This window comes from Stegostoma tigrinum, chromosome 38, assembly GCF_030684315.1.
Source record: "Stegostoma tigrinum isolate sSteTig4 chromosome 38, sSteTig4.hap1, whole genome shotgun sequence".
NCBI classification, from domain to species: Eukaryota; Metazoa; Chordata; class Chondrichthyes; order Orectolobiformes; family Stegostomatidae; genus Stegostoma; species Stegostoma tigrinum.
In genome coordinates, this window is record NC_081391.1 from 23,891,837 (window position 1) to 24,113,492 (window position 221,656).

The following is a 221,656-nucleotide window of genomic DNA, read 5'->3' on the forward strand; positions in this document are numbered from 1 at the left end:
CAGGCAGCTGAAAATAATGACTGTATGTCCTCATGTACAAAAAGGCCATTTTGCCCATTTTCAGTCTGTGGCGATATATTTCTCAACAGAAGTCTACACAGTCTAATCCCACTCACCACCCACACACTTCGATTTCCCACTCAGTCTAAGCCCATTAGACACACACACACACACACACACAGACACACACACACACACACACACACACACACACACACACACACACAGACTCAGATACACATAGACACATACACACACACACACACACACACAGACTCAGACACACATAGACACAGGCACACACACATACACACACACGCGCACACATACACACACACACGCACACACACACACACACACACACACACACACACACACACACACACACGCACGCACACACACACATACACACTCACACACACACACAAACACACAGAGACAGACAGACACACACACACACACATACACACACACACACTCACACACACACACACACACACACACACACACAGACTCACACACACACACACACACACACACACACACACACACACACACACACACTCAGACACACACACAGACTCAGACACACACGCACACAGACACACATAGACACAGGCACACACACATACACACACACACAGATACAGAGACACACACAGACACAAACACACACACACGTATTTAGCATCCTTACTTTTCCAGTAAAATTATACAGGTGGATAGTGGAAGAAGATCTTCAGTCCATTATCCACGTACTATCTCTTTGAAAGAATTGTCCCATTGATTCCACCAACCCCAGAGCCCATCCCTTTATCCAGTGCCCTTTTGGAAGTTACTACTTAATCTACTTCCATCACACGCCCTGTCTATTTACCGTCAATTTCTTTGTACAGTTACTTCACACTCGAGCAAAGGGGCTGTACGAATGATTGTTTCTCCAATGATTTTGTTGACTATTTTAACCTGCTGCCTTCCCTTCAACTCCACACCTTCGACAGGGAAACCCTCTCTCTTGTTGCATACCTTCTCATGATTCACAGAATCAGGAGGCCCTAGGGTCTAACTTTTACAGATTCTCGTCAGTGTCTGTTATATTTTATCCTGGTAAAGCCTTCCCATCAACATTGCACCTTTTACTCAGACCATCGAGTCATAGAGCTGTACAGCGTGGAAACAGACCCTTCAGTCCAACCTGTCCATGCCGACCAGATATCCCAAATTACTCTAGTCCCATTTGCCAGCATTTGGCCCATATCCCTCTAAACCCTTCCTATTCATGTACCCATCCAGATGCCTTTTAAATGTTGTAATTGTACCAGCCCCCACCACTTTCTCTGGATCCTGTAACTTACAGTAACCCGACAAAACCTCCCTATATTTGGATTCTGTATCTTTAAAATTAAAAATGAGGTGTCCAAGTTTATTTCACAGAACCATAGAGTCATACAACACAGAAACAGACCCTTTGGCCCAACTCGTCCCACCAACCAGGCTTCCTAAGCCGAGCCAGTCCCATTTGCCTGAGTTTGGTCCATGTCCCACGAAACCCTGCGTACCTATCCAAATGTAATTAAAATATTACAATTGTACCTGTATCTACCACCTCCTCTGGCAGATCATTCAACATACCACTGAATTGTCACAATACAGAGGAGGCCGTGTGGCCCATCATGTCTAATACAGCTCACTTGGTCAGCAATTCATCCAATGCCACCCACCTGCAAAGCTGAATTTTTTCAACTAATAGTCTTATTCCCTGTGGAAAACCATGAGTGAACCTGCCTCCCCCACACTCTCAGACATAACATTCCAGACCCTAACCCCTCAAGTGACCCTGCCCCTCCAACACTCTCAGGCAGTACATTCCAGACCAACCCCTCGAGTGAACCTGCCTCCGAGACACTCAGACAGTACATTCCAGACCCTAACCCCTCAAGTGATCCTGCCTCCCCCACACTCTCAGACAGTACATTCCAGACCCTAACCCCTCGAGTTAACCTGCCTCCCCCACACTCTCAGACATAACATTCCAGACCCTAACCCCTCAAGTGACCCTGCCCCTCCAACACTCTCAGGCAGTACATTCCAGGCCCTAACCCCTCGAGTCAACCTGCCTCCTGCCACGCTCTCAGACAGTATATTCCAGACCGAAACCCCTCAAGTGAACCTGCCTCTCCCCCACACTCTCTGACAGTACATTCCAGACCCTAACCCCTCGAGTGACCCTGCCCCTCCAACACTCTCATACAGAACATTCCAGACCCTAACCCCTCGTGTCAACCTGCCTCCCCCCCACACTCTCAGACAGTACATTCGAGACCCTAACCCCTCGAGTGAACCTGCCTCCCTCACACACTCTCAGACAGTACACTCCAGACCCTAACCCCTCGAGTGATCCTGCCTCCCCCCCACACTCTCAGACAGTACATTCCAGACCCTAACCCCTCGAGTGAATCTGCCTCCCAGACACTCTCAGGCAGTACATTCCAGACCCTAACCCCTCGAGAGTGTGGGGGGGAGGCAGGATCACTCGAGGGGTTAGGGTCTGCAATGTACTGCCTGAGAGTGTGGGGGGAGGCAGGTTCACTCGAGGGGTTAGGGTCTCGAATGTACTGTCTGAGACTGTGGGGGGGAGGCAGGGTCACTCGAGGGGTTAGGGTCTGGAATGTGAGAGATAATGGGAACTGCAGATGCTGGAGAATTCCAAGATAATAAAATGTGAGGCTGGATGAACACAGCAGGCCAAGCAGCATCTCAGGAGCACAAAAGCTGACGTTTCGGGCCTAGACCCTTCATCAGAGAGGGGGATGGGGGGAGGGAACTGGAATAAATAGGGAGAGAGGGGGAGGCGGACCGAAGATGGAGAGTAAAGAAGATAGGTGGAGAGAGTGTAGGTGGGGAGGTAGGGAGGGGATAGGTCGGTCCAGGGAAGACGGACAGGTCAAGGAGGTGGGATGAGGTTAGTAGGTAGCTGGGGGTGCGGCTTGGGGTGGGAGGAAGGGATGGGTGAGAGGAAGAACCGGTTAGGGAGGCAGAGACAGGTTGGACTGGTTTTGGGATGCAGTGGGTGGGGGGGAAGAGCTGGGCTGGTTGTGTGGTGCAGTGGGGGGAGGGGACGAACTGGGCTGGTTTAGGGATGCAGTAGGGGAAGGGGAGATTTTGAAACTGGTGAAGTCCACATTGATACCATATGGCTGCAGGGTTCACAGGCGGAATATGAGTTGCTGTTCCTGCAACCTTCGGGTGGCATCATTGTGGCAGTGCAGGAGGCCCATGATGGACATGTCATCAAGAGAATGGGAGGGGGAGTGGAAATGGTTTGCGACTGGGAGGTGCAGTTGTTTGTTGCGAACTGAGCGGAGGTGTTCTGCAAAGCGGTCCCCAAGCCTCCGCTTGGTTTCCCCAATGTAGAGGAAGCCGCACCGGGTACAGTGGATGCAGTATACCACATTGGCAGATGTGCAGGTGAACCTCTGCTTAATGTGGAATGTCATCTTGGGGCCTGGGATGGGGGTGAGGGAGGAGGTGTGGGGACAGGTGTAGCATTTCCTGCGGTTGCAGGGGAAGGTGCCAGGTGTGGTGGGGTTGGAGGGCAGTGTGGAGCGAACAAGGGAGTCACGGAGAGAGTGGTCTCTCCGGAAAGCTGACAGGGGAGGGGATGGAAAAATGTCTTGGGTGGTGGGGTCGGATTGTAAATGGCGAAAGTGTCGGAGGATGATGCGTTGTATCCGGAGGTTGGTAGGGTGGTGTGTGAGAACAAGGGGGATCCTCTTGGGGCGGTTGTGGCGGGGGCGGGGTGTGAGGGATGTGTTGCGGGAAATACGGGAGACGCGGTCAAGGGCGTTTTCGATCACTGTGGGGGGAAAGTTGCGGTCCTTGAAGAACTTGGACATCTGGGATGTGCGGGAGTGGAATGTCTTATCGTGGGAGCAGATGCGGCGGAGGCGGAGGAATTGGGAATAGGGGATGGAATTTTTGCAGGGTCTGGAATGTACTGTCTGAGAGTGTGGGGTGGAGGCAGGGTCACTCGAGGGGTTTGGGCCTGGAATGTACTGTCTGAGAGTGTGGGGGGAGGCAGGTTCACTCGAGGGGTTAGGGTCTGGAATGTACTCTCTGAGAGTGTGGGGTGGAGGCAGGGTCACTCGAGGGGTTTGGGCCTGGAATGTACTGTCTGAGAGTGTGGGGGGAGGCAGGTTCACTCGAGGGGTTAGGGTCTAGAATATACTGTCTGAGAGTGTGGGGGAGGCAGATTCACTCGAGGGGTTAGGGTCTGGAATGTTCTGTATGAGAGTGTGGGGGGGAGGCAGGTTCATGTACATTCCAGACCCTAACCCCTCGAGTGATCCTGCCTCCCCCCCACACTCTCAGACAGTACATTCCAGACCCTAACCCCTCGAGTGATCCTGCCTCCCCCCCACACTCTCAGACAGTACATTCCAGACCCTAACCCCTCGAGTGACCCTGCCTCCCAGACACTCTCAGGCAGTACATTCCAGACCCTAACCCCTCGAGTGACCCTGCCCCCCCCGACACTCTCAGACAGTACATTCCAGACCCTACCCCCTCGAGTGAATCTGCCTCCCTCGACACTCTCAGACAGTACATTCCAGACCCTAACCCCTCGAGTGAATCTGCCTCCCTCGACACTCTCAGACAGTACATTCCAGACCCTAACCCCTCGAGTGAACCTGCCTCCCCCCACACTCTCAGACAGTACATTCCAGACCCTAACCCCTTGCTGATGGGCCAACTTGCTTTCGGTGTCAATTTTAACAAGTGACTGAGTTTCTTTCGTGAAGAGAAGCTGGAACAGACTGGGGGCGGGGTGGCGTTGGGCATGAGTGTGTGAGGGCTGCTTTGGGAGGCATTGAGGGGGTAAAGGTCTTTAAAGTTCTGAAGGGGGCTGAAAGAGGGTAATAGTAATGGGTAAGTGATGTGGATTCTGGGAGAGCTTGTCCTTCTTTCTGGCAGCAGATAAAAGGGAGGACAGCTCTAGTGGGAGTCGTCACCTTGAAGTGAGAGCAGTGAGGTCAAAGTGCTACTGTTTGGGGTCAAAGGGCAGGCTTTGGGCAATGCCAGACTCTGCTGAGGAGGGCAAGCAGCATTAAGGTACAGTGGGAGGCCATTCCCCTAACAAGATCCCTGTTTGAGATAGTTGTACAACAGGGAGGGTAGAAGTGTAGGCAAACAGCAGTGATAGGGGAACTCCACAGTCAGGGGCAGAGGTGGGCCGCAATGGAGACTCCAGGATGGTGTGTTTCCTCGCTGGTGCCAGGATCAAGGACGTCTCTGAGCGTGCACAGGATATTCTGAAAGGGGAGGGTGAGTAGCCAGAGGCTGTGGTCCATATTGGGACCAATGACATGTGCGCAGTGAAACCAGAGTGATCAGTCAGCATCTGGGCTGTTTGAAGAGAAGGTCAATGTTAAGTCAAATGAGTCTAATACAGGAAGAACAGGCAGGGCCAGAGAGCCATAGAGGTATAGTCATGCAGGGAGTACAACAGGTAAGGCAGATGAGCTTAGAGCCCGGATCAGTACATGGGACTATGCTTTTGTAGCCATTACAGAAACCTGTGTGAGAGAAGGGCAGGACTGGGAGCCCAATGTTCCAGGGATTAGCTGTTTCAGGTGGAATAGAAAGGGATCTGAAAGGGATGGGGGAGTGACATTACTGATTAAGGAGAATATCATAGATGTACTGAGAGAGGACATCTTGGAGGCCTCATTCAGCGAGGCCTCACAGGTAGAGCTCTGGGACAAGAAAGGTGCAGTCGCTATGATGAGGTCCCAATCACCAACAGGAGACAGAGGAACAGCTACGTAAGCAGATCATGGAAAACCATAAAAGCAACAGGGGTTGACGATCGGGTGGTTTTAACTTCCCTGATATTGACTGTGACTCCCTTTGTGCCAGGGGCTTAGATGGGGCAGAATTAGTTAGGCGTATCCAGGAGGATTTCTTTTAACATGTTGATAGTCCAAACATACAAGACCTTTGCAGTGGGGAATGAGCCTGGCCAGCTGATCAAAGGTTCATGGGGAGCATTTTGAGAACAGCGATCATCATTCTGTGAGGTATATGGATATGTATAAATTGGTCCTTGGGTGAAAGTGCTAAATTGGGGAAAGGCTAATTACAACATTATTAGGCAGGAATTGGAAATATTGCAGGGGGCGGCTGTTTGAGGGTAAATCCACATCTGACACGTTGGAGTCTTTGAAAGGCCAATTGCGTGGAGTTCAGGACCAGTCCTGTGAAGATGAAAGATAAGGACAGCACGATCTGGGAGCCCTGGATGACATATTGAAGGCTTAGTCAGAAAGAAAAAGGAAGAAAGTGTAAAGTTTAGGAAACTGAAATCAGACAACGCAGGAAAGATATTTGTAAAAAATTCAGTGCACTAAAAGAGACCATGAAGTGTCCTTGGGAAGTAGTATTAAGAAGAATCCCAAAGTATTTTATAAGTATATAAGGAGCAACAGGATAGCAAGGGAAAGGGTGGGTCCACTCTAGGATGAAGGGGGAAATTTATGTCAGGGGCCAGGGTCAGAAGGTCCTAAATGGGTACCTCACATCAGTATTCACTAAGGAAGACACAGAGGATGGTAAGATTAGGGAGGAGAATGTTGATATTCTAGGTTTTATCAATATTAAGGACAGAATAGAATCAAATCCTTACAGTGTGGAAACAGGCCATTCAGCCCAACAAGTTCACACTGACCCTCAGAGCATCCCACCCAGACAAATTCCCCAATAACCCACCTAACCTACACATCCCTGAACACTCCAGGCAATTCAGCATGGCCAATCCACCTAGCCTGCACATCTTTGGATTGTGGGAGGAGACCGGAGCACCCGGAGGAAACCCACGCAGACACGGGGAGAATGTGCAAACTCCACACAGACAGTCGCCCGATGTTGGAATTGAACCCGGGTCCCTGGCCCTGTGAGGCTGCAGTGCTAGCCACTGAGCCACCCCAAAGATGGAGGTGGTGTTGGGCGTCTTGAAAAGACATTAAGGTAGAATAGTCCCCAGGGCCTGAGAAGCGATCCCAGGATAATGAAGAAGGCAAGGAATGAGGTTACTGGGTCCTCAACAGACATTTTTGTTTCCTCTTTAGTCACAGGCAAGGTACTAGAAGACTAGAGAATAGCCAATGCTGTTCCATTGTTTAAGAAGGGCAACAGGGGTAATCTGGGAAATTATAGGCTGTTGAGCCTTACTTCAGTGGTTGGGAAATTATGGAGAAGATTTTTGGGACAGGATTTACTCACATTTGAAAAAGAATAGACTTATTATGGATAATCAGAATGGCTTTGTGCGGGAGAGGTCTTGTCTCACAAATTTGACGGAGTTTTTTGATTTTAGGGAAATGGATGTAGTCTACCTAGAGTCATAGAGATGTACAGCATGGAAACAGACCCTTCAGTCCAACCCATCCATGCCAAACACATCCTAAATAGACTTAGTCCCATTTGCCAGTTTTTAGCCCATATCCCTCTAAACGCTTCCTATCCATGTATCCATCCAGATGCCTTTTAAATGTTGTAACTGTACCAGCCTCCACTGCTTCCTCTGGCAAATCATTCCACATACACGCACCATCTTCTGCATGGAAAATGTTGCCCCTTAGGTCCCTTTCAAAATCTTTCCCCTCTCACCTTAAACCTATGCCCCTCTAGTTTTGGACTCCCCCACCCTGGGGAAAAGACCTTGGCTATTCACCCTATCCATGTCCCTTCATGATTTTGTAAACCTTTGTAAGGTCACCCCGCACCCTCTGAAGCTCCAGGGAAAATAGTCCCAGCCTATTCAGCCTCTCCCTAAACCTCAAACCCTCCAATCCTAGCAACTCTTGTAAATCTCTTCTGAACCCTTTCAAATTTAACTATAAGTTTTCTATAGCAGGGAAACCAGAATTGAAGGCAGTATTCCAAAAGTGGTCTAACCAATGTCCTGTACAGCCACAACATAACATCCCAATTCCTATAGTCAATGCACTGACCAATAAAGGCAAGCGTACCGAACACCTTCTTTACTACCCTGTCTACCTACAACCGCACTTTCAAGGAGCTACGAACATGCACCGCAAAGTCTCTAAGTTTGGCAACACTCCGCAGGACCTTAACATTAAGCGTATTAGTCTTGCCCTGATTTGCCTTTCTAAAATGTATCACCTCTCACTTACTAAAAGCATTTCAACAAGATGCCTCATGGTAGTCTGGTCAAGAAGATTAAGTCACATGGAAAGGTGGTCTGTGTGTGGAATGAACTTCCAGAGGAAGTGGTGGGTGTGGCTACAGTTACAACATTTAAAGATATTTGGATCAGTACATGAATAAGAAAGGTTTGGAGGGATATGGGCCTGGAGCAGGCAGGTGGGACTAGTTTAGTTTGGGATTATGGTCAGCATGGACTGGTTGGACTGAAGGGTCCATGCTGTATGACTCTATGACTTTAAGTTCTATGACTATCCATGGTGAGTTGGTATGTTAGATACAACATTAGCTTGGCCACAGAAGAGAGAGGGTATTTGTGGACAGGTGTTTTGCTGACTGGAGGTCTGTGACTGGTGATGTTCTGCAAGGATCAGTGCTGGGATCTCTGTTGATGTAATGGATGAAAATATCAGTGGGCTGATTAGTAAGTTTACAGACAACACAAAAATTGGTGGAGTTGTGGATTGTGAGGAAAGCTGTCAAAAAATACAGTAGGATATAGATCAGTTGGAAAGTTGGACAGAGAAATGGCAGATAAGGGTTTAATCCAGGCAAGTGTAAGGTGATGCATTTTAGGAATTAAAGTGCAAGAGCAAGGTGTACAGTAAATGGCAGGACCCTTTGGAGCATTGATATGCAGAGGGATCTTGGCGGACAAGTCATAGCTCGCTGAAAGTGGCAACACAAGAGGATAAGGTGATAAAGGAGGCATACGGCAATGCTTGCCTTCATTGGTCAGGGCGTTGAGTGCAAAAGTTTGGCAAGTCATGTTGCAGCTATATAAAAAACTTCAGGAGTATTGTGTGCAGTTCAGGTTACTATACTATAGGAAGGATGCGGAGGCCTTGGAGCGGGTGCAAACAAGGTTTACCAGGTCATTGTTTTCATTGGAGTGCATTAGCTATAAGGAGAGGATGGACAAATTTGGATTGTCTTCACTCGAGCATCGGAAGCTAGGACAGGGTGGTTAGCTCGAGTCTTTTTCCCAGGGTGGAAATGTCAAATACTAGGGAGCATAGGCCTAAGGTGAGAGGGAGAAAGTTTGGAGGAGATGTGCGAAGCAAGTCTTTTTTTACACAGAAGGTGGCGGGTGCCTGGAACGTGCTGCTGGAGGAGGTGGTAGAAACATACAATCACAATATTTAAAGGTGTTTAGACAGACACATGAAGAGGCAGGGAGTAGAGAGATACAGGCCATGAGCAAACAGATGGGGTTTGTTTAGAATAGCATCATGGCCAGCACAAATTTGGTGGGCCAGAGGGCCTGTTCCTGTGCTGTACTGTTCTATGTAAAAAGGTTGATGGAGCAAAGCATAAATATATAGTCTAGCAGCAAATGATACGACCACAAGGAATAGGAACTGGAGTAGGCCATTCTGCCCCTCGAGCCTGCTTCGTCATTCAATAGGACAATGGCTGATCCAATAGTCTTCACGTTCTCTTTCCTGCCCTTTCTCTGTTACCCTTGATTCCCCAAGTGATCAAGAATTGATCTCAACCTTAAATATACACAAGAACTCTGACCCCACAGCTCTTTGTGGCAAGGAGCTCCAGAGACTTGCACCCCTCTGAGAAGAAATGCCTCTTCATCTCAGCCTTAAATTGGTGTCCCCTTTATTCCAAGAGTATGTCCTCTTGTTCTAGACTCTCCCATGAGGAGAAACATCCTCTCAGCACTTACTCGGCCAAGCCCCTTAAGAATCCTGTATGTTTCAATGAGATCACCTCTCATTCTTCTAAACTCCAATGAGTAGATTCCCAGCCTGTTTAGGCTTTGCTCATAAGACAATCCATCCATCCTGGTGAATCTAGCGTGTAATGCTTCATAATATTTTGACACACTAATCTCTCCCCTCATCTCTCCATATACGAAATGTATCCTGAAGCTACACTACAATTTCAATTAGATCCACATCAAATAGCCTTTGCCATCGATCTGCCCATCCTCCCCAAGGGTCTCAACGTACATGTTACAATCAGATCACCCTGCACAGTATCTGTCACTGGTTCATGGTTCATGTTGATTTTGATACCAATCCATCAGTACCTAAACGTTAGTCACAATCCTGTGTATTTGCTGCACCCAGTATGTTGCAGAAACCAAACACTGACTGGGTGCCAGTTTTGCAGAACACCTCCAGTCTGTCTGGACCCCTGACCTTCCCATAGCCGGTCATTTGAACACAGCATCTTGCTTGCATGCTCCACTTCTCTGTCCCTCAGCACTGCTCCAGTAAGTCACAGCAAAAACTGGGGGAGCAACATCTCACCTTCACACAAGGCACTTTACAACCTTCTGGTCTCAATACTGAGTTCAAAACCTTCAAATTGTGAGGCCATTCCTTCCCTTTTGCTCAGCTTTGCTTGTTACATTCTGTTACCCTCTCTCCCCTTCCCCCACCCCACTGGGGCTTTCCATCCTTCCCAGTCTGGCTGTGAGACGCACCATCGTTCTGCCTTTCTCACATTCCCATCACTTAATCTCAACTATCAACATCCTTTCGCTCACAGCACTCCAAACAACACCAGCCCCACAACTATAAATGCTAACCTCCCCACACTTCATGTCAGTTCCAAAGAGTAATCTAGACTTGAAACATTAGCTTGCTCCCTCTCAATAGATGCTTCCTGACCTGCTGTGATTTCCAGCATTTTTAGTCTTCTTCAATCATCAATGCTACTCCAACACAGAGCTCACTCACCAAATATTTTCCCCAATCATTAACATTTTTCTGACACTTAATTTTTGGGAATACATACAAACCACATCCATTACATTTATTTTCAGATATCCTCTCTTGCGTTAAACTATTCTCCTGAGTTGAATAAGACTAAATTGGTGTGTATTATTTATGAAATGACAGACAGTGACCTGTACTGTCCCAAGGCACTTCACATGAACATTATCAAAACAAAATTTGACATTCACATTTCCAAGTATAAATATCTGCCTTTTCTTTATATCAATGGCCCACATTTTGGTTCTAGGCTGGGTTCAATTTGGCTCCTAATGGTTCATGTTGATTCAAAGGGTTCAGGTTGGGCAATAGGATGAGGTGAACGTGAGCAAGTGTCTATTTCTGGTTGTGCTGGTTGAGAATGTAACATTGGCCAGGATGCAGGGAGAAGTCCCTGTTCTCACCACTGTACCACAGAACCCAGAGCACTAATCTGAACCAACAGTAGCAAACATACCTGGTTTAACCTCTTATGTGCGGAAAGGCACCTCGCCTCAAACCAAGTCACAGTCCATCTGACTCCAAGGATGAGAATGCTAACAACCTGGTCAAATAGCTTCAGCTTGAAACCACATGCCTGTTCAGTCCATAATGATGTTTACATTTTATCGCAAGAAGAGGGAACGTGGGAGCAGGAGTAGGCCATTCAGCCCCTTGAACCTGTTCTGCCATTTAATGAGATCATGGCTGATCTGTGCCCTAACCCTATACACCTTGGGTCCATGTTCCTTAATACCTTTCCTTAACAAATAAAAATCCATCTCAGGTTTAAAAATTAACTGATATGGCATCAAGTGCCATTTGTGGAAGAGAGTTCTGAACTCCACCACACTTTGCATGTAGAAATACTTCCCAAGAGCTCTCCTGAATGGTCTGACTCCTAGTTCTAGAATCCACAACTAGTGGAAATGGTTTAGCTATCCCTGTCTTCTCCCTATTTTCTCCCAAGTTACTCTTCTGTCCTTAATGTACCTGTAGAATCCCTCTGAATTCTCCTTAATTATATTTGCCAAAGCGATTTCATGTCCCCTTTTTGCTCTCCTGATTTCCCTCAAGTACACTCCTATTGCCCTCATAACCCTCTAGGGATTCACTCAATCCCTGCTGTATGTCCCTGACAGATGTTTCCTTCTTTATCTTGAACAAAACCTCAATTCCTCTCATCATCCAGCATTCCCTACACCTACCAGCGTTGCCCTTCACCCTAACATACTGTCCCTCGACTCTCGTTATCTCATTTTTGAAGGTTTCCTATTTTCCAGCTGATCCTTTACCTGCAAACATCTGCCCTGATCAACTGTTGAAAGTTCTTGCCTAATACTGTCAAAATTGGCCTTCCTTCAATTTAGAACTTTAACTTTTAGATCCAGTCTATCCTCTTCAATCACTATTTTGAAACTGATAGAATTATGGTCACTACCCCCAAAGTCCTCCCCACTGACACCTCAGTCACCTGCCCTGCCTTATTTCCCAACAGTAGGTCAGGTTTTGCACCTTCTCTGGTAGGCACATCCACGTACTGAATCAGAGAATTTTCCTGTACACATTTAACAAATTGCTCTCCATCTCAGCCCTTACAACTATGGAAAATTAAAACCCCCTACCATAACCACATTATTATTCTTACAGATAACAGAGACCTGACAAATTTTTTCTCAATTTCTCACTTCCTTTTGCGGGTGGGGGGTCTACAGTACAATTTCAATAAAGTGATCACCCTTTCTTATTTCTCAGTTCCACCCTAATAACCTCCCTGGATTTATTCCCAGGAATGTCTTCCCTAAGCACAGCTGTAATGTTATCTTTAATTAAAAATGTCATTCTCCCTCTTGCTCCCCTTCCTATCCTTCCAATAGCATCTCTACCCTGGAACATTAAGCTGCCAGTCCTGCCCATCCCTGAACCACGTCTCTGTAATTGCTACAATATCCCAATCCCAGGTTCCCAACCATGTCCCAAGTTCATCTGCCTTACCTGTTAGGCCTCTTGCATTGAAATGAATGCAGTTTAATTTATCAATCCTACCTTGTTCTCTGCTTTTTTCCTGCCTGTTTGACTCACTCCTTTTCCCAACTGTACCAGTATCAGACTGATCTCTTTCCTCACTGTCTCCCTACGTCCCAACCCCTAATGTTACCGTTTTAAATCCTCCCTGGCAGTTCTAGCAAATCTCCTCAACAGTATATTCGTCCCCTTCCAATTCAGGTGCAATCCATTTCTCTGACTCAATTCAACACGTTCCAAACCACAGGTCTCTGTGAAGAAGTCACATTAGGGCCCTATCAATGTGCAGTGGTAGTGTCACTACCCCTGGATGAGGAGGCCCAGATTCAAGTCCCACTTGCTCCAGTGGTGTGTAATAGCATCTCTGAACAGGTCAATTAGAAAAATAGGTTAATATTTTAAAAAATGAGGAAGTGACATTGAATTACGGAAACCATACTCATTCTGTTTGTTCCAACTCAGTATCACCTCCTTCTGTTTTCTCTTGCGAAATCTGGGGTTCTGAAGAAAGTTGACAGGACCAGAAACATTAACTCTTGCTTTCTCTCCACAGATGCAGCCCCCCCCAGGCCTACTGAGCTTCTCCGACAATTTCTGTTTTGTGTCTGATTTCCAGTAGCTGCAGGTCTTTTGTATTTTTTTGTTTTGCGATTGGGAAAATGGTGTTCAAGCCCTCTGATGAGGGTCACACTGCCTGATTTCTCATTTGATTATAGTCTTTGGGGATTGAAAAGCGTGGTTTCTCTGAGCATGCAGCCAGTTGTGGGTTGAGGGCAATGCTCTCACATGGGTCAGAGGCTGAGGTTCAAGTCCCGCTCCAGAGGATTGAGGACTAAATCTTAGTTCTTAGTGATGCCCAGAAATAGAATCATAGAATTTTACAGGGGAGAAGGGGGCCATTCAACCCACTGTGTCTGCATCAGCTTGTGAGCTACCCAGTTAATCCCATTCTCCACGCATATCTCCACAGCCCTCTCACTTCATCACTTTCAATTATGTATGCAGCTCCCTTTTGAAACCTCCTATGGAATCCACTTCCAGCATTCACCCAGGCAGCACATTCCAAATCCAAACAACTGAGTAAAGGAGTTTCTCCTCATCTCACTCCTAGTTCTTTTGCTGACAATACTGAAATTGTGACCCCTAGTTACAGACACACCAACAAGTGGAAACACTCTGTCTTTACCCCGTCAAATTGTTCAGAATTTCAAACACCTCAATAAAGTCACCTCTTAATCTTCTCTGCTCTAATAAGAATTTGCCCAATCTCTCTAACCTTTCCTTGTACCTAAAACCCTTCATTCCTGGTATCATTCCATTAAATCTCCATTGCACTATGTTCAGGACTTCAACATCTTTCCTTAAATAAGATGCCCAGAACTGAACACAATACTCCAAATGTGGTCTGACCAAGGATTTGCGGAGGTGCAGCATCATTTCCTTAATTTACTGCTTTATGCCTCTATTTATAAACGCAAGGATCCTATAAGCCTTCATAACAAATATTTCAACTTGCCTTGCCACTTCTAGAGAACTGTGTACTTCAACCCCGAGGTCCGTCTGCTCCTGTATTCCCCTCAATGTTGTACCTTTGAGCCTGTATTGTCTCTCCATGTTTCTTCAATCAAAATGCATTACTTCGCATTTCTCTGCATTAAATTCATCTGCTGGGTGTCTGCCCATTTGGCCTGTACTCTTGGAAGGGCCATTTTTTGGATTTGACCTTAACTGAGGCCTCTACAGTCTCAGGTGGATTTAGAAGATCCCAAGGCCAGGCCTTCAAATAAAAAGCAAGGGAAATGTACGCAGTGCTCTCAGCAACACACGGCCCTCAATCAAAACCCACAAGGAGAAAACCTCAGATTACTGTCTCACTGCTGTCCACAATTTTATTGTCATATATCCAACATTACAATAGCAATCATCGAAAAGTGTTCCCAAGGAGGAAGGCTTGGAAATATAATTTTATTTCAATTCTCAGAGCATTGGAGGGGCCACCTTCACTGCACAAACTGCTGCGTTCGAGAAGGAAGTTCAATTATATGGAGTGATTCTAACACGTGAAAGATCTGCGAATATGCCTCGGCAATATGTTGCCCAATTAAAAGAAGCTCTCAGCCAGTCACAACCCCAAGTACTGACACCCTCTTCATCTCTAATCAGAGAGAAAATGTCCGCCAGAGCTAAGAGCAGTTCAATGCTGCGGCCACTTGAGGGCGGCAAAAGCAACAATTCGATAATCGTTTTTAATTTGAAGCAACTGATTCAGTCTCAAAAAATACTCCTCTTCTGTCAAACTCTAAGCAAAAGGTAAGACTGTGTCCCCCTGACAGCACAAACACTCCAGGGACAGGGACAGCACAGGGCTGGATACAGAGTAAAGCTCCCTCTACACTGTCCCCATCAAACACTCCCAGGGACTGGGACAGCACAGGGTTAGATACAGAGTAAAGCTCCCTCTACACTGTCCCCATCAAACACTCCCAGGGACAGGGACAGCACAGGGTTAGATACAGAGTAAAGCTCCCTCTACACTGTCCCCATCAAACACTCCCAGGGACAGGGACAACACAGGGTTAGATACAGGGTAAAGCTCCCTCTACACTGTCCCCATCAAACACTCCCAGGGACAGCACGGGGTTAGATACAGAGTAAAGCTCCTTCTACACTGTCCCCTATCAAACACTCCCAGGGACAGGGACAGCACAGGGTTAGATACAGAGTAAAGCTCCCTCTACACTGTCCCCATCAAACACTCCCAGGAACAGGGACAGCAGGGGTTAGATACAGAGTAAAGATCTCTCTACACTGTCCCCTATCAAACACTCCCAGGAACAGGGACAGCACAGGGTCAGATACAGAGTAAAGCTCTCTCTACACTGTCCCCCATCAAACACTCCCAGGACAGGGACAGCACGGGGTTAGATGCAGAGTAAAGATCTCTCTACACTGTCCCCATCAAACCCTCCCAGGACAGGGACAGCATGACTTGGAGATACAGACTGAAGCTTCCTCTACATTGTCCCCAGTACAGAGAGTGCTCCCTCTGTACCTAATGCCAGTGTATTTGATGCAGTGCCTGTGTCTGTCCGTGTCTGCCCACAAGTGTCAGATTAATGACCTGTTCACGTTTGAATTTGGAGCTACAGCTTTAACTGCGACTCTCTCAGACACGGTGCAGAATCAGATGCCCTGATGGTTCAAAGGAAGGTTTATTTTACAAAAATTCACAGTAAAAATATAAAGAACATTTGAACACAACAAAGGTGGTAAGTGCCTGAGCAGCGATAGTGGGTCAATCTGCAATGATCAATTCATCCACTCCCCAGTCCTCATAGCTTCCATCTGGCAGATATCTTCGGATAATAATTGGAATTTTTCGTGCTCTGAGAAAGAAGACAGATGAGTTGACACAACTGGTTTTCACTCAGCTTCAGAAACAGCTGCAGATTACCCACTTCGAACTGACATTGCTCGACAAGAGCTTATGGTTATGAAAGGAAACGTACATGTTATTGTTATGAAGGGTGGCTCATGGAGCTGCACAGCATGGAAACAGACCCCTCAGTCCAACTTGTCCATGCTGACCAGATATCCTAAATTAATACAGTTCCATATGCCAGCATTTGGCCCATGTCCCTCTAAACCCTTCCTATTCATGTCCCCATCCAGGTGCCTTTTAAATGCTGTAATTGTACCAGCCCCCACCACTTCCTCTGGCAGCTCATTCCATACACGCACCACCCTCTGTGTGAAAAAGTTGCCTCTTGGGTCCTTTTAAACAGTAAGAGAATATTTAATACTGGTTAGCAAAATCACAAACTCTGAGAGTTAATAAAGAGAAACCACTTCAAACAGCAGGAGGATTGTAGAGGGACAGAGACTGAAGGGAATTGGCAAAATAACAAGAGATGGGTGAGGTGTTATTGCAAAACTGAGCTGCCTCAAACAGCAATGGAACAAGGTTCAGTAGGAAACAAAGAAAATTACAGCACAGGAACAGGCCCTTCGGCCCTCCAAGCCTGCGCCGATCAAGATCCTCTGTCTAACTTGTCATCTATTTTCTAACGGTCTGTGTCCATTTGCTCCCCACCCATCCATGTACCTGTCCAAATATATCTTAAAAGACGCTAACGTGTCTGTGTCTACCACCTCCACTGGCAACGTGTTCCAGGCACCCACCACCCTCTGTGTAAAGAACTTTCCACGCATATCTCCTATAAACCTTCCTCCTCTCACTTTGAACTCATGACCCCTAGTAATTGAGACCCCACTCTGGGAAAAAGCTTTCTGCAATCCAACTTTCAAAGCAAGTTGAATATTTATTTGAACGCAAGGCAAAAGGGGAGAACAGGATGGAAGTGGTTCTAATTTGTTCAATTGCCAGTACAGGCAGGTCTGATGCGAATGGGCTCCTTCAGTGTTTGGTTCTTTGAGCACCTCTGCAATTGAGAGTGTGGGAAACTGCAGATTAGTAACCAGGCCATTTAATCTAAGTAATGGCATTAGTCTATGGAAGGAATGGTGGCCAGGGCAGTCGAGAAATATCCAACCTTTTTCCAAATTGTGCCAGGAAACCTCAGGGGTTTTGTGTTTCAACCGAGAGGCCAGTAATTTACAAAGCGAAGGTCCACCAGACAACTGGAACCTCAGCTAAAACCATGTTCTGGGCCTGAGGCTTGAACCTGATTCACTAAAAAATGCTGCTGCTATTCATGCTTGTACCGGCTCTTTGAGCAGGTGTTAAAATTCCTCCCGTTCCTCTCCAACGGCCTGCAGATTCATAGTCAATATCTAACCCCAGGCAGAGGCAGCGGGAAACAGTGCTGAACAAGGCTTTTCACGTCCTGATCTGCTCAGGGCCAGAAATCATGCGAGGCTTTGGGGAAATAAATGATCCTCTCAATATAGCACAGAATAAAACAATCATAAACCAGATTTACAAATTCCAGAGACCTAGTCAACATTGTTAATATGGGAGATACAAAGGAACAAGGTGTGTCCTTAAACAGAGACGCACTCAGATACTTTCCTCATTTGTAGCGGTCAGAAGAGTTAATGTTAAGATTGGAATGAAAGGCTGGTCTCATTTGAGCCAAGGAGGTTAGGGGAAGATTTGACAGAGATGCTTAAGAGCATTTACAGTTTTGATAAGATAAACAATTACAAATTGGTTCTAGTCAGAGAGGACATGAGATTAAGATGATTGCAAAAGGATGAATGGAGAGATGAGAACTGATAGCTTTACACAGCATGTTGCTGTAAACTGGAATAGTCTGTCTGAAATAGGGGGATGCAGGCAGAATCAGTACCATTTTCAGTGAGTCTGGGCTAGATAGGCATTTGAAACTGATTAAATTTATAGAGCAATGAGGTAGGTGAAATGGAACGAACTGATAAGCTCCTTCAAAGAGCCAGCATGGAACAATGGGCAGAATGGTCTCTGTGCCGTCAGATTTTATTCCCACCAACCCTCATGATATAAGTTAGGCAAACCATTCCAGTCAATGAACAGCCAGTTTAAAGTTAATTTAATGCAAGATGGTGGTAACATCACTGGGACCAGCCAACCAGAAGCCCCCAGGCTCACGTTCACCACAGCAGACGGTGAAATTTGAATTCTATAAAAATCTGGAATAAAAAGCTAGTCCAATGGTCGCTGTGTGAGACCTTGTCAGTTATTGTAAAAACATGCTGCATGGGTCCTGTTACTTACTTTAGCTCCTTCATTGCAATCTGCAGCGGGTCTGTCTCCCCTTCCAGCTCCACCATGACTGGTGCACACATCCTGTGGGGAAGGGTGGGAGAGGACAGCAATGTGAGATGGAGGGAGGGAGGGAGAGAGAGAGAGATAGAGGGAGAGAGAGGGATAGAGGGAGATATAGAGATAGAGGGAGATATATAGATAGAGGGAGATAGATAGATAGAGAGAGATAGATAGAGAGAGAGAGATAGATAGAGAGAGAGAGATAGATAGAGAGAGAGAGATAGATAGAGAGAGAGAGAGAGATAGAGAGAGAGAGAGATAGAGAGAGACAGATAGTGAGAGACAGACAGAGAGGGAGAGACAGACAGAGAGGGAGAGAGAGAGAGAGAGAGAGATAGACAGACAGAGAGAGATAGAGGTAGATAGAGAGAGAGAGAGATTAGTGAATCACAGGTTGCTCAGTTTCTACAACTTTCAGTGGTTCTGAGCTTGCGAGAAGGTCCACAAAACACCAAAGGTGGGTAATCCATCACAGCAAAGGCTGGTCAGCCTTTCAAATCATTCCCACCATTTACCTTGATCATAATGACGTCCTTCTACGTCAGCTTCATACTCTGAAACAAAACTCCACCCCTCCATTTTGTTAGCGCCCATCACGTCCTGGCCATTTAGACTCAGGGTCGTAGATTTCCATTCCCCTTTCAGTGAAATACTGGATCCGATATCCCTCTCAATTGCTCGTCTCTTTCAGATTATGACTGTTATCGTCACAAGTCTCCAAGTCCTGGCTCTATTTTTGGCTCAAATAACCTCTTAACAGATTCTCTGGGTGTGTTTTGTTTATATCCAGGAGTGCTCTCACACAACTGAATCATTATTTTTACCATCACCAAATCACCTGTGGTTTATTTTTTTCACCTATTAATCACCAGCAGTGAATCACCCATGTTTTCCAACACATTAGTTTACACACAAAACCCGTAAAAGGAAGTGCAGACCACCAAAGGTGAGGGGGTGGGGGAAGACCCAGGTATTTACCTTAGTGTAGTTTGTGGAAGCTGGCCGTGTACCAACTGAAGGCTCAACTTTCTACATTCCAACAATAACTAAAGATATCACAAAAGTACTTTGTCGGCCAAAGAGTGTTGCAGGATGTCCGAATGTTGTGGAATGTGATGCAAAAATGCTGGAACTTGCTTTAACTGCACAGCAGCTTACACCATCCAGGACAAAGCAGCCTGTTGATTGGCACTACATCCACAAGCATCCACTCTCTCCACCAACATGAAGTAGCAGCAGTGTATAATATCTATAAAATGCACTGGAACAATTCATCAAAAATCCCCAGACAGCACCTTCCAAACCCATGACCACTTCCATCTGGAAGGACAAGGGCAGCAGATACATGGGAACACCACCCCCTGCACGTTCCCCTCCAAGCCACTCACCCTCCTGATTTGGAAATGTATTGCCGTCCTTCACTGTTGCTGGGTTAAAATCCTGGAATTCACTCCCTGAACAGCTTTGTGGGATAACCCACAGCAAGTAGAGTGTAGCAGTTCAAGAAGGCAGCTCACCACCACCTTCTCAAGGGCAACTAGGGACGGGCAACAAATGCTGGCCAAGCCAGAGACGCCCATGTTACACAAAAGAATAAAGAGTAAAACAAACACCACTTTGTCGGTAACAGTGGTCTGGGTGCACTCACGCAATCTGAAGGGCACGTGTGCCCAGCACACGGGCTCGCTCATACTTGGTCATGTATGACGTTGTGATCCTTTTCTGATTGGCCTGCTGACCATCTGCAGCGGGAAGAATCTCCACATTCTCACGGTCTTCCTGAAAGCAGTGGGGAAATGACGGGTTAGTTAGAGTCGTATGGTACAGAAACGGAGTTTTACAAAAGACAGCAGAAACTGGCTCTGCAGCTCCTCCACCAGACAATCTGATCATCCAATTAGTCTTCATAAATTGGGTTTCAGTGTACTATTGTTTGATAAAACCTGACCCTCAGAAAAAGACAAGGTGTGGCAAAAGCCTCACTGAAACAGACGGGCTTTAATGAGCATCGTAATGGGTGAGAGACAGAGAGAAGTGAAGACAAAGACTTAGGGAGGGAATTCTTGAGCTTGGAGTCCAGGCAGCTGGAAGCACGACTGTCTTGGTAGAATGACAGAAGTCAAGAACTGGAGGTGTGCAGCGATCAAGGCGGGTTGTAGGAGCGGTGGAGCTAGAGAGCAGGGAGGAGTGAAGTCCCATGTTGGGGAGAATTGAGAGAGCTTTACTACAGATAGAGAGAGGAATATTGGTTGTTCGAGGTGCCCACCTCCTCCGCATTGTCCAGGTCATCCATTCCTTCATCTTCATCAGCATCATCGAAATCATCTCCATCAAAACTAAAATTAAAGAAAGAAAAATATTAGAAGCACAAAACAGAAGTATCAACAACTCAGCTCTGGCTGTCCAAGAGAATGTTCAATCAGCAACCTGTGAACTAAGGACTAATCCTTCACATCCCTTTTAAACCAGGCCCCACAAAATTAACTTTAAAACCCTTAGTGGTGCCTTTCCAACCCGTTCCAGCTTTACCTCTGTGCCTCCAGTTATCAAACATTAGCCCCAATCCACACGTCTTAAGAAACAGAAGCAGCCACAGACCACATGGTCCCCTAAGAGCGCTCCGAAGCATTAGCCAGTGCTACCACCGCCCCACCAGCAGCACCAGGCAGAAAGCTGCGGGCTCTCAGTCAGCGAGACGGCGGGAGGTGCTACAGGAGAGTTAAAACCAGTGGCAAGGGAAGGACACTTGGTGCAGGGGCACAGCTGAGACAGCAGGAGCCCTTTGGCACACAGAACAGGGACCCCCAGCCCGGGCACGGGGGGTGTGTTAGTATCTCAGCCCGGGCAGTGGGCGGCACTGTGGGGGGGGTGCAGTGACTCAGCCCGGGCAGTGGGGGCACTGTGGGGGGGGTGCAGTGACTCAGCCCGGGCAGTGGGGGCACTGTGGGGGGGGGGGTGCAGTGACTCAGCCCGGGCAGTGGGGGCACTGTGGGGCAGGGGGTGCAGTGAATCAGCCCGGGCAGTGGGGGCACTGTGGGGGGGTGCAGTGACTCAGCCCAGGCAGTGGGGGCACTGTGGGGTGGGGGGTGCAGTGACTCAGCCCGGGCAGTGGGGGCACTGTGGGGGGGGTGGTGCAGTGACTCAGCCCGGGCAGTGGGGGCACTGTGGGGGGGGGGTGCAGTGACTCAGCCCGGGCAGTGGGGGCACTGTGGGGGGGGGGTGCAGTGACTCAGCCCGGGCAGTGGGGGCACTGTGGGGGGGGGGGTGCAGTGACTCAGCCCGGGCAGTGGGGGCTTGTGGGGCGGGGGGTGCAGTGAATCAGCCCGGGCAGTGGGGGCACTGTGGGGGGGGTGCAGTGACTCAGCCCGGGCAGTGGGGGCACTGTGGGGTGGGGGGTGCAGTGACTCAGCCCGGGCAGTGGGGGCACTGTGGGGCGGGGGGTGCAGTGACTCAGCCCGGGCAGTGGGGGCACTGTGGGGCGGGGGGTGCAGTGACTCAGCCCGGGCAGTGGGGGCACTGTGGGGCGGGGGGGTGCAGTGACTCAGCCCGGGCAGTGGGGGGCACTGTAACGGGGGGTGCAGTGACTCAGCCCGGGCAGTGGGGGCACTGTGGGGTGGGGAGTGCAGTGACTCAGCCCCGGCAGTAGGGGGGGCACTGTGGGGCGGGGGGTGCAGTGACTCAGCCCGGGCAATGGGGGCACTGTAACGGGGAGGGTGCAGTGACTCAGCCCGGGCAGTGGGGGCACTGTGGGCCGGGGGGGGTGCAGTGACTCAGCCCGGGCAGTGGGGGGCACTGTAACGGGGGGTGCAGTCACTCAGCCCGGGCAGTGGGCGGCACTGTGAGGGGGGTGCAGTGACTCAGCCCGGCCAGTGGGGAGCACTGTGGGGCGGGGGGGGGGTGCAGTGACTCAGCCCGGGCAGCAGGCGGCACTGTAACGGGGGGGTGCAGTGACTCAGCCCGGGCAGCAGGCGGCACTGTAACAGGGGGGGTGCAGTGACTCAGCCCGGGCAGCAGGCGGCACTGTAACGGGGGGGGTGGTGCAGTGACTCAGCCCGGGCAGCGGGCGGCACTGTAACGGGGGGGGTGCAGTGACTCAGCCCTGCCAGCAGGCAGCACTGTAACAGGGGGGGGTGCAGTGACTCAGCCCGGGCAGCAGGCGGCACTGTAACGGGGGGGGTGGTGCAGTGACTCAGCCCGGGCAGCGGGCGGCACTGTAACGGGGGGTGCAGTGACTCAGCCCGGGCAGCAGGCGGCACTGTGTGGGGGTGGTGCAGTGACTCAGCCCGGGCAGCAGGCGGCACTGTGTGGGGGGGGTGCAGTGACTCAGCCCGGGCAGCAGGCGGCACTGTGTGGGGGGGTGCAGTGACTCAGCCCGGGCAGCAGGCGGCACTGTGTGGGGGGGTGCAGTGACTCAGCCCGGGCAGCAGGCGGCAGTGTGGGGGGGTGCAGTGACTCAGCCCGGGCAGCAGGCGGCAGTGTGGGGGGGGGTGCAGTGACTCAGCCCGGGCAGCAGGCGGCACTGTGTGGGGGGGTGCAGTGACTCAGCCCGGGCAGCAGGCGGCACTGTGAGCAGACCCTGTCAAGTCGCTGTCCGTTAGCCTCGCTCGATCACTTCTCGGGGCGTCTGGTAAATTGACCGGAAGAGGCCTCGTTGGAGGGCGGCAGCGGCTCCCGGGGTGAGTTGGCGGTTGTCTGCGGTCACGGGCTGTGTCCGCACCGGTGTGTGCAGCTTGTGTTGGAAACAGCGGCTCTCGCCGATCACTCACTTGTCCTCGTTGTCCGACATGATGGCGGTGGTAGTCCACACTGAGCGGCGTCAAGCAAGGTGCTTCCGGATCAAGGGTTATTGGACATGACGTCACTGCGCCTGCGCCTTATACCAATCGGAGTGCTTCGCCATGTTTGATACTGGCAGGGGGCGTTCTCCCTCATTGCCTGTAGTTCTAGTAAATACTTTCACATGAACATTGTTCTGGGCAGAGATTACACTCGTGAATTTATCTCGTATTAACAACTGTAAGGGTGTAATTTGTGATGTGAAGTGCTGGAATATAGAAGCACAACGGTTAAGCGGTTGTTTTTGACCAGCATGTACTGAGTGGCCCTAAGGGGCCTTTTCTGGAGGGTGGACCTCAGGCCTGTAGCAGCATCACAAACCATTTGGTTTAACTTCCAGACGCTTTGCGAAATGGGCCTCAGCCAAGTCCAACCCATTTCCCACAAATGCAACAGGTCATCCCTTTAAAGACAGCAGTAGCTGCCGGTGCTGGAGAATCTGAGATAACCCGGTGTGGGGCTGGACAAGCAGCAGCAGCAGCAGCAGCAGAGGAGCAGGAAGGCTGAGGGTTCGGGCCTAGGAAGAAGGGTCTGTTTTTCCTGTTTAAGATCTTGAAGACTTTTATGAGAACACCTTTTAAATTCTGGAGAAAACAGGCCTGATTTATCTAATCTCTCCTCATAACCCCTGAGGCCCAAGTACCATTCTTGTAAGATAATAAAATGTGAGGCTGGATGAACACAGCAGGCCCAGCAGCATCTCAGGAGCTTCATCTCTGATGAAGGGTCTAGGCCCGAAACGTCAGCTTTTGTGCTCCTGAGATGCTGCTTGGCCTGCTGTGTTCATCCAGCCTCACATTTTATTGTCTTGGAATTCTCCAGCATCTGCAGTTCCCATTATCTCTGATACCATTCTTGTAAACCTACATTGTACTCCCTCTAAGGCCACGGTATCCTTCCTGAGGTGTGGTGCACAGACACTGTGCTGCAAGTGGGGCTCTAACTGGGGTTTTGTATAATTTCTAGAGACTACACGTGTGCACAATATAAAGGCCAGCATTCCATTAACTTGCTTGATTATTTTCTGTACCTGTTGACAATATTTTAAAGACCCATGCACCTGAACCCATCCATTATATTTAACCTACTTTGTAGGCGTACAGGTAAATCCAGAAAGTACCCTGATCTCCGCCTCTTGCTCCCCAGAGGAGCTCGAACAGTTCATCCACTTCACCAACACCTTCCACCCCAACCTTCAGTTCACCTGGGCCATCTCCAGCACATCCCTCACCTTCCTGGATCTCTCAGTCTCCATCTCAGGCGACCAGCTTGTAACTGATGTCCATTTCAAGCCCACCGATTCCCACAGCTACCGAGAATACACCTCCTCCCACCCACCCTCCTGCAAAAATTCCATCCCCTGTTCCCAATTCCTCCGCCTCTGCCGCATCTGCTCCCAGGATGAGGCATTCCACTCCCGCACATCCCAGATGTCCACATTCTTCCAGGACCGCAACTTTCCCCCCCACAGTGATCGAGAACGCCCTCGACCGTGTCTCCTGCATTTCCCACAACACATCCCTCGCACCCCGCCCCCGCCACAACCGCCCAAAGAGGATGCCCCTCGTTCTCACACACCTCCCCACCAACCTCCGGATACAACACATCATCCTCCGACACTTCCGCCATCTACAATCCAACCCCACCACCCAAGACATTTTTCCATCCCCACCCCTGTCTGCTTTCCGGAGAGACCACTCTCTCCATGACTCCCTTGTTCGCTCCACACTGCCCTCCAACCCCACCACACCCGGCACCTTCCCCTGCAACCGCAGGAAGTGCTACACTTGCCCCCACACCTCCTCCCTCACCCCTATCCCAGGCCCCAAGATGACTTTCCATATTAAGCAGAGGTTCACCTGCACATCTGCCAATGTGGTATACTGCATCCACTGTACCCGGTGCGGCTTCCTCTACATTGGGGAAACCAAGCGGAGGCTGGGGGACCGCTTTGCAGAACACCTCCGCTCAGTTCGCAATAAACAACTGCATCTCCCAGTCACGAACCATTTCAACTCCCCCTCCCATTCTTTAGATGACATGTCCATCGTGGGCCTCCTGCAGTGCCACAATGATGCCACCCAAAGGTTGGGAACAGCAACTCATATTGCGCTTGGGAACCCTGCAGCCCAATGGTATCAATGTGGACTTCACCAGCTTCAAAATCTCCCCTTCCCCCACCGCATCCCAAAACCAGCCCAATTCGTCCCCTCCCCCCACTGCATCACACAACCAGCCCAGCTCTTCCCCACCCCCCACTGCATCCCAAAACCAGTCCAACCTGTCTCTGCCTCCCTAACCTGTTCTTCCTCTCACCCATCCCTTCCTCCCACCCCAAGCCGCACCTCCATCTCCTACCTACTAACCTCATCCCACCTCCTTGACCTGTCCGTCTTCCCTGGACTGACCTATCTCCTCCCTACCTCCCCACCTATACTCTCCTCTCCATCTTTGGTCCGCCTCCCCCTCTCTCCCTATTTATTCCAGAACCCTCACCCCATCCCCCTCTCTGATGAAGGGTCTAGGCCCGAAACGTCAGCTTTTGTGCTCCTGAGATGCTGCTTGGCCTGCTGTGTTCATCCAGCCTCACATTTCATTATCTTGGATTCTCCAGCATCTGCAGTTCCCATTATCTCAAGTACCATGATCTATTCTTTTGAGTCCAAAAAATGGATAACCTCATCCTTGCTTCTTTTGAACTCCATCTGCCACAATTTTGCCCATACATTTTAATTTAACAATATCCTTTTGAAGTTGATAGCACAAAATTACAATGCTGCCTAACTTTGCATCACCAGCAAAGTTGGATATATGATTTTGTATGCCACAACTGAGTTGTTAATAAATCTGATTAATTGAGGCCCAAACACAGATCCTTGTGGGACACCACTGTCACATCGTGTCAGTTTGATTGCCCACCCATCATCCTGACGGTCTGTTGCCTGCCACTCAAATGGTTTCTGAGCTGTCAGTGTTTTGCTGCAAGTCCCGTGGAAACTTCTTTCAAATGCCTTCCGGAATTCCACGTAAACAACATCCAGAGACATTCCTGTGTCCACTACCTTCCATTAACACTCCAGGGTTTCCCCCTCTGATCCATGCTTGAATGGGAAGCAAAAGCCAAAGTACTGTGGATGCTTGAGGTCAGCAACAGAAATTGCTGGAAAAACTCAACAAGTCTGGCACCATCTGCTTTCTCTGCACAGATGCTGTTGGACCTGCTGAGTTTTTCCAGCAACTTGTCACTTCTGGAAGGACTGACTGACTTAGTTACTACTTTTATGGGGAGTTTATAGAAAGTAATCCAAACCTATATTTGATAGAAATTATAGATAGGCTATAAATATTGGCCAATCAGTTACACCCATGTCCCATGAGTGAATTTTAAAAAATAATATCACATCTGCTCACTCCTCCAACTTGTTGATATCCTTTTGGAGTTCCACATGACCCTTACATAATTTGCAAATCGCCCAAGTTTGATTCATTTGCAAACTTTGAAAATGTGCCTTGAAAACCCACATATAATCATAAATATATAACGGGAGAAACTAGGGTCCCAATATCGATCCAAAATAAAACAAAGAACTCTGGCTGCTAGAAATGCCAAACACAGGAGGAACTCAGCAAGTCTTGCAGCATCTGTATAGAGAAAAGTAATGTTGTTAATATTTTGAGTCCACTAACATTTTGTCAGAGCTGAAAATAGCTGGGTAATTATATTGATGATAGGCATGGGATTGGATGATACGGGGAAGAGAACAGAAAACAGTGAGTCCGGTGCCCAAAGACACACAAAGCCAATTGCTGATTGAGAGAATTAATAGCTAGACTGGGTGCTAAAGAGTAAATGTTTGAAAATAGGTTGGCTGTGCTTGGAGCAGTCCATACAATCCAGATCACTTCGATGGGATTGTACAAGAGGCCCGCAGTAGCGAGAGAGAAATTGAGAAACAACTATGCAGGGAGATCTCAGGTAATTGTAAGCATAATAAAGTTGTAATAATGGGGGGATTCTAATTTTCCAAACATTGACTGGGAATGCCATACAGTGAAAGATTTGGATGAAGAATGTGTCAAATATTCAAGAAAATTTTCTTTCTCAATATGTGTATGGGGATTCTGGAACTAGGGGACATGGTCTGACCCTAATTCTCAGCCTATCCAGGAGAAATGTTATGAAACGCGTCTACACACACCGGGAGAGAGGGGTTTGGAGCACTCTGGATCAGTTACTTGATCTTAATCTTAGATTTTTATTAACAAAGGTATTAACGGATACAGGCTAAAAGACAGGTCTACGGAGTTAGGCCACAGATCGGCCATGCAGAACAGGCTCAAGGGGCTGAATGACCTACTCCTGTTCCTGCATAAAACTTAGTATTTATGACCAGGAGAGTAAATATTGAGGGGCCATTAACTTGTTTTTATTTTAGCATTGATTTTAGCTTAAGAAACCATCAGAAGTTTGAGGATTTTGGAGAAACCCCCGACTGGGGTCAGAAGCACAATATTCTTCCATTCCAAGAAGAGGACAGAACAGTTCGAGAAGTTAGTTAGTTTGTGCAACTTCCTGTCCAGAAGGATGGTTAGAAATCTGCAGATTAAAAGACTGAGAAAGTCGAAGCTTTCAGTTTTGCGGCCATCATGCAAGATGATTCCCCTAATCCTTCCAGTGATCTGGGAAGAAGCAGCTGAGTTGAATGTAAAGATTCAAGATAGTGTGGTAATCTTTCTTGATTTGACACTGTAAAGTGATAAACTTGAGGAAATAGATGAGAATTACTTTGAAAGATCTTAAAACACACCACAAAGGACAACTAGGAATAGTCCATAAGTATTGCCCAGCCAGTGATAACCACATTTCATGATTTTCTTTTTAAAGAACTTGTTCTACATTTAGACTGCTTGGTTTGTTGTCTCCCTTTGTGTAATAAACTTTTATTGTTAAGCATGTTAGGCTGCAGGTTTCCTTTATGTTTCAGTGAACAACCCCGTTCAATTTTTAAAAAATGGTTTATCGAGCCTGATTTTGTTTTGGGAGCCAGGCTTATCTAGTACATCAGCTCAGGATCATAAGCGATGATCGTAAAACTATCATAAAAATACATCTGGTACACACATGCTTGCGAATTTAGACCCACTGTAATATGGTTGACTACTAACTGCTTTTGAAGAGTAATTTGAAATTTCAAGCAAAATATTGACCCGGCCAATGATGTCCACGTCATAGGAATAAATGAAGAACATGGAAGATATGAAGATAAACTACACATATTTGGATGAGAGTCATATGGAGAGCAGAGTAAGTAGCACATTCTCCCAAGGACATTACAGAACCAGTTGTTAATCTTGTAACCCACAAATTTCCTGACTTAATGAACTCTCACAACTTTCACAATGATATTTTAACTCAACCTACAGCTCTTAAGACTGAAGCCAAAATTGCTGACCTAACTCAGTAGGTTTGGCAACATCTGTAGGAAGAAAGCAGAGTTAACATTTCAAGTCCATTGACTCATCATGAACATTGGATTGGTAACTAATATGGGAAGTGGGCAAGAAAGTGAAGTGGAAGAGCAGCCGCAGTCACACTGAAATGTAGAACAAGTTAGACAACCCAGATGGTTTACTCCTTTTTCAGTGTCTGATGTTGCTGGTCCAGGACTGTACCCAAAACCCTACCAATCACTTTGGTTTGGACATCCTGTCTAACTCCTAACTGAGCAAAAGTAACTACCCCAAAACCTGTACATCATAGACGAAATCCAGACAATTTGCAAGGTCACTCTTCATGTTAAAGCATTCAATTCATTCACCAAAGAGAGCACGGTCTATGCATGAGGGCTGGAACTAACTGAATATTCACATATTACTGAATTTTTAAGGAACATAAGCCATGTTAAGGTCTTTCTTTTTCCTGTTAAGTCAATAAATACTTCAGTATTTAAAGCAGGGACTACAACTACAATACTGCTTTGATTAGCTGCATATCTAAATGCAAGTGTGAATTGTTCAGTAATCAATTAAAATCTTGTTTGCCCAGCGTTGAACTTAGTCAAGGCCAATGAGCTTCAGTGCTCGGGCAAAGTATTCGAAACTATTCCAAGTGAGATGATGGATTGTGAGAGTTTAACCAGGCAAAGACTTGTAAATCAACAATCCAATGATACCAAGTAGGGAGAATTCCAGTCTCAAGTCATTGTCAATTTTCATTAACAAGCCAAACTTGCTGGGGAATGATCAACAGTGCTCTGACAGCTAAGTACACCAAGCACTTAATAATGAGCACATCAGAATCAAGACATTCACAATTTACACACTCCATTTGTTGTGTCATCATGGGAAACACTAAGCAGAAGTCAGGGAAACTCAGTCTCTTTAATAGAACATAGAACAGTACAGCACAGAACAGGCCCTTCAGCCCACAATGTTGTGCCGACCATTGATCCTCATGTATGCACCCTCAAATTTCTGTGACCATATACATGTCCAGCAGTCTCTTAAATGACCCCAATGACCTTGCTTCCACAACTGCTGCTGGCAACGCATTCCATGCTCTCACAACTCTCTGCGTAAAGAACCTGCCTCTGACATCCCCTCTATACTTTCCACCAACCAGCTTAAAACTATGACCCCTCGTGTTAGCCATTTCTGCCCTGGGAAATAGTCTCTGGCTATCAACTCTATCTATGCCTCTCATTATCTTGTATACCTCAATTAGGTCCCCTCTCCTCCTCCTTTTCTCCAATGAAAAGAGACCGAGCTCAGTCAACCTCTCTTCATAAGATAAGCCCTCCAGTCCAGGCAGCATCCTGGTAAACCTCCTCTGAACCCTCTCCAAAGCATCCACGTCTTTCCTATAATACGGCGACCAGAACTGGACGCAGTATTCCAAGTGCGGTCTAACCAAAGTTTTATAGAGCTGCAACAAGATCTCACGACTCTTAAACTCAATCCCCCTGTTAATGAAAGCCAAAACACCATATGCTTTCTTAACAACCCTGTCCACTTGGGTGGCCATTTTAAGGGATCTATGTATCTGCACACCAAGATCCCTCTGTTCCTCCACGCTGCCAAGAATCCTATCCTTAATCCTGTACTCAGCTTTCAAATTCGACCTTCCAAAATGCATCACCTCGCATTTATCCAGGTTGAACTCCATCTGCCACCTCTCAGCCCATCTCTGCATCCTGTCAATGTCCCGCTGCAGCCTACAACAGCCCTCTATACTGTCAACGACACCTCCAACCTTTGTGTCATCTGCAAACTTGCTGACCCATCCTTCAATCCCCTCATCCAAGTCATTAATAAAAATTACCAACAGTAGAGGCCCAAGGACAGAGCCCTGTGGAACACCACTCACCACTGACTTCCAGGCAGAATATTTTCCTTCTACTACCACCACTCGCTGCCTTCTGTTGGCCAGCCAATTCTGTATCCAGGCAGCTAAGTTCCCCTGTATCCCATTCCTCCTGACCTTCTGAATGAGCCTACCATGGGGAACCTTATCAAATGCCTTACTGAAGTCCATATACACCACATCCACGGCTCGACCCTCATCAACTTTTCTAGTCACATCCTCAAAAAACTCGATAAGGTTTGTAAGGCATGACCTACCCCTCACAAAGCCGTGTTGACTGTATTTGATCAAGCCATGCTCTTCCAGATGGTCATAAATCTTATCCCTCAGAATCCTTTCTAACACCTTGCAGACGACAGACGTGAGACTTACCGGTCTATAATTGCCGGGGATTTCCCTATTTCCTTTCTTGAAGAGAGGAATTACATTTGCCTCTCTCCAGTCCTCGGGTACGACTCCAGTGGAGAGCGAGGATGCAAAGATCCTCACAAGTGGCAAAGCAATTGCATTTCTCACTTCCCAAAGCAGCCGAGGACAAATCTGGTCCGGGCCTGGCGACTTGTCAATCTTAATGTTTGACAAAATTTTCAGCACATCAGCTTCCTCTATCTCTATCCATTCCAGCATGCACACCTGCTCTTCAAAGGTTTCATTCACTACAAAGTTCGTTTCTTTCGTAAAGACAGAAGCAAAAAACTCATTTAGGGCTTCCCCTACCTCCTCAGACTCCACACACAAGTTCCCTATGCTATCCCTGATCGGCCATACTCTTTCTTTGATCATTCTCTTATTCCTCACGTAAGTGTAAAATGCCTTTGTGTTTTCCCGGATTCCTTCTGCCAAGCCTTTCTCGTGCCCTCTCCTGGCTCTCCTCAGACCATTTTTGAGCTCCTTCCTTGCCTGCATGTAATCCTCTCTAGCTGAACTTGACCCTAGCTTCCTCCACCTTATGTAAGCTACCTTCTTCCTTCTCACAAGAAGCTCCACCGCTCTCGTCATCCAAGGTTCCTTAATCTTACCCCTTCTTGCCTGTCTCAGAGGGACATATTTACTCATCACTCCCAACAACTGTTCCTTAAACAGTCTCCACATGTCTATAGTTCCCTTACCATGGAACAACTGCTCCCAGTCCATGCTTCCTAACTCATGTCTAATCGCATCATAGTTTCCCCTTCCCCAATTAAATATCCTCCCATTTTGCCTAATCCTCTCCTTCTCCATAGCTATGTAGAATGTGAGGCAGTTATGGTCACTATCACCAAAATGCTGTCCCACCACAAGATCTGATACCTGCCCCGGCTCGTTTCCGAGCACCAAGTCTAGAATGGCCTCTCCCCTCGTCGGCCTGTCAACGTACTGCGTTAGGAAACCCTCCTGAACACACCTTACAAAAACAGCTCCATTCAAATCTTCTGCTCGAAGGAGGTTCCAATCAATATTAGGAAAGTTAAAGTCACCCATTACAACAACCCTACTGCGTGCACACTTCTCCAAAATCTGTCGACCTATGCTTTCTTCAATCTCCCTGCTGCTATTGGGGGGCCTGTAGTAAACCCCTAACGAGGTGACTACTCCCTTGCTGTTCCTAATTTCCACCCACACTGACTCAGTAGGCAGATCTTCCTCGACAAAGGAAGCTTCTGTAGCTGTGATACCCTCTCTGATTAGTAGTGCTACACCCCCTCCTCTTTTCCCCCCTCCCTATTCTTTTTAAATGCTCTAAACCCTGGAACATCCAGCAACCATTCCTGCCCATGAGAAACCCATGTCTCTGTTATGGCCACAACATCATAGCACCAGGTACTGGCTCTTGTTGTGCGCTCTTTTTACACTTGTGCTGCGAATAGGTGGGGTGGGGTGGTGTGATCTCTAGGACGCTCTCCCAGTGAGTCAGGACCCTGCAGTAACAGGCCATTTCCTGCTTATCCAGGTGAAATTCCATGTCGAGGAAATGTGGAATTCAAAGCTCTGGAAGGGGACCTTGACAACGATTCTGATGGCGGGGGGGGGGGGGGGGGGGGGGGGGAGGAAATCTGCCGTCCCTACTGGTCTGGGCCTACATGTGACTCCAGACAACAACGGGGTTGGCTCTGAACTGAACGCCGAAATTCGAGGGTAACACATGTCAGTCTCACCACGTCAATTCCCCAGGAAAGAGAAGCGCAAAAACATGACTCGATTACCACGATGCTGGGAATGGGAATTCACATCAATACTCACTCATTCTCCCCTCCTGCCCACCCTGAGCAGTTTCTGAAACCAGGGGTCAGCACACGGAGACAGGGGTGGGGGGTGTCTGACTCAAGGGGAGCCACAGCTCTGAGCCGCTCAGACAGAACATGTCGCAGGATGGTTCCTCCAGTTCTTAGCCCCACGGGGTAACCCTGGCCAGCTCTCCCTGACTGGGAGGCACAGTGAACCCAGACCTCAGCCCAGTGCGGAGGGTGGGGGGGGGAGGTGGTTTGTTGGTTGGGTGTACAGCGAGCATTACCTGGGGTAAAGCTCCAACCTCGCTGCCTCCGTGTCCCGTCAGAAGCAGAGACTCGCACGGTGCACACTGCCTCAGGAAAGTGGTTCCGGAACCAGTCCAGGTCAGATTTCCGCCTGGCATCGCTGACAAGCCAGACAGGCTGCGCTGCATCATATTTCTGGTAACTTCTATTGCTGTAACATTAGTGAAGAGCTGAACAGTTTTTTGAAAAAATGCACGTTTTTAGTCACAAGTACTTTCCATTGCTACTGCCCCAGCCCACCAACCCACAAATCTACAATTCCCTGGTCTATTATGCACTTCCTCCCTAGTCCAGCACCTCCAGTTCCCTTCTACCCCAACATTGATAAGTGTTTGGACGTTGATATTAAATGGTGCTGTACAAATACACATTGGCAGCCATCTAAGCCAAAGATCCACAACCCTCAAATAATTTTACCCCAGAACTTGCCCTACTGCACCAGGACTTATTGTGTTGCTATCCATGTTTTGTCCAATTATTGTATGACAGTTTTTGTCAAAGGCACATTTTGAAATGCAAGTTACAGCAATATGGTACTCGTCAGTAAGGAAATGGGAATACAAAAGAATGTGTAATTTTAACTGCACCAGAGTCAAATTATACATATATAGTTGTATAAGTCACTACATGAACCTTTTAAGGAATAGGCCAGAGATCAGGGATTATGTACAATAATCATTTAGCAAAAGATAGAGTGCCTCATTTTGTGTAATCACCAAACAATATACATTTGCAGTAAATGTACTGTGTACCCCAATTTGGTCACATTTTGAGAAAAGCACATATAAAGCCCACATAAGTACAATCTTTGTCCAATGCTCAACCAGTTAATAAATCTCCAGGTCCTGCATCTTTGTAAGTTTTGGCTAGAAGCTAAACTGATACCAAAGCTGAAAGCACTAATGCTCCTACCTTGTCATGAATGGTCTGCAAACGTTCTCAAGCTAACTTCATTGCAAAACATCAAATGATTGTGGAACATAAGATCACTGCTTTCTCTAACCAAACCTATGACTGACTTGTATGATCTATTGTATTCAACAGGGGATTTTTCTGTATTCAGACATTTTCTAAATGTTGTGGTCATCATTAGGAAAGCAGGACCTTGGGGTGAAGTTTAAAAGCTTTTCTTTAAAGATATCTTTCTACCGTTTACATATTTCAGCCCTGGGATTCTATTCACCACCTATTGTATGGCAAGTCCAGGTCTCCAACATGGTACAAATGATTGGCTCATGTACATCTGGACCCAGTTGATATTCTTGGTGAACATCATTGTGCAAGTATTATCAATACAAGACCCAGTTTGGTTCAGAACACCGGAACCACTTTATCACAGCAGGATTCCTCAGTGACACCCCCATACTGTGAATGAATAAATAAATGGTGGGTCAGTGAGCTTCATTACTCCAATGTCATCCATCTTCTCCCCATGACAGGCCATTTTGGATAGATTCATTCCTAAATAGACCAAAGCTTCCAAAGCCAACTGTAAGTTGCCCAATATGGCACCCTAAAACTTCTGCAATGCTTGGTTCAATTTCACACACACACTGCTGCCAGTTGTGGAGCAGTTTGAGTAACTAACCATCACAGTCTCAGAGCAAACAAAACCACATTCATTATAAATGTGCAAAGATTCTCATCACTTAGAGTGCTAACTCTGGTTGGGCATATCCCTGGAGAATTTGACATGCTGTCTCCTCCCACACCACCACCGTTGGTCACGCAACATACCAACTGCTGCAATCCCAAGCCTTCATCAACAAGTCAATCAGAAACGGAATACTCATTACCCAATGTGACCATTCTTTACTAAAGTGCCTCCTTCCCATGGGTTTATAGTTATGTTGCAAAAAGTGATGAAAAGAACTTTTAAAAATGCCCACTTTGATTTCTTTCCCCAAGTATCATTCCCAGCAGTGTCCTGGAGACTAATAATCAATTCTGCAGACTCCAGGAGGATAAGAGACCCTAAACGTATGATGCAATTCAGCTCCAAAATGTGTATAAAAAAAAACACAGGACACCAGGGTTAATGCTTAGCAGCCAAACACAACATGTTTATTCTTTTTTTTCTCAAGAAAAATTATGTAGTCCACTGAAGCAACTGTGTTGCACAATTACAATCACATCTTTAAAACAAACCACGGATAAAAGCAAATTTCAAAATTCTTTATATATATACCTATTAGAACAACTTTTGTTTTTCAGTTTCAATGAAATGACAGACTTTAATATCTTGCTCTGATATATAAAAGAAATTCACCCTTATTATTCCAGCGATGGGGATACAGTACCAGCTATGGCCATACCAAGAAATGGAAACTCTCCAGCTTATTTGTACAAACTACATAGAGCAACACAATTTGTTAATGAACCAGTGATTTTGTTTTTTTCTTTCTTAAGTACCTATCCTGGTTACAGAATGCATAGTTCTCAGATTTTCTTTTTTTCTAATTAAAAGGCAATGGCTCCCACTAATGGGATGTTCTTCTCTCCCCACCTCCCCCCTCCCTCCCACCCTTCCAGCTGTGGTTAAAAAGTCAGTATCCTTTTAAACAAATTTTTGCAGGTCATTTTTTGTTTTAGATGAAATACATTCATTTTCTTTGATGCTAGTCTTGTCTCTCTTTTCCCCATTGTTATAATTTATTTATAGATTATTGCGTTGTCACTGGGATTGCAGTAAACCTTGGCCACTCGAACTGTGAAAGCAACATCTAGCTGTACAATTCTAGATGCTGCCTTTACAAATGTAGAACAGTGTTCATATAACCAGATCTGTATAATACTGGGGTGACATTTAGTATTTGCTATTCCTGATCAATGCTGATAGTGATGGGAGCAATTTTAAGTGATGAATTAAGAGCATCATAAAGTGTATTTGCTTAAGTACAATTTAGTTTTCCTATAGTGTATTGGCACCAATACGCTAAGTAATCCTAGTGACAACAGTGCATTTTATACATACATATATAAATCACACACACATATATATATATATAAAAATCTTTCCTTCTAAAATTTTTCACACCCATTTCCCTGCAAAATTACACACCATCACGAAACCTACCTTCAACCCAGAGGAAAAGCCGTTTGTACGACAAGATATTTTTGCACAAAGCCCTGTCAACCACTGTGCCAGGCAGGGCAGGTGTGTTCATAGAACAGCAAATGGCATCAAGTTCATCCTTCACTCCTACCAAAGCCCAGCACCAAAACCCTCCCTCCCCCCCAAAAAGATGGATTGAGTTACCCATGGCAACCCATTGTGTGGACTGGCTCAAAATGATTTGAGAACTTCTCACCCAGCACTGACAGGTCAGTTGAGGCCATAGGCAGTTTCAAAGTCACTGCCACCGTGCCTGGGGAGCCAGGCATCCCACTGTGTGCTACAGGTTTTCCATGCCAAAATTTAACAATACAAGAAGCAACAATCTGATAGCACCAATACTGAACTGGTACCGGGGCAGGCACGGTAGGAAGTCAGATATCCGAATAACAAACAGACCAATTATCCTGAACACCTAGTTCCATATATATTTTTTCTTCAAAACCTATCAAAATACGCACATGCTTAATGTAAGACATATCAGCAAAATCCTCTGCAAATGTTCTGAATTTCTTATCATATAACATTAGGATTCATTTATAAAAACAGAATTTGAGAAATCCTTGGAACCACAGAACTTAAGTTTTTTATATATATATATTTCACAGTACTTTCAGAATAAGTTTTTTAAAATCTTCTTTTCCTTCTCGGTTGCCAAATTCTACTCTAGACGAGTGATAACATTGTAAAGGTTTATATACAGATCACTTATCTGAACTGACTGCAACTGAAAAAAAATTCAACTTCTCCTGAGCAGTTCTGATATGCTGCCTCCTTACTGCACTGTGTGTGACTGCTGCACCAATATCCAACTAAGGTGGGAATCCCAGGCAAGACCATTCTGCAACTTTCACTTCGAGGGGAGGGTGCCTACTTAACACCCCACCATATAGTCCAGTTTCACTGATAATCTTTTATCCCAGTTAATGAGGCAACAAATGTTCCATGGTAACATACACCCTGTAAACTCCAACAAACAAGTGTTTTTGTTAAATATCATGGTGCAGCAACGTATTTTTTTTTAAAAAAATCACTCTGCGAGTCACAGCAATTGAATCAGGCAAGTGTAAACAGTGTAATTCAACCTCCTCCCTCATGCCTCCCCTCCCCTCAAGCATCCACAATGCTTTTTTTAATGCCTCTATGTACAACACAGAACAACGCAATGGGTCATGCAAGATACGGCCCATTTCGTACACAAAGTCAACGTGCAAGAGAGAGGCAAGACTGGTGTCAGTGGGGCAAGAGAAGACTGGGGCAGGGGAGGATGAGGCAAGGGTGACTTCATCAGATCAACCGGTCTTAAATCAATGCAAATATCATGTAAACAATAAAGGTATTATGATGCAGTGAAGCAGAGAGAAGAGGAAACAAAGTATGGGAACAGACCACTACATCTTCAGGGTGGCACAAACAGTCGCAGATGGAGAGGCTGAAGGTCCTCGCACACTATTGTCAACACACTGTCAAAATAACACACACTCATAACCAAAGCTAACCCAACTTAGCATGGGTTAACAACAGAACTGAAACTGCATGCGTGGGTACGCGCGCGCGCGCGCACACACACACACACACACACACACACACACACACACACACACACGCAGAGGAATTTCATTTTCTATATTTGGTGCTGAGCTGGTGAACTTAAAACATACAGACAAAAACTTTACAAAGAGCAATTTTACAACAGTCCTTCTCTCAGGCATGATCCAAGTCAGAGAGAAAGACAAATACCAACTCAAAAGTACAAGCACCCATCTACAATTGAGAGTTTAAACTGTCACAATGGGGAAAAGAGTGAAATTGCAAGGAGCAAGGATCACATCACATGCAATTAAAACGGAATTTCATTTTTTACAAGTTTGAGTCACCTCTCTGCTCTAATAAAATCCTTAATACTTAACACAAAAAAACTCTTAATATACACTAAAGACATTGTGCAATATAATACACTTGTAGATCAATGAAAGTTAAAGTTTTGTTTTTAGAAAACGATACTGCTTTAAAAGAAAATTCCAAAGCAAAGCTAATTGTTGATTCTTTGAAAAAGGGAGATTGTTCAATGAAGGCGTGGCTATTAGGCCCTCAGATGCAGATACATTAAAAGATGTTCTTGGGAAGGGGAGCTGAAGGACAGTCAAGGCAGATGGCAACTTCTTTCCCCCCCACACAACTCCAACAATGTTATCAAAATTCTCATTTGTGTTCTGTTTGTCAAATAGTAAACTAACAATGAATATACCTCATTCTGAGAAAAATATTCTAACAGGACACAGCTATGACCTGGATCATTGTCTTTAGCAGAAGTTAGCAACCAGTCAACAATTCTCAGTCACAACTACTGATTCATTTTAGTAAGACATACACTTGTTCAAAAGGCAGAAATTCTCATTACAAAATCTACCAAAGTGCAATTTCTTTGAAAATCCAAAACGGTCAAAGTCAGAAACAAACCAAGGAATCAGGCTGCACTATGGCACTGTTCCCATTAGAAAGATCTGGTATCTGATCCCCAATAAAACTTCAAATACTCTAACTTGGTTAGATCTTGAGCTTTCTCTCTTTTTCCCTCCCCAACGCACATTAAAAAGGAACCAACCAATCTAAAAGCTATAGATACAATTGACACTACAACCCATTACAAAAGTGCACACACTAACTGAAATACTTATTAACTGTGCAATCAAACTCACAGCAGCACATTGCATTCACCTCTAAGGCTTGGCACAGCCCAGGTGCCTACCAGGATGGTAACCATGCAGTTCATAACATTGGCTCTCTGGGTAACATTCTCCTTGCCAGTTACTTTCACATTCCAGTCAATACCATCCTAACAGCCTTTGCAAACGGAAATGATGAATCATGACTAGGCAACTGCTTTTGGAGCCCTCCTCTTTTTACTTTAAGAGATTGGAATGGGACTTCAACTCCATTTAGAGACCTAACCCCTCCATCAACAGTACTGTTGTTATTTGATATCAAGGCAGCAAAACTACCTTCTTTAAATGGGAAATAAATAACTTGTGAATGCTTGCATTGTGGCCCTACACCATTTAATAAATACGATATAAAAAAGAAAATGCTAAAACTGTACTTTATCAAAATGCAGTTCAGGGAATATAATCTGCCAGATTGCTAAAACAAAAACAAGAAACGAAGGTGCTGAATGCCGTTTGAAGGCACACCTACATTTTAAATTGGTCCAATTCAAAGTTTATGGGTCTCCAAGGAAAGTCAAATGCAAGGTGAATGAGGGTTCAGGGACCCTTTCAAGTCAGTCAGTAACATGCATTGGGATCATCTGAAAAGTTGGGACACCTAAATCAGTGATGCAGAATTAGCATTTTTTTTTTATTACCTACTTTCACGGAAATGGACAGCTTACAGCAAAACATCTGCCCAAAAAGTGCCAAGCAATTGAGTGTGTGTAATTTTGGACTTTAGTTGTTTCTTACTGAAGTCAGATACAAAGCCCCAGCGAGAAAGGTAGTGCACCAGTGTCAGGATGGTAAGAGCAGCTGGGACACCAAAGGAAGGCCAGAAGTGAATCATGGGACAGAGAACAATAGAACTGCATTCAGGCATAAAAAATAAAATTTGATAGAAACTGTAAACCAAAGCCACATTAGAAAATAAACCAGGTTTGCGAAGTAGAAAATAATTTACCATAGGGCAAGATGATAGCTACATTGTAAATATGGGTGCTGCACTCTGTTGAAAAACTAATTACTGTGATACAAGCCAAATTTATGATGTACCTCAATTTCTTTTCAGCAATTATGGATATATCACACTGGATTTCTCCACTCCTGAATTTCTCCCAGGGCCCTTGTATCCTGGAGGTTCCTCCACATTCAAAAGATCTGAGAAAGGCAAGAAGCTCATTGTGTCTCATTTTCTAACAACCAAATATCTCTCATCTTCCAATAAACATGGTCATTGCTTAAGGTTCTATGAACTGAGGTTACAGGTATCAGATGTGAAAAACAAAACACCCCTCATATACCCCAATTTTAATACAACTGTCAGTAACCAGTATTCCAGGGTCACGGCGCAGTAGTCTGCATAGATTGAAGCAATTTTACTGATGAAATAGTGGGATTTCTCCTCCATTCCCAAACACATGCAATCAATCTGGAATTCAGCACAACTCAAAGTGAGGTTAAGTTACAGAAAAAAATTACCAGAATACAAAAGAATTTACAGGATTCCTGCAAAAGCATAAATAGGATAAAAAAGCCTGGAAATGTATAGCAGATTTAGAATTTAGTTTATATTTGAAAAAAAATGCATTTTTAGTTTCTGAAATATTGAAATATTACCCTCTCTTTCAAGTTGCCAATGGATCACCTGAATTTTTGTCATACCTTCTTTCCTAAGTGATTTCCAGCCCTTACATGCTTTCTTAATCTTTCTTTAACAGAACGGACTTCTGCCTGGCTCCCACAAACTGCACACAGACCAGTGGCATACATTTATTCAAACAAACAGTTTGTTTACCCCATCTTAAGATGCTTTGTATAGCTGTAAATCTTGTTTCTCCTGGGAGGTACTGGACATATCTGCAAGATTACTGTGGTTATCAACAGGATTCAGTTGGTAAAATCTGTGCAGCAAGGGGTACAACAATTCATATGGTCAAACTCCAGTACGCTACAAGCATGACCAGTGGTTAGTGCTGCATTAACTCAAGATGGCTTTACAGCACAATTACTTATTTCCCACAAAGAGACTTGCACCCAGTTAAGAACACCGCTCACCTCGCACCACACTTCCTCTCACCGGATGTCCATTATCCCAACTATTTAATGATATTTATCAATTCGTAAGAACTAATTTTACTTTAAGTAAATAAAATCTTTGCAACAGATGATTCAAAATCATTGAGGGAGGTACTTCCCCGACATGTTCATGGGATATGCTGAACAAATGTTGCGATTCTGCAAAGTGGCATAAAATTACTGCACAATACATCTGTATAGTTTCTTTAAATTTCCACAGTGAAGGAGGACTCTAGGTTGGCTCCTACTTCTGCATTTGCCAAACAAGAGTTTTGGACCAAAGTAAAATATTAGGAGAATTACAGGCATTCGTGGAAAGTCCCAGAACTTAGCTGCTGAAAGGCCCTGTCTTCGTGCGATTCAACATTAACCAGTGGCAGTAAATAAAGCAGCAGCAACAGCACAACAGAGTTAGAGGTCCACAAATCGGAACCAACAACTCTCCCACTAAACTCTCTGAAATCCTACCTTTCTGAAACACTGCAGGCATGGAAAAAAAAGTGACTAAACAGCCTGAAAACTACTTTGAGCTGTTTTGACCAAATCCTGTAAATATCATAAGAAATGGCCCTGTCAAGATGGAACGAGTCAAACCGTTGAGGGGAATGGGATAGATAAGAAAAACATTGTGCTTATTTTAGAATTATCCTGCTTACTTTCATTAATATTATGCCTGAAAATAACACTTCTTAGCCATTTTCCTTAGAAGCTTAATATGGACCTGTGTATGTATGCATAGAACACTGAATGCCCTGCTGTCTGGTCCCAAACCCACAATGGTTCATAACCAGCTTGCCTGAAGATTCAGACAAGAAAGCAACCGATGCACGCAGTCTTGAGCGGACGTTTACACTCAACCAGAGTCCAATATTTTAACAAAATCATCAAGTTAGCAAATGAACCTTGACATGTTGAGAAAGAAATGATAGGACAATAAATATCATTAGGCCAACACCCCAGTTCTGCCACATCCCACCAGATATGAATTACTTTTTCCAGATCAGGTGGAATACGTAACTTTTTGTGGAAGCATACTGCTCATAACCCAAATATTCTTACAGGACTGCAATGAGGTATTACCATTTAAGTAGATTTCTAGTTATTAGACAGAATTGGAACTGGTGCAACAAACAGACTGAAAAGTCTAAATCTCAAAGTTGGACATTAGCTTTTTATTCCCTCTTTATTTAAAAAAAATTTCGGGAACTGGCTTTTCCCCTAAAAATTCCTGAGAACTTTAAATTTTAGGAGGAAAAAGATTATAGAAGCAGAATAAAACAAAAATGCTAACTAAATTAAAAACAAAACACTGTCAAATGCTCCCAGAGTTATTCATCTAAAAATATAAAACACATATTTTTGGTCTTTTTAAATCCTGTTTTGATGGAAGAACGGTTCAACTTTTTTTGATTTCTGACTTTTCTACGCCTTGGAAAGAGAATTTATACGACTGTGCCAACAATATTTGGAATCAAGATTTTTTTTAAATAAAAAAAGTCAGTTATCAGTACAGTTCTTTTGAATCACGTGGCTTCTGCAAGTTTAACTTCTCCAGACAAAATGTGAACAAAGTGCGATGGATAATGAGCAAATTCCCTTCCTAATCCACCTCATTTTAGTCGATACAACACTGCCTCAGTCAATAATCAGAGCAAAAACAATTTGCAACTTTTGATGACTATTATTACCATGTGTCCACTGTCTCCCCTACTGGACAGGATCTGCAGAGCTGGGTCAGATGCAGCACTCAACACTAAAACAGAGTATATATCCCTGTTCCAAACTCAATTGTTACCAATCTGTTCAATCTGAAACTAGTCATCTGTTTTAAAAATGCAAAATTCTTCAAATTATTGTACTCAATAATTCTTGACACAGCCCTAAAAGTTATGTAAACAGGACAAGGCCAAACACTTGGGCATCTCCCTAATGTTTAAGATTATTTAACTCCACAAAGTGCTGGAAGACAACCAAGCACAGAGTGAACAAGTGTATGGGTTGGTGTGCACATACACACGTGAGCAAGACTAGGGAGAGGTGTGCGCGCACGTGTTTGTTGGTTGGGGGGGGGGGGGGGGGGGGGGGGGGCATGGCAAATGCAAAATGACTGCAAGTCTGGGTGAACAGGGGAGACATGAAGATTCCAGCTGGTTGGCTAACTGAATACAATCCAGAACATAATTAAAGCAGCAACTTTAATTGCAGCCACTTCTGGTCACTTAACAAATGTGACACTGACGTGGTTCCAAATCCAATCTCTTCAGCAGTTAAAGACTAACGAAGAAAGACGTCAAATCTCCTACTCCTTCCTCTCAATGTACGTCATTGCGTATTTTCCATGTCCACATTCCCTCAATTCCCACTCCTCCATCCCAAAGCCATACTACACTGCTTTGATACAAATTCAACACCTGTAGCAAAACAGTGAGGGCAATTTTAAAATTAAACAGAAAAAGGTGCAATACTTAGAACAGCATTAACAATTTTTTTCATATAGCTTCCTAAACAAGTGAATGATTTTCTCACTAGACTTCACCCAAGTGGGTTTAAAATGAGGGGGGAAAAAAGGAAAACACACTTTTTAAATCTGAAAAACATGTGTAAGTAAACGTTTATCATCTTTCAAATAGTGATCGACCAGTGAACAAAGGTACTGTCCCTCTTCTTTGTGTTGAGTAATTATCTACTAATAATTGGGACCCAGTACCAGCCTGTGCAGCAGCAGGACTGTGAACAGTCTGCTACCCATTGAGGTGCGCATTGTCTGACTCAGCAAGTGTGTAAACATGTGTGCAAGTACAAAGGGTGTGTGTCAGTCCCCAGTGTTTTTGTACACACAATTCAACTGATCAAGCAATTAATTTCAGCGCAGCTTCACACTATCAACAAGGTCAGTAGGCTAGGTCAGCGATAAAGTTATAGTGGAGCAATTCACAGGAGACAGACGCGCATACCCTTTCATAATATGCACCTGACTTTACCATTTTAAAGAAATCCACTTTCAACATCTTTGCTTTATATTTTAAATTGGACCTTTTGTTCGATGTTAGTCACACCAGATCTGTGTAGAGCCCCGTGTATCATGGCCCTTCACACAGATGCAGACATGTTCTTACATATGGTGTAAACAATATGTTAAAGCTACTCCTACAAATTCTGGTATAATCTTACCCAACGGTTTATAGAAAAAAAATGCTTGCATACTTTAGATCAGCAAGTATACCAGAATGGTCACAAACTGACTCACTATTACAAATGGACTTTAATAACAGAAATAAAATGATGATTTCACTGAAAGGAATGAGCTTCATGCAGCAAGGGTCATTATAAGCTGTAAAGCAAGGCCATTCCCAGAGCTTCTTTTGACTCCAAAATCCCTGTGCAGTTACAGAGAAGCTCTTTGTAAAGAGTGGAGATGTCAGAGAGTGGGATGTAAACAGCTGGCTGTAAACCAGAATTGCAGACTTGCGCCAGTGAGAGTTTGTGGGAAGCTACTAGCCATTTTGTGAAAGTTGTCAATTTACAGGCAGTACAGGTGAACGTAGGAAGGCTCAAGCCAGCCAAGCCAATTGAATAGCTACATCTCAAAAATTAAAAAAAAACACAAAAACATATACAAAAAGGAGGGAGGACTATAACCATAGGAGTTATTTTTATTACATTACGGCAACACCTTCATTGGATTAGCTAAGTGTTTTGAATACCTCAAGGGGGTGCAGGTGGAGAAGTGACTGGCCCACCATGAACCCCCAGCTTACAAAATGATAAAGCTTGTTACAGTACACAATGCAAGTCCCCCCCCCCCCCCCCCCAACACTTTGGAACTGAGTGCAACATGTAAATTTAACTTGAAAACTTTTACACTAATTTTTCTAACCTACTTTAAGTGCTTATGTCATTTGAGTGTAGCAGTTTGAGGGCAGCACATTGCCCACTTAAGGAAAGAAAAATACTATTGCAATGCTAAATAATAGCGTGTGATTAAATATTGACAGCACAAGATCAGCTAGCTGCAGTGATAGTGATGAGATGAAACCGTCAAGTGCGGCAACATCATCACTGCACGTTTTAGGGTTGTGCTGTGATATAACAGGATGTGTTAAAATTTATTATTGAAAAATACAATAAGCAGACCTTGAATAGAGCGCAAAATAAGTAACATTGTAGTGAAGGACTGGGAGCAACTTCATTATCAGCTGAAATTAGTTAAGAAAACTTCTGCATGAGGGAGGCAATGAAGGAGAGAAGTAGAACAGTATCACTTTGCAGTAAAGACAGCAAATTTCGGTGGAGCGATAACACAAACTCAGCCCAAAGCCTTAAACTGAAGAGAAGCAGCTCTGATGTAAATACAGCTCTCCGCTCATCTACTGCAAGATAGACTTAATGCTGAAAAGCTTTTTCTTCCCCTCACCCCAACTGAAGACTTTCTCTTGAGATGTTGCTTTAGCGGCCCTCTGTTATCTCTCCCAAACAGCTACTATTCATCCTGGACCCTAGATATTGTGCGTTGGCAGGACATTCAACCACAGTGGGCATTTCAATTGAACCCAACCCTGCCTCCACCCAACAGCTAGTATGTACAAACCCGTGACAAGGGTTATTGGACAGCAATCGCAACTGGGAATCTTGGACAAATTTCTTTACCATCCCTCCTGCCAAGCTTTGAGAAGGGAGGTGGGGTTAGGAATGGGATAGGGATATTAAGATCAATAGTAACCCTTACACCACTGCTGCCTTTTATGACCAAGATAAAATAAATTAGCACAGGTCAGAAATCAAACCTGAACCACATTCTGGTCTATGAAATTTAGTACTACCTCTAATTGTGCCTTTATTTATTAGGAAGCAGTCGGAGTATTTTGTGCTAAGATTCCTCTTCCGCCACATGATGTGTAACATTGATACATACAATGCCTAGTGAAAGGCAGGTGCATATGGTGTTTTAAGGGTACATGGCTGGTACTGGTGCATAATAATCTCCTATAACATGTATGTAAGCAACCACTAGGTTCAGTATCTGTCCTGGTCAATCACTAGCTTTAATACGTGAGGTTCTGTCGCGTCTCCGCTATTGCGTGTTAAGGACGGAAACGTGCCCAGTGCAAAAAAAAGTTTTTAAAAAAGCCTGTTGTGTATTCAGTAAATGTCCTGTTGCAACAACTTCTCAATACGGAGCGGCGGGGGGGGGGGGGGGGGGGGGAATCATGTAAGGAAAAACTATACTACTATTTAAAAAAAACGTATTTATTTTTTGATGGTAAAGTGTACTTCACATTTTTAATGTTGGCGTTCATGATTCAAGTATTTCGAAGTGTGATATGTTTTTTGTTTTTTTTTGTTTTTTGTTTTTTTTTGATTAAAAAAAAGTAGCCGAAAATTAGGAGGGAGGTGTCTATGTGCACAAAAGAGACTGTGGATGACCCCCTTAATTTGTTTCACTTTTTTCTTTTTTTCTCCTTTTTTTTAAACTTGTTTTGAAACTTATTGCAGTTTGAAAAAAAACACATTAGTGCTGCTGTTCAAAAAAGTTCACGAGGTCACAGGTCAAAGGTTGAAAGCTTAGAAGTTCAAATTGAATCAGCCCCTCCGCCCAGGAGGTCACCAGGTAGTAGGGGGGGCCGGACTGCCCATTCGGTGCGAATCATCAGAATTCGGGGCTCCCCACAGGCTTGCCGTGTAACTTGGGGTTGCCCAAAGTGAGGCTCCCGCCAGGTTCCCGCTACCTCTGCCCACTCCTCCGGCACTGTTCCACTGTCCCAGGCCAGACCGTCCACCAAACGAGTGAAGGCTGCTCCCGACTGGATCCATCTGGCTCTGTCCTGTCTCCAGTGTCTGCCAGCCTGGGGATGGTGTTGATAACTGACCTTGTGCAAAATAGCGGTTGACTTCCTCTTCACTGACAAACTCAGCAAGGATGGTAGTGTTCCCCAACACACACCTGAAAGAAAATATAAAATAAACCGAGGACAGAATTACTCTTGGCCTACAGAATTTGGGAACACTGGCTCCTTACAGTCCCTCAAGCATGTAGCACCATTCATCAAGATCATGGCAGACTCGCAAACCAGCATCAAATACTGTCTCCCTTCCACACTACCACCACCTCATGTCATTTTGTTCTGTGTTTTTAAACTTCAATTCAGATATCAACTGGTGTCATCTTCCAGCATTTCCATTTACTATTTCTTCTTTCCCACTAATTTTTCTTAACTCTCCCCCTGGAAGTAGGATTTTAATTCTGGTCAACAGCAACCTATTAACGGGCAAACTCAAGAACTCAGGAACTGTGAACCTTCACAGGCAGTTGAGACTCGGTCATCTCACTGAGTAGCAGCAAGGTAAGGTCACTCAAACAAGGTTCGTGCTGAAAGTGACTAAGTATTTTACAAGGTCTAAACAGTGCTGAATATTGCCTCAAGGACACTGGATTCCAAACAACAGGCATTGCCCAAAGCTGAAAGGCAAGCATTCTTCTGTAACGTGGGAATCAAGAAAATGCTGCAAGTACCACACACATTTTGTCACAGTCCAGAAGAAAAAGACAGGACTGTATTTCAAACTCTGCTAAAAATCCACCCAAGCACAACTTTAAGCTGCCTGTTTTTATTTCAAATGACTGATCTGAGTGGATTACCAGTATTTTCTCCATTCACTTCTGGTTACCAGTATTGGTAGCTGTAAGAATTTTTTTTTAAAAAACAGTCCAGTTAATGGCTCTGTCACAGTTCTGCTAATTTGGATAAAGGCGATGCTGATAACGTTCTGTTTTGTCAAAATGCTTTGTTTTTCTAAACAAACTATTCTGAAAGGAGGCCTGCTTTTAGTAGTTTGAGACTGTTCACATCTTCCCAACTAGAAAACAAGATTAACAAAAACAAAGTTGCTGAGAAAAACCCAGCAGGTCTGCCAGAGGAAGGGTCAGCGGACCTGAAACGTTAACTCTGTTTTTTCCTTTACAGATGCTGCCAGACCTGCTGAGCTTTTCCAGCAACTTTTGGTTCCCGAATTACAGCATCCACAGTACTTTTGGTTTTTATTTAGTACAAAACAGGGTTGTTGGATAGGAGCCCAGAATTGGAAGGAATCATCAAGGAATAACCAATACGATATCAAAGCCAGGAACTCACATGTGCAGCGCAGTCTGGGCCTTAATAGCCTCCTGCTTGGTGCTGTATCGGACCAGTGCAGTGCCGTGTGTCAGGTTCAGGTGGAATGTTATCAGCGGGCCATGCTGCATGCAGATTGTTCGCAGGGTGGAGCCATCAATCTAAGGAGAAATATATTTAACTTGTTTAAACACTTTTTTAAAAAAGCTTGCTTTCCACTTATGCCAAGTCCGACTGGGCTTAGTTTAATCCGAGTGATTACTCTTTTACATCCAGGTTTACTGTTGTTATTACAGGCCATTCCACCTAAGGGACATCACTGTCAAATATTTCTCCCCACCCCTTCACTCTACCTCCCTCTCCAATCAAAAGATGCTAAGGTCAAATGCCACGAGCTGTGGCCTGACAGATCAATGGTCTCAGTAGCACACTGCGCAGGACATTTACCAAATAATCCGTCAAAAGTGCTATCAAATTTTTGATCATTAAAACATTTCTTAGTACAAGGATATAAAACAATAAGGTTTCATCTGCAACTGAATAAGGCCTAACCTTTTATCAATGAAGTCTTTTCTGCTTTGCAACCTATTTTGTCATTCACTTTTTTATAGATCATTAAAATACATATTTCTCTTGCATTCGCAATTTTTCATAAAACAACTGGTGACAGAAAGGTCATGAAGATGCACAATGGTTTTTTTTAAAAATATAAACATTAATTGCCTCCTGGTCAGACATCAACAGGTTTCGTCTGCATTTCTCAACATGAAGGGATACAAGTCTTTGATAACAGCTGTCCACAACAGGAAATGTGGAAGTGAACCACGGTAAGGAATACCAATGCTCAAGGCCAAGGACCAATTCCACCTCCTGGAAACACCTGCCAAATGTGTGCTCAGGATGTGACACTAGGATTGGGCTCATCATCCATGCAAGGACCCAGAGAACCCATAATCAGTGACACAGAATTTCCCACGTGGACAATCATACTTAGTCGTGAGTGACTGATGATGACGACAATCTTACGTATTTCTGTATTCATATAAAATTTTTGGTACGAAGAGTTATGCTTTAATCTAGCAATATGAACCGCTTTTATTATTAGGACAAGCAATTTCCACACTAATAAACAGTATTTATTTTGCCTTCACTCTACTCTGGTGATGATATCAGGCAAGCACAACACATTATGAAAGCTTCAAATTACCAGTTCAGTGCTATATAACTTAACTGTTAAGAACAAACTTCAGGAAATCCCAAAATATTTCTGCTATCAGACTACACCTCCAGCTCTCTTTATGTCTTGTCCTAAATTTATATTGCTTCTCTTCTGTTATGCTTTTTTGGGAAATCAACCATCATGCTACACGACAATGCTCCCTACAAGCTTGTCTTCATGCTTCAGCAATTGGGAGAGGTTTATTAATACTGAAGAAATCTCCTACTCTTTTCCATTAATGAAAACACATTTGTTTACACAAAGGTGACAATGTTAACTATTATGCTTTGCCAAAACCTGGCAGAACAGCAAACCTACGAGGAATTTTAAACACCTTCATGATATACTTCTCAACAATGAACATTGTCTAGAATTTCTGTACCTGTGGAGTGAGATTATGAAGAACAAGCCAGGAGCTGACCCGAACAGACCCACCCGAACTGCCGTCACCCCAGTTTGAACCTAAAGAGGAAAACATGAAAATTAATTTGTTTCAAAAAGCTGTTTTCTTGCAGAAATGAAAAAACTAGCCAATAACACTGTCAAGCGATTGGCGGGAGCTCATAATTTCTTTGAAATGGAATGCCAAAGCCGACACTGAAAAACATTTGCAAGATTAAAAGAGTGCCAAAGGACACTGAAGTAAATCAGGATTGTGATTAGTTAATGCTAAACTTAAGAAAAAACATAACCATATCATTTCAACATCATCATCATCATGATACTGCAAAGTGCTCTTCAACCTTTAGAACGCAGTCCCAAAGTGCTTCCCAGCTAATTAATTACTTCCAAAGTGCAGTTCTGTTATGTGTGGAAATCAACAGCCAGTTTGAATGCAGCAAGATATCACAAACATCAATGAGCAAAGCAGTAAGTTTGTTCTGGAGTGCTGATTGAGGAATCGTCTACTTCTTCACGAACATCACCTTTTAAGTTCACCTGAGTTATACATGTGCTCCAAAAGATAGCATCCCTGGTCACACACCACTAATTCAAATACTGCATTGAAGATTCAACATAGATGTACGCATGTCATCACACTGGGGCCAAGGTAATAACATTAGAGTACTTTTTTTTAGGACATCAGAAAGAGAGAAAAAGATAAAGATAAAGTAGCTGCAAGTTACGTACTCAGGGCATATCGTGAGTCCTGTACACCCCACCCTCTGCTGAATCGGGGTGCACCACTGCCCCATAGAGATGACGGAGGCTTCTGATTGGTCAGTCCTGGTGGTGGCCGGGTTGGCGGGTTAGTGTTTTTAGATGACATCTGATTCTTCCACATCCTGGGATGTCCAATTGGATCTGGAGACCACGTTGACTTGAAGTCGTTGAACTTGGCTGCAAAAATATGGTTTAGACCCAGTCAAAACAAAAACAAGAAAAGGAGAGACTTGGCTATGAGAGAAACTCTGAACACATGAAATACTACACAATGCTAAACTTTTTGTCACTGAAGGTTCAGGTATAAGGTAACATGTTCTGATTTTGGTCCCTTCAAACCAAGTGATTTAGAAACTTGTTTAGACAGTGGATGATGTATTTACTAAAGGTTTTCCATGATTATGAGTGAAAATCAAGTATAGTTTTAGACCATACAAGGTAGAAGAGCAAGTAATAAGTCAACTAACCGAACATATGTACCAACATCCAAAACAGAAGTAGACCACTCAGTCCCCTTGAGCCCACTCCATCAATCAGATCATGGACAATCTGTCTGTATTTTAAATTCAACACATATATGTCTTTGATAACATTTGACTCTTTTGCCAAAGTAGTATCAAAATGTGTCCTAAAAGGTATTCAAAGACACCACTTCTACTGCCTTCCGAGACAGAGTAAAACCAAAAAATTGCTACGCAACACTGAAAGACAAAGCAGTTGAATGAAAAAAGGAACAAATGGGAAGGAAGAGGATAAACAGAAAGATTAAAGGAACATAGGCCCTCATTTACTGTTCCTGTAGCGTAAGTAGGTGTTGGGGATCAGGATTACACAGAATTCAGACAAAGCAGAGAGGGAATTACCTGGGAAAGTTAAGATTCTAACGGACAATTCTCCTATGCTTGCCACCGCCTCCCCTCCCACCCAGAAGTATCATTTACTTTGGAGAATTCAAAGGGATTTTGCTGTGGACCTTGTTTTTAATATCATGTGAGCAGAATTGCCACTCCTCAGAAAATCCCTGTGTAGCTGAACCAAGGAGTGACTATTTACTTTGTTCACCTTGTACCGATTGCTCAAACCTGTCCCCGAAACCAGATTAATAACTTTAGCGAGTTTTGGAGAAGATTTGTAGCTCAGGTTGAGGTTCTGGATGTGAGTTTGCTCGCTGAGCTGGAAGGTTAGTTTTCAGACGTTTCGTCACCATTCTAGGTAACATCATCAGTGAGCCTCCGACGAAGCCTTCTTCACTGATGATGTTACCTAGAATGGTGACGAAACGTCTGAAAACTAACCTTCCAGCTCAGCGAGCAAACTCACATCCATTAATAACTTTATTGATCACATTTTGATATTTTAGAAGTGACTGATAAATGCAAACTTAATTACCTTTCAGGAAAAATTATCTGCAGTAAGCTTCACATTGCACAAGGTGGTTAAAGTAAGCAACTTGGTTTTGCTCTCATAGCTGTTAATAGAGGTACACACTTTGCTCTGGGGAAAAAAAGTTCAGGCAGTGAATGATTCAATGCACACCCTACCTGAAGTGCTCTGTACGGTGCTGTAGGAGCTGTTTGAGGCACTATAGGACCAGGCACCAGGTGAAGGCAGCGAGGTGTTCAGGGAGGAACTGGACCCTGTGACAAACAAGACAGATCAACCTGAACTCTTGCTTCAGTGGTCAGCTTCAAGCGTTAGTGGTGGTGGTGGGTGGGAAAGAAGTCAAAATCAAGTATTGGTTTTTACAACCATCATTAAGTGCAAGAAATTATTACAACTTTAACAATGACAAGGCTGAGGGGTGACATTACCAAGGTTTATAACATCATGAGGGGTATGGGTAGAGTGAATAGCTAAGATCTCCTCCCCCCCCCCCCCCCCAAGAGTAGGGGAGTACAAAACTAGAGGACTTAGATTTAAGGTGAGGGGGGAAAACTTTGTTTTCACAGAGGGTGGCGTGTGTTTGGAACTAGCTGCCAGAGGAAGTGGTGGAGGCAGGTATAATTACAATGTTTAAAAGACATCTGTTCAGCATGGACAAGTTGGACCAAAGGGTCTGTTTCTATGCTGTATGACTCTTTGGCTATGACACTACAGCTGTAGTTTATTGCCAGTACCAAATGCATGTTGGAGTCCTCTAAGGGATAGGTGAGCAACATTAAGGCCCTTGGTGATTTAGCAATTAAAAAGACACTTCATTACCACTTTCAACTTAAGTTCAGCATTATGACAATCATCTCCGTGCTGTCATTAAGGATCCAAAATTGCATCACACAAGAGAATTTGCCTCTCTCTTTCTCTGAATAAAACATCCACAAGTCGTGCTATCTGACTAACCTCTGGTGTTGATAAAAAGGGACAACTGGGTCAAGCATTCCTACACTAAGAATCCAAATATATACCCCAAAATAGGAATTATTGAAAAGAAACAATGCGAGGATCATCAGATCCCAAAGTAGTTTCCTGGTAATTAATACAAAGCAAAACTAAAAACACTCAAAACAGAAGGTAAATCAGTCACATACCTGTGCTCCTGTCCCTGAGAAGTTGGTGTTCTGAGTCCGGGGATGGGGGTGCTGCAGAGCTATTTATCATGCTTGCTGGCGTCGCATACGGGTCTGATTCAGGGTCAATGTTTTGAAAACCCTTCCATGGTTCCCCAGGGCGGAATTCTGACATCAAAATGAGGAAACCAAGTTGACAAACATTTCTCACATTGGTTCCTCGCATCTGCTGCATTTGACTGATCATCTACATAACACCACCTTCCTACACTGAATATATCCGAAGAACATGGGGATAATTTGAAAAGATTCGTTGCCCTTAGCGGAGAAATTCCTCACCTCAGTCTTAAATGGTATAATTGTTATTCCAAAACAGTGTCCCTTGTTCTGAAATGCCCCAGTCAGGAGAAATATCCTTTTTATATCTACCCAGTTGACCCCTGTAAGAACTGCATATGTTCCAATGAAGTGTCTGCTCAGGGCAACTCCTCAGAATCTGCGTAAAGAACAAGCCTGCTATCCAGGAATTAATCCAGTGAACTTTCACTGTAATTCATCTACGGCAGGTATATCCTTCCTTAGGTAGGACTAAAACTGTACCCAATACCCTGTGTGAGCTCACAAAGACTGTAAAATTGCAGCTAGACGTCTTTGCTCCTGTACTCCAATCCTCTTCGAATACCAATGGCCTTTCTAGTGGCTTGCTGCATCTGCAAATTAACTTTGTGACTTATCAACAGGATACAGAGGTTCCTTTAGACCTCAACACTTCCCAAATAAAAACCAGAAGAGCTGAAGATGCTATAAATCAGGAACAAAAACAAAGTTGCTAGAAAAGCTCAGCAGGTCTGGCAACATCGGTGAAGGAACACTTCCACTCTCTCAACATTTAAGAAATATTGTGCATTTGTGAAAAACTTCACATTTTTCTATATTATGTTCCATCTGCCATGTTTATACCCCACTTGGCTGGTCTAAATGCCCTTGAAGCTTTTTTGGCACCCGCCTCGCAATTCATCCTCAGTTTGTCTCATTAATGATTTTGGAAATATTACATTTAGTCCCCACGGTCAGATCAGTGATGTAGACTGTCTACAGCTGGGGCATGAGCAAGACACAATATACTCCCAACAGTCACAGCCTGCCAACCTCAGGATGATTTGTTCACGCTGATTCGGTTTCTGTCTCTTATTCAATTTTCAATTCATGTCAGCATATTCTCCTCAGAACCAGATACCCTAATTTGGTTTAACTTCTTGTTTTGGAGCTTATTGTTAAGTCTTCTGAAAATCCAAATACCCTATATCTACTGGTTCCATCCTGAAAAAGACTCCAACAGACTTGTCAAAATGATTTCACCTTCATAAACCCATGTTGATTATGCCCAAGCCTACCTTTTAAGTTTCCAATTATCACTGTTTATAGTAGAATGCAACCTTTTCTTAATGCTATTGTTAGAGAATAGCTATGTAGTTACAAATTTTCTCTTTTGCCTTTCTCAAATATTGGGGTTACATTTACTATCTTCTAATGTGCTGAAACTGCTGCAGAAATTTTGAAGGTGGCCACCAATGGATCTACTGTCTCTACAGTCTAGTCTATTCTTTCAATACTCCAAGATGTCAATCATCAGACCTAGGGGATTTAGCAACTTTCAGTCCCTTCGGTTTCTCAAATTTGCAAAGCAGTAGTAAACTAGTGGTAATTCATTCAATTCCTAATTCTGTCTATATCTACCTGTAATGGCCTACATTTTCCTTTCCTAATCCTTTCCTCTTCACATTCCTATAAATGGGCTGCTGAAGCTTTTATAGGTTTCTCAATTATTTACTTTCATATTCGAATTGCCCTCTATTAGTTTTGGCTTTCCTGTGCATAATTTTATCATACTCGCATTTTCTTTGGCTTATTACATTTCAGCAACCATATCAGCTCCTTTTTTGATCTGATGCACTTTAATTTCTCTTGCTAGTCACATTTGGTCCCTTTACCCGTTTGGTGTATGCTTCATAGGAATGTGTTGTAAACCATGCATTAACTCTTTGAAAGCTGGCTCTTGCCTGTACACCATCATATCTTTTAAAATAGTTGCCCAAAGTGGAAGGATAATCTATTGTTCCAGTTCAGGATGGTGAAGAGTTTGGAGAGAAACTTGTAGATGTGGGTAGTGTTCTTAAATACCTGTTGCCCCTCTGGGTTGTCAGAATTGTGGGTTTGAAAAATGCTGTCGAAAGAGCCTTGCTGAAGTTCTGCAGTGCATCTTGTAAATGATAGGCTCTGCCGCAATTGTGTTTAAGTGGTAGAGGCAGCAAATGTTTGTGGTTGCGGTGTCAATCAAGCAGGCTGCTTTGTACTAGATGGTATCAGCTTCTTGAATGTTGTTGGAGCTGCACCCTATCTAGGCAAGTGGAGAGTATTCCATCACACTCCAGACTCTGCCTTGGCGATGGCTGACAGACTTAACAATGGAGATTATTAAATAGCCCTTTCCCCATTGCACAATATTGGAGTTAAAATAGCCCATTTTCTAATTGGTTCCTCAATTTAGTGTTTGAGAAAAATCTTATGTACATTCCAAGAATTTGTCCTCCAGATAGAGTGTAAATTAAGTACATCCCATCTATATGCAAACTGACGTACCCATGACTACTTAATACCCTTGTTACACGCATCTCTAATTTCTTGGCTTATACCATGCCCTATGTTTATTACTACTATTTGGTGTCCCATAAACAACTATCAATGCTTGCTTCTCTGTGCTGTTTGTTAGCTCCAACCAACAAGATTCTACATCTGATTTTCCAAAACCAAATGTACTGATCTTAGGTGATATGGGAACTGCAGATGCTGGAGAATCCAAGATAATAAAATGTGAGGCTGGATGAACACAGCAGGCCCAGCAGCATCTCAGGAGCACAAAAGCTGACGTTTCGGGCCTTGACCCTTCTTCAGAGAGGGGGATGGGGTGAGGGTTCTGGAATAAATAGGGAGGGAGGGGATGGCGGACCGAAGATGGAGAGAAAAGAAGATAGGTGGAGAGGAGAGTATAGGTGGGGAGGTAAGGAGGGGATAGGTCAGTCCAGGGAAGACGGACAGGTCAAGGAGGTGGGATGAGGTTAGTAGGTAGGAGACGGAGGTGTGGCTTGGGGTGGGAGCAAGTAATGGGTGAGAGGAAGAACAGGTTAGGGAGGCAGAGACAGGTTGGACTGGTTTTGGGATGCAGTGGGTGGAGGGGAGATTTTGCAGCTCGAGAAGTCCACATTGATAGCTTTGGGCTGCAGGGTTCCCAGGCGGAATATGAGTTGCTGTTCCTGCAACCTTCAGGTGGCATCATTGTGGCACTGCAGGAGGCCCATGATGGACACGTCATCTAAAGAATGGGAGGGGGAGTGGAAATGGTTTCCGACTGGGAGGTGCAGTTGTGCATTGCGAACCGAGCGGAGATGTTCTGCAAAGAGGTCCCCAAGCCTCCGCTTGGTTTCCCCAATGTAGAGGAAGCCACACCGGGTACAGTGGAAGCAGTATACCACATTGGCAGATGTGCAGGTGAACCTCTGCTTAATGTGGAAAGTCATCTTGGGGCCTTGGATAGGGGTGAGGGAGGAGGTGTGGGGGCAAGTGTAGCATTTCCTGCGGTTGCAGGGGAAGGTGAAGGTGCCGGGTGTGGTGGGGTTGGAGGGCAGTGTGGAGCAAACAAGGGAGTCACGGAGAGAGTGGTCTCTCCGGAAAGTAGACGGGTGGGGATGGAAAAATGTCTTGGGTGGTGGGGTCAGATTGTAGATGGCGGAAGTGTCGGAGGATGATGCGTTGTATCCGGAGGTTGGTGGGGTGGTGTGTGAGAACGAGGGGGATCCTCTTTGGGCGGTTGCGGCAGGGGCGGTGTGTGAGGGATGTGTTGCGGGAAATGCGGGAGACGCGGTCAAGGGCGTTCTCGACCACCTGTTCTTCCTCTCACCCATCGCTTCCTCCCACCCCACGCCGCACCTCCATCTCCTACCTACTAACCTCATCGCACCTCCTTGACCTGTCCGTCTCCCCTGGACTGACCTATCCCCTCCCTACCTCCCCACCTATACTCTCCTCTCCACCTATCTTCTTTTCTCTCCATCTTCGGTCCACCTCCCCCTCTCTCCCTATTTATTCCAGAACCCTCACCCCATCCCCCTCTCTGATGAAGGGTCTAGGCCCGAAACGTCAGCTTTTGTGCTCCCGAGATGCTGCTGGGCCTGCTGTGTTCATCCAGCCTCACATTTTATTATCTTGGATTCTCCAGCATCTGCAGTTCCCATTATCACTGATACAATTTTAACCTCACTGCAAAGCCTCTTCCAGGGATGCCTAACCTGAAGAAGTTAACCCTCCTCCCTCTGGACCAACCTCAGGGAATCTCTCTCCCAATGCAACTCTTTTGTAATCTCTTCGGCCTTGAAACTGCTCGACCATGTCCTGAAGCAAACCAGGTACCACAGCCACATCACCTTCCTCAGCACCTGCCTACGGAACCGGATCATCCCTAATGGACTACAGTCTACATTTCAGCCTTCCCAATTTTGCCCCAAGCGTGACCACCTCTACACCCAAAATATTCAGACCCTTCAGAAGTGTTTCTCCCTGCAAGTCCTGAAACAGACACTCGCAGCCATGCGCCGGCACCTCCACACACTGCAATCCAGCCTGCCCCAGCCCAGAGCCTCCCTCTCCCAGGCCTGGAAAGGACCTCTGATGTTTTTTATCCTCCGCAGGATCCACAGACTGAACACCCAGTTTAACTCAGCTTTACTGGACACCAAAAATCATAAGTACAACCAACTCACTGGCCCCTGCCACCCACAAGAGGATTCCTGCGCCTCCCAAATCCTGAGTCCGTCCCTGCCCCTCCCCCACCATGCACCCGCTGCCATTGACCATCAGGACACGGCCGGAGACCCCACCGATGACGTCACATCCGCCTCCGCCGGCCACACCACTTCCGGAACCGCTGCTGCAGTCACCGCCTCCACTTCCAGTCACAACACCCCACACACCACCCTCACCGCAGCTGCTGCCGCCCTCCCCGATCCTCCAACCGCCGACGGAACCCCGCCCACGGACGACGGAACCCCGCCCACGGACGACGCCCTCATGGCTCCGCCCACAACCTCCACAGCCAGCAACCCCAGAGGAGACAGCCACGCTGAACCCTGCCGCATCTTCACCATCCCCCCAGACCTCCCACTAACTGAGGACGAACAGTCAGTCCTTAGTAAGGGGGTCACCTTTGTCCACCAACAACCACACATCAACAAATGCCAGTCACGACTGGACATAGAACAGTTTTTCCGCTGCCCTCGTCTCCACGCCTACTTCTTCAACCGGGAACCTAACCCAACCTCCACTGACCCCTTCACCCGCTCCAACACAAGTCCTCCTCCTGGACACCACCCCCAGGCCACCTACCCTCCCTCGACCTCTTCATCTCTAACTGCCGTCGAGACATTAACCGCCTCAACCTCTCCACCCCTCTCACCCACTCCAACCTCTCCCCCGCAGAACGGGCAGCCCTCCGCTCCAACCCCAACCTCACCATCAAACCCGCAGACAAGGGTGGCACAGTGGTAGTATGGCACACTGACCTCTACATCGCCGAGGCCAGACGCCACCTCCTACCGCCCCCTCGATCACGACCCCACACCCGAGCACCAAACCATCATCTCCAACACCATTCATGACCTCATCACCTCAGGGGACCTCCCAGCCACAGCCTCCAACCTCATTGTTCCCCAACCCCAGACGACCCGTTTCTATCTCCTTCCCAAAATCCACAAACCTGCCTGCCCTGGTCGACCCATCGTCTCAGCCTGCTCCTGCCCCACCGAACTCATCTCCACCTATCTGGGCTCCATTTTCTCCCCTTTGGCCCAGGAACTCCCCACCTACGTCCGTGACACCACCCATGCCCTCCACCTCCTCTAGGACTTCCAATTCCCTGGCCCCCAACACCTCGTTTTCACCATGGACGTCCAGTCCCTATACACCTGCATTCCGCATGCAGATGGCCTCAAGGCCCTCCGCTTCTTCCTGTCCCGCAGGCCCGACCAGTCCCCCTCCACCGACACCCTCATCCGCCTAGCCGAACTCGTCCTCACCCTCAACAGCTTCTCTTTCGACTCCTTCCACTTCCTACAAACTAAGGGGGTGGCCATGGGCACCCGCATGGGCCCCAGCTATGCCTGCCTCTTTGTAGGTTACGTGGAACAGTCCCTCTTCCGCACCTACACAGGCCCCAAACCCCACCTCTTCCTCCGTTACATTGATGACTGTATCGGCGCCGCCTCTTGCTCCCCAGAGGAGCTCGAACAGTTCATCCGCTTCACCAACACCTTCCACCCCAACCTTCAGTTCACCTGGGCCATCTCCAGCACATCCCTCACCTTCCTGGATCTCTCAGTCTCCATCTCAGGCAACCAGCTTGTAACTGATGTCCATTTCAAGCCCACCGACTCCCACCGCTACCTAGAATACAGCCCCTCCCACCCATCCTCCTGCAAAAATTCCATCCCCTATTCCCAATTCCTCCACCTCCGCCGCATCTGCTCCCACGATGAGGCATTCCACTCCCGCACATCCCAGATGTCCAAGTTCTTCAAGGACCGCAATTTTCCCCCCACAGTGGTCGAGAATGCCCTTGACCGCGTCTCCCGCATTTCCCGCAACACATCCCGCCCCCGCCACAACCGCCCAAAGTGGATACCCCTCGTTCTCGCACACAACCCCACCAACCTCCGGATACAACGCATCATCCTCCGACACTTCCGCCATCTACAATCCGACCCCACCACCCAAGACATTTTTCCATCCCCACCCCTGTCTGCTTTCTGGAGAGACCACTCTCTCCGTGACTCCCTTGTTCGCTCCACACTGCCCGCCAACCCCACCACACCCAGCACCTTCCCCTGCAACCGCAGGAAATGCTACACTTGCCCCCCACACCTCCTCCCTCACCCCTATCCCAGGCCCCAAGATGACTTTCCATATTAAGCAGAGGTTCACCTGCACATCTGCCAATGTGGTATAGTGCATCCACTGTACCCAGTGTGGCTTCCTCTACATTGGGGAAACCAAGCGGAGGCTTGGGGACCGCTTTGCAGAACACCTCCGCTCAGTTCGCAATAAACAACTGCACCTCCCAGTCGCAAACCATTTCCACTCCCCCTCCTATTCTTTAGATGACATGTCCATCGTGGGCCTCCTGCAGTGCCACAATGATGCCACCTGAAGGTTGCAGGAACAGCAACTCATATTCTGCTTGGGAACCCTGCAGCCCAATGGTATCAATGTGGACTTCACCAGCTTCAAAATCTCCCCTTCCCCCACCGCATCCCAAAACCAGCCCAGTTCATCCCCTCCCCCCACTGCACCACACAACCAGCCCAGCTCTTCCCCTCCAACCACTGCATCCCAAAACCAGTCCAACCTGTCTCTGCCTCCCTAACCTGTTCTTCCTCTCACCCATCCCTTCCTCCCACCCCAAGCCGCACCTCCATCTCCTACCTACTAACCTCATCCCACCTCCTTGACCTGTCCGTCTTCCCTAGACTGACCTATCCCCTCCCTACCTATACTCTCCTCTCCACCTATCTTCTTTTCTCTCCATCTTCGGTCCGCCTCCCCCTCTCTCCCTATTTATTCCAGAACCCTCACCCCATCCCCCTCTCTGACGAAGGGTCTAGGTCCGAAACGTCAGCTTTTGTGCTCCTGAGATGCTGCTGGGCCTGCTGTGTTCATGCAGCCTCACATTTTATTATCATGTACTGATCTTATCCTTCAGTAACAGCACTATGCCACTTCCTTTCACCTGTCTTCCCTTACAGTCAAACACCCCAAAATATTCAACTTCCAGCTTTAGTCACATTGTAGCCACAACCCTGTAATGGCCATCAGCCCTCACAACAACTTGGAAGGTTTTTTTTTAAGGATGTAATGAGCACAACAGATAGGTTGAAGCTGTTGGATCTATCTAGATTTTCAGAAAGTTTCTGACGTAGTTCAAGAAGACATTAGTAAACAAAATTAGAGTACATGGGATATTTTGTTGCAGGAGAATGTAGTATCATGGATCGAGAACTAGTAACAGACAGAAAATAGTTTAGGAGTAAATTGATTACTTATAGTTTGGCCAGCTGCCATTAGTAGGGTTCAGCAAGGATCAGTGTTTAAGCCGTAGCTATTTCCTATTTCTTTTTAAATCAATGGTTTGGATGATGTGATTTAACATAATATTTCCAAGCTTGCAGACAACAGAAGTAGCTGGAGTTTCAAGGAGGATGCAAAGTCGGACTTAGAGAATTTGGAAAGACTAAGTAAATGAGCAAATTTTTGCAGACGGAATTTAATGTGGAGAAAGGAGAGAGATTATCTACTTTGGTAGGTGGAACAGAATTCTGGGAAGTGTTGATGGGGGTCCTTCATCATGAGTCACAAGTCACAAAGTTAACATAGGTACATGCAAGCAATTAAAAACATGAAGCAGTACTTTGACTTTAATTACTCTTGCATTCAATTTATTTTGTAAAGATGCTTTGTACGATTATATATTGAGTACTGGTAAGAACACATCCAGCATACCTGTGAGCAGTATTGTCTTTCCATAGGAGAGGAGACTGTATTTGCCATACAGGCAGTGCGACAATGATTTGTCAAACTAATTGGGAATGGATGGATTGTTTTGTCCAGCAAGATAAATAGGCTGGACCTATGTTCTAGAATTTAGGAAAATGTGAGGTGATTGCAATCAAATATACAAAATGCTTACTGGCATCAACAGGTTAGATACAGGAAGGATGTTTGCCCTGGTTGGGTAGTCTAAAACCATGAGACACGCCTGGGCAAAAATAAGTTAAGAGGAAATCATTCGGATTTCAGGTGAAGAGAATTTCTTCACTCGGAGTGGCAAGTCTTTGGAATTCTCTGTCCCGGGGCCTGTGGAGTGTCAATGGTTCAGCATATTCAAGACTGCAATTAATAGGTTTCCACATATTAAAAACATCAAGCAAAACAACGTAGAGTAATGAAACAGTATTGAAGTAGATGATCCCTGTCAGTTTCTCAACTTCCTGCCAAATCAGTGCAAACTATTTCCAAAAGCATTTCCCCACGAACACATCAGTCTCAGTTCTGCCGCAGCTTAACTTGATCTTCCTAGTACAGGTCAGGCTTACCCCAAAACTGTTGCCAATGCCTCAGAAATCAAAGCCCTTCCTCTGCACCAGCCATTTCCTCTCCTCTCCTATTTCTGTACTCACCAACATGTGGCAGTGGGAATAATCCTGAGATTATAGCCTTCAAGACCCTTTCTAAATCGCTTTCCTAGCTCTCTCAAATTTGCTTCAGGACCTCACCCCTTTACTGAGTTGCTGATCCTTGCAATGGCTATTACGTAGGCTGATACTCCAGTTCTGAAGGAGAACTGCACTGATTGAAGTGCCTGATTTTTCACGTATTGCTATAATTTACCTTCAGGAGCTGCTCCCCTAGAATTGTCAAGAACTGAGGAACCCAGACAAGGCAAGGACTGAACTCAGGTCATGTTGATTAGAAAGTTTCTCAATTGAAGCCAAACTTCACCTTTTTAAATCTTAGTACGAGTAGTTTCTGACCTGGAGGCCAACTGGAGCTGCTGGAACCATTTGAGAGCTTAGATGTGGACCAGTTATCACTTGCAGGACCCGAATGGCTGGCCAAAGAGTCACCAGTTATCATTTCATAATAGGGCAAACTATCTCGAGACTTTGGCGGTGCCATGCTGCTCGAAATTGCACCTACAAAAAACACAAGTGTAAGATTAATACATTGTTTATTTAGCTGGTTGATCAGCAGAGCAAGTGAATCTCCAGTGTACACATATCTGAAATGGTCAGAGGAAGACATGACAAAGCTGAACAAATCCCCACAAAGCAATGCAATCAATAAGCAGCATTATAATTCAATATGGTACAAAGTCAGGCATGTAACAACTGTGTTTGACACTGCTCAAAATTTGCAAGTTTAAAATAGCACCCTAGACATTCTCCTATTTGCAGTGAAGCATTTTCTCCTGCTCCCAAATGCCCCCAAAATGTAATTAAGCTCGATTCACCATCTCATCTGGTTGAGGCAATTCCAGTCAAATATTCTGAAACCCATCAAAAACACAAACAACCACTCAACTTGAAGGCTGCAGTTAACTAGTTCCTAAAACGTCATTGATTAGTAATCAAAGATTTACAGCATTTGAAAGAGAGAAGGCACAGTAAATTTGAGGATTAAAAGGTGAAAGAAAAGAAACAAAGGAAAACTGAAATACAACTGTTAGTACAGCAGAGTCTTCATTCAACACAGACTGAAGAAAGGAAGATGGCACCTGTTTTCAGTACATCAGAGCCCCATGCTGGTTTTGGACAGTTACCATTTTTGAGGGGGTTGTGATCTGGCGGTGGAGTGGCAGGTGAAAGACCCTCCATGGTCGTCCACTGCTTGAGCCGAGATTGCTGGGACTGAGGTTCCTTCATTCCTACAATACTGTTGACGTCTAATTGGTTTACGTTCATATTTGAACCCAGACCTGCAAGTCAAAAGGACATTTTAATACTGTTCACCCAAAATCCATGGGTTGTATAAGTGATTTGTATGAAGACTAAATTTGAAAAAAAAACAAGTCAACCTGATGAGAGGACCCACCCATTGGGTAACCCGGCTGAAGTTGTCCTTTGGTCTGGAAGTCTGGAAGGCCAGAGGGAACAGAATTAGGCACAACATTATCCAGGTGTTGCTTGGGTATGCCGGGATGTGATGGCGAGTGTTTCATCCCAGGGGTGTTGTTATGTCGGTGTTGCTGCTGCTGCTGCTGCTGCAGAGCGCTTACAATGCGGGCAAGCTGAGGGAAAAAAAGACCACACAAACGAGCGTTACAGGTGAGCTGAACATTTCCATCTCGGAGTAACTTGGTATATTCACCAAACTTCACTCTCGAATGCCAAATGCTTTAATAACTGATAGAAGACAGTTAGGAAAAAGGGAGAGTTTTCAAGATGGCACCTGTAGTGATATGCCACAGGGATCAGTGCTGGGACCACAGTTGTTTACAACATATGATGAATTGGACAGGAAAGTGAACATACTGCAGCCAAGTTTATAGATGACACAAAAATAGTTGGGAAAGGCAACTGATGAGGATAAGACAAAGTCTCCAGAGGGATACTAATGTGTGATTGGTCAAAAACAAGTCAGATGGAATATAATGTGGAACTGAGAGATTATGCATCTTGGCAGCAGGAAGAATCAAGGAGCTGATTACTATTTAAATGGAAAGACTGCAGAAATCTATGAAACAAAGGATTTAGGAGTTCTCATCCACGAACCACAAAAAGCTAGCATCCAAATTCAACTGATAATAAGGAAGGCAAATAGAGATTTTGGCCTTTATTTCAAAGGCAATGGAGTACAAAAGTAGGGAGGTTTTGCACAATCGATACAAGGTATAGTCAGATAATAGCTACAGTGAACAGTTTTGAGCCCCTTATCTAGGGATGGTTATACTGGAATTTGAGACAGTCCAGCGAAGGTTCATGAGGCTAATACCAGGTACGGAAGTACTGTTCTTACGAGAACAGGGTGAGTCGACTGGGCCTGTACTCACTGCCTCTCGTTTTTCTATATTCCAATATTACTGAAACATACAAGATCCTTCGAGGACTTGATATGGTAGATGCGTCACAGACTGAGTCATTAAACATATTTAAAGCTGAGATAGATTTTTAGTTAGAGAATCAAACAGCATGAGCAAAAAGGAAGGAAAATGGAGTTGTGCGTTATTAAGTCAACCATGATATCATAAAATGGCAGAGCAGACTTGATGGGCAGAATGAACCAAGATGGACAGAATGGGCCAATTCTGTTTCTTTGTCTTATGGTTTTATTAAACCAGTAATTTGATAATGAGACAAGAGAAAGCCTGAAGAAAAGGTCAAAATAATTCCCCCTCCATCCCTCACTGTTCCCACAAAACGTCCCTGTTAATATTTACTCTCCAAACTCACACTTCAATTCAAACTCATACTTCATATTCAATTAGGCAAGTTCCTGAAGGGGATCTTTTGGACAGGGGAGCTCAGGCAAGAAAGGTGCAGATTTTTATAAAAGGTTTTTGAAAGCCATATCAATAGCTTTTCACAAACTTATTTAACACCTTTTTTAAAAAAAAACTTTGCAAAATCTGATTCCATATTGGAAATATACTGGAATTCCTTCAGTGTCATTGGAACAAAATCCTGGAAGTCCCCTCCTAGCAGGATATTAGCTTTACCAACACCAAATGGACTGCAATTGTTCAAGGTGGCAGCTCATCACCACTTTTTCCAGGGCAATTACAGTTGCACTATTAATCCTGCCCAAGCTATAATCACAAATAATTTTTAAAAGTTTCCATTTCATTGTTTCCCCAACATACAAATTAATTCCCAGTTAGATTTTATCAAAGAAGATTCATACAAAATAAAAGTTCACCATGAATGGTCCACAGCAAGCAAGAGAATCACAACAGTAAAATTCAAGATGGAAGATAAGTATTAAAACTTTTTAAACCATCTCAAATTAATTGTCAGTGAGCAGAATGCATTGAGACTGCTATTCCCTAGGATTTGATGAAGCCACAGGATTTTCATGAACACAGCAGGGTCAGTGATAAGTGTGCAGGGTTATCAAACACACTGTAATGTGAAGGACAGATGTGTATGAGTCTGCCTGGAGACAGGGCTGCTGATACCAGCCTCAATCCCCTCTTCCTGAAGTTGTTTTGCATCCATGTAGATGCATAAAGGGAAATGCAGTTAGCTCGCTCTATTGATCTTCCTGTGCAGCACGTATCCAAAGAATGTGAGAAAAAAAAACTGGAAATCAATGTGGGCAGTGAAACTTCAACACACTGCTGTGCAATGCCAAACACTAGTGTAAGTAAGGCCATGATGAAGCAAAGAGCAGATAAATTAAAAGATTAAAGATTAATCAACTCGCTTCTTAATTCAACATTTCGATTTTCAGTATCTGCAATTTTTTGTTTTCATGTTGCCTGCATGACTACCTTATCCAAATCAGCACAATACAGCTATGACTCAGCTTTGAATTTATCCAGTTTTGATTTCATCAGTGCGCAAATATATTTATTTAACTCTTTCATATTAATTGAAATAGCAAATAAATTACCAAATTAAAGTTGCTCTGCAACTATTTCAGGTCATTCTCAAAAAGCCAACTAAAATACTGATAAATAATTGTCCATTCAGGTTCATTAAGCTTGGAAAAGAGGGTATAGGAGCTAACACTCTGGACCCAGCCAGCTATCAATCAAGGTCACGTCTGCTTTGACAGTTTTAACATTTTCCAGCTAGCTTGTTGAACAATCCTGAGTGGGAACAGCAGGTATCCACAACAGTGAGGTAACTGCACACACGGATATAAAATTCAACAGGTTCTAACACACCCAACTGAATACTGTCACTCCAAGGTTCAAGTGAAGGGCAGCATTGATGCACCAGCAATACCAGTGCTTTTCGCTGATCTGACCATTCAGCACTCTTTGCTCAAAAACAGTGATAGCAAGTAACAATGACAGGAAATATCTTGGGTCTTCTATTATCGTATACCTGCTGCTCTTGCTGTTGTCGGACAGCCGCAGAGAGCTTTCGTTGGTTCTGCAGTACTTGCTGCTGTTGTTGCTGAATCAAGAGCTGATAAGCCTGTGTAGATGGACAAGAAATTCCAGTGAAGTGGGCAACAAGTTAGAGTGAAAGACAGATTCTTTTAAGTAATTATGTTTACTTTGCATACTTTATGTTTTCGTCAAGGTCCAACTTAGGAATAAGTTTGTATGGAGTAAACTGCCTCTTGTAATATTTAACAGAGCAGGCTATTTGGCCATAAAATTCATTACTCTTGGATCTACTATCCTTCATAGTAAGATTGTATGCATTAGATATTTTTAACACCACTGAATATGAACAAAAGCTGAGACACTTTCGGTAAGGAACTTCTACAGCCAGAGAGTGATTAATCTATGGAATTCACTGCCACAGAAAGCTGTGGAGGCCTGGTCACTGAGTAGATTCTTGATTATCAAGGGGATCGAGGGTTACGGGGAGAAAGTAGATTGGAGTTGAGGAACTTATCAGCCATGATTGAAGTGGTGAAGAATCGATGGGCTGAATGGCCTAATTTCTGCTCCCATGTCTCATGGTCTTAAGGTATGATTGCTTCTCCCAAAGGAGAAAACTCAGAACTGCACAAAGTCATAAAGTGAAATGCAGCCATGCTCTGCACAGCTTTAAACAACATGGAGAACCTTTCACCCTTACAAAATCTTCATCAGCATAAAAAGCCATGTCACATCAACAATGAACCGAATTAACACAATTATCTGATGTAGCAACATCATGCTGGAAGAACATTACTTACCAACTGCAGCTGTGGGAGTTGTGGGAGTTGACTGAGCATAGCTATTTGTTGAGGGGATAATTGAGGACCAAGGCTAAATAGGGCTGGGTTCAGCGCACCATTCGGAGTGGTATGCTTCAACATGGAGGCAGGAACCTACAGTCAAAGCAAAGAATCCACTTAGCACATTAATATATCAAAAAGCAGTTATCGCCACTGCAACTTTCTAATCTTGATTGATCTCTCAACAGCATTTTTGGATGCATCTCAAGTTGGGCTGCTGATGCTTTCTGATCAGGAAGCAAGGAGCACATTCTAACTTTATGGCAGACAATGTCTATTAATAATTGAGAGATGCCGGTGCTGGCACTGGAACGTGGAAAAAATTATAGTCTGGCTAGCAATTCTTACATTCTATTAATAGTTTAAAAAGTAACAATTATCTCCGGTTACAGTAACCCAAATGATACAAATAAGCACCCATTGTGAAATGTAGCCCATTCAGCTGGGTTGAGTTAGAATCTCTATTCAAAAGCTTATCTAGTCTCTTGAAATTTAAACCTCTACTTCTCCCAACATGCTATCTTCTAAACAAAAATACCAGGAGTAGACACATGAAGGGTTCTATAAGCTCAGAGACGAGCTAGGGTTACATACCTGAGGAGGGGGTAGGAACTGTGGAGGCACTTGAGGCCGAAGGTTAGGCTGGGATGAATTCATGGGTTGTACTTGAGGTGTATGCACACCCCTGGATTGTGCTGTGCTACCACCAAATAAACCATGATTGCCATTCTGTGCAGTCAAGAGAGAGAAGAAAAACAGATCAAAAAAAACAGTAAAGCAATTAGATTTTATCCCAGTGATTGATCTCATATCACAACTACTTCAATGAATCAGGAAGTCAGTAACAGGATGCAGACATTGCTGTAACCTTTCTAACTAGTATCCAAATTCAGCTCTTGTTTTGATATTTGTCCATTGTCATGCTACTCTACTATACAACAGGAACTGCCTATATCAAAAGGTAGTTAAAGAACTAGAGAATTGGTTTTTTTACTGCTAAATTCCAATCACACAATCTTCAATGAAGCAGTACTCAAATATGGGTTTATAGACTCCGAATTGGAAGTACAGATTCCATTCAGTGCATTATACCTGCCTTGTCTCCACAATGGACTATCTAATTGATTCATATTTTGATATTTGTCTACTGACTGCTTACAGAGTTATCTAAATGCTACAAGTGATTCAGCTTTGGAAGCTGCCTGCATCTACATGCGTCAATCACCATTCTGCATTGATAATGATTTGTTGGCCCTCACGTCCAAAACTTCAGCAAAAAGCCAGAACTTACTTTGGTTGATAATATTGCACTGTGTTCTCTACTCAAATTGCTGCCAGAATATTGCACGCCCCACTCTCTCCACCCCATTCCACCCTGTGAAAGGACTATAAGACTGTTTCATCCCAGGATGATAAGAGTCGGTATCAGACTGCTAGATTTTCATCTGTGGCAAAGTGGATGTAGTATGAAAATTCTACAAATCCCATCATGTAACTTTACGGTCACCTCAGTGAAAGCCTCTCTGTTGCAGCAACAGAAATGAGATATTAAACAGCTGAGAAGAACACAGGTGTCAGAACTGCTGTCGTGCCATGGAGTTTCTAACAGTTTATAAATGTGAGCCTTCATATAGGGAAAAGGAGGAAACTGAAGGTGCAAATTTGCTTCTCTCAGGAGAACTTCCTCACTACCTCTGTAAACCTAACAAAATTAGTGTATGAAGATGGATGGAAACCCAGAATGACATTTAGCCCTGAAAGAAATGCATGGACTACAACCTCTGCATTATTGTAAAGAAAGTTCAACTGCAGCTAGCCTTCTAAACAGTAAATCTAGTCACTAGGCAGAACTGAACAGCACAGTACAAGTGTGCTGAGCACTGCTTGATAACATACCAAATGTTTTTATGTCATAAATATTTAAGGCTTGTTTTTATTTAGTGATCTTGAAATAGTTGACTTCAACCCTTTCCTGTATCCCATGATTAACATTGCTGTAATACAGAAACACCAGAACTGGTTCAGAGAAGAAAGAGAGCACAATATAAAACCTTAAAAGAGCTTAAACTTGGTAAAAAGAGTCAAGGTGGTTAAAGTTTAAAACTGCTATGTTAAATTATCAATAACCTAACTCATTAGTGCAATCTCTTTTGCAATACATAGCGACATGCAGGCTGGAAAAGACACTTAGATTTGCTTGCTTAGAATGGAATTGATTGCATGATATCCTTGTTGGAAGACACATTCAGAAAGCAACCCTTACGTGTCTAGCATTTAGATTTTGCATGTTAAGACCAGAGCCGATGCAGCCGAGGCTGGTGGTGGGTAGAGCAGTGCCCGAGGGAGACAGCTTGCAGCTTGGAGGAGGGGAGAAGGGCGAGTTAGGTGCCTCATCAGACAGGCACCCATCTTGATTGGAGAAAGGCAAAGTCAGCTGAAGGAGGGTTAGCCAATCAGCATGCAGTTGTGGAGAAAAGGGAGGGGAAAACAGACAAGAAAACACCATAAAGATAAGTTGTGGGAAGAGCAGGAAGAAACATCAAAAATGAGAAGAGAAAGCAGTTAGGCATTTCACACATAATTAGTGCCTTAAATCAAACTTTTACATACATATCAACTGGGTACATAAATCAAGAAGTGTTCAAGAATTCTGGACCAACACAGGATCCTTATTTTCCTCATTACAGCAATAATCCAATATTCCACAAAATGAACCTTTCCAATGTCATTAACTCAGACGCACATGTTATAGAGCAGCCATGAAGCACTAATATTTAGCAGACAGGCTATAAAAGGATCATACAAGTATATCATTATCACATGCATAACAGTCTTAGTTTACCCAAAGTATTTACCCCAATAGAATTCAGTACTGCCTGAATATGCCACCATTTAACAAACTCAATTAGGGACAGAGCTAAACCTAAATGATTTAAAAAACCTTATTGATAATCTTAGTAAATTTGTGCAATCTGCTTGCAATATTTAGAAAAATGCTGGTAGGAGAACATTTAAGTTATTTGGTTGGAAATGATCAGATCACGAACTCAATATTAACAAGATGGGGGGGGGGGGGGGGGGGAGAAGGAGGGAAGGTGAGAAACTGAAAACTAATCCAGATTTTCCATTTTTGGACAGAATCTAGAATTAAATTTACAGAAACTGGTTTGGAAATGACTCTGTCTAAAATTAAAACCAAGGCTGTATTAAATAGAACACAAAGAAATTCTATCAATTTGACACAGTGGGTAAGTGCCTACCTCAGAGTCAAGAGCGCTATGGACTCGAGAGGTAAACTAGATTAGCTACTAAAGTTCTAACTGAGATGCTGCATCTGTTCCGGTAGGATTCAAGTAAATATTAAAGATCTCTCAGAATGATCTGATCAGCAATGTTGTTTTTCTGGTCAATATCCCCTCTCTCAAATATTATAGAAAGTCATAATAAAAAGCAAAACGAATTACTAATTGGCTGGCTGTTTCAGTACATTTCAGATAACCATCTCATTATCAGCTTCTTGCGTTTTTGAAAAATTCATGCGATGGAGGCCTCATTGGCGAGGCCAACACTTATTGCCCATCCTCAGTTGCCCTTGAGGTGGTGGTGGTGGTGAGGTGCCTTCTTGAACCACAGCAATCCATTAAAATGTAGGTACACCCATTATGCTGCTCAGAGCTGAGCTCCTGGATTTTGGCCCAGCAACAATAAACAAATGGTGATACATTTAAAACAGGATGGCGAATAGCTTGGAGGGGAGCTGGCAGGTGGTGGTATTCACTTGTCATTTATTCTCTTCTGCCTTCTAACCTATGACAGATCTACTCTTGTATACTCTCTCCCATTCCAGCACTGTGTTGTCTCTATGCTTGTTTAAAGCCCATAACATCTAAGGCTGTTACTCACTCCACAGATGTTGCCTGACCTGCTGATTCTTCGTGTATGTGTCCTTTTTATTAGAAAGGGATTATGTTAGCTTCTATTCACTGCAGCCTCTGAAAGTCAGTTCTGTTCTGGATGGGAGTTTGCTCGCTGAGCTGGAAGGTTTGTTCCCAGATGTTTCGTCACCATTCTAGGGAACATCATCAGTGAGCCTCCGATGAAGCGGTGGTGTTATGTCCCGCTTTCTATTTATCAGTTTAGGTTTCCTTGGGTTGGATGTCATTTCCTGCATTGGTGATGTCATTTCCTGTTCTTTTTCTCAGGGGATGGTAGATTGGCTCCAAATCAATGTGTTTGTTTATGGAGTTCTGGTTGGAATGCCATGCTTCTAGGAATTCTTGTGCGTGTCTCTGTTTGGCTTGTCCTAGGATGGATGTGTTGTCCCAATCAAAGTGGTGTCTTTCCTCATCTATATGTAAGGATACGAGTGATAGTGGGTCATGTCGTTTTGTGGCTCGTTGATGTTCGTGTATCCTGGTGGCTAGCTTTCTGCCTGTTTGTCCAATGTAGTGTTTGTCACAGTTCTTGCAAGGTATTTTGTAGATGATGTTCGTTTTGCTTGTTGTCTGTATAAGGTCTTTTAAATTCATTAGCTGCTGTTTTAGTGTGTTGGTGGGTTTGTGGGCTACCCTGATGCCAAGAGGTCTGAGTAGTCTGGCAGTCATTTCGGAAATGTCTTTGATGTAGGGAAGAGTGGTTATGGTTTCTGGGCCGGTTTTGTCTATTCGTTTGGGTTTGTTGCTGAGGAATTGGCGGATTGTGTTCATAGGGTACCCATTCTTTTTGAATACGCTGTATAGGTGATTTTCCTCTGCTCTGCGTAGTTCCTCTGTGCTGCAGTGTGTGGTGGCTGGTTGGAATAATGTTCTCATGCAGCTTCGTTTGTGGGTGTTGGGATGGTTGCTCCTGTAGTTCAGTATTTGGTCCGTATGTGTTGTTTTCCTGTAGACGCTGGTTTGAAGTTCCCCATTGGCTGTTCGCTCTACTGTGACGTCTAGGAATGGCAGTTTGTTGTTGTTTTCCTCCTCTTTTGTGAATGTTATGCCAGTAAAGGGTATTATTGATGGTCTTGAAGGTTTCCTCTAATTTGTTTTGTTTAGTGATGACAAAGGTGTCATCCACATAGCGGACCCAAAGTGGTTTGGATGATTGGCAGAGCTGTTTGTTAAGTTTCTGCATTACTGCCTCTGCTAAGAACCCTGATATCAGAGATCCCATGGGTGTACCGTTGGTTTGTCTGTAGGTTTTGTTATTGAAAGTGAAGTGGGTGGTGAGGCATAGGTCCACTAGCTTGATGACATTGTCCTTGCTGATGAGGTTGGTGGTGTCTGGTGTATGTGTCTTCGGTTCTTCTAATAGTGTAGTCAGTGTTTCTTTGGCCAGGTTGATGTTGATGGATGTGAACACGGCTGTTACGTCAAAGGAGACCATTATTTCATCTTCTTCTATCTTGATGTCTTTGATGGTGTTCAGGAATTCTTGGGTGGAGCGAATGGAGTGGTGGGAGTCTTCTAATAGGTGTTTTAGTCTTTGGTGTAGTTCCTTGGCTAATCTGTAGGTTGGTGTTCCAGGTAGCAACATCCATCACATCCATCAACATCAACCTGGCCAAAGAAACACTGACTACACTATTAGAAGAACCGAAGACACACACACCAGACACCACTAACCTCATCAGCAAGGACATCATCATCAAGCTAGTGGACCTATGCCTCACCACCCACTTCACTTTCAATAACAAAACCTACAGACAAACCAACGGAACACCCATGGGATCTCCGATATCAGGGTTCTTGGCAGAGGCAGTAAAGCAGAGACTCGAAAAACAGCTCTGCCAATCATCCAACCCAAACTCTGGGTCCGCTATGTGGATGACACCTTTGTCATCACTAAACAAAACAAATTAGAGGAAACCTTCAAGACCATCAATAATACCCTTTACTGGCATAACATTCACAAAAGAGGAGGAAAACAACAACAAACTGCCATTCCTAGACGTCACAGTAGAGCGAACAGTCAATGGGGAACTTCAAACCAGCGTCTACAGGAAAACAACACATACGGACCAAATACTGAACTACAGGAGCAACCATCCCAACACCCACAAACGAAGCTGCATTAGAACATTATTCCAATGAGCCACCACACACTGCAGCACAGAGGAACTAGGCAGAGCAGAAGAAAATCACCTATACAGCATATTCAAAAAGAATGGGTACCCTATGAACACAAGCCGCCAATTCCTCAGCAACAAACCCAAACAAACAGACAAAACAGGCCCAGAAACCTTAACCACTCTCCCCTATATCAAAGGCATTTCCAAAATGACTGCCAGACTACTCAGACCTCTTGGCATCAGGGTAGCCCACAAACCCACCAACACACTAAAACAGCAGCTAATGAATTTAAAAGACCTTATACAGACAACAAGCCAAACGAACGTCATCTACAAAATACCTTGCAAGAACTGTGACAAATACTACATTGGACAAACTGGCAGGAAGCTAGCCACCAGGATACACGAACATCAACTAGCCACAAAACGACATGACCCACTATCACTCGTATCCTTACATACAGATGAGGAAAGACACCACTTTGATTGGGACAACACATCCATCCTAGGACAAGCCAAACAGAGACACACACGAGAATTCCTAGAAACATGGCATTCCAACTGGAACTCCATCAACAAACACAGTGGCTCCAAATCAATCTACCATCCCCTGGGAAAAGAACAGGAAATGACATCACCAACCCAAGGAAACCTAAACAGAAATAGAAAGCGGGACATAACACCAGCGCTTTGTCGGAGGCTCACTGATGAGGTTACCTAGAATGGTGACGAAACATCTGAAAACTAACCTTCAAGCTCAGCGAGCAATCTCACATCCAGAACCTCAACCCGAGCTACAAATCTTCTCAAAACTCGCTAGTCAATTCTGTGAATAATATGGCTGCTCCTTTAACACATTAACAATGAATACATTTCAAAGAGTACTTTAGGATATTTCAAGTAGTAATGAGGCGGTCTATGAAGGCATAGTCTAAACAGATAGCTACCTAGCAGCAGAGCCCTCACCTTCTCAAAATAGGGTCCGCTGTCTGCAGTAGGCGAGTCTTTGGAATTTGGTGGCCGAAATCCTGATCGATCCTTCCTCATCATTCCATTGTAATCAATGTTCATTCCTCGTTTGTCAGATTCCAGCTTTTTGTCTGATAGTCCAACTAGGAGAAAAAGGCAGGTTTTAATGATGATCAAAAAACCACTTAACTCGCACTTCCTCTGAAAAAGCAGTAAGAGTAAATTAGAAACAAAAACAGAAGTTGCTGGAAAAGCTCAAGTCTGACATCAGTTTACGTTTCAGGTCCTGTGATGCTTCCTCAGACCTGCTAAGCTTTTCCAACAACTTCTGCTTATGTTTCTGATTTACAGCAACTCTAGTTCTTTCAATTAAGAGTAAATGAGAGTTTGTCTGAATGAACAGATGTATGTATTTGAGATTGTCATTAAGCTTTTTATTGACATGGTTTTACAAAGCAGGTAAAAAAGAAGCATCACAGGTCAAGTGATCACTGCTGGCTTCTGGTTAACAATATATACAGTACATCATGACAGGAAAATCTTGGGCATTTTTCCATGTTGTGTGCCAAACTGAACGGTTGCAGGTGTGTTAGCTGAAATGCTGAGCTAATTAAGCAAAATCCACAGGGTTTTTCTCAGCCATTCCCATGATCCCTGATGGAAACTGGGTGCATGTAGAAATGTGAAGGAATAGGAAGTGTAAAAGATAAATCAGAATGAGATTCTACACTTTTGACAATAAAGATATTCATAACATCAGCAATCTAGAGAAATGTCACTGAATCGCAAGTTTGACATCTCATCTGAAGGGAAAAATGTTGAACTAGCACTGAACAGTGGCAAATGAGTCTTTCAAGAGCTATGAGGAAGAAGAAAGATGGCACGTGCATTGATTCTCATCCTCAGTATCTTAAGCATTAGAATACAAGGAAATTTTACTTGAAGTAGTAATTTTAAAGCACATCAGCTGCCCAAAATAATCCAATTTCTCTCTCTTTAGCACTCACCAACAGTTAAGTCCATTTTGTTACCAACACCATCTTCTGAAGGCTCCCTCTGTGAATGGAACATAACTTTAAGTAACAGTTAAAAGTGTAAACTATTAAAATGAGTTTGTGGTGCCAGTTCATTACTCTACTTCTTTCAATCACAATCTAAGCACCTCCAAACCCATGCATTATCCACTTTGTTTTTAAAAGTAATCCAAAAGCAGATTTTTCTAGACAAACTCTAGTCATTGAAAATTTATCTTCCCACCTTGGTTACTAGCAGTCAAAAGCAATGGTCTTCCACAAAACACAATACTCCGAACAAAGCCAAGCCACATTTTAACAAGAAAAAACAACCTCAGAATTCTGTGTTAATACTCAAGACTCAAAACAAGAATTAAAACCACAGACACTGCAATGATTTTATGTTTCGCACTTCTCAATTTCCCTCCCCATAATGGTATACAACTACTTTTAATTACATCCTACACAGTAACTTCCTGCTGAAAATCTTCCCCACTGACTTAGGTCCTCAGCTGTAGTCGTGCTAGTGTTGGACTAGGGTGGACAAAGTCAGAAGTCAGATGATGCAAGGTTATAGCCCAGCAGGTTTATGTGAAATCACGAGCTTTTGGAGTGGCCTGACAAAGGGGTTACACTCTGAAGGCTTGTGATTTCAAATAAACCTGCTGGAGTGTAACTTGGTGTCACCTGACTTAGGTCCTCGGTGCTTTCGTTCTCAATGACTCTCTATTACCCTCGTACTCCACCAAACTCAAATGCTGCAAATTATAACTAATCGCTACACTTTGAAGTTCACTTTATATAATAAATAACTGATTTCCAAAGTTAATACCACCATTTTATTATTGTTCTTACGAAAGCAGCAAAACACAGTAGTAAGATAACATACTGTAGTTACCTTTACTTTTAAAGATAACAAATCATCCATCTTGATATTTAAAGAATCAATATATATCACCCAATGTAACTTGCTGTAACACAATAACACTGCAGACCACACTATGATTAATGTCACATTTACCCTCATTACTCTAAGTCCCTTGTGAAAAAACAGAGTTGATGGTAGTATAGAACAATGAAGTTGGCTAATGTAAACCCTCACCATCAATTCACTTTTTTTCATTTTTAAACTGAATAATTATTGATTCTTTACATACCCGATTGAGCATTTTACGATGTATAACATTGGGATAAAGGTTTTGAAGGGCACAGGTTTAATGCTGGTGATGACAATAATAAAGACAACATCTGTACAGCAACCACAAAGTATATAAAATTTGAAATCCTGTAACATCTTTTGTATATTGCTAATATGGAGATAAATACATTCACTAAGAACTGTACATATTATCAACATGCCTTAATTTTTTGCAAAAGGAAATAAACGAAGTGTATTCTCATACTCGCTTTTAATGGCTTAGTGACAGCTCAGTTTACAACGGTGAGACCGCACCTGGAGTACTATGTACAGTACTGATCATTGTACTTATGAAAGGAGGTTAATGCACTAGAAGCAATTCAGACAAGGTTTACTAAGCTAATACCTGGAATGACCAGATTATTTTATGAGGAGTAAAAACAAAGTTGCTGGAAAAGCTCAGCAGGTCTGGCAGCATTTGTAGAGGAGAAAACAAGTTAACGTTTTGGGTCCAGTGACCGTTCCTCAGAACTGATCATGGCTGGAAAGATGTCAGTTTATATGCAGAAAACAGGGAGGTGGGTTGGGTAGGGAATAAATGATAGGGTAGAGCCCAAAGAGAGAGAAAGACAGTTGGACAGACGAAGGCGTTGCTAACGATCAGGTTGGGAGACTGAGTGGTTGTTAAAGGGGATTGTTAGTGACTAACAGGAGGGGGTGTGTAGTGGCAGGCTAATGGGTAACAAGGCGGGGGGGGGGGGGTGTGTGTGTGTGTGTGTGCGCACGTTGGGGGGGGGGGCGCGTGGAGAAGAGGTGGGGGGGTGGGGGGGGGGGGGGGAGAGAGAGCGCGCGAGAGAGAGAGAGCGCGAGAGAGAGAGAGCGCGAGAGAGAGAGAGCGCGAGAGAGAGAGAGCGCGAGAGAGAGAGAGCGCGAGAGAGAGAGAGCGCGAGAGAGAGAGAGCGCGAGAGAGAGAGAGCGCGAGAGAGAGAGAGAGAGCGCGAGAGAGAGAGAGAGAGCGCGAGAGAGAGAGAGAGAGAATTGAATGCAATATTGCGTCCGGAGGGCTGTAGAGTCCCCAAACGGAAGCTGAGGTGGTGTTCCTCCAGCTTGCACTGGGCTTCACTGGAGCACTGCAGCAAGCCGGAGACAGACATGTTGGCCAAGGAGCAAGGTGGTGCATTGAAGTAGGAGGCAACAGGTAGGTCAGGGTAGATGTTCTGCGAAGTGATTGCCAAGTCTATGCTTCATTTCCCCGATGGAGAGGAGGCCACATTGTCAGCAGCAAATGCAGCAGACTAGATTCTTGCAAGTGCAGGTGAAGTCTTGCGGGGCAATCTAGAACTAGAGGTCAGTTTCAACTTCAGGAGGCATCCAATTAAAACAGAGATAAGGAAGTTTTTTTATCCCCCCTCAGAATTGGAGTGCCTTTGGAACTCCCTTCCTCAAAAGGTAACAGATGTAAATTTTTTCTTGTTTTCAAGGTAGAGGTAAGTAGATTCTTGGAGATTATACAGGAATGTAGAGGTGAGGTCAAAAGTCAAAATCAGCTATAATCTTTTGAATGGTGGAGCATGATGGAAGGACTGAGTGCCTACTCTTGCACTGCATTACAAGCAAGGCACATGTCAGTCACAACAGCACACCTTTTTTTCACAAAGCTTACAGTAATAAGGTTAGTCAGCAGCAGGCTTAATGTGATAAATTTAAGTGGCAAATCAGGTACATTGGTTCTCCAGTGTTTAGTAAAGCTGTTCTTACCAGTAATCCCATTTTGGAAAATTGCGTAGAGAGGGGATTTATCCATGTGTCATTGCTTCCGCCTTTCATGGAGCCCTGGAGGAGAGATTCAGATTACACTTAGTGCCGGTGAAAACGTTGAACTGTCTTTCCTATTTAGATGCTGACAGACCTGCTACATATTTCCAGCATTTGTTAAGCTTCCTTCAAATGATTCTTTTTCTCTTTAAAAAGAATTGTACATTTCATTATCAACCCATCCAACTGATTTTAACCCAAGTAAACCACAGCATCTCCACCCCCTTCCACCAGATAGCATAAAGCACTGAAAATTCATACCTTCTGCTTAATTGCATGAACGAAACTATGAAAAAATGAATTCATGATTTGTTTTTTTTCCCCAAAAGAACTGTTTCCTGTTTCTACCCAAATTAAAGAAAATCACCACAAAACCCGCAAATAGGAAAAATTACTTCCACGAACTGGTATTACCAAAATGATAATTTGGTGACAAAAGCACACTTGTGCAAATGCTTGCCTACTTTTCATCACAAAAATCAATCCGCAGTTAGAATGTAATCACCCAGCACCAAAAAGTGATTTAATCAAACAAGTCTATGAGGGCAATTTTCTCCACTAGCCTGGAATGTAGCTAATCCCATGCTCCTACATAATTCCACATCCCCCACAAAATCCTCTAAGTAATCCACATTAAACATTCCACTTCAATAGCGGTTTCTGAGAAAGTTTTCCGTGGTGTCTCAAATTTAATATACATTATTCCAAAATTCCCTTTAATTATTCTAACCTGTTTTTAATCTGTGGTCACTAGTTACAAACTACTGAACAGTATAAACAAGCTATCACTGTTTAGCCATGCAGGATTCTGCAGACTTTCAAGTACACACCGAAAATCATCAGTTAACAATTGTAGCCTCAACCAAAACAGCCACAACTTACTGTGATCTCTTATACATGGTGACAGAATACGCTGCCTGTTCAAATGGCTGGAAAATGACATTACATGCAACTATAGTTGCCAAAAGCAGGAATTGGGATTATTTCTGGGGCTTAGATCAAGAATGCCAACATTGAAGAAGTTCGGATTTATCTGATGATTTATCTGATTCCATTTGACTCTTTTTACGCTGTTCATCTTCATTTCTATTTCTTTCTCTGTGCTTGACATATCCAAAACCTACAAATCGCCACAACTCTTTCATTTGGCTCTTACTTATTCCCTGTCGATTCCAACTGAGATACCACTTTGCAGATCTACTTGCAACTACAGGTACCTTCTGGGCATTCAACGCTCCTTCATTTGCTGTTCTCACCATATCCTAGGATCCATACTCAATTCCATGCCATGTGAACTTGACCTGCCTTTTCAGAAATAATTTCAGCACTTTACGTTAAACCTGTTTGTTAAACATTTATTTCCGAGATGTTCTAACTTCTAATCTCTGAAATCCGTTCCACAGTCAAAGGGTATTACAGTACATTTTGTCTTCTGATGAAAATTACCTCAATTTACTCACCCTCATTAGCAGCTAGGTTCCTCTCTCCTTCTAGTATGCAACGTGAGTCTTTAAAATGTGAAGACAGTCACCAAGTGCTGAATCTTAACTTTTTTTTAAGCTTAAAGGTAGATCTCCATGCAGTTCTGGGCACCCAGTTAAAAGGAGGATATTATTAGGCTGGAGAGGGTTCAGAAGACATTTACCAGGATGTTGCTGGGAATGGACTGTTTGAGTTACAAAAGAAAGGCTGGTACTTTACTCACTGGAGTGTTGGAGGTTGAGAGGCAACCTCATAGAAGTTTATAAAATAATTAGGGACATAGATTGAGTTAATTGTAGTTGTCTTTTCTATAGGAAGGGGAATTTTAAATGAGGGGCAAATTTTTTGCACAGAAGGTGGTTTGCACGTGGAACAAACTTCCTTAAGTAGTGGTGGTTGTGGGTACAATTACAACATTTAAAAGACATTTGGATACGTACATAAATAGGAAAGCTTGAGGGATACGGGCCAGGAGCAGGCAGGCGGGACTAGTTTAGTTTGGGATCATGTTTGGCATTGACTGGTTGGACCGAAAAGTCTGTTTCCCTGCTGTATGGCTCTATAACATATTTTAGAACCAATGCTGTGCAGCCCCAAGCATTCTCCTTGACCCAATCGTGTTACCCACAGTCTACCACTTAATATCACTAAAGCTGAATGACCAGCAACTGAAGAAAGATAAACATGAAGTAGTTGCACAAAGACTGCCTCAATGAGGCAACATCAAACATTCATTAGCAGCTTATTGATATACACCAAAGAGGATAAAAGCAGCAGCAATAGCGCTGGGAGCTGGTGGTACTAAAGGAATGTAAATATGAGTAAAATACTCCCCTAAATTGTTTCAACAATGTTCTTCAGACTTAATCTCAGGAGGGGTTATACTCATGACAAGAACCAGGGATAATCTAATTAATAGGTGTAAAAACTTTTTAAGGTGTTTGTTGAGACACATATGCCAGGTGGAGAAACTAGAATTAAGGTCGATAATTTAATGATAAGGGGTTGGTCGTTCAAGATTGATATATGGAGGAATTTCTCAACGATAGAGAATGGTGTTTGGATGAGTTATTGAGTGCATTAAATGCCAAGACCAAGAGGTTTTTCACCACACAGGCAAATCAAGGGAAGACAGACAAGGAAGGAATGTGACGCTGGCGTAAAAGCGGTTATCTCACTGAGCCAGCTCAGGCAAGATGGCATGCCTGTCCCTATTTCTTACGTTTACTACAGCAGTAGGACATTCCTAGGTCTCAGTGATGCCCAAGTGAGACAGTCAACTTAATGCTGATTAATCTGAAACACATGCAGTAGTATGCATACAACCCATAACAACTGAGAATTACTGAAGTGCGGTGGTAGCGCCAAAACCTTTAGGCTTGGAAGTCTAGGTTCAACCGCCATTGGTCCTGGAGGTGACAGATAACATGTCCGATCAGATTGATCAAAAATAATTACAAGCCACTACCCTCTGTTTAAAACACTAACTCCAAAACAATCCAAAAGGAACACTCTTCTTTCCAGAGGGGGGCAAAGGTAGAAGTCACACAACACTAAGTTATAATCAGAGATAATGGGAATTGCAGATGCTGGAGAATCCGGAGATAACAAAGTGTGGAGCTGGATGAACACAGCAGGCCAAGCAGCATCTCAGGAGCACAAAAGCTGATGTTTTGGGCCTAGACCTTCCATCAGAAAAAGCACTTAGTTATAGTCCAAACGTTTATCTGAACTCAAGCTTTCAAAACATTGATTCTTTGGTCAGGTGCAGTGAGACAGAACAGCACACAGACACAGCTTACAGGCAGAGAGATCCAAGGCTGAGATCAAAAGATCACATAACTGGTGTGACTGAGCTGTCAGATAATAGGTCTCTGCAGGTAACCAAGAGTGTTAGGTGGGGAGTAAAGTGTCAACAGCTGAATAACCAGCAAAGGGATGACCTATAATCCAATTAAATGAGACAGAGAGATAATTGCAAAAAATTAAAAATAAGGCAGTGCTGGAGACAAACTAACACTTGTCCACCAGCAGAGGCTTACTAACTGACACTCCACTCATACCAGTTGTATGATCTTTTTATCTCTCAGTCCTTGATCTCTCTGCCAAGAAACTCTGTGGGCTCATCTCTCTCACTGCACCCAATGAAGGGACTGTGCCCCGAAAGCTTGAGTTCAAATAAGCTTGTTGGGCTATAACCTGGTGTCATGTCACTTCTGACTTTGTCCACCCGAGTCCATCACCAGCACCTCCACATAATGCCAGAGGGGAAAGTGTTCAGTTCACCAGTTTGGGTTGCACTTGTGCTACACCAGGTCAGAGGTGAAAAGCATGCTGGCAAGCTACTGCAATTCATCAATTTCCTTTCCAGCTTGAAGTGGAATGAAATCTACAGAAATTATGCTGCAATCCTAACTGCACAAATTTTATAAGTACTTCTGGAATGAACTAGTCATGCTGGCTTAAAAACAAATTGAGCCACTGGCATGGGGGGGGGAAGGAGGAAGAAAAATGACAAGACTACTCAAACGAGAACTTGTATAGAAGTAGTAATTCTTACAAATTAGTTACCATAAAAATCTGTGCTGCCTAAATTTCTGCTAGCTAGCTACGTTCATATTGCTGATTTAATTAAAATTAAACATGCATGACAATACAATGCATGCATTTACATGTTTACACAACAGAGCAAATTTAAACAAAATACCATCAATGTGCTACAAGCATGCAATTCAAACAGCTGTTCATAACTAGAACTCTCCATTGGGAACATGGCTAATTTTCAGAAAGTGGGATTCCAACAGAATACAAAAAGTGCCGATATTAGTCAGTAATTGTTTCCGTTACTTAAAAGTGATGCTACCTGTCTTTAGGCAACATTGTGCAATTTCCTAAACAGCTCAGTTACAAACTCGTGTGATGGCTTCTCCCAAAGTAAGATTCACTCAGAATGCTTCCCCCTCCAAAAAAACTGTACTGGATCAGTTTCCTGGTGCTACAGGTATGCAAGAGAACAAGCAGGAGTGCTGAAATCTAAAATTCAACTTGGAAGTACAAGAGAGGCCAGTACATGAAGAAGAAAGCAACATTATGATTTTAGGTGTGATGCTTGTAGTTCTGAAGGGTCCATACATGAAATGCTAGCTAAACTCTCTCTTGCAGATACGGACTGAGCTAATGTGCCTCTGAATTTCTTGTATTTTTTCCTCTGCATGATTTTTTTTTTGCTGGATAATAATTTCTTGCCTACATATAACAACATTGATAAATTCAAGTTCTATCAAACAGACATTAGAGATAACTGACTATTTTCTTAAGCTTACTAAAATTTTGCCAGGCTTACCTTATGAATTTTCTTTCCGCCCGAGGTCCAGTTATTTGAGTTGTAGGATGAACTACTCTCCTGAGTTCCAGCACTGTTCCACAGGCCAATTGAACCATCATCATCTTCTTCCCAGCTTGGGGGGCGGGTACTGGCCATAGTAGGTCGATCACCACCACCCCATCCATCTTGCATAGCTTTTGAACCTGAAGAAAAGCCTGTTTCAGTATGGACTCATCCAAAACAAGTGGGAAAACCCATCTCAAAATCCATTATAGAAATACAACTCTCTGGTTGAATAAGAGGGCAGCAGAGACGTCATTCTGGGAGACGGTACTGCAGTCACCACAGCCAGGGGAGCAGATTGCAAAAGGACACCCTTACTGATCAATGCGAGGAAGAGTATCAAATCAGAGGGCGGCAGAGAGATGTCACAGAGGAACTGGGTGTCAAGGAGTGGGTGAACCTGAAATGCTACATTAGTGTAGTGATCCCCCCTGCCAATCAACCCCGCCCACCTCCTATAACCAAAACAAAAACACTGCAAAGGAGACAGGCAAAATACGACCTTTTTTTAAAAAAAAGTGTACTAGGGTGGAGATGGCAGTGAGGCCAGCAGTATGCCCCCTCCTGCCAGATTTGGGAAATCAGGGAGCAGACCCTGACAACTACGTCTACAGAAGAATGACTATCTATAGCTCTTCACAAACTGCGTGGTTCAACTGGAACAGCTGGACATACTGCGGTGCATATAGGGGGCAGAGTGACAGACACTACCTTTAGAGAAATGGTTACACTGCAGGTCCAGACAGATAGCTGAGAGACTGCCAGGACAGGCAAACAGGTTGCGCAGGAGTCTCCTGTGGATATTTCCCTCTCAAACAGGCATACGATTTTGGATGGCGCGGGGCTGGCTCTCGAGATAGTACAAGCAGCAGCCACACCTGCAGTACAATTGGTTCTGCTGCACAACTGGGTGGGTCAAAGTCCAGGCAAGCAATAAGTGATCCGATAGTCAAGGGCACATGCAGGCATTTCTGTGCCCATTAACAAGGCTCTAAGATGGTTTCTAGCCTTCTTGGTGGCAGGGCTCTGGAGATGTCTGAGGGGGTACAAGACATCCTGAAACAGGAGGGAAAACAGACAGTAGTCGTTGTCCACATTGCCACAAATGACATCAGTATAAAGAGGGAAGAGATCCTGCAAGGACAATTCAGGGAGTTAGGTAGGGAGCGAAAAGGCAGGACTACCAGAGGAGGAATCTCAGGATTACTAGCCGCAGCACGAGCTAGTGAGGCTAGGAAGAGAGAGAAAGGGTACAGCTGAAGACGTGGCTGCAGAGCTGGTGTAGAAGGGGGACGGCTTTAGATATATGGATCATTGAGATGTCTTCTGGAGAAGGTGGGACCTGTACAAGAAGGACGGGTTGCATCTGAACTGAAGATGCACAAATATCCTGGGCAGGATGTTTGGTAGAGCTCTTCAGGGGCGTTTAAACTAGTGTGGCCAGAGGTGGGAACCAGAACAGCAGGCTAGTAAGTGCAGGGTCTTGAGACAAAGGAAAGACAGAGATATGCATAGCGCACACTAAGAGCAAGCAGACAGAAGTCACGGGGGCAGAAGGACTGGAGGTCTGGAGTGCATTTACTTCAATGCAAGTAGTATAACAGTTAAGACAGATGAACCAAGAGCATGGGTTCAAAAACAAAGTTGCTGGAAAAGCTCAGCAGGTCAGGCAGCATCTGTGAAAGAGAAAACAGAGTTAACGTTTCGGGTTCGATGACCCTTCCTCAGAACCGGATCTGAAACGTTAACTCCATTTTTTCCTTCACAGATGTTGCCAAGCCTGCTGAGCTTTTCCAGCAACTTTGTTTTTGTTCCTGATTTACAGCATCCACACAGTTCTTTTGGTTTTTATTAAGAGTATGGGTTACTGCATGGAATCATGACGTTATTGCTATTACCTGAGACATAATTAAAGGGGGGGGCAGGACCGGCAGCTTCACATTCCAAGATAGTTATTTTAGACAAGACAGAAAGGGAAACAAAAGGGGTGGGGGAGTTTCATTGCTGATTAGGGATCACATCACAGCTATGTTGAGGGAAGATCGCTCGCAGGAATCTTGCAGTGAGGCATTATGGGTGGAGCACAGGAAAAGGAGGAGGAGGAGTCAAATCACAATGCTGGGAGTTTTCTATAGGTCTCCCAAGAGCTCACGTGAGACAGAGCAGATACATAGTCAGATACTAGAAAGATGCGAAAAAAGCAGGGTAGTCGTGGTGGGTGACTTCAATTTTCCCCTTATTGACAGGGGCTCCTTTAGAGCCAGGGTCTCGGATGGAGAGCAATTTGTTAGATGTGTCCAGGAAGGCTGTGAGGCAGTATGTTGACAATCCACAGAAGAGGCCACACTAGTCTGGGTACTTGGGAATTAGCCAGGACAAGTGATCAATATAGGACAGCATTTTGGGCTTAGTGACCATAACTGCGTAAGTTTTCAAGTCGTCATAGACAAGGACAAGAGTGATCCTCGGGTGGGGGTGCTTAATTGGGCATAGGCTAATTACATCCAAATTAGACAAGAACTGGGGGGGGGTGTGGATTGGTAGCAGTTATTTGAGGGCAAATCTATGTCTGGCACATGGGAGGCTTTTAAAAACCAGTTGATTAAAATGCAGGACATGCATGTCCCTGCAAAACTGAAGGATAGGAATGGCAGGATCCAGGAACCATGGATGACAAAGGAAATTGTAAACTTAGTCAAAAGGGAAAAAGGAAGCATAAGATAAGTCTAGGCAGCTACAAACTAACAAAGCCCTTGAGGAGTACAAAAAAATTAGGAAGGCTAAAATGGGTCAATAGCAAACCAGGGTCAAGGAGAATCCCAAGACTTTTTATGCACATGCTAGAAGAAAAAGGGCAACAGGTGAAAGAGAAGGCCCCCTCAAGGGCAAAAGAGGGAAGTTATGTATGGAGCCACAGGAAGTGGGAGACATCCTTAATAAGTACTTTGTATCATTATTCACTAAGAGAAGGACATGACGGATGTTGAGGTCAGTGATGTGTGTATGAATACTCCACAGAATGTCAATATACTAAAAAGGAGGAAGTTTTGGGTATCCTAAATTGCATTAAGGCACAACAAGCCCCCAGGGCCAAATGGGATCTATCCCAGGCTACTGCAAGAAGCAAGGAAAGAAATAGCTGGGGCATTAGCAGACATCTTCACATACTCCCTGAAGGTTAGCCAATGTTATTCCCTTGTTAAAGAAAAGGAGGGAGGGATAATCCAGGAAATTATCGGCCAGTGAGTCTAACCTCTGTGGTGGGGAAGCCTGGAGAAGATACTAAGTACAAGATATATACACATTTAGAAGGAAATGGACTAGATAGCGACAGGCAGCATGGTTTTGTACAGGGAGGGTCTTGCCTCACCAACCTGATGGAATTTTTGAAATAGTGAAGATAATTGATGAGGGAAGAGTTGTGCATGTAATTTATATGGACTTTAGTAAGGCATTTGATAATGTCCCACACGGCAGATTAGGATATAAACTAAAATCACATGGGATTCCAGGTGGGCAGCTAGATGGATACAAAACTGACTTGGTCACAGGGGACAGAGGGTAGCGGTGGAAGGGTGTTTGTCAGAATGGAGACTGGTAACTAGTGGTGTTCCACAGAGATCAGTCTTAGGTCCTCTATTGTTTGCCGCACATTTATATGATCTGGAGGAAAAGGTGGGTGGTCTGAGTAGGAAGTTTGCAGATGACAAAGATTGGTAGTGCTGATGATTGTCAAAAGATACAACAAGACATAGATGGATTGGTGGCAGGCACAGAAATAGCAGATGGAATTTAATTCGTACAAATGCAGACTGACGCATTTTGTAGGATCAAATTTAGGTGTGAATTAGACTGTTAATGGCAGAACGCTTAGGAACATTAACATATAGACTGTTCCAGCGTGCAGGTCTACAGTTCCCTAAAAGTGGCAACACAGGTGGCCAAAGTGATTAAGAAGGCACATGGCATGCTTACCTTCATCAGCCAGGGCATGGAGTACAAGAGTTGGTAAAACATGTTGCAGCTATATAAAACCCTTGTTAGGCCACATTTGAAGTATTTGTGCAGTTTTGGTTGTCACATTACCAGAAGGACAATGGAAGCTTTGAAGAGAGGGCAGAGAAGGTTCACCAGGATGTTGCCCGCTCTTGAGGGCACTGACTGTGAAGGAGGGTTAAAAAGACCAGGGTGGTTTTCACTGCAAGTACGATGGCTGAGGGAGACCTGATGGAGGTCTACAAAATTATGAGGGGCATGGGTAGGGTGGATAGACGGAGGCAGAAAAGTAAACAGATATAAAAGGGGTTTTTTAAAAAATTAGCTAAATACCATAATGCTTTTAAAATATTAATTCAGTACCTTTAATTTAGTACTTTTATCTTCAAGAAGGGAATAGCAAGTTATCAGAAATTCCTAGCCTCACTGATGTAACTGGGTTACTGTCATTATAATTGAGTACAAGCTGACAATTGTATTCTGAAACCCGTTGAAAAATGATCAAGACATTATGAATAGATATCTTAAAGTAGAGAGATTCTGGAAATCTCCACAGTTTGCATGTCATGCTTTGAAAGTATACTAGCTTCTAACTGATCAAAATTGCCTTAATTGCAAATGATAAAATGTGACTAAGTAATGTTGGATTTGAAAAAAATTCTTTAACAATCTTACATAAATGTTTACTGCTCCCTTAATGAGACCTCATGAATCTGAAGCAAATATGACTCAGCTCTGATCTTTCAATGCCACAATCAGATGATAAGTGGTATTTTACATCCCATGGATAACTAGTGCACTCCATGAGGAGCAAGACATCAACTTTTCATGGAAAATACTACTAAAATGTGACAAGTATTCATTCTTTTTTTGGTGGATATGAAGTACAACACAAGTATATAATTTGTCTTGAAATCTAACTTCACCTCCTCTCCTGTGGCCACCAGAAAAATAGCTTACATTGTGATCAGCCAAGATGGTCATACATTGATAAGAGTATTCAACTTTGCAGAACATTAACAAGCCCAATGCAAACTTGAACGAGTGATCTTTAAAATGAACAGGGTCTCTACTCCAAATGTAGCAGTCCGTTCAGAATCTTCAAGAACCAATTTAAAGACAGATGAAGAATGAAAAACTATTAGTTCAATGAAAAGAAGTTCTTTGATTGCTAACAGGAGTTCCTTCGTATTTGTGCTCTAGTCACCAGGAAATCTTTTTGCATTAGAGATAATGGGAACTGCAGATGCTGGAGATTCCAAGATAATAAAATGTGAGGCTGGATGAACACAGCAGGCCAAGCAGCATCTCAGGAGCACAAAAGCTGACGTTTCGGGCCTAGACCCTTCATCAGAGAGGGGGATGGGGGGAGGGAACTGGAATAAATAGGGAGAGAGGGGGAGGCGGACCGAAGATGGAGAGTAAAGAAGATAGGTGGAGAAGGTGTGGGTGGGGAGGTAGGGAGGGGATAGGTCAGTCCTGGGAAGACGGACAGGTCAAGGAGGTGGGATGAGGTTAGTAGGTAGCTGGGGGTGCGGCTTGGGGTGGGAGGAAGGGATGGGTGAGAGGAAGAACCGGTTAGGGAGGCAGAGACAGGTTGGACTGGTTTTGGGATGCAGTGGGTGGGGGGGAAGAGCTGGGCTGGTTGTGTGGTGCAGTGGGGGGAGGGGATGAACTGGGCTGGTTTAGGGATGCAGTGGGGGAAGGGGAGATTTTGAAACTGGTGAAGTCCACATTGATACCATATGGCTGCAGGGTTCCCAGGCGGAATATGAGTTGCTGTTCCTGCAACCTTCGGGTGGCATCATTGTGGCACTGCAGGAGGCCCATGATGGACATGTCATCAAGAGAATGGGAGGGGGAGTGGAAATGGTTTGCGACTGGGAGGTGCAGTTGTTTGTTGCGAACTGAGCGGAGGTGTTCTGCAAAGCGGTCCCCAAGCCTCCGCTTGGTTTCCCCAATGTAGAGAAAGCCGCACCGGGTACAGTGGATGCAGTATACCACATTGGCAGATGTGCAGGTGAACCTCTGCTTAATGTGGAATGTCATCTTGGGGCCTGGGATGGAGGTGAGGGAGGAGGTGTGGGGACAAGTGTAGCATTTCCTGCGGTTGCAGGGGAAGGTGCCGGGTGTGGTGGGGTTGGAGGGCAGTGTGGAGCGAACAAGGGAGTCACGGAGAGAGTGGTCTCTCCGGAAAGCAGACAGGGGTGGGGATGGAAAAATGTCTTGGGTGGTGGGGTCGGATTGTAAATGGCGGAAGTGTCGGAGGATAATGCGTTGTATCCGGAGGTTGGTGGGGTGGTGTGTGAGAACGAGGGGGATCCTCTTGGGGCGGTTGTGGCGGGGGCGGGGTGTGAGGGATGTGTCGCGGGAAATGCGGGAGACGCGGTCAAGGGCGTTCTCAATCACCGTGGGGGGGAAGTTGCGGTCCTTAAAGAACTTGGACATCTGGGATGTGCGGGAGTGGAATGTCTTATCGTGGGAGCAGATGCGGCGGAGGCGGAGGAATTGGGAATAGGGGATGGAATTTTTGCAGGAGGGTGGGTGGGAGGAGGTGTATTCTAGGTAGCTGTGGGAGTCGGTGGGCTTGAAATGGACATCAGTTACAAGCTGGTTGCCTGAGATGGAGACTGAGGGGTCCAGGAAGGTGAGGGATGTGCTGGAGATGGCCCAGGTGAACTGAAGGTTGGGGTGGAAGGTGTTGGTGAAGTGGATGAACTGTTCGAGCTCCTCTGGGGAGCAAGAGGCGGCGCCGATACAGTCATCAATGTACCGGAGGAAGAGGTGGGGTTTGGGGCCTGTGTAGGTGCGGAAGATGGACTGTTCCACGTAACCTACAAAGAGGCAGGCATAGCTGGGGCCCATGCGGGTGCCCATGGCCACCCCCTTAGTCTGTAGGAAGTGGGAGGAGTCAAAAGAGAAGTTGTTGAGTGTGAGGACGAGTTCCGCTAGGCGGATGAGAGTGTCGGTGGAGGGGGCCTGGTCGGGCCTGCGGGACAGGAAGAAGCGGAGGGCCTTGAGGCCATTTTCTCCCCTTTGGTCCAGGAACTCCCCACCTATGTCCGTGACACCACCCACGCCCTCCACCTCCTCCAGGACTTCCAATTCCCTGGCCCCCAACACCTCATATTCACCATGGACGTCCAGTCCCTGTACACCTGCATTCCACATGGAGATGGCCTCAAGGCCCTCCGCTTCTTCCTGTCCCGCAGGCCCGACCAGGCCCCCTCCACCGACACTCTCATCCGCCTAGCGGAACTCGTCCTCACACTCAACAACTTCTCTTTTGACTCCTCCCACTTCCTACAGACTAAGGGGGTGGCCATGGGCACCCGCATGGGCCCCAGCTATGCCTGCCTCTTTGTAGGTTACGTGGAACAGTCCATCTTCCGCACCTACACAGGCCCCAAACCCCACCTCTTCCTCCGGTACATTGATGACTGTATCGGCGCCGCCTCTTGCTCCCCAGAGGAGCTCGAACAGTTCATCCACTTCACCAACACCTTCCACCCCAACCTTCAGTTCACCTGGGCCATCTCCAGCACATCCCTCACCTTCCTGGACCTCTCAGTCTCCATCTCAGGCAACCAGCTTGTAACTGATGTCCATTTCAAGCCCACCGACTCCCACAGCTACCTAGAATACACCTCCTCCCACCCACCCTCCTGCAAAAATTCCATCCCCTATTCCCAATTCCTCCGCCTCCGCCGCATCTGCTCCCACGATAAGACATTCCACTCCCGCACATCCCAGATGTCCAAGTTCTTTAAGGACCGCAACTTCCCCCCCACGGTGATTGAGAACGCCCTTGACCGCGTCTCCCGCATTTCCCGCGACACATCCCTCACACCCCGCCCCCGCCACAACCGCCCCAAGAGGATCCCCCTCGTTCTCACACACCACCCCACCAACCTCCGGATACAACGCATTATCCTCCGACACTTCCGCCATTTACAATCCGACCCCACCACCCAAGACATTTTTCCATCCCCACCCCTGTCTGCTTTCCGGAGAGACCACTCTCTCCGTGACTCCCTTGTTCGCTCCACACTGCCCTCCAACCCCACCACACCCGGCACCTTCCCCTGCAACCGCACGAAATGCTACACTTGCCCCCACACCTCCTCCCTCACCCCCATCCCAGGCCCCAAGATGACATTCCACATTAAGCAGAGGTTCACCTGCACATCTGCCAATGTGGTATACTGCATCCACTGTACCCGGTGCGGCTTTCTCTGCATTGGGGAAACCAAGCGGAGGCTTGGGGACCGCTTTGCAGAACACCTCCGCTCAGTTCGCAACAAACAACTGCACCTCCCAGTCGCAAACCATTTCCACTCCCCCTCCCATTCTCTTGATGACATGTCCATCATGGGCCTCCTGCACTGCCACAATGATGCCACCCGAAGGTTGCAGGAACAGCAACTCATATTCCGCCTGGGAACCCTGCAGCCATATGGTATCAATGTGGACTTCACCAGTTTCAAAATCTCCCCTTCCCCCACTGCATCCCTAAACCAGCCCAGTTCATCCCCTCCCCCCACTGCACCACACAACCAGCCCAGCTCTTCCCCCCCACCCACTGCATCCCAAAACCAGTCCAACCTGTCTCTGCCTCCCTAACCGGTTCTTCCTCTCACCCATCCCTTCCTCCCACCCCAAGCCGCACCCCCAGCTACCTACTAACCTCATCCCACCTCCTTGACCTGTCCGTCTTCCCAGGACTGACCTATCCCCTCCCTACCTCCCCACCCACACCTTCTCCACCTATCTTCTTTACTCTCCATCTTCGGTCCGCCTCCCCCTCTCTCCCTATTTATTCCAGTTCCCTCCCCCCATCCCCCTCTCTGATGAAGGGTCTAGGCCCGAAACGTCAGCTTTTGTGCTCCTGAGATGCTGCTTGGCCTGCTGTGTTCATCCAATCTTTTTGCATTAGTTAGGCTGTTGGCCATCCTGATGGGAATGCAGGCTTTCTCCTGCTCCATCATGACACTTGTGCCATGCTTGAAAAAGAGCGAGGAGAAAAGGTCCTGCAGCACCAAATTCATGAATATTTTACTGAATTAACAAGCACTAACAAATCATGTCAAGGATGCTAGACTGCATTAACTGGCAGAGATGCACAGATGTAAATTTAACCCCCTATCCTTGCTTCTCTCAGTAACTCCAATCAGCCAATAACAAGATAAAAGATCATCAGGATCCTTTATTTGAACACAAAAACGGAATAAAAGCAAACAGAAGTTTTAGTTTTCAGTTTCTCACTCTACTGTTCTGTGGTTTCCATGTACAATCTATTCAGTCTTATCTTGTCATATTATAACACCCTTCTATAATTTAATCACTCCAGTCTTCCAACTATCAGACCACCTTTGTTACTTTTCTCTTTCCCTTCATCTTTACTACCCCTGTATTTATCTAAAGTTATGATCGAAACATTTTCAGGTTCTGACAGAATATCATCGAAATAAAACACTGATTTAGCATCTCGAGAAAGAAGCAATCTGAATTTCCATCAGTTACGTTCACATTTCAAATTTCCAGCATTGGCAATATTGTGCTGCATGTGAAAATCCAAGATTTAGTTGGTGCTGCACAATCTGGCCTCAAAAAATTAGTAAAAAAGCCGCCTTAGGTAGAAACAATTCAACAGGTGTCAACTGATGTTAAAGTTCAGCTCTATGAAAAACTGGGCAACAGAATGGACTTTGAAGGTAATGACAACTGAGCTATTTATCCTCACCAATCACATTTCACCAGATTGAATGAGTTGACTTCCCAAGTTGGACAGCTATTGCAGATTCCATTAGGAAACTGTAAACCCTTTCCTAAAGGAAGGGATCATTTTGTTTGCGACTATTCGATTGAATTTTAAGAGTTTTGACCTTCAGTTTCACTTATTTGATGAAGCCATTTTTAAAAATGAAAACCTACAGAACTTGTCTAGTGTCTTGCTCTAGTTCATCGGCTTGTTGAATCTGCTAGTAAAGTATGTGAAGATCAAGCAGAAGCAGGCGATTTCTTCACTGCAAAACGCATTGATAAATACAGGCTTATTAACTGAGGAACTGACATTTGCACAAGCTACCGTAAAGCAATTTTATTTAGACAAACTTCTGCATAGTTAATTTTGATGGGCTGGACATTTTGCAGAGTTGAGAGATTCAGCTATCTGAACAGACATCATGCTCAAGCTCAGGGATACTTAATGAGTATGACAAGAGTGGTTAGCATCTATGATACCACATTCGAGGCTATGTGGCATCTGCAGAGAAAAGAATGCCGTAGAGGAGGCAGTGAGCATATCATGTATGGTAAAGGCTTAGTTGCAACCATCTCGTTTTAAGTGGGCTTCAATTGCTTCAGAATGGCAAAATTCAGGAACGCAACAGACAGGGCCACATGCACCAAAAAGTTAGTTTTTTAAATAGTGTTGTCGCATCAGACATAGGCACATTAACTGACAGGATCTGTCTATGTGTGGACAGCAACTTGGACTTCCTACCATCAGTCGGCACCTGCTGCCAACATCTCTTGACAGGCAGTAACTCAATTCAAAGAAAGGACAGAGATGCAGAAGAATGCACTACTCAACGTAAATGCATTTTTCTCCAGAGGACAGGGCACATGACAAATTAACAAATTTTGACTATCAGAAAATTAGGAGAGCACCCCATCACTGCAAAGTGTGTGTAACAGCTGTCAAAGAAGCAGGTAATCCATTATGACCACCTTTTTATAAAAAGCTCAAAAATGAAGGTTAGAGGAGTTGTGGAAAGCATGGAGGGCTGTTGTAGGTTGCAACAGGACATTGACAGGATGCAAAGCTGGGCAAAGAAGTGGCAGATGGAGTTCAACCCAGAAAAAGTGTGAAGTGGAGATAGACAATGGGAACTGCAGATGCTGGAGAATCCAAGATAATAAAATGTGAGGCTGGATGAACACAGCAGGCCAAGCAGCATCTCAGGAGCACAAAAGCTGACGTTTCGGGCCTAGACCCTTCATCAGAGAGGGGGATGGGGTGAGGGTTCTGGAATAAATAGGGAGAGAGGGGGGGGGGCGGACCGAAGATGGAGAGAAAAGAAGATAGGTGGAGAGAGTATAGGTGGGGAGGTAGAGAGTGGATAGGTCAGTCCAGGGAAGACCGACAGGTCAAGGAGGTGGGATGAGGTTAGTAGGTAGGAGATGGGGGTGTGACATCTGCCTCCACCAGCCACACCACTTCTGGGACCGCTGCTGCAGTCACCGCCTCCACTTCCAGTCACAACACCCCACACACCACCCTCACCGCAGCTGCTGCCGCCCACCCCGATAGTCCAACCGCCGGAGCCCCGCCCACGGCCGACGACCTAATCGCTCCGCCCACAACCTCCACAGCCAGCAACCCCAGAGGAGACAGCCACGCTGAACCCTGCCGCATCTTCACCATCCCCCCAGACCTCCCACTAACTGAGGATGAACAGTCAGTCCTTAGTAAGGGGGTCACCTTCGTCCACCAACAACCACACATCAACGAATACCAGTCATGATTGGACATAGAGCAGTTTATCCGTCGCCTTCGCCTCCACACCTACTTCTTCAACCCGGAGCCCAACCCTCCCTCCACTGACCCCTTCACCCGCTTCCAACACAAGTCCTCCTCCTGGACACCACCCCCAGGCCTCCTACCTTCCCTCGACCTCTTCATCTCCAACTGCCGTCGAGACATTAACCGCCTCAACCTCTCCACCCCTCTCACCCACTCCAACCTCTCCCCTGCAGAACCGGCAGTCCTCCGCTCCAACCCCAACCTCACCATCAAACCCGCAGACAAGGGTGGCACAGTGGTAGTATGGCGCACTGACCTTTACATTGCCAAGGCCAGACGCCAACTCTCCGACACCACCTCCTACCGCCCCCTCGATCATGACCCCACACCCGAGCACCAAACCATCATCTCCAACACCATTCATGACCTCATCACCTCAGGGGACCTCCCAGCCACAGCCTCCAACCTCATTGTTCCCCAACCCCGCACGGCCAGTTTCTATCTCCTTCCCAAAATCCACAAACCTGCCTGCCCTGGTCGACCCATCGTCTCAGCCTGCTCCTGCCCCACCGAACTCACCTCCACCTATCTGGACTCCATTTTCTCCCCTTTGGTCCAGGAACTCCCTACCTACGTCCGTGACACCACCCACACCCTCCAACTCCTCCAGGACTTCCAATTCCCTGGCCCCCAACACCTCATCATGTCCAGTCCCTATACACCTGCATTCCGCATGCAGATGGCCTCAAGGCCCTCCACTTCTTCCTGTCCCGCAGGCCCGACCAGTCCCCCTCCACCGACACCCTCATCCGCCTAGCCGAACTCGTCCTCACCCTCAACAACTTCTCTTTCGACTCCTCCCACTTCCTACAGACTAAGGGGGTGGCCATGGGCACCCACATGGGCCCCAGCTATGCCTGCCTCTTTGTAGGTTACGTGGAATAGTCTCTCTTCCGCACCTACACAGGCCCCAAACCCCACCTCTTCCTCCGTTACATTGATGACTGTATCGGCGCCGCCTCTTGCTCCCCAGAGGAGCTCGAACAGTTCATCCATTTCACCAACACCTTCAACCCCAACCTTCAGTTCACCTGGGCCATCTCCAGCACATCCCTCACCTTCCTGGATCTCTCAGTCTCCATCTCAGGCAACCAGCTTGTAACTGATGTCCATTTCAAGCCCACCGACTCCCTCAGCTACCTAGAATACAGCCCCTCCCACCCACCCTCCTGCAAAAATTCCATCCCCTATTCCCAATTCCTCCGCCTCATCTGCTCCCACAATGAGGCATTCCACTCCTGCACATCCCAGATGTCCAAGTTCTTCAAGGACCGCAACTTTCCCCCCACAGTGGTCGAGAATGCCCTTGACCGCGTCTCCCGCATTTCCCGCAACACATCCCTCACACCCCGCCCCCGCCACAACCGCCCAAAGAGGATCCCCCTCGTTCTCGCACACAACCCCACCAACCTCCGGATACAACGCATCATCCTCCGACACTTCCGCCATTTACAATCCGACCCCACCACCCAAGACATTTTTCCATCCCCACCCCTGTCTGCTTTCTGGAGAGATCACTCTCTCCGTGACTCCACTGTTCACTCCACACTGCCCTCCAACCCCACCACACCCGGCACCTTCCCCTGCAACCGCACGAAATGCTACACTTGCCCCCACACTTCCTCCATCACCCCTATCCCAGGCCCCAAGATGACATTCCACATTAAGCAGAGGTTCACCTGCACATCTGCCAATGTGGTATACTGCATCCGCTGTACCCGGTGTGGCCTCCTCTACATTGGGGAAACCAAGTGGAGGCTTGGGGACGGCTTTGCAGAACACCTCCGCTCAGTTCGCAACAAACAACTGCACCTCCCAGTCGCAAACCATTTCCACTCCCCCTCCCATTCTCTAGATGACATGTCCATCATGGGCCTCCTGCAGTGCCACAATGATGCCACCCGAAGGTTACAGGAACAGCAACTTATATTCCGCTTGGGAACCCTGCAGCCTAATGGTATCAATGTGGACTTCTCGAGCTTCAAGATGATGAGAAGCATAGATACAGTGGATAGTCAAATGTTTTCCCAGGGCAGAATTACTATTACAAGCTGGCAGTGGTAGTGGAGTCAGATATTTTGAAAGTCTCTAGATGCTTGGACAGGCCCATGGAGGATAGTGAAATGTAGGATATGCAGCGTAGAATGATCTTAGTAGGATAATAAGTCAGCACAACATCGTGGGCCGAAGGGCCTGTACTGTGCTGTGTTCTATGATTTTAAGATGACAGTTGAAATTGATAGATGGGGCAGCAGACTAAATATAAATAGTCAGAGTTGATAAAGTGAAGACATGATTAGTTGGGTAATGTAACTGGTCAAAAGGTGTAAGTGAGAGCTTATAAAATCAATCAACATTCTGAAATCTTGTACCATTCTCCAATGGAATATGTTTGATGAGTTCTGTGACTGAGTACCTAAATACTTTGGTGACGTGTAGGCTCGAAATTAGGGGAAGTCGAGATGAAAAATAATTGACCTTTGTCAATAACTATAATTTTCAGTTTTTCTGTTTTCATTGCTGCATTATTTCTTTACTGGCAATAAAGTCTTAAACAGAGGGCCCACAACAAGTTAATGCTCTCTCCTGAAAGATTATAGGAATAGCACGCCAAATCTCATATCCTTCACACCAAATAATGTGCAGTGACCATTCAGACACACAATTCCCACTCAAGGCTTTCCAAGTGGAGGTCATGGATTATAATGCCAAAATTTCTCTTCAGTGGACCAAGGACACGGAGGCAAATCACACTGCAGCAGTCACTTCAATGGAAAAATGCATCAACTCGGAGCAAGCCATGATTCAAACTGAGAACCTATCTGGTCCAAATATTAGATTTCACACCAACTACTTCTGCAGCTGGGGAGATCCCTGATATGTGGTTCATTGTGCAAAGGATCTCAAGACTCATCACACTAAAGCCCAAATAGATAATGATGATTTTGAATGGAAGTTAAATTTAGTACCGCAGTCTCTTCCCATTCCTCAGTTATAGTACACAGCACATAGAACACGACAGCACAGTACAGGCCCTTCGGCCCTTGGTGTTGTGCCGACCATTGAAACCAATCTGAAGCCCATCTAACCTACACTATTCCATTATAGTCCATATGTTTAACCAATGACCTGCTACTGTTGCAGGCAGGGCATTCCACTACTACTACACATTCCAGCCCTTACTACTCTCTCAGTAAAGAACCTCTCTGACCTGTGTCCTATATCTATCACCCCTCAATTTAAAGCCAGGTCCCCTCGTGCTAGCCATCAGTGTCAGAGGAAAAAGGCTCTCACTGTCCACCCTATCTAATCCTCTGATCATCTTGTATGTCAAAACTTGGCACTTTGGGTTAACGTATTTAGAAACGTAATTCATCTTGAAGAAAGAAATGTTAATATTTAAATGATGTGCTTTTTGCTCTCTTCTCTGCACTGCAAAATAGTCCTACAGTTGCTGACAGTTCTCCAGTACCATATCCAGATAATCACACTTCTTGCAAGTCTGATAACAACTACCAGCAGACTATTCACTAAAAAAAAAGGGCACGCCAGCTAACGCTGCTCCTGCTCCTGCCCCTTCTCTTACAGCCTACACAGATGAACATTCCAAAGAAAGCATTTGGCTAAAGATCAGACATGGGAATTCTGACCAGGCTTCTACGCCTTCGCTAAATTATCATTTAATCCACGTAAACACTTGGACTATATAACTTAGTTCTTCGTAAACTGATGATACAAATTAACAGTTTTTATGTCTGTACATACTCCTATATCAAACTGAGCAATGCACAAATAAACAAGCATCTTACCAGAACCTGATGTGGAACCTCGTCCTGTAACCACACCAGATGAATTCTGCTCCCGATGCACCGGTCCACTTCCAGAGCTCTCACTTTGGGAGTTCTTGTCCCAGAGATTCACATTCTTATAGTTGTAGCTGTTGGGATCACCCCAGGCTGAGGTGCCATCATCGATCTCCATCTTTCGAGAGATGGACTGTGGTGAAGGCTCTTCCCATCCAGTAGGTTCCTCCTCCTTTGGCACAACTGGGTTGGGTGCAGGTGGCACAGAGGCCGAGCCCCAGCCTGGTCCTGATTGCCTGCTCCCTGCAGAGGCAGTACCCCAAGAGCCAGAGACATCCTGTTGTTTATTCCAATTAGTGGTGGCTGTTTTTGATGGCTCACCCCATCCCTGGTGTCTTGTTGGATCCTCCCACCCACTTCTCTGGTTTGAATTAGAGTTACCACCACCCCAAGATCCTACTTCACCACGTCCACTGTCACCCCATCTGGAGTTTGAATTGTCCCATCCACCTGCTTTTGGTTGTTCAGCTGGTTGCCCACTTCCATCACCCCACCCGCTGTTGGGCGACCAACCTTGAGTTGGTTGCTGTCTTGCACCCCAACCAGGTTCTTTGATTCTAGGCGCATCATTCCATGACGGTGCCTTCTCTTCTGGTGTCCCACCTGCCCAGCCTTGACTGTTTTTTGGGTCCACCCATCCACTTGGACTTTCAGACTCCATACTTGAAGACTGTGGAGCATCTCCCCACCCAGAGTTGCAGTGACTGCTTTGACTAGGTGCTTCACCCCAGCCCCCTGAGTTAGTGCTCTGAGTGGCGGTGCTCTCCCATCCTTCTGTTCCTCTATCAGTGCGCCTCTCATTCCTTGGTGACTCCTGTACATCCCAGACTGTGTTCTGCTTAATCTGAGTTTGACCCCACCCAGTATTTGACAACACTCTAGGGTCCAGATCAGGCCTACTTATTACAGACTGTATTACCTCCTCTTGATCAAGAGGATCAGTCTTGTTTAAACGTCGTCCTCCTGGGTGGTTTTCTGAGCCTCCCCTTTTATTGTTGCCTCGACTACCAGAATCACTTCCAGTGGAACTAGAGGCCTTCACCCAGTTGGAATTTTGGGTGTTGTCTCCTTGGTTTTCTGGGAGGGGATTTACCCTGTGATTGTCCCATCCGCCTGTGCCACAATTCTGTTCATTAGGAGTGCCACCCCATTCCCCTTCTGAGCGATTATCAGTCCCTGGCTGTTGCCCCCACAAACCCTGAGCACCACCTGATGCTGTTCTGTTCCCTTTGCCCCAATTTTTTGCTTTGTTGGGGTCTTGTGCCTCAGAGTCCCAAGATCCACTATTACTATCCCATGATTCAGTTCTTGATCTATTCACCAGTAACTGTTTCATACCAGAGCCAGCCTTTGCTGTATCATCACCATTGCGTCCACTATTGCCATCAGCTCCTGTACCATTTTGTCCAGAAATTGAATCAGTTCCAGAAGACCCCCAAACTGTATTCCAAGATCCCCCAGTTCCCCGTCCCTCCATAGTTCCTTTAATACTGCCTTCGGATGAGGCTTCAGTGCTCACAGATTGATTCAATACCAAGGGGTTTCCCAAACCCATTCCTAATGGCATGTTCCAGGTCCCGTTTCCTGTTGTATCAGACACTACCTTATTTTGCAAAGGGTTCCCGGTGCTCTGTGAGCTTGCATTCAAAGAGTTAGTGTCGCCATTATTTGGTCCATCAGTGTTAAGAGCTTGAGGCTGTTCTCCAACAGAAGCATTCCATGTAACACCCGCATTTTCCGTTTTTGACTTATTTGCCCAGGCGCTTGCAGAAGTACCATCCTGATCCCTAGGGCTTTGACCTACTGCACTGAGTTGTGCACTGGAGCTTGAAACATCAGTCTCCAAAGTCCCTTTTCCAGAATTGCCCTCCTGACCCAACATCGGCCAGGCCGATGGATTGATATTTGGGTTCAAGGTCAACCCAAGGCCAGCTCCATCAGGGTTGCTCAAGTTTTTCCAATTGCTAAGTCCGTCTTTGCTCTCCGAAGAGATGGAAGATGCGTGACTGGGTTTAGGCACGAGGCCCATGTTCCAGGCCCCCAATTTACATTCATTCTTTCCGCTCCCAGCAGCAAACTGGTTTGCAGCTCCTTTGCAGCTCCTGGCAGCGCCACTTCCTGGTGGCAGGCTCTTCTCTGAGCCAAGGTTTGAGGCACCTTCGTTGTCTACGTGTTCCGAAGCCGACTCAGAGTCTCTGCCTGTGATGCAAGGCCAAGCCTCCATATCAGACCCGTCTACGATTAACTTATCCCAGCCGTGGTTGAGGTCAGTGCTGGACGATCCAGAACCCCAAGCAGAATTTGCATAATTTGAACCAGCACCCCCAGGGTTTGCATCTATAAAAAGGAGCAAAATATGAATTTATGTCCACTTAGGGGGATAATTTCATAAAATTTGAACAAGTTTATACTCAAAAGGAATTTTCAAACTCATTTCTCACTGATACTCAAACAACTTTTAATATTTTAGCACTGGCAATGTAAAGAAGAGGGGTAATAGTAAAATATACAATTTCCTCCAGATATTTAAAGAGGAAATGGTGCCAGTGTTAATATCACTGGTCTACTAATTCACTAGTCTAAATTTCAGCAGCAGGTGGAATTTAATTTCAACTAATTTGGAAATTGAAAGCTATGGTAACGGTTACTATCAAACTATCAATGTTGCAAAAACTCCTGTGGTTCATTAAAGCCCGACAGAGAAATAAATTTGTTCCTTCCTGATATGGCCTGGATCTGATTCTTAACTACACTCTGAAATGGGCTCAAACAATTCAGTTCTAGGGTTATTAGGGATGAACAATAAACAGCCATAACCACATCAAGACGAAGCTTTAAAATTTGACAAGCAGAAAGGTGAAATAGCTCACTGTTCCTTAAAAAAAACACATTAAAAAGTGCAAATTACCTCAATGGGTAACTAAGGCAAGGACAAAGTCTGGAGCTGCACTGAGCTATGGAGACTACATGGTCATTGGCTAGCTTTCTGTACTCTGTAGTGTTCATGCCACATAGACAAGGTCAGCAGCTGGGGCATGCAGATGCTGCCACAAATGACCTGTGTTCATGGAAGCAATTTTTTTTCTTTTCCCAATTCATAATTACTAGCCAACTCGAGGCTCTTTGGTAATATTCAGTGACTTTTGCTGCAGGAGTGTGCATTAGCAGAGAATAGGCTCAGACTTGCTTGCAATGATGTCTCTGTCAAGTAGCTTGAAGCATTTGTTCAAAAAAGTTATTTCAGTAAAAAAAACTGAACAACCAGTTACGGTAGTATTGGACACAAAAATAGGGCAACCCTCACCTCGAGGACAGAATAATTCTACAAGACTAGTGTATATGTTGCTTTTTGAAAATGTCATGACATGAGCAAATATGACGTGGACTTTGAAAGCTTTACTGGTTTCCATCCCCTGGTGCATCAGTCACAATCCCAACAGATGAAGGAACCAAGCTTGTTCTAGGAATTAACTATTTAAATTGCTCTCTCATCCTACGATCACACTCTGAAAATAATATGAGCAGTCTAATGGAATTAAACAAGGAGGCTTCACACAATGTCTTATAAGACATGACAAGAGAGTGATCATTTTGCAAATGGAGAACTAGTAAAGAAATAATCCTGAAAAGAAATCCAAATTTATCTTTTCTATTGGTGCAGGCTTTTGTTTTAGATTTCCTGTGAAAGGAATGTTACTTACCCACTGGTGTACTGCCGTGCTGCAGTGGACAGCTGGGCTGCGTCAATGGTTGTGCAGTGCCAGGGTTTGATCCTGGCAACCCAGGAGGCCCCACCCCACCTCCAAGAAGCCCACAGGAAGGTGGAGGGGGCTGACCACGTTTTAGTAACACTTTGTGCTCGTGCTGGCGAAATCGAGGAGGCACCTCACGGGGCAGATAGCGGGCGGCGTTCTGTGGCTGGCCGTTGGTGGCCACCGCCCTTTTGGCATTGTTACCACCGTTGCCGGCTGGTGTTGGAACGCTGCCAACTGGGGTGGCAGTTGGAGGCTGGCTTAGGCTTGGCTTCGTCGCTTCGGGCACTAGGGAAATAAAATACAGACCAATTAGTAATTGGGAAACAAATTTCAGACGCAAAAGTAGAGAGAATATTCATTTAATTTTTGTTGTATTTTGCAAACCATTTGTGTTTTATCTAACATGATGAAATATAAAGACATTGTGCAGCCAGCTTACAGAATTAAAATTTTATTCATGAAGGAGGCAACTGCCAAAGAGCCATCAAATAGCAATGCAGATAGCAAGTTAACATTGATAGGTCCACTGGTATTAAATAAAACCTCCCAAAGCATTACAGAATTTGAAATTGTGGAAAAACTCAGGAGGAAACAAAAAGGGTAATCTAAAGGCAGCTACCTACTAGACAAATCTTATTTCTACACTTGTTCCAGGTGCATCCTGTGCTTTAATTCAGCTGCCTTCCGTTCCAACAGCCTCACCATCCTATTTTCTCCCTCAAACCCACACCAGGTATTTGCTTAAAACCTTTAACATCTCTACCTTTTCCAGTAATGATGCAAGTGTCAGAAATCCAAAAGCACTCTCAGTTTCTCTCTTCACGAATGCTTATTAACCTGAAAGCTTCCAGAATCTACAGCTTTCATTTGACATAAATTTGACACCAGGTTATATAGTCCAATAGGTTTATTCAAAATCACAAGCTTTCAGAGAACTGCTCCGTTATCAGGTGAAATATCCAGTCCAACACCGGCACTTCCAAATCACAGATATCTCACTTCAAGATGTGAGCGCACAATCTAGACCAAAACTTCAGCGTACTTAGGGAGTACTATACAGCCAGAAGTACAGCCTTTCTGATACTGACACTAAATTAAGCTGCCGTAAATCTGCGCAAGTGGGGTAAAATATTCTTGGAGGTGGGGCAGGGCCTCCTGGTAGTACTGAAAAAGTGGACAGTTTATCAACCATTTACCGAATGTTACAACCAAATGATAAATTTCAAAATTACCTTTTTTTGTAAATAACCATTCATCTCTCACCCAAATCAAATTAGATAAACTGGTCATGTATCTCATTTTAAGGTTTTGGGTGTTTTCTACATGAAAACTAACTAAAGTCTGCAACAGACATTATACTTTAGGAATAGTTTGCAAGTTCTGGAGGTGCTCTCATGCTATACCTTCAAGCTGGCCTCCACAATCTGTAAACGGCCATTTTAAGTTTGGTACATAACTCAAAGCTATGAAAGTGCTTAAATTAAAACTTCATCAAGGCTATGAGTCTAGCCAAGACACTAAACATTTAAGTAGACAAACAGTGAAATGCAACTGCAAGACTGCCAGACCAGAATATTTCCACTATTTTCACTTCTGATTTCTAGTTTTCATGGTACTTGATTGTGGCTGCATTTCTTTAAAATTCTTCTACCACTTTGAACAGCTACTCACTATGGTATGTGATGTGGAGAACATGTATTGAAAGAAGTCTAATTCAAGCAAAAGATAATTGTGTAAAATACCTACAATAATGTAACAGTTAAGAGCGAAGGAGGAGAGAGTTCCAGTGGCTTCATTCTGCTAAATGCTGCCTAACAAGATGTCAAAGTGATCAGAGATAATGGGAACTGCAGATGCTAGAGAATCCAAGATAACAAAGTGTGGAGCTGGATGAACACAGCAGGCCAAGGAGCATCTCAGGAGCACAAAAGCTTTTTCTGATGAAGGGTCTAGGCCCGAAATGTCAGCTTTTGTGCTCTTAAGATGCTGCTTGGCTTGCTGTGTTCATTCAGCTCCACACTTTGTTATCTAAGATGTCCAAGTGATCCATTTGAGCAAACAATTTATGGACAGCAGCCACAACCATAAAAAAAGATCAATTTGAGACTAAAAGTGCAATCCTTATTATCATTAGCACTCAGAGGGCAAACCACTTTATAATCGATTGTCTGTCTTTTTGTCCCCCTCCCATGAGATTTCAGAATATAGGTTGAAATTCAAAATGGTCATAATACCACAGCATTAATTCAGATGTTGCAGAGCTTGACAGTGTAAAGGTGGTGTTTGGACACAAGTCAGCAAATGCTGAGAATACTCAAAAGGGTTGAAAATGCTCAGAAATCAGCCAGTACCTCAAAAGAGAACATAATTCTTCTATTCCATCATTGATTGTCAATATAGGGTCAATTTTGTTTCTCTCAAATTTCCAGAAATTACTGTTTCCTTTTAATTTTTGTAAACATCCTTTTTTTCCCCATTCACAGTAATGGTGAAGAGCTGTCCCATGCCTTTAAGTAACATCATTCTGAATCAACCTCAAGCTGTACAACAGCATTACAGAAACTTTTGTCCAATAACCCTGGCCCCTCCCTTGCAGCAATAGCTCCTTTTTTCAAAAGGCATATCCACATCTAGCCAGTTCAAATTCAGTTGGAAGTATGACAGCATTCTAGACACCCAGGTAATATTCTAAGGATCTGAGTTCAAATCCCAATGGAGTAGAGGCAAATAAATTTCAATAATAATCTGGGATTAGAAGTCTCATGATCACCATGAAACCACCAATTTCCAAAGAAATAATTTGGTTCATTAATGTCCTTTAAGCAAGTTTACTGTACTGCTGACTCAAGACTCTCAGCAATGTGAATGACTCTTAACTGCCTTCTAGAGTGGCCCAACAAGCAATTCTGCTTTCATCAACGGAAAAGCCTCCAGATAAACAGGTCATCTGATATGACAAGATCCCTTTGGTGGTGGGATAGAGATTTAAGGCAAGAGGTTTAGACAGGACGTGGGGAAATATTTTTTGCTGTTAGGGGGTGGTGGCAATCTTGAGCTCACTGCCTACAAGGGTTGTGGAGGCAGAAACTCTCAACATTTTAATAAAGTAGGATTTAGACGTACACTTGCAAGCCAAGGCAAACATGGATATGGGCAAACTGCTGGAAAAACTGATTAGAAGAGTCAGGTGATTGTTTTTGACCAACTTGAAGGGCTGAAGGACCTTTGCCCTCTACTATAGGCCTTACGACTCTCAGACATTATAAATGACAACAGCAAATCCAGTATAGTGAATGTTTCAAAATCATCCTTACCAACATCTGATGACAAGTGGCAAAATATAAAAAGCTGTCTGAGGGTAGTCTGACACTCATACTTACAGAATTATATTACAGACCTTGTCTCAGACAAGAACATCTGTTACGGAGGGAAGGTTGGACACCCCCCCACCTCCCCCAATCCCCTGATAACTAAAACCAAAACACCCAGAGAAGCTCACCTCGCCTTGTAATCTGTTGAAGGAAGTATGCAAAGTAATACAACCTGCCTCTCAATCCCTGCCGAATCAGTTATAAAGGATTGGTTAAACAAACGAAATCCCTGATACCCACTTTATAAATTAACAAGCAACAATTTATTTAACTCTAACAGCAAACAAATTAGCAGAACTACTAACAAACCAAACAATTCCCCCTTAACTATTCCCGAATAAAGCGAAAATCTAATGGGACACTGCTCCAATAGACACCAGCCCCACTTACATAAACCAAAGTAATAAGAAAAATAAATTAAAACAATCTCTCAAAATTACAATCAGGATAAGTCTTCCGGAATGTTCTTTGCCTTCTGCGCTGTTCTCCAGTCAGGAGCACCTTTCTCTGTTGAATTTTCGTGTCAGGAGTATTAACTACGAGTGCCGCTGTACTTCTAGTTTGGATGATGATTTTCTGAGGGCTTAGAGAATTGTGACAGAGCCAATGATTTTCTTTTTTATAGCGAAGAGCTGTTCTCTTGGCAGATGACAGATGACACACACCATTTCAGCTCCAAGGCATCCTCACAGTAGAGTCCGAGGCCTAACATTCTTCAATCAACTGTCGTCACGTTGCTTCAATGACATCCCCTTCATTAAAAGGTCTGAAGTGAGGATTGTCGCTTATGATCACACACCATTCACTCCTCAGTGACTTAAACAGTCCATGTCCAAAAAGTAAGACCTGATCAATATCTGGAATTGAGTTGACAAGTAATTCTTTTGCCATACAAGTGCCATGCAACAATCAACTTCAACAAAGATAGAATCTAACCATCACGCTCTGGCATTCAAAGGGTTCACCACAACTTAATTCCTTAAAATTCCAGCCATCACATGGGCTGGCAGCTGTCCAAAAAGGCAGCTCAACAACAGCTCTCAAAAGGTAACTAGGGTCAGACAATAAAACACTGGCCCAGACAACAACACTCCATAAATCCCTTGAATGAATTAAAGAAAAATGGATTGAGAAAGGTAGGGAGAAATGTCCCAGCTTGAACTAGAGAAGAGGAAAGTATAGTGGGTAAGAGTGTAAGAAATAAAGCACAAAATCCTCAACTGTAAAACAATCCCAGTCAGCAAGTGCCATTGTAAACAGCTGTTTATGTAAAGTTTGAAGGTTTCAGATTAAGTAATTTAAAGGCTCGCAAGGGGGAAAAAAGGGAGATTTTGATTTTAGCTCATGCACTGTTGCACAGTTGCTGGAATCTCAGTTAAGAAAAGGAATACACCACAAGCCTGCAAGCTTCTAAGTGGAGAGATCAAAGTGATGCAGGGTCCCACATCACTACCAGCAAAAAACCCCAGCTAGAAGGTTCATCAACACACCTAATGTTTTGCTCTCAGACAATGACTGATCTATTCTGGTTTCTGATTTTATTTCAGATTTTCAGAGTTTGATATTTTAATTTACTCTTCATAAACCAATTACCTTTATTTACATGGGATGAGTCACCATGGCTGCTAACAATTCTCACTGCAAACCACACAGTCAAGCCTACTCATTAAAGACCAGGCAGTTTATCATCTTGAGATCCAAGCTGTTCTCTGCTAACCATGACAGATTTTCAGCTAAGACCAAGGGAACCGCTTATATCAACAGGGTTTGTTATAGTGGGGGCAGACTGATCTTTGATACTGTTTCAAGTGTTAAAGTAACACTGCAGCTGTGCTTTGTTCACCTGATGTTGGACAGTGGTCAACTGCAGACATTAAACAATATGGCTATTATTAAAAAAACAAAGATTTACTTGAAATTTTACATGCCATTATTTTACTTTTTGGACACCTGATAATTGCACATGTTTGGTTTTATAGGATTTTAAAATATACATTTTTTAAACTCTCAACCTGGTAATGCAGCTTTACTTTTATCTCTTAGTTATTTATGAAAACACCAAGAAATAGCTCTCAGGTCCAACCTAAAAGAAGTGCAACCTTGCACACTGTTACAAATTTGCTATTATTTTTTGACTTTGGCTTAAGATGAAAAAAATGCTCCCAAGTCAGGAATTAAGTACTTCTCCTACATCCTAAGGAAAGTTCTTAAGATCCAGGAGACCAATAATACATTAGGTTAGAATCTCAGGTACAAGGCAAACTCCAAGTAAAGGTAGGTGAAATAATTGAAACAGTAGCCAACACTATTTCATTTCTCATGGCAAAAAGATGTCTTTGCACCTCACAGCTTTTTAATGTTGTTTGTACAAACACATACATTTAAGAAGGACTGAATTCACGGACGCCTATATCCAGAATCAAAACACAGCAGTGCAGTTTGTCTAAGTCACGCAAGAATACTGCACAGCTTAGATACTGGAAGTCCGACAGCTTCTAAATAAAGAGTTCCTTCAAGCGGGATATGTGGCCTCCATTTTTTGAAAAGAACTTTGCAGTGTTGTTCATAAACAGTACATTCTTGCCAAATGTTACTCGCACCTGGGGCCCTAACTCTTTCACTGTGCCAAAGCCAAAAATATGGGTCTCACTGTAGTCACCTCAACTGCAACTAGGTAATGGACTACATCCATGTTGGTTTCAAACTGCAATGGTGCCCTCTGATGGTCATGTGATATGCCAGAAATTTGGCAATAATGCCTCTCGAAGCAAAATTCATTTCAGTCCTGAGGAACACTACTTTTAAACAAAAAGTGAAACTTTAGAATGTTTACATTACGGAAATCCAAACAGATTGGTTTGGACACGGTAATCACAACTCTAGTTTCTTGAGGTTTAGTAGACAATTTTTCTGATCATTAAATTTTGATTTAGCCACATACACTCTTTAGAATCACTCACTGCGTGCACCTGGGAAATGGGACAGAAATCAGCAAAATACAGAGGAACGTTCCATCAGTGTCCAAAACAGTTTGAACATGACAGTTCCTGTAAGTGTTTAAGGACTTAGTTTAGTTAGGTTGTTTTTCATTCACTCCAATGCACGGTGTGAATATTTATAGACATATTTTTTCCAATTTGTATTTATGCACATTCATACACATACACATCAATATGAACAAAAATACATTGTTTGAACATTGTGAAAAAGACAAAAAAGGTCCCTTACCTTTGGTTTTTTGTTCTGTAACCTGAAACAGAAAAAAAAAGTTTGGTATTGGTTCCAAGTGACAAATCTACATCAGCAGCAGGATCCTATTCAAATCTGCCTCAAAAATCATCAATTCCATATCGGCTCAACAATATTCTTTGTACCAGGCGAGGTCTGGGAGTGGAAGGGGGACAAAGAGAGCTATGCATCAATGCAATCTTGCACTACTAACAACTGTCAAAAATTAACTACCAGAGTTCAGCTGATTTGCCAACTAGTGGAAACTACTAGATTTGTTAATCCTGGTGCTCAGTTAATGAAGACCTATAACTAGTTGCTTTTATTCCCCCTGCACTGAAAAAGCACACATTTTCTGTACCAGCCTTTATCAGGTCCAAGGGGAATGTGACCAAATTGAAAATTCAAAATTTGTAAGGTGGTTTATGGTGGCTGCCAAAATGCCAAAACCTGAGAGCAGTCAGTTGCCAGAGGTTAAAACAGCTTAGATGTATCTTGGTAATGACACTACAGAATTAAGAGTTCCTGGTTATTCATTCAACTGCCAAATTATTAGCTTCAAGACAGCTCTGCAAAATACAGTCTTCACCCAACAGAGAATTCACTAAAGAAGCAAGCAGCTACCAAACATACACTGATAACGTACAAGACAAACTTGCAGAGCCAACTCCAAGGGTGTCACTGGGTTTGTTTAAGTTCACAGATACAGTAGGGGTCACTTGAATATAAGAGATAATGGGAACTGCAGATGCTGGAGAATCTGAGGTAAAGAGGTGTGGAGGTGGATGAACACAGCAGGCCAAGCGGCATCTTAGGAGCAGGAAAGCTGATGTTTCAGGCCTAGACCCTTCATCAGAAAAAAAATATATACCCAAAACGTCAGCTTTCCGCTCTTAAGATGCTGCTTTGCCTGCTGTGTTCATCCAGCTCCACACCTTGTCACTTAAATATACTTTGCTTTCACAGGACCCTGATTTTTTTTTAGCAAACTGATGATGTGTGGGTAAACAAAACTGCAGAAGGTAAAGTGTCAATGGAGATCGTGATTAGTACCACTATGTCTTGTCGTGAAAGCCACTACGTTCTAAACACAGAATTGCTTGAGTTCAGAATGGGTGAAGTTGAAGACAGCTTTGTCAGGAGCTTGCGCTTTCCTCTAGCTTTGAGGAAATGAAGGAGAAAAACAGTCAGCGGGTCAGCTGATGTCAATCATAATGAATTTGGTGTTTAAATGTTTGTTAAATGCAGACAGAATTCATAATGTAAGTGTTTAAAAAATCTTCTTGTGCCATTCACTTGCACCAAGTGCATAGATTCTTCACTTATCAACCCAGTAAACAACCTGCTACCCCACTCAGTTTTGCCCAACTGGAGCTTTCAAACTTGAATTGCTCAGTAAAATTTATCCTATCAGAAATGTTTTTATACAAGACATTAGCAAATAATCTAACCATTTCAAGTTGCTGCAAGGAATACCAATACCTGGTGTCAAGATCAACGACTGAACTGTTGTCTACTAGTTAAAAAATGCTGAAAAACTACACTGTATTCACATGGAAATCTGAGATATTTAATCTTCAGATGCTCATGTAGCAGCTAAGTTATTAAAGGTAAAGTCGTATTCACAAATTCTTGTTGCTTCACGTTTCACAAAATTGAACAAGCAGGTCACTATGAGTAGGATATAAACAAATGGAAAAGTGAAGTGCAGATTCATTAAGATGTCACCAGATATGGAGAGGGCACCGTTTGAAAACAAAGACATTTGATTAAAGACGCAGTGGTTATGGAGTGAACCTAAAGTGAAAAAACAACAACACAGTAACTGGTTGGAATGGGCACAAATTTAAGTTATTTACAAATATTTAGAGAAATAATGTGAAAATCATTTCCACAAACAGCTGAAGCCATGCTTCTCAACATCAATAAGTCAGATAATGGAGAAAGAATTTCAAGGAGAACGGGGAATACATGGATGTCATTAGACATGGTAAACTTTCATAAAAACACAAGTGTAGATATGTAGAAGTGAAGACAGATTGACAGTCTCTTAGGATTAGGAATCAGAAACAAAACAAATCAATCCAATTGAGGAATTTATCTTCACCGAAGAGGCATTTACGCCTTTTGGAGCAAACATGGTAGATTCAGTTCCTGCACTTGAAGAGTACTGATGTCTAAGGTTAGCCGATACCAAAGTTCTGAAACAGTTGCACAATATAATTAGTACACAATATTTCCAGTCAGGAAGATCCATAAAACATAACATTCAACTGCGTTATCATTTGGATGGAGTAAGGAAGCCATATGCAAGGTAAAGCCGACAGCATCCCCCTTGAACTATTCAAAAATCAGGAAACAGATAGTGCAGAGAGAATGGGAACTGCAGATGCTGGAGAATCCAAGATAACCAAGCGTGGAGGTGGATGAACAGAGCAGGCCAAGCAGCATCTCAGGAGCACAAAAGCTGACGTTTCGGGCCTAGACCCTTCATCCGAAACGTCAGATTTTGTGCTCCTGAGATGCTGCTTGGCCTGCTGTGTTCATCCAGCTTCACACCTGGTTAAATAGATTGTGATGCCAAGATCAAAGCTGCACTAAGTGAGAAATGAGCTTCTACAAACAGCATTAAATTAAAAACCATGTAATAAAAATCATTTTCTTTGTGTAGTCACAGTAAACCAGTGACCCTGACTATGATACATAGAATGAGCGAATGTCTAAGTGTTCAGCTTAATTCATGCCTTTTTTGCAGAATGGATGACCAACTGACAGTACATAATGGCTGTATGTTGGTATTAGAGGGGCATATTACAGAATAAATTGTAATACTGCACTTTTGAAGAGTCTTCAAAAGACAAAACTGGAAACAAGAATAACAGTATGTGTATGTGTTTAAATTTGGCCAAAACAACACTCAATGACATTACTTGCCAAACAGGCAGCTTTCAATTATCTACCTTCTCCCATCCTGCTTAATCTCTCTCACTATAACCTTTATCACCACACTGAACACTTAAATGTAAAATACAAATTCTGCAGCCACTGATTTAACAATATGCAAAACCGTTGGACATACTTCAAAATAAACTCATGTCAATTCAACCTGGTTTGTTCATAAGGAAAGTCTGTTCTGCCCTAATACAAAATGAATTCTACTGAAAATAAGCAAGAAATGAATTCAGAAAGCACAATGGCAAGAAGCAAAAAATTCTCATTGTTGAGCTGATAGGCAGCTTTGAGATTATATTAGACTCATTGTTGTGGTGGACTGTAAACGGTCAAGATTCAACACTTTTACCCTCCCACTCAAAATTCACAACAATGGATAATATTACATGAATACTAACTCAAAAAGCTCTTTGTAGTGGGAAGCACTGTCTTGTCATGACACCTTGTGGTCAACAACATATAACCGAAAATGAAAACATGCAAAGGATGTGAGATGGAGAGGGAGGGGAAGGCAGCACCACTACGCAAACAACAGGTTTTGTGCACAGCTTCCAAACTCAGTTTACTTCTGATTTAAGTTGTACTTCATATTCAGTATATTTTTATGAAGCAGTGTGATAATGGATATATTCATCAACATCATTCAGGAAATGTAGGAGGGCCCTGTACAAAATGAGTGCTAATCCAAATTAATGAAATCAGCATTCCTTCTAGCTCTTGTAATACAGCCAAGTTTTCATGCTGCCACAAGTTTCCATTCATCCAATGAATTAAAAAGTTCATCCACGTATAGATCATTGTTGGATTAAAGAGTCCCTAAATGAATGGGTTTACAGGTGGTTCTTCACTTCTTCCATCCCACTTGTTAAATTAAATGAGACAGCAGCTAGAATACTGTGGGCCACAACCTCTGATGAGGCAAATTTAACCAGAGTAGACAGATATGACTAAAGCCAGCCATTATCATTCACAAGAACGGTATGAGAACTATGACAGACTAGAGGTTTATGAAAGAAAACAAATCAGTAAGCATTCCTATTTCTGCTCACCACCAAATGGCAACTAATGAATGCGCAGACAAAGCAAGAACACAATGGGGCCAATTGTGATGTTCTGTTAGAAAACCCACCAGGCCTCTCAGTGCCAGTGACCCGGGGTCAATTCCAATCCTGGGTGACTGTTTGAATGTGTTTCTGCCAGATGCTCCAGTGTCCTCCCAAAGTCCAAAGATGTGCAGCTTAGGCAGATTGACCATACTAAGTTTCCTGTAATGGGTTACCAGGATAGGCTAGGAGTGTGGATCGGATCTCTTCAGAGGGTCAGTACAGATTTGATGAGCTGAATGGCCTCTTTCCACACTGTAGGGATTCTACGTTCAATACATGGGCTCTCATGGCTCAACCAAGATCGGAAATAACCCACACCTGAAAGTTGGAAAGTACACATTTGGCAAGGCAGAAGTGAGCAACTGCTACGCAGCCAAAGGGAGCCCATGTTTTTAAGTGGTAAAAGGCATTAGCAAGAACAAAGCATCTGTAATATTTACAGGATATTTATTGGAAATAATAGCAATAGCAAGACTGGGGGCAAGGACCAATTTGCTGCATTCTGCACAAATCTGATTGCAGAATCCAGGTATCAATAAGACTTGTGCATGTTTAGCATTATGAACTGCCTAAAGGGTAGCAGGTAACTGAATAATGACAGTATGAAAATACACCAGAGTTCTGCTCAGTAACCTTTGTCCATCAACATGTATATAGAATGTGCCTTCTGAATATCAAATGTTATGGCAGAGCATACACAGGACAGATTGGCCTAAGGAGTGAGGATGCTGTGCTGAATTAGTTATTCTGACTGTATTTTCTAACACTTTGTACATTTTGTCCACTTCACTTCAAGGAGTTTGTCTCACTCTTGTTGCACTCACTCAAATTTGTGGATTATTGTCTGAGAAGTCACCTATTTCCCAGGATTTTTGTTGATTTGAGTATCATCATACAAAGTGTTAAAGAAACTTGCAGATTTAGATATCCTTCACTAAACAAGAAAAATGATTCTGAACCAGCTAGCTGATTGCAGGGGTAATGAAATGCCCTAAATTTGCTCCAATGACATGCTCCAGTCTAGTAAGCATTTCTTAGTGGACCAATATAACTCTTCAAACCTGTGAGCATAATTTTCAGTTTAATACTCAATTGTTAAATTAAGAACAGTTTGTTACTGCTTTCCATGCCCACTAGAAATGGAGATGAAACCTTCCAATTATTCTCATCCAGTCTTGTAACCAGCAGACAAATGAGACTTGTGACACATCAGTCAAAACGATATTTCAGCCCAGATTCACATTCAAAAGTCAATGTCTACGTGGCTGCACCACTCAGCCTGCAACTGTGACAACGATTAAGTACAGGAAGTGTTCGACATCATTTGGCAAGTTGGATTTAAATTGGTACCAATCTTTTTTCTTCAGTCTGCTGGATGAAACTGACACCATACCCAATGTGTTTAAGAATTAAAAACACTGCTGAAGCGACACTGCACATAGCTTAACCCAGTTCTGGTCAATACTTGCCACAATAAAGGACTTTTTGGCTATTCTATGCCCTGAAGGCACTGATTTTTATTCAAAACACAATTACTCCAGTGCTGAGCTCAAATGTCCACATTACAAGGATAGCCGACACAGTGAGCATCAACAATTTTTGATCTAGACAGGGCATAAACTCACGAAATTTTAAGAAACAGGAGCAGCAGTAAGCCTTTCAAGCCTGCTCCGTCATTCAATAAGTTCAAGGCAGTCGGACGGCTTGGTTCTAACTACACCATTGGCAACCACATCAAAAATGAAGTGCAACTTCTTCTGAGGAGTCACTGCCTCAAAATGCCAACTGCTTCTCTCTCCTGAGATGCTGGAAGACCTGAGTTTCTCTAGTACTTTGTTTTTATTTCAGATCTCCAGCATCCATAGTATTTCGTTTTTAAATCACCTAAATAACACTCTCAAGCTTCTGAAGGCCGAGGTATTCCAGTTTTCACTGAATTCTCAAGACAGCCGTGGTAGTTTGTCACACCCAGATTTGTCCACATTCTTTTCCCTTGTGCCTCAGCAGAGAGCTGATCCCGATCCCAGCCAATGCAATTTGCTTTTTTTTAAAAGAAGAACAGCAAGGACCATAGATAGCAATTAGAAGTAGACATCCAATTACTCTATTCTGGCCTCAGTAAAGTCAGCAATATGTAGAAAGTGAATCTGAGATCTGCCTGGTCTGTGTAACTCACTGGATAAAAATCACAATTCCTGCCCCTTTGCTTAGGGGCAGGAAATGGAGCCTCTGATCAATCTAAACCATATTACAAAGGTTACAATAAACACATCTCATCTCTGATTACAGTACAACAGATTGCTCATCAATGCCGGTGTGATAAGTGTTATATTGCAAGCACCAGTCTCAGAGTTACAGGCTACAAGTTGTGTCACATGTAAATAGTTTGATCCATTCCATCTTGTTGCATAGTAAACTTGTGATCATTGTTAAAGTCAAATCTACAGCAGTGAATGTTTGCGCTTCAGTGTAGGTCTACCTTAATAGAAGTATTCTGTCAAACCAGATTTCAAACAGAAATCAGATTTGCCCAGTAGCTATTTCAGATGGGATCTCAAAAAAGTACATTGTTTTCTATACCCAAAAAAGAAACAGATTTCAATTTCAAGCGAAGGAGAACATAATCATGTGATTTGGGCAATGACAAATTTAGAACCTGCAGGCAGGAATTTGAGAATCAAGGGGAAGCAAGGTAACTATGAACGGGTGCTATGGAGAACCAGGCCCCAAAAAAAAAATCAGACCAGCGTAAAAAACAGTCAGTATTCTTAAATTTGCTAGGGGAAGATGGGAAATGCATCAAAACACCAAGAAATATGCTCTCCTGAACATGGTATTAAATTATCACAGGAAAAGAAATCTGTCAAGTAACTCATACAAAACTTATGACTAAACAACTACTTGTAGGTAACAGATGGGATAAGAGTCAGGAAACACCATGCTAAGAGTAGCCAAAATGTCACAGAGCTTGAAGTCTAGGGATATAATGGAAAAATGGTCAACTACAATAGGAACAGTCAACTTAAGATTGTTGCTTATTCTTTCGAGTATGCCAAAGTCAGGAACTTTGACTAGATAACACAATTAGAGGAGAAAAACCATTCGAAGTCTAGAAACACTATATACAAAACACAGAACTTATATAGACCACTTCAGAGGGAAGGTAACAGAGAAAAGACTATCAATACTAAGTAGTACAGTAATAAAAGCAAAAAGAAAATAAAAATATTCAAGTAATTTTGTGACTAGAAATAAATGATAAAACAAGCTGAAAAGGTGATTACGAAACCAGTCAATGACTAGAATAGAAACTGAAGCTTAAACAAGGGAAACTTAAAAAGTAATATCAACAACTTTGTAAATATATTCATAGAAAGCAAACAAATAAAGGAAGTGATAGGGCTCACATAACATCAATCTTTGAAAAAAAATACACAGAGTACCAAACAAAAAACAGGCTGGTGAGCTGCCCAGCATTAGTCAGGCAGCAGAGCATTAGGAGGCACACTGAAAAAGGTAATTAAGCACTGGTGTTAAGCTAAGAGGACAGCATGGAGTTATGGGAGAGAGAACTTACTCTGCAAAAGCTCTTGACCTTGTTGGGGGAAGTTCTGTGCATTTCAGCAAAGTATTTAAGGGACTTGGAAATAAACAGGAAAATGGAGTTAAGGCAGAAGGTTGGCCACAACAAATTAAAAAAGCAGACCAGGATAAAAAGTATTAGAAGGCCTACTAATGCTCTTATTTCTTAATGTTCCCATGTACAAGCACACAATTAACAAGGTTGGAAAGCACAATTAAAGGCAAATATTAGAGATGGACAGACAAATGACTGAAGCAGAGACAATAAATGGCTGCAAAAGGAACTCGGCACATGACACACAACAACTAGTCAGGTCATTTCTGTTTATGGTGCATAAAAATAATTGGTCGCTGCTCAAGGGCGATTAGTATTGTGCAATAAATGTTGACCTTGCCAGTAATGCTCACATCTCCAACAAATGGTTTTTTTTTGGGGGGGGGAGATTGTGTGTGCGCATGTGCATGTGCGTGTAGGAGAAATGGGACTAGGGCCAGGAAAAATTTAACTTATAGTTCACACTGAATTGGGATGAAATAGTGGTCCCAACAACAGAATTTACTCACCACAAAGAAATCTGGATAAGTCAGGCAATGGCCAAGGAACAGCAAATTACAATTAATAGATAGAGATAAAGCAATACTCTGGATAGAGAAAATAAACATCAGCAATATTACTTAAATGGGTGCCTACAGACAAACTCAACAGAAGATGGAAGGAGCGCACTGGTGATCAGCTCTCAGGAATCACCTATGCAATGAGCAGTAACATTACTTAAAAGTATGGCTTAAAAGATGGATCAACAGAGGAACAGAGCGCAAATTATAAGAGGTAATAGTCTCTGCAGAAAACACTGTATAGCTAATTCTGGAGCTCTGCAGGCAATTCTGGTTACCCCTTGCTGTAGTAAAGTTACACAGGTATGGGGACTAGTACAGGAAAAGGGCAAATATAAAATACTGATCTTGAGATTCAAGCCAGTTACTGTACATTTGAGAGAGAAGCATCCAAGGAACTGAAGATTCCTCAGGGTATAAATAGTCAAGACTTCAATAACATGCTAAAGATTGCCACAAACTCCGGAAAAATGATGGGTTCTAGGTGAATAAGAGGAAAGCTGACGGTTGAGATTGAACAGCAGAGGGTGGCTAATATGATGAATGGGAGGTTGTAGGAGAAATTTTAAGTGTGATTTAGGCAACTACTTGAAGGAGTACGTAACTGCAAATAAATCATTTGTGGGACTGGACAGGTGAATTGTAGAGAAGTTTCTGATTCTGCAGCCTTAGTTCTGTGCTATGAAATCTCATCCATCTGGACAAATAGTACAGGAAAGTAAGAAGTCAAAAAGCACTGAAATAGCAATACAAACCAGTATTATTGACAGATGCAGGGGTTTTGTTACAAAATACATCTTCATGTACATATCAGTGAAAGGAGCAGACATGTTGTCTCACCTTCTGAGTGGCGTCTTTCTTTTTCTTGTCCTCTTTTTTCCTTTTCTTTTCTTCCATTAACTGTTCTTCCTTTTCTTCTTCCTTCTCTCTGTAAAGAAATGCACAAAAAGAAGAACTTTTACTTTATTAAAACAGGAAACAGAATTGCAAACATTCGAAACAGGGCGAGGAAAAAACAACGAAAATCAGAAAAGGCTGGAATTACAAAGCAGGACGGTCAACACCTGGAAACCGAAAAGTTAATCTGTCTTCTCTCTTCGGAGATCCTAAGAAAACAGTTGCGTGCATCTAGATTTTCAATGAGGTTTTCCATCATATATTCACTGTCAGGAGAATTATTAGGTACTAGACTGGCAGCAGCCACAATTAAATTTAATATGCCTTTGATTAAGTCAGTGGTCAATTTCTTCACAATTGCTAGTAAAGGGTAAATATTTTACAGAAGGTTAAAATTCCACTGGTCTGACACAGAACAAAATCAGCCAAGGGGCCCAGCCTACATAAATATCTGCTCCAAGTTAAACTTTGGAAAGCAAAGTTCCACTAAATCATTATAAAGACACAACTTAGATAGTTTGCTTGTAATTTCTACTGTCAAAGGCAACAAAGCTTAGAAGTAATTTGCAGCATCCTAATCCCCAACCTGTGCCCATGGCAGGCTTGCTGCTTCGTGTGTATATGGGCTTCCAATTCACTCACGTACCTGTGGGATATTTCAAGAATGGGATTCAGTGCTGCTCTTCTAGCTGTCAAGTGAGAAAAAGCCAGGGAATGCTATTAGAAGCCATGCAGTAAACAAATGGGATTTATTAAAAATAGAGAACCAAGTATTAACGAAACACAGAAACAAGAGAAGGCCAATCAGCCCTTCAAACACACTGAGTTAGATCACAGTTGATTTGCAGCTCAATTTTATTTACATGTCCTAGCTCCATACACCTTGATAGCCCTTTTACACGTACTGTGAAGTGACCGTTTCAGATTTACTTCTGATCAATGGATGCCACCTCAGAATAAGCAGCACTTAATTGCAGCAGAGAATCAGGCTATAGCGCATGGTAAAGTTCTACTGAACCAAAAACTACAACCTTCTGGATCAGGGAGGAGTTTGCTACTAATTGAACCAAATTCAATATGTGAGGAAGGAGGGAGGGGAAGAAATTAAAACAATGTTGCGATATTCTGTAGCTTTTATTTACAGGAAGGAGGGTTGTTCCTAATATCAAACTTTGTTTTGAACAAAAAGTACTTCCGATGTTCCTTCCCCTTAAAACGAGGGTTGTAAATATACTGATGAAAGGCTGTCTACTCAGTTTGCTAACATCTTCTTCCAAAAAGGGGCAAACACGCTCTGTTACCAGAATTTTGTTTTTTATTTAAAGTCAATTAATTTGCTTAAACCAGCTAACTAGTTCACGGACAACAGTAGTTTTAAAAAGGAATGAGCCCCAAACAGAACAGACTGCAGGATTTTCCAATATGTCCTGTCTACACTATTCACACTTACATCTCAGATTTTAACAGATGTTTTGGCTGGCTCAATGTTTCTGCTACCTTGGATGACTAATTACTACTACCACCACGTTGAGTGGATCGACTATTTTATAAACTTTCAGTAGCTTCTATCTCAATACTCTCAGGGTTTTTGCAATTCACTCCAGTGAAATATATATAACTGTCGGCAAGATCAGCTCCAAATTACCAAATTTATTTGCATTCTTTTTAAACTTTATTCAGACCCAGAAACAGAAAATCAAACCAGACAAGAAACCCAAAACATTGTGGCACCTTCCCAAATTTGTCACACTTCATAGGTGATTCGAGACAATGGTGTATTTTTGAAGTGTGACAGCATAGATAAACAACTCACCTCTTAACCCCAACCATCCAAACTTATAAAGGTGTCACCAAAAACAGCAAGTGTAGCATGTTTATAATAAAATTCCTCCATGTGTTATGAGTACTTCATTGAGCTAGTCACTTTCCACATTTACTGGTGAAGTCGGTTTTTCTTGATCCGAAACCTTTCCACCAAGTCCGTTAAAAAGGGACAAGTCAAAGAGACAGCCATCACTATTATATGCACCACTCAAACTTTGCAATGCATTGTCACAATTTTTGGTCCTGGTTTTCCTTCAAATTATCATGACTTCCCAAACTAATTCATTGTGCCACTTTTTCAGTCAGTTTAGATTCATTTAATGTCTAGCACCCGCAATGCTGTGAATTTTTTGAAGCTTCACTTCCTACAGCATGGGGGAACTGCAGCTATCCCAGGCTCTTAACCAAACTCCAATTCATTTTGGCAACACTAGAGAAGATACATTAGCACTTCATAAAAAAACCTTAACTTCAAGTACAACAAGCACAACTTGCATGAAACATTATGTACTTCGATGCTGAAAGTTCGCTAAATTTGATAGAAAAATGCAAGTCAACTGTCTTTGCTGGTGGAGAGAAATCAGTTCACTAACAACCCACAATTCAGTACTAATTGCCAATCCTACACAGGAGACATATGGATAGCTGGTATGGAAAAGTGAAGTGTCACATTAATTTGAAGCAGCTGTTAAAGTTAGTCAATGGGCCATAGCAGAGTGTTTTGCATTAAATTCGGTGGGACAGTGACAGCAATGTCACTGGTCCAGCAATCTAGAGGCCCAGCCTGGGGGAAGGGGTTCAAATTCTTTCACAGCAGTTAGTGGAATTTAAATTCAATTAATAAATGTGCAGTTGAAAACTTGTCTCAGTAATTGTGGAATGAAACCATTGCTAAGTGTCATTAAAATCACCTCTGACTCACTAATATCCAACAGGGAAAGCAGTCTACTGTTTTTAGCTGACCTGAGATCCACGTGATTGCAGATTCTCAATGTCACTAACCCCGACAGCCCTGTTAAGTGGCTTAGCAAACTACTCCATTCAACAGCAACTGCGGTGGGCAACAAATGCTAGCCTTTCCAGCAATTCCTACATCAAGAAAGAATTAAAAACCTGATCTGGCAGTGACACTAGATGCACAAAGCCAGAAAGCGTTCATGCATTTTAGCAGCAACAATCCTCAATTTGTGGAATGAAAAGTTTTGTTTGATTACAATTTAGTTCTTCAAAAATAAACACTTGCCTTTTCATTACAGCCTATTTCAGTTAGCACCGGATATAGGGACTTTACTACTAAGCTTTTCCAGCTGGTAACACGAAATAAGAATGGCTTACAAGAATCTGCTTTGCAAGCTGCAAAAAAAAAGCTGCTGCGATAGCAGTTCAGTGAAGTGTTTGCACACAAGACAGACATCACAGCACAGTAAATATAAAAGGAGTACTTTATTTCACACCAGCACTGTTACAATGAATCTTCCTGAATAGGTCTGGTTTAAATGAATGTTTTGTGCAATGATAATACATTACAGACAATAGCATACTTGCAAACATTCAAATGCACCTATTCGAGAAACGAATTCATTCTTCCACAATGAAACAAAAACAGCTTCTGTTCTATTACTGAAACTTCACTTTCAGCTGAAATGTCTCAACACCTTAAACTCTTGTGGGTGTGATTGGAGCTGGGTAACCAAAGGACAGGAGGCAGCTGCAAACATGTCACTGAGCTGTAGATTGACTAACTATTGCAGCACAATGGCAAGGGCTTTACACTGGCTCCAGTGATATAGTCGAGTAGTTTTTGTGGCTTGAGCCTTATCCATGATAAACAAAACGAGTCTGTAATAGGTGCATCCTGAAACGCGCATCAAAAATATCTGCCTGTAGTTAGACAGGTAGACAAGTAATATTCGCTTGTTTAACAAGAACTTGAATAATGGCCCTGGATAACAGAATGGGAAATCTTAACTTTTTTTAAAATCACGAATACCCCAAGTACACCCTTCTAAAGATCAACCAATATAAGAGGCTAAGAATAGTAACAGGGCCATCCCTTGTTTTTATGATTCAGCCTTAATGGGTATTGCTCAAGTATATGACACCTCTTGTAAAGAACTACTACAATTAAGTAATGTGAAAGTGCGTGCTATTTGAACTGAAATGTTTTTACAACTAAAGCTTCCACATTGTGAAATCATTGTTAAAAACAGAACATTACATTTTTCAAATTTTCATTTTACTTAACATTGGGTTATAGGCAGGTCACGGTACATTCAAATTCAAGAAACAAATTGAAATGGTAAAAGGTTAGAGGGTTTCTGATAACATGATATGGCATGATGCAATAGTGAAATTGAGACACTCAAATCCGTTTCTGAACACTTTAGCCTCCCTGACATAATTTGCCCCTCTTATCTGTACACACATGCTGTGAACATTTGGTCTCTTCCTGAAAATAACAGCAAGTACTTTGGATTTCCAAAAAAAATGCACTTTGCAACTTGGTAGAGAATCAAAGTTAATGGGCTAGCAAAAACGGAGGGTGCTTTGAATCAACCTTGCAGCTTAACATCCTACTACACAAAATGTGTGTTTGCATCAGCTTGACAATACCCATTTTGCCACCGAAAAGTTATTAATATTTTCCAGTGGAGCCTAGGTCTGCAACGTGCTAATGTCTCCTCACAGTAACACTGGAAAGCACTCCAATTCGTCATCAGTTGGGTTCAAACAGGGTAGGCCAATGACTGACATGGCATTCATTTGTGCACACACGTTTATCTATCAAATGTCACAGCAATTCCTCCCTGGGCAAAAAAAAACTGGGTTCCTAGCACAGAGGAAAGTGATTGAAGTTGTTGAAGGTCAATCACCTCAGGCCCATGACATTGCTACAGTAGGGTAACTCGACCCAAAACGTTAACTCTGATTTGTCTCCACAGATGCTGCCAGGCCTGCTGAGTTTGTCCAGCAACTTCTGTTTTCGTCATTGCTACAGGAGCTCCTCAGAACAGCATCCTAGATCAAAACATCTTCCCTCCATAAAATCAGAAGAGGAGATGTTCATTGATGAGCAGACAATATTTAGCATCATTCACAACTCCTCAGATATCAAAGCAGTCTGAATTGATATGCACAAGACTTAGACAGTGAGGCTTCGGCTGATAAGCAGAGAGTTTCCCTCCAACCCACAGGCCATTCCAACTTGGAACTATATCTCAGTTCCTTCACTATCATTACATTAAAATCCTGAAACTCTCTCAAATCACTGTGCCTATGCCACACAGACTGCAGCAGTTCAAGCTGGCAGCTCCCAACATCTTAAGGGCAATAAATGCTGAGTAATACTCATATCCCATGAAATAATTATTTTTTGAAAATGTTTGAGGGGTCTCAGCACAGGACATATCTTACTCAAAACCTAGAACAATAAAAAATATAAACTGCAAACTAAATAACCTTAACGTAACGAACTACAAAAAGGGATTTCTGTGCCTGTTGCATTTACTAAATGGCATCCACAAAGCCATGACAGGTACAGGAGAAATGCAATCCAAGTTAATCTGCCTATGTAAGAAATTACATGTAACAACAGACCAAAGAACTGAATATCTGTGGAAGCTGATAACCTTTGACCAAATCGAGAAACAGGTGAAAACTCTTTACTGTCGAAGGACTCTTGCAGAGCGTTGGTAGTATTCCTACCTCTGAGGCAGGAATCTGTTGTTCAACTCTCACCTGCTCCAGAGTTGTGCCATAATGTCTCTGACAAGGTTGATTATAAAATATATATTTTTTAAAAATGCTCTTTACTCTCGACTCATACCACAAGGGTTTTCGGAGGGCTTTTGTGGTGAAAGTGGTAGCAACCCTATCAGTGAGCAGAAGGACTAGACTCAACTACCACTTGATCCCAAGTTTCATCACAACACATCTGGTCAGGTTGTTTAAAAATATACACAATATAAACCACATTATCTTCAACCTTCTGGTAAAGATTCCTGTGCTGCAGTAGTAATGCTCCTTCCTCTAAGTCAGAAGGCCAAGGTTTATGCTCTAGCTGGTCCATTTCTGAAAAGGTTACTTATAAAATCACATTACACAAAGAAAGATGGTTAGGGGTACTGGAAGTTACTCAGGTACACGGCATCACTAACAGTTCTTCACAGATTAATTACCAACAAAAACATTAAAACTTACCTCTAGAGGAGTTTGAACCTAAGCCTCCTAGCCCAAGGGGCACGACCACTGCAAATTAACAGCCTTTAACTCGTTATGATACATATTTTCTAATCACCCCATGCAGAGGCAAAAACAAATGGTCTTGTCTGGCAATATCCGTGGAGAGAAAGCAGAGTCAATGTTTTGGGCTCAGTGACTTTCCTTTAGAACCCTGTTCAGAGGTGTTATCACACCTCTGAAGATGATGCGACTGGAGGCCAGGCCTCTTCGTCCAGAGGTAGACACATGACCACTGCACCATAACAGCCTCTAGTTCTTTATGGCAGGTACTTTCAATCATTAACTTATTAGCAAATGTTATTACACCCTCGAGAACAGATTGGAATTGAACCTGAACCTTTATGCTCAGAGGTAAGGATGCTACCGCTATGCCCCAAGAACCTTCAGTTTTTCAGTGTAAATATCTTGTACAAGCAACTTGTTCGTAAATGTTTAGAGACATACTCCTGGAGCAAGTGGGACTTCAACCTGGGTTTCCAGGTGCAAAGGCAGGGGCACACCACTGTGCCACAACAGCCCTCTAGTTCTCTCTGGCAATTATTTTCTACTAAAATTATTTGCAGAAGTCATTACACACCTCTTGAGCAGGTGGAACTTGAATTCAGGTCTTCCGGTTCAGAGGTAGGAACATTGCCTCTGTGCCATAAGAGATGTCTAGTACTTTTTTGGCTTAAATTCACCTATTTTTCCAATCAACTTGTTGAGAGATATATTTACACATACCCCCTGGAGCAGGTGAGACTTGGATCCAAGCTCCTCTGGTCTGTGGCAGAGAGGCTATCACTGTGCCACAATTTTTTTTTTAATTAATCTAAATTTTCTAATCAACCTGTTCAGAGATGTAATTAAACACCTTTGGAGCAAGTGGGACTTGAACCTGGGTCTCTTGGCCTAGGGATAAGGACCACTGTCACAAATGCCCCTCTCCACAAGATGGTAATACGGTGCACCCTATGAGCTTTAACTGCTTCCTTTCCTAAATACCTTCTTTCCATTATAGGATCAGAGATGAGCACATTAATTGATAATTGCTCAATACTACAACTTTACAGATAGGAGGCCATTCCTGCAAATAGCAAGACCAGACAACATTGAAGTCTTAGCTGAGTGGCAAGTGACATTTTTGTCAAGTTATGGACAATCATCTCCAAAAGGAGAGCCTAATGATCTCCCCTTGACATTCAATACTGTTCCCATGTTCGAAACCCCTTTGGTTGGGTCAGCAATTTTACAGCTGAACAAGGCACATAAACACTGATTACCAGTCACAGGCTGTCTTTTCTGTAAAAATTAACTTACCTGCCAAACTCCCAAAGACTTTCCACTATCTACAAGATACAGGTCAGCAGCATGATGGTAAACTCTGCACTTGCCATGATGAACACCAGCTCCAGCAATACTCAACAGTACCCCAGTCACCACCTTCAATATTCATTTCCTCAACCAAGAGTATACCAAGATGCAAGAGATCTCATCCACATAAAAAGTGCACAATGACAACTTTGAGACTTTAACAGTGTCTTCCAAACTAGTAACTTCTAACACTCGCAAAGGCAATTGGAAGAGCATGGGAAAACGACTACATTGTCTTTAAAACACATCAGCTTTTCCTCAGTGAGTCAAAACTCAACAACTCGCATCAAACATCACTATGGAAACACCTGCACATCATGAAGTGGTAGGTGGTAGTAGTTTATCACACCTCATCAGGGGCAATTGTAGATGGTAACTAATTTAGTCTTTCCAATAGATTGGGGAAAAAGATTCTGGCCATTGACAGGACTTAAGGTTAGAGGGGGTAAGTTCAAAGGAGTGTGAGAAACAAGCGTTTTTTTTGAAAGACAGAGTGTGATAGGGATCCGGAATGCACTGCCAGGACTGATGGTTGAGGCGGATACAATAAAAAGGTCATTTGAGCGACTTTTAGTTAAGCACATGAACAGGCAAGGAATGGAGGCTTATGGACCAAGGGCAGACAGAAGGAATTAGTTTCAATTGGCATCCTGTTTGCTACAACAGCGTGGGCCGAAGGGCCCATTCAGGTGCTGTACAGTTCTACGTTCACATCTCAATGTCTAAGGAAAAAGAATTTACAATTGCACTCGGATGCCTTTAGCAGTTCAAGACCTACACTGCTGAAATCCTACAACAGTGACGGGGGGGGGGGGAGGAGGAGGAGAATCACTGAAAAATCACAACTACAATTATAAGCTATTTCACTAAAATCAGACCCTTAGTACCAAGAAAATACAAGAAAAATTGCAGCACCCACACTCAATCTCTTCAAACAATGAATGTCTTGATTCAAACCAGTAATTCAGTGTTCTTGATCTATCTTTAATAATTTGCCACCTCATCCCCACCAAAAGAGCACTTTTTATGATTGGGATCCCAGCCACAAGCTCTCAAAATGAGAGATTAGACAATCTGGTATTTGGGTTCTGCTCCTCACATCAGGAGTCAACTCTCAATGTAAGGTGGTCAGGGGCAAGTAATTGCCTTCAATCAATGCACCACAGAGTTAGAATAATTTCATAAAGTCACTGAATACACAAAGAAAACACACATCATCTTCCCTGCCTCAATAAACATGATCATACACTCATGTTCAAATAAGATCATTATTTCACAGTCCTACAAGAGAATCTGGGCTGTAGGAAGTCCAACTTGAGCACACTCTGTCTCAGCCGTGATCTTATGGTGGAATGGGTTCAAGGTTACGAGCTTCCTGCTCCTAATTTGTATGTTCATATGCAGAAGCACTGTCTCAGGACCGCTCCTGTATAAAAATCTTTCCGGTAAGAAATTTGAACATGAGCATTTAAGACCTTGGGAAGTGAGCAGCCAAATGAATTCAATTCTGATTCCACCTGCTGACACAAGTTTTCTGAAAGGTGAAAGTGTCCCTTGTCCCTTCACAAAAATACTGAAGTCAACCACTTCCACAATGATATCAGATAACTTAGCAAATTCTGGACCGATGTCCCACATCAAGTGAAGTATTTATCAATCCTGCCACGAAGGAACTAAATAGCTTAGGGATTCAAGCACTTCTGTTAACAATCAAGCAATGAGCACCTGCTTTAACACCAAGAAGAGACTTAACAAATGGAGTAACTCATGCATCATAACAGAAATCAAACTTTGCAGTATGCCAATTACTAAAATAAACCAGAAGAGGGTTTTCTGGATTGAAGAATGGTGGGCTGTTTCAATGTACAGTAGGTTATCACAAGATGTTGACAATCCTAGATCACAGTAACACAAACTTTTCCAACCAGCATATTTGGAAACTATCCTAGCAACAAAAATGAATAGAAAACAAACGTATAAACTGAGGAAAAATGTATTCCATATTTCTCACCACAAACAATGTAAAATACTTATTGAAAAATTTCTGGCAATTTTTGCCCTGTAGATTTCAGCTGAAAAATTATAGCTGTAAAATTTGCAGAGGAATGCTGAATGGATTCATGGACTTTCCTTAGTCAGCCTTAATGGAGGTATTAAGCTTAACTACTCAGTTACAGCAGTGAGCAGACATCATTTTCACACAGTAAGCTTTCACTGACTGATGTTATGAATATTAACCTTGGCCAATTTTTCTATTACAGAATGATTCGACTGAGTGAATAAATAATCAGTGCTTCTGCATATGAACATACAAATTAGGAGCAGGAAGCTCGTAACCTTGAACCCATTCCACCATAAGATCACGGCTAACAATTATACCACATTCCTACCTAGCATCTGCTAAACTCTAACTTGCTTGCTTAACACCTACCTTAAAAACAGCTAAAGATTCTGCATTAACTATATTTTGAGAAAGTAAGTTCCAAAGATTTTCAACTCTATGGGAAGACACAGTCTCCTCACTGGTCTAAAATGGGCAAATCCTCATTTTGAAATACTATAGTGATTACTAGTTCTAGATTACTGCCAATAGCAGGAAAATATCCTCTCCACATTGATCCCGACAAGACTCTTTAGTATTTTACATGCTTCCATCAAGTCAAGTCACTCTTCTAAACTCCTGGTCTGTTCAACCTACCCTCATTTAAAATAAAACACTCATGCTAGGTAGGAATCTGGTAACCTTAACAGAACTGTTTCCAATGCACTTACATCCTTCTTTAAATAAGGAGACCAGTACTAGGCACAGTACTATATTTTGTTATACACCATGCTCCAGATATGATCTCACCAATGTCCTGTATGATACTTTTGTATGCCATAATTTCTGTATGCCATTCCCCTCACAATAAAGATAAAAATTCTACTAACTTTCCTAATTATTTGCTGTAACTGGTTTGATATTATCTTTAACTTTTTAAAAAAGTTAATTATGGATGACAGGTCCGCACTATAGTGTTTTTTTCCTAATTGTAATGCATCTATTCTGTGCATTCCAAATCTGAAATGACATCTTACGTAAATGGAGGGAAGGCCTTACGAGGAAAGGTTGAGCGCGCTAGGGCTTTTCTCTTTAGAATGATGAAGGATGAAGGATGAAAGGTGATTTGATAGAGGTGTACAAAATGATCAGAGGTATAGACACAGTGGACAGCCATAGACTTTTCCCTAGGGTGGAGGTAGCTATTACAAGGAGGCATACCTTTTAAAGTGAGTGGAGGTAGATATAGGGGAGACGTCAGAGAGGTAGGGATGTGGAATGCATTGATAGAGAGGGTCGTGCAGTCGGCGTCATTAGGGGCATTTAAGTGGCTATTAGACAGGCATATGGACGATAGTATAAGGAGGGATGGAGGTTAGACAGACCCTAGGTTTAGGGTAAAGGTTCAGCACAACATTGTGGGCCAAGGGGCCTGTACCATGCTGTACTGTTCTATGTTTGTTAAATTTCTATGACCCCATCCATCATCCTAATTTGTCAATTCATTTTAGCTACCTTGGAATGCCCTCAAAATTATCCTTATTTGTATTTAGAAATATTAGTATTGGACTCTCTTCTCTCCCTCAAACCAATGGAAAAATTCGATCATATTATAATTACTGTTACCCAAGGGCACATTCACCACGACGTCATTGATTTATCTTATCTCAATAATCACATCTGGTAATGGCTAGGTCACTGGTTCATTCCAGAACATGTTGCTCTAAGGGATTATTCTAAAAATATCCTTTGAACTCCTCACTTGGGCCACTAGGTCCATCCAATTTTTTTCTGATTCATATGAAAATCTCCAATGATCGTCACCATATCGTGCTGACAGCTCCCATTATTTCTTCATTATACTCCATCACACTGCCTTGTTGCTACTAGGGCACCAGTACAACACACTCGAAAGTGATTGTTTGCCATTACACAGTTTCCCATCTTTATCCAAACTGTTTCAACACCCTGGTTTCCTGAACTTGGGTCACTACTCTCTAATATGCCAATACCACAATTAATCAATAGCACCTTCTCTCCACCTTTCCAAGCTTCTAGTCCCTCTAGATTACTGCCATATGTCACATACCCTTCAATATTCAGACTTCAATTCTGTAGCCATGCCCTTGCAATAGCCATCAGAATGTACACATTTACTTTTTTTTGTGTTCAGTTCACCTGTTTTATTTCAAATGCTAAATGGAATCAGATACAGAAATTTTTAAACCTTTATTTTATAATCTCCAGCCTTACCTATTGGTTTGCTCAGATTTGAACTGTTTCTCCCTTCCTGTCTTGGATGTTAATGTAGAAAGCACAATTAGTAAGTTTGCACATGAAAAAAAAAGTGGTGCTGCTGTTGATGAGGAGGGTGGTTTCAGACTGTCTGATGCTGCTCAACTGGCAAACTGAGCACAGGAATGGCAGACGGAATTTAATCCCGGTAAATGTGAGGGGATACATTATTGAATGCCCAATAAGGCAAGCATAGGGACCTACCATTCATTGTGCCTATGGGATGTTATCCCATTAACTGAGATGTTAATGGGATAACATCCCACCTAGGGAGCACTGGGGAACAAAGGGGCCACAGTGTACTAGTCCACAGATCTCTGAAGGTGTTAGCACAGGTAGACGGGATGGTGAAAAAGGCATGGAGGGGTGCTTACCTTCATTAATCAGGGCATAGAATATAGGAGCAAGGAAGTCTTGTTACAAATTTATATGAATTCTATCCTCAGCAATGCCTGCATTCAGTTCGGGTCACCATGCTATCAGAAAGGCATAACGCACTGGGCACGGTGCACAGGAGATTCACAAGGATGTTGCCGTAGATGAAAATACCAGTTGTAAGGACACACTGGATAGGCTGGACAAGTCTTCCTTGGAGCAGAGGTGGACGGGTCGGGGTTTTTTTTTGGGGGGGGGGGGGCGTTAATCGAGGTATACAAAACTAAGTGGCAGAGACAGCAGACTGTGAAAATCTTTATCCAATGGCAGATGTTTCAAAGATGCACAGCATGAATTTAAAGGTGAGTAGTAACTGGTTTAGGGGAAGATATGAAAAAATGTTTTTCTACACAGAAGGTGACAGAAATACAGAACATGTTATCTAACAGGGTGGTGGAGATAGCTATTCTTGCAATATTTTAGTTTTTGGATGAGCATTTAAAATGCCAAGTCATAGTATGGAATGGACCAAGTGCAGTTAAATGGGATTAATGTTATTTGTTGACCAGCATAGACATGGTGGTCCAAAGAGCCTGTATCTATGCTGTATAACTCCACGACTCTGTCACAGTCTGATTATCATTTCTCAGATTGATAATCTCATTCTCCCACCTAGTCTTCACTTTTGATTCATCACACCTTCCAAAATTCAATTTCTTAACCAAACTATGTAGCTTAAACCCTCTCTGCTTCCTTAGTTATGCAGGTCACTGGAACACGGGTCGCAGCATGGCTCAGGTGTAGACCACCCCAACAGTACAGCCCTCCATTTCTACAATAATAGTGTCAGTGCCTCACACACCAGAACCCATTTCTACCTCACCAGACTTTGAGCTATGCAATAATTGTTCTAACCCTATTTGTCTGGTGCTAATTTGCACATGGCCCCAATAATAATCCAGAGGTCATCATCTTTGAGATCCTGGCACTTAATTTGGTGCCAAACTCCTTACAGTGGCTACCAGAAAATCTTCTTGTCCTGTCAATAACTGCTAATACCCTACATGGTCCATCACAAGTGGATCCCCAAATCCTTGCGTAGCCCCTTCTCGACCCCAGACTAGACGTATTGAGCCTTGGCCTCAGCGAGGCAACATGGCCTTCAAAACTCTCCCTTTTGTAGTGTATATTGCTGCGCTCCGATTATACCAGAAATGGACTTAATCTAAGCAGACTTTAATTCAGTTCCGGTATCTCTAAGCAATTAAAAAATTGGCTAAAGGAAACAATGAAATGGTCTCAAATTTGAGAAAACACAATAATGCATTTGACCTGAAAATTGAAAGGAATTGTAGGATCATTTCAGTGATTCAAAACTTTAAAGAAGCCCAGTCAATAAAGTCTAGCCAGTAAACTTTTGGCTAGATGCCAATGAGTTCAGTAGGAACCCTTTCCCCTCATGAACACTTACCAAACTCTTTTCTAAAACTGTAATATAAAGCATATAGCTAGTAATGAGTCAAAGATTCCAAATTTATTAACTATTATGGAATCTATTTTAAAATAATTGGGAAGGATAAACTGGAAAAGGGAACACTTAGAAAATCGGGTCAATATCAACGCAAACATAATTATATCACCCTCAGTCCATATATCCCAAATGAGGTCACTAACGGTACTTTACTGTTACCTCGGCTCACATCAGCTAATTCAGCTTGGACAAGGAATAAAACTTGTGACCTCTGTGGCATGCTGCGCTCACTATGATGGAATGGCCAGTTATATTAAAGCGAGGAAAACGGCTAGTTGCAGCTTCACTGCAATTATATGCCACACAGTTTTTCAAAGCAGTTGTGCTTTATATGTATATAAAGCCCCTCAGATTACATGCACCAGGGAATGTCTGGCTTGAAAAGTAAATGTACATTGTAAATAGAACTGGTAATGGCAAGTGAAGTGAAACCCATTTTACGTATTAGAAAAAATTAAGCTGTAATACACTCCATGTATAAATCAGATTTGTAAAAGCACATAAGAGCTTTTAAATGTTATGAATAAAGTATATTTTTGGGAAAAAATTTATGCTTTAAATGTCTCACATTAAGAACACATCTAAATAACGCCGCTTCATTTTCCTTTTCAGATGAATTTCTAACAGTAAAGAAGCTTATTCTAGATATCAGGCTTTTCTTTTTGGTAACCTGTATTACATTTGAAGAATTCCACTTCTGTAGAATCAACAGCCAGGACCAGAGCATTTAACTGTGTAGGCAAATTTTGGAGCAACATTCTGTTGCACCAGCAACAATTTTGGCAGACTGCCTTACCCTGTTCAACAACAGTCCACAGTAAAAGGAAAGCAAAATATATATATATAGCAGCTTGAACCCAGCTGTTCCACTTACGAAAGTGCTGCAGCAATGCAACAGAAGCTGAGACAAGACGGCCCTGCACCTTAAGTAATATCCATAATTAGATTTCTCTAAAAGTCAAAATACATAGTTTGTGCACATTGACAATCAAATTTAATATCCTCACTGCCAACTTCTGACTATTAGCTCAAGGTGTAACTAAGACGATTTTCCTGTAAAACAACCATTTTTGAAAAACTACTGCTCAATAAATATTTTTCTGGCACGAATCAGAGTCAGAGTCAATCTCCAAACATGATTCAAATGCTGAGTGATTGGAAAATGGACCACTACAATTGCAAACAAACTCAACTGGTTAATATTTCAACAACCAACAGTCCAGCAACAAGATCCCACCAGAAGAAAAATCACCATCATGAAGATTTCAATCTTACACTGGGTGTATAGAGTCTGTCCTAATGCAGCTGCTTGAGCTATGGAAAAACAAAATAGCAATAGCACAATAACGTATTGCCCTTGAGTTCGGTCTGAACAAATAATACAAGCTGTATAAAAATAGGTTGGAATAATGATGAGTTGTTGATCTATCAATGATGGTAGTGGTGAAAGCAGGAACATTAGAGGTGAACTAGAAGTTAAACATATCAGACATTTTTTAGTCCGTGTGATTTTCCCTATTTGCACAATTCTAGATCAGTAAAAAGACTGAATCAGGAGGTCAATTTACAGAACCATAATGGTTTTCTGAAAGAGCATCCTTTCAGGTTACATTTAGTTCACACAGACATACTATTAGCATGCTGACAACAAATAAACATTACATCAGTAGAAATGAAAGAATTTTAATAGACTAAGATTCCAGATTCATTTTCTACAACAGACTAAAACTGTACCACAACAGGCTGAGGTAAAGCAAACTCATCAGTTACAGCACAAACATTCTATGGACAAGGTGCACACAGAGGGAAAAATAAAATCAAAGGAAGTTTCTGAAGGAGGGTCTAGGCTCAAAACGTCAGCTTTCCTGCTCCTCTGATGCTGCGTGGTCTGCGGTGTTCATCCAATTCTACACCTGGTTATCTCAAAGAAAGCAATGCTATTTTGCTTTTAAAACAAAATTCAAATACTCATATAGCAACAACAAAAAACAGAATTTTATAGGAGCAGCTTCTGGCATGATCTGATAGCAAGGTTAAGGATCACAAGAGCAGACAAATGTTGAGTAAACTACATTGATGTTCCTTTCTACTCCCTATTTTCACTAAAACAAGTCTTTCAATCTTTTTCTGGGTTACAGTAACTCTGAAAATTCCAGTGTCTATTCTATCAAATTGCAAACATCATCATCTCCTTGTCCTCACCAAACATACATTGCAACAGCAATCGCTGAATAGTGATCAGGAACACAATACTAAACTCTCCCTGCTCAACAACCACTAAATCCACTCTCCTGAGTTTGGATAGTCTGATATGCATGGTTCTTGTCACTGAACTTCAACTGGTTCAGCTAGCCTGGTACAAATTGGAGAGCGGACTTAGAAACTCCTTCCATCCGTGCAACTCAGTTTGCTCATAAGTAGAATCGGCATCATATAACAATTGCATTTATGTATGGTTATAATTTGAAAACAAGCACTCTATACATTTCAGCTTCATACATTCATATCTTATAAAGTTCTCCCATTGAAAATCAGTCAATTGCTGGTATACTAAACAGCATTTATTCAATAACTAAATGGGATCTTCAGACAACACTCGTCATGACACTGGTGCTATTGTTGAATAAATGGAAAGCTGTCTGCATAGCAGGTTGGATATAATTTTTGTTGTACTAAGCATCTCTGCAATTTATGATATAAACAACTGTTTAACAAGTAAGGACAATGAAGGTAACCTCTCAAAGCTTTTCTTACAAGAAATGCCATAATCTGAATACACTCCACAAAGACTATTTTCCTACGCATCTCCCTCACCTGCCACTGTTCTGTCAGAAAAGTATCTGTGTTGCTGGTTACTGTAGTTTAAATTATTTAGCACTGTTACAAAGGAATCTGGGATGCCAAACTGCAGGGTAAACCAGGATTCAGGTAAAATAAAACTTTCAGTTGAAGGGTAATGGTCACCACATTCCACTGATATCTTAGCGTTCACTCGAGGACAGCTTACTTGCAAAGATATTCCCAGTTTGTGCTCAATCAGCTGATGGAAGGAGTTTCTAAGTCCGCTCTCCAATTTGTACCAGGCTAGCTGAACCAGTTGAAGTTCAGTGACAAGAACCATGCATATCAGACTATCCAAACTCAGGAGAGTGGATTTAGTGGTTGTTGAGCAGGGAGAGTTTAGTATTGTGTTCCTGATCACTCTTCAGCGATTGCTCCGTCACCAAGACAGACAGAATACTGCAATAAGCTCAAGATTAAGAGGGACAAAATAAAAAACACAGCCATTGCCCCCTTTACTGCAAGACTTTTGCAAGTGACTTAATGTATTAGCATTAGTTTCGGGAAAAAAAGACACTGGTATTTGTCTACTACTCATGGATCCCAATGCTCACAACTTCGCTTCATGAAGTGATCTGGCATTAGAGTGAGACTCCAGAATACTGTTAATATTTCTGAAAATCACACCATGGTAGATTATACATTTGTAATTTTATAAACTTTCATGATCCAAGAGAAAAAAGGCTGTCACATGATTTTCAGCCAAAGTGGTACTTTTAAGTGTAACCAGTATGCGAACATGAAGAGATTCAATAACTAATTCATACACCGAAAACCACTACATTCACTGAGGTGGTAAAGATAATGATTTAGTGAGGTTGGTTGGGAAACACATGTTTATAGAATTTATGTGTTCTTCTTTGAAAAGTAATTCTCCCGGCATCCCATATTATCTTTGCAGGACAATCACTCAAAAGGACATAACTACAATCAGTCCCCTGCTAATAATAACTAAGCAAATATTTAAAGAGAAAGATCAGATGCAAAAACGGGTGCATAAATTTCCATTGACAAAGATGTTAGAGTAAAGCGCAATTTTACCTGTCTGAAAATTAAGAAGGCACAAAATTCCAACATGGAATTGTAACAGAAGGCCAGGAAAACAAAATAAAGCAGCAACAAATCTTAGCAATAGCACATTACTAAAGAGCAGATTGGAGGCAGAATCCAGTCTAATAAATACAGTTTAGAACCAGCGAGGCTGGGTTGAGTACAGGATCTGGTTTCCAGGTCTTCAACAGTGGGACCAATCTTCAATGTAAGTATGAGATGAGAGCACCAGGCCTTGAATGAAGATGCAAAATTATTTCCAAGATCACTTAAGAGTCAACTATGTAACTTTTGTTTAAAAATATTAAAAACAAGTAGTACTTTCCCAGGGATTGAAGCAGTTACAATTCAACTCCAAAGAGGTGCCCAACTGAAACTTCAAATGACAACATAGACAGAGCTAAATAGTCATTTTTTCAGGTCACTGCTTTTGTGTAGCAGCCACATCCTGGAACACTTGACATTAAGACATTTCCTGCTCATGTTGAAACAATTACAAGCTATGACACGTAGAAGTAAAATTGAAAGTGTCCAGCAGTAGAATTTGATAATTTCTGCTTCAAATTTACTTAACTGTATAGATTTTGACCAAGAGGCAGAGATGTCTAAAATTTGGCACTGAACTAGCAATCTAGGTCCAGGGATTTCGCTCCATTGTGAAACCAGAGTTCAATAACCCCAATATTGTGCTGACTAGCACTGAAAAATAATTACATAACCAGAATATCAGTTAGTTACACAGTTAGCACACTCTTCTTCAAGCAAGAAGGTTTTAGGTTCAGGTCTTACTCCACAGCTCAAGCTCAAAAACCCAGGTGCTCCAGTGCAGGAGAAGAATCACTGCAATGTTGGAAGGTGCAATAAATGTAATCAAGGTCCTACCTGCTTGCTACAGTAAATGCAAAAGATCCCATAGCATTTCCTGAAGAGGAATAGGGAAGCAATCTGTAGCATTGTGAGCAATACATACCCTTCAAATCAACTTTACAAAGTAATTCTTCATCATTAATAAACTGCAGTTTATGGGAGCTTGCTGAGTGCAGATCAATTGACATGTTTTCTACATCAAGTGTATTTCAGTGGCTGTAAACTGTTTTTAGACGTCTGACGGTCATAGAGAGAACTTTATAAACGTGGCCGTTTATCAAACAAAAAGGACAGCTATTACCTCCATTTAAATTAATCTTAGCAATGACTCTCGGCCCTCGCTACTCAATTTAATATACCCAACATGGCAACAAATATCAAAGAAATAAATACAGAAACGCCACCTATTCTGGTGACTGGGCTACAGCTCACAACACATCTGCTATATTTTTCCTCAGAAATAAAAGGCAGCCCAGCGCAGCTGAATCCAAACAGGTCTACAAACACAAAAACAGACCAAATCTACTCGTATGCAAATCAACACGTACACAATCCTCAGCAGTGTAATACCATGTCTATATTGACGGGTGTGGAGACTGATCAAGAGCAAAAATGACCTGGTCATATTTTAAACAAATTCCAATTCTGGAAGATTCACAATGAACCCAAACTTCAACCAAGTCGTCCAAACCAGTCCAACTTCCTTCAGAAACCACCAGTGCAGCAGAAACAGGAAATGGTAGATAGTTAATTCACAGCAAACACAATACTTTTGCTTGCATTGTTCAAGCAGAATGCCGGCCTAAAACTGCAGTTCTATTTTACCATCAATGCTCAAGACTGCCTCTTCCATTTAACTCCTATAATACGTACAGTATCACATTTTGTAGCTCATGTTAACCACATATATCTTATCACGTAGTCACACAAATTAATTTTCTGTGAAACCATTTTCAAAAACCTATTTTTCTGGGTGAACAAAGCAGTAGCATCAAGCCACCCGTTTTGTTAGAAACCAGCCTTCATGTAGCCAGTCTCAGACTGACAGACCCACATTAAGCCATCCCACACTGCTTCTTTCTAACATACTTCTACTCAGCAACCAAATTTACTCACGCCCCCTTCTCCCTCTAAGAAATGGACCTGGAAATTTGCCAGATCCCAACTTCACCCTACTCCTTTGTAATGTGAACCCATTCTCTCTGCATGAACACAGCTCTTTTTACCCACCTTCTTTTAATGGTGGCTCTACAAGCACTGCTGCACACAGTCTCTCACGCACCCACTCAATTGTGCAAACAACCAAATCACCAGAGGTTTAGAATAAAATGGCAGTTAGCAGATATGGCCAATCAGGGACAGAGGAAAAAAATGCTGCATCAACTCAAAACAGGAGGAGGACAGAGTTAGAAAATATAGAGTCAAGCGACTACGGTGTGTTAACTGTCAGAGATGCATGTTTAGTGACCCATTTTAAACAATTTCAACGTCAAAAGTTATTGCAGTCACAGCAGCCTAGATAAACTCCAGGGTTTTAAAAAAATCCGTCATTCTTCATTCATAATACTGAGACTGCCATAGTCAAGCTGAACAGATATTTTTGTTTAAAGATTTCAACTACACCCACTTCCCCATCATGGTTTTGTCCTTCAATAAGATATAACTGCATTGGCACCAAACACCCACAGTTACCTTGATCATGCTGTTGTCCTTTACAAGCAAACTTAGGAGAGCAACAGCAGCCTATTTTAAGTTGAGGAGGAAATCAAAGCCAAGTTCAATGCTGTCCTCACTCCACTTGTATGCACACTCAGTGCAGCAGGAGCCAGCGAGCTGGAGGGAAGAACCTTGGTTTAATTCCATCACCGCTTTCCTTTCAGTAATTGGAACTAACCAATCCATGATCTCAAGCAAAATTCTCATCCAATCACAGAATTCCAGATTAGCTAAAAAGTCTGTAATTGTCAGTAATATCCTCCCTTTCTGTAAGCTAAACTTCATAAAACCAGCAGCCCATCTCCCATTTCAATACAATTGTTCCCTGCAGCTGGCTGCTCCTTTTCACGATTTTTTGGTTTCTTGTTCCTGAAATATCTGCAAAATTGATTATTTTACAAAAATAGTTAGTTAGGATCAACAGCACAAAAGAAAATGTATTCTTTATCTTATCAAAGAAACACAGTAATTAAACAAAAAAGAGAAAGAAGCAAATCAGGAAATTTCAGGCCAGTCAACCTCAGCGGTGAGGAAGTTATTAAAGAGAATTGAGGGACTGATTATCTGCACTTGGAGAGACATTGATTAATCAGGGATCGTCAGGATAGACAAGTTAAGGGAAGACAGTGTTTGATATTTTGGTACAGGAACATTTCTGGTGACTGGAAGTTTGGTTCCTGCAGAGTTTAGAGCTTAAGAGAGTTTGGAATTTTGCTGTTTGTTGTCATCTGAACTGAAATGTAGCAGGGTATCATTAAGAAATTTGCAGCTGACACGATAAAATTGGTACAGTGGTAAAGTGTGAGGAAGATAGCCATAAACTGTAGGAGGATATTAACACATTGGTCAGCTAGGCAGAGCAACGTGCTAACAAGACAGGAGATTATACTATGAATGGGAGGATCCTGGTAAGTACTGAAGTTCAAAGAAACCCTGGTGTCTGCATCTACACATCTCTGAAGCTTTAGGACAGGTGGATAAAAAGGTGGTTAAGAAAGGATATAGGATATTTTCTTTTATTAGCTGAAGCACAGAATACAAAGGCAAGGAGGTTAGGGTGTAACTGATAAACTCATCAGGTCACAGTTGGGAGTACTATATGCAGTTCTGGTCATCACATTAAAGGAAGAATGCGACTGTACGAGGAAGGATGCAGAGAAGAATTACTGTGTTGATCACTCTGATCTCTGAGGAAAGATTACATAGTTTGGGGTTGTTTTCCTCAGAGCACTGGCTGAGAGGGGACTGACAGATGTGTAAGGTTACAAAAATGTATACAGCATGTGGACCGTAAAGCAGTTTCCCATTAGCAGAGGAATCAATAATTTAGCGTACATGTTAGAATGCCAAGAGAACAGTTGAGAAGAAATGTTTTCACTCAGACTGGACAGATTCTGGAACTTTTTGCCTGAAAAGGGTGGTTGAGTCAGAAACTCTGAATATTTAGGCAGTATATAGATATTCATTTGCCTCGCCAGAGCCTCCAGGGATACAGGCTAAAAGCTGAAAAATGGGGTCAGTAGAAAACATGACTGATCTTTGTTGATCACTGCAGACACAATGGGTCAAAAGGCTTTCTGATTTAGATGTATCAGCCAATTTTTTTTTTAAAAAACTGTCCTCAAGAGGGGCAAAAGGGAGAAAAAAAATCAGATTTTCACCCCTTTTCCTTTTAGTAGTATGTGGGCTTCAATTAGTGCAACTCATTTGTAAATCAAACTCCCTTACCAACTTTGAGGAGGTTCCATACTGTTCATAGGATACAGTCAATAACTAAATGAGCTTCAAAAACCAATGATTTGATTCTATGCCCTAAATACTTAGCACTGTGATACTCCTGTCAAACACTGTCTGAATGGGTGGAGCATTAACTGATCGCTGGAGATTCCATCTCCATTTTTCACTTATCTGCTGACAAACAGGACACAATTGTTGGTCCATGAAATAAATTTTGCTGGTTTCGGTTGGGCAGACACAGTAACTTCACTAATTTTGATATCTTCATTTTCAGAATAATTCAACTGAAATCAACTACAAATTAACTGCCTAGCCAATGTATTTTGTTTCTGATGAGTATTATTGCAAATCACAGTTGGAAATAGTACTGAGAAACTGAGGCTGTGGAGACAACTTGATATTTAAAAGTCTGCAATACATAAAAGGGATGAAAAGCAAAAGAGAGGTGTAATAAAGATAAAACCGAAAGAACTGTGAATGCTGTAAATCAGGGACAAAAACAAAGTTGCTGGAAATGCTAAGAGATAATGGGAACTGCAGATGCTGGAGAATCTGAGATGACAAAGCGTGGGGCTGGATGAACACAGCAGACCAAGCAGCAACTTAGGAACACAAACGCTGATGTTTCGGGCCTAGACCCTTCATCAGAAAAGGGGAATGGGGAGGGGATTCTGAAATAAATAGGGGTGGGGTGGGGGGAGAGGTAGACCGAAGATGGAGAGAGGAAAAGATAGGTGGAGAGAAGAGTATAGGTGGAGAGGCAGGGAGGGGTTAGGTCAGTCTCGGGAGGATGGACAGGTCAAGGGGGCAGGATGAGGTTAGTAGGTAGAAAATGGAGGTGTGGCTTGAGGTGGGAGGAGGGGTAGGTGAGAGGAAGAACAGGTTAGGGAGGCGGTGACAAGCTGGGCTGGTTTTGAGATGCAGTAGGGGAAGGGGAGATTTTGAAGCTTGTGAAGTCCACATTGATACCATTGGGCTGCAGGGTTCCCAAGCAGAATAATGAGTTGCTGTTCCTGCACCTGCAACCTTCGGGTGGCATCGTTGTGGCACTGCAGGAGGCCCAGGATGGCCATGTCGTCTGAGGAATGGGAGGGGGAGGTGCAGTTGTTTATTGCGAACCGAGTGTAAGTGCTCTGCAAGGCGGCCCCCAAGCCTCCGCAATGCTCAGCAGGTCTAGCAGCTTCTGAGAAGGAAAAACAGAGCTAAGGTTTCAGGTCACCGGACCCGAAACATTAACTGTTTTTTCCTTCATAGATGCTGCCAGAGAGGTGCAATAGTTTAGAGATAATAAGGTGGAGAACTTAATCCAGTATGATCCATTTCAATTTCAATATAGAAGACTGAGGGAAATAAAGCAGTGCCCATTATGAGGAAAGTTCAGCAAGTTACTAATTGGAAAAAAAACAGCAAGATGCTCATTTAGCAGACTGAAGTCTATGTCAAGACTGGGAAAGTCTAAAATCTGGACCATCGTGAAATTACTAAATGTTACCAGTTGACTGTCGTGTCCAGGTCTGATTTGTGCTGTTTTTATTTACACTCAATGCCATCTGCACTCTAGAATTCACCAGACCAGTCATTGACTGTTCTGTTGTTCATAATTTAAAATATCAAAGTAATTAAATGCATTTCAAAAACTATTCTAAAATAAGTAAAACGAGTGATATATAAAAGATACTCCTTGCCAGTCAGATTTTGGGAGCTTACAGTGAATCATGTATTCAGCGCATTCATGAAGACAGATCAAAACCATGCTACTTTTATAACCATCCTTCCTTGAATAAAATAATCCTTAAACCCTTTCTTCTAGTTGCCCTTGTTTGATGGGGAGTAACCAGTATTATCACAAATGCTGTTACAATAGAAATTTACTTACATAATTGTGGCTGACTTGCAAGTCAAGGAGAAATAACTTAAGGTATGGAATTTAAGTTCTTGGACTCCAAACTAAGGATTATCACTTTAGCTAAAGGGCCATCCTTGATTTGAAAAAAATTGGGACAATCAGTAATAGTAGGGTCCAATGACAGAACTATTTTATTTTGAAGTTGCTTATGCAACAGAGCTAGTTACCCAAAGGGGTGCATACAGTACTAAAGGACTTGAGGTGGTCAGGAGCTGAACCAATGAAGACAAATAGCATTGATAATTCATTTACACAGTAATGTCGTAATGATCTGGCATACGCTGCACAAAAAGGGAATGGAAGCAGATTCAAAACCAACTTCCACAAGGTAACTGGTTAGATACTTCATCAGCAAAACGTTTCATAGAACATAGAATAGTACAGTTCAGAACAGGCACTTCAGCCCACGATGTTGTGCCGACCATTGATCGTCATGTATGCACCCTCAAATTTCTGTGACCATATGCAAGTCCAGCAGTCTCTTAAATGACCCCAATGACCTTGCTTCCACAACTGCTGCTGGCAACGCATTCCATGCTCTCACAACTCTCTGTGTAAAGAACCCGCCTCTGACATCCCCTCTATACTTTCCTCCAATCAGCTTAAAACTATGACCCCTCGTGTTAGCCATTTCTGCCCTGGGAAACAGTCTCTGGCTATCAACTCTATCTATGCCTCTCATTATCTTGTGTACCTCAATTAGGTCCCCTCTCCTCCTCCTTTTCTCCAGTGAAAAAAGTCCAAACTCAGTCAACCTCTCTTCATAAGATAAGCCCTCCAGTCCAGGCAGCATCCTGGTAAACCTCCTCTGAACCCTCTCCAAAGCATCCACATCTTTCCTACAATAGGGCGACCAGAACTGGACGCAGTATTCAAAGTGCGGTCTAACCAAAGTTTTATAGAGCTGCAACAAGATCTCACGACTCTTAAACTCAATCCCCCCGTTAATGAAAGCCAAAACACCATATGCTTTCTTAACAACCCTGTCCACTTGGGTGGCCATTTTAAGGGATCTATGTATCTGCACACCAAGATCCCTCTGTTCCTCCACACTGCCAAGAATCCTATCCTTAATCCTGTACTCAGCTTTCAAATTCAATCTTCCAAAATGCATCACCTCGCATTTATCCAGGTTGAACTCCATCTGCCACTTCTCAGCCCATCTCTGCATCCTGTCAATGTGCCGCTGCAGCCTACAACATCCCTCTATACTGTCAACGACACCTCCAACCTTTGTGTCGTCTGCAAACTTGCTGACCCATCCTTCAATACCCTCATCCAAGTCATTAATAAAAATTACAAACAGTAGAGGCCCAAGGACAGAGCCCTGTGGAACACCACTCACCACTGACTTCCAGGCAGAATATTTTCCTTCTACTACCACTCGCTGCCTTCTGTTGGCCAGCCAATTCTGTATCCAGACAGCTAAGTTCCCCTGTATCCCATTCCTCCTGACCTTTCAGTCTACTGGGATTGAGCAGGTAGTGGAGCTAATTCAACAGCTGCTTAAGAGCTGGCAAAGACAAGTCAAATGGCCTCCTACTGTGTTATGATTTTACATATTACAATTACAATGGTTCTTTCAAAGACTGCGAGTAAATGCACGTCATTTCAGCTTTGCTCACTGACCTTAGCCAATTCTGAAGCTGACCTCTATTACTTGACTTCGGATTACTGGAGAAATATGGCATAATTTCTGCACTACTTTCTCTCTTACAGAAATGTGCTTGGCTCTGGACAATGGAGGAGTGCAGATCTGGGCAGAGCTGTAATGCCAGTATGTTATAATGAACCATCAGCATGCTACCTTTGCTCTCACATGCAGGATAACAATTCCAAGCAAATACAATAAACATTCCTGGAATGTACATGTGATAGTAATAAATCAAATCAATTGCTAACTTTTAGCCCAACTGAGTTATTTAAGTTTTCTGGCTATCAGTTGTGTCAGAATAGTAAGGATAATGTGAGTACTAAAGTCACTGAGATATTTACTAATATAGTGTGTTCCTGTCTAAAGAGCTGAATAATAGATATTGCCTCGACAGCCTGCAGAAACTGAGAATATACAACAGGAAGGGGGCAATAAGCAAGTATCCTAATCTCAATTTTAGGTAATGATATAATTAGATTCCGACAATTTTTTGGCACAACTATGCCCAATTCTTTACAGGTCACATGTAATGATTACATTACAAGTAATATTAAGATACATGGACAGTGCTATGCTTACATATATAGGGATGGCAGCCCAAGGCAAGGCTGATAGCCTATTTTTCCATACAAAGTGGACATGGACATTCTCACACAGTACAGAATCTTATTCCTTGCTCATGTTCTCCCTAAGTTCCCCTATTCCATTACTTCACATTTTTCCACAGCATTGCAGTTGCTCAGCTGTGCAAGTATGTACTTTTACGCTGTTGGCCACATTCACAAGGAACTGGGGAAGACTGAATCAGAATTATACAACACAAAAAGACAAAATCAGAATCAGAGTTATACAACACGGAAACAAGCTCTTTGGCTCAACTTGACCATGCCGACCAGGTTTCCTAAACCGAACTAGTCCCCTTGCTGCAGCTGGTCCATATCCCTCAAAACTTTTCCTATCCATACCATCCAAATGTCTTTTAAGTACTGTAAAATAATATCCACCTCTACTACTTCTTCTGGTAGCTCATTCCATATACACTCGCCCTCTGTGTGAAAAGGTTGCCCTCCGGTCTCTTTCCGCTCTCAACTTAAACTAGTTATGGATACCTATCCCAGGGTAAAGATCTTGCCTATTTATCTTATCTATGCCCCTCATGATTTTATAAGCCTCAATAAGGTCACCCCTCAGCCTCCAATGCTCCAGGGAAAAACATCCCAGCTTATCCAGCCTCTCCTTATAACTCAAGCTCCCTGGCCTTGGTAACACCCTTATTGCACTCTTTCCAGTTTAATAACATTGTAAGTATAGCAGGTCAGCCAGAATCGTACATGGAACTCTAGAGGAGGCCTTCCCAATATCTTGTGCAGTCGTAACATAATATCCCAACTCCTGCACTCAATGCTTCGACCAAAGGCAAAATGTGCCAAATGCCTTCAACTCTGTCTACCTTTGATACCATCAAGGAACTTGTACCTGCACCCTTAAGTTTCTCCGTTTGGCAACACTCCTCAGGACCCTACTATTATTAACTGTCTAAGTTCTGCCCTGGTTCATCTTAGCATAATGCAACACCTCAAATTAAACTCCATCCGCCCTTCCTTGGCTCCATGGTCCAGTTGGTTAAGATCCTGTTGTACACTTAAATAACCTTCTTCACTGCCCACAATACCACGAATTCTGGTATCATCTATAAACTTACTAATTATGCCCCTCATATTCGCATCCAAATCATTCAAATAAATAACAAACAATGGTGAGCCCAGCACTAATCCTGTGTCACATCGCTGGTCACAGGCCTCCAGTCTGAACAACAATCCTGGCCTACCACCTTCTGCTCTCACTCATTTCATTTAGGTTCCCTATCTACAGGTAAAACAACAAGTTCATCTAATTTAATTCGAGCACAAGTTCCTGAGATAAAAAGCACACAGGCTAACCCAACATGTATTTTTAAAAAGACACATCGAACATGTATCAGAGGTAATGGGAACTGTAGATGCTGCAGAATCCAAGATAACAAAGTGTGGAGCTGGATGAACACAGCAGGCCAAGCAGCATCTTAGGTGCTCCTAAGATGCTGCTTGGCCTGCTGTGTTCATCCAGCTCCACACTTTGTTATCTCTGTTACACCGAACATGTACATTCCCATTCTGAAAACTGCACAGAAATAAACACCAGCCTGTTGTTAATTTCTGTTTTGATCATACAAAACTGATGAGTGTTTCTTTACAAAAAGCATTATTTTGCTCAATGCAATTTCAGCCTCCACACTCCAGGTTTCAATGTTCACTCAGAACATCCAGATTGGAATATCCCTCAGATATGCAATTGTAATCAGCTCTAAACATTGGGGCCAAACACATTGTTGGTGCTGGCATTTCAGCTTCACAGACCTACTTCTCAATAGGACAATTTTTCTTTAAGCTAAAAGCCAGTTTAGTCTGCAAGGGTTGATACCAATGCAACCAAATAGCAGAGATAACAGGAACGGCAGATGCTGGAGAATCCGAGATAACAAGGTGTAGAGCTGGATGAACACAGCAGGCCAAGGAGCATCAGAGGAGCAGGAAAGCTGATATCTGGGGCCTAGACCCTTCATCAGCAAGTGTTTCTCTCTTGGCTCCTTTCCTTTTCCCCTTCAATTTCAACAGTGAAGTTTCTCATTTGTTTTACCCACAGCTTTGCCAAAGCCTCCGCAACCTAATCCAGGATCAGGAGGACACACTGGTTTCAGAGACAATTCCAACAGGCCACCCCCTCAGTTGTGCTATTTCATGCCTTTTCCCCGCACCCCACCCCCCGCCAGCAAATGCAACTGCATTTGCTGACTCTGCTTTCACACTAATCAACTGACTTTAACAGGGGCATCAGTGGGGATCGAGTAATACAAGACTATGTAATCTGTGGCATAGCGATGCCAAGGCACAAAATTGGCAATGATGCCAACAGCCACATCAAAATTGGTGGTTATTCACAAAGGAGAAATCAGCTTCCACATATACAATACAGAGATTAGACTTCAGGTCGAAATTGCAATATAATCTTGGGGTGCAATGAATTCTCAAACAGACATCAAAAACAAAAATACACAGCATTTATCTCAACGAGTATTCAAGCATACAGCACTGATGGCCCTGACTTTGTTGCCAGACTCAAATGGTCTATAATAAGAAACTCACTGTAAATTTAAAATTCCACACATGCCACGAATGATCGGGTTTGAAAAGCCGATTACTGCATCAACGTAAACTACTTAAATGTACAACTGTGACTTGGATATTACATTTCCTACAAACACCAAGCAAAAACATTTCACCTTAGCACATTTGTCACCAATGAAAAAAAACCTAGATCTATCCCACACAGGATTATTTTTAAAAAACACATTACACAATGTACCAATTTTACATATTTCACCTACAGATATTAAAAACTGGAGCTCCAAGAGAAAATCTTTAAAGTTTAGATGGTACTTTACACTAGATCTTCTCCCCCTCAAAACAAAGTTCTTAAAAAAACCTGGAATTAATTCCCCTATCCCAATCACTGATTCACTGCAGAAGGGCAGCACTGCAAAGCTATTCCTTAATTCCTTTAAACAAAAGAGAAAAAAAATTTCTGCACAGACAATGACTGGCTAATAAGTAAACGTAAAGTAAAAGTCCTGCAGTGAAGAGACATTCCCTCTGCTACCACCTAATCTCTTCTCCCCTCCCTCAATTAGGTAATCACTTTCTTTATTATTGCAAATGTTTCTGAGCAACGAAGGGCAGACAGATAAAAGCACTTCATGTAACCATTCACATGAACCTATGATTTCTCAATTACAGTACAACTGCTCTTATCTATTAGACTATTTGCAATATTGTTTACTGCAGGGTGGGGGGAGAAATGTTCTTCTCAGAGCGCATGACAGCCGGAAATAAGGCATAACATACGTTACACTGGCCCTCAAAAAAAACTTGGCATACACATTTCCGAGGAACCCTTCAAGTGTGGCAGTTACAGAAAATTAAAGTGCACTGTAAACTTGATTATTTGCACAAAGAATTAAAAGTCTGCCAGCTGTGCTCACATCTATATCTTTCGCAGTTAGCTGACTAGGCAGCCAGTTAAATAAACATGGTAGCAATTTTTTGTAGCCAGTATCTGTCAAATCAGTTCTCTAAAAAATATTTTTTTTTAAAAAAGCCTCCATTCAAATTCAAACCGGTTTAAAATTTAAAAATTCTACCTATTAACAGCTTCTCAGCTCTGATTTCCAACAAATCCCTTGCAGTTACAATAAACTGGGCTTCCCGTAGAGCTAAGTAAGTTTAACCAGTTACTCGGCAGTTTACATATGAAATCGTTAAAAATCGTCCTTACCCGTCAAAAAAACACCCCTGCTCGCAGCCAAATGACGGTTGCAAGAGCAATCCTTCTTTTGCTGCCTCACCGTTTAAGTCAAGAGCTGATAAACCGCACTTGAGAACGAACTGCTTCGAAAAAAAACTTGGTGTTCACTATTCCGTCGCACAAGACTTGATCGAAAATGCATCAGTAGCTAATTTGCAGCATGGCTGCATTTCGCTAAATTTTCAAATCTCGTTGACTTTTGCAAAGGAACAGCATCTTTAAAGTTTAAAGCCACCATCTTTTTTTTCCCCTCCCCTCCCACCCGTCTGCATAAAATGGCTGTGGCCTTTTTTTAAAAAAACTAGGTTCCAACCCCTTAGCTCTTTGCAGCCAGACAGTCTAAACACTGTTCTGGGGCGGGAGGGGGGGGGGGGGAAGCAGCTTTGTTTAAATAAAAGCCCACAGAAACAAGAAACAACCACAAACCTCATAAAGTGCAACAGTGCAAGAATCCAGCAAGTTGAGGCATTCGAGGCAAAATCAAAGTTGAGAAAATTAAGCAAAAAAAACTGATTCCTTTCTTTCTTTTTCTCTTAAAAAAACAAACGTTCAAAAGCCAGTTGAGACTGTGGCGGCCATTTTGGCAGGAACTTGGGAGCCAGCTTCTGTGGGAAGCTTTTATTTGTGACCTTCAGAGAGAGGCTCTCATGTGATCTATTGTCCCGTCAATCAAACCAAGAGGACGAGAAGGAGGTGGACGTGGACGTTCAACTCCACCTTCCCCGAGAGCACAGGCAGTCCGATAGGGAGGCTGTATGTTCTAACAAGCAGTAGAACCCTGTAAAGTTAATCCCGCTGCGTACAGCGCCAGAGCACTCTGCAATTTAGCAAAGTCATTAACTCTTTTTCCACCTCCCTGCTGCAATATCGCTGCTCGCCGTTCTCTTTCTTGCAGCCTGCCGTGCCCTACAGACACAAATGAACTTTCCCCACTGTCTGGTCTGTACATGATGTGAATTAGCAGCAACAACTTTATTGTTCTGTTCACAATAGTATGTTCTTCCCAGGAGTTTCCAGGGTGCGCCACTGTTTAAGCCCCTTCCCCCTGTGTTTTAGAATAACAGGAAGAGCCTCATTTGTAAAGCTCACCTTAGATGAAGGACCAAGGGTCTAGGCCCGAAACGTCAGCTTTTGTGCGCCTGAGATGCTGCTTGGCCTGCTATGTTCATCCAGCCTCACATTTTATTATCTTGGATTCTCCAGCATCTGCAGTTCCCATTATCACTGTATTTTTTCCCCTTTTTCGAAATCTCGATGTTGCATCTCCAAGAATTTCGCCTCTTCTGTGCCTCCACATTCTACCTTTTCCCCAGTCTACCCTGAAAGCACCAACTATCACAATCCTTCTTGACTAGCAGATTATACAAATATACCGACAAATGCTCTCTTCTTCTTTCCCTTGACTATTTGAAAGTTTACACTTAATACACAAACAGGTCATTACTCCCTTCCAGATATAGTGAGGTAACAAAGTGTAGAAAGCTGGGTGAACACAGCAGGGGAGCAGGAAGGCTGACGTTTTGGGCCTAGACCTTTCTTCAGAAATAGGGGAGGAGAATGGGGTTCTGAAATAAATAGGGAGAGAGGGGGAGGCGAATAGAAGATGGATAGAGAAGATAGGTGGAGCGGATGCAGACAGGTCAAAGAGGCAGGGATGGAGCCAGTAAAGATGAGTGTAGGTGGTAGTTAGGGAGGAGATAGGTCAGCGCAGGGAGGACAGACAGGTCAAGGGGGCAGGATGAGGTTGGTAGGTAGGAGATGGGGGTGGGGCTTGAGGTGGGAGGAGGGGATAGGTGGGATGAAGGACAGGTTAGGGAGGCAGAGTCGAGCTGGGCTGGTTTTCAGATGTGGTGCAGGAGGAGAGATTTTTGAAGCTTGTGAAGTCCACATTGATACCATTGGGCTGCAGGGTTCACAAGCGGAATATGAGTTGCTGTTCCTGCAACCTTCGAGTGGCATCAATGCAGCATTGCAGGAGGCCCAGGATGGGCATGTCTTCTGAGGAATGGGAGGTGCCGCCTCATACTACCATGAGGAGCTTGAACAGTTCATCCACTTCAACACTTTCCACCCCAAACATAAGTTCACCTGGACCATCTCTAATACTGCTCTCTCCTTCCTGGACCTCTCTGTCTCCATCTCTAGAAACCACCTAGAAACCAATATCCATTTCAAGCCCACTGACTCCCACAGTGACCTAGAATACACCTCCTCTCACCCACCTTCCTGCAAAAATGCCATCCGCTATTCCCAATTCCATTGCCTCCACCGCATCGGCTCCCAGGATGAGGCATTCCACTCCCATACACCTTAGATGTCCTCGGTTTTCAAGGGCCACAACTTCCCCCCCACATCAGTGGTTGAGAAAACCTTGACCGTGTCTCCCACAATTCCTGCAACTCATCCCTCACACCCCCACCCCGCAATAACAACTAAAACAGAATCCCCCTCATCCTCATGTATCACCCCACCAACCTCCAGATCCAATGCATCATCCTCCGACACTACCGCCACATGCAATCCAACCCCACGACCAAAGACATTTTTACCTCCCCACCCTTATCTGCTTTCCAGGGGGACCACTCTCTGTGGCTCCCTTGTTCGCTCCACACTCCCCACCACACTCAGCACTTTTCCCTACAACTGCAGGAAGTGCTACACCTCTCCCCTCACCCCCATCCCAGGCCCAAGCCCCAAGATGTTCACCAGCACATCTGCTAATATGCTATACGGCATCCGCTGTTCAAGGTGTGGCCTCCTCTACATCGGGGAAACCAAGCGGAAACTTGGGGACCACTTTGCAGAACACCTATGCTCGGTTCGCACTAAACAACTGTATCTCTCAGTCGTGAACCATTTCAACTCCCCCTCCCATTCCTCAGACGACATGTCCATCCTGGGCCTCCTGCAATCCCACAACGATGCCACCTGAAGGTTGCAGGAACAGCAACTCATTCTGCTTGTGAACCCTGCAGCCCAATGGTATCAATGTAGACTTCACAAGCTTCAAAAATCTCCCCGCCCCCTACCACATCCCAAAACCAGCCCAGCTTGTCTCCGCCTCCCTAACCTGTCCTTCTTCCTACCTATACCCTCCTCCCACCTCAAGCCCCACCCCCATCTCCTCCCACTAACCTCATCCTGCCCCCTGGACTGACCTAAGACCCCACCTACACTCACCTTTACTGGCTCCATCCCTGCCTCTTTGACCTGTCTGTATCCTCTCCACCTATCTTCTCCTCTATCCAGCTTCTATCCGCCTCCCCCTATTTATTTCAGAACCCCCTTCCCCTCCGCCATTTCTGAAGAAGGGTCTAGGGCCCAAAATGTCAGCCTTCCCTGCTCCTCTGATGCTACTTGGCCTGCTGTGTTCATCCAGCTCTACACCTTGTTATCTACGTTAATTATCCAATCCTGTTCCGGCTTGAGCCAACATTGTCAATGTTACTCAGTCGTGTTCCCCAATGTTGTTCACTGTACTCAGTGTATTTACAAACACACAAACAAACAATTTAGCTCTGCCCTTACCTCTTTTTTTTGCCCACTGAAAAGCTACCATTTCTTTGGTCAGCATCAACACTCAAGTCTTCCTTCATTTACTTTATCTTGTTCCCCATCTTCTCATTTTTGCCCTCACTGGAATTTCCAAAACAAAAATAGCCTCATTAGACAACCCACCACCCTGTCTTACACGTTTAAATCCAGCCCCAGTACACAACTTACTCTCTCAGCCAGGAAATTAGTTCAATTTCTACCCAGGTGAAGCCCATCGTTTCTGAACAGCTTTCTCCTTTCCCAAATACGAACCCAATGTTTGAAAAAAATCTAAACCTCTCCCTTCTACACCATCCCTCAAGCCACATATTACCTCCCTGATCTGCCTTTACTTCAAATGGTAAAGCTCCTGTCAAAAGCTGTATGTCTGAGATTACTAACCCGGAGGTCCGATGTTTCAACCTACTCCCTCGAAACTGATCCTGCAAGACCTACAAAGCTGTCCCTCCCTATGTCATTGTTTCCCACCTAAACCACAAGTACTTGTTACTCATCTTTCCATAAATTTATCCAGCTATTCCATTAAATCCCAAACCCTTGCATCCAGGAGACAATAGACCATATGGCAGTCACACCCTCAGATGCAAACTAGACTAATTACCCCTAAGCTAGAGTCGTCTGCTAATATCATTTTTCTAGAATGCCAACAAAGCACCTCCCTCTCTTTTCCCAGAATACTATTGAGCACCATTGCACTGTTTTTCCCCCAGCATTCAGTTGCTATACAAGTGTTTAATATTTCATATTTGTTAGCTTAAACAAATCCTGGGTTTCCTAGACCTGCTGTTTCTTTTGCCCACTCACCTGTCATCTCTACACTCCTACTTGCGTGCCTATCATGATGTGGAGTGACCATTCTCTAATACAGCTATTCTAGAAAATCCCCTCCTCCTCCCATGGTGCCCAGTGAAGAGTTGCTGCTCTACATCAGCCACATTTTGTTCAGGGACAGCTACCCTCTGGCACTTCATTCAAATTTGGCTATTCTGATGTCTTGCGGATCTAAAACCTCACACGTTTTACATGCCACACACATCATAGGCAGACACTGCCATTTTTACTTTATATAGAAGACAAGTGGTCTGAAAAGACGTAGGATTCATTAGCCTCTGTTTTCTCTGGGCCCTCTTAACCAGTTGACATTTCTGACATTCCTCCAGATGGGTTACCAAAGTCCAGGCCATTGGAGAATTTCACCCAGTTTTCTGATATCTCAAATCTTGGTTGCACATGTTCTTGCCGCAGCAACAGGGACAATGAGCAGATCACGGCCGGGGACAATTCACAGTACCACCCATTTGATGAACATGGCTGAGCCACAAACATTGTTGGTTTAGTAATATTAGCACGTTCATTGAATTAGCATATTCCAAGACCTCAAAATTGATGATCCTCTTCCCAACAAAAGATATTGAGGATACAGAGTCAGCCAGAGTGGAAACTTTTCAGCTGTCTAATATATGTTGTCTAAACCCTACTACTATAGATGATTGTACGGAGGACACGGGCTTGGCAGGCTCATAGTTTGGTATTTGCCATTAAATTCTTGTTTCACACTGAATTTTAAGCATTTGATATCAGGGTAGCTTTTCAATATTTAACGTGACTTGTGTCGTGCAATGAAAATATGTTCAAAGGCGCTCAAACACACAGGAAATCTTACGGAGGCAATTTTTAAAAATTACTCATATTGCAAAAAACTGGTTCTGAAAAAATAGTTCTCTTCTACTGGAAGTCTGGAAGAAAGCTGGCAGACCATCTTCTTCTGCAAAACAAATGCAATTGAAGGATTCTTGTACGAGAGGTAGAGCATGAGTGGGAACAACTTTGAGGCAGAGAATTGCTCTGGGAAAAACATCAGATGGACAATTGTGAAAGACACAGACAGTCAGAAGAATTGTAGCTACACAAGTGGCTCACATAACACTCAATTCCTCAAAACTTTAAGCCTTGTTATATATTTACATATTGAGCCACGTTAGATTATTGCATTATGGGTACCTAGTACACAAGAAAAAGTGCAGTTTTATAGTTTGTGATACAGGTATTTCCCAAAATGAAGATATTCTATACTTACTGCAAGATGATGACATGACTTTAAGTATCGAGGTTTACAACTAATTGTGATCACAAACAAAGCAAATATGCCCCTACTTTTGGCAATCTGATTTTGGAATTGGCAACATGTAGGTACTAGTCACTGGGCCAAAATCTTGGAATTTCCTCCCTAGGGCATTAAGAGTCAAACTACTGCAACTGGTCTGCAGTGGTTCAAGGAGGCATCAGACAACCACCTTTTCAGGGGCAGCTCGGGTCAGGCAATAAATCCTGGCCAGATAGTGGTGCCACGTCCCACACGTTGAAAAACAACAGGATGCATACGAGCATTGGAAAGATCGATAAACAAGATGCTTTCATATTGTGATTAGACCCCTGTCATTGTTCGTTACCTAGGTCTTAAACTACCGGCCACAAACCAGCAGTTTGTTGAACTTAATCTGTCAAAATTGGCTATTCACCACCTCCAGCTGTCCCTTATCTAAAAACCACATCCAATGGGTCACAAGTTTCTGACATGAGTCTTCATACAACTGAACAGGTCAATTTTCTTAGAGCAGCATGTCCCGGGGGAGTAGTGCATTCCAGAATGCAGGATTTACTTTTTATCCCCCTCCTTTTTTTCTGATGCTCGTGACTCTTGTGAACAAATTGTTATGACTCAAAGCATGATGCAGCTTGATAGGTAGTCACCATTCTGAACAAATGGTGACAAGCCCTCCCTGGCCACTGATGTCAATGTTGCTGTGTGACAAGGACTGTGTACTCTGTCACTGCCTGAATTTCTGGCCATTTGACAGTTAAGAAAACAGAACTTGGTTGGGAAGACATCATTGGACATGTAGGCACAACATCCAATCCATCAAAATTGGTTTTAAAAGAATTTAATCTGAATGCTTGTGGTGGTAGCTTCGCAGGCACTAGCCTTAGTTCAACGACCCTCCCACGGAATCTGGAGGTTGCGACACAGGTATTCTGATGGAATTTCTCTAGCTCGTGTCAGTGACACACTGCCCAGTGATGCGGTGATGACAACTGTCTGTACACCAAGACCTTTAGTGCCTTTGTTGTCAAACACTCACTGCCATAGTTTGTAGAAGCCTACTAGGCACAGTTGATCCAGTGTTGAGCCTCCTCATCGACGGCGGTTTTTGATAGAAGTGGCAGACAAGGTATGACAAGTGGTCAACTTATTCCCAAGTCACTCCTTAATTATATATGGAGGTAGAACATTTGGCTGACCAGGTATGGATATGAGAGTTGTGTTTTAATGACATTCAAGGGCAGTCCAAGACTCTTGTATGCAGATTTGAAAAGATTCAGAGCAGCTTGCAAGCCTTTTGCAGAGTGGGCAGCTATACAACCACAAACAGTTGGTCATGTATTTCAGTGGTCAGTTTAGTTTTTGCATCGAGGCTGGTGGGGTTAAAACGTTTTCCATTCAAGACAGTATGTAATGATAACACCAGAGGGCAGATGATCTTTGAAGAGTGAACAGCTACTTCAGAGATAAACAGCAAATAGCATCAAGGTTAATCACTAGTCAGTTATTGCTTTCAATGGTTGTTTTAACATATAATAAAAGCAGCTTAAATATACATAATGTCTCGGGGTGAAAGCACCAATGGGATTCATCCTTTAGTTTTCATCATATTGTGTCCTTCCTCCAAAAGCCCTATCCCATTGTGTCATGATTGGTCTTCCAATATATCCACCATTGCAGCCCACAGCCGTTGTGATTGAACTGAGGTCAGCCAGATGGATCTCAGAATATGAGTTCTCTGATTAGACCAAGTTAACAGCCCCAATCAGAGTGTCATGGCTAACAGAAATGAACAGGAGCGTCAGGGGCTCTGTTTACTGTAGGAGCCAGTTCTGAGCTAGCTGAATCAGTGTCATGTACCGTATATGTGTAAATAAAGGGTGGTTTGGTGAAGGGATGGAGTTCATGGAGTTATTTCAACTCCGTGTCAGAAGGCCGGTTGGATAGTGAATGGCTTCATTACTTATTGGGGCAGCTCTTTACCAACAACCAAACAACCATTTCTTTTCATACTAATATTTTTATTATAAAAAATATTGGACGTACATGGAATAGTGTCGGTTAGATGGGCTTGAGATCGGTATGACAGGTCGGCACAACATCGAGGGCCGAAGGCCTGTACTGTGCTGTAATGTTCTATCTATTCTATCTATCTATTCTAAAAGCATGGAAGGATTTAAAATGCCAACAAAAAGTTTTCTTTTGCATGCTGTTTACAGCATTGCCCTAATTTAAAGTTCCTGGAGAATGCAATTGACCCCCAATGATACATGCTTTTCAAGACTGCGATTGAAAGACCAGAGTTTAGTGAATAAAGGGCTCATGATTAGCTTCTGGTATAGACAAACAGGTGAACAATGGTTGCTACTGTGTTTAGCCAGGTAAACCATAAAGCCCCACTTTCAATTTCTGCTAGAAATTCTGTAATTTCCCTCAATGCCCTTCACCTAGACATAAGACAACAAAAAAAATAAGATTCATTGCATGTTACCAATTTTTATTACACTGTCCCGTGGCACCAGCTGGATTTAGCATACAGATTCCAGGATTGTCTCTGATTTTCCAGAAGATAACTCAAGAAATGCTCATGAACACAGTAAAAGCTTGAAAAAGTGAAAAACTCAAGTGAAAATTGGGCATCTTTGGGACTGAGAAACCAAGAGAAAATAAGCCGTGTTTCTATATCATTGGCTCGTTAACCATCAAAATTCTTCATATTAATGACCTTTTTGTAAGAAGGAGAGGTCATTTAATGAAGCAGCTGAAAATGGTTGGGCCTAGGACAGTAACCTGAGAAACTCCTAGAATGACTGATCTCCAACAGCCGAAACCATCTTCCTTTGTGCCAGACATGACTACAACCAGAGAGTTTTCTCCAAGTCCCATTGACTTGATCTGCTTGGGCTCCTTGATGCCACACTCAGTCAAAAGTGACCTTGCTGGGCTGTCACTCTGATCTCACCTCTGAAACTCAACTCTTTTGTCCATGTTTGAAACAATGCTTTAATGAGGATAGGAGCCGAGTGGCCCTGGCAGAACCCAAACTGGGTGTCAGTATGCAGGTTATTGTTGACAGTACTGTTGATGATAGCTTCCATCACTTTACTGATGAATGAGAATAGATTCGGGCGGGGGGGGTTAATTGGTTAAATTGGATTTGTAGAAGTTTTGAGTGTAGAACATACCCAGCAATTTCCCTATTTTTGGGTAGATGCTAGTATTGTAGATGCCCTGGAACAGCTTGGCTTGGTGTAAGGCTAGTTCTGGAGCCCAAGATTTTAGCAGTATTGTCAGAATTTTTTCATGGCTGATAGCTCTTGCAGTATCCAGTACCTCCAAACATTTCTTGATGTCTTGTGGAGTGAATTAAATTGACTGAAGACTGCCAATTTGCCTGACAGGTTACCAATCTAACACATTAAGCATTCATTATACTGTTACTAGAGCACATGGCAGAAATATGTACTATTTGTAAAATGCGCTTCAGCAACTTGTTAAAGTCTTCCAAATCTGTGATCTTTACGACCACATGGACCAAATTATGCATGGAAAAACACTATCCAGAGGTTCTTCTCAAAGTCTCTCTACCTGTCGTGAAAAATATATGGCTATTCTTCCATCGTCATTGGGTCAGCAACCTGGACAGGTCAGAAGTGGGATGTACACCAATGATTGCAAGAGATTCAGCACCATTCACAACTCCTCAGCCACTGAAGCAACAAATCCTGGACAATATCCTGGCTTAGGTTGAAAACTAGCAAGTCACTTTGATGCCACTCAAATGCTAGGCAACGAACATTGCCAATAAGACATAATCTAACTACTGCTCCTTGACAGTTTCATTCAATGGCACTACCATCTCTAAATTCCCTATCAAGATCCTGGGGCTTGCCATTGGCCAGAAACTGAACTGAACACACCATATAAATACTGTAGCTACAAGAACAGGTCAGGGGCTAGGAATTCTGCAGTAACTCACCTCCTTGACCCCTATAAGTCAGGCACAAGTCAGGAGTGTAATGACATACTGCCCACCTGCTTGGATGAATGCAACTCCAACAAAACTCATGAAGCTGGTCACCATCCAGGATAAAGCAGTCCCATTTGATTGCGTAGACATGGTACCTTTCAGTCAATCTACCACTAACTCTTGTACCATCTACGAGGCGCACTCCAGAAGTCAAAGATCCTTAGTCAGCACTTCCAAACCCATGACCACTTCCATCTAGAAGGATAAGGGCAGCAGTTGCACGCAAACACCACCACTTGCAAATTCCCCTCCAAGCCACTCACCTTCCTGACTTGGGAGATACAATCACTGCTCCTTTACCGTTACTAGGTCAAAATCCAAGAATTCCCTCCCTACGGGCATTGTGGGTCTACCTACAGACTGCGCACTTTAAGGAGGCAACACACCACAATCTTCTCAAGGGCAACTAAGGACAGACAATAAACAGTGACCTAGTCCGTGATGCCCACATTTCTAGAGAGTTCATTTAAAAAGTTGCTTTGGTCTGGATGATGCTGAATTTCTTAGTTTTGATGGACCACACTTCTAAGCAGATTGAAAATATGCCATCACACTCCTGACTTACATTTTTTCATAATTTACTAAGTGTAAGTAGTCAGATGGTGAGAGCCACTAGTCACAGCTTCTGATATTTTTGTAGCCTCTCTACATGTACAGTCAATCGAGTTATGTTTCTGGTCAATGGTGACCTCCAGAATTGATGTTGAGGGCTTTGTGAGGTTTATGCCTTCAAATATCATGGGGAAGTGGTTTGACAATCTGGACATGGACCTTGCCTAGTAATTGTGTACCATGAGTGTTACACACCAGTTACCAGTCCAAGTCTCCCTGCTTTTGGGCACAAAGTGCTTCATTATCTGAGAAATAGCATCAGCGTTTCCACATCAAAAACTGAAAAAACTATTTACAGTTTGAAGGTAGCATTGTTGAAAACAGGAAGCAAAGGAAATTGCATTCCACAGAAAGTGAAAATATAAAATAAACTTAAATTTAATCCAGGGCAGTGCATCAATCCACTGTGTTCGAGGTTGGATACATGCACAGTTGAACAAAATCAATTGTACAAAACCAACTGAAAAGTTGAGTATCACCCTCAGCACTCAACCGGTTAGTGTTTTTAAAAAAATGCTGCTTTTCTTGGCAAAACTAATTCACAAAAAGCTCTACAGTTTTTCTGTCTCTACCACTAAGCAGTAGAAATTGGCAAGAAAACAATATGTCCAGTATTGCACATTGCAGGGTAAAGAGAATTTTAACATGTTACATTGGTACACAGGGTGTCCTGTTCTGTTCTGCTGAACCTTACTGTGTACAGAACATTTTTGATTTTTAGGAACAGGAAAAGTCCATTAGAGCCAAATGAGCCTAGCTTCTTATTGAAACCTCAGCTACCCATTTTCTTAATTTCTTCCTCTTGTGAAAAAAAGTATTTGCCTCTCAAATCCATGTGGACTGTCTGCTTTGGTGGTCTTCCATAACTTAAACTAAAATGTTCACCCAATTTCCCCTCACACTGCTAACTTACTCATTTTGAAATGTGAGATATCTAGGATTTGTATCTTTTCTCCTTCAGAAAATAAATCAACCTGATCAACTTCACCAAATGATCAAACCATTATGACTTCAGGTCTGAGCAACAGGCAACGCATATGCTCTACAGCAACCAGTGAACATAGCTTTCACTCAGTTTCCAACACTCTAATACCTTGCATTTAACTCTTCACACAATGTATATGTACAATGTATAGATACCACTCATAAGTGACTGCACAGCTTTTAACAGCTCATAGGTCTGAAACTTTCAACAGTTCCAACATTTCGGAACATTCAATTAGTGCTGCTGAGATACTGCTTATGTGTAAAATCTATACCAATTACTCTACATTACAGTAAAAGAAAAATGGTGCCTCACTGCTTCACGTGGCATTGGCTGGCATTCAAATCCCTCCGACATTAAAGAAGCTCACTTGACTGAAGTGATTCACAGTTTCATTCTGGACTTCAAATTTATACTTCATGTCACAAATATTGCAGCACATCTACAAATACATAATGCTTTAAGAATATGCTGCTGTACTCCAGTACCAGAGGAGCTATTTCAAGAAGGCCAAGGCGCATTTTGTTTCAAATTCTGGTGTCCGAGTTGGTTGAACACAGCACAGGCAGTTGTAAGTGTGCTAAACTGCCTTAGGAACACAGAGGAGGGGGAAGGACCGGTCAATATAATTGGTCAATATTACTCTCCAATCACCTCCCTTTAAACTGTTTTGATTATTTCTATGTTTGATCTCTTTTGGCAATATCACATCCCTCATTCATTTCTAACACCATTTACTCAAGACTTTTTGTATTTCTCTTATCTCGCAGAAGTAATGATTTCCGGAAATGAGCCTGACAGAAGTTGGAAAATTGCAGAATGCTCATTTGCAAAAGGTGCAATCTAAAAAAAAACAAACAATGGCCATGACCGTAACCTGAATATTTTGAACTCCTGAAGGGTGTAAAGTGCTGAACTGAAAGATTAGGTGCTGTTCCTCAAGCTTGGAACAACATAGGGGATCGAGGACAAAAATAAGAATCAGAGGCAATAATAGCAGTTACATTCATGACACAAGTGTCAGGCAATGACTATTTCCAGCAAGTGAAAATCTAAACCTCTCCTCCACAATCAAGATCCTGGGGATTACCACCGACCAGGGACCCCCACAGCCAATGATCACAAAAAAAAACTCAAAATAAGAAGTAACCCATTTAAGACAGATGGGGAGGAATATCGTCCCTCAGGTAATGAAGAATCTTTGCAATTCTCCACCTACAGGATAGCAGAGTTTCTGTCAAGTTTATAGCTAAGGGATATGGACACAGTGCAGGAAAATGGCGTGGAAGCAGAAGATAACCATGATCCAGTGAAATGGTGAAACAGATCTAAAGGTGTTAAACGGTCTCCTGCTCCTATTTCTTATGTCCCTATGATAGAACAAAGCAGGATGGGGGCAGAGAAATCAGCCTGGTGACCAGAAACTCAGGGTCATGCTTGCAGACGGAACACAGTCCTCCTACAAACCAACTCCTCAATCTGCATTTGGTCATCCTGAAGTAAAAAGGCCTTAATCAGCAGCAGTGAATTCTGTAAAAGTAAACCGCGTTTCACCAAAAGCGAGACCGGGGCTCTTGGATAGTCAGAATGAGAATGTAAAATATAAGGGTAGCTGCTGCATCACCGTCATTTGTACTGAAAAGGTGCGGCCAGAAGGGGAAGAAAACAGTCAAAGGAGTAGACCAGGATATTGTAGAGGAAATGGTCTCATTCAGATCTGAAAAATGACAGCAGGATGCATTTTGTACAGCCTGAATTAGAGCCAGCTGTTTGACATCAAGCACTTGGAAACCTTACTCAAGCATGACAAGTTCCCTGCTCCTTCAAAAATTGTATCAAGACTGGCTAGTGTTTGCTGCATAGTACAAATAGTCCAGGAATCTACAAAGTCTTTAAACACTTTTACAGTAAATGTTTTCGTATCAGTGATCTCCTAAGCAAGGAAAAGGGGTTGTTTTGTCAATTATAGCCTGGAAAGAGGCCTATGCAAAATAAGGGTAAAACAATTCTCTCCAGATAGTTACTTGGCTGCTTATGAAAATGGTTTCAAGTATCCTGTTCCTTTCTAGCCTAGGTATTTAAAGAGGTGACAAGTGAACAACTTCTCCATGAAACTCATCAATTTGCAAATGTTTTCATCCTTCTTAGCTGCACAGACTACTCATTACTAAACAATGATAGACGCATCTCTGTCATTCAGTTAACTGTAAGACCTCAAGAATTCCAAGTTGAATACTTTTTCAATTTGCATCGGTCAAATGTTTTGTTAAAACAAAAGTTGTGTTAGAAAAATCTGAAACAAAAAATCTATTGACAAAGTACAGTACCCAGTAAAAGAGGCTTCATGCCCATCAGGATCATAAGTGGTACAAATACAACATTAAAAAGGACAGAACAGAACAGATATAAATTTCCAAACTTTGGACAGTGGAGAAGTGCTTCCCAAACTTTTTCCCATCATGACACCATTTTGAGACTTAAAAACTCTAACCCCTCAGTGAACGATCGAAGAGGCGAAAAGTACTTGGAGGAGGGTATCAGCCATTGCTGTCATGGAGTTCATTTTGTTCCCCATTTATTCATTCACAGGATGAAGGCATCACTGGCAAGGCAGCATTTATTGCCCATCCCTAATTACCTAGAGGTCAGTTCAGAGTCAACCACATTGCTGTGTACCTGGAGTCACGTGTAAGCTAGACCAGGTAAACCAGATGGTTTTTCCCCCCCCAACAATTGACAATGAATTCATGATCATCAGTAGACTCAATTTCAGATACTTATGCAACTCAAATTCCACCATGTGCCATGGCAACATTCGAATCCAAGTCCCCAGAGCATTATCTGGGTCTCTGAGTTAACAGTCCAGCAATAATGCCACAAGGCCATCATCTCCCCAGGTCACAACACCCAAATTTAAGCTGGTAAACCCATTATGGATTTTGACCTCCACTTTGAGAAGTTGTGCAGCGGAGGCTGGAATGGGCAGCTTAAAATTTTGATTTTTCACATGGCTGTTACATAATTAACCCTCCCTTAGTTTAATGTTATCCATCATAGGATCAAATTTTCATCAATAATGCTTGGATGCCAGCTCCTGCTCCAATTCTGTGCATGCAGAGCAATGCCAGAAAGGTTGGTCATCACAGGGCAGACTTCAGGCTCATAAAGATTAACAGAAAATGCCATTCAGCCCAAGTGGACTACAGCAGCACTTAATCTCCACGTAGATCACATCCCAGTCCTCCTCTTCGAATCCTATTAAGATATGCATCTATTCTTTTCTCATTCATATATACTTAATTAGCTTTCTCTTAGATGTCTCCAAAAACTGACCTGCTCTGTTTCCCTCAATTTGTGATAAAGGTTTCTGCTGTATTGTTCTTAATTCATCAGTAAATATTTCATTTAGTTTAATTCTCCTACAGAAATTTAAATATTGCATCAGACTATGTCAATCCTTAGCCTACAGTGTGATGATGTGTATTGGAGGCCGAAGTCATATCATTGGGAATTTACAAAATGCAAAACGAAGAAACAGTGAGTTATCATGATCCAGAACACACTATCTGAAAGGACGTGAATGAAAATTCAATGGCAATATTCAAAAGGGAATTAATAAATATTCAATGTGGAAATACATATACTGTTATAAAACTGAGCAGGCCCTTTCAAACAGCTGGCATGATGGGTCAAATGATCCTGCAGAGATGCACACCTCTATGACTTTTCAAAAGATGCACATGTATGGAAGTCCGCTTTAATATAGGTCTATGCACAACAGCAGTATATCATTTTAAACTGTCACAGAATATTTGAACTTTTGAATCTCAGCTGCCAAAACTTACACTTTAAACACTCACAGCTTTTAACATCTCATCTAACAAAGAAACATCTGCGACCTCACCTATGCGATTCAAGACATTGTGCACAGGAGAATTCACTCATCTATTTTAGACAGCATTACACCGGCATAACAGGTTTACTGAGGATAAGGTTTCCCTGGTTCACTGCTCAATTAGTAATTGAGTGTGGAAGAATGCTCCTTCATTTTTCTTCCCAATGTCTTATCCCCGTAAATGTTGCAGCTTTGCAGTTGAGATGATAGAGGGGAAATCATAATTTGTATATTTTTGAATGGGGAATAATGGTTGAGGGTAAAGTTTCCAGGAAGGGTTATAAATCTTTTAAAAAATTGTAAAAATACTATAGAGATAAGCAAATAAAAATTAAAATGCTAAATTGGAAATTAAGCAGAATTTCTGACTGTTCACAGGTGGGTTCACCAATAATTTCAAGGAAAAAAACAAGCTAATGTTTCAAATGCAGTCCCTTCATCAGAAATGTTAGCTGCATCGTATTTTTTAAAAACAATTTTTTTCAGTCTTTCCAAATTCAATCACCAACACTCATTTAATTTCAATTTAGCTACATATGTATGATTTTTTTCATAAAAACATCCTTCCCTGCAGGTTTGTGGCAAGCTTTTTCAGTTTATGCAATATGGTTTGCTATATCACACACTAATACTTAGTATTAGTTCAGATAAACAGCTGTACTATATAGAATCTTACCATTGGTTGGAGATTTGATTCAAGCAACTATTTCTCATCATTCCCTCTGCTGTTTAATGGAAAAACCACTTTGTTACTGTACCACTGGGAATTGGTGCTTTACAAACAACTATTAGCCAATGCTGTAATTGAACCAATGTTAATTTAGCAAACACACCTGCAACAATCAAGATTTCCAGCTACATATTGGTACTTCAAGGATTCTGTTTGATGAAATTTTACACAAACATTAAGGTAACTGGAGGAGGGATTTGCATCTTTATATGATCCAGGAATAATTCTGTTATATGAAGTAACCTATATGAATAGTCAAATGTCAACAAGTTAGGTAGATTAAAGTAAGTTTACGTAGCAAAGTCCACACTTCTCAGTACTAAACAGGAACATTGCAAGCACAAGCAGAGCTCTTGCCAGGTTCAAGGAGCATCAGGACATCCTGACTGGGCCTAAAATGGGCAGGAAATGTGAGCATTATTGCAAACCTCAATTTGGCAGTTACATGTCAGCCTCTGAGACTGGGGCTTGAATTGCATTGGTGGGGGTGGGGACAATCACAACTTCATCTGGTCTTGACCTTCCAGTCAATAAAGCCCCAGGAAAATGAGTCAAGAGGCCATAAACATTATACAAGCCCAGCTCTGCTTCTTCGGTAAAGTCCAGACAATCCAAATCAATGCATCTTCACTCTTTTCTCCTGGCCTTTTGCACGTGGGGAAATAAGCATTCTCTCGAAGGCAAAAATAATGAAAATCTAACTTGAAATGGAGAACAACTAGGCAAATCAAATAGTGGTTAAAATGGTATAAAGATGAGGTTTTACAAGCCATTAGATAGAAGAGTGAGTTATATTGCTCTGAGGCCTTGGAAAGAAAGAGTAGAGTGGAGAGAGTTCTGATTCAAATGTAGACAGAGGAAAAATAAACTGAACTCTGAATCAGTTTTACTATAATAACTTCTAATATTATTAATATTTTTCATTTTAATATAATTAATAAAGCCAACAGAATATAATTTATCATGCTGGGAACCAAATACTGAAGTACAAAGTTTACACTTCTGTTACACAGGGCACATGAGATTCACATCTGGAGTACTATGTACAGTACTGGTCCCCATATTTAAGGAAGGAATTGCATTGGAAAAAAGTTCAGACAACGTTTACTAGGCTAATACCTCGAATAGACAGTAAATATTGGTCAGGTTAGGCTTGTATCCACAGGAGTTCAGAACAGCAACAGGTGACTTGATTGAAAAACGTAAGATTTATACACAGACGGATTTTGACAAGATAGATGTGGAGAAGATGGTTCCTCTTATCCAAAAATCTAGAAATAGGGGTCAAGCTCTGAGGGTCAAGTGTTTTTTGAAACTTTCTTCCTTAAAAAGTGATTGGGTAAATGCAAATAAGCTTGCCATCAGATCAGTCATGATCTTACTGAATGGTAGAGAAAGCCAAATAGGCTGAATGGCCTGCTTCTGCTTCTTGCTCATAAGTACATGAGACTTCTGACATCCATCAGCTGCCCACATGTTCTTGACACAGCACATCATTCACTCTAGCTTCTTCTCAAGTTGTTTGTCCAAAGCTAGGTTTTTGCTGTGATTTAGCAAACAGTCACCAAAGTGTTGAGACTGTTTTTAAGTCTTAAGCAAGACAAACAGAACTAAAATCTACCACAGTCAAACAGGGAGGAGTGAAGCTGATGCTTTTGGGATGAATCTAATCAACAGGCTATCAATCTAGACAACTGCTGAGCAAACCAGCCCTCCCATTCTAGCTATGGTCACCCACTTTGAGTAATGCAATACAAACCCACTCAATAATTAACAGAATATGTGCATAAATGACACCATCACTAAAAAGGTATGAGAGAAGCAGACAAGTCAAACCCCATTCAAATCCTTGGCACACTTGGGGGCAGAGATGGGTTCCAACTACTAATTTTGAACACAGCTGGCCATTTATGCAGTCCCACTGTGTAAAAACAGCATGAATAAGAAAATTACTACACAAATTTCCATCATACAAATGACAATTATAGCTTCCATATTCAAAATCAACACTGAACTAATCAGGTGCAACAACCTACAATGCATCTAAAACTCTAGTTCACAATGTCCTGGCATTTAAGTGGGATTACAAGCTCCAAGGCAGCAAATGGTGAACCTCTTTTCCCCTCCCTGCTCCAGCAGGTCTGCTCCTCCACCTCCATCACTCACCAAGGATTCATGACAGCTTTCAAGCCTCAAAATAGTGTCATAGTCAGAAGTAGTATGTGAAGCACTGCTCTAGCTGTTCCAATCCCAATCAGGCCTGACATCATTTGCAGTAATAAGGTGGCAGGAGGAGCAGAAATCAAACAAATCCCTCTGTAGAAATTCACAGAAAATCACCTTCATGGAACCAATAACGTAGATTAAGACATATCTGTATTTGAAAGTTGCTGAAACACAGTTTACTCAAAGATTACGTATAATCATAAGAATTGGCAGAAGGAGGCTACTTGGCCATGATTTCCTTTGCACAAAACTATATTGATTCAGCCTGATTACCCTGAATTTTCCTAAGTGCCCTAGAATCTGTAATAATGGCATCTAATAGCTTAACATCTATCAAAGGAAGGTAAGTGACTTGTTAGATTGCAGCTTTGCTCACCTCAATTTATCAATGCATTACATTCAACTTTTTCCGAACTAATAGAATCCTTTCCATAACTAGAGAAATTTTGAAATATGATTAATGCATCAACTAACTCACTAACCATTCTTAAGACCAAAGGATTTGATCCATTAGGATCTAGGGATCCGTCAGCTCATACCTCCAACAATTTGCTCAGTACCACTTCCATGCGTGATTGTAATTATCAGGAGTTCCTCCCTCTCTATTTCCTGATATGCAGTTATGTTCCTCATACCTTCTACAGTAAAGACCAATACAAAATACTTGTTCAATTCATTTACCAACTGTTAATTCTCTATCATTAGTTCTCCTCATACTGCTACAGGACTGATGCTCACTAATTCTTTTCTAAGTAGCCATTAAAACTCTTACTGTTTCACATTTCCCAATAACTTTCTCTTGTATTCTAAATTTTCCCTCAATGTTTGAGCCACTCTCTCTCGTTGGAATGCAGCTATTCAGTACATTCTGAAATTATTCTTTAAAATGACTGCCAGTGCAGCTCTATTGATCTGACCCTTAACTGCATTTGACAATTCATTTTAGCTATACATTCACACCTTAGTTGTTTCTATTTAAATTTAAAATACAAAAGCATGGACCTACTCTCTCCTCCCTCAAATTGACTTTATATTCAAACATTTGTGCCGCCATTACCTACAGCACCTTCATTACAAGGTTACAAATTACAGTCATTTTCCACAATATCAGGTCTAGGAAAAGCCAAATCTCTGGCTGACTCCAGAATGTTACTCTGAAGAATCTTTCTGGCATAATTTCTAGAAACTCACCTAGGTTACCTTTGTCCATTTGACTTTTCCAGTCTATACATTGATTAAAATTTTCACCAATGCCTGACAAGCGACATTACTGAAGGAAACAGAGTTTTGAACTAAATAATGGGGACAAAGGACTACCTTTCTGACAAGCTCCCGTTATTTCCTCCTTTACATTCCAACCTACCAGTGATTACTACTGGGGCACCTTTCCCACAAGTGATTTTTTTAAAAAATCTTATCATTTCTCCACTTGATCCAAACTTGGTTTCCTAAATTCAGATCATTGCCGCTCTGTTGTGCTAACACCATCATTAATAAACAGAGCTACCTCCCTTCCAAAACATTTTCTTACTTTTTGTTCTTCCCTAACATGAAACCTTCAATATTTAGGTTTTAAACTATAACATGCAGCAGCTATGTCTCTGTGATAACAACCAGAGTTTGTTTATTTCTATTTGCACTCAGTTCTGCTTTGTTTCAAAGCCCGTGGTTGTGTCTTTTTATTATTTTAGCAAGGTCTCACCTCATCTGTTGATTCAATTATCTCTTTCTATCGCAGTCCACCTATCATTTCTCATGTCTGTACCTTTATCCCTTGCCTGGTCTCCATTTTGTGGTTAATTATCACACCGTTCAAAATTTCGTCCTTTGTCCCTATGATTTAGTTAAAAACCCTTTCAACTTCCTTAGTAATGTCGCTCACTACAACACTGAACCCATCAGGGCTCAGGTGTAGGCTAGCCCATCAACAGTTTCCTACTTTCCCTCAAACTGATGCCAGTGCTGCAAAAATCGGAACCATTTCTACTACAACAGACTTTGGAGAAATGGATGCAAAACTCAAATTTTTTGTCCTACTTCAAACTGCACGCGGCTCAGGTAGCATTCAATCTGACCTTTGCATTTCTGCTTCTCAATTTGGTGGGTGGCTCCTCATACCAACTGTGCAGAACCTCTTCCCTTGATCTGGTTGTCATTCGTGCCTATATGAACCATGAAGGATGGATCAAATTCTGGCACCAGGCAGGCAACACAGCCTTCTAGACTCTCACTCTTTGACACAGAGAATTATTGCTACTTAAATGACAAAGTTGCTCACTCAATTTGATTTGATTACAGTCAGTGTGTTTGGAACAGCTATAAGCCAAGATGATCCTCAAAGAAAGGCCAGATTAAACATCCTAGGATCTCATAGTACTGTGCTATGTTAACTTGATGAAATCACAGTGACTGCAAAGTCTGTCCACTAAGCAGCATCAACACAAGCATAATCAGGTAATAGATTAGACTGGTTGTGTAGAAAAGGGTTCAAGCCATGAGTCTCTTTTCAGTATTTCAACAGTATGTTACCCTATTTATCATTTATAGAATCAGAGTTTCCACGTCTTTCAAGGGTATTAAGACATATGGAGCCAAGGCAGGCAGATAGAGCTACAATAAGGATGTGGCACTGAATGACAGAACAGGGCCGTTGGTCTACTCCTATTTCTACATCTCAATACATCACATTTGTCTTAAACAACTGCTCTAAAGGTATATCCTAAACTTTATCCATCTTCCCGGGGATTTGGAGAAACAGGGATGCTGTACACCTGCCAGCAATGTAAAATTCCCATTGTTGGTCCATACTGTTGGACTGAGAGCCTCAATTAGCCCACATCCAAAAGTAAACTACAAGTCCAACACAAATATTAATGGTGTTAATAAAATTACTCTGGCACAAAATGAAACCATCTGAAGAGATGATGCTTTCCTGCTTTAGAGGCAGCTTGGGTAGTAAACAATACGTTACAACCCAACTGCTGATGCAGCCACGTTGATTATCGATTACTCACTGCTTGCTCTGCTCGATGGGCGATTCAGATGTGTCGTCGTGTTCATCTCGGGTAAAATCCTCACATTCCGCCTATAACAGAAATAAGGAAAAGTGAATGAGATTAACAGAAGAGTTTTTGCAAAATTTATACACATCATTTTAAATTTTATATGCTCCATTACCATCTCTGAATCGCCTTCAATCTACATTGCAGCATTTGAGTCTCTCTCATTGCCCTTCACACAGTTTAGCCTGCTCATAAAAGGATCAGATTTGCTGTTTTTCTCAGTAACTTTTCTAACAAAGAACTTCTGGAGTTTGATTTATCAATAGCCTATTCTTCTTAATAACACTGTTGTGTTTCCACTTTGTAGGAAGTTTTTAAAAAATTAAAGCAAACAGCTGTATTTTACTGTATCTAGATGTACATTCCAAAAACCAAGATCACTGCTTAGTTCAGTGACTATTGCTGCAATCCTAGTTACTGAACTCCTGTCTTGTTATAAAAACCATTCTCCATTTCAGTCAAGAACTGCTATATAACTATGGATATATAGGAATGTGCAATTTATAAAAAGAGGCGTCGAGTACAAAAGCAAAGAAATTATGAAGAAGAACAGTAATAATACACTGGCTCAGAATCAACTAGTGTCTCCAATTCCAGACACTGCACTCGGCAAAGGAGATGATTTTGGAAAAGGTACAAATCAGATTCACGAGAACGACTCCAGATAGGAGGGCCTTCAGTCCCATGAACTGGCTCTAGATTCTACAGTCGTTCCCCTTAAAAAGATGATAGGGAAGAGATTGCAAGGCATTTCTAAACATCATGAAAAGTCTACAGAGACGGAAACTCTTCCCAATGGTGTAAGAATTGGGAATAAGAGGACATTAATTTAAGGCAGCGTGGCAAAAAGATAAACAACATGAGCAGAACCATTTTTATGCAGCAGTTGGTTAGGATCTGGAATTCACTACTTGAGAGGCTGAAACATGCAGATTCAAACAAGGCTCCAAAAAGGAAATTGGTTAAGCATATGAAGTGAAAAACATAGGCTACAGGGAAATGGCAGTGGAGTGAAAGTAGCTGCTTGCTCTTGCATCAAGTTAGCATGGCTTTGTGAAGCCAAATTGCTTCCTTCTCTGTTGCAACCATTCTATCATTGTCATCAGAATCTGTCACAACCTCAAATATTTACGTATACTCTTCACTGCAACTGAACATCTCAAGGCACTACTCAAGACTAAACAATACAAAGAAGGCCAGTGATCGACAAAAGGTCAAAAGGAGGTACACTGAAGAAATGTCTTAAAAGAAGGAAAACAAGTTCAAGGGCAGAGACAGATGCAAGAAGGGAATTCCAGAGTTTGGGCCCAGAAAACTGAAATCCCAACCACTTGCAATGGAGAAATTACAATTGAGAATGCACAAAAGGACAGAATTAAAGAGGCAGATATTGCAGAGTCATGGCTCTGAAAGATATTACAGAAACAGGAAAGGACTAGGTCATGGTCATGGAAGGATTTGAAAACAAAGTAAATTTTACAGCCAAAATGTTGTTTAACCTGGAGCTAATTAGGGCAGTGAACACAGTGATAACAGCAAACTACACCCAACAATTATTCTTAAGATGTGAAAGAATTGGTAAACTGGCCAACATTTGTCACTGAACTAACATAAAGTGGCCAAAACGTTCGCCTATAAATACAATGTTGTTTGATGCCAAGCTGTGAATCATTACATAACTCACTTACAAAATACCTATTTTAGCAGTGTGGACTAGCAAATTCCTCTGCAGCCAATGTTTAAGATCTATTCACAAACTTTACTAACAGAACAGAGATGGTGGATTAGAACAACACAAGAGATAATTTCAGTATGGTTGGGAATTTTGAACTATAATTGTGCTTTGCACAGTCACAGGGTAAGTTTAAAAAGACAAGCACGAAATCAACAGCACAGGCCAGCTATAGAATCTGGATTTCCTGTTTATCTTAGAGGCACTACAAAACATCTTAGTTGTATGTTTTAAAAAAAGACTAGGATGTACACATTGGATTCTTTATCATACACAATTTATTTCCAACCAAAATTACATATACAACACAAACTTAGTAAACTTGCAGTCAATCATGGAAGAGTTATGAAGCAAGGAAGTAAATAATCCGATCCAATGACACAGATTCACAAAAATTCATAAAACTTCTCATGTGAAGACTTAGGATTTCACAACAAACACCCCTTCACAACAAACCCTTTCTCCTGCTGATCCCCACTGATCACAAATCCCAGTGGCAAACAGGGTGACAGTTATGTTGCACTTATACTGGTTTCAGTAAATAAACTGCCAGCTTCACTAGGGTGCATTCAGCTCAAGATAGAAATAATATCTTCATATCTTAGCAAATCCGTTAATTTTACTTCAGGGCCTTTTATTTTAACTGGCTTGTGACCTCAATCCACTTGCCAAATATAGCTCCAGCACAGAACAAAGCTGTGAAGCTGCAGCTATAGACTGAGTTTATTTAACAAGCATAGACAATTTAGTTCAGAATAATGTCTCTCCAGAAAGAGAATGCCAGCCACCTGTCGGTCCCCAAGTACAAATGAGTATAACTGAAGTGTTAAAAGTATTGTATACCTTAGCATTTTGAAAACTCAACCCTTCCACCTCTTTGCATTTTACAGTCTACAACCAAGAAGAAAATACAGCACGTTTAATATAAGTTCAAAGGTCTATTCAGAGGCCATAATGATATACCTCAAGCCTGATAACATGAAGGTATTCAAATCACAAGAGCAACAGACACTGCATACTTGTGCTAGAAGTAAAACAGCTGTTGCCACTACATCTCACTATTCTAGCCAAGATAGGTAGACCAGAGAGAAAAATCATACCTAAAGTTAGCAACTTATGGGATACTGTCCAAGATTGATGTCAGCTGAAGCTGAAGTGCACTCCTTGAGGAATCACGGAATCACAGAATCCCGACAATGTGGAAACAGGCCATTCAGCCCAACAAGTCCACACCTCCCATCTGAAGAGCATCTCACCGAGACTCATTCCCTTACCCTTGATTTCCCATGTCTAACCCACCTAACCTAAACATCCCCGGACACGATGGCCAATCCACCTAGCCTGCACATCTTTGGACTGTGGGAGGAAACCGAAACATCTTGGAGAGAAAAACCATGCAGGCACAGGGAGAACGTGCAGACTCCACACAGACAGTCGCCCGAAGCTGGAATCAAACCCGGGTCCCCAGCGCTGTGAGGCAGCAGTGCTAACCTCAGCCATCATGCCACCCATGATGATCTTAACACTTTAAAAAGAGACTGATACAACTGCAATTTCCAACTGCATTCTTTGGCCCACTGATCCCTAGCACCTTGCCTTCAAATGCATCCCTCCCTTGAGCACTCCAGCTCATTTGTACTTAGTTCTTAGTCACTAAATAGTCCTATTTGAATTTCAGGGAGCTTGGACATTCTTACAGCCGTTACCTCATCAGCAGTCAAGTCCTAAATTAGAATACAAATTATTTATTGCAATATGTGGATTAACAGCCACCTGAATTGAAGCTTTAAATATTGCTCAGAGTTGGTATATTTCCAGCAGCCACAAAGACAGAAGCAAGGACATCTTACACTGGGAGATGAATTAGATTACAGAAAATCCACAACCTCATAGTACCTACCCAATTTCACCAACTCTTATTTTACCTGTAGCCAGTTTCAAGAAACACGTTATTAAAGCCATAAGGTGCATCATGCCAATATGTGGTTTTATACAAGAAACAAAAAAAATGTATGAAAGCTGAAGTCTATTCCAAACTTTAGAAAGTAATAATATAACAACAGAATTGAACTAACTACTGGAATTTCACTTTCCCAGAAAGAAAAGCTGCAAGCATAGGCACAAGAAGGGAATATATCCTACCCGAATCTCTGCCTTGACATTCTGTTCCTTGGTCAATATGTGCAGCTCCTCTGCCATCTTCTCCATCTCCTGGAAACAGAAAAATATTGGTCATTTCAGAGTGTCCAGACAATAAAATTAAAGACTGGAGCCCATAAGTAGTTCAGCAGCAAGGTGCAAGAGTTGGGTCAGTCAGATGTGTCATTGTAGGGAGTGATTATAGGAAAGGAAAAGGAAGAGAGAAAATAAACAAGTGGAAAATGGAAATAAGAGACAAACTGAGGGGACAGACAGTAAAATGGAAATGAGAGAAAAATTATGAAAGGACAGACAAACAGAGGAAAATGATGAAAGATAAAGCCAAAGAAAGAGAAAAAGCAAATGTTTCTGGAAAGACATTATTCTGAACTAAATTGTCTATGCTCGTTAAATAAACTTGGTCTATAGCTGCAGCTTCACAGCTTTGTTCTATGCTGGAGCTATATTTGGCAAAGTGGATGGCAGAAATACAAAACACTGGAACATCACTGGATACTAAAACAGACAAAAACTGGGTGAAGGGACCAATGCTACAGATCCAAGACACATTACATTCAAGTTTAATTATTGACAGGACTTGTACACCAGAGGAATCTACTGCAAGTGAACAGTGAGTGCCAAATTTACCATGTCAGTTTGGTTCAACTGCTAGAAATTTCATGAATCAGAAGTATTACAAGATCTGGACAACATCAGTCTTGGACAATCGTTGGCAAGTAACATTTACATTACATGAGTAGCCCATTATGCCCATCTCAAAAAAAAAGACAGGACATAGCCTTCTATCCTTGAAATTCAATGAATTGCCATGGTTAAATCTAAGGTTTTAAGAGTAGATTTATAGCTTGGGTTGTGGATGCTGTGGTTGCTTGGCTCAGCAAGCTAGTTTCCTGTTCCGCAGAAGTTTCATTACCCTGCTAGGTAACATCATCAGTGCAGCCTCCAACGAAACACTGTTGTGTTTTCCCACCTGTCATTTAAACTCTGGTGTCCGTTGAGCTGGATTACCTCACTTCTGGTTTTCCTTCACAATGGAGTGTATCTAGCTCTATGTTTATTGATGGCTTTCTTAGTGGAGAACCAGGTCTCTAGGAATTCCCATGCTTGTCTCTGCTTCGCCTGTCCCAGGATTCTGGTGTTGTCCCAATCGAAATGGTAGTTTCCCTTATCCAAGTGGACAGAGATGAGTGAGTATTGGTCACGTCTTTTTGTTGCCACTTGGTGTTCGTGTACTCCTGTGGTTAATTTCTTCCTGTCTGTCCAATGTAATGTTTGTCATTGTCTTTGCAGTGAATCTTGTATATGACATTAGTCTTGTCCATAGTGGGTAGTGAGTCTCTGGTTCGGGTTAGCAGTTGTGGGTTTGTGCGCTACTCTGATGCCCCCGTCAGAAGATACCTATTACACAAACAACACCAGGAGGATAGTACACACCCCAACACACTCATCACGCTACCTTACACCAAGAACACATCTGAACTGACCACAATACTCCTACGCCCACTGGCCATCAGAGTAGCACACAAACTCATCAACCCTGCACCAAAAACCCACTAGCCACTATGGGCAGGACCAATTTACACAGAGAATATAGCAAGTTAGACAGGAGGCTAAAAAGCAGAACCTCAAATGGATTACTCCCAGTGTTACATGCCATCAGCAGTAGGAATATGAAGATAGGGCATATAAATAAGAGGCTGAGGAGCTGACGCAGGGGGCAAAGTTTCAGATTTTTGGATCATTAGGATCTCTTCTGGGCCAGAAGAAACTTGTTTAAAAGAGACTGATTTCGCTTGAACTGGACAGGGGCTAAATCCTGGCATGGAGATTTGCTAGTTCTGTTCAGGAGTCTTTAAACGAGGGGGGTGGGGTCGTGAGAATAGAAAAACAGATGAGGATGGTTCTGAAGTTAAAGAGAGCAAATTAATTAGAAAAGGCAGGCAACACCAAGTCAAAGAATGAGGTAACTCTGAAGAATTAAACTAATTTTATTTCAAATGCAAAGGGTCTTACAGATAAGGCAGATGAACTCCGGGTATATATGAAAATACCGGACTGGTACATCATAGCTATTACAGAAACATGACTGAGGGAGGGACAGGACTGGCAGCTCGATATTCTAGGATTTAGATGTTTACAGAAAGATGGAAAGAGAGGTGAGAGAAGAGGCGCAGCGGTGTTTTGGATTAGGGAAAATATAATTGAGGGATCATCCAGTGAAGCTATGAGTGGAATTCAGAAATAAGAAGCCATTGAACACATTGAGATTGTACTGAAGAGATGCTACCAGTATATTAAAGGACAACAATGGAGAGAACACCACTGTAGGGGCTAGCGAGTTTTGAGAAGATTTGTAGCTCAGGTTGAGTTTCTGGATGTGAGTTTGCTCGCTAAGCTGGAAGGTTAGTTTTCAGACATTTCGTCACCATTCTAGGTAACATCATCAGCGAGCCTCCGATGAAGGCTTCATCGGAGGCTCACTGATGATGTTACCTAGAATGGTGACGAAACGTCTGAAAACTAACCTTCCAGCTCAGCGAGCAAACTCACATCCAACACTGTAGGGAATCTAATCTAATCTAAAAGGTCATTTATATGTTGAACCACAGCAGACGGGAGAAATACTAAATAAGTATTTTGCAACAGTTTTTTTTTACTGTGGGGAAAGACATGGAAGCTAGGGAGCTCAAAGAAATGAATACGAATGTCTTGAAAATAGGTCACATTAAGACCTCCAACAGCACCACCTCTAAAAAACATCAAGGTTGAATAAATTTCCAGGACCTGATCAAGTACATCCCAAAACATTGCGGAAAGTCAGGAAAGAAATTGTGGGGCCCCTAGCCAAGATATTGTATCATCCATAGCTACGGAGGTGGCAGAGAACCGGAGGGTGGCTAATAGAATAGAATCACCGAATCACTACAGTCTGGAAACAGGTCATTCGGCCCAACAAGTCCATAGCGACTCTCCAGAGAGCATCTCGCCCAGGCTCATCCACACTCTACAGTATCCTTATAACCCTACATTTCCCATGGCTAATCCAACTAATCTACACACATTATGGGCAATTTAGCATGGCCAATCCACCTAAACTGCACATCTTTGGACTGTGTACCTGAGTACCCAGAGGAAACCCACACAGACATGGGGGCGGGAGGGGGGAGAACATGTGAAAACTCCACACATTCAGTTGCTCAAAACGGGAATTGAATCCAGGTCCCTGGCACTGAGAGGAAGCAGTGCTAGCCACTGAGCCACCATGCCATACCTACACTGTGCCATTACTTAAGAAAGGCTGTAAGGAGAAAACTGTGAACTACAGTGAGTTATAAAACATAGAACAGCACAGGCCCATGGGCCCATGATGTTGTGACGACCTATTATAGTTTGACATCAGTGGTGGGAAAGTTGTTGGAGGAGAGACTGAGATTGGATTTATATGCACTTGGAGAGGCAAGGACAGATTAGGGATAGTCAGCATGTCTTTGTACAGAGGAAATGGAGTCTCACAAACTTAACTGAGTTTTTTTTTGAAGACGTAACCAAACAGATTGATGAGGGCAGAGTGGCTGACATTGTCTACTTGGGCTTTACTAAAGCCTTTGACAAGGTTTTGCTTGGTAAACTGATTAGTAAAGTTAAATAACATGGGATTCAGGGAGAGCTTGTCAACTGGATACAAAATCGGCTTGACTGTAGGAGACAGAGGGTGATACTGGTGGAGAATTTTTTTTTGGACTGGAGGCCTGTGACCAGCAATGTTCTACAGGGATCGTTGCTGGATCCACTGTTGTTTGGCATCATTTCTATAAATTACTTGGACGAGAATTTAGGAGAAATAGTTAGCAGGTTTACAGATGATATTGAGATTGGTGGTATAGTCAACAGTGAAAAAGGTAATTTAAGATTACAAAATGAATCTTGATCAATTGGGCCAATGGGGTGAGTATAGCAGAGGGAATTTAGTTTGGTAAAGCAAACAAGAACAGAGCTTATACGGTCAATGGCAGGGCGCCAGGAGTGTTGTCGAATAGAGAACTAGCGGTTCAGGTACATATTTCTTTGAAAGGTGCATCACAGGTAGACAAAATGGTTAAGATATTTAGCATGCTTGCCTTCATTGCTCAGACCTTTGAGCATAGGAGTTGGTACATCACGTTGTGTTTGTACAGGATATTTGACAGGCCACTTTTGGAGTACTATTTACAGTTCTGGTCATTCTGTTGCAGGAAGATATGATTAAATTGGAGAGGGTTCAGAAAAAAATTTACCAGGATGTTGCTGGGAATGGAGAGGATGAGTTATAAGGAGTATCTGGGACTCTCCCTCCTTCCCCCTCAATGCCAGCCAAGTGTTATAGTGGGAAAGCATATTGGGTACAGTAACAATAGCACAATACGACTTAAGGCACCTATGGAAAAGGATAAAGTTGGCCAGGAAACAGAAGGTCCCAAACTTTGGGAAGTGACTTTATTATGTCAAGACAGATGTAGATAAAGTGGAGTGGGAGCAGCAACTTTAAAGAAAAAGTACAGAGCACTGGGGGGGGGGGGGGGGGGGGGGTCATTCAAAAAAGGAATGAGAGACACTGCAGGGCCAACATGGTCCCATAAAGGTGAAGAGTGGGACAACAAGTCCAGGGAATCCAGAAGGTTGAGAAATGTCAGGATTAGTGAAGGAATAAAGGGAAGCCAATGGTAAACACAGAAGGCTCAAAAAGTGGAAGCCCTAGGCACCTCTGGGAAGTACAGCAGGTTGCTTTAAAAAAGAAATTAGGAGAGTAACGAGGGGGAATGAGTAAACTCTGGCAGGTAAAATAAAGGCAAATTCAAAAGATGTTTTACATGTATACGAGGAGCAAAAGTCTATCATTAATGGTAAGGAAACTTGTGAAGATATTCAGAGGGACATAATTAATCACTACTTGAAGAGGCAAGGATGAATTTTGGATAATCAGCATGGTTCCATCAGGGAGAGATCACGTCCCACAGGTCTGACTCAATTTTAAAGATACAACTACATGTGTAAATGCAGGTAATGCAGATGCTGTAGTCCACATGGACTTCAGTAAGGTGTTTGACAAAGTTTGAAGGGAAGGCAGGTCCAGAAGACAGATAGCCCATGGAATCGGGGGAAGAGGGGGGCAACTGGGCAAATTGGATCCAAAATTGGCTTACCAGCAGGAAGCAAAGGGTGATGGCTGATGTTTCTGTAACTGGAAGCCTATACAGTAGTGTATTGCATGTTTCTGTGCAGTTTGCAGTGCACATTAATGATCTAGACGCAAATGCAATAGGTTTTATTGGTAAATTCACAGACAACAGTAAGTAGCAAGGAGGAAAGCCTTAGTCTAGAGATTGAGAGAGACTGGACAGTCAGATGGTAGAAAAATGGCACACTTGAAAGAAGTGTGAGGTAATGCATTTTGGAAAGATTGGCAAGGTAAGGTAGCAGGCAATGAATGGTGGGACCTTGGGAGAAAGAGGATCAGAGGGATCTTGGTCCACATGACCATAGAACTTTGAAGGCAACAGGACAACTGGACAAGGTAGTGAAGGCAGCATATGGGAATTTGCCTTTATTATACAAGCGCAGGTGTGTTACGATGGAGCTGTATGAGATTAGTTAGGCCACAGCTGAAGTATTTGTGCAGTTCTGGTCGTCACACAACAGTGACAGTGTATAGAAGAGATTCACCAGAATGTTGCGTGAACTGTTTCAGCTATGAAAAAAGACCAGACGGACTTGGGTTACTTTCCTTACAGCATAACAAGCTTAGGGGAACTTGATTGCGATCTACAAAATTTACAAGGGTAGATAGGGTACATATGAAGAAACCTCTCTTCTTAGCAAAATAGTCAATAATAAAGAGGCATAGACTTAAGGTAAGAGTTAGGATGATTTGAGAGGATTTTAAACAAAAATGTTCACTGTCTGAAAGTGCAACATAAGCAGAAACCATCACATCTAAGTATTTAGATAAACACTTCAAATGCTATCATATACAAGCCTATGGGACAATCGCTGGAAAGAGGTTAGAGTTGATAGATGCTTGATAACTGGAGCAGACACTACAGGTCAAGAACACTTTTTCATGCTGTTTAATTCAATCACTCAATAATTTACCTTAAAAAGCATTTTCAAACCTGTGATGCCTATTACCTAGATGGACAAGGGCAGCACATGTATGTTGCACACCACCATCTGCACATTTCCATTTACACAAACCATATACCATCCAGACTTGGAACTGGATCACTGCTCCTTCACTGTCACTGGATCCAAATCTTAGATTGAAAGTTCAGCTAGGAAGGGAGTTCCAACTACACGACAAACGGCAGCAGTTCAAGGCAGCAGCTCATCAGCACCTTCTCAAAAGAAATTACATTTGGGCAATAAACATTAACCTAGCCAGCAAGATCTGGAATATGGTTTAAATATGCAGCTTCTACAAATTTCTTTCACAGGATGCCTCCTGCAATAGAAATTTTTAAAAATTGGGGACTTAACCCTAACCTCAGATCTCAAATATGCAATCTAGACTACACTACAGCACATTAAAGTGTTGAATTGTTATGGGATCATTTACAAAAAGGCATAAGGCATTAACTTCAGATTTAGGAATTAAAAACCATACAATATTATAACGTGAAGCATGGCACCCATCAAATGGCCAGGGCAAAATCATACCTCATCTAATACCACAAATAAGCTTCATTCAGTTGTTAAGATCACTGCTGATACCAAGGTCTTTCTACACATAAAAGTTCTAGCAATATAATCTCTTGTCTATTGCAACTTTTAATCATGTCACCATTGGGAATACAGCCTGGGCCCAAAACTATGAAGTTTCATCCTAAAACCTCTCCACCTCCGCCTTCACTTTTAAGGCACTCCTTAAAATCTCCTTTTTGACCAAGATTTTGGGCACTGGTCCTAATAGCTACATCCGTGGCTTGGTACATTTATTTCACGCTGCTGTGAAACACAATTTATTACATATACTGAGACATTCAACTGGCTTGTTAAAGGGACACTACAAATTAAAGTTGTTGCTGCAGACTAGCATATTAAAGTTATTGACTGCAGATGAAAAATTTCAAGATGCCTGAAAATGTGGAGGAGGGAGATTCGTTTGAAGTATTCAAGAAGACATTGGATGATTACTTGGGTAGAAAAGGTGTTCATGGATATGGGAAAAAGGCAGGAGATTGATACTAGAATTAATTCAACCATGATAGGCCAACGGCCTCCATCTGTGCTGAACAATTCTGTGGTCCTATGATGTAATTATATATAAAGTTCAGAAGTCACAATACCAGGTTATGGTCCAACAGGTTTATTTGAAATTGCAAGGTTTTGCAGGACTGCTCCTTTGTCAATTAACGAAGGAGCAGCACTATGAAAGCTTGCGATTTCAAATAAACCTGTGGGACCATAACTTGGTATCATGTAACTTCTGACCTTGTCCACCCTAGTCAAACACCGGCATCTGCACATAATAATTATATATAGACAGTTACTTACTATTCAGCGCCATTAACTAGAAACAACAGGGAACAAATAGTCTAAAGTCAGCCAGAGAACAACATATTACGAGTGATTAAGGATTGTTTAACCGTAGGAAAAATAAAACTCTCATTGATCTCACCCAATGGAAAATACATGTGCGGACCAGAAATAAAATGATCAGCAGATTCAGCTCTGACTGTCCCATAATAAATAAAAAGTTCAGTAGCATTTACTCTCCACACTCAGATCTGTCAAATGAACACTTACATGCGGGACCTGTAGGTGCCCAAAATACTAACAAGAGTCAACAACTTAGAAGGGCAAAAAAAAGTGGCAAACAAAGAAACGTATGTGCAACATAGAGGGGATGGCAGGTGTTCTGGAAGGAGGATGCAAAAGATTGTAAAACAAAAAAACTCTCATCAAATGCAGCAATACTGATAAGAAACAGTGAATTGGTGGGGGAAGGATACTGCTGTGGAGGTTTATCACCAGCAGATTTTTATATAAGCAGCCTCCAGTTTTGAAGTGAGCTGTTTGCAAATTTCTGAAAAACAAGCTATTTCACAGAGCAAGGCAAACCAGATTCATATTATGATTCCATTCTCAACACCTCACTGGTAGGTGTAATTGTGGACAGGTAAAGAGAAGTTAGATGCAATCGTTATATTGCATTTGTTTTGACTTTCCCTCACTCCACCACATTGAAGCAATTTCTTCCGGATCAGAAACAATTGCAAACGGACCGTTGTAACTACTTAGGTTTGTTGCTGGAGGTGCTCCTAGAAGACTTTCTTCTGTCATCAAGGGGGATGCAATGGCATAGTGGCAACATCATTAATCCTGAACCACTGGATAGCGTTCTGGGAATACAAGTTCAAATGCCAAAACAGGAGACAGTGAGATCTGCATTCAATAAAAATCTGGAATACAAACATGCTTCATAGGAGGGGAAAGAAAGGGGCAGCAGTTTCTGAAATATGGTGTAAGTGTGCTGGAACAGGACCTTCATAATGAGGGAACCTGAGAAAGGCAGTCACAATGGGGGAAAAACAACTGACAAAGAGGGAGGCACAATACAGAAAAATAAAAACCACCAACACTGCCAGTTTCCCTGCTTCTGTTGGTCAGAGCCAAATGTGTGACATCACGGAAAAACAGGTAGGTATTTGGTGGGTTTTTCTTCAGTATGTCTCAATTGGCCAAGTCTTAAATTATTACAGGAGACATTGCAGCAGTTAAGAAATACAGTTAAAATACTTAATATCCAAATTAATAAAATAAGTAGAACAGCGGCGGCTGGATGGGCAATGCACTGCTGCTGTAGTATGCAGAGCAATTGGGTGTAAGTACAATGTACGGTGATCACAGTTGCAGCAAGCGTCAGCTACTCGAGGAGTCTAATCAGCACATTGACAGGACAATCAGTTGGGTAGGAGTAACACTGAAAACAAATTTGCAGAGAGCAGAGATTCTTTTGTAGAACAAACCTGTGAGCAGGTTTTTTTGTTACATCTAGTAATAAATGATGTGATAGGATTAATAAGAGATCTCATAGTTAGGGATCCTCTAAGGGTAGTGACCACAATATGGCAGAATTTCAAATGCAATTTGAGAGAGGGTGAAATAACTGCAGAGGGGTCAGGTCCTGTCATCAAATCACTATTTATTTACTGGGTGCAGAGTACACTGGTTTTGGCCAGCCAGGAGTCAGTCCTCAACTAAGGAGATTCCAATCTCCTGGTTAGACTGGTCAACCAAGGCTTTCCTGATTAGGGCTGTTAATGTAGACCAATCAAGAACCTAGTCATAAACGAGATCCACATGGTCCCAATCACTACGTCCCTCCCCCACCAAGTTTAGAGATGTGGCCCCGATCTTTCACTTGTAGCTCCTCTTGCAAAGTTTTCTCCCCAGGTCTGGATCCGTTCTTGGACACAGACAGCTTGTACAGGACTGTGGCTTATCTCTTCCATCCAGAATGTCTCAGGAGAGATTCCTCCTCCACTTCCAGCAGCAACGGTATTGAGGCTACATCCACTTTAGACCCTGAGACGGAGAGGGAGCACTTGGAGGCGTCTGGATGTTCTGAAGGTCCATGTATGTTTTGCTCCTGCCCCATTTATGAGGTAACTACTCAGGTGATCCACGTATTTGTTCTGGACTGTATCACCTACCCAAACTTCCTGAGTCACAAGACTCGACCTCGCATCAACCTCACCTCGCACCATTCAGGGCTATTTCCATGGTACCGGCACCAAACTTCACCGCCTGAACTAAACTGTCTCTTGCTTAGAGCTGGCATTTGGCCGGCACCAACGTTCCTGCTGCTGTTTCATCCTCTCCCCAGGTCTGGAAATATCAGTTTCAACTTGGTGCACAGTCTTCTTCACATCAATTCCGCTGGAGCTATCCCTGTTGTTGCATATGGGGTAGTCCTATCATTGAACAGGAACCAGGACAGTTTGGTATCAACTAACGCTGTAGGCTGCTTCCTTGAGACTGCCTTCAACATTTGGACCAGTCTTTCCATGAGACCACCGGACAGTGGGCAGCATGGAGCTGTCCTTATGTGCCAAATGCCATTTGACTTTAGGAAGTATTCAAATTCCCTGGTCAATGACGTCCCATTGTCCATGGCCAATACTTCCCGGAGTCCATGTAGCATGCATGATGATCGCAGCTTCTAAATCATTATCCAGGTTTGCCGAACAAACCTTATGCATGTCCAACCACTTTGAATGGACATCCACAATGACCAGAAACATTGAGCCCACAAACAGGACCGGTGTAGTCAACATGCAACCGACTGCAGGGCTGGCCCATCAATGTGGGGGTGCTGTCGGTGGCAAGTTTTGTCCTTGCTGGCACTCTGGGCACTGTCCCATCAATGCAGCTATGTCAGGATCCAACTCTGGCCACCAGACATTGCTTCTTGCTACTATCTTTATCTTTGAAACCCCTAGATGAATCTGGTGGAACTCAGACGGTACCTGGCAGTGACCTTTACTCAGGACAATCATGCTTGCTGCCCACAACTAATATGCCATCCTCTACAGTGACCTAGTCTCACCAAGTTCAAAAAGGTTTCAATCCTTATTGCAATGTCACTTCTGTTTTCCCCAATTACCACAAGATGTTTCAGTTTTGCATACCAGCAGCAATTACAACAGTACACCAGCCCAGATCCTGAAAAGTGTTTAGCCACTTGGCTGAGGCTCGACTTTGTTGTGGCGTTCTGCTGCGGGGTGGCCGAGAGTCCCTCTGCTCAGGCATGCCCTGCATGAGCCTCTGCAATTGCCTACACTCAATGATGTTCCCAGCTCAGTAGGGCAAGTAAGGGAGTCTACTCCCATTGGGATGCTCTGTAGCTCCCATGCTCCACTGGCCACAGTTCCTGTCTAGTAGCTCCCATGCTCCACTGGCCACAGTTCCTGTCTAAAGTCCAGTCAGGCTTCAGCTAGTAGGCACTTCTGCATAGTTACATTACTCCCACATACTAAACGGTCTCTCAGCATTATTCAGGGTTCACCCAAAATTACTTGCCTCTTCCAGCCATCATAACCTAGTCAAAAATCATGATACGGATTCCCCCGGTTCTCTGACAGCCGGACAAAGCCAACAGCATCTCAGGGTCAGAGATGATTTGGGGTTGTAACCTAAACCAACTCTGTCAACTTTTGGAAGGTTTTGGCGTCTGGTGCCTCTGGGAAAGTTAAGCTCCTTAGAACAGAAAATGCTGCTGGTCTACACGCAGTAAGGAAGACTACTCATTGCTTTTCATCTGCCGCAATGTCATTTGACTGGGAAAAATATCACATTCATTCCACGTACTGGGCCCAGTCTTCGACAGCAAAATAAAATGAGTCAAACTTCCCAAATAGAGGCACGATTCCAGAAATGCTTATCCCAACTCCAAAATGACAGTTGCAAGCAAATTTCTTCAGGCACGTCTTGCTTTCTTTCATTACCACTGAAATAATTCGCAGAGGCCAGGTCCCATCACCAAGTCATTCTTTACCTTCTCAGCATACAGTACATTGGCTATGGCCAGCCAGCTTGGAGTCAGTCCTCAAATGAGGAGATTCTAATCTCCTGATTTTTTTTTGTATTGTGTATGCAAGCGTGACACAGTGAAAAAACAAACCAGGTGTGCAAAAAACTTTATTAACATACAACCCCTGGAAAAACACCCACGTGACAAAAGCATCAGTGTCAAGCAGAGCCCCTATAGGGACAATGCCTTTATGGGGTGGGAAAAAAAGTGACTGGGAGAGTAAGGATCAAATCTATCCTGGTTATATTGGTCAGCCAAGGCCTTCTCGATTGGCGCAGCTTAACAACACCAATCAAGAAATTTCTAAGTCAATGGATCCAACTGGTCCCAATCACTACAAAGATCTTCAAACTGGTGTCTTCAACTGAGATAAGGGGAATTGCAGGGGCATGAAAAAAGAATTATCTAAAGTAGGCTGAGAAAATAGACTTGGAGAAAGGTAAATAGATGAGCAATGGCAGCAAAAAATTATTCTGGCCAAAAAGGAAGGAATCAATGAAAAGAATGAACCACACTGGCTAACACACAGACGACAGGATTACTTAAGCCTCCTTCAGTTTAGAAAGAAATAATTAGCAGAGGGCCACAAGGATCAGTCACAGGGCCACAAGGATCAGTCACAGGGCCACAAGGATCAGTCACAGGGCCACAAGGATCAGTCACAGGGCCACAAGGATCAGTCACAGGGCCACAAGGATCAGTCACAGGGCCACAAGGATCAGTCACAGGGCCACAAGGATCAGTCACAGGGCCACAAGGATCAGTCACAGGGCCACAAGGATCAGTCACAGGGCCACAAGGATCAGTCACAGGGCCACAAGGATCAGTCACAGGGCCACAAGTTATTTACTACCTGTGTTCATGACTTAGAGGGGACGTAGTGCAATGTTTTCACATTTGCTGAAGTTACAAAAAAAAAGGACAGGTGGGAGAGTATGTTGAGATGAGGACATATAGAATCCACAAGATGATACTGGTGGAAGAATCATAAGATAGACTATTATTGAACTGAGCATAGTCTCCAACAAAAAAAAGCAGAGGAATCAAAGTGCACAAATGCATGACACAAAAGGATAGCATGCAGGGTGCAGCAAAGGAATTTTGGTCATTATTGTTAGGTCGTTGGGAGTTCAAAAAGAGAAGTCTCGTCACATTTGCAACTGATTTGGTGAGTCCACACCTGCAGTACAGTCCACAAGTTGGTTTCCTATATTTAGGAAATAATATATTGGCATTAAAAACAGTTCAAAGGAAATTCACAAGTCTGATTCCTGGGATGAAGTGGTTGACTTATCAAGAATAGCTAAGCAGGTTAGACCTTCATTCACTAAAATTTAGAAAAACGAGGTGAGATCTAATTGAAACTTGCAAAATTCTGAGGCAACTTGACAGAGTAGATGTTGAGAAGATGTCTTCACTAGTGGAGGAATCTCAAAGTTACAGAAGAAGGGGCACTCATTTAAAACAGAGTCGCAAAGGAACTTCTTCTCCCAAAGGATAATGAATGCCTGAAATTTTATACCCAGATTTGTGGAGTCTGGAGGAATAGAAGTATTTAGTGTTAGGTAGATTTTTGAAAAAGCAGCGAGCTGAGGGCTGAGATGCGAGCACAAAAGAAAAGTTATTGGCATGTGGGGCAGATCAGCCATGACCACTTCTTGAATAGCAGGGTAGATTTGAGGGGTCAAATGGCTGCTGCTCCTACTACTTTTGTTCTTATGTTCTAATGGTGAACTTAAAACCAGTTGGTTCACGAAGGTCCTTTAGAAAGAAAATATACCTTCCTACATAGTTTGGGTGACATGCAACTTTACAGTCTTTGCAATGTGCTCAAATCTTAAATGCCATTTAACTGCAGCAGTGACTTAGTTAAAAGTGATTCTGAAAGATAGGACTTATATGTATTTGGAGATACAAGAAATGACGAGGGGTAGTCAGCAATGGAAATTGTGTCTCTCCAACTTGATTAAGTTTTTTGAGGAAATAACCACGATTGATGAGGGCAGAGGGAGTCATTGTTTACTCGGACTTTACTAAAGCCTTTGACAAGGTTCCGTATGGCAGACTAATTAATAAAGTTAGATCACATGGGATTCAGGGTGAGCTTGCCAAGTGGATAGAAAATTGATCTAATGGCAGGAGACAGAGTGGTGAAGGTGAGTTGTCTTTCAGACTGGAGGCTTGTGACTAACAGTGTCCCACAAGGATCGGCTCTGGGTTCACTTTTGTCTGTCACTTATATAAACGATTTAGAGGAGAGTATAGAAGGCATGGCTAGTAAGTTTGCAGATGACACCAAAATTGGTGGTGCAGTGGACAGTGAAGGTTATCTAAGATTAAAAAGATTTTGATCAATTGGGTACTTGGGCTGAAGAGTGGCAGGTGGAGTTTAATTTGGATAAATGCAAGGTATTGCATTTTGGAAGTGTAAGACTTATACAATAAAAAGCAGTAGAACAGAGACCTAGGGGTTTAGATACATAATTCTTTTAAGTTTGTGTCACGTATAGATAGTGTGGCTAAGAAGGTATTTAGCATGCTTGCCTTCATGTGAATATAAGAGTTGAGATGTTATGTTCAGGTTATACAAGACACTGGGACTGCCTCTTGTGGAGTGCTGCGTCCAGTTCTTTTTGCCTTGTCATAGGAAGGATATTATAAAGTTGGAGAGGGTTACAAAGAGACTTACCAGTATGTTGCTGGGAATGGAGGTTTTGAATTACAAGGAGAGGCTGGATAGGCTGGGACCTCTTCTCACTGATACATAGAAGGCTGAGGAGCGACCTGAGAGGTTTATAAAGTCATGACAGGCATAGATAAAATGAATCGCAGGGGCCTTTTCCCTAGAGTTGGTTATTTCAAGACTAGGGGACATATTTTTAAGATGAGAGGAGAATGATTTAAAAAGACATGAGGGACAATTTTTTTTGTTACATAGTAGTCCATGTGGGGAAGGACCTTCCAGCAGAAGTGGAGGATGCCGGTACAGTTATAACATTTAAAAGATATTTGAAGTAGTACATGAATTAGTAGTGTCTGGAGCAACATGAGCCACGTGCAAGAAAGCGGGACTAGTTAAATTTGGGATTATGGTCAGTACGGAATGGTCGAACCAAAGGGTCTGTTTCTCTGCTGTACGTTCTATGCTCTCTAGCCAAATTCAGGATAGATAAGTGTTGCCTAGTATGGCAACACCCAAGTCTTATGAATATATTTTTAAGAAACACCATATTTCGCTCCTGCACAGTCCTTTCCTTTGTTTTTTTTTTACCCTTTCCCATCTAAAAATCCATTACATTTCTTACATTTTCAGCTCTGGTGGTTTGAGGCTGTTTTTTCATTCTCACTTATAAAGGACAGCATTAATTTCCTAGACTTTGCAGCATTTAAAAAAAGACTTTTTTTAAAATGCAAAATATCCTACACAAAACTTCCACGAATGAAAGGCCATCTCAGAAACATATATTTTACAGACTGGTGGGGTCACAGCTAATGAATTCTATCACATATGCACAAAGGTGGAACATCTCAAGCAGGAAAATACAATCCTACTTTATGCCTTGGGTCTCAGTCTCAGATTTAAAATTAACAACTGACAGCATTTATTACAGTACAATCTGCCACATATTTTCCATTCCAGTAGTTCCTGAACTTTACACAGCCCTCAATTTCAAATACAGACTACGAACAAGAGACAAAACTAAGCTGTTCAGCCCTTCAAGATCACTCCATTTCAAGATCTGTCTATATTTCAAATTCCATATTTCCATCTCTTCTCAAGAATCTACTTCCGCCTTAAGAATATTCAGAGATCTCCTCCATATGCAAAATGTTCCACAGCAATACAACCCTTAAAAGAAAGAAAAATTCTCTCACTTCTGCCCTAAAAAGGTGACCTCAATTTTTAGGGTGTCCACCAGTTCTGGATCAGCCACAAAGTAAACGTACTTCCATATCCGTGTCAAAACTTTTCATGATCATTTAAAACTTCAGCCAAAACAGCCCTTGTTCTTTCGAACAACGACGAAAGCAAGCCTGACTCATCCAACCTTTGTTCATAAAACAACTTGCTCATTCTAGGTATCAACTGAGTCGAGCAGCTCCAAACATCCTCCCTTAACTAAGAGGGGGCCAAAACTATATACAGCTTTCAAGGTATTATCTCACGAATGCCTTGTAAACTGGTGCATAACATCCTTAGTCTTAACTGTTCATTTCCTATTGTAATAAATGGAAACATCCCTTTAACCTTTCTGATTATGTGCTGCACCCACCACACTAACTTCTAATGCCTCATGCACTAGAATACCTAGACCCCCTGCATCTCAAAATTCTGCAGTCATCTCAGTTTAACTAAAACTCTTTTTAAAAATAAATCTTACTGCCAAACTGAACAACTTCACACTTTCTCACAATCTAGATTTTTGCAAAATCATTTAACATTTATTGTTTTATCTTCACATCATTCTTTCAGGCCCATCTTTATGCCATCTGCAAATTTAGTAACCCCTTCATCTACATCATTGATATATATTGTAAGCAGCTGAGGGTGCACCAGAGACTCCTGCAGGACCCCATTCATCACATTCTGCAACTGTGAAAAAGATCCACTTGCACGGTAGCACAGTGGTTAGCACTGCTGCTTCACAGCGCCAGGACCTAGGCCAGTCCAAAGTGCAGGTTAGGCAGAATGGCCATGTTAAATTGCCATAGTATTCAGGAAGGTGTAGATTAGGTGGGTTATAGGGGGATGGGTCTGGGTGGGAAGCTCAGATTCAGCGTGGACTTGTTGGGTCAAAAGAGCCTGTTTCCACTCTATAGTGATTCTATGGTATGACATACACGATTTAGTTTCCAATTAGCCATCTTCTAAGCACGCTGGTACGTTACCCCCATTCCCACTTTGCGCAATATGAGAAGTCTTATCAAGTGTCTTCCAGAAATCAAAAGTACATTACATCAACAGGCTTGCCTTTATACAAGGCACACATTATTCTTTCAAGAGGACTTCAATAAATTGGGTCAACATGATTTTCCTTTGAATAAACCATACTGACTCTTCCCAATTACCTCAAGTTTTTTTCCAATTGCCCAGTTATAACCTCCTTAAGTGATGGATTTTAACACCATCCTCACAACTGGCATCAAGCTAACTCGCCTATAATTTCCTGCCTCCATCCCTTTCTGATGGGGGGGGGGGGGGATTGTTATATTTGTTACTTACCAGACTAAATGGATCTTTTCCAGAATCTAATGAAGCACTGGAAAATTGACAACACTATCGACTACATTAGCCACTCTTAATCCAAGGATAAAGTTCATCAGACCTGACGACTTGACTTAACCTCACAGCTCCATCAGTTTGTTCAGTGCTGGTTCCTTAGTGACGATAATTTCGCCATGATCTTCTTTGTTCAACCTCCAGATTCACAAATATTACCAATATTTTTTAAAAATCCATCATTCACAGTAAAGAGAAAAGCAAACTATTGATTCATTTTATTCATCATTTCTTTACAACCTATTAAGTCTCCAAGCTCACCTTCCAGACAACCAACATCCCTTTAATTACATTTTATTTCCCCCCTTTTCAACATACCTATGGATTCATTTGCAAGCAATTCTTTACCTCAAATTCTTGGATACCAGTCAGCAGCGAATCATTCATTGTGAAATTTAAAATTATTCCTACACCTCCTGCAGCCTCCTTCTGTCCTCTCAGAAGCACCCCTCACCATTTCCATCCATCCCCTTCACAAGGGCAGGTTTTCTTCAATCTATCACCCCAGGGAGTAAGCTTTCACAGACATTTTGGGTACATTTGTGTGTTTCTTCGTATTTTGAGCAATGATTAAAAATTAGAGGATACAGTTCATTGATTTGGTGTTTTATTGGGAATTCTGTTGAACTTTTAGAATGGGTTGGATTGTCTCGACAATTATTGTGAAATGTGTCACTGAGGTCAAAACGTGAGTAGACTTTCCAGAACAAGTTGTTAGACATGGATTGACCTGAAGCCTCCTTAGACAGAAGTTTCTAAGAAAAATAAGTCTTAAAAAAGAGCAGAAGCACTGAATTGACAAAAATATTCCAGACTCAACAGGCTAAATGGCCTACTTTTGCTCCTACATCTTATAGTCTTATAATCTAAGTCACATGCTTTCGGACTAGGAAAAATTGCTATCCTTTTTATCATATTAGGTTCAAACTCTAAAAACTCACTTCCCAAATTTTCTCCCACTATTACTGCATGTTGAGTGTTGAGAAATGAGACAGAAGTGGGAAGGGAGAAGGTCAATGTCACTGGGGACAGAGATGATGTCTGGCAAGTAGCAGTGAGGTGCTCAGCTCCACAGCAGCCATTGCTTTCCCAGAGCTCATGGCCCTACTTTTTCAGCTTTAAAAAAATTAATTCATGGGATCAGAGCATTGTTGGCTTAGCCAATATTTTTTGTCCATCCCTACTTATCCTTAGATAGTGCTCTCTTGCTGCATCCTTGAACTGCTGTAATGTGAGTAGCCCACAATGCCATTAGGGAGGAAGTTGCAGGATTTTGAGTCAATGATCTATTTCCAAGTCAATGATCTCTAAGTCATTGCTATAAATTGTAAGAAGCTGAGGGTCTACCACAGATCCCTGTATAACCCCTGTCACATCCTGCCAGTCATTTATGCATATATTTATTTCCAACCAGCCAATCATCTTTGCAATGCTAGTGCTTTACCCGTCACCCACTTTGCACAATGTGGAATCTCATCAAATGTCTTCAGTCACTCCACCGCAATATTCGGTATGTACTGCTGCTACTAACAAGATGCACCACAGATATTAACCAAAAAAACCATTTGACAGCACCTTCCAACCCCACGAATGCTTCCATCTAGAAGGAGGGCAGCATATACATGGGAACATCACCAAAACGTTTCCCTTCAAGTTCCCCTCCAAACCTCTCACCATCCTGACTTGGAAATATATCACCGGTCCTTCAGGGATACTAGGTCAAAATCCTGTAATTCCCTCCCTAGAGGCATTGTGGGTCATCCGATAGCACTTGAAATGGTTCAAAGCAGCAACGCAACACCACCTTCTGAAGGAGTGATTAGTGATGGGCAGTAAGTACTAGGCCAGCCGGCGACAGCCACATCCCACAAGTCAATAATAATGTAAAGAAAGCTTATTTGGGGTTATTCCAGTGGTCAAGTGGATTTATCCAAAATATGCCTCAGATTTCCAGAGGAGCATCATTCCAGGGTTAATCCCCGATTTGTACTAATTCAAGTAGATCTCTGGTAGGAATGAAAGAGAGCCCTTGACTAGGAAATGGAAAACTGGTCCAAAGCCCTGGTGTTGGAAATGCAAATATGGACACAGGCTGAAGGCTTCAGCTGTAGTTGTTGAACTTCACCAACAAATCCAAATAGCGTCAACTTCAGGAGGAACAGGAATCATGTGTTTGAACACTTTCCAGTAAGACCAAGAGATGGAACTGGCGAAAAACTGCACTGTTTTGTTTTAATGTTCAGCAATACGCAATGTCAGACATTGGTGGGCAGGACACAAAGTATTCATGCGATTGTAAATGAGCCAAATTGGATCCTGGATTGTGCCGTGCCTAGAATAAAATATGAATCACAAGTTGTGCAACTAAGCCCATCAGTACAGTGTACAATTCCATGCTATGTGACTGACTCTTCACTATCCGCTAAACTGGCCCAGCCCAGCAAGACAATAATTGCAAAAAAAACCCACAGTAACCAAGTGTAAACAATAAATGCATGTCTTGGCACCAACACTCAGAATGATTAATATATAATTCTGGTACCAAATAAAGACTACCATATTTGTAGAAAAAAAGTCTGACAATGCTATGACTTTGAGGTGTATTTTGTCCTGGCTTTTGTTTGAAGACAGGCTTTAAGACAGAGGTTCAAAGCTGTCTATTTGAATCCAATAAAGTAAACAGCTTGAGAGGTCTTGGGTTTTCTTTAAAAAATAATGTTGGAACAATAGAAACAGCCTGAATAGGTGGTGTCATGTTTCCCCAGAGCCAGGATTTTTGGTTTTACTTTTCCAGTAGCAGTTGCTGCTGTCATAACGCTGGGTTTGGGAGCTGCAGTACATTCTGTCCTTGTTACTCTGAGTTTTCTCTTGATATTTCTTACCCTCCTGGATTGCAGAATAGCATGTGAAACAATCAATTTTACTCCATGTGCCTTTGCCAAGGGTGTGTTAATGGGATGTTACTATATTGGAACAGTTGCTGTTTAGTAGTTAAATAATCTATTATTCCATTAAGTTTTCCCAATAGATACAAGTTATTCTGATTTAGATTAGATTAGATTAGATTAGATTCCCTACAGTGTGGAAACAAGCCCTTCGGCCCAACAAGTCCACACCGCCCCTTGGAGCATCCCACCCAGACCCATCCCCCTGAATACTACGGGAAATTTCCCATGGCCAATCCACCTAGTTTGCACATCTTTGGACTGTGGGAGGAAACCCACGCAGACACAGGGAGAATGTGCAAACTCCACACAGACAGTCACCCAAGGCTGGAATCGAACCCGGGTCCCTGGCGCTGTGAGGCTGCAGTGCTAACCACTGAGCCAATTTCTTCTTCCTTTTATTGTATTTTAATTATACTGTATGACTATAAAGTGTGTTTTACTTCAAGGCTGATAGCTTGACCAATCAAATTCATCGGGAACGCAACGCGTGGCATTTGCCTTTAAAATAAGAAAAAGTTTGAGCCTAGACAATCTAATTTAATATATTTTGAGGGGGCTTGGTCCGGTCCGTAACAATAGCAATGGACTTCTGGTCTGATACCCAGTATCAGACACCGCTGCTTCAAAGAGATACCACACAAGTCAATTTGCATACAAAGGAAGTCTCGGAGAAGATTCAAGATCCTTCAATGTGTGATGTTGAACAAGAACCTTGAGAAAGTTTTACTATAAGCCTAGGGACTGACAATGAAGGGCCAAAAAGGGAAGATGAGCAGAAGATGGGGTAAAAGCATTTTACGTCAATTAGACTAAATACTTCAAATGAATTCCCAGGGAGGCAATAAAGTCCAATAGGAACACAAATTTTTGAGGAGTCAGACATGCATTTAGTAAAATCAAGTAGATGATTACAGAGACTAAAAGTTTTTTTTGTATTGAACTTTGTCACCAGCCAAATGCTTCAAATTTTTCTTTGCGGATCTGTAAAACTTGGTAAGAGAAGAAAATACAACTATTTTGAGATCATTGTGATTCATCGATTATCTCCCAGCTTTACTGGGAGACTTACATTCAATGAGGCAGAAGATTAGCTTTCAAATTCCACGCAATCAGCCATTCATGTAAGATGACTTTTTTTTGGGGGGGGGTGGCAGTGCACGTGCATGTTTGTGTAGTGTTGGCTGGTAGAAAGATTTACAGTTACGTACCAACTTATCATATCTTAGACATACAGCAAAGCTCTGCAAATACAATGAATTACTTTACAGTGCAGGTCAGTTGTTGTACAGACAAATATGGCTGACAGTTTATCATAGCAAGATTCTACGAACAGCAGTGAAATAAATGCCACGGTTTCCTTTTGATCAAGTGAGGAATACTGGCTGGGGATCTCATTCTTTGCTTTGTACAATGCGGAGAGATCTTGAATATCCATTTAACCAGTGAACAACGGTCTGTGTGACAATCTCCTGTGTCAAGGATACACACAAGTCTGAACAGATTTGACAGAGATTGTTCTCCAGGCTAGAGAGCCCAGACCAAGGTCACAGTCAAAGGATGTGAGTTGAACATTTCAGACTGAGATTAGGAAAGATTTCTTTGCTCATATGGTCGTGAATTTCTCGAACTCTGACCAACAAGGCTGTAGATACCCAAAATATACTCCAGACTATCAATGGATTTTTGGATTTTGAGGTTTTAGGAAAGGTACAGTCAGAGTCAAGGACCAATTGTAATATTGAATGGCAGAGCTGACCCCTGAGCAATGCACTGAAATTATGCTGAAGCTCTGGAGTGGCAATTGAAACCTTAGCATTTTGACTCAGCAACAAGGATATTACAAATAGAGAAACTGATTTAGAGGATGGAATTACTTGATTTATCAATTTTCTTTAACCTCTTTAGGTATTTATCTACAAAACGCAATGCAAACAAACAAATTTAACCTCCAGCTTTTCCCCTGCGATATAAGAACAAGATAAAAAGCTGAAAGAAATTTGCAACGAAGCCCTGAATTTTTTAAAATCTATATTTTGTAAGCTCTAACAATGCTGCAGTATTTATCTGAAACAATAAATGTCTCAGTTATTGTTTATCTCAACACTACAAATTACGTCATAAGCCACAAAGGCAAAGAGCCTACCTTAGTCTACAAAGGCTATTATTCAGTTACTGGGAATGCACCAGACTATTTGAACTTCAGAAACTACTCCTGCCCTATCTTGCATATCATATTTTCACTTCCCCCAAGTCTGAGAAGTCAAAGAACTGAGAAAATGTACATTACTCTGATAATCATTGAGGAATTGAGGGAAGAGGGTGAAATTATAATGTAACAATCTATGACAGAGCATCTGGGTACAACAAATACATAGCATCAACTGTACTCCATACCCATCATTACAGCTCACCAAGTAGAATAGCAATCAATTGGCCACATCTTCAATTAAATTCAAAAAATCCAAGCCATCAAAACAGGGACAACTTTTTGTCTAATTTCTCATTTCTTTATCAGTTGATGCTCAGAACAAGCACTAGCAGAGTGTGATAGCAAGCTCTACAATCACTCTTCTGTCAAAGTGAAACCCCAATGTCCACAAACACAGTACTTCACAACAGAAGTCACAGAACAATGCCCTGTATTATGAAATTATGAATTATGAATGATTTTCCTCCATCTCAGTTCCAGAAGATGAAGGTTAAGTGTAACATTTCTAACCTTGTTCCTGTTGAAAAACATCTAAACAAACAAACTATCCTTTAGAAAAATTTGTATTAGTAATCAAAATATCCATGCACACTATTCTGAATACAGCCTAAAAACTCCGACAGGGACACCCTTACCATGAAGGTCTTGAGACACGCTTGCTGGCGCCTTGGCCCGTCATTAACCTGCATGAGAAGGGTTTCTGTGCAAATATCCGCAAACACTTTTGTACAAACACTGTTTTGGAAGGAAAAACATTTCAACAGGTTAGAACAGAAAATAAGACTATCAGAAACATATTTCAAATGAATGGTTTATTTGAACTAGTTATATTCTTGGACATCCATACGATTACAAACACTGAAGCCAAGTAGTCCAGGACCTTCCTTTCTCTTCCATATTACAATTACACATTCTCAACTCAGGGAAAACAGACAGTGTCAAGTAAGGATCCAAAAGAAAGCATACCATAGACAATGAGGAAAACTTATACTACTTTGCCCCAACAATATACCTCAATATCAACATTAGAAGAATGCCAGCCCACTGCACTTTTGTTTCACATCTATTCTATTTGCAACACCAGCCACCCTTACACAGTATCACTGAAACATCCAATATAGAACAGCCCCACCACCCAAGGGACAAATGTACAGGAGTTTAAGGAACTCAAACTTTTTTTGCAGAAGAAAATCTAATTCAAACAGCAATTTATTGCCGGACCACTACCCCTACAGCACTAAAAATTCATTGAAACAGAAGTCTTTTTCTGTATTTTCTTTGGCTTGCTACTACACCAGTTGGTGCTTAAAATAGTCTGTAATAGGCTATGTGAAAGTAACTCTTACAGACCCAAATACTGCACATTACTTGAATATATAAATTTTACCTGTGACAGTTTTCACGGGCGTCTACAGCCCAACAGATCTTCTCTTGTGACTACATATGGTGCAAAAATTCTGCAATATAAAGAAGAAAAAATTATTAACAAACTATACTTATAATTGTGTGGTAGTGCAGATCTCAAGTATTACTGGCTCATTTTTCAGGTAAGTGCATTGATCAATCAACTTATCTGGTTTAAAATTTAAACAAAGTTTGACAAATCACATCATCTAACTGGTGCAGAGTCCACTTGCTAACCAACAAGCACTTTCAATTTATACAGTACTAATGTGACATCTGTTTTACATTGGTTTCTGCAATTACCCTGGTGAGTGCAAGATCTAAAGCTTTGACAAAGTGTATTTTTCTTCAGCAATACTCAATTTTTTTTTATATACTTCAGTAGGTTTTCATCTGTGCAGGACAAGATTTCTCACCCAAAACCTTCAGATCCCGCAAAGCACTCCTTTTGGTGCCTTACCCAATTAGCCATGGTCGGCTGGTTGCTCAGTGGTTAGCACTGCTGCCTCGCAGTGCCAGGGACCCGGGTTCAATTCCACTCTGTTTCCTCCCACAGTCCAAAGATAAGCAGGTCAGGGGGACTGGACATGTTACATTGCCCATAGTGTCCACGGATGTGCGGGGTATGTGGATTAGCCATGGGAATGTAAGGTTCCAGGGATGGGGCAAGTCTGGGTAGGGCGCTCTTTGGAGGGTCAGTGTAGACTCAATGGGCCAAATGGCCTGCTTCTACACAGTAGGGATTCTACTCTTCTCACAATCCTCAATGTTACTCGAGGTGAGCAGGGAGATTACCTGAAAATAAAAGTTCAATGCACAGCTCAGCTTCGGTTGCTTTTTGCACTCCTAATTAAAGCTAGTTAGGAGGAAAACATCCTACTCCAAAGGCACTTTTTTGACACCTATTCCATTTGCAATACCAGCCACTATCAGTATCAGCGAAACATCCAATCAGAACAACCCCAACATCTAAGGGTCAAATGTCTGAGTACAAAACAGAAGAAGTGGTACCAATAATTTTCTTTAAAATTCACTTAAGGAATTCAAGTGGTATTGCAGAGGACCAAGTCACCCAATATCTACTTTAAACAGGATGAGTTTCTTGATCTGTATCAAACATTATTGCTTCCACTAGAACCAACATTTATAAAGTCTAACAGAAGGTGTGTTTTCCAAGACAGGATTTTTGCTTTATTTTGAGGAGGGGGAGAAAACAGATTTTCTTGAATACACACAACCCCAGGTTGTGAGACTGAGACACACACACACACACACACACCCCCCCATTGTCCATCCCGTCAAACCCCTTTCAAGGGGGGATGGGGAATGTCTCTAAGTGTCTTGTTAGAGGGGAAATTACTACCCAGAGAGGCATATTGAAATAACAGTGGTGGTTTGATTTTATTGTTCATACTTTAATCAAAATAACACCCCTTCATGCATCCAGCAATGAGCCTAACACTATTTCCCAAAGATTCAGATGAACATTTCAAATCCTTGCGAGTTACTTGTTCCATACTTGCATATAAAGAGACATAACATTTTCAATTTCACAAAAAGTATCAACACTACTTTTTCCAGATATTTACACTTTAAAATCTACAAGCAAAAGAGCACTTGTTTCAACTGATAGTTTAGAATGCATTCAAAGCAAAGCTATGAATTTCTGTTATCACGAGCAAACCTAATTTTGCTCATATGCACATTTAGACCACTAATAATGGTATTTCCCTTCAAAATGATTGCAACTACTCTCCTAAGTAATTTGTAAAGTGTTTCTGGGATGGTCCAAGAATTTGCATTGTGCTATATAAACACTACCTATCTATGCATGTAAAATATATAAATTAGGTGCAAGAATAGGCTGTTCAGCCCTCTAGTCTGCTCCATCATTCAATGAGATATGGACAATCTTGACAGTTCAACTTCACACTTCCACCTGTACATGAAAGAATCTCAACTATAAAAGGGAATTAAAGGCAAAAGGTGGATAACCTTTGAAGTGACTTTGGGGCACAGAATTCTAAAGACCAACCAATCTCTTATCCTTAAGCAATGTGCCACTGTTTTCTACTCTCCACCGGAGAAGGAGCTGTCCTTCTAGCATCCATCTTGTGGGGTCCACTTTGAACCTTATATGCACCAATGGATATAGGCCAGTCCATCCGATCTTCCTCCTAAAACTAACCTCACCCCCAAACCGAGCTCTCAGTCAAATGAATCAGCTGTGGACTGTTTCTCACAGATTTACATCCTATTAAATAAGGCAACCAGAACTGTATTCAGTACTCCAGATACGGCCTCACCAACACTTTACACAACTGTAGGAAAATATCACCATTTTATATTCCACTTGCCTCTTTCCACCTGATGCTTCTGCATACTAATCTTTCACAATTCATTTACCAGGACATCCAGATCTCTCTGTACTTCAGTTCTGCAACATTAAATACTGCAAACTAAATCTTCAATAATACAAGGTCCTGATAAATCACATTTACTCAGCTAAATAGTGTCTGCTGATGGTAATATATTCTGAAAACACTGACCTAATAGTTTGACATGCTTTATGAATAATCTTTTAATTGACCATCTCAAATTGTTCCCCACCAGCGACAGTCTTATCACATGCACTTTACAATGATGCTGCAAGGTTCAAAATGCTCTTTACAAGTTTGGAATGCTAAAATCCATACTTGGACAGAGTTCTTTCCACAGATCATCGTATGAAAATTTCCCACTCTCACTATCATACAACACTGTGATCCCAATGAAATACCATGTATATTTAAGCAAGCAACAGGGTTTAAAAATCAAAGCTTGAAGATTTAAAATCATGCTCTGAAATCATCTGTTTTGAAGAAAATCGAAATCCTATCATTCATTGCAGGGTCAGCAACACTAATTACATATAAAAGCAACAGTGGTTCAAGAATGTTTTTCCCACATTCATTGCCCAAATTATTCGGAATGTAATTATCAATCAGCCTCAATATTTACTTCATTCCAGTACCAGCACACCATGGCTGCAATCTGCAACATCCATAGGATACTATAGCAGCTTAATTTAGATAAACATGAAGAATTGCATTTTGGTAAGGCAAATCAGGGCAGGGCTTGTACACTTAATAGTAGGGTCCTGGAGAGTGTCGCCGAACAAAGACCTTGGAATACAGGTTCATAGTTCCTTGAAGTAGAGTCGCAGGCAGACAGAGTAGCGAATATGATGTTTGGTACACTTGCCTTAATTAGTCAGTGCATTGAGTATAGGAGCTGGGATATTATATTGCAGCTATACAGGGCATTGGTTAGGGCACTTCGGAAACAATGCATTCAATTCTAGTCTCCCTGCTATAGGAAAGATGTTGTTAAACTTGAGGGAGGTTCTGAAAAGATTCACAAGGATATTGCTGGGATTGGAGGGCCTGAGCCACAGGGAGAGGCTGTATACACTGCGATCATTTTCTCTGGAGTGCTGGAGGCTGATGGGTGACCTTAAAGAAGTTTATAAAAATCATAAGGGGCACGGATAGGGTGAATAGCCAAGGTCTTTTCCCCGCCTCAGCGTAGGGGAGTCCAAATCTAGAAGGCCTAGGGTTAAGGTGAGAGGGGAAATATTTAAAAGTAACCCAAGGGCAACTTTTTCATGCAGAGGATGGTGCATGTATAGAATGATTTCCCACATGCGGTGGAGGAGGCTAGTACAATGACAACATTTAAAAAGGCATCTGGATGGGTACATGAAAAATAAAGGTTTACAAGGGATACAGGCCAAATGCTGGCAAATGGGACTAGATTAATTTATGATATCTGGTCGGCATGACCAGAGGGGTCTGTAGCAACTTGCCAAACTTCTGTTTATAATACCACCAAAGCATACACACTACCTACAACCTAGCGCTTCCCTGGTGCAACCTGAAATTTTGGGTCACAAGCCCTGAAGCAGCAATGGCTACCATGGAGTTCTACCAAGTTATAACGCCTACTTTAACAGTTCTCATTAAGAGTTTGCTATAATTTCAAGCCTAAAAATGGATTCGCAGAGGCAAAAGGTTTGGGAAGCACCAACCCAAAGGGACAAGAACAATAGCGTGTTTGGGGACATGATAAGTCAAGTTCCACTGTAGTCAGTCACACCTTCAGCAAAGACTGCAGCATCAAAATTGCTAATCGTCATCTTTCAAGGACAACTATACATCAGTAGAAAGTAACTGCCTTGCTAGCAACACTCAAATCTAAGGAGTCAAATTTGAAAAAGTTTACATAATTATAACTACAAAATTAATTGAAATGTACAATTATTCCTCTGTCCAAAGTAAAACAAAACTACAATTAATTTTCAAGTAATTTGTTTGAAGTATTTTAAAGTGAACAGCTCGAATGGTTTGTCTACCTACTTCTAGTCTCCTACTTCTTTATTTCTGTTCTCATATCTATCTTGATCCCAGTACATTAAGATATCACATATAATAGTCCTCTGGAAATTAGGAAATTAAAAGTAGTATGTAACAAGTATCAGACAAGTAGGAGTGATTAAAAAAAAGGGGGCTTCATCACATTTTCACAGATAATAGGAATTGCAAATGCTAGAGAATCCGAGATAACAAGGTGTGGAGTGGGATGAACACAGCAGGCCAAGCAGCATCTTAGGAGCAGGAACGCTGACGTTTCAGGCCTAGACGCTTCTGATGAAGGGTCTAGGCCCGAAATATCAGCTTTCCTGCTTCTAAGATGCTGCCTGGCCAGCTGTCTTCATCACATTTTATTCACTTTCCCAAAATGCTATCCTTACCCACTTCCCATTAGATCATGTAGCCAGTTCTGTATCCTGATCTTAGCCACATTCTTTGGCAATGAGCATCAGCTGCTGATTTGTCACACGTACATAAAAATATGCTGCTCAACATCTGGCTTCTTGTCTTCATAACCCTATCCCTGATTTCAAGAATTGACTGTGAAGCAATGCTTACTTTCTTTATGTGGTTAATAACCTGATATATTTTATCTCTCTGACGACACCCAAGTCATTTATTGTAGAAGCTAAAGGGGTATGGATTATTATGATGGATAGGTGGTATGAGCAATAACTTTATTCACTCTGGAGACCACTTTTTTTTTAAGCCTATCATGAATCCCAGCCGATCCATTAAATCATCTAGAGAAGGCAAAAGACAAAAATCTCCCAAGAACGAAGATGATGCCCTGTGAATGCTCTTGAGTCCCAATTTACTCTTCAGCACATGCAAGGGATTACCTGCTACTGACTGAGCTAAATATTGCACATTCTGGACTGGAAGCCTCAACATAAGCATTTTATTCATGATTTTCACCAATGGCTCTGAAACAGGTCCTCTGACGTTTCATTTAGCAACAGGTAGTGTTTGGCTGAGCTTAAGGAAAAAGGCAGCAATTCAGTCTTGGCTCTTGATTGCGGTCCAATGAGCCGGGCTGAAAAGCGTATATGGCTGAACGTTGTGTGAGGACTGTACTGTTTCACAGTCAAGTAATCTGGCCATTTTCTCAAAGAATGGCCATTTGAGTTAAATACCAGATCCAACTTGATGCCAATGAAACAATACTGCAGCAGGTGAGGAGAAAAGAAGGTGGAATCTATATTAAAAAGAAAAGAATGACATGGAGCAACATAGGGGTGGTGTGCAAAGATCCTAGAAACAGAAGAGGGACAATATTAAGTGACAAATACATTTTGTTTTAATTACGACACTTAAGGGCAAACTTTAGACGGAATTTGTGCCCTTAAAGTAACCCCTAACATGATCACATTAAATGCAAAAATACTGCAACGTTAAAAGTACGAATATAAACAAACAGAATGTACAGTAAAATAAAGTCATATTTAAAAGCAAAACATTACACAATTATTGATGCAGACCATGTTTCAAACAGGTTGGCTCTCTCTTAGGGAATAAAAAGCGAAACTATTTTGTTTCACAAAATTGTACAGGTAAGGATCTGTTAACCAAGATTCCTCCTAAATATGGCTTCTGTTTCCACGCCCACATCCTCTGACACCACCTTAAGGGTACTTTTTAAAAATCCAATGTATATTCTCTTCATTCTGTTTTAACGCTCACCCATCTCGAGCGTGTGTCTCAACCAATGAGACAACGGTAAAACAGGACAAAAGACCTCTCCGTGAGTCGAAAGCCAGCAAATATTTGGAGGGGAAAACAACAAAACATAAACACATGAACATGCACACACAGTGGGAACTTGAAAAATGGCAATAAAATTCCGTCTCCCTCTCTCTGTAATAAAGCAGTTTTCGCTGGGTTCTGGGGTCCTGGTGAATGGTCACTCGCAGACATCGCCTCCCCAAAACACAACACTGCTTTGCATATGCTTAATTGCTGTCACACATACTTGGCAGTTTGCCCACCTCATAACCAGCAGGCTGCAGTCACTGGAAGGTGGGAGGAGGCAGAGAAGGAAAGGAAGCAGTAACCTGTGCAGTTTTTACGACACTGTACTGAAAGAATTATGATGAGAGAACTGTTCAGGAGAAAATGGAGGATGGAATGGAGTATTGCAGTGCAGGCAGAACTTTATTAACCCCTTGGCTGCCTCAGTACAGGGCTTCAGTTTCTATTTCTGAACAATGCACAAGCTACCTTTTATATTATTTCAGCTAAAATAAAGATCTCTTTCTGAAAATAAAATAATCTTAGTCAGGAAAGAGTTTGGTCTCAGTTTTTCTGCGCTCAAGGAGGGGGCAGTATCAATTGTTACTCTGACTGAAAAGGGCACAGCTTTGGGACAAAGATAGGATTGGGCTTAATTATATATCTTTCATCTACTCCCAAATTAAAGATGGACAGCGACCAGCCTATTAACCAAATCACACTTCAAGATAGAAAGATAGTTAATCTGCTTATTCTTTTACCTTCACTTCCAGACAACTTAACTTTGAACGTTGACATGTTTTCATCTCAACAACTGAATGAAAATGAATTCCATTGCTGTAATTCTGCAAAAAAGGTTCTCTTGCTATCTGTTCCAAACCTGGCAGTTAATCCTGTAGCTAAGGCATGTGCCTTGAAATCCTTCCACATTTAGAAACAAATCTGCAACTATTGTTTCTCATTCTTTTATCATTTAAAATGTTATCATACTACCCCACAATCTGCACTGTTCTAAAAATAAAAAAAGATAATTTCCAAGTCTTCTTTCATATGTGTATCGCTTCAAAACTCTAGAAATATAGAAAAACTCACTGAAGTAGAACTGACATAACCTTCACACATCTACCAGAGCTTACTAAAAGCCTAGAAACAGCATGGCTACAACCAAAACAATTACAAGAAACAGCAAAGTAATTAGTAACATCCAGGACACAGGCACTGAAGCACCATTTCTTTCAAGTTTTATACCGTACTGAAAAAGACTAAAATAATAGTGTTATTTTTAATTTTATTACTCAATGATCTTTTTCAGCAAAGCATTTCAAAATTCAAGTCATAAGACTTCAATAACTCAGCAAATTATGGGACCATGGGCCAATGAAAGCCACCTCAACACTCTGCTAGCCGCAATGATCATTTGAGTTAAATTCAAGGTTATGGGGAGAAAAAAAAAGTACATTTAGCCAATTATCAAGTCTCTTGCATGCAGGCGCTTTCCTAAAGTTCTTCAAAAATGTCACAATTTAGGACAGTATATGGCATATACTCACGCATCAGCTTGCGGAAAGCAGCCCATTCAGTGTCATCTAATTTCCCTATATCCCTTAACAGAATTGTGGAATTTTAAGTTTTCTTGAACATTTACAGGATCTTTTCTTTAAAAAAATACATGTTCTTTCAGAAGACCAAAGTTATGCTAACCCACCAAGCCATTTCATGCTCAAATTCTGAAAAAAATGCCACTGAGCTGTTTTAGAATGGCTGGATCAAGAAACATGATCCCAATTCACACAAACTCAATGCTTGCTTACTCCTCTTTTTCCATAAAATACTTTGGCTGAAAGGATTCTCTAATTCCTCTGCACTCTTCAGCTTTGTACGCTACATAAACTAATCCAGACGTTGTGCAAAAGCCGCTTTAAACAACAGAAGTGAGTGAATGTAGCTAATAGTAAAGATAAAGTTGCCATAGTTCCAGAAGATTACAGGGCTGGTCATTAGAGACAGAGAAATAAGTAGTGGAGAGTTTAACTCGAGAGTCACTATTTCTCAGGGGAGGAAAGAAGTTGAGAAGGAGAATGCTTCACAGTAACCTCAGCCAGTGCAGGAATTGAACCCACGCTATAGGGATCACACTGCATAATCAAACCAGCCACCTAGCCAACTGAGCTAAATCAACCCCCAACATCAATGAAATATACAGATGATCCTTCATTCAATTCTTTCCCTGTCCACAACTTGCTGACTTCAGATGATATGCACACTGATAATGGCGAAATATCCATTATTAAATTCAATAAACTGATACTCTCTATTTAGGTTCACATAACTCCACAGTATTGAGAGAATGTTGCAATGATGGACATTTAAAATGTTAAATCAAGGCTGGGACTTTACTGTTAAGTAGACTTAAAAGTTTTCGTGATGCTGTTTCAAAGAAGAGCATGAAGATTCTCCTCAGTGCATTAGTTAATAATTATCCTAAAGCTAAAATCACTACAACAGATAACCAAGTCATTGCTATTGTATTGTTTGCGGAACTGTGCTGTGCTTAAATTGGCTGGCATGTCACACACACCTCAGTACATACGGTTCAACATACTAAATTGGCTGCAAAATATTTTGGAAAATCCTGAAGTCAAGAAATGTGACTTCTTCTTACAAAAGAACAGTCACTTGGATGCAAGACAAGACATCAGCCACTGACCATGAAGCTAGTACCCCAGGAGAGAACACATTCACAATAGGTGAAAAAAAAATTAACAAATGACTCCAAATTCATCAGTAAATTACAACTGAAGACAGGCAACAACTGAAATGCTACACCTCAGTGGTCAGGCTAAGAAGTCAAGACAACTTTTTTATCTGACATCAGCAAACGCTATTTGCCTGTAACAGAACCCAAAAGGAATCAACAGGGAGGTAGATAGATGGCCTGCATGCCAAAACAAGCTGATGCTTGGATACAAAGGCACTGTGCTACAAAGTTAATCATCAAAATTTTAATACCAATCAGAAAACCGATGACAAGTAAGGCAAAAAACAGTGAACTTTGCTCGTAAATATTTATAATATAAATCACAACGAAGTACCATTAGGTGATTAGGTTATTGCTCATGCACCTAACTTCTAATATAGTGTTACATTTCGCTGAAGTATGAAAAAGGAGGAGAAGGCATAACAAATAAGAATGCAAGAGGCGCAACAATAGCATTGCATGCAGGATGAATGATTTTCTTTTCAACATTTCAATATTTATTCACTGCATAATTTCTCTCAATTTATTCTTAACCCAGATATTGTTTCCTTGTGACACTCACTGGACTTGTACTGTAACCTAGAAGCCCAGGTTAATGCTGTGGGGTCATGGGTTTAAGTTCCACCAAAACAATGGAATGATCGAATTTATATAAATTAATAATTATTAAATTGAAGATTTTCACGGTCACCATTACTAATACTATTTTCATTTAAAAAAAAACACCATCTGGTTGCCAGGATAATAAAATGTGAGGCTGGATGAACACAGCAGGCCAAGCAGCATCTCAGGAGCACAAAAGCTGACGTTTCGGGCCTAGACCCTTCATCAGAGAGGGGGATGGGGGGAGGGAACTGGAATAAATAGGGAGAGAGGGGGAGGCGGACCGAAGATGGAGAGTAAAGAAGATAGGTGGAGAGGGTGTAGGTGGGGAGGTAGGGAGGGGATAGGTCAGTCCAGGGAAGACGGACAGGTCAAGGAGGTGGGATGAGGTTAGTAGGTAGCTGGGGGTGCGGCTTGGGGTGGGAGGAAGGGATGGGAGAGAGGAAGAACCGGTTAGGGAGGCAGAGACAGGTTGGACTGGTTTTGGGATGCAGTGGGTGGGGGGGGGGAAGAGCTGGGCTGGTTGTGTGGTGCAGTGGGGGGAGGGGATGAACTGGGCTGGTTTAGGGATGCAGTGGGGGAAGGGGAGATTTTGAAACTGGTGAAGTCCACATTGATACCATATGGCTGCAGGGTTCCCAGGCGGAATATGAGTTGCTGTTCCTGCAACCTTCGGGTGGCATCATTGTGGCAGTGCAGGAGGCCCATGATGGACATGTCATCAAGAGAATGGGAGGGGGAGTGGAAATGGTTTGCGACTGGGAGGTGCAGTTGTTTGTTGCGAACTGAGCGGAGGTGTTCTGCAAAGCGGTCCCCAAGCCTCCGCTTGGTTTCCCCAATGTAGAGAAAGCCGCACCGGGTACAGTGGATGCAGTATACCACATTGGCAGATGTGCAGGTGAACCTCTGCTTAATGTGGAATGTCATCTTGGGGCCTGGGATGGGGGTGAGGGAGGAGGTGTGGGGACAAGTGTAGCATTTCCTGCGGTTGCAGGGGAAGGTGCCGGGTGTGGTGGGGTTGGAGGGCAGTGTGGAGCGAACAAGGGAGTCACGGAGAGAGTGGTCTCTCCGGAAAGCAGACAGGGGTGGGGATGGAAAAATGTCTTGGGTGGTGGGGTCGGATTGTAAATGGCGGAAGTGTCGGAGGATAATGCGTTGTATCCGGAGGTTGGTAGGGTGGTGTGTGAGAACGAGGGGGATCCTCTTGGGGCGGTTGTGGCGGGGGCGGGGTGTGAGGGATGTGTCGCGGGAAATGCGGGAGACGCGGTCAAGGGCGTTCTCAATCACCGTGGGGGGGAAGTTGCGGTCCTTAAAGAACTTGGACATCTGGGATGTGCGGGAGTGGAATGTCTTATCGTGGGAGCAGATGCGGCGGAGGCGGAGGAATTGGGAATAGGGGATGGAATTTTTGCAGGAGGGTGGGTGGGAGGAGGTGTATTCTAGGTAGCTGTGGGAGTCGGTGGGCTTGAAATGGACATCAGTTACAAGCTGGTTGCCTGAGATGGAGACTGAGAGGTCCAGGAAGGTGAGGGATGTGCTGGAGATGGCCCAGGTGAACTGAAGGTTGGGGTGGAAGGTGTTGGTGAAGTGGATGAACTGTTCGAGTTGCATCTGGTTGCCCTTTAGAAAGGGATTCTGATATCCCTACTTGATCTGGCCTACATGTGATTCTAGGCTCTGTGCAGCTCTGAAATGAACTGGCAAGTCCCGCATTGTGAAGTCTAATTAGGATGTGTGGTAAATGTGCCCTTGAAGATGCCCACATCCCAGGAAAAATTTTAAAAATGCATTAAATCAGAATCAAAAGTCTAGTATATACATTAATAACTTGGATAACAGAAGTGAATATCGGGTCACCAACTTTGCTGATGACAAAATACATGGGAAGGCAAATAGTGAGGATGACAGAGTCTACAGAGAGTTATAGACGGGATGAGTGAGTGGGCAAGAATCTTGGTAGATGGAATAAAATGTGAAAAAATGTGAGGTTAGGCACTTTGGCAGGAAAATAGAGCTGAATATTATTTAAATGGAGCAAAACTGCAGATAGTTGCAGCACAAGGGTGACAAGGTTCATTGTGCATAAATCACAAAAAGCAGGCGTCCAGATTCAGGAGGTAATAGCAAAGGGAAATGGATATTGGCCTTTATGTCAAAAGTAATGGTGTAGAAAAGTAGGGAAGTATTCCTAAAACTATGCAATGCACTAGTCAGTCCATTGTTCAAATATTATGGATGGTTTTGGTCCCCTTATGCAAGGGAAGATATCCTGCCACTGCAGCCAGTCCACAAAAGGTTCACCAGGTTGATACAAAAAGACATGTCGATGCTGGAAAACAGAAACAGAAATTGTTGGAAAAGCTCAGCAAGTCTGGCAGCATCTGTGAAGAGAAATCTTTGACTTGAGTGATAATTATCACTAAGTACAGTGAAAAAGATTTGTTTTGCATGCAGTCCAGGCAGATCATACATACAAGGATATATAGAACACAAGGTGATTGAACTGAGCGAGGCACACAAAGTTAAGGCCATGCAGGAGATGTACAAAAGTAAGGTGAGCATGAGATTTGAAACTTGAGAAGTCCATTCAGCAGTCTAATAATGACGGAGAAGACGCTGTTCTTGAAGCTGTTGGTGTGTATATGTTCTAGCTTTTGTATCTTCTGCCTGACCGAAGAGGTTGGAAGAGATCATAACTTGGGTGGGAAGGGTCTTTAATGATGTTGGCTGTTTTTCCGAGAAGTGTAGATGAAGTCAATGGATGAGCAGTCGACTTGCATGATGGTTTGGACAGTGCTCACAACTTTCTGTAGTTTCTTACGGCCCTGGGCAGCACAATTGCCATACCAAGCCATGATGTATCCAGATAAAACGCTTTCTACGGCAGATCTGTAAAAGTTGATAAGGGTTTTAGGGATATGCCAAATTTCTTTAGCCTCCTTAGGGAGAAACCGCTTCTTGGCCATCATATTTCCGTGGGTGGCCCAGGACAGGTTGTTGGTTATTGTCACTCCTAGGAACTTGATCCTCTCAACCGTCCCCACCTCTGCTTCGTTGATGTAGACGGGGCTTCTTCCTGAAGTTGATGATTAGCTCCTCAGTTTTGCTGACGTTGAGGGAGTGATTGTTATCTTTGCACCTTAACACTGACCGTTCTGTCTCATCGTTGTTTGATACTCAGTCTACAATGGTGGCGCTGTCAGAAAATTTATACATGGCATTTGGATGAAATTTGGCCACACAGTCATGAGTGTACAAGCAGTACAGTAGGAACTCTGATTTGTCTCCATAGATGTTTCCAGACCTACTGAGCTTTTCCAGCAATTTCTGTTTTGTCACTAGATTGATACAACCACCTTGATTTACTGTAAGAAATTTCCAAGTTACAGTACTTAAATGACCCCATTCCAGTCGAAGTGTTTTGCTTGTGTGAGCTACCCAATCTTATCCAAAAGGCATGCACGAGTTAAAGAAACAATTATGCTCCAAGTCATAATAGAGTTTGGATATCTGGAAATCATCTATGCGTACATCATTGACGTGGAACCAGAAGCCGATATCATTGAGCAGGAAGATAAACAGTTGCACTCAAAAGTCAAAAACAAACACACGGTAGTTGAGTATAACACGGCTGAAGATACAAATCCAGCACCCACAGTAATAATGATTCACTGCTTACTTTCACATTGATGTAACTCTACGTCGATTATCACAGGCGAATACAAGAAGTCTCCAAGTCAGATTTATTTCTGCAAAACTGGTGTGAAATGGACTGGTTATCACTTTACAGTATTCTAGTGCTCAGTGAAGTTAATGTTTGAGAGCAATAGGGTGCTGCATCTTATTACTGGATATTGGCAGTAGTCAGAAGGAACAAATTTCCCTCATGGGAAGAGGTTGGCTTACAAACATAGCTGATTTTGTGTCACAACATTAAGAACATATCTTGCTAATGCAGAGAGGGAGTATCAGAAAGAGAGTTATACTTTTAAATGCAGGTGGTGTTTTACAACCAGAGAGATACCCAGATTTAGATACTGCATATATAAACTTTGTATTATGAGAGTAAACTAAAACAGAATAATATTTGACTTCACTGTTTACTAAAATTATCTTTTCGATTGTCATCACTTTCAAATTTTCAGCAATTCATCCACGCAAAATGCCTTATCACAAAGACCTAGACCAATACCAAAACATATCAGCTTACTCAAGTGGTATTATTTATTAATTTTTACTATCTTCTATAAATGAAGCCCAGCTCATCCCTGCCTGCCTAACCTGTTATTCCTCTCACCTTCATTTCCTACCTACTAACCTCTTCCCGCCCCCTTGACCTGTCCGTCCTCCCCAGAATGACCTACCCCGTCCCTACCTCCTTCACTAGCCCCCGCCCCCATACTCTCCTCTCCACCTAACTTCTCCTCTATCCATCATCGGTCTGCCTCCCCCTCTCTCCCTATTTATTTCAGAGTCCTCTCCCCATCCCCCTTTTCTGATGAAGGGTCTCGGCCTGGAACGTCAGCTTTTGTGCTCCTCAGATGCTGCTTTGCCTGCTGTGTTTGTCCAGCTCCACACTTTGTTATCTTGGATTCTCCAGCATCTGCAGTTCCCATTATCACTGATCTCAAGACAATGGCTCTGGGATAACAGCCACATTAAGTAACAAATGAGCTCACCAGAAATTGGAATCTGTGCAACACCAATGCACCAGCCTTGAACCAGAAAATATCATGGTTCAGTCATGCATACACTGGACACCACAGTTTGAGCCAAGTGCTCTCACACAAGTGATTCTGACATCTTGTCAGGGGGCAACACTTACTCTTGGCCAAGTTATTTATATTAGGGATGAGTTGGAGGATATCTGACATTAAGATATCTAATGGCATAAGGTGAAACATGGGCATGATAAGCTTCCAAATACCATCTACCTCCCCATCTTAGCTGAATACTTCTTCATGGTGAATGAAGATCAACTGGAAGCAGCACTAAGGGTAGCAACCGTGCAGAATGTATACTGAATGGGGAACTTCAATGTCAATCAACTGTGACTTGACAGCACAACAACCAACCAAACTGACAGAAACTTGAAGGACATAGCTGCTGGACAGAGACTGCAAAAAGTGGCAAGGGATCCATTAGTGGGAAAAATGTTTTTGACTTCATCTTTAACAATCTACCTGCTACAGGTGCATCTTCCCGTGTCAGTTCTGGTAGCAATAAGCACCACTATCTCTCTCGTGGAGAAAAAGCCCCATCTTCACATTGAGGATATGCTCCATGTAGCATGGCATAAGATGGATATTAAACAAATCTTGCAACTCAACTGCAGCAGGATTTTATTCAACCACAACCCACACTCTACCATCAAGCCAGGGAGCCAACATTCAATGAAGCACACAAACAGCATATCAGGATCAACACTAGGCATACCTAATGAAGGGGTGCAAAACTCGGCGAAGCTATAACACAGGGCCATTTGTTTGCCAAACAGCGGAAACAGACAATGATAGACAAGGTTAAGTGATGCACAAACAACGATCAGATTTAAGCTCTGCAGAGGAGTGAAGATCTGTTTTCTAATTTAACCAATAGAGAAGTGTTTGGTAAGATAAATTTGTCAAACCCACATCTGCAATTAGAATTAACTGAGAAGAGCAAGGAACTCTGCATCATGCACTCATGCGACATATATGGTGACTGCAATGTTGCAGAACATAGTGCCTGATTCACAAAATGGGATAAAAATAATGTGCTACGTCTTAGATAATATGCTAACTAGCATTAAGGCGAGGGAAAAAGACGGGTAACAAAGGCATAGGTGAACTTCATGATTACAGCAAAGCCAAAATAAAATTGTTGTTCCTAGTGTAACATACCTAGGTACCAAACTGATTAAGGTATCCATTCCTTGAGAAGATTAAGTGTATTTAAAAGCAGAGATATGAGACAAAGAACTTAATACATTCACAGAATAAGACACAATGGTCCCCAAGTTCAACAGCATTTACTCCAATGCATCAACTGCTCAGAGGAGGAAAAGATTGGGAGTGCTCGGTTGAGTGTCAAAAAGAATTTAAACTGACAGCACTGACTCGTAAAGTTGTTTTGGCCCATTGTTATCCCCAGAAACAACTGATTTTATGATGCCTCACTGCAAGGGTTAAGGATACTGTTGTTACCTCATATAATATTATGTATGGAAACGATTGTTAAAAAACCTTTTGTTTCACACACTTTAACAAGGTTAGGTGAGCAAAATACTCAAGTAGAGAAGTTTCAGTCCGAAAAAAGCAGATAAATATTGAGTAATGCTTAATTTGTGGCATCACAAATACCAAAACATGAGGTTTTGAAGAGTTGGCTTGCCACATATGTTGGGGTCAGATAATATTATGTTCAAGTCAGAAGAGTTTGATGAATGGGCTCTCTAACTTCAAATAATGCTGATCTTGCCTAGTGCACACCCTGTGCAACATAACCTGTATGCCTTTAAGTTTTTTCCACCCTATAATCTGTATGTCCTTGCTTACTATGATCTGCTTGTACCACTTGCAAACAAAGCTTTTCAGTGATCAAATATTTGAGTCATACACATTCTAATACCACTACAGCTCACAGCAAAATAAATGGTGGTACAGAAAGAAAAGGTACATATGTTGAATAGCCGTTTATGAAGTAGATGTCAGGTGACAAGTTAGGCAATTTCCACATTTCTCTTTGAACAATCTAAACATTTTTCTGTGATAATGGGAACTGCAGATGCTGTAGAATCCAAGATAACAAATTGTGGAGCTGGACGAACACAGCAGGCCAAGCAGCATCTCAGGAGCATAAAAGCTGATGTTTCGGGCCTAGATCCTTCATCACCCTCTCTGATGAAGGGTCTAGGCCCGAAACGTCAGCTTTTGTGCTCCTGAGATGCTGCTTGGCCTGTTGTGTTCATCCAGCTCCACACTTTGTTATCCTAAACATTTTTCTGCTCCCTTATAGAACAACACTATAGAGTACAACTGGTCGCTCATTTTCTGAATTAGTATTTAAATATGCCACTGAAACAAGGCTTGGCTTACTTACAATGAGCATCAATAGCAAAGTAAAAGATAAAGGAAACAAAGCAAAAAGATGAGTCACGATACCCGAGGCTTTGACAGTTCAGTGTTGTCAGAGGATCATGGTGAAAAACCAAGGCAACAACGGAATGTTTGTAACTTCAACTGTTGTAAAGAGGCTAGTCAGTTTTACATATCTTGAGCACAAAGATTCTGTGGGTGTTCTGTAAACCAATTGCTTAACAGGAAATCTGAGAGCGTATGGTCAATCTCCGAAAGTTCAAGTTCCTTTTACAGCCCCACGTGAAAGTTAGAAAAAGTGACAGTCCCAAAGAAACAAAGTTTTCTCTCAGAAACTTTAAACAAAGTTTGCCAATATCACAATTCATTGATAGATCCAGACTCACTTTTTGTCTTTGATTAGACAAAGCAATGTCATAATCAAAACCATTAAGTGGAATCAGTAGTCAAATTCAGATTCAAATCAGAGACTGATAGAACAGAGGACATGGAGAGAAATACAAGAAAGAAAGACAAAATGCCAAAACAGGTTAATTGAAAATATGTAGGAAAAAGACTTTTTAAACTTACAATTTTATTTTTAATTAATTAAATAAATACCATTTTCCATTATACATATACTAGCATGCATGTCAGTCTCTCAACATCAGTCATATGCCTTGGTTGTGACTACATTAACAAATCTGTAACCATCTGTTGTCACCATTGGTTTGGTTCAGTTCTATTATAGCTGAGAAGTTACATACATTAAAAGATAAATTAGCATATGGACAAGATTTAAGTGGCGATAGATCTTGCAATAAGCTGCAATCTGAGTATTTTGTTACAGTGCCCACTATTGAAGGATAAATAAAATTAGCTCAAGAAAACCTGCCTCCAGTCGTTCTCAACATAATTCACCACATTAAGATTGTGGGTTCCAATCTCACCACAAAAATTACACTCCAGTGCTGCATTGGGAGGGGAAAACATCTTTCAGGATAAAAGATTAAACTAAGGTTCCTCCTAAACTTAAGTGGATGTAAAAACTCCCATTCTGCCACAAGAAGAGCTGGAACGTTTTCCTGTGTCCTAGCAAATATTTATCTCCCACCAGAAATCACGAACAGGTCTGATGATTTGCACAAAGCTGTTTGTGGGAGCTTGGCATGCATACAAAGGCAGCCACATTTCTGACATTACTAGAATGACCACACTTCAAAAGTACTTATTTGATTGTAACCTGTTCACAAATCAGGAAAATGCTTATTTTCTCATCACATACTTTTCCTAGTCTAGTATGCTAGCCAAGAAAGTTTTAAAAAAGTCTGAAATAGACTAGCATTTTGCAAGCCACATGGAATGCTGCATCCCCATGCCATCAGAACAGGGTAAAGACAACAAACCACAAAATAACTAACTCAACCTTTAGGAAGTATACATAAGCAAACCAACACTATTTTGTGACGGCTAGAGTAACATTACAATTGTTCTCAATCCTCTCATCTCCATCATACTCGCCGACTTATAATGGCTCCAGTCGGACAATGGCTCAATTTTAAAAATCGTCATCCTTGCTTTCGAATCCCTTCAAGGCTTCACTACTCCCCAACTCTCACCTTCTTTAACATGACAATCCCCCAAGATCTCTGCATTCAAGCATCCTAATTTGAATCAATCCACCCATAGCGAATATCTCTTCAGCTGTCTAGGCCCAGACTACGGAATGGCCTCCCCAACACTCTCCACTGTTCTTTAAGATGCCTAGTGCTTTAACAAAAATTCCTACTGTTTTTAGTCATCTGCTTGTACGACTTGCTCCCGTGCAGCACCTTGGGTTGGTTTACCATTCTAAAAGGTGCTATATAAATCCAAAGTTGTTGTGGATGTGGATGCGAGTTTGCTCACTGAGCTGGAAGGTTCATTTTCAGACATTTCGTCACCATTCTAGGTAACATCATCAGTGAGCCTCCGGTGAAGCGCTGGTGTTATGTCCCGCTTTCTATTTATCTGTTTAGGTTTCCTTGGGTTGGTGATGTCATTCCCTGTGTCAGTGATGTCACTTCCTGTTTTTTTCCTCAGGGGTGGTAGATAGGCTCCAAATCAATGTGTTTGTTGATGGAGTTCCGGTTGGAATGCCATGCTTCTAGGAATTCTCGTGCTTGACTGCCAAGCTACTCAGACCTCTTGGCATCACAGTAGCCCACAAACCCACCAACACACTAAAACATCAGCTAATGAATTTAAAAGACCTTATACAGACAACAAGCAAAACGAACGTCATTTACAAAATACCTTGCAAGAACTGTGACAAATACTACATTGGACAAACAGGCAGAAAGTTAGCCACCAGGATACACGAACAACAACTAGCCACAAAAAGACATGATCCACTATCACTAGTATCCTTACATACAGATGAGGAAGGACACCACTTTGATTGGGACAACACATCCATCCTAGGACAAGCCAAACAGAGACACGCACTCGCTTGTTGTAGATGTAAAAACTGCTTCGCCAAATCTAACAATGAAATAACGCCAATTAACTGACGCAAGTTGATCACATTTGTTGCCCCACTCCCTGGTCATTTTTGAATTTGCTGAACTAATGCACCTGAACTTGCATTGACAGCCTAAACAGTAGTGGAATTTTACCCTAGATGGATTTAATTCTGTTCCTTCTCATTATTCTATAAATCAAATTGATAAGAGAGGACTATACCAAAAGAGCATTAGTTGACAGATCAGAGGCGTGAAAAAGAGTGAAGTAAAATTGCATCTGTCACGCACATTTTTCCCTTTCCTTTTAGAAATACTTCCCTCAACTTAGTAAATGTGCATAGCGGCACAGTCGTATATTCCACAGCAATAAGATGCAATGTATTTCAGAACACTTGAGTGGCTCTTGACCAAAACATATTACAGACCACGGTCGGAGTCAAAGTAAGCATACATCAAAAGAAATTCTGATCTAAATATATAAACAAACCAACAACTATCCGATCTTTTAAAAAAAACAGGTGACACGATAAATAGTATCAGAGATAATGGGAACTGCAGATGCTGGAGAATTCTTTTAGAGAAATGGGACGGGGAGTGGAAATGGTTTGCGACTGGGAGGTGCAGTTGTTTGTTGCGAACTGAGCGGAGGTGTTCTGCAAAGCGGTCCCCAAGCCTCCGCTCTGTACCCGGTGCGGCCTTTTTGCACCGGGTACAGAGCGGAGGCTTGGGGACCGCTTTGCAGAACACCTCCGCTCAGTTCGCAACAAACAACTGCACCTCCCAGTCGCAAACCATTTCCACTCCCCCTCCCATTCTCTAGATGACATGTCCATCATGGGCCTCCTGCAGTGCCACAATGATGCCACCCGAAGGTTGCAGGAACAGCAACTCATATTCCGCCTGGGAACCCTGCAGCCATATGGTATCAATGTGGACTTCACCAGTTTCAAAATCTCCCCTTCCCCTACTGCATCCCTAAACCAGCCCAGTTCGTCCCCTTCCCCCCACTGCACCACACAACCAGCCCAGCGCTTCCCCCCCACCCACTGCATCCCAAAACCAGTCCAACCTGTCTCTGCCTCCCTAACCGGTTCTTCCTCTCACCCATCCCTTCCTCCCACCCCAGGCCGCACCCCCATCTACCTACTAACCTCATCCCACCTCCTTGACCTGTCCGTCTTCCCTGGACTGACCTATCCCCTCCCTACCTATACTTTCTCCACCTATCTTCTTTTCTCTCCATCTTCGGTCCGCCTCCCCCTCTCTCCCTATTTATTCCAGTTCCCTCTCCCCATCCCCCTCTCTGATGAAGGGTCTAGGCCTGAAACGTCAGCTTTTGTGCTCCTGAGATGCTGCTTGGCCTGCTGTGTTCATCCAGCCTCACATTTTATTATCTTGACACGATAACTAAGTCCTTTTCCAAAATTCACCAAGAAACAACAGCACATTTTAGAAGCTAAGCAGTTATAGTCACAGAGTCATACAGCATCGAAAAAGATCTTTCAGTTCAACTTGGCTAGATGGATCAGGCATCCCAATCTGACCTAGTCCCACGTTTCCAGCATTTGTCCCATATCCCTCAAAACTCTTCCTATTCGTATATCCATCCAGCATTTTAAATGTTGTAATTGTACTTATCTCCACACCTCCTCTGGTAACTAGTTCTATACATGCACCAATCTCTGCCTGAAAAAAATTACTCAGGCCTATTTTAAACCTTTCCCTTCTCACCTTAAACCTATGCCCTCTAGCTTTAGGCTCTCCCATCCTAGGCTATTCACCCGATCCATGCCCCTTATGACTACATAAATCTTTATATGGTCACCACTCAGCCTCCAATAAGGAAATAAGTCCCAGCCTATTCAGCCTCTCCCTATAATGCAAACTCACCAGTCCCAGCAACATCCCTGCAAATCTTTTCTGCACCCTCTCATGTTTAACAACATTCTTCCTATAGGAGGAGAACCAGAACTGTATGCAGTAATAAAAAAATGTGGTGAAATTATACAATGATAAATATAAAAACTTATTTTGCACAAGTTTAAAATCCTCAACATGCACACATCTCAGACTTTGCATTAAATCAGAGTGATAGCAGACAGATGCAGAAGAAATCTTTGATTTTCCAATAGATTCATGTTCCACTGCAAAGATAGAAATCCATGAAGAAGTTAACATTCCAGTGCTGTTGAGGGAACACTGCACTGTTGGGGGTGCCAACAATTCAAAAATACATCTGAGTTTCAAATGACGACAATGGTACAGCAATGAACTGATATTTGACACAAAAGTCCACAGAAGTCAAATGAAAATTTTGAAAGTAAAGTTCCTGATGTACCACATGTTTTACAATGTTGCACTAAGTCCAAATACAATTAAGACAGTTTGGCGCAATGTGGGATTTTGGGGGTGCAGGGTTGACATGAAATAAAAGAGCTCCTTGTTGAAGTTTCATCAATGAATTTCAATGGCGGAGGATGATTACAGACTATACGGCTAGATAATCCACTTAAATTTCAATTGTCAATTTAAAGCTCCTCTTAGTATTCTAACATCAGTCATGTAAACTTGAAAATGATTTGGCTAGTTTACATTTAAAAAAGACTGGCGTCAATAGTCAATGCACACAAACTGCAGAAAGGAAAACAAAGAGGCCTTGCTGTTACAGAGTACCTTTCATGTCCACAGGACACTAAGTCACATTCTAAACCAAGCCACCTTCAGCTCCTTCACCAATAATCATACCAGCACCTAAGGCAAAAGTGGAAATATCACTGAATTATTTGCAACATCTCATACGCCAAAGTAGTAATCACCACAAGCAGCAAGATGAAGACAACATTCATTCTTGGGCAGTTAAGCAGAAAATAACATCCTTACAATGTGCCACACAAGTACCAGACAATGGTCATTGCCAATCGGAGCATCAAACCACTTGTCCTTGACTTCAAAACAGCATTAGCATTGCTGAATGCCCCAGTGACAATAAACTGAACCGGACCAGGCAAAAAAAGCAAGGGTAAATCAGAGGCTGAGAATTCTGAAAAAGTAACTCTTCTATCACTCCCCAAAGTCTGTTCACCATCCACTGGACGCAATGAGATAGAATACCCTTCACTGGTTTGAAGGGATGCAGGTCCAACAGTGCTCAAGAAGCATGACAACTTAAAGAAGCTTGCATCGTCATCCATTTTACATTTACTTCCACCTGGGTCGCAGCAGTGTCTTTAATACACAATATGTACTGCAATAACCCAGAGTTCCTTTGACAGTACTAACAGTGATCTTGACCATCTGGAAAACAAGGACAATGGATGAAAAAAAGCACCCTCACACCATCCCAACTCGGAAATATGTCACCAGTCACTGGGTCAAAACCCGGAACTCACTCCCAGTCAGTACTGTGTTTGCCTTTGTCACTTGGCCTATAGAGGTTCAAGTAGGTAGCTCATCACCTTCTCAGGGACATTTAGGATAAGTAACAAAAGTTGTGTAAGAATGAAAACAACTAAATGATTCCCTAAGTTTTGTAAGTGCATGTTATCCACTGGAACTCATATGAATTCCAAAGCAGCTTCACTTTGAATGAAATTATGCCTTATATGATATTGTTCAAAAGCTTCAAGATGTCTCACCAAAGATAGCTCATCCTGGCAGTAGGACCTGACTTTGAACTTACATGGTTAATCCCTTTTTAATCTGTCACCCTGTGTCTTGCTAAAACCATACAAGAAACTAAATAGATCACCCTAGAGGGTAGAAAACAGTTTTTAGTCCCTTTATCAAAAGGAAGACATTTGGGCATCAGAGGCAGCCCACAGAAAGCTTTATGAGTTGATTCCAGGTATAGAAAGATCTTATTTTCAGGAGGATAGGCCTATACTCATTGGAGTTTAAATGAATTAGGTAACCTCATCATAACATACAAAATTCTCAGTGGGTTTGACAGCGTAGATACCAAGACATTGTTTCTAGGACCAAAGCGCATTGTCACATGGTAAGTAGTTTCCCATTTAAAACAGAAATGAGGAAAACTGCTTCTCAGAGAGTAGTGAATCTGTGGAATTCTGTGCCACAAAAGGCTGTAGAGGCTTAAGTATATTCCAGGCTGAGATGGACAGATTTTTAATTAAGAAGGGAATTAATGATTATGCAGAAATGGCTGGAAGGTGGATTTGAGGATGATCAAATTAGCTATGATCTCACTAAACGGTAACAGATTCGAAGGGCTGAATATCCTACTTCTACTCCTACATCTCATTATCTTATGCTTAATAAACGAGTACACAGACTGTGCAGTTTTGTTGTACTATACTGATTCAAAATACAGACTGAGAGATTCCAATTTAAGAGATTCCAAGTTGTTACATTATCAATGCTGTAAGTTAACTTTACAATAAGCTCAGGAGACGGTACACAAGCAAATGGGAACAAAGCAGTCATAAAGGAAGGTTAAATGAATCAAAAGGGACTGCTGAGGAAGTGAAGGGCTGATAATAACTATTATTTTAAGAGGGAACTAGAAAGTCATTTGGTGAGAAAATCAAAGTATGTGGGCGCTGAACTGCATTTTTAATTCTAGCACCAGATCCCCCACAATTCTTTGATGCTCTTTATTGGACAAACTTTCAGAGGACATCACACACAAGACAGACACAAAGGGTGGGTTAGAAGAGAAAGGCACAGAGAATGTAGGTGCCAGGAAGGTGAAGATCTGTCTTGAAAAAGCTTGCTTACAACTTTGGAATGCAAGTTAAGAGCTGGTGGAGAAGGAGACGGATTGGGTTGGGAGGTTATAAAGAATAAAACCATAGTGGCTGGAGGAATGACTACTAGAATAGAGAATTAGCAATAGAACAACTAACGTGTGCACGGGAGCACAAAGTTATAGATGACAAAGGAAATGTCGGACAAGGTTTTGCAATGGTGCAAATAGAACACCTAATGTTATGTGGTCTCCTGGCCTATTCCTAAAAGATTTGTCAAATATCAAATGCAGAATAAATCATTGTTTACGACAGGAAAAGCCTCATCTAAAACTTAATCTAAAAAGGTTCAGGTAATGTATTTACCCCCCCAATTACTGGCATAGTACTAAATCAAATAGAAGCGATGCAAGTCCAGATGGTGATCAAATTAACAGAATCTTAATAGCGTCCAGTTCCCACTATGCTTCTAGACTAGTATTTAGGTTTTATGTTGCATTTTTCCTTTATACTACACCCCATTACTATACTCAATTTCTTTCACTTTCTGTTTCTCAAGATGGACACTGCCTACTGATGGCTAGAAACCAAAACCACACTGTGATTAATCTAATTTTCCCTCAGGATCTCCATTCTGTCATACACATTCCGGACTTTCACAGAAGATTTTTCCAAGTTTAAACTTCAAAAAGGTTAAACTCAAAAGAATGGAACCTTTTAAACCAGGTATGGCTTTTTCTCTGGAAAATTAGTACTTGGGTGGGGGGGGGGGGGGGGGGTGGGAAGGGGATCGGAGCTGGGGGGGGGGGTGGGAGTGGGGGCGGGGGGGGAGCGCGGGGGGGGAGGGGGGGGCGGGGGGGAGCGCGGGGGGGGAGGGGGGCGGGGGGGG

At 42.6% G+C, this 221,656-nt stretch overlaps 2 protein-coding genes across 2 annotated transcripts; both read right to left on the bottom strand.

The window, feature by feature from the left end:
* Positions 1 to 14,839: 14,839 nt before the first annotated feature.
* polr2f (RNA polymerase II, I and III subunit F) lies at positions 14,840 to 23,592 on the bottom strand. The gene is made up of 5 exons (XM_059640547.1): positions 23,502 to 23,592; positions 21,002 to 21,071; positions 20,384 to 20,514; positions 18,685 to 18,756; positions 14,840 to 16,354 (listed from the first exon to the last, which is right to left on the bottom strand). Exons 1-5 carry the CDS (start codon positions 23,519 to 23,521, stop codon positions 16,264 to 16,266), a joined length of 384 nt encoding a protein of 127 aa, XP_059496530.1. The 5' UTR covers positions 23,522 to 23,592; the 3' UTR covers positions 14,840 to 16,263.
* Positions 23,593 to 46,535: 22,943 nt separating this feature from the next.
* LOC125447124 (trinucleotide repeat-containing gene 6B protein-like) lies at positions 46,536 to 203,112 on the bottom strand. The gene is given in 28 exon segments (XM_059640558.1): positions 46,536 to 46,967; positions 46,969 to 47,290; positions 48,480 to 48,619; positions 50,060 to 50,139; positions 50,809 to 51,018; positions 52,383 to 52,478; positions 53,367 to 53,513; positions 62,981 to 63,142; positions 63,769 to 63,924; positions 64,041 to 64,236; positions 67,001 to 67,093; positions 67,809 to 67,943; positions 68,445 to 68,579; positions 70,114 to 70,284; positions 74,872 to 75,017; positions 75,882 to 75,930; positions 78,784 to 78,858; positions 83,666 to 83,850; positions 99,104 to 101,494; positions 102,859 to 103,197; positions 109,512 to 109,533; positions 117,147 to 117,209; positions 118,607 to 118,694; positions 169,645 to 169,715; positions 173,567 to 173,635; positions 196,230 to 196,329; positions 196,982 to 197,051; positions 203,094 to 203,112. Coding segments are annotated over 26 exon segments (5,643 nt in total). The 5' UTR covers positions 196,284 to 196,329; positions 196,982 to 197,051; positions 203,094 to 203,112; the 3' UTR covers positions 46,536 to 46,919.
* Between the last annotated feature and the right edge of the window lie 18,544 nt (positions 203,113 to 221,656).

Coding starts and splice junctions, on each gene's coding strand:
- polr2f (XM_059640547.1), bottom strand. CDS start 23,521: ATGTCGGACAACGAGGACAA. Junction 21,072..23,501: donor ATGTCGGACAACGAGGACAA/GTGAGTGATCGG, acceptor CTTTAATTTTAG/TTTTGATGGAGATGATTTCG. Junction 20,515..21,001: donor ACCTGGACAATGCGGAGGAG/GTGGGCACCTCG, acceptor CACTGCTTTCAG/GAAGACCGTGAGAATGTGGA.